Raw genomic sequence first — 288358 nt, 5'->3', positions numbered from 1 at the left:
CACAAAACACAAGTGTGCACACATAATATAATACATACAACACATAACATAATAGTAAAGGCCTTATAACTTTTTACAGGTGAAATCTCCATTGCAATGTTTAAAAACTCTATAGTCAAAAAAAAAAAAATAGAACTGATCAGCAAAACATTAACCTAGGTCTGTATGAGCTCAAAAAACAAAATAGAACTTCATGATATGGGAAAGGGCAATAATAAAACAGATATTGAAAAAAAGCATCCTGGTTCTGTCGCAGATGTAAGGATAGCCAAATTGGAGTTTTGGATATCAGCTGTTATTGATTTGAGCCAAATCATATAAAATCTGGCAGAGCCGTGCACACCTTCTTGCCAAGCACGGTATTTGGAATACCAAACCAGCCATGGATCTTCTTTTTGGTCTGTAGAATTCGCCTTAGTTAATCTCTCTGGAATCCAAATTGGCTGCTGTTCTCCCTGTGGAAACACACAAACAGACCCCCGACTGCAGACAATCACTGGGTCAGGATTTTAGTTAATCTCTCCGGAATCCAAATCGGATGCTGTTCTTCCTGTGGAAACATACAAACAGGCCCCCCGACTCCAGACAATCACTGGGTCAGGACCTTGGTTAATCTCTCTGGAATCCAAATCGGCTGCGGTTCTTCCTGTGGAAACACACAAACAGACCCCCGACTCCAGACAATTACTGGGTCAGGACCTTTCCATTGTCCTGTTAGAATATCTTTCCAAAGTACCTTGGGCTTATGTACATTTTTTGGACACATATGCCCTTCTGCAGCACTAAGTCCTGATGAATCCAAATTTAAAAAGTTTAGAGTAAAAAGGGTTATTTTAAGTTTATCTTTGGGGAATATATACCCCTTCCCAATTCCGTCTTTTTGCTTTAATAAGTACATTTTAATAGTTTGATGAGCTCTTTCAACTATGCCTTGTCCCTGTGGATTGTATGGGATTCCTGTTATATGAGTAATGCCAAATGATGAGCAAAATTGTTTAAAAGAAGTAGACGTATAACCAGGGGCATTATCTGTTTTTAACTGTTTTGGAATGCCCACAGTGGCAAAATTTTGTAAGCAATGAGCTATAACATCTTTAGTTTTTTCTCCGGCATGAAGGGAGCCCATCAAAAATCCAGAAGAGATCCCAACAGCCTGCAGCAGGGCCCGGGAGATCCAGGCCAACTGATTCGCGCGGCCTGCCCTGCGGCTACAGAAGGCGTGGCGCCTCAGTGAAGCCATTAATTAGCAAGCAGGGAGGTTAGGGACTGCCATTAGGTGGAACCCCGCCAGCCAAGCCCACAAGGACCCTTGGGCCGAGCACGGGATCTCAGAAGGGGAAGGAAGCGGTACAGTCCCATCCCCCACAGCGGACACCCCACTGAGGCAGTCAGCGGCCACCATCCGGGAAAGCTGAAGGATACACCGCCACTCTCCTTCAGAGTGCAACATCAAAACAGGTCGGTGTCATTCAGCTCACCCCCCAGACAGCGGGAATTCGCATATAATCTCTCCTAGGCTTGCCGGGAGAGGGAGTATCAAGCTGAGCCTCCATAAAGACTAGGGGGAAACTAGAGACACCTGACCTCCAACCCCTCCTCCCAGTAGCAGCCAAAAGGAAACCTGGCTAGCCAGCGCTGGGGGAGGGGCAAGCAGAAAAAATCAAAGTGATAGAGTGCCAGGGATCCCAACAGCCTGCAGCAGGACCCGGGAGATCCAGGCCAACTGATTCGCACGGCCTGCCCCGCAGCTACAAAAGGCGTGGCGCCTCAGAGAAGCCATTAATTAGCAAGCAGGGAGGTTAGGGACTGCCATTAGGTGGAATCCCGCCAGCCAAGCCCACCGCCCACGCCCGGAACAGGCCCAGCGTCCTGCCAGCATGGTAGTCACGACACCCCAATTGGAATAGGGACAGAGCAGAGCCGCCTTCCACTCCCGGAACAGGCCCAGAGAGACACCAGCGTGGTAGACACGTCACCCCAATTGGAGTAGGGGCACAGCCGCCGCCCGCACCTGCAAGGGAGACTTTTCAACTATACAAGAGCAACATAAATAAATAGGGGGTAAATTTCAAAAACACAACAGTTGCACCAAGCAGAAAGAAACGCGAGCAGTATGAAAAGACAAGGAAAGAAAGGACCACAAGCAATGCAGGTCAACTCAACTTTAGAAGAGGTAATAGCTGCAACAGATGGAATATCAGATAAAGAGTTCAGGATATATATGCTTCAGATGATCTGGAGTCTCAAGGAAGACATGAGACAGCAAAATCAGACAATGAAAGATCACATTGACAAACAAATCCAGGAAGTAAAAGATCAATTTCACAGGGAGATAGAGGTAATAAAAAACAAACAAATAGAAATTCTAGAAATGCAGGAAACAATAAACCAACTTAAAAACTCAATTGAGAATACTACCAGCAGAGTAGATCACTTAGAAGAGAGAACATCAGACAATGAAGACAAAGTATTTCAACTGGAAAAGAACATAGACAGCTCAGCAAGTCTGCTAAGAAACCATGAGCAGAACATCCAAGAATTATGGGACAATATCAAAAGACCAAATTTAAGAGTCATTGGGATACAGGAAGGCACAGAGCTCCATTCCAAAGGAATGAACAGTCTATTCAGTGAAATAATACGAGAAAACTTCCCAGAATTGAAGAATGAGACAGAATCCCAAATCCTAGAAGCCTACAGGACGCCGAATGTGCAAAATCATAAGAGATCCACACCTAGACACATTATAATGAAGATGTCCAACATACAGAATAAGGAGAGAATTTTAAAAGCTGCAAGAGAAAGAAAGCAGATTACATTCAGGGGTAAACCAATCAGGATAACAGGTGATCTCTCAACACAGACTCTGAAAGCTAGAAGATCCTGGAATAACATATTTCAAACACTGAAAGACAATGGGCTCCAACCAAGAATCATGTATCCGGCGAAATTAAGCTTCAGGTTAGAAGATGAAATTAAAACCTTCCACAATAAACAAAAGTTAAAAGAATTCGCAGCTAGAAAACCATCTCTTCAAAAAATCCTTGGCAAAACATTATAGGAAGAGGAAATGGAAAATAACATTGAAAACCAACAATGGGAGGTAGGACAGTAAAGGGGGGAAAGTAGTCAAAGAGGATTACAAATCAGGTTTAGTAACATCAATAAACAAATATGGATAGAAGAACAAACCATATCTCAACAATAACCCTAAATGTTAATGGCTTAAACTCACCAATTAAGAGACACGGGCTAGTAGAATGGATCAAAAAACAAGACCCAACAATATGCTGTCTACAGGAGACACATTTGATAGGAAAAGATATACATAGACTGAAGGTGAAAGGTTGGGAAAAATCATATCACTCATATGGACCGCGGAAACAAGCAGGAGTGTCCATACTCATATCTAATAAAATAGATTTCAAGCCAAAGCTAATCAAAAGGGATATAGAAGGACACTTCATACTGCTCAAGGGAACCATACACCAACAAGACATAACAATCATGAATATAATATATATGCCCCAAATAATGGTGCAGCTGTGTTCATCAAGCAAACTCTTCTCAAGTTCAAGAGTCTAATAGACCACCATACAATAATCATGGGAGACTTCAACACACCTCTCTCACCACTGGACAGATCTTCCAAACAAAAGTTAAATAAGGAAACTATAGAACTCAATAACACAATTAACAACCTAGACTTAATTGACATATATACATTATACCACCCAACAAGTAGCTACACTTTTTTCTCAGCAGCACATGGAACCTTCTCAAAAATAGACCATATACTATGTCACAGGGCAACTCTTAGACAATACAAAGGGGTAGAGATAATACCATGCATCTTATCCGATCATAATGGAATGAAACTGAAAATCAATGATAAAAGAAGAAAGGAAAAATCAAGCATCACCTGGAGAATGAACAATAGGTTGCTGAGTGATCAATGGGTTTTAGAAGACATCAAGGAGGAAATTAAAAAATTCCTAGAGTTAAATGAAAACACAGACACAACATATCGGAATCTATGGGACACATTGAAAGCAGTTCTAAGAGGAAAATTCATTGCTTGGAGTTCATTCCTCAAAAAAAGAAAAAACCAACAAATAAATGATCTCATACTTCATCTCAAAATCCTAGAAAAAGAAGAGCAAAACAACAGCAAAAGAAGTAGAAGGCAAGAAATAATTAAAATCAGAGCTGAAATTAATGAAATTGAAACAAAAGAAACAATTGAAAAAATTGACAAAACTAAAAGCTGGTTCTTTGAAAAAATAAATAAAATTGACAGACCCTTAGCCATGCTAATGAAGAGAAGAAGAGAGAGAACCCAAATTACTAGCATACGGGATGAAAAAGGCAATATCACAACAGACACTTCAGAAATACAGAAGATAATCAGAAATTACTTTGAATCCTTATACTCCAATAAAATAGAAGATAGTGAAGGCATAGATAAATTCCTTGAGCCCTATGATCTGCCCAGATTGAGCCAGGAGGATATAGACAACCTAAACAGACCAATAACAATAGAGGAAATAGAAGAAACCATCAAAAGACTACCAACTAAGAAAAGCCCAGGACCGGATGGGTATACAGCAGAGTTTTACAAAACCTTTAAAGAGGAACTAACACCAATACTTTTCAAGCTATTTCAGGAAATAGAAAAAGAGGGAGAACTTCCAAATTCATTCTACGAGGCCAACATCACCCTGATTCCGAAACCAGACAAAGACACTTCAAAGAAGGAAAACTACAGACCAATATCTCTAATGAACCTTGACGCAAAAATCCTCAATAAAATTCTGGCGAATCGGATTCAAATACATATCAAAAAGTTATACATCATGATCAAGTAGGATTCATCCCTGGGATGCAAGGCTGGTTTAATATACGGAAATCAATAAATGTTATTCACCACATCAATAGACTTAAAAATAAGAACCATATGATCATCTCAATAGATGCAGAAAAAGCATTCGACAAAGTACAGCATCCCTTTATGTTCAAAACGCTAGAAAAATTAGGGATAACAGGATCATACCTCAACATTGTAAAAGCAATCTATGATAAGCCACAGGCCAGCATCATTCTGAATGGAGAAAAATTGAAGGCATTCCCTCTAAGATCTGGTACAAGACAGGGATGCCCTCTCTCACCACTTCTGTTCAACATAGTCCTCGAAACACTGGCCAGAGCAATTAGACAGACAAAAGAAATTAAAGGCATAAAAATAGGAAAAGAAGAACTTAAATTATCACTATTTGCAGATGATATGATTCTGTACCTAGCAGACCCAAAAGGGTCTACAAAGAAGCTAATAGAGCTAATAAATGAATTCAGCAAAGTGGCAGGATATAAGATCAACACGCATAAATCAAAGGCATTCCTGTATATCAGCAACAAATCCGCTGAAACGGAAATGAGGACAACTACTCCATTCACAATATCCCCCCAAAAAATAAAATACTTGGGAATCAACCTAACAAAAGAGGTGAAAGATTTATACAATGAAAATTACAGAACCCTAAAGAAAGACATAGAAGAAGACCTTAGAAGATGGAAAAATATACCCTGCTCATGGATAGGCAGAACTAACATCATCAAAATGGCGATATTACCAAAAGTTCTCTATAAGCTCAATGCAATGCCAATCAAAATCCCAACAGCATATCTTGTAGAAATAGATAAAAGAATCATGAAATTCATATGGAATAATAAAAGACCCAGAATAGCAAAAACAATACTAAGCAGGAAGTGTGAATCAGGCGGTATAGCGATACCAGACTTCAAACTCTACTACAGAGCAATAGTAACAAAAACAGCATGGTACTGGTATCGAAACAGGCGGGTGGACCAATGGTACAGAATAGAGGACACAGTAACCAACCCACAAAACTACAACTATCTTATATTTGATAAAGGGGCTAAAAGCATGCAATGGAGGAAAGATAGCATCTTTAACAAATGGTGCTGGGAAAACTGGAAATCCATTTGCACCAAAATGAATCTGAATCCCTATCTCTCGCCGTGCACAAAAGTTAACTCAAAATGGATCAAGGAGCTTGATATTAAATCAGAGACACGGCATCTGATAGAAGAAAAAGTTGGTTATGATCTACACGCTGTGGGATCGGGCTCCAAATTCCTCAATAGGACACCCATAGCGCTAGAGTTAACAACTAGAATCAACAAATGGGACTTACTCAAACTAAAAAGTTTTTTCTCAGCAAAAGAAACAATAAGAGAGATAAACAGGGAGCCTACATCCTGGGAACAAATCTTTACTCCACACACTTCAGATAGAGCCCTAATAACCAGAATATACAAAGAACTCAAAAAATTAGACAATAAGATAACAAATAACCCAATCAATAAATGGGCCAAGGACCTGAACAGACACTTCTCAGAGGAGGACATACAATCAATCAACAAGTACATGAAAAAATGCTCACCATCGCTAGCAGTCAGAGAAATGCAAATCAAAACTACCCTAAGATACCATCTCACTCCAGTAAGACTGGCAGCCATTAGGAAGTCAAACAACAATAAGTGCTGGAGAGGATGCGGGGAAAAGGGCACTCTTGTTCATTGCTGGTGGGACTGCAAATTGGTGCAGCCAATTTGGAAAGCAGTATGGAGATTTCTCGGAAAGCTGGGAATGGAACCACCATTTGACCCAGCTATTCCCCTTCTCGGTCTATTCCCTAAAGCCCTAACAAGAGCATGCTACAGGGACACTGCTACATCGATGTTCATAGCAGCTCAATTCACGATAGCAAGACTGTGGAACCAGCCTAGATGCCCTTCAATAGATGAATGGATAAAAAAAATGTGGCATTTATACACTATGGAGTATTACTCTGCATTAAAAAATGACAAAATTATAGAATTTGGAGGGAAATGGATGGCATTAGAGCAGATTATGCTAAGTGAAGCTAGTCAATCTTTAAAAAACAAATACCAAATGACTCCTTTGATATAAGGGGAGGAAACAAGGACAGGGTAGGGACGAAGAGCTTGAGAAGAATATTTACATTAAACAGGGATGAGAGGTGGGAGGGAAAGGGAGTGAGAAGGGAAATTGCATGGAAATGGAAGGCGATCCTCAGGGTTATACAAAATGTCATATAAGAGGAAAGGAGGGGTAAGACAAGATAATACAAATGGAAGAAATGATTTACAATAGAAGGGGTAGAGAGAAAAAAGGGGAGGGGAGGGGAGGGGAGGGGGGATAGTAGAGAATAGGACAGACAGCAGAATACATCAGACACTAGAAAGGCAATATGTCAATCAATGGAAGGGTAACTGATGTGATACAGCAATTTGTATACGGGGTAAAAGCGGGAGTTCATAATCCACTTGAATCAAACCGTGTAATATGATGTATTAAGAACTATGTAATGTTATGAACGACCAATAAAAAATAAAAATAAAAAAAAATAAATTAAAAAAAAACAAAAATCCAGAAGAAGTCTCAACTGTAACATGCAAATATTTTAATTTTCCAAATTCTGGCAAGTGTGTGACGTCCATCTGCCAAATATGGTTAGGTATCAATCCTCCAGGATTGACTCCAAGATTAACTTGTGGTAAAAAGATCACACAATTTTGACATTGTTTTATTATTTGTCTAGCTTGTTCCTTAGTTATTTTAAAACGCTTTTGTAAAGTATTAGCATTGACATGGAACCTTTTATGAAAATTTATAGCTTCTTCTAGTATAGAGAAAATATGTACGTCATGTGTAGTTTTATCTGCTAAATCATTGCCCAAACTAAGGGCTCCAGGCAATCCTGTATGTGCCCTGATATGTCCTATAAAGAATGGATCTTTTCTGTCCCAGATTAAACTTTGTATAGTGGAAAACAAAGAGAAAACAGTAGAAGAAGGCGAAATCCTACCAGCATCTTCAAGGGATACTATAGCATTACTGACTATCAGAAAATAAATTAAATACAGAATCTTTAAACATCACAAAAGTTTGTAATACTGCATTAAGCTCTACCTTTTGAGCTGATTGTTTGGGTACTAAAAATGTAAAAGTTCAATCAGGTGTAACTATTGCTGCTGTACCATTATTTGACCCATCAGTGAATATATTTGGAGCATTCATGATAGGTGTTTTTCTTGTCATTTTTGGAAAAATTATAGGATGCAATGACAAAAAGACAATAAAGGATTAGATGGTAAGTGGTTATCAAATGAAACATTAGATTTGCACATGATTATTGCCCAAGTATTTAACTCATTAGCTAATTCATCAATTTGATTCATAGTATATGGAGTAATAATTTTATTAGGAGAAATTCCAAACACTGCCTTTGCTGTTTTTATTCCTTTGAGTATTAATTGTCCTACAGCCTCAGGATACCTAGTAAGAATAGTGTTAGGAGAATAAGATAAATGTATCCATAATAATGGACCTTCTTGCCAAAATACTCCTGTAGGAATATTTTTTGTTGATAGTACAATAAATAATAAAGGCAAACTTATATCAATTCTATCCAAATGCATATTTTCCATATATGTTTCAATGATTTTTAATGCCTTTCTTGCTTCAGGCGTCAACATTCGGGGTGAATTTGGATCTGATGGACCTTTTAGGATATCAAATAAAGGTCCCAATTCTCCTGTTGGAATACCTAGATAAGGCCTTATCCAATTTATGTCTCCTAATAACTTTTGAAAGTCATTAAGTGATTTGAGTTGATCTACTTGTATTTGAATTTTTGGTGGACGGACCATGGTTGAGGATAATAGAACTCCCAAATAATTAATTGGAAAATTTAATTGTACTTTATCTATTGCTATCTCTAGATTATAATTTTTTAATAAGTTTGTAAGTGTGGCATAACATTCTAGCAATGTGTTTTTAGCTTTGTGTGCTAATAATATGTCATCCATATAGTGAAATATTTGTAGCTCAGGATTTTGATTTCTAAGTGGCTGGATTACTTTGTTAACATAAATTTGACACATAGTTGGGCTGTTAGCCATCCCTTGAGGGAGTACTTTCCATTCATATCTTTGATCAGGACCTTCATGATTTAGTGCAGGGATAGTAAATGCAAAACGTGGACTATCCTCAGGATGAATTGGAATTGAAAAAAAACAATCTTTAATATCTATAACTAAAACATACCAAGTTTTTGGCAAAGCAGACAACTGAGGAATCCCCGATTGAGCAGGTCCCATAATGACCATTTCATTATTAATGGCTCTTAAATCTTGCAATAATCTCCATTTACCAGATTTCTTTTTGATGACAAAAATGGGAGTATTATGGGGAGATACAGAAGGTTGTATATGTCCTTCCACTAATTGTTGTTTGACCAGATCATGGGCTACTTGTATCTTTTCTTTAGTCAAGGGCCACTGAGGAACCCATACTGGTCTTTCTGATTTCCAGGTAATTTTTATTGTCTCAGTGGCCCTTTGTGAAAATCCAACCCATGTCTGTCTGTTCCTTGATTTATTTGTATTGGTGCTGCTATACCTTGTTCTTGTTTTTCTAATCTTTTTCCTTTCCTAAAACCTTGTCTAGCCATAATAGTGGGTGCATTTTGATTGATATTATTTGTTAATGTCAAACCTAATTGATCTAAGACATCTCGTCCCCATAAATTTACAGGAAGATGATCTAATACATATTGCTGTATAGTTCCTTCACATCCTTCAGGATCCTTCCAATCTAATACCATTGCACTTTTATCGGGATTATTCACCACTCCTAGGCCTCGAAGCGTTTGAGTGGCTTGTTGTAATGGCCAATGTTTTGGCCATTCTTGACGAGAGATAATGCTAAGGTCTGCACCTGTATCCAGTAGCCCATTAAATTCATGTCCTTGAATATTTAGTTTTAGCATGGGGCGAGAATCTAAATTTAAAGAAAGCATAGCCCAATCTACACCTGTGGAGCCTAATCCCTTGGAACCTCTTTCTACAGCATGACTGGAAAATTTATCATGTAGGCTTGGTATTATTAGTAACTGTGCTATTCTATCTCCTGGTGAAATTACTGATATACCCTTTGGAGAACTGGCTATAATTTTTATTTCACCTTCATAATCGGGATCAATTACCCCAGGACTTATCAAAAGTCCTTTTAGAGTAGAAGAGCTGCGTCCCAATAATAAGCCTACTGTTCCTTTGGGAAGAGGTCCTTTCACCCCTGTGGGAATGATTTGAACTCCCATCTCTGGAGTTAGTACTGATTTGGCGGAGGCGCAGATGTCCAACCCTGCGCTCCCTCTGGTTTGTCTGATGAGGGATCTGATGTCCTGGGCACTACCCTGATGGGGTTGCTGGGTTTGCTGGTTTCCTCCAGTGCTCCGTATATTTGTGGTTTGGGGCCCCGGAGCATTGGGGCCCCCTGTCCATTTTTTGGCAACGGAGCCTGATGCCTTTGTCCACGATATTGTGGATAAGCACCTTGTCCTTGTTCGTTTTTTGATAATGGAGTACCCTCTATGGTGGTTTGAGAACGGCATTCATTAGCCCAATATAATGGAGTACCCTCTATGGTGGTTTGAGAACGGCATTCATTAGCCCAATGTCTCCCTCTACGGCATCGTGGGCAAATACCCGGTATTCTACTCCTTTGATACCTAGTTTTGTTAAACCCTCCTCCTATGGGGCAATTCCTTTTAAAATGTCCTGTTTGTTCACAATTGTAGCATGTTCTTGGCCTGGAATCTAAAGCCTGTTTTACTGCAGCTGCCACAATTTGCCCTTGTTCATTAATGTCTCTGGCATCTAAAGCCTGTTTTACTGCAGCTGCCATGACTTGCTCTTGTTCATTAATGTCTCTACATAATTTAATATATGTGTTTAAATCTTCCTGTTTCCATGGTCTAATGATATCTCTGCACCAACGATTTGCTTGGTCATAAGCCAGTTGTTTTATTAATGGCATTGCTTGTTCTGTATTCCCAAAAACTCTGGTAGCTGTTTGAATAAGCCTATCTACAAATTCAGCGTAAGGTTCATTAGCTCCTTGTATTATCTTAGATAATTGACCTTGTAAACCTCCATGTCCTTGTAAAGTCTTCCATGCCTTAAGTGCATCTACAGCAATTTGTAAGTATACACCAGGATCATATGCAAGTTGTTGCTGCCGATCCTCATAAGGTCCCTTTCCTAACAACATATCTAGATTTCTCTGAGGATAACCAGCTGCTGCATTTCGCCTAGCCATCTCCTTGCAAAATTCCTCATTGGCAACCTTCCATAACAGGTATTGTCCTCCAGTTAGCACAGCTTTACAAATATTAGCCCAATCTGCTGGTGTCATGTTTAAGTTGGTAATGGATTCGACCAAGCTTACAGTGAAGGGTGCTTGAGGACCATAGGTTGTTACAGCCTCTTTTAGCTCCTTCACTGATTTGAAATTTAAACCCTGGTAAATTCGCTGCCCTCCTACCTCAAATACAGGGCACACTTGAGATCCTGTCTCAGGATCCCAACTATCAACTGCGGGGGTTGGGAGTCTCCTAGCATATGGAGGTGGTGCTGTTGATTGGACACTTATGCCCTCTGGTGATAGAATGCTGTTAGTAGCAGTCTCCTGTAGAGGTGGTGCTGTTGGTTGGAGACTTTCGCTCTCTGATAGAAAGGTGTTATTAGCAGTTTCCTGTTGTAACTTTTCCCCTGATGGCTTTTTCTGCTCTAAACTTCCTTCCTCTGTCTCACTAGCTCGAAAGACCTTCTCTTGTACTTGAATCTTTTCCTCTTTCTGACTAACTTGAGAGACCTTCTCTTTTACTTGAATCAATGTGTCTTCTCCTTCCTCTACCTTTGTCTGAACTGAAGGCTTTGGACTAAGCAAACCAGATACGTTCGCCCACAATGTCAATGTGCCAACTGGCAGAGTCCCTGGGTTGTTCTTTTCTATTCTTTTAAAATCTTCACCATGATGGTTCCATTGTGATATATCTAACAACTCCTCCTTAAAATTAAAAAGCCATGGGCTATATTTTTGTATTGTATCAACGTATTCCCTGACTGCTCTTGATTTTACTGGGATGCCTCCTTCGTCTAACAATTTACTTAACACTCTTTCGGTTTGTTTTTTACTAATTGCTGATCCCGTATTTCTACTATAATACAACCCAGCAAGATAACACCAAACCAAACCGAGACAGAATGAAATAAAGTTGGAACAACACAAAATCATTATAGCCTTTCTATCCTCCTGACATGTCCATCCGTCCTTTCTCCCTATCTGTTCCTCACACGCAAATAGTTTTTCCTCAGTTGTGAGCGGTTTTTCTTCCGTCTCACTCATCTCCAGGGACTGAAATGTCCATCCGACCTTTCTCCCTATCTGTTCCTCAGATGTGAGCGGTTTTTCTTGCGTCTCACTCATCTCCAGGGACAAGCAACTTAAAACAAAAATGAAGCAAAACAAAAGAGGAAACTTAGAATGGCTACCCATCCTCTCGCCCTGCCCTCAGGGGCGAGCAGTTTACTTACCCTCAGTCGCTCCCCGTGCGAGCCACCAAATGCCGCAGTCTGGCTGGGCACAATTCAGGAGCCACTTGTCAAAAGAAACTAACTTTATTTTTAGAACTACAAACGCCAAGCAAAACAGCTCCAAAGGAAAAAACCCTCAGAGCCCAACTGCCACCACCGGCTTCCACAAGCCTCTCACCACACAAACCAAACCACCTCCCACAATCCTCCTGCTCTTGAGGCCGATTGGCTGGGTCGTGTGGGCGGAGCCAAAGAAGTCCCCCAATGAGCAGTTCCGTAGTCTGAAGGGCAGGGAAACAGCCCAATGAACATCACTGCAGAGGAGCCAATCAGCTAGATGTTGCTGGGGCCACTGTGAGCCAATCATCAGCTGGCAGTCTGAAGGGCAGGGAAACAGCCCAATGAACATCACCGCAGAGGAGCCAATCAGCTAGATGTTGCTGGGGCCACTGTGAGCCAATCATCAGCCAGCAGCTGGAAGTTTGCTGGCAGCTGGAAGTTTGCTGGGGCCCCTTTGGCTGTGGCTCTCAACACTTAGGGTATATGACTCTAGGTATATGCAATTAAATTACTATATATTATTAGTTTGTTTGTGATGCTGGGGATTGAACCTCATGCATGCTAGGCAAGCACTTTACCACCGTGTTATACCCCCAACCAAACTATTATGTTTTAAAGATGTTTAGAATGATACTTCTCTTGTTTTAGGCCTTCAATGGTTGAACCCAAGGATACTCTACCACTGAGCTACCTCCCCAGTCCTTTTTATGTTTCATTTTGAAACAAGGTCTCACTAAGATGCCCCAACTAACCTCAAATTTCTGATCCTACTACTTCTTTCTCCCAAAGAGTTGGGATTACAGTACACACCTCTGTGCCTGGCTTAGACTTCTTTTAAGCTTGTTGGTATTTTAATTTTACATTTAATTAAAAAAATTCTTTTTTAGTTTTAGTTGGGCACTATACCTTTATTTTTATGTGGTGATAAGGATCAAACCCAGCACCTCACATGTGCTAGGCAAGCACTCTACCACTGAGCCACAACCCCAGCCCCAAATTTTACATGTAATTTCATATAATTATTAAAACATCTACAGAGTTCTGAAATCAAATACATCAATAAAATGTATTAGAAAAAAAATTCCATCTCTCTTTGACCCCACCATTCTCTCTCTTCCTGTAGAAAACCTAGTTTTTGTTTTGTTTGGGTATAAGGGATTGAACTCAGGGGCTCTTGACCACTGAGTCACATTCCCAGCCCTGTTTTGTATTGTATATAGAGACAGGGTCTCACTGAGTTGCTTAGTGCCTCATTTTTGCTGAGGCTAGCTTTGAACTCCCAATCCTCCTGATTTAGCCTCCCAAGCTGCTGGGATTATAGGCATGTGCCACCATGCCCAGCTAGAAAACCTAGTTTTTTAATTTGATCATTTGGCTTTTCATTTTATTGTTAACTTAAAATCATGTCACTAACTAATTTAAATAAAGTAAATACATTTGTTTAATAATAATAGTGATTTTGTTAAGCTTTGCATTTTCCTAAAACTTTACACTTATCCTTGACCCACAATTGCATTGTATAAGGAAATTTCAGAGGCAAATGTAGCATTAAGTCCCTTTATAGACCTATTCTCAAATAGTTGAGATTCTAGAAGACACACATGCTCTTCTCTTAAAAATCATAATGACTTAGGAAATTTGTATTTTTTTTCTTGCCTCCAAGTTATAACTGGGTCAAATGATGAATGAGTCTTCAGAAAAATGAAGGAAGTACCGTAAGTTCACTAATGCTTCTTTACAATTGTTATTTTGCTCAGGTACCTCTATCCTTCTTGGTTCCACTCCAGTAGCTAAGTTAAATTAATAAGAATTTGTAATTCACTCCCCCCAAAGCAACAGACACACTTTGAAAGTGGTTGCCAGGTTTTCTTAGGACACAACAAAATGCAAAGCCCGTTGCTTGACTCTAGAAGCCAGGAATCAAGCAGATATTTAAAGAACCATCCCAATATTCTTCAAGAATTTTGGTTATTGAAAACAGCCCCACTTTACATAGAATTTATATTTTATAAAAAGTTTCCTCAAATGTAAGGCTTTGAACAATGGATTGGAAATAAATTAAAATGCTGCCTTTTCTTGGTCTTCAGGTTAATTGCAGAAAAGCTGTCTTCTGATACTAGAATCATATCCTGGTTCAACAAAGAACTTCACCATTTCTAAACAGGGTAAGAAAATAAAGTAATGCACAGCAGGTCCCTCCATCACAGAATGTTCCTGCTGTGAACATCACAGAATGTTCCAGGGGAAAACAAGCTAAACATGCTGTCAGAAAGACTTACGTACTCTTTCCATGCAGTAACATCTGTTTTTTCTCTGAGGCTTTTAACTAGGCTCTCCAGAGAAAGTCCTCTGAAACATAGCTTGTTGAAAGAGTTTCACAAAGGATCTATTTTTTAAAAAATTAAATCAACTAAATGATTTATCTCATACTTTATTTCTAAAACCTCACAAAAAGGAAAGAAATTAATAATAGGCAAAATGATTTTAATTTTCCCCCTTATCTTAACACTTTGGAAATTTGAGAGTACAAAGATCTGTCATTGTATAACTTAGGGTCAGTGGATGCTAAGGTGTTGTTTGATATTTTTAAAGGAGTCTTTTGCAAATGTACAATTGAATTTATAAAGCAAAATCATAGAATTCTGTAAGCATTTTTTTCTATCTGCTAGAAACATAAGTAGCTAATACTAATAATATTACTATTCTATGAAATACCTTTTGAGTTTAATATAAGCCTTGTACTAGGCCAAGACCAAGAGCCAGCAAACTATGATTTGCAGGCTAAATCCAGTCCACTATCTAAATTTAGAATCTAAATATATATATATATATATATATATATATATATATATATATATATATATATATATGCCTGGGTTGGGTGCAGTGGCATACACCTGTAATCCCAGCAGCTCGGGAGGCTGAGGCAGGAGGATCGTGAGTTCAAAGCCAGCCTCAGCATCTCAGCATGGTGAGGCACTAAGCAACTCAGTGAGACTCTGTCTCTGAATAAAATATTAAAAAGGCTGGGAATATGTCTCAGTGGTCAAGTGCCCCTGAGTTCAATCCCTGGTACACACACACACACACACACACACACACACACACACATATCCTCTTACATTTTCAGTTTCATCATACTCAGCTTTGGCCACAATTTAAAAAACTTAACTTTCTGGCTAGCTAATTTTAATATGTAGGAGAATATATGCATGGAATCTAGAGTTTCAGATCCTGCCAAAGAATGGGTTTTTACATTTTGAAATGATTGGGGAAAAAATAAAAATAAGAAAACTATTTCATGGCATATGAAAATTACATGTGAAATTCAAATTTCAATGTCCATGAAGTTTAATTGGAACTTTACTATCCAAATTTCAATGTCCTTAAAGTTTAATTGAAACTTTACTATCCCCCATTTGCTTACATATTATCTATGTTGGCTTTTGTGCTACATTAGCAGAGCTGAATTATTGCAACAGACATACCGCTTATAAAGCCAAAGGTGTTTTACTATCTGGGACTTGGCAGTAAAAATTTTCCAACCCCTATATTAGGCAGTAAAGGTGTGAAATATGTACTGGTGGGTAACAACAGACAATATCCCTTACCTCATGGAACTTTCCAAGATGCTATCTTGTTTAAATCTTATAACAAGTTATCTCCATGAGGCAACCAAGGTGCAAGAAGGTTAAGAATTTTGTCAAAATCCACACAATGTGCCATACAACTGTGCCATATTGATGAAAAGTATTACTCAGCACATTTGCACAGAGTAATATTTTTCATCAGTACGGCACATTTGTTTCAATTAATGAACCAATATTGATAAATTATTATAAAACAAAGTTGTACTTTATTTCTATTTTCTTATTTTTCCTTTAATATGTATTTTCTATTCCAGAATCCCATCCAAAATACCACATTATATATATTGCCATATCTCCTTAGGCTCCTCTGCTTGTAACAGTTTTTCAGAGTTTCCTTGTCTTTGATGACCTTGACAGTTTTGAGGAGTACAGGCCAGGGTGTTTTTTTTTTTTTCTTTTTTGTACCAGGGATTGAACTCAGGGGCACTTAATCACTGAATCACATCCCCACCCCTATTTTGTATTTTATTTAGAGATAGGGTCTCAGTGTGTTGCTTAGCGCCTCGCTTTTTGCTGAGGTTGGCTTTGAACTTGCAATCCTCCTGTCTCAGCCTCCCGAGCTGCTAGGATTACAGGTGTGTGCTACCATGCCTGGCCAGGTAAGGTATTTTTTAGAATATCCTTCAGTTTGAATTTGCATGATGGCAAGACTAGGGTGACAGTATTAGGAAGGAAGAAAACATTGCCATCATTCATATCAAAGGTACAAGTTATCAGCATAATTTTAACTGTTAATATCAACTTTTATAATCCAACTGATGTAGTATTTTCTTGTTTCTCCACTGTACAGTGATTTTCTCTCCTTGCCTTTTTCATACTACATAGTTTGAAAGGAGATTAAAATGTGCAGCCCTTACTAATAGGTGAGAAGCTGTACCCCCTTTCTTTTTGTATTCTTCACATATTCTTCTCTTTTCTCCCAATAATTCATTCATTCAAATCATTTATTTTTGCCAACATAAATTAATGGACATTTATTTTGTGCTTTGTGCTTGTTATGGTTTGGTTATTAGATATCCCCCAAAAGTTCCTATGTTAATACAAAAGTGAAATGATGAGATTATGAGAGCTGTAACCTAATCAGTGATGGATTAGCAATTTGAATGAATTATTGGGCAGTAACTCTAAACAGGTGGGGCATGGTAGGTCACTAGGGATGTGTCTCAGGATTATTCTTTCTCTCTCTCTCCCCACTTACCCTCTCTCTGCTTTTTGGCTGCCATGAGCTGAATAGTTTTCTTCCACCATGTGTTTCCACCATGATGTTCTGCCTTATGTTAGGCCTACTGTAGTGGAGTTAGCTGACCTAGGAGTGAACCTCTGAAACCATGAGCCCCAAATAAACGTTTACTCCTGTAAGTTTTTTTTGTGTGAGATATTTTGGTCACGTTAAAGGAAAGCTGAATAACAATGTTATAATCCAATAACACTTTATTCTGTTGCTCAATTTTTCCTGCCTTGGCCAGTCCGATCTTTCAGTTGATTGTTGTGCCCCCTTGAAATAGTCCCATAAATGTGCTTTTTATTTGTTTTCTTTTGAGAAATTCCTGAGTTTCTGGCAGTGCAAGAAGCTGTAGTCACATCTTGCGTATTTCCTGCCCCAGTCCTATAATCAACCATTTCTCCAAGGAACTCTGATCCTTTCGGTTATAGAATGGTACTAGAAACCAAGATCTGGACAGTGGGCTTTTTGTTGCTACCAGGATGTTTTTTTCTTTTGGGCCCTCTAGGCTGACAGAACAAATATATGTGTATATATTAACTTATGTGTGGTGAGACAAAAATGTCCCTCTAAGATATATACCTCAAATCCCTGGGAACCTATGAATGTTTCATTACTTGGGAAAAATGGTCTTTGCAGTTTTGATTAAGTTAAGTCCCTTGAGTCAAGGAGATAATCCTGTATTTTCCAGGTACATGCTACATGCCATAACAAAAGTCCTTTTAAGAGAGACAAAAGGGGGATGGGGCTGTACCTCAGTAGTGCTGTGGTGGAGCAGTAGCCTAGCATGTGTGAGGCAGTAGGTTCAATCCTTAGCACCACAAAACAAAATAAAGGCATACTGTCCATCTACAACCAGAAAAAAAAATTAAAGAGAGAGAGAGAGAGACAAAGGGAGAGACACAGAGAACAAGAGGAGGCAATAGGACCATAAGGTCAGAGATTAGAATGATACAGCCACAAAGCCAAGGAATGCCTAGAGCCACCAGGGGCAGGGAAAGGCAAGACATGGATTACCCCATAGAGCTTTCAAAGGGAGTGAAGCCCTGTTGACATCTTGAATTGAGATAGTTGGCCTCTGGAAATGTGACAGAGAAACTTTCTGTTGTTTTCAGCACTTGGAGGGATGAATTGTTATAGAAGTCATACATAGTAAACTAATACAGATTTTGGTGGTAGGAAGTGGATACTGCTGTGACAAATACCCCAAAATATGGAAATGTTTTTGGAATGCTATATTGGTACAGTGGCAGAAAACTTGAATGAATTGTGTCATATATTTGTTTGGAAAGCAGAACTTACAAACTTAGATATTTAACCAAAGAGATTTCTGAGCAAAATTTTAAATGCACAGCCTAGTTTCTTCTTGCTGATTACAGTGAAATGCAAGAGAAAATAGTTAAAGAAACTGATTTACACTGGATAATTTAATAATCAGTGTATTCAAATTATTTGAAAAAGAAAAATCCAGAAAAGAAGATTCATTGGAAAAGCAAATTCTGAATAGAAGACCAACAGTATGATTAGACATCCTTTTGCTGAAGAGATTAGGCATGTGACTCTGGATCCACCTAATCATCTCATTAGGATTCAGGGATATAGATAGAGTTTCTCCAGAAAAGGTCTCAGGAGATCTCAGCAAAGGTCATCACACTTTGTAAGTACATATATCCTCATAACATACATAGGACACCAACAGAGTTTTTGTTTTGTTTTTGGCACTGGGTATTGAACTCAGGAGCACTTGACCACTGAGCCACTTCCCCAGCCCTATTTTATATTTTATTTAGAGACAGTGTCTCACTGAGTTGCTTAGTGCCTTGCTTTTGCTGAGGCTAGCTTTGAACTCACAACTCTCCTGCCTCAGCCTTCCAAGCTGCTGCGATGAGAGGCATGCACTACCGTGCCCAGCCTAACAGAGCTTTTGAGAATGTCTCATCAGCAGAACACTGCCATATTGCTGTGAAAAGGACAGAGGTGGGACAGACAAAACAAAACAAAACACAACCGTATCAGACTCCCAAAATTTTACAGGCAGAAAACAGGCTAATAAAATTATGCTGTGGCAAAAATGTGCTACCGTATAGAAAAAAAGGAAGAATAATTCTTGGGCTCAGAAGAGTGAGCCATGGGCACAGTAGGGTCAAGTCCCAATTCACATAAAATTATTTCCTAGCCATATAGGAATCAAGCCATCCCACATATCCTTATATAAGGACAAAAAAGAGAGAACTCCAAAGAGAAGGAGACAATGTGGCCACAAAGACAGATATTGGAATCAGGCACCCACAAGCCAAGAAATGCCTGGGGCCACCAGAAACTGAGAAAGGCAAGGTTTCTTCCCTAGAGATTCCAGAATGAGTATAGACCTGCCTTGATATTAGAGTTCTGGCCTCCAGAATTGTGAGAGAACGAATTTTTATGCTTTGAGCAACCCAGGTGTGATAATTTGTGATAGCTGCTACAGAAAACAAAAACACCTGCATGAAAACATGCACATGAAAATATTTCTATATGTATTATATTAAATCAAACATGAGTTCTTACTCTCTACAATTCTAACCCAATACCATATTGGATCACTCTGCTCTTCTACCCTTAATGATCTATAAATTCCCACCTCAAGAGTGAGAAACTTGTCTCACACACCTGTCATTCATTTACTTAATTGTTCAATTCCTGTGTACATGTATAGCAAGATCAGAATTCCCATATCAGCAGAGGAAAATGTCTTATCAGCTAGTACACACTACTGTGTGAAATTCCCTTTGTCCTTAGTCTTACAGACTTCATTCATTCTCAAAGTTATTTAGGTCAGCAACTTTCCCCCTGCTCCCTTTAATAAGCTCATTTCATACATTTGAAATATAATTAAATTACCTTGTCACAGTCTACATTTTTTCCTGGCACACCATCACTTCCCAAATAATTTTTAATTTTGTATACATCATTATTCATTATGCTATAAGGTTATGTAGATTTTGACAAATGCATGATATCACATATGAACACTTATTGTATCACAAGAATAATTTCCCCGCTCTAAAAATCCACTTGCTTCACCTAGTCATTCTGCCTTCCCTGCACCATAATCCCCGGCAACACTGACAGCAGTAAAAGTACTGCTGTCTCTCTAGTTTTGCCTTTTTCAAATATCACATAGTTGAAATTGTACAGTATGTAGCCTTTCATACTGGCTTGTTCCACTTGGCAATATACATTTGAGGTTTCTCCATATCTTTTTGTGGCTCAATAGCTCATTTCATCACTGAATAATATTTCATTATATATAGGTAGTTGCTTTGTGCACTCATAGATCTTCATCTCAAATGGGTGAATACCTAGTTGTGTGATTTTTGGATTGTGTGGATGTTTAGTTTGAGGACATTTTTTATGGATATTCTAGAAAAAAATACTATTTCACCATAAGCTTACTCTTTTTTGTAAGAAAACCCAGGCACTATGTTTTAGCATTTAATTACTTTCTGGTCTTTTTATTCCCTGTGACATTTTATTACCCATTTGTACCAGGTTTTTGTTGTTGTTGTTGTTGTTGTCGTCGTCGTCATTTTTTGGTTTTTGGTGGCACTGGGAAATCAAAGCCAGGGCCTCAAATGTGGTAGGCAAGCATTCTACCACTGAGCTATATCCCCAGTCCATATTACCCATTTGAAAAAACAATTTGAAATTAAAAAGAGTGGAATCTGATAATTTAAATTTAAAGTTTTATTATTTTCATATATGTAGAGTTAAGAAATCAATGGCCAACTTTGCACTGACTAGTAAAGTTCTTATTGATTAATAGAGGAATTGCTTTTTACTAACATATAAGAATCATCAAATGTAATGTAATATATGGTCCTGGATTATAAAACTGTATGAAACAATTTGTTTATTAATATATGCCTAATATTCTTTTGTCATTTTATGAAGATTATAAATTTGTTCCTTCTCCCTCCCACCCCACTGATGGTGTGTACTATGTGCCTGCAGTTTGTTCCCATCATTTACCTATGTATAACCAATATTATATATCACCTCCTAATCTTCTTGAAGATTGGAGACTGAATGCAGGGTCTGTAATCTTTCAATTCCAGTTCTTAGTCCAGTGTCTGAGATATATTGACTACTAGCTAAATGTTCATGGAGGAAATAGGTGGATGGAAGATCTTGGAACTAGATGGAGGATCTTGAAGCTAGAAAGAATTTTAGCCCAGTTAGAGCATTGTTACGGGTTGGATCTGAGATGTCCCCACAAAGCTCCTGAATTAATGCAGGAGGTGAAATGATTAGATTGTGAGAGCTATAATTATCCAGTAGACTAATCTATTTGATGAATTAATAATTTGAATGGATTACTAGGTGGTAACTGTAGGCAGGTGGGGTATGACTGGAAGTGGGTCACAAGGGGTGTGCCTTAAGATTATATATTCTGTCCTTGGCTCCTAACACACTTTCTCTGTTCCAGGATTACAGGTGCTAATAACTTCCATCCACCACACCCTTTAACCATAAAATCTACTTCACATCAGGCCCAGGGCAATGATTAGCTGACCTTGGACTGAACCTCTGAAACTCTGAGCCCCAAATAAACGATTTTGTTATTATTAAGTTGTCTTAGTCACAGTGATGAAAACTTAACTGGCACAGGCTTATTTCAGAAAAAGTAACCATAATCCCAGACCTTGTCTGTACTATCACAGTGGAGTCTGAGTTAATAAAGAAATCGTTGAAGAATTTATAACTCCACACTTAGCAACTTTTTCCATTTTACTTCCAGTTGTTATTTATTGTCTACGATGAATCCAGAAGTGTGCAGTCAAACATAGCCCATCTGATTTATCCCTAAATCACAGGAAGACTGGAATTTCACCTGTGATAATTAACTATCGCTTCAGATGCCTGGGCTACTGGGCTTCCAAAAAGACCAAATAAGACAGAAAGTTTCTGGGGAAATGGAAAAACTTGAAAAATGAGAGAAATGTGAGATTAGTTAAAATAGAAATAGGAGATCCTTAAAGGTCTTATAGTTGAAGCAAGAGACACTTACAGTAGAGGAAGGACGTTGTGGCCAGAGATCAGAGGAAGAGAGCTTTCATCTCTGCTGACCTTGGCAATGCACAGCTTGCATTGTTGTGCTGTCCCTGATTCCAGCAAACTTGAGAAGCTCTGGAGCTCACATTCCAATCTGAAGAGGGCTGGAAAGACAAATACTGTTTTTTAGGGCTTTCCAAAATTTCATGCACATACAAATCACCCGGCAATCTTGTTAAATCGCTAATTCTAATTCAGGAAATTTTGACAAAAATCTTGATTCTCATTCAGGAGATCTGAGATGAGGGCCAAGAATCTGAATGTCTGAATTTTTTTTTTTTTTTTGCATTACTGGATATTGAACCCAGGTCTTTGCAATTACTGGATAAGCTTTCTACAACTAAGCTATATCCTCAGCTCCACCCTCTTATTAAAAGTTTTTATTTTTGAGCAATAGTCACTAAATTGGCCTAGGCTGGCTTCAAACATGCACTCTTTCTGTCTCAACCTCCTGAATTAGGTGGATGGCACTTGACTAAGAATCAACATTTCTAACAAGTTCCCAGGTACTGCCAAAGGTGCTGGTTGGTCCATGGACCACAATTTGAAAAGCAAGGCTTTGATACAATTTCAACTGAACCTCATAGAAATCTTCATATTTGACTGAGTTTGTTGGAAGTGTTTAGATTAAATTTTCTGATATCAGGCAGAAATAGAGACTTGAGACAGAGATTAAGTTCATTTTTAGAAAATCAAAACAGATATATTTTTATACTGATTTAATGATTTGAGAAAAACAGACTTGCTCTATTATTATACTTCAATGTCCAGTTCAAACATGCCCTCCTCTTGAAGCCATTCCAGATACTTTGCTGGTGAGAATTTATTCTTGATCATATCTCATGTTATTTTAAAAACTCATTTTAGCAGATGTTTGTTGCAGTCTATGCATCACAGATATTTACTATAAAGGGAATGATGTGGTTTACCTCTTTTTCCCCAATCACAGTGATTCAGAAAGTAAATGATATTTTGCTCCTGGAATTAAAAATCTTGGTTTTAAAATAGAGTAGCTATAAAATGAGAACAGTATCTCAAAAGTTAAGTGCATCATAAAAGCAAGCAGCTAATTAAAAAACATTTGGAAAGACAAAATGAAAAAAGTATTGGCTGGGAACCTCTCTGAGCAACAGAAGGAAATGTTCTCATGGTTAGGGGGGAAAAGAAGGTTGAGCTGAAACAAGTCCAGAGCTCTTTAAATAATTAAATACCTAACCTTTAAAGCAGGTAAAAGAATTGATCTGCAGTAAATCCAAAATTATGTTGCAAAGACTGTAAAACTAATAGTTATTATGCAATATTTGGGGGCAGAGGTACTAGGGATATAACCATGGGTGCTCTACTTCTGAGCTATACTTCCAGCCCTTTATTATTTCTATTTTGAAACAGGGCTTCACTAAGTTGTTGAGGCTAGCCTCCAACATGAGATCCTCTTGCCTCTGCCTCCCTAGTTGCTGGGATTACAAGAGTGTTCCCGAGTCTAGCTCTCATGTAATATCTTTTAAAATGTTATCCAAATTAACTTACACTGTAAGGAAAGCTGTCAAAACTCAGTTATCTTTTGGTAGTGGTATTTTTAAAAATTATATACAGAAGAATTATTTTCATGCCTGAAAATCAAGTTCTAACATAAAAGACCAAAACTGACTTTTATCTAAATTATTCTTGAAAACTCCTTAAGGCACTCACAAAATGTAATATGTATACATATACATGTTAAATAACTCTAATCCAAAAATCTAAAACACAAAATGCTCAAAATCTGAAACTTTTTAAGTATCAACATAAGTTAAAATTCTATACCTGGGGCTGGGGGTATGTAGCTCAGTGGTAGAGTGTTCATCTAGCACATGTGAAGCACTGGGTTCAATTCTTAGCACCTCATAAAAATAAATAAATAAAACAAAAAGGTGTTGTATCCTTCTACAACCAAAAAAAGAAATTAAATTCTACACCTGACCTCATATGATGAATCACAGTCAAAATGCAATCAGTTTAGAAATATTGATTTAGAAATTACATTCAGTCTGTACGTACAAGTTTATTTGAAATGTAAATGGATTTCATATTTAGAGTTAGGTCCTATCCCCCAAATTGTTTATTGTATTCATGCAAATATTCTAAAACCTTAAAAAATCAAAACCTGAAACATTTCTTATCCAACCATTTCTGATGGGATACTCAATTTGTACTTGTGGTTTGTTTTCTTTTTTTGTTAAATACATGTAGATGAATTTATATAATTTAAATGCATACAATATGGTAGAGTTCCACTATGGAACATTCGAAAAATTATAATGTTAAAAATGCATTTCATTAATATCTGTTCTGTTTTTGCTCGATTAGCAGATTGCTAATTTGCATATACAAGTAAATACAGAATATAAGCAAAATATAAAAGCTTTTATTGGTTAGAAAAAGCATCCCTCCATTCCCCAAACTGAAGATCATTCATGCTGGGGAATGAGTTAGGCAGAACTCAAAGGATCTTAGTTAGCAATAATACATACAAAAATATGAGAATTCATATAAGAGGAGGAAAGAAATGAGCGATGAAAATGATCATTCAAAGTCTAGAAACTGTTGTTGATCGTAAAAGCCTGCCATGATTAGCACATTCCTTATGAAAAGAAGAAATGTTCATTTGATGATTTAATAGGCTCATCAGAATCAAGGATAAAATTTTGTTCTGTCTTCCAGAGTTTATCCTGTCCACCAGTGAGCATTTGTAAATGTTGTTCAATCTGTAGTCATTTAGAATTAAGACTTTGAATTTTTTTTTCCCCAGGCTGGCTTCAAACTTCTGGACTCAAGGTTTTCTCCTGCTTCAGCCCCCCTGTTATACCGATACCAAGACCCTGAAATAACTCTCAGACCACACATTGCCATTCCAATTAAGCTTTTATTGCTGGCCAGCAGTAGACATTCTACTATCTAAAACAAGATGGTCAGAGTGGTGCACCCGCCTTCAGTTGGCCTCATATTTAAGCCAAAATACCACAAAAGGGACGTTTAGGGGTTTAGCCAATGTAAGCAAGCAAGTACAGAAGCTGAATTGGACAGTTAATGAGACAATGCAATGGGTACACTGGTATTTCCCACAGGACTTTCCAGGTTGGCATGGTAGCAAGCAAGCAGAAAAGAAGTAGGTCAAAATGACCCTAGTTGAGTACAAGTTAGAGAATGGTTACTAATGTTTAGACAATTAATCTCTGACAAGTTACGTTGCCCAAGAAATATGGAAAGCAAAGAGAACGGTTTTACATTGTATAAGAATTTACATTGTATAAGAATTGCTAGGTACAGAGGTGGGGCTTTCCCACAGGAGAAGCGTTTCTCACATGATATGGAGTCTCAGGGTAAAATGGAGTCTCTTCAGTCATTGCCTCGCCTGGCCCATAACATCCCAAGTAGCTGGGAGTACATGCACTACATGCTCAACTACAATCACTTCTGAATGGCTGCACCAATCAGATCACAATTCTGAATGTGCAGAGACTTAAATTTTGTGCATCTCATAAAACCAGTTTTAATACTCTTTAAAATACATGTAGGGATGCACTTGGATAATGTGTCAAAGCAGGTTCTTTATTACCTCTGGTAATCTTAGGCCTTTGAAATGAGGATAAATTATTTTTCACTGCAAAAATGTTAACTACAACTTTTTTATGGTACTGTCTGAGTCTTTCTAAAATTTTCCTGATTACATTTAAGACTAGTATTTTTATTTTTTTAAGATCTTAAAATATTTTAAGTAATTTTAGTAGTACTTGAGGCCTTCAAACACTGAAACATCTGTACTTTATAAAAAATTTGTCTTTCCTTATTTACAAGTAAAGGTAGAAATTACTTAATCTTTGTTTTATAATAAATAATGTTACAATTATTAACTTTGATGTTTCTGAGACAATTGTGACTCATGCAGAAACATATATACATAGTTTTTTGATGTTGCATGTTTTCAAATTTGATAATTTTTAAAGCAGTTTTTGAAACCTATTACTAATTATTGTATTGATATTATTTATGCATGTATCTTATTTATTCAGCTTTCAAATATCAGCAAACTGAGCAGTAGGGTCCTATGCTGTGCCCTACAATAAATGAATGAATGTTCTTTTCTTTCTTATAGAAACTGTACATTCTTGGGCTAGGGGTGTAGCTCAGTAGTAGAGCATGTGCTTTGCGTGCTTGAAACGCTAGGTTCAATAACCAGCACTCACATACACACCCAAAATCCTAGAATATTCTTTGACACTATTTGGAAATTACGTTTATAAAAATTGAGAATATCTCAAGTAAAAAGATAAGTTTTAAAATCCTTTTAAAACAAACATTTTGGCCCAGCATGGTGGAGCATGCCTATAGATCTAGCTACTCAGGAGAGTGAGGCAAGAGTATCACTTGAGCCCAAGAGTTCTGGCCAACCCTGTCTTTAAAAAAAAAAAAAAGAAAGAATAAAGAAAAAAGAAAGAGCAAAACTCAAAAACATTTTGTATTACTTGGAAGCTTAGGCATTATTTTATAGAAGAGATATGTCAATATCCAATAGATATTCAATAGATATTCATATTTACCACACTTATCTATGTAAAAGAAAAATTCAAAAATGTAAATTTATTTATTTATTTATTTATTTATTTATTTATTTATTTATTTATTTATTTATTTTAGTTTTCGGCGGACACAACATCTTTGTTTGTATGTGGTGCTGGGGATCGAACCCGGGCCGCACGCATGCCAGGCGAGCGCGCTACCCCTTGAGCCAAATCCCCAGCCCATGTAAATTTCAATATTATCTACAAAGTAAATAGTTTATCAAGTCTAGCATTAGGGTAAGATAACTTACTCTAACAAAGAAATCCCAAGATACTCAATGGCTCAATCACAACAGAATGACACCTCTCTCATGGGACAGTCCTGGTCAATGGGTTGTGGGTGTTTGTTCTCCAGGAGGTAACTCAGGAACCCAGGTTCTTCCATACTGTGGCTCTAGTTTAAGGTCTCTTTGCCTGCAACCATTTTCAGGAAGTGGGAAAAGGGATGTAGGGTATATACTTGTTTTGGAAAAGTCACTTCTTCTAGTAAGACATCAGCTAACTTCAGTTGTATAGTTATGTCTAACTGCATTATGTTTGAATAGCCAGAAGTTTTGGGCCATATCTAGAAGACAACCACTCACAATTACAGATATTTAGGAGGCCATGTTCTGAGTTTGATAATTGTTCAAGATGAAACTTAGGTGAGAATACATATATATATTTATATACATATTTATATATGTATTAATATTTATATTAATATAAATATTATTTATATATGTTTATATATATATGTATGTATATATATACATATGTATATAAGTGTTTATATATGTATGTATATATGTGACATATATGTATTAGTCCTGACCATATATATGTATGTATGTGTATATATATATATATATATATATGATATTAGTCTGAAAGAATAAGTACACTTTCACTGTTATTGAAATGGGATATATTTCTTTGAGACACCCATACACAAAATTGGCGAGGTTGCTGATGTTCAGTAGCAGGGAATACTGCCATCTGGAGCATAATGCGCCACTGAAAGTCTGATTTGTGGGAAGAGCAGAACATCTGTATGAATGCATTCTGTCTTTATGTTTTAAAATTGGAAGTGCATGTGAAATGGCACATAGACACAAAGCCTTTTCCTTCCTCGGCTCTACCCAACCCATGTGAAACTGGTTCAGAAGTGATCTGTTTTCTTTCCTGAGAACAAAAAGATTATATCTCACAGAAATGTAAAAATGAGCCACAGCTTATAGTGCTAGTAAGTAATGTGAGGTTCTGAAATCTACACTTGGCTTCACAATCCAATTGGTCAAATTATTTTTCTTTTCTTTAAATGCATAATAAAATAAGGAAAAACAAACTTTACTATTAACTGCTTATTTAAAAAATTCTTCAAGTCAGGAACTGGTGTCTGGACAAGGCTCCAGCTCTGACATGTAGGTGGCATGTGTAGCATATTACCCATAGGATTGCTCAGGCATCTGCTGTATCCATAGTTAAACATCTTCATATCACCCCTCTTAAGAATGACCTAATAAGGATCATTCTGCCACACTTAGGAATAGGGACTCCTGACCACAAAGGAGGGTCTTCTTAAAATCAGCTTTTGATAGCGTACTTTTACTTTATCCAGATTCCATCTGGTTAAGGGATCTGTGCCTCCAGGGTTGGTGTGTCTATATTCACTATTCCATAGTGAATTAGCAAAGAAAATTATTGTAAAGTCTCAAGTTCAATTGATTGGTTTTTCTAAACACTACCCGACTCTTAATACAAATCTAAAACAAAAGTCTCAAAGACGAGCTGGGGTTGTGGCTCAGCAGTAGAAAGCTTGCCTAGCACATGTGAGGCACTGGGTTCGATTGGCACCACATAAAAATAAAATTAAAAGGTTATTGTGTCCACCAACAACTAAAAAACAAATACAAAGAAAAAAAGTAGTTTCAAAGGCTTTTGAAATGAAGCACAAACTCTTAATTCTTTATATAAGCGCAAAACTCTTTAAGAAAAGCTTTCCAAGATGATAAAAATAAAGTATGTGGATTTCGTGAAAGAGCTAAGCATTAAATTATATTTTACAACTTGCACAAATACTTTAAAATAGATTAAAGATCAGCCTTTAGAGAACTAAATTTCATAATGGTTTTCTACTTGGAAATGATTATTTTCCTATTCCCAGTAGAAATAAATTATACAATTTAATTTAGGCCTTTATTTTACCAAATAAAAATGTAACTTTTGTTAATTAAAATATTCATTAGTGTCTGTAACTAAGTAATAAGATTAGTACCAAAGAAATTCAAATGAGCATACTTGGCATTGGGCCAACTTAGTAATTGTAAAAAGTCTTTAAGAACCTCTTGGTCCTAAGTCCTTTAACTAAAATTTAGAGGGATTTAATACTAGGCCATAAAATTAATTTGAAGAATTGTATTTTAAACATCAATTAAGATTATTTAATTCTTTTAATACTGATAAGTCTTTAAACAAATTAAATTTATTTTTATGAATTGGGGTTAACAGATAGCTAAACGTTTTCTCCCCTAATTTTTACCACAGTGCAAAAATTAAATGCAAACGTGACATTGTAGTTTAAGCCAAATTTAAATTTGTTTTTAGCATGAAAGCCAATAACTATAATTTCCTGTTTTAGTCAGCCTTTGTGTTTCTGTAACCAAAATACCCAACAAGAACAATCCAGAGGAAGGAAAATTTACATACACCCTTCCAGAACATACCCCCAATGACCCAACTCCTCTGGCCAACCTGCCTCCTGCCACTGCCTAGAGTTACCACCAGTTACTTAAACTAGGACAGACTGGTTAGGTTATAGTTCTCATAATCTAATCATCTCATCCCTGAATATTTCTGCATAAACAGAAGTTTTGGGGGATACTTCATATTCAAATCATAACGCTTCCTAAATTTGTCATATTTATTACTTACACTCTTATTTTAAAGTATCTGAAAGGAATCATGAAGTCCATTAAATTGAATCTTTAAAACACTACTGAAGATGATTGTCTACAAAGATTCTCCAATTGCACTATTCTGATGATATTTTAGGGTGTTTTATTATTCCGATGAATTTTTATTTATTGTTATTTTAAATTGATAAAATTTATATATTTATTGTATTCAATATGATTATTTTAGTTGTAGTTGGGCACAATACTTTCATTTATTTATTTTTATGTGGTGCTAAGGATTGAGCCCAGGGCCTCGCCCGTGCTAGGTGAGCACTGTACCGCTGAGCCACAACCTCAGCCCTCAATATGATTTTTGATATATGTATATGATGCAGAATGGCTAAAGGAAGCTAATTAACATAGGAATTACTCATACACTTATTTTTTGTGATGAGAACACTTAAAATCTTCTCTCAGCAATTTTCAAGTATACTATGTATTGCTATTAACTATAGTCACCATATTGCATAATGGATATCTTAAATTTCTGCCTTCTGTCTAATTGAAAGTTTGTATTATTTGGTAGTTGTTATGATTTGGATGTGAGGTGTCCCCCAAAAGCTCACATGTGAGATATGCAAGAAGGTTCAGAGGAGAAATAATGGGGTTATAAGAATCTGAACCCAATTAGTGAATTAATCCACTGATAGGGATGAATTGAATAGTAATTGAAGTGGTAGGGGTGGCTGGAGGAGGTGGGAATTGGGGCATGGCTTTGGGGTATATATTTGTATCTGGCAAGTGGAGTCTCTCTCTCTCTCTGCTTTCTCATCACCAGGTGAGCTGCTCCCCTCTGCCATACTCTTTCTCCATGATGTTCTGCCTCACCTCAAGACCTGAGAAATGGACCTGGCTTCCTATGAACTAAGACCTCTGAAACCAGGAGCCCTCAAATAAAACTTCGGATCAGATCTTTAAGTGACAACATTGCAAAAGTTGACTAAAACAGTAGTTCTAGTTTTAATTTTTTAAGGAACCACCATAGTGTTTTTTCATAATGGCTATACTGATCTATTCTTAATATTTGACAGTGATTAAACAATTTAATGTCTACTCTATTGTATGTTCTAACAGACTGAGAACTTGGAATAAAGTAAATTGAGGTAATTAGTTAATAGTCTTTGGTTGCCAGGAGGTTTTCCGAGGAAATTCACATTTTGAGGGGGAGAGAAGATAAATATATGCATGTGTTTTAGTGAACTTTTAATTTTTAGGTGATTGTAGATTCACATGCAGTTGTAAGAAAAAAAGAGTGATCCTATATATCTTTTACACAGTTGACCCCAAGGCAAACCATATTGCAATACCATAGTACAGTATCACAACCAGGATGTTGACATTGACATAGTCAAGATACAGTACAGTTTTTTTCACCACACTGTAATTTCTTTTTTTTTTTTTTTAAAGAGAGAGTGAGAGAGGAGAGAGAGAATTTTTTTTTCTTAATATTTATTTTTTAGTTCTCGGCAGACACAACATCTTTGTTGGTATGTGGTGCTGAGGATCGAACCCGGGTCGCACGCATGCCAGGCGAGCACGCTACCGCTTGAGCCACATCCCCAGCCCACCACACTGTAATTTCATAACTTCCCTACCACCCTCACCTCATCCTCACCCCCAGGCAACCAATACTCTCTTCCCTATTTCTATAATTTTATTATTTCAAGAATCTTATATAAATTGAATCATACAATGTATATGTAGCCTTTTGGAATTGGCTTTGTTTTCCATTTGGAATAATTCTCTGGAAGTTCATGCAGGTTGTCATGTATATTGATAATTTATTCCAATGGTTCCATCTTCTAACACACATATGCACACATGGTTCATTTTTTATTACCTCTGAGAATTATTCCATGGTGTGTGTGTGTGTGTGTGTGTGTGTGTGTATAAATGGTCACTGTTTGACCATTGCCCTTTTGAAAGATAACTGGGTTGTTTCCAGTTTTGAGCTATTGTGGTTAAAGGTGCTGTAAATATGCATGTAAAGTTTTTTATTGACAAAAGTTTTCATTTTTATGGAATAAATGCCAGGAGAGAGATTATAGGCCAGTTACATGATGCATTTAACCACCACTTTCCCAGAGTTTGCTATACCATATCATATTCCCACCAGCAATTGTATGATTTTTCTACATCCTTATTGGCATTTGTCTTCACTTTTTTTTATTTTAACCATTCTGATGTGTGTAGTGATATCTCATTTTTGTCTTAATTTTCATTTTCCTAATCCTAATGCCATTATGCATCTTCTTGAGTACTTTGCCATTTACATATTTCCTTTAGTTAAATATCATTTTATACCATTTCCTCACATATTAGTTGGATTGTTTGCCTTTTTTTGTGCTGAGTTTGGGGTAGTATTTTTAAAATATATATATTTTTAATTTTTAGTTATGGATGGACACAATATTGCCAGGACATGGGACTGGATCAGTCAGGATCACTTCAGGTGAATTGGGCTGGCCACTAAATAACCACAAGAGCCAGGAAATGCCTTTTGGGGGTTCAGTGTGGCTCTTTGACCTCAACTCCCACAAAGGAGGCAAGAGGGGGAGGCAAGAGAGAGAGCATGCCTGAAGCCCTCCTATTTATTGGGGAGAAGCTATTCAAGAATATTCCACCCAAACAAGGAAAGGGATTATGTTACAGCAAATAGGGATGTGTAACCCAGTCCCATTGGGTGACACCCACTCCCAGAGCTGTACTTCCTTGCCCAGCGAAAGTGAGGTCCCCCTGCTTTTGTGATGTGAGCAGAAGCCAGTTCCTCACCTTTATTACTGTGAGAATGGCCTTAGGCCTGAGACTAAGCAACTCCATTTTAAAAACTCCAGTTTGAAATCTGCAGTTTCACCAGGCACACCCACAGAGCCCTCCAGTATGGCCACAAACAAGTTACTTCCCCTCACCCTGATAAACAGAGTGAAGCCCCTGGCTGGTTGTCCTTGCCTGATAAAAGGAAAAGGCGAGGAGAAGATCAGGGTGGAGACCATCAGACTAGATATTTCTGACCCCAGGGTACATGATGTCACTGGGAAATCGTGGTAGCTGATAAGTATTAGGGAGGGTTGTAAGAAAAAAAAGCCCCCAACCTTTGTATAAATAATAGCAAATGAACAGGGAATCAGAAAGTCGGAACAAGGATGCACTCTAGCTGGAGAGCCTGATGAGGACCTGATATCCCATCACTTGTCAGCATTTCCTGATCCTCTGCATGATCCTCACAACTCTCAAAACTCTACCACCTCCTCTGGACCTTGGTGAGAGCCGCAACTTCTCCCTGAGACCCTGTTCTCAACCCGTTGTTCACTCCACACCAGGAAAAGCCTGCCTTAGTTCTGGCCCTGATCACCGCCGTCTGAGTGAGTGTGCATCTGTTGGACATAAAGCCTAAGGCTTAAGACTTTTGAACTTAGCATGCAGAGGAAATGTCTGTCACTAGCCTGTCATGATTAAGTGTATTTTGCATTGCTTAGAATTAATCTAGAATTGTTTGCTGTGAATTAATTAATCTAAAATTGTTTACTGTGAATTGAGTATGTCTATTGCAGTGCCTAGCATTAAGGATTGTCGTTTTCTTGATTAAGAACCTATAGAGTAAAATTGTATTGAGTAATTTGAGTGAATAAAGCACTGAAAGGGGCAGAAGTGCATGGACATTCTTTATTTCTCCCCTTGACTGCATACGTCACAATGTTGCCCCCTCTAGACAATTACTCAAGGCTAAGGGTACATGCTCAGCCCCAGCATGTTCATGGAGGCTCCCAACACAATATCTTTATTTTGTTTACCTATTTTTATATGGTGCTAAGATCGAACCCAGTGCCTCACATGTGTGAAGCAAGCACTCTGCCACTGAGCCACAATCCCAGCGGGAGTTGTGGTAGTTTTTTTTTTTTTTTTTTTACATATTATTGCTACTGTTCTTATGTTTGTTATGTGGTTTGCAAATATTTTCTCTCAGTGTGTAATTTGTTTCTTCAGCCTCTTATCAGGGTCTGTCTCAGAGCCAAAGATTTTAATTTTGGTGAAGTACTAGTTATTAATTTTTTTTATTAAATTTTGGTTTTAGATCACACTTTTAGGGTCAAGTCTGAAAATTCCTTGCTCACCTCTAGATATCCAAGATTTTTTATTATGCTTTTTGCTAAAAACTTTACAATTTTATATTTAAGTTTTTTTTTACATTTTACCATATATTAATTTAAGTTCATTTTTGTAAGATATGAGATTTTGATCTGGATTCTTTTATTGTTGTTTGAGATGAGGTCTCACCATGTTGTTCAGGCTAGTTTGGGACTTGTGCATTCAGTCTCCCAAGCTAGTAGCTGGGACTACAGGCACAGGCCACCAAGCCTGTCTGGTTTGATTTCTTTTTCTTTTTGTCTGTGAATGTCCTGTTGCTCCAGCACCATTTACCAAAAGCCTAACATTTATTCATTGAATGGTTTTTGTACTTTTATAAAAAAATCATTTGAGTACGTTTGGGTAGGTCTATTTCTGGGTTCTTTGTTCTATTCCATTGATGTATGTGTGTGTCTCTCCCCAGTGTTGCACAGTTTTGATTACTTTATCTTTAAAATAAGTCTTGAAAACATGTAGGCTGATTACTTTCATATTATTCTCTTTTTTTTCAAAATTGTTTATATATACTATTTGTCTTTCCATGTAAATTCTGGAATATTCTTAATCATACCTATTAAAAACTTTGTTTGAATTTTGATACAAGTTAAATAATGTACCAATTTGCAAAGAACTGACATCTTTATTATTTGTTGACTCTTCCAAACCATGAGTAGCACACCATATCTCTCAATTATTTGTATCTCCTTTATTTTCTTTCTTTTTCTTAATCAATCAAGTCCTATAGTTTTTTTTAATTTACTCCCAAGCATTTCTCTCCCCAACCTCTGCAATTGTAAATGGTGTTGTATTACTAATTTTAGTATATACATGTTTATTGCTAACATGTAAGAATACAATTTATTTTCAAATGTTTACCCTTGTATTCTACAACCTTACTGAATTATTTTGTTAGTTCTTAAAATATTCTTGTGTATTCTTTGGAATTGTCTATGTAGATAATCATGTTATTTGCAAAGAAGAACAGTTTTATTTTTGCCTTTCCAAACATAATTTCTATTAAAACCCTAGCAAAAGTTTTTGTATATATAGACATGATTCCAGAATTTCTGCAAAAGGCAAAGAGAAAAAGTTTATTCATAGGGCAGCCAAGGGTGGAGGTGGGAGACTCAAGTCTCAAATCTGCCTTCCAAGGATAGGGTTCATGAGTATTTAAAGGATAAAGCATGACTCAAGGCATGGAAAGGTGATTGTTTTCTTACTTTCTTTCTTTTTTTTTTCTGTCTCTGTTTTTGGAGTGCCAGGAATTAAACCAAGAGACCTGCACATGCTAGGCAGGTGTACTACTGCTGAGCTATATCCCCAAATGATTGAATAAATGATTGGAGGGGAAATAATTAGTGTTCTGCACATGGATAATCACACTGTATGACTCTTCATAGAACACACATTCAGAAAAGGGTAGTGTTAACGTGGTGATCTGAGGGTGGAGATTTTGGACTCTATAATAATAATCTAGGCAATTGTTATCATCCTAACCCACACATCAAATGTATTATCTATAACAAAGCTAGTGGGAAACTAATACATTACTCAACTGGGAGATCTCCAAATTAGCAACTTTAAAGTCCACTAAAAGGAATTAAGTAAAGGAAGTGAAGCTAGAGGCTTTATTCAGGTTTTCTTTTGGTTTCAATAGCACAAATCCTAAAGGGATCTATTCTATTTGGGGAATCTGTGCGTGCCCATGATTGTCATGCATTTGGCCCATTTTTTGCCTTATAGATAAAGTGAACCTAGTTCAAGTTTGTGCAGTACTATCCCAATTTACACCACCTCCTTATAATCTTAAAAATATCCCAATTTGGATAAGAAATTATGCATTCTCCTCAAGTTATAGTATCTATGACATACATCATCTCTCAGTTCTCCATATGTTGAAAGGTTTACCACTCCCATGACATAAATGAAACACTAAAATTTGGAAGAATATAATAGTAAACTTATATCATGTGGAGTTTCACACTCTTTTCAGAGGCTGAAAACCCAGCTGGCCTTTTTGGAAAAAATTGGCAATGCCGTGGCTACATCTCTAAAATCTGCTCACTAGTGGCATGGGAATCACAAAGGCTGTGGTCCTTTGAAAGCTCTAGATTATAAATTTCACTTTAGTTGGTAAATGGAAACATATGAAAAAAGAATCTGCCACATGGGATGAAGTTACATGGACAGTAGTCTTTTAGGAAATTAAGAGGTAAAAATTGGATAAGGGATACTAGCAACATTGGGACCTATGGCGAGCCCACAAAGCAGCATACTGATAAAATGTTGTCTATATCTTAATTTAAAGGAATGCTTCAAAATCTTTCTTGGGCTATATGTAGCTCAGTGATAGAGGCTTTCCTTAGTATGGTGAAGTCTCGGTTTGAATCCAGCACTTCTAAATACATAAATAAAGTTTTCTTGTGTAAGAATTGAAAGTACACATTTTGTATTTAAGAGAAAGAAAAATTATAGCTCATATGATAAGGGATCTTGTGCATATTTCAATCTGATAACAAAAATGGAAGATGAAAAAAAATGCTACAACTGCCTGAATTCACTGAGTAGATGATATCCTTATTGGTCTTTCTTCATCTCTGCAAGTAAATTCAATCTCTACAGGTTTTAAAAAATTAATTTGAAGACTTATAATTAATCAAGAATCTATTTTTTTCCAACAAATGAAGACAAAGTATCATCCCCTCCCCTCTACCCCAGATTAATAGGGAGAATTTGGCTTTGCTTAGTAAATGAAATTCAGAGTCTTATTTGATAAGATGTTAAGTTAAAAACTCACAAGAATACCCATCTGGTATTTCTGAGCTATTGCCTTCTACTATTTAGTAAGAGAACTTTACATAACAGTAATGGGTGGTTCTTTTAACAGCCCAAATGGTATAGAGAGACATAAGTTGGAATCCAAGACCTATGAAGAGAAAGGTCATAGTAAATTCCCCCACTTTTACCCAAAAGAGAGTCCCTAGAAGTAAATATGAGCCAAAAGCAAGGGCTCTCCTTATAAGACATGGAAATTTGTATGATTTTGCATCAACTTCATTCATGTGTTTTGTTTTCTATTAATGTAAAAACTTTCTATTAATGTAAAAATTTCCTGGAATCCTTGTGAGACACATACCAGAAATTATTGTTATGTCCCTTGAAAACAACCTCTAAAATAATCTGTACTTTAGATCACCATTCTTTCTTGATAAATTTAGCTCTGGACATAATGTTGACTTGAAGTTGAAATGTGGCAGCTTTTTTAAAGAGTGTCTCTGTATCCCTGAAGTATAAAAATACTTATCAGATTTCTTTATCAACACAGAAAAGGATCATTGCCAGCTTGACTCTGCTGGCATGTAATTTGAGAATCTGTTTTTCATTTAATTTAGCATAAATTTGGTGATTTAAAGAAACTTTCATTGGAATATTGCACATATTTTATTCAATAACAAGTTTTATATTTAGATTTTTTCATAAGTTATTTAAAAATACCCTTTTAGAGAATCAATTAAGTAATAGAAGTCAATGGCTCCAAAATACAACCTGCACTTGTTTTCTATGAAATAATCTATTTTCACTGATGAAAGAACAAAAATAACATCAAGGTAGTGAACATTATATTACACTAATTTATCCAGCTTTAAGAATGACTTTTTTTTTTCTTTTTATAGACCAAGTCTCTCTGTGTTTCTCAGGCTTGTCTCAAACTCCTGAACTCAAGAAATCTTCCTGCCTCAGTCTCTGAAGTAGGTAGGACTATAGGTATGTACAACTATGTCCCAAAAAATCACTGTTATATTATTAGTGCTGTTTCTGGCATTAGAAATACTTTTCTTGTATTAAATAATGATAATTGACATTAATTTTTATTATTTTTAATGCATCTGTCAAAATTAAAGTTTCCAACTTTAGGTTCATTTTTAAAATTAAAATAGAATTTTTCATGATCTGATATATTAAGAAGTGTGTGTTCCCTGTTATTATCATAAAATATACATTATTACCATTTTATTTGTTAAATGATAAAAAATGACACACACATATATGTAATCTCTTCCAAATAGATTAATCTGTTCCAAATTAAGTATTCTAATTAAATATATTGTATTAGTCCAGAAGTAAAAAAATATTAGGTGTAGCTCTAAGCAAGAGATAAAATTCTTTTTCTGGCTGACCAAACTCTCACTGATGATGATCAGAAAAAAACTGGACAAAATACAGTAAGCATCCAAGTAGAAAGCATCAGAAATAAGTTGGTGAAGAATGAATGGTGCAAAATCCAAAAGCTAGAAATCCTGGCAACTAGAGTTATTTCCTATTAGGACGTTCTTCAGCTGAAAGGGTGAGTGGCTCTTTTGGAAGCCTCAATGGAACAGGTGAACAAAGTTGGAAACCAGGACCCAAAAGGGAAAGGTTGTAGTTCCTTAAAGGATGTTTCTCTAGAGGAAAGGTGAGCTAAATGCAAAATAGTCCTTCTTCGACTGCAGCTGTAGCCCAAATTATAGTTACCTGAATGGCTCATAAAGATCTAGGCTCTCAAATTGGATTAAGGTGCTCCAAGACAGTAATGGTCATCAGCACTTGATCGAAACACAGGAAAATCTTTTCTCAAGAAAGATCAGGGGCTCGGGATGTGGCTCAAGCGGTAACGCGGTCGCTTGGCATGCACGGGGCACTGGATTCGATTCTCAGCACCACATAAAATAAAGATGTTGTGTCCACTGAAAACTGAAAAATAAATATTTTAAAAAACACTCTCTCTCTCTCTCTCTCTTTAAAAAAAAAATAAAAAGAAAGATTGGCATATGGATTATACCTGTAATGCCAACAGCTCAGGCAGCTGAGGCAGGAGGATGATGTGTTCAAAGCCAGCCTCAGCAAAAGTGAGAAACTAAGCAACTCAGTGAGACCCTGTCTCTACATAAAATACAAAATAGGGCTCGGTGGTTGAGTACTTATGGGTTCAATCCCCAGTACCGAGAGAGAGAGAGAGAGAGAGAGAGAGAGAGAGAGAGAGAGAGAGAGAGAGATATCATAGAGCAGTCTTTCAAATAAAATGTTCAGTATGCACTCTGGAATAACCACGCACAAAAGTAGACAAGTCAACATGAAGACCAGTTGAAACCATAAGCAATAAAGAAAGCTATATCTGCAGGAGTTCTGGATATTGGAAAAAACAGATTGAATAAAACTATGCTCACTATTTCCAAGAAAACAATAATTAAGCTAGAAAATTTAGCCCAAAGATTGAAAATTAGAGAAATGATATAGTCAATTTTTCGAGGAAAAAAAAACCAAAAATGTTATAATTGAAAAAGGTATAACAACTGAAATTAATAATTCAGTGGATGGGGGGCTGGGGTAGCTCAGTGGTAGAGCACTTGCCTTGCATGCATGAAGCCCTGGGTTTGATCCTCAGCACCACGTAAAAATAAATAAATAAAAGTAAAAATATTTTGAAAAAAATAATAAAAAAAAGAATTCAGTGGATGGATTTAACATCAGATTTAACACAGCTGAAAAGAGAATTACTATGAGGAGAAGGTATCCAGAATAAAGCATAGAGAGACAAATAGATAAAAAATTACAGAAGTGAGAATAAGAAACCTAGAAGATATGATGGGGGGGGGGATCAAACATACATTGCCTTAGAGTTCCAGAAGGAAAGAATGTTCTAAAAACCTCGTACTATACTGAAACATATGAAAAGCACTAGTTCACGTTAGATTTTGACAAGTCAGGAACCACATATTGTAACTGCTGAGGCAATGGCCCAGGGTAAAATGTATACAGCTTCCTAGAAAATAGAGATTTTTCTAGTAAAATTAGGAAAAAAAATCAGTCCAAAGAGGTAAGAACGGAGAGAAAAAGGAACTTAGGCAGAAAAATATGAGTCACATATAAATCTTGTGGATTTAAAGATTTAAAACCAAATGTATTAATAAATATAGTCAGTGTAAGGCAACTAAATATTCCAATTAAAGCACAAAGAAGTATAGTCTAGTTTAATGAATAAACCCTGAGGAAGAAACTTTAGTTTTTATGCTATCTATTGTTGAGAGCCACAGCCAAGTCGGGATGGCGCCTGGCATTTTGCCAGGAGGAGTGGTTGGGAGGTGACGCCAGCGAGCCATTGGGATGATGGTGATTAAGTTAAGCTGTGTATAATTATTGGGATGGTGACTGATTGCTGTAACTGGATGATGCTGGGTTGGGGCAAACTGTGTATTCAGTTGTGTATGTGGACCTCTACTGGCAGTGGGGCGGCTCCTGCTACCTCTGGGTGCCTGCTACTTTTGAGTTCTCGCGGAGTTCCCGTGGGGTTCGGGCAATAAAGTAGTTCCTGTTTGAACCTACAAGTGGCTCGTGACCCCGGTTATTTGTGCCCAGCCAGACTGTGGCAATCTATAACATGAAATTACAGCTACTGAGGTTTGGTTTGAAATACTAAACCATAGGAATCTCATTTATTTCTATGTCTTAATCTAAGTAATTATTTTTAATTCAAATCCTTTACCTTTGAATGTTAAAGACTCCCTTCATTTTTGAGTCCAAAGTAAAAATTCATCCTGTTTTATTTAGCAACTGTTCACTTAGATTACTAACTGCTATTGTTTTTTAAAGACATAGACAATGTTTATATCTAATTCCATATGACAGTTCATCTAATATATGAATATGGCAACCTAGTTTACCACTTACATACCCAGTTTCTTCTTGTTTTTTAAATGGTTTTATTTATTTAAGATTGATTTTTAATTTTTTTTTACTATTCTAGGTTAATTGCACATTAATAGGGTTCAGTATATTTTAATATATGCATATAGCATGCACTGATGAAATTTAGCCTCCCTTTATCCACCCTCCTCCCCTCTTCTAAAGGTCTATTTATTACTATTCTACATTCATTTTGACTTTTTTTTAAAACTTCTTATTTGAGAAAGAACATGTGATACTTGTCTTTCTGTGTCTTCCTTAACATAATGTATTCCAATTCCACCCATTTTGCTACATATGACAGGATTTCATTCTTTATGGCTAAATAATACTCCACATTTTCTTTATTTATCTGTTGTTGAGCATCTAATCTAGGTTGATTTCATATCTTAGCTATTATGAATAGTGCTGCAATAAACATGGGTGTGCAGGTATCTCTTTGGTGTGCCAACTTCATCTCCTTTCTATATATGATCAAAAGTGAGATAGTTGGATAACATGGTGATCTATTTTTACTTTTTTAAGGAATTTCAGTACTGTTCTCTATAACAGTTATACTAATTTATATCCCCAGTAACAGTCCTGAAAAGTATTTGTTAGTTTTTGATAATAACCTTTCCTGGGTGAGATGAGATATCTCATTGTAATTTTTATTTGTGTTCTGTAGTTTTCATTATAGAAGTTTTTCACTTCTTTTGTTAGATTTATTCCCAATATTTAATTTTTTGAAGCTATTGTGAATTAGGCAGTTTTTCCAATTTCTCTATCAGTAGATTCATCATTGATGTATAGGAATGAATTTGATTTATGGATGTTGATTTTATATCCTGCTACTTTGCTAATTCATTTATTAGCTCTAGAAATTTTCTGGTGGAATTTTTTGGATTTTCTAAATATAGAATCATGTCATTGGCAAATAGTAATAAGTTGAGTTCTTATTTTCCTATTTGTATCCCTCATTTTCTTTCATCTGTCTAATTGCTCTGGCTAAAGTTTCCAGGACTATGTTGAATAGAAGTGGTGATAGAGGGTATCCTTGTCTTGTTCCAGATGTTAGAGGGAATGCTTTCAATTTTTCTCCACTTAGAATGATGTGTGACTTGGATTTGGCATTAATAGCTTTTACAATGTTGAGATATGTTCCTGTTATCTCTAGTTTTTCTAGTGTTTTGAACATGAAGGGGTGCGGTATTTTGTCAAATGCATCAATTGAGATGATCATATGATTCTTGTCTTTAAGTCTATTGATGCAATGATAAATTACATTTATTGATTTCTGTATGTTGAACCAACTTGCATCCCTGGGATGAACCCAACTTGATTGTGGTGCACTATTTTTTAACATGTTTTTGTATGCTATTTGCCAGGATTTTATTGAGAATTTTTGAATTTATGTTCATCAGGGATATTAGTCTGAAATTTTCTTTATTTTATGTGTCTTTGTCTGGTTTTGATATCAGGGCCTCATAGAATGAGTTTAGAAGGATTCCCTTCTTTTCTATTTCATGGAATAATTTGAGGCTTATTGGTGTTAATTCTTCTTGGAAGGTTTTGTAGAACTTGGATGAGAATCCATATGGTCCCCGGCTTAAGATTCTTGATTGGTTGGCTTTTTTTTTTAAGGAGGGAGGGAGGGAGGGTGGGTGGGAGGGAGGGAGAGAGAGAGAGAGAGAGAGAGAGAGAGGGAATTTTTTAATATTTAGTTTTTACTTTTCAGCGGACACAACATCTTTGTATGTGGTGCTGAGGATTGAAACTGGGCCACATGCATGCCAGGTGAGTGCGATACCTCTTGAGCCACATCCCCAGACTGATTGGTAGGCTTTTGATGGTGTCTTCTATTTTATTGCTTTTTTTGGGGGGGGGTTCAATATTTTATTATTATTCAAAATAATAAAAATAGTGTATCCTTGCCAATGCTGTGTTGTTGTTTTTTTTTGACAGCATATATATTTCTTTTTTTTTATTGGTTGTTCACAACATTACAAAGCTCATGACATATCATATTTCATACATTAGATTGAAGTGGGTTATGAACTCCCAATTTTACCCCAAATACAGATTGCAGAATCACGTCGGTTACACATCCACAATTTTACATAATGCCCAATTAGTAATTGTTGTATTCTGCTACTTTTCCTATCCCTTACTATCCCCCCTCCCCTCCCCTCACATCTTCTCTCTCTACCCCATCTATTGTAATTCATTTCTCTCCTTGTTAATTTTCCCATTCCCCTCACAACCTCTTATATGTAATATTGTATAGCAATGAGGGTCTCCCTTCATTTCCATGCAATTTCCCTTTTCTCTCCCTTTCCCTCCCATCTCATGTCTCTGTTTAATGTTAATCTTTTCTTCCTGCTCTTCCTCCCTGCTCTGTTCATAGTTGCTCTCATTATATCAAAGAAGACATTTGGTATTTGTTTTTTAGGGATTGGCTAGCTTCACTAAGCATAATCTGCTCTAGTGCCATCCATTTCCCTGCAAATTCTATGATTTTGTCATTTTTTATTGCTGCATAGTACTCCATTGTGTATAGATGCCACATTTTTTTTATCCATTCATCTATTGAAGGGCATCTGGGTTGGTTCCACAGAATTGATCTGTTTAAATCATGTATGGCCTCCTGATTCAGTTTGGATAATTCATATATCTTTAGAAATTTGTTGATGTCTTCAAGATTTTCTATTTTATTGGTGTATGAATTTTCAAAATAGTTTCTAATTATTTTCTGCTTTTCAGTAGTGTCCATTGTGATATTTCTATTTTCATCATGTATTTTAGTAATTTGAGTTTTCTCCCACTAGGGTTTATCAATTTTATTCATTTTTTTCAAGGAACCAACTTTTTGTTTCATTTTCATTAATTTAAACTCTGATTTTAATTATTTCCTGCTTCTATACTGCTTTTGGTGTTGATATGCATTGAGATGTAATGTTAGGTCATTTATTTGCTGACTTTTTATTATTTTAATGAGTGAGCTCAATGCAATAAACTTTCCTCTTAGTACTGCCTTCATAGTGTTCCAGAGATTTTGATATGTTGTATTAGTGTTCTTATTGACCTCTAAGTACTTTTTAAAAAATTTCATCCTTAATTTCTTCTGCCATCCATTTATCATTTAATAGTGTATTATTTGCTAGAGAGCAAACAAGTGTTAGAGGAGCTTCTATTTTTAATTTTATTATTGATTTCTAATTTTATTCCATTATGATTTGATAAACGCAAGGTATTATCTCCATTATTTGTATTTATTAAGAGTTGCTTTGTGGCATAACATGTGCTGCTGATGCATGAAATATTCTACATATGTATGTTAAGTCCAAATTATTGATTATATTTTTTTTATTTCTATAGTTTCTTTTCTTTAACATTTATTTTTTTAAAAAACGTTAATTATTTATTTATTTTTATATGGTGCTGAGGATCAAACCCAGTGTCTCACACATCCTAGGCAAGCGCTCTACCACTGAGTCACAAGCCCAGCTCTCTCTATAGTTTTTTAAATTCGAATTGGTTATATAAGACAGAAGAATGCGTTACAACTCATATTACACATATAGAGCACAATTTTTCATATCTCTGGTTGTATATAAAGTATATTCACACCATTTGTGTCTTCATACATGTACTTAGGGTAATAATATCCATCTCATTTCACCATCTTTTTTACCCCCATTTCCCCTTCCTTTCCCTCCCACCCCTTTGCCCTACTAGGGTACATCTAATTCACTCATATTCCCCCTCTGAACTCTACTATGAATCAGCCTCCTTATATCAGAGAAAATATTTGGCATTTGGTTTTTTGGGATGGCTAATCTTACTTAGCATTATATTCTCCAACTCTATCCATTTACCTGTAAATGCCATGATTTTATTTTCTTTTATTGCTGAGTAATATTTCATTGTGTTTATATACCACATTTTCTTTATCCATTCATCTACAGAAAGGAATCTAGGTTGGTTCCACAGTTTAGCTATTGTGAATTGTGCTGATATAAACATTAATGTGGCTGCATCCCTGTAATATGCTGTTTTTAAGTCTTTTGGGTATAGACTGAGGAGTGGTGAATAGCTGGGTCAAATGGTGGTTCCATTCCCAGCTTTCCAAAGAATCTCCATACTGCTTTCCATATTGGCTGCACCAATTTGCAGTCCCACCAGCAATGTATGAGTGTGCCTTTTTACCCTCATTCTTGCCAACGCTTATTGTTGTTTGTGTTCTCAATAGCTGTCATTCTGACTGGAGTGAGATGAAATCTTATAGTAGTTTTGATTTGTATTTCTCTCATTGTTAGAGATGTTAAACATTTTTTCATATATTTGTTGATTGTGTATCATCTTCTGAGAGGTGTCTGTTCAGTTCCTTGGCCCATTTATTGATTGGGTTATTTGTTTTTTTAGTGTTTAGCTTTTTGAGTTCTTTATATAACCTAGAGATTAGTGCTCTATCTGATGTGTGAGTGATGAAAATTTGCTCCCAAGATGTAGACTCTCTATTCACCTGATTGTTTCTTTTGTTGAGAAGAAGCTTTTTAGTTTGAATCCTTCCCATTTATTGATTCTTAATTTTAATTCTTGTGCTAAAGGAGTCTTATTAAGGAAGTTCTGGCCTAATCTGACATGATGGAGATTTGGGCTTACATTTTCTTCTAATAGGTGCAGTGTCTCTGGTTTAATTCCTAGCTCTTTGATCCACATTTAGTTGAGTTTTGTGCATGGTGAGAGATAGGGGTTTAATTTTAATTTTGTTTTATGTGGATTTCCAATTTCTCATCATCATTTGTTGAAGAGGTTGTCTTTTCTCCAATGTATGTTTTTGGCACCTTTGTCTAATATAAGATAACTGTAATTACATGGGTTAGTCTCTATGTCCTCTATTCTGTAACATTGGTCTACAAGTCTGTTTTGGTGCCCATACCATTCTGTTTTTGATACTATTGCTCTGTAGTATAATGTGAGGTCTGGTATAGTGATGCCACCTGCTTTACTCTTCTTGCTAATTATTGCTTTAGCTATTCTGGGCATTTTATTTTTCCAGATGAATTTTGTGACTGCTTTTTCTATTTCTATAAGGAATGTCCTTGGGATTTTGATTGGAATTGCCTTTAATCTGTATAGTGCTTTTGGTAGTATGGTCATTTTGACAATATTAATTCTACCTATCCAAGAACAAGGGAGATCTTTCCATCTTCTAAGGTCTTCTTTAATTTCTTTCTTTAACATTCTATAGTTTTCATTTTAATGGTCTTTCACCTCTTTCATTAGGTTGATCCACAGGCTTTTTGTTGTTGTTTTGAGGCTATTGTAAATGAGATGGTTTTTCTTGTTTCCCTTCCAAAGAATTTGTCATTGATATACAGAAATCCCTTTGATTTATGGGTGTTGATTTTGTATCCTGCTACTTTGCTGGATTCCTTTACTAGTTCTAGAAGTTTTCTGGTGGAAGTTTTTGGGTCTTCTAGGTATAGAATGATATTGTCAGAAAATGGTGCTAATTTGAGTTCTTCTTTTCCTATGTGTATCCATTTTTTGTCTATCTAATTACTCTGGCCAGTGTTTCAAGACTATGTTAAATATAAGTGGTGAAAGAGGGATCCCTGTCTCATTCCAGTTTTTAGAGGGAATACTTTCAATTTTTCTCCATTTAGAATGATGTTGGCTTGGGACTTAGCATAGATGGCTTTTACCATGTTGAGCTATGTTCCTTTTATCCCTAGTTTTTCTAGTGTTCTGAACATAAAGGGGTGCTGTATTTTGTCAAATGCTTTTTTGCATCAATTTGAGATGATCATATAATTCTTGTCTTTAAGTCTATTGATGTGATGAAGTACATTTATTGATTTCTGTATGTTGAACCAACCTTACTTCCCTGGAATGAAACCTACTTGATTATGGTGCACTATATTTTTGATATGTTTTTGGATTTGATTTGCCAGAATTTTATTGAGAATTTTTGCATCTATGTTCATTAGAGATATTGGTCTGAAGTCTTCTTTCTTTGATGTGTCTTTGCCTGGTTTTGGAATCAGGGTGATATTGGCCTCATAGAATGAGTTTGAAAGTGCTCCTTATTTTTCTATATCATGAAATAATTTGTAGAGTATAGGTATTAGTTCTCCTTTATAAGTCTTGTAGAACTCAGCTGTGTATCCTTCTGGTCCTGGATTTTTCTTGGTTGGTAGGCTTCTGATGGCATCTTCTATTTCCTTGCTTGAAATTGATCTTTTTAAATTGTGTATATCATCCTAATTCAATTTGGGCAACTCATATGCCTCTAGAAATTGGTTGAGGCCTTCGATATTCTCTATTTTATTAGAGTACAAGTTTTCAAAATAATTTCCAATTATCTTCTGTATTTCTGTAGTGTATATTGTGATACTTCCTTTTTTATCACGTATGTTAGTGACTTGAGTTTTCTCTCTCCTTCTCTTTGTTAGCATGGCTAAGGATTTGTCAATTTTATTTATTTTTTTGAAAAACCAACTTTTTGTTTTGTTAATTTTTTCAATTTTTCTTTTGTTTCAATTTACTTGATTTTAAATTCTGATTTTAATTATTTCCTGTCTTTTATTGCTTTTGTTGTTGATTTGTTCTTATTTTTCTAGGGCTTTGGGATGTAGTGTTAGGTCATTTATTTGTTTACTTTTTTTTCTTTTAAGGATGAACTTGACGCTGAGGTTTTGGCTCAGCAGTAGAGCGCTTGCCTAGCATGCATGAGGTTTTGGGTTCAATCCGTGGAACCACATAAAATAAGTAAATAAAATAAAGATATGTGTCCATCTAAACAACTAGAAAAATATTAAAAAAAAAGAATGAACTCCATGCAATGAACTTTCCTCTTAGTACTGCCTTCATGCTATCCCACAAATTTCAATATGTTGTATCAATGTTCTAATTTATCTCTAAGAATTTTTTAATCTCCTCCTTGATGCCTTTTGCAACCCATTGTTCATTCAGTAACACATTATTTAGTGTCCAGGTGTTGGAGTTGTTTTTATTTTTTATATTATCATTGATTTCTAATTTCATTTTATTGTGATCTGATAGAATGCAGAGTAGTATTTCTACTTTTTTGTATTTGTTAAGAGTTGCTTTGTGGCATAATATATGGTTTATTTTAGAGAAGGATCCATGTGCTGTTGAGAAGAAAGTGTATTCACTTGTTGAAGGATGAAATATTCTATATATGTCAATTAAGTCTAAGTTATTGATTGTATTATTGAATTTTATAATTTCTTTGTTCAGCTTTTGTTTGTAAGATCTATTTAGTAGTGAAAGAAGTGTGTTAAAGTCATCCAGAATTATTGTGTGTGGTCAATTTGACTCTTGAACTTGAGAAGAGTTTGTTTGATGAACATAGATGCTTCATTGTTTGGGATATATATATTTATAATTGTTATGTCTTGTTGTTGTATGGTTCTCTTGAGCAGTATGAAATGTCCTTCTTTGTCCTTTTTGATTAACTTTAGCTTGAAGTCCACTTTATTTGATACAAAGATGGAATCCCCTGCTTGCTTCCATGGTCCATGTGAATGGTATGATTTTTCCCAATCTTTCACCTTCAGTCTGTATATGTCTTTCTCTTTGAGTCTCTTGGAAGCAGCATAATGTTGGGTCTTTTTTTTTAAAAACCAATCAGCTAGCCTATGTCTTTTGATTAGTGTGTTTAGGACATTAACATTCAGGGTTATTATTGAGACATGATTTTTGTTCTCAGCCATTTTTATTATTTAACCTGACTTGTTTTTTCCTTTGATTAGCTTTTCCTTTAGTGTAATACCTCCCTTTGCTGATTTTCATTATTGTTTTTCATTTCCTCTTCATAGAATATTTGCCAAGGATGTTCTGTAGTGCAGGGTTTTCTAGCTGTAAATTCTTTTAACTTTTTTTATCATGTAAGGTTTTTATTTTATCATCAAATCAAAAGCTTAATTTTGCTGGATACAAAATTCTTGGTTGTCATCCATTTTCTTTCAGAGCTTGATATATGTTATTCCAGAGTCTGGGTTGAAAAATCTGCACATAACCTAATTGGTTTCTCCCTACATGTAATCTGATTCCTTTGTCTCCTTATTCTGTATCTTAGGCATTTTCATTATAATGTGCCTTGGTGTGGATCTGATGTGATTTTGTACATTTGGTGTGCTATAAGCCTCTTGAACTTGGTTTTCCAATTTGTTCTTCATGTTTGGAAAATTTTCTGATATTTCATTGAATAGATTGGTCATTACTTTGGTTTGGAACTCAATGTCTTCTTCTATCCCAACAACTCTTAAATTTGGTCTTTTTATGCTATCCCATATTTCTTGTATGTTCTGCTCATGGTTTCTTACCATTTTCACTGTGTGGTCTGCATTGTTTTCAAGATTATATATTTTGTCTTTGTTGTCTGAAGTTCTGTCTTCCAAATGATCTAATCTGTGGTGAGATGCTTTCAGTTGAACTTTTAATTTGGTTTATTGTGTCTTTAAATTTCAAGGATTTCTGTTTGTTTTTTCTTTAGAACCTCTATCTCCCTATTGAAGTGATCTTTTACTCCCTGTATTTGTTTATGCAGCTCTTGTTGAAATGAGTTTTTGCTACCTGTATTTGCTCTCTTATATCATCCTTTAATTCACATAACATGTTAATTATGTACATCCTGAACTCCTTCTCTATAATTTCATCTGCTGTGCTGGCCATGGATTCTGATAATGTAGTATCTTGATTTGTTTGGGGCACTTTCTTCCTTTGTGTTTTCATGTTGCTTGTGTGTCTTCCACACAATCTAGCACTAGCACTGTGGATCCAAGATATTTCAGTTTTTACCCTATAGGCTTATAGTGCCCCTCTACTGTTTCAATACCTCATCTTTGAGGGGAGGGACAATGTTAACAGGTCTCAATATAAACAAAATACCACCTAAAACAAATAGTTGTTGTTAAGATGTTTATAGTTTGGTAACAATGTTCAGAAATGATGAATTCAATTATTATCTACAATATAACTAATATGTTTGTAAAAGGGTTTGCAGTTTCTGATGGTGGACAAAGAACCAGGGGTGAGTATAGGAAAATATGCTGATGAAGTATAAAAATAGGAAATAGAGTTATTATATCTTAGGAAGTATGAAAGAGAAATCTGAAGAAGAAGGTTAGTAGCAGAAGAAGAGAGAGGTAGTAATTTTGGGTAGACAAGTAAGAGGGAAGACAGTAGAGTAAGACAAACACACATCATATATATTAAGAAAAATGAAAAATGTTAAAATAAAAAAAATTGGAGAGAAAAATGAAAAAAAAACACCTATAATATACTATTCAGTTGTCTAGAGTCCTCAATATCCTAATTCATGCAAAATACTTGGTTTCACATATGTTGGGGATGTGAGAGTGGGAGAATAAAGAGCAAGAAGAAAGAAAAAAATCTCAAAGGAGGAAACAAGGATTATTTTGGTTGGAGATCAGTATATTTTCTGCTTCCCTTCTCATCCAATAGGTGGAATTGTCTATTCTTACTTGGTATCTCCACCCTCAGGATGGTGGGATTTACCAGGGTATGGGGGTTGTTCTTGGGTACAGGGCACCTGGAAGTGGGGTATGGCACCCGCCAGTCCCATCAGGAGACTGCACTCAAGGATCTCTTTTGAGGTCTGCTCTGTGATATGGGCACTGGACCTTACTTCCTCATCTTGCCTGTAGACCTCACAGTTCCTGCCATCTAAATTAGTCTCTAAAGTGTATATCCCTCACCCTCTCCCTTTCTAACTTCCTAATCGGGAACCTTTCTCTCTGGGAGTCTTGTGTGTTGCACTCTGTTGACTGAGCACCTGTCACAAAGGGCTGTTTTGAATTGGGCAGTCATTCTGCCAAGTTATCAGCTGCTGGGGATTGGGAGGAATTAGAAAACTATGGGTACCTGGCTTTCTGGTGTTCCAAACTGGTAGTTGCCATGACTAAAGATGGTGATGGAGGTGACCCAAGATGGAGGCTGCTGCTTTCAGCGATGGGGTGTCCAGTTGGATGGGGGGAGCTGGCTGATACCTTATTCGATGTGTTCAGAGATGAGCTCTGTGGTGTGCAGTGTTGCAGCTGTTGGCTTTTTTCAGAGTTTGTGATGTTCCCAGGTGCAGGCCGGCTGCTGCAAATAGGGGATTATGGCAGTAGCTGCCAGTCCCAAGATGGAGGCGACTGGGGGAGCCCCATGTTAGTAGATGGGGGTTCACACAGGAGTGGTGGCTGGAGTTCCTGCGCTTGGGTAGCAGCTGAGTGTCCTTCATGGGATGGTGTCTGGGAATTCTGCGCCAGTGCTGATGTCAGTGGTCCCGATAAGGCACCCGTGAGACCTGCACAGGAGAGGGTCCTCTTCTAAAGCTGAGGCCTGGGTCCCCATGCAGGACAGCGGGCATGATTCCTGCATGAGATCATCTGGGTATGAGTCCCCTATCACTCTCAGCAAAGCAGTATTCCCACTAGTTGTACCCGGGTTACAAATCAACTCCCTCTCGCCCACCATCTTGGATTCCTCACTGTCTGTAGTTTTTGTTTGTTTATTTTTGTTTGGTAGATCTGTTAAAGTCACCTAATATGATTATTGTATTGTGGTCTATTGGATTTTTGAAATTGAGATGGGTTTGTTTAATGCTCCATTGTTTGGGGGGCATAAATATTTACAATTGTTATGTCTTGCTGATGTATAATTCCCTTAAGCAATATCAAATGTCCTTCTTTGTCCCTTCTCATTAACTTTGACTTGAAGTCCACTGTATCTGATATGAGGATGGAAATTCCTGTTTGTTTATGCCATTTTGTTGAGTTTAGGCCATGAACATTCAAGGTTATTATTGAGATATGATTTGTTTTCCTGGTCATTTGGTTTATTTCAGGTTTTGAATTTGAATTAGTTTCTCCTTTGATTGACTATTCCTTTGGTTTAGTTCTTCCTTTTGCTGGTTTTCACTTTTTTTATTTCATCTTCATGGAATATTTTGTTGAGATTGTTCTGTACTGCAGGCTTTCTAGTTGTGAATTTTTTTAACATTTGTTCATTATGAAAGGTTTTTATTTCATCTTCAAATCTGAAGCTTAATTTTGCTAGATATAAAATTCTTGGTTGGCATTCATTTTCTTTCAGAGCTTGAAATACATTATTCCAGTACCTCCTATCTTTTGAGGGTGTGGGTTGGGAAATCACCTGAGATCCAAATTGGTTTTCCCCTCTATATAATCTGATATTTTTCTCTCTTAGCCTTTAAAATTCTATCCTTATTCTGTATGTTGGTCATTCTCATTATAATGTGCCTTGGTGTGGGTCTGTTGTAATTTTGTACATTTGGGGTCCTGTAAGCCTCTTGTAGTTGATTTTCCGTTTCATTCTTTAGGTTTGGGAAATTTTCTGATATTACATCATTGAAAAGATTGTGCTTTTTTTGTTTTGTTTTGTTTTGTTTTATATCTCTGCATTTTTATGTGTCCTGATAAATCTTAAATTTGGTTTTTTCATGTTATCCCATAATTCTTGGAAGTTCTGTTCATCTGTTATTACCATCTTTTCTGCATGGTCAACTTTATTTTCAAGATTATATATTTTGGGGGCTGGGATTGTGGCTCAGTGATAGAGTGCTCACCTAGTATATGTGAGGCCCTGGATTCAATCCTCAGCACCACATAAAAATAAGTGACATAAAGGTACTGTGTCCAACTACAACTAAAAAATAAATATATATATATATTTTTAAAGATTATATATTTTGTGTTCATTGCCTGAGGTTCTGTCTTCCAAGTATTCTAGTCTGCTGGTGATGCTTTCTATTGAATTTTTAACTTGGTTCATTGATTCTTTCATTTTGAGGATTTTACTTGTTTTTTTTCCAGAATCTTTGCCTCTTTATTAAAGTGATCTTTCACTTCTTGTATTTTCTCTCTGATTTCATTTCTTATACTGTTCTTTACTTTGCAGATCAGTTTAACTATGTGCATTCTAAACTTCTTCTCTGACATCTCTTCTACTATGTTGTCAGTGCATTCTATTATTGGAGCATCTTGGTTTGTTTAGGGTGCTTTGTTTCTTTTTTTTATGTTGTTATTTTTCCCATATAGCATTTTAATGGATCTGAGGCACCACAGTTTCTGTAATTAGATGTATAATGTCCTTAAAGGTTTCCAGTACCTCACCTTTAAGTAGGAGACCAATATTAACAGGAACCAATGTAAACAATATATGGCCTTAAATAATAGCTCCTTTTTAAGATGTCTGCAGCTTTGTCACAATAAACAGAAATAATGTGTTTAATTGTTGTCTACAATATAAACAGTAAATATTTAAAAGGTTTTACAATTTCAAATGGTGGATAAAGAGAGAACCAAAGTGGTATGGGATGTGATATTTATGAGGAAGAAGGAGAGAAGATAGAGTAAAAATTTATAGGAAGAATGAAAGAGGAATTGATAGAGATTGGCTATTCGCACGAGAAAGGAGAAAAAGAGAATCCAGGGAAACAGATAAATGAGAGGAAAACTATATAAAAAGTTAAAAAAATAAAGAAAAAAGGTAAAAATATAAGCATACATAACAAAACTGTAAAATACTATTCATATATTATAGTCCTCAGTGTTAGGAGCCACAGCAAAAATATTGATACAGGCACCTTTGGATTTTATTGACTGCCAGCCAGCAATTCACATTCATATGGTAATTGGACTCATGCTGTTCAGCTGGGCCCATTTCAAGACTCAGGTTACTCATGTCACTCTTGTAATGGGAGAGTTCCCATTGGTTGGGAAAGGATGGTAGGAGGGTGTTCCGGGGGAAGGGGAAACCCCCCCGGCTCAGGTAGAACACACACGTGGCGGACCCACCTGTTAGGGGACGCACACGGCCTCTCTCTAAATAAAACTTTGTCTCAGTTTGACTGGCTTGTGTTTTTGTGCCCAACCGGGTTGCAAGATTGCAAGCCCGTGTGCACTGACAGCTCAGCAGGGGATCGCTCAGCAGGGGTGCCGCAGGCAGTGCTCGGCAGCAGGAGCGGGACTCAGCCGGCCCGGGGCCGGGCAGTTTGCGGCACCTCAGTAAACTGATGCATGAAAAATACTTGGTTTCAAATATGGTAGAGGTGTTTGAATGGAACAAAATGTCTCACTGGAAAATTAAACAATGGTTTCCATTGGTGTTCAAAAATTTCTCAACTTCCCTTCTCAACTGATAGGTGTAGTTGTCTGGAGTTGATGGTAGGTCTTATTCGGTGGGTGCCAGAGGACTAGCTGGACAAGTTGATAGCAAGATGCCCTCACACTCTCTTCCAACCTTTGAACTTAATGTAGCCTGCCCTTTTTGCCTCCATGTACTTTAGGGCTTGCAGAACTGGGGATAGCCCAGCTCTCCCCAGCCTCTCCAACCTGTGCTCCCCTAGGAAATATTCCCCCATTCTCTGACTTTTCACAGGATTGCCAGGCCCAGACCAGCCCACGCAAATCCAGTCACTATCTAATGGTTCTGGGCTTTAGATACCCCAGACTCCTCCATGTTGCAGTCCCAAGATCTCAATGCTGTTCCAACTTGCAGAGAGATAACCAGAAATGCACTTACATAGAGAAGTGACCCTGCAAAGTAGCAGGAAGATGGTGGCCACTAGCACTCCCAGTAGGAAGATCTTAGGCACAGCCAAACCCACAGGCACACCAATACTGAACCTCCAGGCCCTGGCTGGTGTCTCCAGACAGAGGAGGCTGAGCCCTGAGATGGTAGTGGCAGCAAACCTGTAGGCACCCATGCCCCCCAGGTCCTGGCTAATGTCCCAATATGGAGGTGGCCATGTGCAATCAAACCTGCAGGCACCCTGACAAAGGATCTCTGGGTGGAAGCAGTGGCATCAGTGTCAGCAGAGAGAGAAGCCCAGTTTATTTTCTTAATAATTTTTACAGGATCATTACTATTGTTCTAAATTAAAGAGCTACCTTTTCAGTTGGCCCATTGAATCAGTCCTTTGAATTGCTTATGGGTTCTGCTTCAATTATGCATCATGTTGGCACTTTTATCAGTTTCATATCATTGGGAAACGAGACCAAAAGCATTCTTTCTGTTTTTATCTCATTTCCTGATAAAACTGTTAAATAGAACATTTTTCATGACTGTAATTCAAAACAGACATTGGAGAGGTTTTTCTAAATTGACCTTGGATCCATTAGTTGGCATTCTGAAGGTATACAGATTTAAACATTAATACATCTGCTTGCATAGCTAGCTCACATTTCTTTTTTTTAGGTTTAATTTAATTTATTATTTATTATTATTATATTATTATTTATTATTGTTATTATTATTTAATCTTGAGACAGGGAATTGCTAAATATCTTGCTAAGTTGCTGAATCTGACCTTAAACTTACAATACCTCTTGTCTAGGCTTCCTGAGTTTTTAGGATTGTAACCATGCCCACCTACGTTTTATTTTATTTTTAATTGACAAATAAAAATTTTACATATTTATGAATTACATTTTCTTTCTTCCTTTCTTTTCTTTCCTTCTTAATACTTTTAAGTGTATGCTGTATATAGCTGAATTCTGTATCTTCCTTCCTTTAAAGAAATAATTAAATATCTATCATTTTCCTTAAATTTTCGTTACAATTCTTAATACACCTTTATACCACAATTTATCATATCTCTGATTGTATATAAGGTATGTTGATACCAAATTCACATCTTCATAAATGTATTTTGTATAATGATGACCATCTCCTTCCACCATCCATGCTATTCCCCTTCTCTCTCCCTTTCCCTCCCACCCCTATTCCCTATCTAGAGGTAATCTTCCTCCCTTGCTCTCCCTCCCAACCCCATTTTGAGTCACCCCCATTATATCAGAGAAGACATTTGGCATTTGCTTTTTGGGGATTGGCTAACTTCACTTAGCATAATCTTCTCTAATGCCATTCATTTCCCTACAAATCCCATGATCTTATTCTTTTTTATTGATGAGTAATATTCCATTGTGTATAAATGGCACATTTTTAATCCATTCATCCACTGAAGGACATCTAGGTTGGCTCCACAGTTTAGCTATTGTGAATTATGCTGCTATAAACATTGATGTGGCTGTGTCCCTGTAGTATGCTGTTTTTAGGTCCTTTGGGTATTGTCCGAGAAGAGGAATAGCTGGGTCAAATGGTGGTTCCATCTCCAGTTTTCCAAGGAATCTCCATACTGCTTTCCAAATTGTGTGCACCAATTTGCAGTCCCACCAGCAGTGTATGATAGCTCACATTTCTCTAGCTTGTCCATGAGAGTCTTTGTTACATATCTTGCTGAAATTCATATACTTTAGCTCTGTTTATCAAATCAGACCTAACAATCTCAGTAGTGGTGGCAAATCTCACTTCTATTTGTTTATGGGGGCAGAGAGGTGAATATATGCAAATCTGAAGACTTAGGTTAGAAAAAGTGGAATAATCCAGTCCCTTTTCCATTTACAGGTATTCAAACTGCTGAATGCTACTTTTTTTGTGAAGAGACCACATGAGGATGCACAGGATCTTTGAACCCTTGGGGAAACGCAACTGTGGAATTAGTAATAGTCTTTAGAGACTCCCGGAGCCAAAGTTAGGGTTGACTAACATCTCCTATGGCTCTAAAAAGTTTCTAAGAGGTTCATTTAGGGCTTAGGGTGTGGTGAGCCGTTTCTGTGAACTGTGGCCGCCATTACAAGATGGCGCTGGTTTCCCCTGTAGTCTGTGACAAACAACTCCTTATCAGAATGAGTTGGCACGCTGTGACTTGGCACCCTATGAGAAAAGTCCACGTGGCAGTTGTGCATTGGGGCTTTATCTGCTTTATTAAGGCTGGGGCACACGGGAGTAGTAGTAGTGGCAGTAGTAGTAGCAGTAGTAGTAGTGGCAGTAGGAGTAGCAGTAGAAGTAGTAGTAGGAGTAGCAGTAGAAGCTAAAAGACATGTCAAAACAAAGGCCTGAATAAACAGCTGAAAGAAGAAAAAGTATCAAGGACCTGAATAAACTGCTGAAAGAAGATTCCTGAGTTGCGTCTTCCTTGCGGGCAAGGGGTCGCGACAAGTGGCGCCGAGACCCGGGAACCAGAACTTTCAGTCAGTCAGGGGTGGTGCACCGGTTAGTCCCAGGTAAGTGGGATCTTCGATCAAAGCAGGGATAGTCCCAGTAAGTGGGATCCGCGTCCAAAGCGGGGTCAGCTCCTCTACAAAGAAAGAGAGAGCCTCATATTTATTGCAGCTGCACTGTGTACTTTCACTTTTGTTTTCTGTGTTTCTTTTGTTGTGTCATTTCGCTTTTGTTTTTTGTGTTTCTTTTGTTGTTGTGTCCTCTGTAGATAAAGAGAGAGCGGGGAAAAAATGAATAAATAAATAAGACGCTCCTCTGTAGATAAAGAGAGAGCGGGGTTTTGTATTTTCACTTTCTTTATACTGCTTGGAACAGTATGGGTGCTACTCCCTCAAGTCCAATTTTGCTGGCCTTGGACGGGTTACTGCGTTCTAAGGGACTTAAAGTGAAGCAGTGCACATTACAGGGGTTTTTAGAAGAGACTGACTCTGTAGCTCCTTGGTTTGCTTTTTCAGGGAGTCTCACGATTCCCAGTTGGGACAAATTAGGGAAAGATCTGGATTTCGCTTACAAACAAGGAACTTTATGGGGCGGTACCATTCCGCTTTGGAAATTAGTGAGGGGGTGTATAATGGATGGTAAATGCCAGAAAGCTGTGAGCGAGGGTCAGGCCGTTCTTGAGCAATTGCATGAAGAAAAATCGGAGGGGTCACATAGCGAGGTAACAGAAAGTCTTAGGAGTAAGAGTGGTGAACAGATAAGGGAGTCTGAAGTTAAACAGAGGAGAAGGCTCTATCCGGACTTGACTGAGTTAAAAACTCCCAAGGACACAAGTAGCTCGGACAGTTCTGAGGAATTAGATCCACCCTAGCCGCTCTCAACCCCTCCTTCTCATCTTCCCCCTCCCTATCAGGCCCACAGAAAAGTCTTAATGACCTTCTCCAGAATATTCACCATGGCTTATTTTAGGACTTTCAGCAAAAGAATCTCTACAAAAAGGTTTAATGTAGATAAACTTCCTATTTTCATGTTGCCCTGTTTTATTTGGCTACTGTCTGAAAAAATCAGCATTCCAGGCACTGGACACTCCCTTACTAGTTTTTCACAAAAATATGTAACAAGGCCTCTGGCCTTGAGCTGGGCTTCACAGTGCTGACTACATTTCTAAGATAAGGGAGTTACTAACTGGGCTCCATGGTAACAGCTGGCAGGAGGAAGAACTGGAAAGGGAGATAGAGGAACTGGAGGGTCGATTGAAAAATTCAAGATTTAAAGCACCTACAGCCCCGATCGCTGTCACGCTCCCTCCTTATAACCCCGATTGGGACAAGGACAACCCCAGAAGGCTGGGGGGTGTTCAGTGGCAGCCTAAGACGGCCCAAACTTCCCAGTAATTGAAAACTTGGATGCCGATGGACAGCCGGCCAGAGTACATGTTCCTTTAGCCTTTAAGGATATTAAACAACTAAAGGAGGCAGTTACTAATTACGGATCCCATGCCCCCTTTACATTGACTCTCTTCGAGTCTTTCTCTGCCAATCAGCTGACACCTAGTGACTGGCAACAGCTTTGCATGGCTGTGTTGTCCAGAGGGGATTTTTTGTTGTGGAAAAGTGAAAATCAAGAGAGGTGTCGCGAGCTAGCCCGAGTCAATCAGGACGCCGGCTTCCCACGGCATAACCTTGAAATGTTAACAGGCTTGGGACAATATGCTATCATAAATCAACAAATTAATTATAATCCTGGGGTCTATGCTCAGGTAGCTACAGCAGCCATTTAGGCTTGGAAGGCTCTACCTATTTCAAATGCTAAAACAAAAATTTCAAAAATTGCTCAAGGACCCTCTGAGCCTTATTCTGACTTCCTTGCCTGATTGATACAGGTAGCAGAAAAAATATTCCCTAACTTGGAACAAGCCATGCCGGTCATTAAGCAATTGGCTCTTAAATATGCAAATTCCTATTGCCAAAATGCCATTAAATCTACCAGAGCAAAGAGTGTTGATGACATGATTCGAGCTTGTAAGGATATTGATGGAGCTCATATTACAGGACAGGTTCTGGCCGCTGCCCTCAAAACGGAAACAGGGGCCTGCCCGGCCCGGGCCCCGGAAGCCTAGGTGTATGGGGCAATCCAGGGACGGAATGGTACCCCGGGGAGTGGGCGACTTCGTCACCTCCCACGGACCAACCCCTTTCTATCTGTAGACTCCCTAGGGGAATGCCAGGAAGTACAGGATGTACAACTGCAACCGCAGGTCGCAGAGGCAGAACAAGCTGCTACCGCTGTAAGATCTTGGCCAGGCGGGGGAAAATGCAGACAAAATCAAACAAAATACAATCGGCTAAGAAAACTTGGAGAACTTTTGCCCTGAAAATGGGCACCAGACTCCATGTTGTTTGCATCACCATGGTAACCATGGGGTGCCTGGCCAGCATAGCTGCTTCCTGGTCCCACCTCCCACACTTTTGCGGGCTTCTGATTGGTTCTTCCACAGTCACTCAGACAGGACTTCTAGTCCCGCTTTCCAGCCACTAACCTGTACTGCTGTGTTTCAGGTTTCTACCGGAGCTGCTCAGAGCCTGTATTTTTTTTTACAAAAAAATGCCTACCTGTAAATGCTAATGAAAGATATCTTTTTCAGACAAAATTTAATTCCACAGGTTTCTATGTTACAGTCCTAAATTTAAGCTAGTTCTAAGTTAAATAACCTGACTTTTTCTCTATAGTTGTGTTACTAAATAATGTTCTATTGATGGGAGATATCAAATATGCTTCTTTATATTTTACTTTTAATTTTGAAGGTTATGAGGATGCATTTGCTCGCCACAGGAACAAGCCGGCAAAGTTCCTGTGATGACCAAAAAATCCTTATTTTCATTGCTAACTATAAAAATAAAAATGTATACTCAAGGATCTTATTTCAGTTACATCAAGTGACGTCACATAGAAGAGTGCACTCCTAGTTAAAAATAAATTTAAATGGATCCAAATATTTTAAGACCACGTGGTTACATAAAGTTAATACAATTATAAGTTATGTTCTTATTCTTTATATATATATTTTAGATATTTAGATAACCTATATTTGTTAATCTATAAATTAATTAGCACATGCCTAATTGATTAGTTAATATATATTTGCCTAATTGTTTTTCTTCAACAGAAAACCTATAATTTAAGTTTTATATTTACATTTATCAGATACTCTGCCTTTTCAGTTACAGATATTTGAGATAAATGTGTTTAGTATAAATTTGCTTTTAAGTAAAAATACAATCAAGTAATTTCTAAATCTCAAAGTAGAATTAATCAACACATTTTATCTGGGATTTTGGCTGCTAATCAAAGGATAGAGTTACTTCAAGCTCAAGTTGAGGAATTGTCTGACCTAGTACATTTGGGTTGTATTGATCAACGAGCACATTTATGTATAACCTCTATCAGATTTTATGATTCCAGAAATGCCTCATGCATCATCGGAGAATATCTATCCGGAACCTGGTCCATGGAAGCAGAAAACTTGATCCAGTCTCAACTAACTCAGATTGCTGTTTTGAATAACACCCATGTCAATCCAGTGACCTTGGGTCAATTTACCAATTGGTTGTCATCTGCCTTTTCCTTTTTTAAGGAGTGGGTGGGAATAGGCATTTTTGATGCAATGTGTTGCTTTGGTATGTTTCTCTGCTTGTGGTTTCTCTGTCGCCTCAAGGCCCGCAGTGCTCACGATAAGGCTATGATCATACAAGCTCTTGCTGCTTTAGAAAACGGCAACTCGCCACAGGTCTGGCTTTCGCATCTTAAACAGTAAACCTTTGACATGGTCGTTGCACCCCAAGTTATTATAACATTGCACTGGGATCGACATGTCCTTCTTTTGTCACTCTTCTAATGCTGGAACTTCTACCATATCTTTCCTTTGTGCATACCTCTCCTCCCTGCCTTTCTGCACTAGGATCTTTGCTAGCTAATCTTACAGTCCAACTACACCTGCCATTTGATGGTGATGGTCATGGGTCCTGTTTATGGAGGCGGTTACCATAACAATGTCCTGTTGGCCACAACACGCTGAGCTGATCTTGTAGTACCCAGTGACGGGCAACTTCCACGCTTGCACTGCAACCTAAGACAGGGGAGTGGGGCCTCCCCAGAGACGGGTAAGCAGTGCAGGGGCGGTGGACGACCTAAGACAGGGGCTACTTGATTCCCTTTGACATGCAATAAACAAAAGAGGGGAACTTGCTGATAGCAGGCCTTCCCTGGCCCCCGGGGCCCAGCCCCCAATTCCTTGTTCTGCATGTCAAAGTGGCCAGTTCACAAGGCCATGACATATGTGCTCCACGGGAACGTCTTGACCTTTATCTAACAATGGCAGATGTCACAACCAAATTTCTCCCCCTCTCTATTGTCCGTGCCTTTCTCTTAGGGTGTTGCCAACTTAATTTTGTCTGCACTACAAAGACAGCCTCAGCTGTCCCCCTTCGTCTACCATCGTCACGATACAGGATGCGAGGCAAGGCACTGCACTTGAGTGATCCACTTGAGTGGACCTCAAGGGGAGCATGTCCTATTGCATGCGGGTTTGACGTCCACGCCCCGCCCCACGAAAAAAGGCGTCGGCTGATATGGCCTCAGGTTTGGGGAAGGGCCCTCCTTAAGGCTGGGCCATACTATGCAGCCACTTCTGCACAGTGGGATAGGACCTCTACTCTCGCCTGTATTGTCGTAATAAAACAAAAAAGGGGGAACTGTGGTGAGCCGTTTCTGTGAACTGTGGCCGCCATTACAAGATGGCGCTGGTTTCCCCTGTAGTCTGTGACAAACAACTCCTTATCAGAATGAGTTGGCACGCTGTGACTTGGCACCCTATGAGAAAAGTCCACGTGGCAGTTGTGCATTGGGGCTTTATCTGCTTTATTAAGGCTGGGGCACACGGGAGTAGTAGTAGTGGCAGTAGTAGTAGCAGTAGTAGTAGTGGCAGTAGGAGTAGCAGTAGAAGTAGTAGTAGGAGTAGCAGTAGAAGCTAAAAGACATGTCAATACAAAGGCCTGAATAAACAGCTGAAAGAAGAAAAAGTATCAAGGACCTGAATAAACTGCTGAAAGAAGATTCCTGAGTTGCGTCTTCCTTGCGGGCAAGGGGTCGCGACATTAGGGGACACTGATTTCAGAAAATTAAGGTACAGATATGTTCTGGGGCATTTGGTTTCTGTTAATATCAGAACTTCTTGTGAATTGAAATCATAGAAATGGACTCCTTTCCTAGGAGACCTGTATGAGTCACAATGCTTTCTGCTATATGTAACAAAATCCTGACTCAAACTGGTTTAAACAATAAAGAAATCAATTATTTCACCACTCAAACTCCATGAGGCACAGTGGACTTCAGGGTTTAGTGGTAGATTTAGTAGCACCACTTTGTCATCAGTAACCCAGGAATTATTTCTATCACTCCACTTTGGGAGAGAAATAGAATTACTAAAATTAACTTAAGAGTATATGGGGTTGAATCAATGTTGATGAGTCAACATTGAATGTAGACTTTTGAATGTAGACTAGGACTTCTAGTTCCAAGCCAAAGTTTCTTATCAGAAAGAGCTAATTTAAGGGCAACAAGATTGAAGTTAAGTGACTTAAGAATACACCCAAAGAGATGTAATTTTCCCACCAACTATACACCTGAACACAGTCCTATTGATAATCTCCAACACAGCAAATGAAATTCAAATCAGAGACCTGGGCATAGGTGAGGTAGAAGAACCCTAGTTCCACTTGATATTCAAGGAAGAAGTATTTCTTTCCATTTGGAAGTTTGTGACAGAAAGTCTACTGGACTTTTCTACTTGGGAAGTGATCTGGCCTAATTTCAACAAATGGGAAAACATAAACCTCATGGTTCTTTATTTCATTGACTATTAAGTAATAGATTTAGTAGAGAGAAGCTGGAACTAATGAATGAATAAGGGACAGGACATTGTGTTCATTGATTTATCCCACCCTCCTTTTGATCAGGAATGTGTAAATGCTAGCTGAATAATATTGGCAATTGTATTTTTCTTTATTTCTTAGCTACTGAAGTGTTTTTTAAAACAGGTGAAAAAAATTTTTTGTGGTCTTGGGGATCAAACCCAGGATCTTGTATATGCTAGGAAAGTGGTCTGCCAGTAGCTCAGGGAAATATTATAACCCAATTTATCATATATACTAAAATTTTACAATATATGCTAAAAGGAGAAGCTATTAATTACTCCAAATGAAATGCTTTACTGTAAAATAATTGTAATATTCTTAGACATGTATGTCTATATTAGTTGTGTGGATCGCTCTTTGTTTTTTTGTCAGATTTGGCATCACTGTGACTAAAATACCAGACAAGAACAACTTAAAGAAGGAAAAGTTTATTTGTGCTTATAGTTTCAGTGCTCTCAGTACATAGATGACCAACTCCATTGCTTTGGGCACAAGATGAGGCAGCACATCATGGTGGAAGGGCTCAGCATAAAAAAGCTGCTCAACTCATGGAGGGATCAAGAAGCAGGATGAGGGAGGGTGAGGAGCTGCAGGGAAGATGCACCCTTCCAGGGCACACCCTCAGTGACCCATCTCCTCCAGCCCAGCCCCACCTGTGTACAGTTAATACCAGTCAGTCCATTCAAACTAGGATGGAATGATTAGGTTGCAGTTCTCATAATCAAGTCCTTTTACCTCTAAATATTCTGACAGTTTTGGGGACACTTCATATCCAAACCATAACACTCTTTCAAAGATTAGAGTATTGAATAGAATTTCATTTCTAGAGTTAAATGAGTGTGCAACTTCTATTGACTTTAAGAATAAAAATTGCTTTTAGTTAAAAGCAACTTTCATTCAATCCATGTATTTGGTGTCTAGACTCTTTTCTTTGAATAGCATATGAATTCTTAAGAAATAGAATGTTGAGTTTGCATACAAATGTTGGCTCTTGTTCCAAATGTAGCTTCCCAGTACAGGAATAATGGAATCTTGGGGATAGAGAAGATCATGGATCTGATGTTTGCACTGCATTCTATAAATAATTGAATCTAATCTTTTGAACATTAATACTTTAATGCAACTATTTCAATAAAATTTGGGGACTCATTCAACCTCCAATGTATTAATTTAGCTATTTCTTATAGAAACCTTGTAGTTCATTAACTGGTTCAACAAATTTGATATCCTATGTACTAGGTGCATAACAGTGAATAAGAATTTATATAGTCCTTGTCTTTGTGGGAATTATATTCTTGAAGAAAGGCAGGAAATAACCAAAGATGAGTGAACTAGATACATGTAATTTCCAATAGTAAAAGGCGATGGGACAGGCTGATGAGATAAACTGATGCAGGAGTGTGCTGAGGTTTGAATATGGGTAGCATCACCCCAAAATACAAGCATGTAGAGCTTAGTCTTCAGGGTGGTGTTATTGGGAGGTGCTGTGGGATCTTTAGGAGGTGAGTTCTAGAGAGAGATCCTTGGGCCATTGCAGGTGTACACGACCTCATTCTCCTCCTGTTTCTCTATGCTTCCTGGTTCATGAAGTGAACAGTTAGCTCTGTCCTGTACATCTTGCCATTGATATCTGGTGCCATTGCCACTGCAAAGCAATGAGGCACCCCAATCTTGGATTAGAACTTCCAGAGCCATGAGCTAAATAAACATTTTCTCTTTATAAATTAATTGCCTCAGACATTTCATTATAGTAAAGTGAAACTGACTAATACAGAGTGCAATATGAATGGGTCAGAGAAAGACTTTGAAGAGGTGATACTTATGCAGAGACTGAAATGATACAGGAGAAACTGCAGCACTAGCAGTTCCTTTTTGGCTGGTGCTCAAAAACTTGTTTAAAACTGAAAAACGGTCACATTTTATAATAAAATAGTTATGGTTGGAGGCGTTCATTTTTAGATGCAACATATGAACATGTTTAGCACCTGCTTCAGGATGCTGTAGTCTAATGTATGGATTGGGGGTTGCTGCGGATTTAAAGAAGAAAAATGAATTGGCTAACTTCTATTTCCAGTTTTACTGGTCAGTTTTTAATTACTGTAGCCTCATCAAATGCTGCTTGTGTAAATGTGTCTTTGGCTACATTCTTGTTTGATTTTAAATTGGGACACAAGTTAATTAACAACAAAAATGTGGACAGTACTCAAGCTTTCATAAGTCTTGGACATATTGCCATTTAACAAATATTTTCATTTGTTCTCACTGTAACTGTTAAATTGTCATATAGTCATATGTGCCCAAGATATACCAGTTTGTAAACTTTCACTGAAGTGTGCATACCAGAACACATTCCAGTTCTTGAATTTTTCTCTAATATTTAGAAACAAAAATTTTAAGCAATTTCAGGAATGGTATACTTTTAATTTTTTTGGACCTTTATTTTATTCATTTATTTTTATGCAGTGCTGAGAATTGAACCTAGTGACTTACACATGCTAGGAAAGTGCTTTACCTCTGAGCCACAACTCCGGCCCTACTTTTAATTTTTAAGTGTTAATAATGCTTTAAAAGTATGAAATGACTGATATTGAAGACAATATTATTTATACTTTCTCAGAAGATTAAACCAAAAATTATTCTAAGAAGAATTTATTTCTTAATATTCATTATTAACACTTGCAGTAACAACTTTATGAAGGGAAGCAAAATTTATTTAAGAGAGAAGATGCCACATAATCTGGTGACAGTTAATAAGTGAGGGAAAATATAATAAATTCTACTCTTTGGAACTCCGTGCTTCAATTTGAACTCTGAACTAAGAATAACCAGACTGAAGTCAGAAACTGAAATACAGTCAAATACAGTCATACCTTTATTTCCATGGGTTCTGTATCTATGGTTTCAACAAATTGAGGATTGAAAATAACCAGAAAAAAATTCAGAACATGTATGGACTTTGTTATTATTATTCCCTAGATAATACAGTATACTGACTATTTACATAGCATTATGTTAGGTGTTATGAGTTATCTTGAGATGGATTAAACTATGTGGGAATATGTGTATAAATGATAAGCAAATACTAAGCCATTTTATATAATACTTGAGCAAATTTCATTCTCTATAGGGGTTGTGTAACCAAAGGACAATTGTAATTAGGAATAAAAAAAAACTTAGAGGAAATAAGATATCCAGGAAGAATGAAAAACTATTAATAATATCAGAGAGATGAGAAGATAATGCATATGTGGAAAATGAACAGTATTCTGTTATAGGAAGAAATGTGCAGAGAACAACATAGAGAACTTGGAAATTTAAAAATGTGATAGCAAGAATGAAAACTCATTACAAAGGTTAGAAGATAAAGTAGAAAAACTCTCCCAGTAAATAAAGCAAAAACAAATAATTTTAAAAAGAGAATTTTTTTAAAGAATTAAACATCTGAAGTCTAGTAAGATTGTATAAATTAAGGACACTGGAAAAAGAGAAAAGGATATAATCAAATACAATGTAAGGAGACTTCATAGAACTGAAAGATGTGCATTTTCACATTAAAAGGGTTCATTAAGTACCTGGAAAAATAATTAAAATACTCATAATTTAGCATGTCATCATGAAATTTCAGTGCTTTAGGACACTGATTATTAGCCAATAAAATTATAAATACATAATCTATTGATGACTCCTCACATTCTTAAATGCTTTGAAATAATCTTTGGATCAAAGAGGAACTTAAGAGACAAATGGAGTCCACAAATCAATGGAAATAGGAATGTGTTATAACTAAACCTGTAGGGGGAAAATTTAGCATCTCAAATGTCCTCAATATTATTAAATGAGTAATGAAAATAAAAGGAACTACTCTCATGAAATTAGGAGAGAACTACCCAAAGAGCCTGAGAAGGCATTAATAAAAACTCAAGATTAATGAATTGGAAAATGTACAAAAGGGATTAAGAATTTAAAAGCTATTTTTGAAAAAACACAAATGAGAAACATCTTATAAGATAATTTCTTAGACATCTGATAAGAAAAATAATTATAGGATCAAAAACTAGAAAGAAGAAATAACCTAAGATATGAGTGAGATTTTAATAATCTTAAGTAGGCAGGAAAAATATTTGCGTGTCTAAGATATTCTAGAGTAATTTTTACTAATCTGAAAGAAAAAGTTTATTTCACAAGTGTTTCTCACTGTTTCTTTATCCTTTCTATTTTCTAATTAGTAATTTCATATTTTATCTGCAACTGGTTAATGTTTTTTGTTTACTTTCCTTTTGATAGAGTAATATTTTAGAGTAATTTTTACTAATTTGAAAGAAACTGATAAACCACTTTGAAGTAAAAAATAAAATGCAAAAATAATATAGTGATGGTTATTTTAATAAAATTATAATAAACACTTTGAAAAGAAATATTAACATTTTGGGAAGGACAATTTTAAATTTAGAAATTTCCTCTATAGTTTCTACACTATAATGTTTTGTTTCAAAGCAAATCTGTTGACTTTTTTCATATTACTCATATGGTTGGAACAAAGGTAATATACATAGTAATGATCATCTTGATAGGAGCAGAAATTTGTTAATATCTCTCCTAGAAACTCATATTATGAAAAAATCAAATACCTACAAAAAAAATAGTATAGTGGACTCATATCCATTCCCATCTTCAATGATTGTTAACAAATTTTATTCCCTCTTATCTCATCCCGAGCTCCGTTGGATGATATTGAAGTAAATATCAGGTATCTTATCCTTCCACTTATAAATGTTTCAGAGTGGATTTCTTAAAAAATATATAGATTTCCTAAAAATTACTGTAATATTATTATCCTAACTAAAAATTTTAATTTCTTAATATCATCTAATACTAGAGTTCACCTTTGCTCAATAGTTTCAAACTGTTTCCAGTTTGTTTCAATTAAGATCTAAAGTTTATTTCACAAGTGTTTTTCAGTGTTCCTTTATCCTTTCTATTTTCTAATTAGTAATATCATATTTTATCTGCAACTGGTTAATGTTTTTTGTTTGCTTTCCTTTTGATAGAAAGTTTAAAAGTTTGAACATTTACATATTAGTCAATTTCATAGTAAAATATAAGACATCTACCCATGTAATTTTTAGTAACAAATTCACATATTGATAGATCTCAGGAAATTGTTGAAAATTATTTACAAATGTTATTTTGAAAAGGCTTTTTTTTGTACAAGGGATAGAACCCAGGGGCATATACCCTCTAAGCCATACCCCCAAATTGTTTTATATTTTATTTAGAGACAGGGTCTTGCTAAGTTGCTTAGAGTCTTGCTAATTTGCTGAGTCTGGCTTTGAACTCACAATCCTCCTGCCTCAGCCTCCTGAGCTGCTGGGATAACAGACATGAGCCACCATGCCCAGCTGAAACGGTTTTGAAAATGGAAACAATTATTTTAAGTTATGTTATGTATGTGTATTGTTATGTAGGGAACTAGAGGGAGTTGATATCTCTAATTCAGTGAATCACACTTTCCTAGTTTTCTTCTGCTTTGATGTTTATTCTCAGAATCTTTTCTATGGCCTCTGCCTCTGCATGACTCTAGATGTTGGGGTTCCTCAGGAGTAAATTTGGGGCCCAATTCTTTTGCATTATTTTCTCATTGGATCAAATAATATCCCTGTTCTAAATTATATCATTATTGTTAAAATTGACTAAAAAAGTACTTTCACATTGAAAGTACAACAAAGTAGGGCACACTGGCTTAAAATTTATAACATAAATCCCAAGATTAATATATAGAGCTTCTTAAAAGTAGAAAAGAGGTCAGCATGGTGGGTCATGCCTGTAATTCCAGCTCTTGGAGAGGCCAAGGCAGAATAATCATAAGTTTGAGACCAGCCTTGGCAACTTAGCAAACACTATCTCAAAAAATTAAATATAAATAAATAACCAAATAAGTAAATAAAATAAAAGGCACAAGATGTAACTCTGTTCAACCCCAGGGCTGAAGATGCTTCAAGTGTACTGTTTATCCAGCCCAAAAGAAGAACTTGAAGGACTCAATGGAAAGGTTTGGACATTTTATTACTCATGTGCTCCTCAGTGGTGGTGGACTAGGGTACAATGGAGGACTGCAGGGGAATACACAGGATAGGTTGCATCCCAAACCTTTGTTTACAATTTTTTTACACAATTTACTATGTTTGGCAGCTGCTTTGAGCTAAATTTTATCACCCAATTTCAGAGACAGATTTTGACCAAACTTAACTCCGTTTAAGGAAATATAGAGATACCATTTTCATCACTTAGCAGTTTGTCAAAATTTGAGGAATATAAGACTATAGGAAAGTGAACACTCTCATGCATTGTTAGTGGAAATACAAAAAGGAACACACTCCATAGAGGGGAACTTGTCAAGAGCAAAATTCCATATGCATGCTTACTTAGATTCTAAATTCCTAGTTGTAAAAACTTAGCTGAAACATTGACTGGCAAAACTATGAAAAGGTAGCAAAAGTTGTCAAAAATCAAAATGGGGTCTCCTGTGTCAACCCTTAGATAAAAACAAATAAAGCCAGGATATTATAAAGGAAGAGTTCTTACACATGACTGCCTACTGGTAACTATCACAAAAGAATTTGCTAGAATCATAACTTTGAACAAGAAGTACTTCTACAAGACTTTTGCCCAGTAGAACAGGTGTTTGTTCAACCTCTGACTGATGCTACTGTTGTTATTAATTGGCATCACCAAAGATTATTGATTCAAAATACTTTAAATAATTCTCTTCATTTTGTCTTTAAAAACTTCCCCTTGCCTCAACCTCTTCAAATATTACCAGTAGTATACTATCACACATGCATATTACTACAAGGCTCTGCTATTCCCATTTACAATGCTATTCCCAGATACAACCTGGTGTTACTTACATTACCTCTTTGTGTTTCTCTGAGTCAACAAGGTACATCTACACAGATATCCATGGAGCATTTTTTAATAGCAAAATCCTGAAAACGTATTTATCTATTAACAGAGAATTTGAATAAATTATAATACATTCCCTCAGTGAAGTAGGACAAATAACTTTTTGGTGAATCAGTTGGGGCACAGACATACTAGAAAAATGTAAATAATTATACATATATGTTTTGTCATTTTAACATAACGTTATGAAAAAAATAAATGTTTATTTGAAATTACACATTTGAATTTTAAATTTTCTGTTACATAAATGCTCTTATTTAAACAAAAACAATAAGGCTAGTTAACAGTGGGAATCAGTAGTAATTGGTAAGAATATCTAATTTAAAAAATGTGTGAGAAGAATGTAATAGTATATTTATAATGTTAATATGTCATAAGCATCAGAGAATAATTATTCATTATACCTTAATACAGAAATTTATTTTAACTTTATAATAATTTTATTGAATTAGTATGTATTCTTTTTTTAAAGCTATTCTTTTTTAAAAAATACTTTTATTTTATTTATTTATTTTTATGTGGTGCTAAGGATTGAACCCAGGGCCTCACACATGCAAGGTGAGTGCTCTACCGCTGAGCCATAACCCCAGTCCCATATGTATTCTTAAGATATATGTAATGCAAGACTTTTTAAAAATTTTAAATGGTAACATCATGTTTCTGTCTATCCCATGATACAGCGGATTATTTTTATTTTTTTTGTTCCCTTTTCTGAATATATTTTTTGAGCTGCCTATAGTCTTTCAGACAGCTTCATTTCTTTTATATTGCAGTAAACCAAATATAGTCAAATGTTAAAATCATTTTGCCTTGCAGTTTGACTCTCATCAAAGTGATGTCACACTATTTCCTGGTGTCAGCCCAATGTGATGATATCCAGCTACGTTTTCTGCCGATTCAATGTTTAATGACCATCTTAAAAAAAAAAAATGTCTATCTGCTCTGTGTGTTGTTTAGGCAGACTAACTATTTGTCAATCAGTTCCTTCACATTCATTAATCACTAGTGTATGCCTAAAATGCTCATTGCTTTTCCAACACTAGGAAATGTAGGATGTCATCACAAGTTAAAACTTTGCTTCTCAAGACAGATGGTTTTTAAAGCAGAGAGGTAATTGTATCACTGGAGAAGGTGTGAGGAGTCCTGGAGACTCAAGACAAGTGCGGTTCTTGATCAACACTGCAGAAATGAATTTAAGGATACATCAGTTAGAAGCACAGATAAACTTATTTAGCAAAGCAGAGACACATTCAAGGGAGAATGTGGGTTATCTAGAGATTGAGAAATCTTTGGGGGTAAAGCAAGGAATACATATTTCTGGAGAGCAATCTCTGTGACCTGCTAAGAGTTACTCCAGGATGTGTAGAACAGCAGCTTTCAAGCTGTGCCTAAAACTGAGTTACTCCATTTTGTAAAGCAGTACTGTGGTACAAGCTACTCCATTTTGAGTTTAGTGCTTAGGTGAAATGATTCTATACCTTGTTTGTACAAGTAAACCACCACTGTCTGCCTAGCACAATCATAAGGAACAAACTGATAAATTTATCAAGCTAAAAAATGAATACCTTTGGACTTATCAAATTAATGAGAAGGACAAAAATGCATGAATATATCAAACTCATGTCAGAAAACCTAGGCCCATAAGCTTCTGAAACACACCAGACCATTGAATGAAGAAACCTCACTCAAGGCTCAAAAAAGAAGTATCCTGAGAATGGATAAGGTGGCACCCTGACCCTGTAACCTGGTCACTCATCTAGATCCTTGCCCAGGAAAATCACCATAGCAATGAACTTTTGAATCTCTGATCTTGTGTTTAGCAGATTCTCCTGCCTATGATGATCACAGCGGGTCTACTCCAAGCCAATATCTCAATCTGCTTTCAAAAACATGCTTAGAATAAGTTCCTACACAGTTCTGTGCCCTGAAGAGGTTCTTTGACTGGTTTGTAATCTCTCTCTCTTTTTCTTGTTTGATACTGGGGCACTTTACTACAGAGCTACATACCTAGCCCTTTATATTGTTTAGTCAGGGTCTCACTTTTTGTTTAGAGCATCACTAAATTGCTGAGGCTGGCCTCAAACTTGTGATTTGCCTCCCAAATTGCTAGAATTACAGGCACATGCCACTAAGCCCGGGCCTGGTCATAATCTTATCTATCCATCTACAATGAGTTCTTGCCCTCACATATCTTCTCTCTTTGTTCTCAGTTCAGCCTCTAACCCCTGTGGCTGCCTTTCTTATTTTCTATAACATATATTTATAAAATAATCATATATATACAAAACAAATATACATACATATATTTGTGTGAAGTATGATTTGTGACTTGAATGTTATATATATTAGAAATTAAATTAGAATAAAAGAACCCTTCATTGCCTGGCTTATGACAACCAGGTGACCCACCAATATTGAGTGAGTTGCCAATGAGAATATAGTGTAGCCCATGAATTTATTGTTATCCTATAAATTCTGATATTGTTGAAAGACACAAACATGTTTGGTTTGTGTTAATGACATAGGTGGCTCATGACAATATTCAAGGGGAATGTGGGTCATCTTAAGAGGGATAAGCAGCTCCTTGGTCTGGAGTATAAATATTTATAGAGGGATAGTAGCTAGGGGCTGAACTATAAGTAAAATCAGGGTAGAGTTACACAATAACCTATTAGTTTTCCTCCTGCTTGCACATTGTCCTCACATCCTGTTACTTTGTGTGGGTAAGCATGCAGGTCAGGGAAGACAGCTGGGTTGTTGAAGAGTTGCTTACTTTGCACTCCTAGGTGCTTCCTGCACTCCAGTGGTTCATAGGTGCTTTTCCTTTGTACTTCATGTATCTTTCTTTCTCTGCATCCCCAAATTCCTATCTCAATTAGAACTTGTGAATTGAATTTGGATTTCAAATATATTATAGTTTTATTAAAGAAAATTTTATTTTACTTAAGTGCCCAGTTCTGGTGGTATAAATTTGAAATATATTTATGTATTGTATTTGAAGTGTATGTTATTTCAAATACATATACATTTAAGTTCTGAAGCAGTCTTTCTTCCATCCAAAATGAGTTTGTTTTTTACCAGTCACAATCAACACATAATACTGCACAACTCAGATGTTGTCAGTTCATCCTTTCCTAAATATCTCATGGCTTCTGCAAAAATCATCAGTTTTGGAGAAATAGGCTGTTTCTGTTTTACTGTAATTTTTTTCTACATTCTCATCATCAATGTATTTCTTAGTATTTACTGCAAGTCAACCACTGCCTTAAGTGCTGGGGATACAGTTTTGATCAAAAGAAGGCAAAGTGCCTACCCTGAGGAACTCTCTTATTCTGTAAGAGACAAGATGCACTTTTTTAATTTTTAAAAATCAACCTTATTGAGATTTGACCTACAGGCAACAAAATGCACACATTCTAAACACACACACATACACACACACACTTATTGGTAGTGGGAATTGAACTCAGAGAATCCCCAGCCCTATTTTGTACTCTATTTGGAGACAGGCAGGGTCTCACTGAGTTGCTTAGTGCCTCACTTTTGTTGAGGCTGGCTTTGAACTCACAATACTTCTGCCTACACCTCCCAATCCACTGGGATTACAGAAGTGCACAATTGTGCCAGGCTCTTAAGTCTATTTTTCAGTGAATTTTTGAAATACATTCACCCATATAATTGAAACCTTAGTCAAGATACAGTTTCCACCACCTCAAATCAAACTCTCTCCGAGTTAATTATTTCTTGACCCCCGAGCAGTGCCGATCTATCTTTCTCTCAGTATAGATAAGATTTGTCTTTCTTTAGAGTTTATTGTAAATAGAGTCATACTTCTTTTGTGACTGGTTTATTTTGCTCAATGTACTTTGGAGATTCATTCCTGTTGGTGATTCCTCTTCATTGATAATTAATATTCACTATATTGTATGGATTAATTTTATCGTATGCACCACAAGTTATTTATCCAATCACCAGTTGATGGATCACTGGGTTTCCAGTTTTATACTATTAAAATTAAAAGTTACTATGAACATTAATGTACAAACATTTGTGTCGCTACGTTTTAATTCTAGGTAAATCCTAGGAATGGAATTACTGGATCATGAGTACATGATTATAAGAAAATGGCAGTTTTCCAAAGTGGTCCTATTCTGCAGTACCACCAGCCATGAGTAAGAAGTCCAGATGCTCTGATCCTTGTCAATATCGATAATCTTAAAATTTTGGACATTCTAGTGGTTCTACAGTGGTCGTGATTTGCTTCTAATCTGTGCCAGTCTATTTATATATCTCTATTTAAAAACTGATCATTTTATTCACAAATTTTAAGCACAAAAATGGTTGACTTGACTGGTGATATTTTGTTTTTATTTTCCTTTAGGGAACTCTCAAACGCTGTCTAGAAAATATACATCCAGTGTCAAATAGTACCAGTATCATGGAGCTGTTGGAGCCGAGATACTCATTCAGGTTCCTCACCTCCCAGATCTTTGGGAACTTCCTCAGCTTCCTTCCGTCACTTTTCAGCGCCACACAGGGCGGGCGCTGAGGTCCCAGGCTCCGCCCCTTCCAGAAACACGCCCACTACTCGGGACAAGGTGGGAAAGGAACGTGACTTCCGTTCTCGCGATTAGCTCTAATTCCGCGAGAAGAGAAGACTTCCGCCAGCGACCGATCGGTGGCGGTGGCGAGGAGGGGGTGTGGCCGGGGAGCGCGAAGTCCCCGGGAGTAGGGAAGAGGGGGCGGGGTCGCGCGCACCAGGCGTACGCATGCGCGCACGCGGCCGGTCTGGCTGGGCTGAGAGGGGAGGGGGCGGCGGCGGCGACGGCGGCGTCGTTATTTCCGCGGTCCGGACGGTGCGTGGCGGCGCGGGTGGCCACGGGAGAAGTAGGTAGGGACCGCCCTTGCGGAGCCACTGAGACCCCCATCGCTTGCGTGTCCGAGAGCCGCAGCCCCCTGCCCGAGTGGCAGACCCTGGGGACGCCAGGTCACCCTGCGGCCCCGGCCCTCCCTTTGCGCTCCAGGTAGGAGCTTAGGGCTCCCCGGCGCCCTGAGTCCGTCGAGGCCCCGGTCTTGCCTGGTATTACTCGGTGACGACCCGGCGCCTGGTGTGCCCGCCCTCCTGCGCGGCGACAACCCTGTCCTTGCTTCCGCGCGCTGTGGGGCCGGGGCTGGGCCGGGCTGGGCTGACCCGGATGTGGCGGACGTGGTGAGGGTCCCCGCCTCAGGTGCGCCCCCGCTGTGAGTGTGGCTGGTGGAACTCTGCGTTGCGTGCCCGCAGGCTTTGTCCCCCGGTCAGGCTGTACCCTACCCCTGGGCCCTGGAGAGGTTGGCCCAGTGAGTTCTGCCCAGGTGAAGTCTACCTTGACGAGAGTAGTTGTAGTTTGAAGTCCTGACCTCCGAAAGGGTACTTTGAATTGTCCTTTGGCTATTTGTGGCCAGTATTGAAAGTTTAAATCTCTGGAGTTGATTTTTTTGGGACCGGTCGTGGGATGGTTTGTGATTTTTCTTCTTAAGTAGTGGCAAGACAATCTATGAGCCCTGGCATGTGGTGCACTATTAGTAAATGAGGAGCAGCAGTGATGATAAACGTGGAATTTCATCGCATTAGGTAGTGTTTTTTTTTTTTTTTTAAACAGTACCATCCTCAGAAGAGTTCTGCTTTTAGAGTTTAGTAAGTCTTTCATCCAGTACTTAAACACAGTTTTGTACATACTCTTCCCCTGAAAACTACATCTTCTCTTATACCAGTGTTAATTTTACAGGCATAATGGTTATGAAAGCTTCTGTAGATGATGATGATTCAGGATGGGAGCTCACTATCCCTGAAAAAATGGAAAAAAGCAATACAAGCTGGGTGGACATAACCCAAGATTTTGAAGAAGCTTGTCGAGGTGAGTTTGAATTTTCAGATTAGAAGTTCAGAAGCTGTGAAAGGGTAAAATCACGATTGCTTTTTAGACTTACCTTGATAAATGAAAAAAAGAAAATCAACAGGTAATTCTGGTTTATGGTTTGCTAACCACACTTATTAAAGGCAATATGCATTAGATGTAGCATTGAATAAGAGAAGTTGAGATAATTTTTTTCTATTAAATTCCTCTAACTTGAAGTAACAGATTAGAGTACACAGCAATAATTTTTTATCTGTGAAAACATTAATTATGTTGGCCAAATGTATTTTTGTATATTTGAAGAATAAAAATGGTCAAATCCCATTATTTCCTGTTTAAGATCCTCTAATGGCTTCCTGTTGCAGGTAGAATAAAATTCAGACTCTTTTTTCCACAGCTTTATAAAATCTGATCTCTGCCTACCACTCAGACTTAATTTTTGTACCATTGCCAGACCAGTTTCAGTCATAAGTTCCTTATTAATCATATCAAAGTGATTTCCCAGAGCCTTTGAACACTTTTTTTTTTTTTTTTAATCTTAGATTGCTTCATGCCAGGTCTTCACAGACTAGCTTAGTCTTCAGCCTTAAAAGTTATTTACCCCCTCATTGTCTTTTCTTCTGTTTGACCTGAATCTGATCACCCTGTTTTGTTTAGGTACAGGGAATTGAACCCAGGGGTGCTTAACCACTGAGCCACATCTGCAGCCCTTTTCTAATTTTTTATCTTGAGATAGGTTCTTGCTAAGTTGCTTAGGGTCTTGCTGAGTTGCTGAAGTTGGCCTCAAACTTGGGATCCTTCTGCCTTAGTCTTGGAGGTTGCTGGGATTACAAGCATGTGCCACCATACCCAGTGAATGACCCTGTTCTATATTCTTCAGAGTGCTTGTCTTTGTCAGAAGTCTTCATTTTCTATTATTTTTCATTCAATGTCAGCCTCACTCACTAGATTATAACTTCTGTAATGGCAGAGATCATATTTGTTACCCTGGCACACAAAACAGTGTCTGGCATATAGTAAGTTCAATATTTGGGAATGATTGGAGAGATGAACATGTTTGTTTTTTGAGGGGAAAGGGCATTAGGGAGATATGGAAGAGAAAGGATCAGATAAGAGTGAGAACTCAAATTTTAAAGAGAGGGTGGGATCAAGAATGTGGTAGAGAACTTGGAAAAAGTATAGGGACACAATAACTGAGGTTAGCATGGTGAATGTACAGGTATAAGTTTATGTAGCTAGGGAGAAAAAATAGTGTAATTCATACTGGATGGCTTTTCTTTGTCCAAGAAACTTAGGTATTGATGATAATGAGGTGGGGTGTGTTTGAAGAGTACTTTGAAGGAGTGGAGTAAAGACTTGAGCAGCTGTAGGTGGAAGGGAGCTAGCTGAGTATAAGCTGAATGATAAATCATGTGCCTACCCTTTTACTGTTTGAAATCGTGTCTAGTTAAAGTATGCCTTCAGTGAGGTAGTGGAAAGAACATTAACTGAGAGTTGCCCATATTAAATATCCGTCTCAGGGAGAGAGAAATATAAATTACAGTGTAGATTTTTTTTTGCTCAGAAGTCTTAGATGACTAAGTGCATATTACCTATCTTGTACTAAATTTAAGTGCTTTATATTAGGGGCTATCAATTGTGAACTTAAATGGGTAAGGATATATGGTTGAGTTGGGCCTTATAGGAATGATCGAATTTCTGTAAGTGAAAGTGAGGGAATTATTCTGTATTATTATGAAACCACATGAACTAGAGTTCAGTGAGATTTTTATGTTTTGGAAAGTGAATAATCTTGACTACAAAACAGTTTTCAATGGAGGGTCTTCAGTGTTTCTGTTTTGTTTTCTTAGTTTAAGCTTGTTTTATGAGCAGTGTAAATTTTTTAAGGGTTTTGAGCATAAAGTTGCATAGTGTTTAGTATAGTGACTTGGACAGAGTAGCTTCTCATTAAATAACATAGTAAGCTTTTGAGACAAATGTAGGCAAAAGTCCCAGGTCTGCCACTTATTAGCTCAGTTACCGTGGATGTTTTAATCTGAGTCTTAATTTTCTCCTCTGTATTTGTAGAGTTTGAGATTAAATGAGATAGTGGATGTAAAGTACTTGATCCATTCAGAAATGGATAATTGTTTAGTGTTGAAAGTGTATGGAAGCAGCATATTTTATGATGTATTGGAATGGAGAGAGCCTATAATATTAGACAAACTTTTGCACTTAGCCTAGGTTGAGGTATTAAATTCTTGCACTAGGATAGTGGTAGAATTAGAAAGATTACATGAGAGAACAAAGAAAATTCATGTGATTTGATTGGTAAATTTTGCAGTGACAAAAGGAATATGAGAGATGTTTCTTAAGTTTCCCACAAGAAACACAACAGAGAATGAGCACAAATACTTCTGAACCTTCCTTTCCCAAATCTTATGGGTGGTGTTAAAAGTAGTTCATTCATAAGTAAGAGATATCTTTATCATTTTTTGTTTTATTTTAGAAATTCATGGAAAAACTTCCATTTTGCACTGTATTGCCCTGTATGTTAGAGGTCTTTCCCTCCCAGATTGTCATGTAAATTTGACAGTAGGCAGTTCTATACCTTGTTATCCTTATTTGAATACTCTAGGATATGATGTTTACCCAGTTTGGTATGACAGTTTGAAGACTGCAGGTCAGCAGCATTTGGTTCCATCTAAATGTAATTTTAGTCTTATGGTGTGTGTGTGTGTGTGTGTGTGTTTGTGTGTTTGTGTGTGTGTGTGTTTGTGTGTGTCTGTGTTTATACACATGTGTATGTATGTGTTTTTGGGTGTAAACGTGTGTGTGTTTACATATATATCTATCCTCTACTTTGGGGGAGTTTTAAGGAGAATTGAACCTAAGAAAGCAGTTTAGAATATTGGTGGGGAGAGATGCTTTGCTGTGGCTTTCTGTAACATCATAGATTAGCACTGTTTCTTTGTATAAGGAACCTTGTGTAGGAGATAGGGTTAAGTTCTACTTCAGTGTGGATTGAAATGGGGTGGCACATTATTTCGTTGTCACATCATACCATCCTATTAACTCTAACTATATTAGCTTTTGTACTTTCTCAAGTGGTACAGATGTAAAGTGATTTATTATCTAATGATAATTGTTATAGCAATTTGCTATTTATTAGCACTTTATCTTGGAACTAAAAAATCAATACAGAATTTAGCTTCTTTTACATACAGATTTGGGACATTTGGGCTCTTGATAGTTCTTGAACCTGTGACATTAATAACTCGTTTTTTATTTTTGAAATAATCAGATTTATTGATTATTTATTATGCTTGTATTCTAGTGACTTTCTAAAAACTACATTCAAAACAGTATGGTTACATCCTTTCCTTTAACTGACATAGTGGTCTCTCTTGTGATGGCCTTGGTTATACTCTGGTGATTTTGTTTGTTCTTAATACTATAAAATAATCTTTAGTGGAGCTGGGATCATGGCTCAATGATAGAGTGTTTGCCTTACATGTGTGAGGCACTGGGTTTGATTCTCAGCATCACATATAAATAAATGAATAAAATAAAGGTCCATCAACAGCTAAAAAAAAAATTTTAAAAATTAATCTTTTGTGATGACCAAGTTGTTTTTTATGCACATGTTTACTCATTCTTTTATTTGCTCTTGAAATTCCTTTGGATTAAACACAAACTTGTAATTTTCATCATTTCTTTTATTTGTTGTTAGGCAGGGTGGTACACATTCCTTCCATCTTCCCTATAACTGATCTTGAGACTCATAATGTTTTTCTAAATTATTTGAGCTGTGGTGCCATCACTTTTTTTTTTTTTTAACCTGATAGATCATATGAGATGTCCTTTAGGAAATGTCATATAATTTAATGTCATTCCATTTTGCTACCTGTAAGTGTCTTTGATTTTTATATTCCGTTCAGTTTTCTATATTTAGGTGCTTTCCAAATTACAAATCCACAAGTTAGACATTGCACTTAAACATAGATGATCAGATAAACATAAATGATCATATAACATACCCCACTTCTTCTGCCTACTGCATTACTTTCATACTATAGATAGATGGTCAACACCTTCTCTTAGAATTTTGATATCATCAGGTACCTAGGGCATGTAAGTAACCCAAAGTCTGCTTTTTCACATCCATTCTCTTTATACTCTAGTGTGGGAGGATACGGAGCACATATCCCATCTTCTTCTCTTTTTGATGCCTTAGTTCATCTTCCCGGTTTTTAATGAAGGTACAATTGTTGAAAGCCCCTGTTATCCATCCAGTTTCTTCAGCCATTGCCTAATACTCCTTTTTCTTCTAAAGTGTGGGATGCTTAAGCTTCTTGTTTCCTACTTTCACCCAGGATGTTTGTAGGTGCTCAGAATGTATTTAAGAATGAATATTCTCAGGTTATATTGCTTCAAGCCAAAGAATATTTGGATCTGAGCCTAAAAAAGTTTGAGAATCACTATTATATTAAAAGCTGTCATTTTGGGTGATTGCCTAGAACCAGCATAATTATAAACACAAGCGTGGGCTCTGAAATTGTGGCAATAACTTGATTATAATATTATCATTCAGGTGGTCTGGAATATGTTTCTGTAATCTTTTTAAAAATATTATCATTATAAAGTGATTACATAGCATTTAAAAATGTGCATAACAAAAATGTAGATTTTGGTGGGGGCAGGTGGTGGTGCTTGGGGTCAAATCAAGGGCCATGCACATGCTAGGCAAGTGTTTTCCCACTGAACTACACCTGAAATCATAGCACTTAAACTAACTAGCCCTTGATAAGACTTGTAGACAGTTTCCCCTTTTCCCTTCCCAATCCATGAATCCAGTTTAATGAATGATAGTTGTTATGGGAATTTGCTATTTGTTAGCACTTTATCTAAGAGGGAAAGGATCAACAGAAATTGTCCTAGTAAAAAGATCTGGTCAACTTATAAATTAAATTTTTTAAAGATTTTATTTTTGAAAATGGAAATTGTGTTTTCTTTGTGTCCTGACTTGGAAAATGTTTTCAGAGGTGGAACATGAGTGGGCTGGGCAGCACTGGTATTTGTTAATCACTTTAGATTGGGGCTTTCAACTGGGGATGATTTTGTACTTCAAGGGACATTTGCCAGTGTCTTGACATTTTTGATTATCCCAGTGTGTGTGTGTGGGGTGTATATGCTACGGTATCTACTGGGTATATGCCAGGGATGCTGCTAACCGTCCAGCATATAGGACAGCCTCTGTCCCTCTTCCTCCAATTTTTTTAGAAAGTATATTTTTTAGTTGTTGATAGACCTTTATTTTATTTGTTTACATGAGGTGCTGAGAATCGAATCCAGTACCTCATTCACTCCAGGCAAGTGCTACCTCTGGGCCAACAGCCGCAGCCCCACCCAATTTTTTTTCTTACTGCAAAATATCAGTAATGCTGATATTTTTCATCCCACTCCATTTAGACTACTTTCAAGAATGTTCAGCTATCATTCAACTTCTTTAACCCTGGATTCTTCAGGAAAGTAACATGGATATTGGATAATTAACATCTCTAACCATTAGAATTAATATAGAGGGAGCAGAGGAATGGGACCTTTGATGAACTTTGAAGTCTCTTTTCCATCTTATCAGATTTTCCCCTTAAAGATGGGAGTGGTGGCACACACCTATAATCGAACCCAGTGCCTCATTCACTCCAGGAAAGTGTTACCTTCCCAGCAACTCTGGGAAGCTGAAACGGGAGGATTGCAAGTTTGAGGACAGCCAGGGCAATTTAACAAGGTCTTGTCTTAGAAGTTTAAAGGACTAGGGTATAGCTCATTGGTAGAACATCCCTTGGTTCAATCCTCAGTACTGTAAAAAGGAAAAAAAAAAAAAAGAGAGAAAGAGAGATTTTCCCTTTAATCATGTATCTTACATTATTTTAGAAGCTTTTGGTCAATAGAAAATGAGTACCTGAAAGACATAATTTTCCCCTTTTTAACTGATTATTTTGGTATTTATGATTCTAGATAGCATGTTTTTATTACTAGTTCTTGATTCTTATCCTCTATTTAGTCATTATCTATGAACTTTTCTCTTATAGATAGCTACATTATGTTATGTTATGCAGAACTGTTAGCTGAACTTAGAGTTAAAACTGTTCTACTTTACCCTTTGTGTATAACTATTTTTTCACAAAAATTTCACAGAAAATCACACATTAATTATACTTCAGACTCTTACCAGTCCTCTGTTTTCTTTAGATATTTATCCTATTGGTTTGTCTCTGTTAAGAAATTTCTTGACTATCTTGATTGCTATTGGGCTTCTTACCTTTTGGATCTGTATGCAACTTCATTCTGAGCTTGTGCTCATTATTAGCCTAGAGTATCTTTTCTCCTTGTGAGATGTTATTATTGTCTTCCTGATAAAATGTATGTGATGTACAATTTTGGGGTATGCTCTGAATGTCTGAAAATGTCTTTATTTCTGTTCTCCAACTTAATGGATGGTACCATTTGAGTACCTTGGAGAATTTGAGGGCATTGTATGTTGATTGTTGTTTCAATGTTGCTATTAAGAAGTTTGGTTCTTGAGCTTTCCTATGTAGTCTTTCAGGCTCTTGTTTATCCACTGGGTCCAGAACTTACATAGCAGTTGCCTTGTTGACTCTGAGGCCCTTTCATTTTGATACTTCAGTTCTAGTAAGTGTCCTTGAATTATTCTACTTTTTCTACACTGTCCTTACTTTGTCTTTTCCCTCAACTTTATCTTCCAGTCTTCTCTTGAAAATTTATTTTCTGATGTGGGTTTTTTGTTTTGTTTTCCTCTTTTCTTATTTTGGTGCTGGAGATTGAACTCAGGAACCTTGTTCATGCTAAGCACTTGGTATGCCCTGCTATGATGATGTTTTTAATTTTACATGTTTGTCTCTGAATGTTTCTTTCTTCTTCTTCTTCTTTTTTTTTAAACATATCCTATTTGTGTTTCAGTGTTATACTATTTTATCTCTTTAAGGGTAATAATAGTTCTTTTGAATTTTTGTTTACCCATATATGTTTACTCCACTTCAGATGGAGGACTAAAAAGCCTGTTGGAAGCTCTGAATTTCTGAGTGGAACCCTTTGTGAATACCAATACGGAGTGATTTGACTTGGCTTTCATGTTGGAGAACCTTGGATATCAATTTTGTAGCTCTTTCTTCTTGGAAAACTATATTCTCTAGAGAAAACTTACCTAATCTGCCTTGAGGTTGAAGATCTGACATGACTGCCCATGACTTAACAGTTAAGTGACGGGAGTGGTCTGAAGTATTCACATGTTCACTTAGTACTTCTCTTTCTAGTATTGTACCCTGGCCTTCAGTTTTATTTGTTGTTCCTTGAGACTCTATTTCACTCTCTCCGAAGTGTTCAGGATTACCCAGGGTGTTTAAGGGATCTTATAAATCATACAGTTTAACCTTTCATTTTATAGATAAGAAAACCAAGTTCCAGAGTGATGGATTTGCTAATAGCTTGTGGGGTGTTTTTAAGTTTGGTGAAGCTATTTGGTTCATATTTATCCTTAGTGTATGATAGATTATTACAGCAGTTCTTAAACTTTTTGGATCAGGATTCTATTATATACCTTAAAATTATTGTCCATGTGTATTTACTAGAATTTAAACTGAGAAATTTTAAAACTTTATTAATTCATTTAAAAGCAATCATAATACACCCATTGAATGTTAACAACTATGTATTTTTTAATGAAAAATATGTGTGTTCCAAAACAAAAAATAATTTAGAAAAGTGGAGTCATTTCTATTTTTGCAAATATACTTAATGTCTGCCATAATAAAGGGCCACTGAATTTTCATATTTGCTTCTGTAATTGCTTGAAGCATATGAAATAAATCTGGCCTCACCAAATATGTAGTTGAAAAATAGAAGAGTCTTTTCAGATGATTGTGGTTGTTCTTTTGATACTATACCCAAAACTTGACAGGTTGTAGTTTCAAGATGAAAGATTAGTTGCAGTGTGGAATGTGAAACCCTGTCAGTGGGCTTTTTATTCTGTTACATTAAAAATCTATTGATTTCTTTTAGATTTTGAATGGATCTTCAATCCATGCTTGATTCTGTAGCATGTACTGCCATTGGAAAATATTGGTTCAGTGAGTTATGCAGATTTTCCACATTAACACATTTCATTATACATTATTAAGAAGCAGTTTTGTTAATATCACTGATATAGAAAGGTCTTCTGAGTGTTGGGAAACTGTCAGAGTGGCACATGTTTTCCAAAATATAAATTTTGGGTTGAAAGCTCAAATTTTATCATTGACAACAAACATTGTAACTTTTTTTCTTGAATCAGTAAAGTCACTTTTTTTTAAATGCCATATTCTCAAGTCTGAATAACCCTGAGACAGTTATTTTACTTTGGTATGCAGCAGAAGTATTAATGCCTTCCTCTTTTGCTAAGTACAGTATTTAATGGGCATTACTCAGAGGTTGAGATTTGAAAGATTAATTAGGGGCAATGTATTAGGAACCTACAAAATTTAAGAAGGCAGGAATTGAAAATGTCTCCTCACATTTTACACTGTAGATACCTTCCTAGCCATACCCTGGTCCTGGCCCTGGCCCTGGCCCTGAGATTAATAATTTTTATAGCTTTATCAAGGATTTTTTTTGTTTTTTTTTTCTTGATTTTTTTGTTGTGTTAAGATAAACCTAACATAAAAAAATTCCATCTTATTTTTAATCATTCAGTTCAGTGGCGTTTTGTTGTTGTTGTTGTTGTTGTTGTTGTTTGGGTGCTAAAGATTGAATTCAGGGGCACTTGAGCCCTATTTTGTATTTTATTTCAAGACAGGGTCTCACTGAGTTGCTTAGCACCTTGCTTTTGCTTTAAACTCGTGATTCTCCTATCTCAGCCTCCTCAGCTGCTGGAATTACAGGTGTGCTCCACTACGCCAGCCTTCAGTGGTATTTTATACTTTGATAATGTTGTGCTACAATCACTACCATTTATCTCTGTAAATTTTTTCATCTTGCAAACTGACACTTTGTGTCTGTTAAACAGTTATCTCCCTGTTTCTCCCCCTCCTCCTCATCCCCTGGCAATTACCAGTCTATAGTCTGTGTCAGTGATTTTTAACTAAATCTTCATACAGGTAGAATCTCACAGTATTTGTTTTTCTCTGATTGTTTTTCCCAACTAGTGTAATGTCCTTAAGGGTCATCCATATTTCAGCATATGTCAGAATCTTTTTCCTTTATAAGGTTGAACAGTATTCCATTGTATACATATGGGACATTTTGATTATCTGTTTATTCATTGATGGGCACTTAGGTTGCTTCCATCTTTTAGCTGTTGTGAATAATACTGCTATGGACATGGGAGTGCAGAAATTCCTTCAGGATCCTTTTTCAGTTCTGGGTATGTGCTCAGAAGTGTAATTATTGGATTCTGTGGTAATACTCTTTAATATTTTGAGGAACAGCCACGTTGTTGATATTGTTTTCCATAATAGCTGTACTATCTTAGAATCCCACCAACAATGTCTTCACATCCTTATAATACCTGTATTCTGTTTTTTCTTTTAATATATTTTTAATTGTAGATGTACACAGTATCTTTATTTTACTTATTTTATGTGATGCCGAGGATCAAACCCAGTGCCTCTCGCATGCGAGGCAAGCACTCTACCACTGATCTGCAATCCCAGCTCCTCTTTCTTTTTTGATAATGTTGGGGATTGAACCCAAGGGCATTTAACCACTGAGCTACATCCCAGTCTTTTTTCTTAAAATAATGAACCAAAATTTATATGCTGGAAATTGAACCCAGGGCCTCACACATGCAAGCAGCTATTTTACCATTGAGCTACGCGTCCCCAGTATATTTTTTATTCTTTAATCATTGGCAATCCTAATAGGTGTAAGGTGGTATCATTATAGTTTTTGATTGTGTTTCCTTAGTGAATAGTAGTCATCAAAGACATTCTTAATTGAAATTGAATTATGGAGGAGGGTTCTTTTTAACTGAAAGTGAACAATATTAGTTTAGTTTGTGCTGAAGCTACAACAGTTTTGTATATTATTGCTGTTTTTTTACCCCTTCCCACCATTGCTTTTGCATCACCAGTGCAAATGTCAACACAGTGCAAAATACAACAGAAGTTATTTTAATATCACCAACTCCTGGGTTCCCACATCACTCTTGAGAATCTCTAGCTTAATATTTTCTGTTATGCTTTAATGTCATTTATCCATTTTGGCACCTGGAACTGTTAAAAGTTTTTTAACATATGATTAGCTAGGAGGATTGGGTAGAGTTCTGGATATTGCTTCTTTACATCTCTTTAGGTGATTACGTTTTTAAAGTTTTTTTGTTAGAATTGAAAGTTAAATATATTAAAAGGATTTTTTCTCTTGTTTATTTTAGAATTAAAGTTGGGAGAACTGCTTCATGATAAACTGTAAGTATGTGTCCTGTGAATACTCTTGTGTCATATTTTGATCTAGTTTTTTCTTAAATGTAGTAGTGTTGGGTAAGTTTACTTTTCAAAGATTGTAAAAATGAATTATATATATGTATATGCACACACATGCACGTTTAACTTTGGTGAGCTGTTCTGGGGCAGCTGACCCCCATTGGGATGTGAAATGGCTGTTACCTAGTGAAATTATGACTTACATGATTCTTTTCTTGAGGGTAGATGTACTGAATGTGGAATTTCTTGAAAAGATATCATTTGTATGTCACGTATGATTAGCTGGTTGATGACCAATTTCAGGTGACTAAATGCCTGTATAGAAGTAAATTGAGAATCCCTGGAAAAAATAAAAGGAAATACTTAATTATATTTATACTTCCATAGGTAGCCTCTGTTTCCATATTACTATGGCCAGGCTTAGTTTCAAGTTTCGAAATACAGAATTTTGAAATAGTAAGTGGATAGGATTGGACATGTCTTTTTTAGTAAGAGGAGATACTCACAAACAAAAAGTCCTTCTCAAACTTTCGTGTGCATCAGGCTTATCTGGAGGGCTTTTAAAAGCACATATTGCTGGCTCCTATCCCCAATGTTGTGTATTTAATAGGTCTGGTATGGAGCCACAGATTTTGAATTTCTCACATATTTCCAGATAAGGTTGATGTTGATATTCCACTTTGAGAATTCAAAATATTTCCTCAGTTGCAATTACCAACTTTTTCCTGTATTGCTTTGTGAATTGTTGAAGGAAAGCTTTTTGTTTGTTGGCTTGTTTTAGGTTTAGAACTTACACCCTCCTCAGGCTTATTTTTTCAAATTGTGTGAATAAGAAATTTAACTTTTTCCATGAGGTTAGCCATTTTTCTGACAGTATTTATTGAGTGATCATTCTTCTCCAGTGATTTGTAATTTCACCTTTATTATACATAGTTTTCACAGAAATTTAGGTGTGGATTCTTTATATTCTTTTCCATTTTTCTATGTATTCTAGAAAGTTTTTAATTATTATAGCTTTGTTTTTTACTTTTATTTTTTGTCGTGTAGAGAATTAAACCCACAGCCTAATCAATGCTAGACAAGTTCTCTACCAATGAGCTATATCCCCAGCCCCAACTGTTGTAGTTTTATAGTTTGTTTGATATTTGGTTAATCTGTATTTTTTTTATTGACAAAATTCTCTTCCATTTTTACATATTTTCTCTTCTAGCTTGAGAAGCTCTTTGAAAAATATTATTTGGGATTTGGTTACTAGTCATCAAATTTGTAGATGCGAGTTGTCTTTAATAATATGGTCATATAATCTTATTGTCAGTAAATTGAAGCATTAGATGAGAGTGGTTGGAAGAAAATCTCTTTTTTATTTGCTTTCCCACATTTTTTTTATTGGTGCACTATGTTTGTATGTACTGATGGGATTCATTGTTATATATTCATACTGTCTTTTTTTTTATATTTTAACTACTTTTTATCTGAGAAATGATAGGATTGGATATGTGATAGTGTAGTTGTCTTTATTTTCTGGTTGTCTAATGACTTAAGAAAGTAAGTCATTAGCTTGATGACTAGTCAAGCTTTCTTTTAGGCTTTTTTGTTTTCCTCTTCCATTTCTTGAGGTATGTGTATCTCAAGGATATTCTTATTAATCAGTTAACAGACTGTCACAATTGTTTGGCCTTATGGCGAATTAGTAACAAATATCAGACTGTTAGGATTTCTAGAGTGTTTATTATTACAAGTTGCCAAAACTTTGGACATTGTAGACCTCAGTGTGCCAGATTATTGTACTTTTAAGACATGAAGAAAATGAAGAAAAAGTGAAAGTGATAATGATTATTCGAAATATGACTTTCTGAATGCTAGAGGAAATTATTTGAAGAAGGCAAAGTGCAATCCATTATAGATCAGTTGATCTGTTTTATTCCAAAAATTCCTAATGCACAGCCTTTCGAATGAAGAATAAATTTTTTTTTTTTTTATTTCTCACAGTACTTGTAAAATAATTTGAATGGCAAGTAAATGAAAGCATTTTTGTTAAGGGATGATTAATTGAAGTAGAAGTATTAGCAAATTAGAAAGACTTTAAATACATAGAATACCATAGTTGCTAAAAGTATCTTAATAAAATTTAATGTAGGAATTTGGGTTTGGGTTCAAAAACAATTTGTGGGACTGATTTATTTGCAGATTTGGTCTTTTTGAAGCCATGTCTGCTATTGAAATGATGGATCCCAAGATGGATGCTGGCATGATTGGCAATCAAGTTAATCGAAAAGTTCTCAATTTTGAACAAGCTATCAAGGTTGTATTTTTTATGTTTTCTTTTACCTTTTGTTACTTCATATGTTAAAACCTGTGCTTAATAATGAAATCAAACATACTATGTTAAAGCGGATTTTTTTTGAAAGCAACTCAAGTATGATAAACAAGAATTAGTTCTAACATTTACCAATCTACCTTTTGAACTCTAGAAATTAATTATTTGAGGTCTTCCTTATAAACTTGCTCTAAATTTGTGCATTTGTATGTTTTTAACTTAATTTTTGAAAGCATTTTAGTATATATTCAAATACCAGGATAACTGGCTTAGAAGATTATGTTTTATGTAATAATATATTAAGCAAATAATAATGGTATGAATTTAAAATTTACTCAATGCCAGTTGAATTAGAAATTCATTTGTAGTTGCCAGAAATTGCATACTTTATGAAGAAAGACTAGCTAAGCAAAGTGAACATTATTAACAAAATTTATAAGTAGTTAAAAAACTTGAGGAAATAGTTTTAAATTGAAACTTTTTTTAATAAGTAGTTTTGATTATTAGAATGAATCACATTTATGAATGCTTAAAACTAATTTGAACTGTGCTTTAAAGTACTTGTGATTTTACTTTTTATTATAAAGGTCTTTATTGTTTCACATTAAAGTATTTGATGATCTATTTAGAATATATACTTTCTATAATTATTATTTGAAAATTAAAAATAAAATTTACAAAGTATTATTTTAAGAATACAAAGTTAATTTGGTGTCTTAGCTATGTCAAATGATGAGCTATCATTTTCTTAGAATTGCTGTTTTTAAATATAAAATTTTTGAAATCCAAAATGCTACTGCTCATAGTAACCATAAATATTAAAAATTTTTGCTTACGTGTCATATTTTTTCCTTTTTTTAGGATGGCACCATTAAAATTAAAGACCTTACCTTGCCCGAGTTGATAGGGATAATGGATACATGTTTTTGCTGTTTGGTAAGAATTAAAATAAGACTGCTGGTTAATTAAACAAACAAAACTTTGATCTACCTAAATCTTTGAATTTTAAAATATATACCCAATGTTGAGTATGAAGTATATGCAATGCCAGGTTTTCTAAGATTTACATAAGATTATCAAGCTAAATAATGCCATAGGGAATAGCATTTTAATTTCCATCTGGGTGCTTTTAGGCTCCCATTTTCTTCGTAAAGGGATAATTTTTTTACAATTAAGATATTATAGCTATTATTTTGAGTACCCTTTTTGTTCTCAAATTACCCAGAGAAATAAATCTGTAATTAGAAGTTTCAATAAGGTAAACATAATTGAAACAAAGGGTGGTTTGAATTGGCTTTGGAGAGATTTTTTGTCCAATCTAGGATAAGTTCTGCAGTCTTTTCTGAAGGAAAATTTTTTAATGTTTGTCTACTGGATATATGTCTCCCTGATAGTATTGTTTAGTTGTGGAAAAATTCTCATTTGTACTGCTCCCTACCCCTCTTCTGACCATCCGTTTTTTGTTTTTTGTTTTTAATTGCTATTTAAAAAGATTGTTCTTAGGAACATGTAATAATTATTAATTTGTTCGTTTAACAAATAGATTGCCAAGTGTGAGAGAAGCGCACACACAATATAATTTTCTTTTAGGTCTTATATCTGTTAGTTACCTGTGTTTTCTTGTATCATTTAGGGTTACATTGCTAACAAGGATCATGGCCCCACTCCTAATCCAGATCCTTTGTCTTCCAAAGCTGTCTCTTTCACTCAAAAGATATTTTCATTATCTTTTAGCATTTTACAGTTCTAGTAGGGTAGGAGAGGGAGACAGAGGATTGGTCCAGACAGACATACAAAGAAAATATTCTTACAAGTAAATGTTTTCGTAATTGTGCTGTGGAGGCAGAGAGGAGGAGATAATTATGTATGAAGAATGGTAGGAATGACAAGATGATGGGATTATGGAATTGTAGGCAAAACAGTATACACACACACACACACACACAGCATAGTTATGGCAGAGTAAAAATGTCCTATTTTGGGGACTCCTGAACAAAGCTATTTGTGGATGAAGTCTGGCATGGACCCAAGTGGGAGGTGCGTGAGACTAGAGGAGGTAGAAAAGGTAAACAAAAGGAGGAGTTTTGCCAAAGTTGAGGATCTATTTTGTGAGTCTTTTGGAACTATATTTAAGAGTTTTGTTTTGTTTTTTAATTTTTTTTTAGTTGTAGATGAACATAATATTTATTTATTTTTATGCGGTGCTGGGGATTGAACCCAGTGCCTCATGCATGTTAGGTAATCTCTACCACTGAGCCACAACCCTGGCCCCTAGAGTTTGGGTTTTAATTGTCAGATGGTTTTAATCTGAAAAGTCTCTCTTCTGCTCAATAGTCATTCCAGATATACACCTTAATTATAATATTTTACACAACCAGTTTCATTTTGTAATGGAGTAGCATTTGTCTTGTTCCCTTGCACTGTGTAACTTGGACAAATTACATAAACTCTTTAACTCTGTTTCCTTACATGTGAAAGGAGAAAAATACCATATTTCTCTGGGTGTTATGGAAAAATGAGATAAAGTTATATGAAAATACCTAGCATAAATTCTTGGTACATAAATAGTTAGTTTTGACTATTGTTGATATTCCTAGCTTCCATCATAGAGTAAAATAGTGTTGAATGCTTATCTTTATGTTCTACAGTGGTCCCTCTGGTTAAGGGTATTAAATTGGAGATGAAAGGCATGAAAACCATTGTAGTTTCTTATAGTCATCTTAGGTAAGATGATGCTGTTGGCTGAGTTAGTGATGGTGAGGACAAAAAGGAAGAGTTGAATGAGAGGCAAAGAATCTGATTAGTTCCAAATTGTGAATTCCCCAATTTATGGATTTTTATTGACTATGTTGTGGAATTGATTGTATTTGAATACTACTTAAAGAATCACTGTTTAATTTCATTAGTCTCCAAGTATATCATAAACTGAATTAAATCTGAAAATGCTTTTCATAGATGGCTAATCATTTGTAGTGCAGGCTGGTTATCTCTAATCTGAAAATTCAAAATCTGAAAAATTTTGAGCAGTGACACAATGCTCAAAAGTTTCAGATTGCAGCCAGTTACAGTGGTACATCCCTGTTATCCTACTGGCTTGGGAAGCTGAGGCAGGTGAATTGTGAGTTCAAAGACAGCCTCAGCAACTTAGCAATACCCTGAGCAACTCAGCAAGACCTTGTCTCTAAATGAATTATTAAAAAGGGATGGGGATGTGGGTCAGTTGTTAAGTGCCCCCCTGGGTTCAGACCCTGGTACCAAAAATAAAATAAAATAAAATAAAAAGTTTTGAGATATCAGATTAGGGACACTTAGCAGATAAATTTTGTGCATATTTTCTATATCCAAAATACTCTGAAATCTAAAACATTTCTGGTCCTAAGGATTTTAGATAAGGGACATTCAACCTGTACATTATTCTTGAAAAACTTTAGTCAGTGAAAGTGAATTCTAGTTCTTTTCTAACCTTGTCTTAATTGTCTTTTAAATCTTGTGATTAAGCTCAAGGTTGCACTCTGGCCTTTGTTGGATCAATTTAAACTTTGCAGACTCTGTATCACCTTAAAAAATGTACATTCTTTTATTTCTTTATAGATAACATGGTTAGAAGGCCATTCCTTGGCACAGACAGTATTTACGTGCCTTTATATTCATAATCCAGACTTTATAGAAGATCCTGCCATGAAAGCTTTTGCTCTGGGAATCTTGAAAATCTGTGACATTGCAAGGGAAAAAGTAAATAAAGCTGCTGTTTTTGAAGAGGTAAGAGTTTGTATTATTAAAATTCTTAAAGCACGTAGATCATTTCATTCTCTGTATATTTAAATTATTTTATTATGAATATTTTTGCCCACCTATATGGTTATGAATGGTATTTAAAAACATTGCTATTGCTGGGTGTGGTGGTTTAATGCTTATAGTCACAGCTACTCATGAGGCTAAAATGGGAGGATTGCTTGAGCCCAGAGAGTTCAAGACTAGCTTGAGCAATAGCCAAACGCTGTCTTAGGAACTTAGATTTTTTTTTTTAAAGGGCTTTTATCTTATTATATTTCCTCTATCAATACCATTCATTGAGCATCTGTTGTATATAAAATAGCATTCCTGGGTTTTTTTGTTTGTTTTTGTTGGTACCATGGATTGAACAAACTGGGGACATTTAACCCCTGAGCCACATCCCCAGACCTTTTTTTTTTTTTTTTTATTTTGAGATAGGGTGTCACTAAGTTGCTCAGGGCTGATCTAAGTTTCTGAGGCTGGCCTCTAGTTTGTGATCTTCCTGTCTCAGCATTTTGTAATCCCAAACCACAGGAATTACAGGTGTGTGCCACCATGCCCAGCTTAAGTAGTATTCTTCATATTGTGGATATTCACACAGAAAGTAGAAGAGATAGTCCCTGCTCTCAAGACTTTTACAACAAAAAAGGCTGACTCTCTCAGTCTTTGGATAAGAAGCAGCTAAGAAAAATAAGAGTATGAAGAATATTTTAGATTATAGACATTTTCTTCAAGTTTGTTCTGAGTACTCACTGAAGGAAGTATTGTGAATTTTAGGCAATTTTTTTTCTCCTTATAAAAAACAAGGCTTCACATACTGATAATTGTAAGGGAAAATGTGATCCCATTTGAAATTATTGATATTTATTTTTGTTGAATGCTTTTATTTGTTGAATTAGGTTCCTTTTTAATGCTGTTACTGATCCAAAATAAGTACCTTAGGCTCCAACAGTGATTCAGTATACAATGTGTAAAACTTACCCAAATTTATATTACATATGTGGGAATAGTTAAATATATATCGTCTACATTTGAATGTATGGGTTGTGAGTTGTTTGGAACACAGTTTTTGAACCATCATTGGTTGTTTAGCTAAATACTTGTACTGATGTGAGTGTCATTATGGAAGATCTTATCCATTTAGTTGGAATTTAAAAAAAGGTCAGATTGAGTTAATACTTAAGAAGAGAAATACAAATTTAAAAATATATATTTGTGTTCTCAAGGGATACCTGAAAGGATATCAATCAGTGGGTCAGAAAATTGATTGAATAAATATTCCTGGAATAGTGGGTTAGCATTCTTGAAAATCTTTATCTTCATTTTACATCAAGGTAAATTTCAGAAAGATGAAGTATTTTAACTATAAAAAAACATTTTTAAGCCAGGTGCAATGGCACACGCCTATAATCCCAGTGCCTTCGGAGGCTGAGGCAGGAGGATTGCTCGTTCAAAACCAGCCTCAGCAAATTATCGAGGCCTTAAGAAACTCAGCAAAACCCCTGACTCTAAAATACAAAAAGGGGCTGAGGATGTGGCTCAGTGGTTGAGTGCCCCTGAGTTCAATTCCCAGTACACACGCGCACAAAAAAATTTTAAATCAGGAAGAGATAGTGGCAGAGAATGAAATGTCCTTTAGCATAAAATGTTTAATCTTGCCTAACAAGTGCAAGTTAAAACTGAGGTACCTGGGCTGGGGATGTGGCTCCAGCGGTTGTCTGCTTGCCTGGCATGCATGGGGCACTGGGTTTGATCCTCAGCACCACATAAAAAATAAAAAATAAAGATGTTGTGTCCACCAAAAACTAAAAAATAAATATTAAAAAAATTCTCTCTCTTTAAAAAAACAACTGAGATACCATTTTTTACACATCACTGACCAATATTATTATTTTCTATAATACATAGGTTAATGAGGATGGGAAAACAGGCACTCACATGCTGTGGGTGTGTCGTGTGTAGGAATGATAGGGTCAGTCATTATTTTCCCTCCTTTTTAATCCTAAAGAACATTATTTGTAAATTCAAATTAATAATAGTTTAAGTAATGACCTGAAAAACACTATATATTCCTTATATAGCCGCTAATAAATATGTTGTCCCTTTGATTTTTTTCACTTTTTCTCTTACATATCTTATATATATGTATTTATTTGTGTGCTTTCCCCCTCCTCAACTGTTGGAGAGTAAGTTGCACATAGTTACTACCTCTTTCCCCCAAACATCTCATTGTGCATCAAGCCTCCAAAAATCTGTAATAATACTACTGAGTGCTGTGGTGCTTACCTATAATCCCAGCTACTTGGAGGCTGAGGCAGGATTGCAGATTTGAGGCCACTTTGGGCAATTTAGTGAGATCCTGTATAAAAACAAAAAATGAAAAAGGGTGGGAATGCAGCTCAACAGTACTTGCCAAAAGCATGTATGTATAAGGCCCTAGGGTTCAATCTCAGTACCATGAATCAGCGAGAAAGAGAGAAATATTTATAGTATTCAGATTCTGTGTCTGCCACCTAATCAGTTCTTCTTAGTAATTTGCCCTACAGTATAAAATTGAGTCTGGAATTATATCCTGCATTTAATGCATACCTGTTTAGTACCCTTCAGTATCTACAGATCCTCAGCTTTTCTTTGTGTCTAATGGTGTGGATATTTTTGAGGGACACAGCCTTCCTCTGCTTTCTCTCTTTTTTAGGGGGTGGTGGTGTAGGGATTGAACCCAGGGGTACCGAACCACTGACCCACATCCCCAGCTCTTTTTTTTTGTATTTTATTCAGAGACATGGTTTTGCTAAGTTGCTTAGGGCCTGGCTAAATTGTTGAGGCTAGCTTTGAACTCTCAATCCACCTGCCTTAGCCTCCTGAGCTGCTGGGATTACAGGTGTGCGCCAACACTCCCGGCTGTTTTCCCTCTTTTTAATAGAATGCACTTTGGATGGAATTTGTTGCTCTTTCCTCATGACTAGATTTAGATTATGTAATTATGGTTGGAACAAAAGTGATGTCCTATATTTCTCAGGGTATCAACATTCCATTACTGGTGGTAGTCCTTTTGATCACTCAAGGTGTTGTCCATTACTATATGATTACTGTTTTTTTTCCCCTTCTCTTGGAGCAATCTGTTGGGAAACACTGTAAGATCATAAAAATATCTTGCTCATTAAAGTCTCTCCCCCTAGATAAAGCATTTGTTCATGATACTTTTCTGAACTGATCTTAACTGTGATGGTTGAAAAATGAGGATTTTTCTAACTCTGGTATTCCTTTCATATATATCAGTTGACAGTTTTCATTGTAAGCAAGACATGTACTTTTTGAATGTGTTAAATGATATAACTTTTTTGGGCTGGGGATGTGGCTCAAGCGGTAACGCGCTCACCTGGCATGCGTGTGGCACTGGGTTCGATCCTCAGCACCACATAAAAATAAAATAAAGAGTTGTGTCCACCGAAAACTGAAAAATAAATATTAAAAAAAATTCTCTCTCTCTCCTCTCTCTTTAAAAAAAATGTTATAACTTTAAAAGAGCAATATGGCAATATCATAAGTTAAAATGCACATATTTGACTCAGCAGTTTTCCTTCTAACACTTTATCCTGAAAATATCTGTACAAGGGTATTAATTATAGTGTTGCTTATAATAACTAAAATCTGAAAACTACCTCTGTCCATCAATAAAAGACTCAAATAAAAGATGCTACAGTAGTGATAGAGTGCTTACTTAGCACATGCAAGGCCTTTGGTTTGATCCCCAGCACTGCAAACAAAACAAAACAAAACAAAAACCTAACTGCATATCATTGAGTAAATGCTGCCTCTTAAGAGGAAGTAGATTTGTATGTACAGATAAGATTAGATCAGGCTGGGGATGTGGCTCAAGCAGTAGCGGCGCTCGCCTGGCATGCGTGCGGCCCGGGTTCGATCCTCAGCACCACATACCAACAAAGATGTTGTGTCTGCCAAAAACTAAAAAAAAAAATAAATATTAAAATCTTAAAAAAAAAAAAAAGATTAGATCTCCAAAATAAGAAAAATCAGGTGTAGAAAAGCATATCTACCTTGCTACTATTTTTTTTTTTTAAAAAAAACAAGGAGATAGTTCAATCTTCATACAGAAGAGATAATGGGTACTGAGGGTTGGGGTATATTCCTATTTGTACTAAATATATCAGTAAGAGTTTTAGAAGTAAAGTTTTTATTTTTTACTTTTTAAAAATAAATTTCTTAATACTGGAAGAAATTGTAATTGGTATTCTGTATGTATTATGGATGAAGGACATAAACATGGGAGAAAAATTAACCTTAGCATAATTCAGGAAATGCAAATTAAAATAATTAGTAGTTCACTTTTCATCTATAAAATTTTTTATATGAGAACATTAATGTTGGAAAGGATGTGGGGATGCATTAATACAGATGTTTTGGAAAGGAGCTTAACAGTATGTTTACCAAAAGTCATGAACGTGTTAATGACCCTTAAACTACCTACTTCACCTCTTGAACTCAGCCTGAGCCAGGTGTGGTGGCATATGCCAGTAATCTCAGCAACTCATGTGTCTGAGGCAAGAGAATTGCCAAATTCTAGGCTAGCTTCAGCAATTTAGTGAGATCTCCTTCAAGATATAAAAATAAATAAATAAATAAAAAGGTCTGGGGATATAGCTTTACGGTGAGAATGCCCCTTTACCTTCAGTTCCCAATACAAAAAAAAAAAAAAACAACCACTCAGGCTGAAAGAAAGAATTAGATGTATGGACACTTTGTGCCTAAAATATATTAGTTTTTAGTAGTAAATAATTAAAATCAATCAAAGTGCTGTTGTTGGAGTTATGGATAACTTATTACATATAATTTATTATACATGTAGAATATATAACTTTTAGTTGACATTAAAAGATTTAAAAACAACACTCAGTGTGACCAACTTTGTAAAATAAAACTGGAAAGAAATATAACCAAAGGTTAGCCCCTGGGCTGGAAAAAATTTATTTTTCCTGTTTTGCTAAACTTTCATATTTTCAGATTTTTTTTCTTAATTTTATAATTAGAAACAAAAGTGATTGCCTGGCAAAAGTCCTTATGACATCTGATAAAATAATTTACTTAACTGATCTTATTTAATCATTCTTGAATCATTATTTATTATTTAGGAATGATTTAATGAATAATGAGCAAATTAATCATTTGCTTGAAATGTATGCTTCTAAAGTTCCTTGTTGCTGCTATATCTAAACTGGAGACATTTTTCTTAGTACCTTAAGTCACATGTGCAAAATGGGAACCACAGTTCCCCTATGAAACCACTTATCTTCTTATGTTCTGTGTTTTGCAAAATGAAATTGGTACAGTTATCTTAGATTACTTATTTTCTCTTTACCCCTTAAATACAGATTCCTTTGTTTTGACTGGAAAATATCTTTACCCTGTTTTTTTCTTTGCTTTCATTTTCCCTTGTAACCGGCTTCAGGTTTTAGATTCTGTGAAAATTTCTGAACTCTTCTCTCTGAACCAGTCTTTTCTTTCAGATCCATTCTCTACCTGCCCACCAATTATCTTCCAAAAAACAAGCTATACCATAGTTTGGTTATTTAAAAATTTTTGCATGTGTATGTATGTGTGTGTGTTTATTTATTGGTGTCAGGGATGGAAACCAGGGGGGCTTACCACTGAAGTACATCCCAAGTCTTTTTATTTTAAGATAGGGTCTTGCTAAGTTGCCAAGGGTTCCCCACCTTACTGGGAGGCTGGCCTTGATCTTGAGATCCTCCAGCCTGAGCCCCCAGAGATTACAGGTGTGTGCCACTACACCCTACTGGTATGTGTTTTAATTAAAAATTTTAAAAAAAATTCTGTGTATTTTAAAAAGTGAAATAGCTCATAAGATTTATAAAGAAAAATATTCTCTGATCTTTCTTTACCATTTCATAATAGTAATTCTTTTAGCTTTTTTAAAAAAATATTTCCATGTTTCTGAATAAGTTTATATTCTTATTGGGTTTGAGGGTTTCATAATTTTAGGTATGCTATATCAGGATTTAGCATTTACAGATAATTCCTTTGCCCCAAATATTAATTCAGCTTTTGGGTAAATTATTATTTAGTGATAAAGGTATTATGATTATTGATGGTGGACTGGTCAAAGTAGTCCATACTTACACTTCCTTTTTTTCTACAAACTTTTGTTTTTCTTGGAGATCATAGTGTCTCTTTTTTGTGTTTTTTTTTTATGTACTTTTATCTAATTTTGCTCCTCTTATTGTAAAATATATCAGGTAATGTGACAGTGTTATACATATTGCATACATAAGAAATGCCCCTTTTAGAGTCAGTTGCTTTCCTAGACCCACTGTATAGCCATCATTCTGTCTTTTCTTTTGTTCTCCTGGGAATTCTATTTCTTACTCTTTTTTGTTAGATCTGTTGTTACCTCGATCTTATGATCTTCTTTTTAGTTTTATTTGTTTATTGTGGTATTGGGGATTGAATCTGGATACTCTACTACTGAGCTATATCCACAGCTCTTTTTACTCTATTTTGAGACAGAGTCTTGCTAGGTTGCCAAGGCTGGTCTGGAACTTGAGATTCTCCTGTTTGAGCCTCTTTAGTCATGTTATGGCAAGATTGCAATAAGTCATAGAGTCAATCTTTTTTTTTTTTTTTTAAAGAGAGAGAATTTTTTAATATTTGGTTTTTAGTTTTCAGCGGACACAACATCTTTGTTTGTATGTGGTGCTGAGGACCGAACCCGGGCCGCACGCATGCCAGGCGAGTGCGCCACCACTTGAGCCACATCCCAGCCCCAGAGTCAATCTTAAAGCAGGAGATGGAACCATTTTTATTCACCAGCTGGTGGTCCAGAATCACCAGCTGGAGGACCAAGGGGCAGGTTGCAAGTCTACACCCTTCTACCCCCTGCAAGTATTAGAGTACACCTTTAATAGTATAAAAAAACTACATTAATCATAAGTGCCTGTTGTTATGACTCAAAACCATAAACAACATCTAAAATCATAAACAGAAGGGGAAGTGGGTCATAATGACCATAGTTGAGTACAAGTTAAACAATGGTTACTAGTCAGAGAATGTATGGACAGTCATTCTCTGACAGGGTACATTGTCCAAGAAAAATGGGAACCAAAATGAACATTTTTACGTTGTATGAGAAGAACAAAAACGTTTGTGTTAATAATCAGGGTGTGCTAACCAGGATCAGGATGGCAGAGGCAGAGTTTTCTCGTAGGAGAAGCATTTCTTACATGACATGGAGTCTCAGAGTAAAATGGAGTCATTGCCTGTATAACTTGGCCCATAACAGTCACTGGGATTACAGGTGTGCACCACCATGACTAGCATTCTTAGTTTATTACTTTGCTTATTGGAATATCTCTGGTTCCTTAGAGGGAGAGAGTGAAATTTTTTGAGGCCATATATGTATAAGAAATATTTTTCCCCACACTCACATTTGTTTGATTATAATAGATTTCTAGATTGGAAAATAATTTTCCTCAGAATTTAGATGGCATTCCACCATTGCCTTGTAATTACAGTGATATGATACCATCCTAATTTTTTTTTATGTGACCATGGTTTCTTAGGATTTCCTTTTTTAATGACATGATGATCTCAGTGTTAAGTATCACTTCCTGGGACTATCTCCTTTAGATTTCTTGTCTTCTGACTCCTATAATACTTACATCTTTACCTGGACTTCAACTTATATTTGTTTTACCAATTTTTCACTGCAGTTAACCTCTTGTCCTTTTCAAATTTCAATGCCACTTCCTTCATTATAATAACTCCCTTGCATATACTTTCAGTTTCCTTTCTCTCTTAACTTACCTCAGTGCTAGTTACATCCAACCTTTTTATGCTCTTCCCTTAAACTGTACATGTTACTGTGACTGGAGAAAAACACATTCACACTAGTAGTCCTATTTTTCTGTTTATGACCACTAACCTCATTTTTTCCACCCACTATTCCCTTGAGCTATATCTCCAACCCTTTTTTGAGACAGGGTCTTTCTAAGTTGTAGAGGCTGGCCTCTAAGTTAAATACTCCTGCCTCAGCCTCCTGAGTTGCTGGGATTATAGGTGTGCACCAACATACGGAGCCATGACCACCAACTTCCTGTGGGTCCTGAGTGCTACCTAGCAATTATTATATTTCCCTAGTTCTTTTACTCCTCTTTGCCTCAGAATTTTAGCACTTCTTCTGTCCTTACTTTAGGCACATGACCTACTTCTCTGTTTTACTGCATAATTAGCAGCATACCTACCTGCATATGGGCCTCATATTCTGCTGTTCTTTTGTTATGTAGATGGACCTTCTGTACTATAGTAAGTGCGAACCCTTCTGTTTGTACATTGATTCTGTACCCTGTTGTATATTCAAAGGTAAATAGCAATTTTCTAGCAATTTTCTCCTCATAATGAATCTGCTCCTCTACTGGATCATTCACATTAGTACCTAAACATGATTTATGATTCTCAGTCTTAAAACTGTCATTTCTTGGCATAACATTGTCCTTCATCTTCTCTCCATACCCCAGCTTTCTTTTCAACCAGTTTTTTAAAAGAGGTGTCCAAACCCACTGTCTCTTGTTCTCTCATCTTTTTCTCTGCCCCAGTCAGGCTTTGAACCTTTATTTCATCAAAATTGTATCCTCATGATCATCATAAACCTCAGTGTTGCTAAACTGGTTAAGGTTTGGTTTTAAGCTTGAACATCAGCACATTTTATCATAGTTGTCATTCCATCCTCAAGACAAATTCTTGGCTTAGTTTTTATGATGCCTGCCTTGACTGGTTTCTTACGTCACTGGTGGCTCTTGTCATCTCATTCTCTAAATTAGCATTATACAATCAGGATATAATATAAGCCATGTACATAATTTAAGATCTAGTAGCCACAAGTAAATTAATTTTAATTGCTTATTTAAGTATGTGTGTGTGTGTGTGTGTGTATAAACTGTTTTAATTTAAAACACACATAATCATTGCTACTGCATTAGCGTATATTCACAAGTATTCTAGGCATCCTAATCTTGCACCAAGGGCAGGTTAATAATAAATGATTTTAAAGTAAAACTGGCACAATTAAAAAATGAAAGATTCACATAATGATTGTGCCCTGCTTTTTTACAAAAAAATTTATGACAAAATCTGCCATGATTATGTATTCAAATATGGCATTAGTAAATGTTTGATATTTTAAGAAAAGTTGAATTAAAATATTAATGATAACAGTATTTACTACTTACCATATTATTAATGTTTTGCATTCTTCTCTTTTTAACTAAGTATTTGGTATGTGCTTTATACTTACAGCACATCTCAGTTTGAACTGGCTACATTTCAAGTGCTCAGTCAAGTAGCTCAGGGGCTTCCATATTGGACAGCTTAGCTCTAAATGTTGGTGTGGCTCAGGCCCAGTTTTACACCTCTTTTCTATCTATACACACTCTCTTGGTGATGTCATGCGGTTTCATATCTGTCTCCTAGTGAAGCCCAAATTTGTATCTGTGACCTAGACCTGTTCCTTGAACCTTGTACTTATATGTGCTACTGCCTAATCTTACATCTCCACTTGTAAGTCTATTTCAAATTCAACATTTCCAAACTGAGCTGGTGCTAATTTTCCCCTTGCTTCCAACAACTTCTTTTTGTAGCTCTTGATTTTAGCAAATGGAATGCATCCATTCTTATTGTATAGATCTAAAACCTTGAAGTCATACTTATCTCTTGTCTTTCTCCCATACCCCACTTCTAAAACCATAGGAAGTTCTATGAACCAAAAGTTAACAAACTGCAACCTGCAGGCTAACCTAGCCTACTGCCTATGTTTTCTGTGGCTCTTGAACTAAGAATGGTTTTTGTATTTTTAAATGGTTAGAGTTAATTGGTTATGTAAGTACCTGTGTAATATCCTTAATTTTGCTACTGGACCAGCAAAGGATTAATATAATCTGGCCCTTTAAGAAAAAGATTCTCCACTGCTGAGCTATATTGTCTATTTCTTCATTTAATAGTATTTGCCAAACATTGTGGCAGAAGCTGGGAAAAAAGTGTTATATCTCTTTGCTGTGCAGGGTAAGAAAGGGAGGGAGTAAGCTTCTTGCTTGTTTATCCAGCTTCTACTTAGAGATCCACATTGCAAATTCCAGTATCCCTGATTCCTGAATGTTTTCTTCATCCTTTCTTTTCTCTGACATCTTTTTTTTTTTTTTTTTTTTTGCTTTTAAATCAGTTTTCTTTATCCATTTACTTTTCATTTTCCAAAAATTTCTTCATGTGTCTTGTCTGTTGTCTTTAAACTCTTTGCCCTTGAGGTTTAAATTTTTAATTCCTTTGCTGTCATTTTAGTATGATTTCAAGAGATAATAAGAATATCACATTTAGCTATAAGTTCAACAGTTGTTTTCTAGTTACTATGTGATAAAATTTAAAACCTTTATATTAACTCTATTGATTATATGGCCCCAACCTGGTTGCTCATCTTCTTCCCCTGGCATGTTGTAATCTTGAATGTTTTATTTTATTTTTTAATATCTCATGATGTAGATAATGTTCCTTCTGGCTTTTATGCCTTTTCTCTTTCTCTTATCCTTTTAGACCAAAGTCCTACTTATATTTAAACTCTTCTGACTCACCAGAGACACACTTCAGTTTTATTCTCTGCTCTTCTGTTAGAACTGAAATCTACATATCCTGATTCTCATGGAACAGTCCTACTTGGCACCTTATATCCTTGTATAATCATTAATAACATCCCCTTTTGTCTAGCCCTTTCTGTGCCATTTTCTTTAAACATAGACATGATGTCTAGAGGTATTGCTCTGTTTTGTCAATATAAAGTGACACATGAAATCCAAGAGTTTGGAATGGTGGAGCTGAAAGATTACTGTACTTTTCATATACTTGTTACTTGGCATAATGAAAGTCTGTATCAGTTAAATCCCTGTAGATGGCAATGTTTTTTCTTGTTTGCATCTGAGTGTGTTTGTAACTAATGCAAAAGTAAATAAATAATAACACTGTAAGGGCTGGGGATGTGGCTCAAGAGGTAGCGTGCTCGCCTGGCATGTGTGCAGCCTGGGTTCGATCCTCGGCATCACATACAAATAAAGATGTTGTGTCTGCCGAAAACTAAAAATAAATATTAAAAAAAAATTCTCTCTCTCTCTCTTTAAAAAAAATTAAATAAATAGATAAATAAATAAAAATAACACTGTAAATGTTTCATTTCTCTTGGTAAAGAGTAAATACTGTTATTCATTTGGTCTGTGTCTTTCCAAATATTCTCTGTAACATGTATACACAGCATTTTATCTAACATGATAGAATTATATAAACTCTTTGCAATTTGCTTTTTTGCCCCTGGACAAGAGAAAATAAATGAGTCAACACTTGAGGGTATATCTACAGCATTTTTTTTATTGACTGCAGAACATCATGTAAATAGTACATATTTTAAAATAATTTAAATATTTTAAATTTAAAATAATTATTTTATCAAAGAATGCTAAAACTGGACAAAAGTATAGTGAGACACAGGATACGAAACTTTTCTGAGAATACCTTCTGATATTAGATATAAGATATTAGTTACAAGGGAAGAATATTAAGTTGTGGTGGAGAAAATCTGTAGATACCACCTTAGCCAGGTGGTCAGAATAATCATCAGTAATGCGATACACTGTCACCCTGAGCCTCCTTCTCTAGCACTTTAAGGATCTAACTGAAGCCAGGTGTGGGCACATGTCTGTAATCCTGGCTACTCAGTAGGCTGAGGCAGGAGGATTTTTTTTTTTTTTTTTAAAGAAAGAGAGAGAGAGAGAGAATTTTAATATTTATTTTTTTTAATATTTGGCGGACACAACATCTTTGTTTGTATGTGGTGCTGAGGATCGAACCCGGGCCGCACGCATGCCAGGCAAGCGCGCTACCGCTTGAGCCACATCCCCAACCCGAGGCAGGAGGATTGTAAATTTAAGTCCACCCTCAACAATTTAGTGAGACCCTGTCTCAAAATAAAAAGGGCTGGCATATAACTTAGTGGTAATGTTCCCCTGGGTTCAGTCCCCAGTATCAAGGGGGTAGGAATGGGGAGGAAGGATTCAGAAATACTATGGTATTTCTGTCAAATATGACATAATTTGAATTTTATTTTGAAAAACACCAGGTAAGCTCGTATTGAGGAATTACTACAAAATAACTTTGGCCCATTCTATTTCAAAATATTATGCATGAAAAATAAGAGGTTAAAGATTAAAGAAACATGGATTCCTGATTTTAGAATTGTATTGTGGTTATGTAAGAGAATGAGTTTGTTTTTAGGAAATCACATCACAGTAGGAACATTGTAGTATGTAATGTAGTTTCAGAGGTTTCAGGGAAAAAAATACAGGGAATTCTAATTAATGTAAAAAAAGTGTTTTCCAAACTTTATAATCTGAATTTTTTTTTTTTTCAAATTAAAGTGAAAGTATAGCCTCTGGGAAGTAAGACCACTTGTGTACTCTGATTCTGTTACTTCCTAAGTTTGTGATTTTGGGGAAGTTAACCTTTCTATGTATTAGTTTCCTCATCTGTAAGAAATAGTTTGTAATAGTACCCACTTCAGAGCATTATTGTGAGGATAATGAAGTTAATACAATAGAATATTCAAACAGTGTCTGGTATATGGTCAGCACTTAATAACGTTTGCTATTAATATTAGTATCCCATTATGAATAAAATAAATTATGAGCCACTTACTAATGGACATTTACATATTTTTCAAGTCTAATCCGAAATACTGGTATGCATGCTCTAACACTGACCTATATCCCTAATCTGAAATGAATAATAAATCTCAACAATCTTGATTGTTAAGGTTTAGAGATTTTAAAAATTTGCTATTTAGAATATGATATTATTACTACAATCAAGATTTTTTGTTTAAACTGGGGATGTAGCTCAGTGACGAGCATGTGTGAGGACCTGGGTTCAATTGCTTGTTATTCCCCCTCAAAAAAATTATTGTTTTGTTGGAATTAAATTGTCTTTCCATACTGGTGATGTTGGGTGTTCTGTTAATAGTTATTATTGTTGATGTTGCTTGAAGTATCCTTGTTGAGCTGCATTGTTTAAAATGTAATATTTTATAGAGACCTAAATGTGCCTGATAGTTGTAATATATTGTAAAGGTTCTGGAAAATCTGGTAAGGAATGTGGGTTTTACACATTAAGATGTCTTACTTCTCTCTGGATTATAGGCTTTACAAAGGCAGTAATTGTTTTTTACCGTTGTATCCGTGGTATCTAGCCCATACCAATCTCTATATGTTGCTCAGAAAATGGTTTAGAATGAGTGAATAAATGATCAAGATTTCATTGCCATTATTCTGCTTACCTCAGCTCCCCCATGTTAATTTCAAATATACTACCCTGACTTATTTACTCTGAGTCCCTGATTACCACCAGTCTTCATTTCCACTAAGACATCCAATTCATGTGTGTTGTCACTTTCTTACTGTTATTCTCTTTACGTCCTCATTTCCATGGTCATTGCTGAAATCACTCAGATATCTTTATTTCTCCTGTCCCTTCCATTTGTGTCACGTATCTGGCAAAACCCCAACTATCTGCCTACTCCCTGCTTGTACTCAAGCTGAAGCTGCTAGAGAAAACCCACATCTGTGTGTCTGTTCTCACTTTAATTTTAAGACTGCAAATCTCAGATGGGAGACCATGCAATCCTACGATTCTGTAGTGAATATGTTTCTCTAATCTCCAATACTGACTTTTTCCCCCTTAGACCTCTTCATCCTCAGCTTGATTCCTACAATATTGAACTTTGTCTGCAATCAGATATTATTAGATGTACCTATTTTCTCACTGTCTCAGGTGGTAACTTGTCTGTTTATCCGTGCTCTTTGCCTTCCCCTATTAAAATGAAAGTATTCCTAAAATAATCTAAGCTCAGCCCCTATACTTATGTTCTAGATTTCACCTCTACTTACCCACTGCAGTATGTAAAGACTTCTTTGTATTATATTACTAGTGTCTTCTCCATGACTAGCTTATTCTGATTGGCATATAAGCATGCTTAAATATCGTTTATAAACACATACCCACACCCTGGTTCTCTCCATTCGATGCCTCCTTGTAGATACAATCTCATTTCTCTGCTGCTCTCTACAAAAAACAACAATAAAAAAACTCCTTGAATGAGCTTTTAATATTTGCTTATTTTAGTTTCTCTTTCAGTTTCTTCTTACCCACTCTGAATGGTCATTCTATACCACCACTCCAAAGTAATTGGATGGATAAAGATCCAACTCATTAAGACCAGTGTTCCCACCCCTCCCTCTCTAACCTGTGAGCACCATTAGACCAGTTGACCACTCTTTGAAATATTTTTTTCTTTTCATCTTGTTACTACAGTCTTGGATTTTTTTCCATGTCACTGATTTGCCCAGTTAATCCAGGGTGTAAGGTTTCCTTTTTTTTTTTTTTTTCTGATTTAATTTTTTTATTAGTTGCTCAAAACATTACAATGATCTTGACTTATCATACATTTGATTCAAATGGGGTATGAATTCTTATTTTTCCATGTGTACAGATTGCAGGATCACATTGGTTATACAGCCATGTTTGTACATACAGCCATACTAGTGTCTGTTGTATTATGCTACCCTTCCTATCCCCACCTCCCCTCTCCTCTCCTCTCTCTACCCAATCTACTGTGACACATTTCTCTTTTTTTTCTTCCCCCTCACACCATCTTATATGTAATTTTGCATAACAGTGAGGATCTCCTTCCATCTTCCGTGTAATTCCCCTTCTCTCTCCCATTCCCTCCCACCTCTTGTCCCTATTTAATGGTAATCATCTTCTCATGCTCTTCCTCCCTGCTTTGTTTTGCTCCCTTATTTCAAAGAAGACATTCGGCATTTGTTTTTTAGGGATTGGCTAGCTTCACTTAGCATAATCTACTCTAATGCCATCCATTTCCCTTCAAATGCCATGATTTTGTTATTTTTTAGTGCTGAGTAATATTCCATTGTGTATAAATGCCACATTTTTTTTTTTTTATCGATTCATCTATTGAAGGGCATCTGGGTTGGTTCCACAGTCTAGCTATTGTGAATTGTGCTGCTATGAACATTGATGTAGCTGTGTCCCTGTAGTATGCTCTTTTAAGGTCTTTTGGGTATAGTCCGAGAACGGGAATAGCTGGGTCAAATGGTGGTTCCATTCCCAGCTTTCCAAGGAATCTCCATACTGCTTTCCAAATTGGCTGCACCAATTTGCAGTCCCACCAGTAATGTACAAGTGTATTCTTTTCCCCACATCCTCGCCAGCACTTGTTATTGTTTGACTTCATAATGGCTGCCATTCTTACTGGAGTGAGATGGTATCTTGGAGTGGTTTTAATTTGCATTTCTCTGATTTCTAGAGATGGTGAGCATTTTTCGTGTTATTTGTTGATTGATTGTATATCCTCCTCTGAGAAGTGTCTGTTTGGATCCTTGGCCCTTTTGTTGATTGGGTTATTTGTTTTCTTGTTTAATTTGTTGTTGAGTTCTTTGTATACTCTGGAGATTAGAGCTCTATCTGAAGTGTGAGGGGTAAATATTTGTTCCCAGGATGTAGGCTCCCTATTTACCTCTCTAATTGTTTCTGTTGCTGAGAAAAAATTTTTTAGTTTGAATACATCCCATTTGTTGATTCTTGATTTTAACTCTTGCGCTATAGGTGTCCTATTAAGGAATTTGGAGCCCGATCCCACGAGATGGAGATTAGGGCCAACTTTTTCTTCTATTAGATGCAGAGTTTCTGGCTTGATTCCTAGCTCCTTGATCTATTTTGAGTTAACTTTTGTGCAAGGTGAGAGAAAGGGATTCAATTTCATTTTGTTGCATATGGATTTCCAGTTCTCCCAGCACCATTTGTTGAAGATGGTATACTTCCTCCATTGCATGCTTTTAGCACCTTTGTCTAATATAAGGTAGTTGTAATTTTGTGGATTGGTCTCTGTGTCCTCTATTCTGTACCGTTGGTCTACCCGCCTTTTTTGGTACCAGTACCATGCTGTTTTTGTTACCATTGCTCTGTAATATAGTTTAAAATCTGGTATCGCTATATCGCCAGTTTCACTCTTCCTGCTTAGAATTGCTTTTGCTATTCTGGGTCTTATTTTTCCAGATGAATTTCATGATTGCTTTTTCTATTTCTGCGAGGAATGCCGTTGGGATTTTGATTGGCATTGCATTAAACCTATAGAGTACTTTTGGTAATATGGCCATTTTAATGATATTAGTTTTGCCTATCCATGAACAAGGTATATCTTTCCATCTTCTAAGGTCTTCTTCTATTTCTCTCTTTAGGATTTTGTAGTTTTTGTTGTATAGTTCTTTCACCTCTTTTGTTAGGTTGATTCCCAAGTATTTTATTTATTTATTTATTTATTTATTTTTTGAGGATATTGTGAATGGGGTGGTTGTTCTCATTTCCATTTCAGAGGATTTGTCACTGATACATAGGAATGCCTTTGACTTATGCGTGTTGATTTTATATCTTGCCACTTTGCTGAATTCATTTACTAGTTCTAGAAGTTTCTTGATAGAACCTTTTTAGTCTGCTAGGTATAGAATCATGTCATCTGCAAATAGTGATAATTTAAGTTCCTCTTTTCCTATCTTAATGCCTTTAATTTCTTTTGTCTGTCTAATTGCTCTGGCCAGTGTTTCGAGAACTATATTGAATAGAAGTGGTGATAGAGGGCATCCCTGTCTTGTTCCAGATTTTAGCGGGAATGCCTTCAGTTTTTCTCCATTTAGAATGATGCTAGCCTGAGGCTTATCACAGATAGCTTTTACAATGTTGAGGTAAGTTCCTGTTGTCCCTAGTTTTTCTAGTGTTTTGAACATAAAGGGATGCTGTACTTTGTCAAATGCTTTAAGTTTATTGATGTGGTGAGTAACATTTATTGAAAGCATTTTCTAAATGCTTTCTATGTTGATGTCCTGACCAAGTATTTAGGAGGCTCTAATATGTATAGAAGGTTCTAAATTATATATGTAGTCTTGATTCCTTACTCAACTTCCAGACTCAAACAAGTGCCTTCTTGAAATCTTCACTTGGATGATTAAAGAAATTGCATACTTAATATAACCCAAATTATACGCCATTTCTGCCATTAAAATGTCTGGCCCCCTCTCAGGAAATGATGCCATCTTTTGTCAGTTGTTCAGATTGAAAGTCTGAGGATGATGTTTGATTGATGATGTTTTTAACACTTTAACATTTAGATGTGTTCTGATTTCTGTATCTTCTTAACCTACTGTGTAGTTCCAATCCAAATTACCACGTAGTCCTGCTTGGACTATCAATAGGTCTGGTCTCCCTGATACACTCTGATTTTTGTCCTTATGTCACTTCCAGGATGATCTTTTAATGGTAGGAATCTGTTTATGTGACTTCCCTCCTTTCAGTCTTCCAATGTCTTAGGAGTTAATTCTTGTATTTGTTGCGTGGAACCTATGATATTCTCCCCGAAAGATAGTTTTCCTTAAATAATTCTTGACAAACTGACATTTTATAGGTAAAACTTTGTAAAGGCATTTTGTTTGTTTTGTCTATACAGTGTTGGCCTTTTTTAAAATTAGAAAAACTTTACATGTTAAAAACAATGCCAGGCATGGTGGTACACACATGTAACTCCAGTGACTCAGGAGGCTAAGACTGGGGGTTGCTAGTTCATGGCCAGCCTGGGCAACTTGGTAAGACTCTATCTCAAAATAAATATAGAAAGAGCTCAGTGGTAGAGTGGGTTCAATCCCTGGTACTGCCAAAAAACAAAAACCCCCACAAAATTCCATAGATTCCGCACCTCCCCCCCTTGAAAAAAATCAAGGTACCTGACCACACTGGCCCTGTGTTTGCTTATAGTTGCAGTAGGGTAAGTAAGGGCTGGTGTCCTTCAAAGGAAGTGTATGTTCTCTCTAATTTGGTGTGGACTCTGTCACTCCCCAGGTGTCCTGTAGCTAGCCAGGTATACTATCAAGGATAATCTCCTTTTGCATTTTAGACCCCTCCCCTGAAGTCATTCATTCATTCAACAAATATTTATTGAATAGTAAGAACTTTGTGCCAAGCACTGTTCTAAGCCCTTACAATAAAGCAGTGCATAAAACAAAACCCTGATCTCATGAATTTTATATATTTTCACATAGAATAGTCAGTGTATAAGTAAACAAATACATACAAGATGTCAGGTGGTGATAAATTCCACATGATTAAAAATGAAACAGGCTTGGGGATATAAAATGCTTTAGAGATGGTGCACAGGGAAAATCTCTAGGAGGAATTGATATTAGAACATAGTCTAGAATATGTACGAGATAAGGCTTAGTAAATATTTTGAAGAAAATTATTTTGGGGTGGGGTCAGCATGTATGAAAGATCTGAGAAGTTGTGTGGTATGTTGAATGACAACAAGAAGGCCTGTGTGACTGTTGTGCAATGTGGTAGGCAGTGAGTTTGGGAGACCAAGGCCACAGGATGCAGGGCCTTAGAGTCTATGGTGGGTTCTGGGATTTTACTGTGAGGTAGGAAACTATGGAAGGATTTTGAATAGGGCAGTAGTATGGTTTGATGTATTTTAAAATAACACTTCTGCCTTGTGGTGAAAAGTCCGAGCAGGGACAAGTGTGGTAGGTATAGAACTTACAGAACCTGTCTGGGGGTTATAGGAGTGAGAAATGGTGACTTAAACTAGAGATACCTGTGAAAAGTGAGAAGTGGTTAGGTTAGAACTTAAAGGTTGAGCTTACGAGGGTTTTCTGATGAATGTGTACAAGATGTGGAAAATTGAAGCGTGGAGGCTCACATTCTAAGCACTACAAAAGTAAATGTCAAGGGTTCCTTTTGAATATGGAAGATTTGAGGATACTCTGATGACAAAGTACAAATCGGATATAAAGTTCACCTAGAGGATAAGCTTGTATCTTTTTTTCCCTTACTTTTATTTAAAAAAAAATTTTTTTAATGTGGTGCTAAGGAATGAACCCAGTGCCTCACATGTTATGCTAGGCAAGCTCCCTACCACTGAGCCCAGCCCTAGCCCAGCTTATATCTTTTTAACATGAGATTTTCAAAAGACCCTGAGTTCTTTAAGACCAGAGACATTATTGGGCTTTCCTCCCCACCCCCTTCCTTCCTTCCTTCCTTCCTGTGAGGTAGTATCTGACATGAATTTGATGCCCATTGCTTTTGTTAAAGAATCCAGAATTTTTTGCTATAGTCCTACTTCTATAACTACTTATTATTTGCATTATTTATATACTATCATAATACTAGGTTTTATCTATATTTTTATAGTACTACATTTTTATAGTGTGGCAGAAACACTCTTTAGGGTTTATAACTTCTTAATCAAATTAACAGGTGATATTTAATTAATTTTTTTTTTAAGCAAGTTCAGTGAATCTCTTGTGACTTAGCAGTGAAATCATTGCAGAAATGATTTGGGGATAAGGATCCATGTGAATAATTTTATCTTTACCATGGGCTATAGAATGCAGTTTCACTATCACTTGAGTAATCACATTTAAGAAGGATTAACCGTTGCAACCTAACAGGGTGTAAGTAGACATTTAATAATTTTTTTTTGAGAGAGAGAGAAAATCTTTTTTTTTTTTTTTTTTTTTTTTTTTTTTTTTTTTTTGGTAGATGGAAACAACACAATGCCTTTATTTTTATGTGGATCCCGCCCGTGCTAAGCGGCTAATCGAGCGCTCTACCACTGATCCACAATCCCAGCCCAGTAATGTTTTTTTTTTTTTAAATATTTATTTTTTAGTTTTAGGTGGACACGATATCTTTATTTTTTTTATGTAGTGTTGAGGATCGAACCCAGTGCCCCCCCACATGCCAGGCGAGCCCACTACTGCTTGAGCCACATCCCCAGCCCTAATAATTTTTGAAGTAAATCTTGTCTAAATCTTGCAACTCTGTCATCAAACAGTAACTATTATTAACTATATACTATCACTCATCTGTGAATGTAAGAATACTTTGTAAGTGGGAATTAACTGCTTTGTGGGATTTTCATAAGCATTAGCCTTATTTTTCAAATAACCTTATTAAATGAAGATATATTTAAATTGCCTTATGACAAGTGATTGAAAGTAAGGGTAGAGATAGCATTAAGACATGACATTTTAAGTATTTGCCTATAAGGAAAGTTTGGTTGTATGGTAGCAATATTTTGATAAGCTGGATAACATTCTAGTTCTGTTTTCTTATTAAATAGTGATTTTGTAAGAGCAGTATAAAAGTTTGCTACTTATTAGTCAAGGGCCTAATTATTCCTTTTTTTGTATAGGAGGATTTTCAGTCAATGACTTATGGATTTAAAATGGCTAACAGTGTGACAGATCTTCGAGTTACAGGTAAAGGAATTTATAAAGATCATTTCACAAGTTTTATGTTTGGATTTTTTTCCTTTTAAAACTTACTATTTCTCTTTCTAGGCATGCTAAAAGATGTGGAGGATGACATGCAAAGAAGAGTAAAGGTATATATGTTTCTTTAATGAAGGGCTCTGTTATTTTTATTGTTAGATTAACTTTGTTTAATTATAAATAGCTATCATTTCAAGTATTGAAAATTTAACGCTCTCAGTTCTTTCTTTCTTTCTTTTTTTTTTTTTTGCTAAGTTTTAGACTTTTAATATGATATTTTAAGAGTAGTATTTTCCCCTACTAGGTTTTTTTAAATTCCTCAGAAGTCAGAACTGTCTTCTCCACTGTTGTACTTTAGTAGCTGGTATGGTGTCTGAACATAGTAGGGTGAGCTTAGTACATAGTGACCTTGCAATTCTGGTGAAAGCCTTCTTGATGACATCCCATCTTGATATGAGACTGATGATTTGTCCTCATAGAGATAAAGAAGGGGAAAAAAATAAATTTATACTGATTTACCCTCATAGAGTAGTTTGATGGTCAAAGAAAAATGTAACTATTCTTTTTTTTCTTTTTTACAATTATTCAGTGAATTAGGCAGTCAAATATATACACAGTGTCTCAATTTTAGGTGAGGAAAATACAGCTCAAAGGAGTTAAGATAAGCCATCTTAATCTTAAGGACATATAGTGAATGGTAGCTTCAGGACTAGAAACCACATCTACTCCTAGATCTTCCTGTGCTAATGCCCTGGAATTTTCTCACCAAATACATAAACTTTTATTGACAAGACATTTTACATTTCAATGTAAAATCAGATCAGTACAGGTGATGTAACTTTATGTTCTTATTTTTGTAAAGGTTGCTAATACTTTTTGAGAGTGTTAGAAAGTTCTCTCAGTAGATATATTTTCTTTTCCTTTTTTTTTCTTTTGCTGTTTCAGTATCTGATTCTTTTCATGATCTTTATAATTTGTATCAAAGTGAATTTTCTGTATGTAACATTAATAGGATGGAAATAAATACTGGACACACCTTTTTTTTTCCCCTAAATAAGTTTCCCCCGAATTAGATAGTAGATTACCTTTGTGCTTTCTTTACATTGTATATTTATAATCTGATGCTTCTCCAGGCTGTATTTAATTTACCTTTTTTAAAATTTTAGAGTACTCGAAGTCGACAAGGAGAAGAAAGAGATCCAGAAGTTGAACTAGAAGTAATTGAACTTATTTTCTGGTAGATAATATCAGAGAAGTCTACCTCTTAATGTTGTAGTTTTATGAACTGCGTTATAATTTATGGAAGCCCTTTTTAAGGTATTTCTTTAAAAGTTGGACATTGCAAGGGATTTTGATTCCCTTGTATTTATCTTGATAGCATGATAATACAGGTCTTTGAAATACATGATTTCAGAACTCTTCAATATTCCTGTGAGGTAGGAAGAAAAAAAAGGATCTTTTACAGATGATGCACAAGAGCTTGGTAAAGCTCAAGAACTTCCACATTATCAAAAACGAACCTTTGGGGCTGGGATTGTGGCTCAGCGGTAGAGCACTTGCCTAGCACAGGCGGGACTCGGATTCAATCCTCAGCACCACATAAAAAATAAAGGCATTGTGTTGTGTCCATCTACACCTAAAAAATAAATATTAAAAAAACAAAAACAAACAAAAAACAAACCTTTGTAGAGATCCTAGATTTTCTGACTCCACTTTTAGTACTTTTTAATCCATCCTTTTTAAATGCTAATTAAATTAATTTTAATGTAATGTGTAACTTTTGACTTATGAAAATCAGTCCTGTTGCTATAGAAACATATCTGTTTGAAAAGAAGAGGCTTTATTTTATTATGTTTTCTGTAGCTTTTTTTTCAGGCATTAAAACCTGTAAGTGAAGATGTGTGTACTGTAGTAAGTTATTAACATTGAGATTTAGGAGTTAAAATAATATATTTTGAAATGAGATTCTTTTGACAAACATTGCATGTTTTAATTTCTAGCCCTTTCTTGTTTTTTTCCTAGCACCAACAATGTTTAGCAGTATTCAGCAGAGTGAAATTTACTCGTGTGTTACTGACAGTGCTTATAGCTTTTACTAAAAAAGAGGTAAGGACATTTACTGTAACTTGTCTGTCTGTTTTAATGACTTTTGGATGGAATGCCTTATTGAAGCAGTTCTGAGACTTTTCTATTGAAATGCTCCTGATCTCAAATGTAGAGCCCTCAACATTCGGTGTTTTTACACCAAGCAACCATAATGCTTTTCTTAAAGTTTCATGAATTTTACATTCTACTGCATGATATATTTATGTCTATGGTGTTGATAATAAGCATGATATTTTATATTACATTTTAGTAAATAAAGTAATAGAAGCTTAAATCGCTTGTGGATTGTCATGTTTCTTTGATTGAAAAGGAGAGAATAAAAATGAGAATTTTAGTTTGGCCTGTTCCTCCCTTCAGTTAAATTAACTGTTGGATTTGCATAGAACAAAAAGCAAGTCCTAAATTGTGAGTGCTTTTTCTTTTGTGTATTTTGGCAGTAACTCAGGTCAATTACAGATTAATTTGTGGTGAGTAGAGATCCAACCTTTACCATTGGCCTGACTTCTATAATTCTGTTTTTCCTGGTTCTGCCACCAACACCATCTTGGTGAATAATGTAGTAGAATTGTTGGTTCTTTTCTATCTTTCAGTTGACTACCTCTCTGGTTTTTATTTTTAACAAATAGATTAATACAGTAAATCAAAAATGTTGCTAATTTTTTAAGTAGGTCCTCTAAAGTACAGATATCAGGAAAAAAAAAAAAAAACCTAATTTTTATCTTGCCAGGATCTGGGCATCCTGTATTAAGTGAATAATTTGTGAAAACCAATATCATTGCAGCAAATATTTAATTTCATTATTGTTTATAGGATTTTCCTATTTAATGTATATCTTTCAGTGAAAGAATATGTAAGAATGTTTTTGGTGATTTGTTTGCTAGACCAGTGCCGTTGCAGAAGCTCAAAAATTGATGGTTCAAGCAGCAGATCTTCTTTCTGCCATTCATAATTCATTGCATCATGGCATCCAGGCCCAGAATGACACTACAAAAGGAGGTAATTGTCCATTTTGCTCTTACTTTTTTCTGCTTCATCCAGAATAAATAGTATTTGTTTAGTTCTGCAATTTCATTTAAGTTAATATGTGTAGATCTTGGAATGTTTCCTCCAAAGTCTTACATAAAGTGTTTTAGGCTCCTCTTTGTACATTTATTCTAGACTGAAAACAGTTTTGCAGGACTGGCCATCTCCCTTATCTTGGACTCTTCATGTGTACCCTGTCTTGTGTTCATACTCTGATGTCAGCAGAAACTTCTTTTTTAATCACCTTCCCTCTTTACTCCTTTGTCTGAGAAATCATAATCTCCATCTTACAACCCACCCTCATTTTACTTGATAAATTAGGCATTTTTTTCTCTAGCTTCATTTCATTCGTACATACCTCTGTTATAATACTGAATTGTTAACCTATCCATCTCTCCCTGAGGTTTTGAGTACTTTTAAGAAGGGGCTGTTTCTTCTTTGTACATTATTATATACTTGGTATGTTGTTGGCACTCATTTTATTTATGAAGTGTGCCTTAAAATAAAAAGAATATTATACCTTTGTTGTAAAATTTGCAACAGGGTTAACGTTTTAGGTTAATGAATTGGTATTTATATTTAAATTAGGGTGTCCCAGTGTTGCTGCTATAACCAAGAAGGCAGTTTTTATTTTTACTGATTGTCACCTTTTTACTTTCTGCCACTCTCCTCCTTTCAGGGGCAGGAGTTATGCTATTCTCCTTCCCACAAACTTTTCCTTGCTAAATGTTAGGTAATAGAGCAGTCAGGAGGAAATTTGGGAAAGGAAATCGGTATTCTCATAATCTCTACATTTTTAGTGATTATACTGTATTATTATTAACATATCAATATTTATTTCTAGGAGGTGGGGATGTAGATATATTTATGAGATGAGTAATAAGGTGATAGTTTATGACCATGGGAAAAGACTATGCATAGCAACACATAGTACATGTTTAAGAGAGGTATATAATATCTACAACTCTTAAATATTTTGAAATTGAGTACAAAAATGTTACTATGAAAAGCATGGCTTTAAAGTAATTTATTGATTTGTGTAATGAGAAAATATTAATGACACAAAGCAAAAAGTCTTCCAGATTACTGGAAAGTCATGTTCTTCTTTGCCATACTATTTTATACCTGTAATGAAGCAAATTTTTGAGGATGATTGCCATAGGATTATTATTAGCTTCAGCATATGGCTTCTCTCATTTCAAACCAGGGGTTTTAGGGAAATTTCTTTTTTTTCCTGTGTGTATCATCTTCATTATTTCTCTGATTTTGTAGTCCAGTGACAGATAAGTTCAGAAAAGTTATTTACATAAAATTAGCTTTTTATTAAATGTAATTTTATGACTAAGCAAAATTTTAAATTTAGTGAATATTAACCCTGTCCTTGGTCTTAGCTTTCTTAATTTAACTTTGTGATTGTCCCTTAATCATAAAGCATAAAAGTTTTATAATAAAAAAGTTGGGTCGAGCATGGTGGCACATCCCTGTAATCCCAGCAGCTTTGGTGGCTGAGACAGGAGGATCAAAGCCAGCCTCAGCAAAAAGCAAGGCGCTAAGCAACTCGGTGAGACTCTGTTTCTAAATAAAATACAAAATAGGGCTGGCGATGTGGCTCAATGATCAAGTACCCCTGAGTTCATTCTTTGGACCCCCGCCCCACACTGTTCTGCATGCGCCCTGCCAAAATCAAGTTGGGACCAGGCACAGTGGCACACTCCTGTAGTCCTAGGGGTTCGGAAAACTTGAGACAGGAGGATTGTAACTAGAGAGACCCTGTATCAAAATTTTTAAAATAGAGAAATATAAAAGGCTAGGCATGAACACAGTGGTAAAATGTTCCAGGTTCAATTCCCAGTACCAAAAAATAAAAATTAAATTGTACAAAATGAAAAAGTTGGTTTGGATTATAGATTAATGGCCCAAGACCATCGATTCAATCCTAGGCACTGAAAAGAAAAGTTACTACCTTCCTAAATGATTATTCTAAGAAGAATGATGAGAAAACAATAGTGTAGATTAACATTGGTTTCAGATTACTAATTTTATCTGCCAGTTATTCTTAAAATTCCAGCTGTGTAAAGCTTGAATCACTGAGCATTCATTTTAGCTTCTTAGTAAAAAGGTACTTAATGGGTAGGACTTGGGAACATTGGTATTAGGAAGAAAAACAGAATCAAACTTGGTCTAAGAAATACATGCTGGTAGCTGGGTGCCTTAGGCATACCTGTGATCCCAGTGGCTCAGGAGGCTGAGGCATGAGGATCACAAGTTCAAAGCCAGCCTCAGAAACTTAGTGAGACCCTGTCTCAGAATTTATAAAAAGAGGGCTGGGGTAGGCTGAAGATGTGACTCAGTAATTAGGCACACCCCTGGGTTTAATCCCTGATATCCAAAAACAAGAAAAAGAAATACTTGCTGTTGGTTTTATTCAATGAATATCAGTATCTTAATAGAGATTAAGAAGGCAGAAGTGGTTTGGGAGGTGAATAAATGGGGTAGCACAGAGGTAATGGTTTATTTTTATGTAATAATGTGGAGTAGTCCAATAGAATAGTAAATATATGGCTCTGGATGGAAAAGCAGATTTTGGAGTTATATGAAATGTGCATTGAAACTCAATATGTGATTACTCAGGGCTTGCTGGATTCAGAAACTTGGGTTGTATCTTTATTGAAAGAATGAAGGAGAGAAGATGTTGGGAAGCTCATATTGCTTTTAATATATCTTGAATTTTACACTTTTTTTATGTCTGTGAAATGATATTTAAGTCATCTTCTTCAAAAACACTTTGTAGATACCAGTTGTCAAAATATATTTCTCTCCCATGTTCTCTCATAGTTATCTGTGGGGTTAGGTTCTAGTTAACCCATGAGATAAAAAGCATCCTCGATGTTGCTAATAGAAAACTTAAAAATGTACTTAAATTTATGTTGACTTAAATTGGTAAATACTTTGGAGTGTATTTTCAAATCTGACACATTTGCAAGACAGCATAATATCTTTTTAAAATAACTGATGTATAATTAAAGTTGATAGGTTAGCAGCACTGGTGACAACAGTTGAGAAGGAGTTAAAAAAAAAAGATTGTAGATTAAACACTTGCATTTACCTTTGAAACCCCCCAAAACCAAGATGTGGTTAAAAAAAAAAAGAAGAAGAAAGAGTAAAAGGACAAGGCAAGATAGACACTAGTAACAGAATTTTAGAAGCTAGTAAACAGACATGGAATTAGCTATATCTAAATAACTGAATTCTAAGTTGCACTGATAGGGAATCAAAGTGAACTCAATTTATATTGTGAATCCCCAGAAAGATTCCATTAATAGCATATCAGAGACATCTGAAAATGGCGATGAGAAGCGAACTGAAAGAGAACTGTTTGAAAATCTGTTTAGGAGCAGATATTTCCTCTCTGCTGGATGACCTTCTTGAACCTCAGAATACTAGAAGTTTTTACTTGGGAATAAGGAAGTGGGATATTGGACTGAGGGGATATGAGACACAGTTGAGGTATGCACATTAAAAGGAAGTTATGTGATCACAATTCAGCCAGCCTTAAGTCTTCAAGCCCAGGAAGTAGGGAATAGGGAGGAAAAGTAGCAAAATCCAGATATACTGATATTAGCAATTCCCCTGATACAGTGTCTTGCCCAGTAGCCTTATCAATATTCACAAAACTTTTAGATTTTTGTGTTGCAGTTTCAAATCTTGATTATACAGTCAAGGGTGGAAATCTCTGACATGAAAGAAAACAAAATAGGCAAGGTAAGCAAACACAATATCTTAAATGCAGATATGCATATGGAAACAAGAATAGAATGCTATACATAAGAAGAAAAGGGATTATGTTGAGATTCAAAACATAAAAGCCAATATGATAATAACTAAAAAGTTTAGAACAACAAAATTATGAAAGTTTAAAGTAGACTAAAAATGTAAAGATGAGAAATATATTATAGAATCAGTCCAGAAGGTCCACTGTCTAATAAGGATAAATGAAGGATGAACTAATGAAAGTTGTTCCAGAAATAGTAGTAACAACAAAAAATTCTTTTCTTTTTTGTTTTTTAAGAATTTAACCTTTTGAAACTAGGTTTGTGGCTTAGTGGTAGAGCGTTCTTCTAGCACGTGCCAGGCCCTGGGTTCAATCCTCAGCACCACATAAAAATAAATAAAATAAAGGTATTATGTCCAACTACAACTAAAAAATAAATATTAAAAAAAAGAGAATTCAACCTTTTGAAAATTTATTTGATTTTATGTGGTGCTGAGGATGGAATCCAGGGCCTCACCCATGTTAGGCAAGTGCTCTACCACTGAGCTACAACACCGGCTCCACAAAAATTCTTTTAAGAAAACTTCCTGAACTGTCATGGTGCTGTTTGCCTGTAATCCCAGTTACTCAGGAGACTGAGCCAGAATTGCAAGTTCATAGCCAGCCTAGGCAACTTAGCAAGAAGTATTGCAATATAAAAAGGGCTAGAGATGTAATTAGGTGGTAGAGCATTCCTGGAATTAAATTATGTAAACGCCCAGATTGAAAGAACAAATAGACTAGGAATGTAGCTCGGTGTAAGATCACTTGCTTAGCAAGGCCCTGGGTTGAATCCCTAGTAACACTGATAACAACAACAACTACCTAAATTAAGTAGTATTAAAGAAGTCTTTCATTTTTGTTTTTTAATTTTTTGAGACTTTTTTGAAAATTCTGATTTGTTACATATGACAGCAGAATGCATTACCATTCATATTACACATATAGAGCACAATTTTTGATCTCTGGTTGTACACCATTTGTATCTTCATACATGTACTTAGGGTAATGGTATCCATCTCATCCCACCGTCTTTCCTACCCCATACCCCCTCCCTCACCCTCCTTCCTCTTTGCTGTTTCTAGAGTTCGTCTAATCCTCCGAAGTCTTTCATTTAAAAGAAAGAAAGAGCCAATAAAAAGAGCATGAAAATTGGTTTTGGTATGGTTTGGTTTAGTTTGCTTTGCAGTACTGGGGATCAAACCCCCAGGGATTGTACAAGAGCAAGTGCTCTACCACTAAACTACATCCCAGTCCTCAAAATTGAAGATCAGAGATTTGTAAGATACAAAAAGCAAATTACAAGGGTCAAGACAGTGTCATCACACTTCTCAACAGCAGTAGTGAAGCTAGAAATCAGTGAAGCAAAATAAAAGAGGAGTCACACTTTTAAAATTCGAAATGTACACAAAGCTTAACAATCAGGACAGTCGTTTTGGATATACATAATTGAAGTAAATCAGTGGAATAGAATAGAATTGAGACCCAGAAGTGGAAACCTCATGTTTATGGACAAGTGGAAAATACCAGTCATAAAATTAAATAAAAAATAAAATAAAATACCAGTTATATAAATTCTATTAAAATGCCAGAATTGGTAAACCCATGGCGACATAAAGTAGGTTAGTTGTTACCTAGGATTGTAGTGCATATTGCTACTTGAAATGATGAAAATATTCTAAATTTCTGATGATAGTTTTTTTACTCTGAATATATTAAAAACCATTAAATTGTATCCTCTAAATAGGCTGTGTTAATTATATCAGGGGTATTAGTAAAAGAAGATCACTGGAACTGTCTTTGCAGAAATTTTTTTTTTTTGGGAAATGGTTTCAAATATTGAATTTTATGTACAAACTATAATTTTGAGGAAGGAATTTCAGACATTTAGATAGTCTCAGAAAATTTGTCTCCCAGAACTTTTGGAAGATGGGGTCCATACAAACAAGGGAATAAATCAAGAAAAAGGAAAATATAGGGTGAAGGCACGTAAGAGTACAACATAAAAAAAAATAATGAAGGAAATCCTCTGGCTGGTGGTAAAAGGAGATCACAAAATAATACTTGCACTCTATATATGGAGGATAAGCCCAGTTGTAGTAAGTCACAAAGCCCTAGGAAAGATGTTTTAAAGATGATACAAGACCATCTGTTGAATTGATAAAATAACTGGGTGTTTGATATAATGTCCTTCTTTAGTATTCAAGGGTAGTATTTAGTATTCTAGGATAACTTTCAGATAGTAGCTAGCAGCTGTGGGACCAATTTCTTGCACCCATATCTGTGGAATCCAAGCTGGGTTTGGAAACCAGACTGGGCTATCACGTAACTCAGAGTGTGAATAGAAAACCAGGAGAAATTCAGATGTTTTGCCATGGAAATACTGGGCATTCAGACCCAAGAGATCTCAAGTCCCTCTCACCCTTGGAGTCTGGTGGCTTGAGGGACTAACAGGGGTTGGTCAGGAATTTGATTGGGTGGGTAAGAGTGACTGTGTGCCTGGGGGCTGAGCCTAGGAGGCTGGAAAGGGCCAGAAGGGCAGGATCTGCAGGTGGTGGAGGGGGTGAAGGATTGGCTCCTCCAGTGCACTAGTGGAACCCAGGGGACACTCCTGGGATGCAGACTCCCAGCATGGATTAGCAGCAGCAGAGCTCTGGGGATGGGCTGGTTTAAAAATCTTAAGACCAATCACCATTCAGTGAAGCACAGGGGACAAACTAGACCTAAACCCCTTCCGGGGCTCTGCCTCCAGGAACTCCTCTCACAACACTCTCCAAGCTGCCCCATCACATAACTGCTGAGAAGGGAAGCCGAGAATTTTTGAACTCCAACCAGTGACAAGCACCACCAGTGACAGCCTCCAGCTACTACTATTGTGCACAGTATATAAAGAAAAAAACAAAAAAGACACTTGGGAACAGACAAGAAACATATATTATCATTGACAATTTTTGACTACCACAATGGAAATGATTCCTTAATTTTTTAATTTTAATTTTATTTTTTTAAATATTTTTTAATTGTAGATGGACACAATACCTTTATTTAATTAATTTATTTTTATGTGGTGCTGAGGATCAAACCCAGTGCTTCACATTTGGGAGGCGAGCAGTCTGCCACTAAGCCACAACCCCATTTTTCATCAAGAACCTTTCTTTCTTTTTGATTGTGATTGTGTGCTGAATGGTTCATGGACATTATTAGTACATGTACATATTTGTCTTACTTTTCTAACATTTTTTTGAAGGCAGTTATTTTTCATGACTCTTTTGAAGGCTAAGGTTTTTGAGGAGTATATTTTGTTTTGTGTGTGTGTGTGTGTGTGTGTTGTTTTTAACTTATTTCTCTTAATTCTCTTTCTCTCCTTTCTTTTGCTAACAACCTAATTCTATTGTTTTCTTCCACTTTTCCTTTAATTTTGTACTTCTGCTTTCTTCTTTCTTCCTCATAATCATCACAACCTACATATCTTCCACCTTCTCCCTGCTCACCTTTTGAAATAGCAAGCCCTTTTACAAACTTACTGTTTTTTCTGTTGGCAATTGCTCACCATATCATTTCTGTTTATTGTGCCAGTTGGAATATCAGAGAAGGAATTTAGAAGGTTCATGGATAAACTGATCTGCTAGGTAAAAGTATATAGAGTGAAATCAGAAAACACAGGACATGAAAAATTACTGCAATAAAGGAGATTCTGAAAAAGAACCAAATGGAAATCCTCAAAATGAAGAAATCAGTAATTAACTAAAAAAACCGTGGAAAGCATCACCAAAAGACCAGACCCCTTGGAAGATAGTTTCAGGCAATGAAGACAAATATACAATCTTGGAAATAAAATCGACTATGGAGAAAAGATATTAAGAGACTATGAACAGAAATTTCAAGAAATATGGGATAACAGGAAAAGAATAGAAAGCATTAAAAGAATAGAAAGTCATGGAATAAATAATCTAACATTACATCACAAAGCTCTGGGGTGGGGGTGGGGGATAACATCAGCAAAAGCTGTACAAGACAGGAAATAATTAAAATCAGAACCGAAATCAATGAAATTGAAACAATAAATAAAGAAATCAACAAAATAAAATTTTGTTCTTGAAAAAAATAAAATTTGATAAACCCTTAGCCAAAGTAACTAAAATAGAAAAGGGGGGGGGACTCAAATTATTAAAATTTATATGATGAAAAGGAAGTATCAGCGCAGACACTACTGAAATTCAGAGGATAATCAGAAACTATTTTGAAAATTTATAATCTATAAATTAGAAAATCTTGGAAGACACCGACTGATTTCTGAAGACATGACTTCCCAAAATCCAACCAGGAGGATGTAGAAAACTTAAGTAGATCAGTTTAGAGTAGCACAATTTAAAAGCCTGCAAACAAAGCAAAGCCCAAGACCTGATGGATTCTCATCCAACTTCTGCCAGACCTTTAAAGAACTAACACCAGTCCTCCTCAAATTATTCCATGAAATAGAAAAGATGGAACCCTTCCAAACTGATTCTATGAAGTTAGTATCACCCTGATACCAAAACCAGACAAAGACACATAAGGAAAGAAAACTTCAGACCAATATCTCTGATGAACATAAGTGCAAAAATTATTAATAAAATACTGACAAATGTCATAGAATAACACACTAAAAAATAATGCACCATGATCAAGTGGGTTTCATCCCAGGGATTCAAGGTTGCTTTAGTCTATGAAAATCAATAAATGTAATTCACCACATAAATAGAATTAAAGACAAGAATCACATGATCATCTCAGATGCAGAAAAAGTGTTTGACAAAATATAGTATCCTTTCATGATAAAATACTAGAAAAATAAGGAATAGTATGAACATACCTCAACTTGTAAAAGCTCTTCATTAAACCTATGGCCAGTATCACTCTAAATGGAGAAAAATTGAATGCATTCCCTCTGAAAACAGGAATAAGACAAGGATGCTCACTTTCAGCACTTCTGTTTAACATAGTCCTTGAAACTGTAACCAGAACAATCAGGAATAGAAAGAAAGGGATACTAAGAGCCAAGAAGAAGCTCAAACTATCTCTATTTGCTATTTATATGATCCTATATTTAGAAGCCCCAGAAAACATCTAGAACTCATAAATGAATATAGCAAAGTAGGATATAAAATTAATTGCATTTCTATATACCAATGATGAATCAACTGAAAGAGAAATTAGGAAAACCATCCCATTCACAGTAGCTTAAAAATAAATACTTGGAACTCAGACTCTTGAGAGGTAAAAGATTTCTTGTTTAAGTCAGCTTTTTCACTGCTGTAGCTGAAAGATCCAACAACTGTAAAGAAGGAAAAGTTTATTTGGGGGCTCACAGTTCAGAGGTCTCAATCCATAGACAGTAGGCTCCCTTCCTTGGGGCTCAAGGTGAGGTGGAAGAATATGGTGGAAGGAAGTGGCTCACATGATGATCAGAAAGCAGAGAGAGGGCTCCATTTGCCAGATAAAAATATATACCCTAAGCCATACCCCCAGTTCCCACCTCCTCTAGCCACACCCTACCACTTCAGTTACCATTCATTTAATCCCTGTCAGGGGATTAGTTCACTGATTGGGTTAAAGCTCTCATAACCCAGTGGTTTCTCTTCTGAACCTTCTTGCATTGTCTCACACAAGAGCTTTTGGAGAATACCTTATATCCAAACCATGACACCTCTACAGTGAAAAGTATAGAACACTAAAGAAATCGAAGAAGACCTTAGAAAATCCAAAAGGTTTGCCATGTTTTTGGATATGCAGAATTAATATTGCCAAAATGGCCATACTACCAAAATTGATATACATATTTTAATTCAATTACTATTAAAATTCTAATGATGATCTTCATAGAAATAATAAAAGCAGTCATGAAATTCATTTGGAAAAATAAAGAGGCCCAGAATAGCCCAAGTAATCCTTAGTGAGAAAAGTAAAGCAGGAGGCATCACAATACCATATTTTAAACTATACTACAGAGCTATAGTAACAAAAATTGCCTGGTATTGGTACCAAAACAGACATGACAACCATTGGTACAGAATAGAAGACCCACAGAAAAACCCAACTAAGTACAGTTATCTAATCATAAACAAAAGCTCCATGAACATATATTGGCAAAAAGATAGCTTCTTCAACAAATGGTGCTGAGAAAACCGGAAATCCATATATAACAAATGAAATTAGACCCTGTGCCTACGAGAAGAAAAAGTAGGTCCAACTTGCCATAATGGTGGCCTAGGAACCGAATTCCTCAGCTAGACTCCTAAACCACAAGCAATAAAATCAAGAATCAATAAATGGGATGTTATCAAATTAAAAAGCTTCTTTACAGTAAAGGAAACAAGAACATGAAGAGAGCCTACAGAATGGGGAAAAGTCTTTATCACACGCACCTAAGAGAGCATTAATCTTTCAGCTATATAAAGAATTCCAAAAACTTAGCACAGTTCAAATTAGGCAAAGGAATTGAACAGGTACTTCACAGAAGAAGAGATACAATTAGTCAACAAATATATGAAAAAATGTTCAACATCAGAGAAATGCAAATTAAAATTACATTGAGATTTCATCTCACTTCAGTTACAAGAAACTAGCTAGGGCTGTAGGTCTGTGACAGAATGCTTGCCTAGCATTCATGAGGCACTGGGTTCGATCCTCAGCCCCACATAAAAATAATAAGATAAAGACATTCTGTCCATCTGCAACTAAAAAAAAAAGAGAAAAACAATATAAGTAATAATGTTGGCAAGGATGTGAAGGAATAGTTACACTCCTACATTGCTGGTGGGACTGCACATTGGTGCAACCACTGTGGAAAGCAGGATGGAGATTCCTTGGAAAATTTGAAACAGAACCCCCATTTGACCTGGTTATCCCACTTCTTGGCATATATCCAAAGGACTTAAAATCAGTGTACTGTAGTAATGGGGCCACATCAATGTTTATAGCAGCTCAATTTACAATATCTAAACTATGGAACCAACCTATATGCCCTTCAACAGATGAATGGATAAAGAAAATGTGGTACATAGCCACAGCCATAAAGAATGACTTTATAACATTTGCCAGTAAATGGATGGAATCGGGATTGTCATGCTAAGTGGAATAAGCTAATCCCAAAAAATTGAAGGTCATATGTTTTCTCTGATGTGTGGATACTAACACAGAACAAGGATGTGGGGAGCCTAGAATGTCAGTGGATTAGACAAAAGGAAATCCACGTGAATTAAGGGATGGGAATAGGAAAAACAGTGGAATGAATCTGACATAACTTTCCTGTGTATATGAATACATCACAGTGAATCTCAACATAGTGTACATCCACAAGACAGTCTCCATGTTTCTGTAAATATGTCAGAATAGACTCCACATCACTTATAACTAAAAAGAACAAAACATAAAATGACATTAGTATTTGCATATAAAATATACATATCCTCCCTTAAACTTTGTATAATCTCTCAGTTACTTATAAATACCTAATACAACATAAATGCCTTATGAATAGTTATACTCTATATGACAAATTTTTAAAAAGCCTGTACATATTCAGTACAGACGGCAGCCATCTTATTATAACTACATGGTGCACAACCATTGGATGGTTGACCACATATATTTGGAACCTGCAGATAATGGGAAGCTGACCTACACTGAGAAGCAATTTAGAGAATTTACAAATGATATCAGTTTGAATTAAGTGTTAAGAAGCAAAGCAAACAAAGTGGGACAGTTACTAAGTTCAGAATGCATATGAAAATAAAGGTTATTTCCCTGTTCTCAAAAGTTTGGCCTAGGGGCAAGGGATATAGCTCAGTTGGTAGAGTGCTTGCTTTGCATGCAGCAGGCCCTGGGTTCAATCCCCAGCACCACAAAAAACAGACAAACAAAATGTTTGGCCTAGATGTGAATATCATTTATTTACTCATATGGTGACACCTATACTCGGTATTGGTCATTACCAGAATCATGTTCTAGATTGCAGGTGAGGGGTTAAATTGTACATACGTATATGATCGTTGTGCTACCTCAGATTTTTCCTGAGTCTCTGACTTCCTCCATGTGACAGATAATACATAAATCTAAAATAATATCAAATAGTAGTATAACCTTGTTATTTGACAATTCATAGGTAAATACCCAAAGAAATAGCCAACAGTAAGTAAAAGAGATTTCTTCTGGGAAATGTTTGGGGATGTTAACTGTGAATATGATTATGTGGTACTTCTAAAACCAACTGAAAAACAAATTCTTTCAGTATTTTAAAGAGAAGGAAATATAAGCCAAATCTGATGAGAACCTGTGAATGTTACTGTATTTGGATAAAGGGTCTTTACTGATGTCATTAAGGGTCTTGCGATTATCTGGGTAGAATTGAAATACATCATAATTGTCCTCCATAAGGAGATGGACACTGATAAGAAACACAGAAAAGGTCTTGGGAAGACAGGGAGAGATTGGCATGTTGCAGCCACAGTGCAAGCAGTGAGAATAGCCATGAGAAACAAGGAACAGGTTCTCTCCAGTGCTTCCAGCCAGACTACTGCTCTTCTACCACCTTGAGTTCAGTCCAGTGAAACCAATGTTGATCATCTATGAGAGAATGAATATTCTGTGGTTTTAAGTTGCCCAGTTTATGGTAATTTGTTACAGCAACCCTAAAAATTAATACAAAGAGTGATTGCATATGTTCTTTGGAATGATTTCATATATGTGTAAATGAATTGGTAATTATAGAGTGCCAAGTTGAGGAACTGAGTTACACAAATGTCTGCAAAGGAAAAAAATTAGATTGAAATTAGAGGTATAAAGGTAATCTTGTCATTTCTAATAGCTATATGTTGATATGGAAATTTAGATGTAATTATATGTCTGCACAAACCTGTGTATACATATGCTTACCCATATAATTATTAATGTACTTTATATCTCTGTCTTCTAAAGAGGCTAGAAGCACTGATAACCCCATTCAGAGTGAGCACACTTATCATCCAGATCTTGCTCCTTAAAGTAGCACTGAAAGAAACTAGGGCATCTTGGAGAACTAGCTGGAACAGGGAAAGCACTAGATAAGTCTGCAACATCTTATACCAGAAATGAGAAACACTCCAAGATTGGTAGTAACATATCAATTAGACATAGAAGACAGCTTGAAGGGGCACTTGCACAATCTGAATTAGTGACCATCACAGTAAGTAATTCTGATCATAAGTGAATGAATGGACAATTTGAATCCTTTTTTCTCTTCCTTCTGGGGATCCAACCAAGGGCCTCTTACATGCTAGGCAAGTTTTCTGTCCCTGAGCTATATCCCTAGCCCTTTTTATTTTTTTATTTTTTTAAAGAGAGAGAGAGAGAAAATTTTAATATTTATTTTTTTAGTTATCGGCAGACAAAACATCTTTGTTTGTATGTGGTGGTGAGGATCGAATTCTGGGCTACACGCATGCCAGGCGAGCGTGCTACCGCTTGAGCCACATCCCCAGCCCAGTGATGAGCATATTTATATAGGTGTCTATTCCTCTCACTCCTCAAGTATTAATTAATTCAAAAAGAGGAGGAGTAAGTATAATGTAGAAGGCTGACACCACCTTTATCAGGTAATCAAAGAATATATCACCAGTTATGAGTCAAGCCATTATTTTGCTAATAGATGCCAAAGAGAATATTGCATCATTTCTGTGACATTTCTAAGATTCATAATACACGTCTAATCATGAAGAAACAAGCCAGCTTTACATTGAAAGACAGTATACAGAATTACTGGTCTGTTAGTTTCAGAGATGTCAGTATTTTAGAAATCAAGGAGAGACTGAACTGTTCCATACTGAAGGAGAGTAAAAGACAAATGGAATTTATAATACTGACATGGATCTGAAGAACATGATTGGAATAGTTTGTAATATCTGAATGAGGTCTGTGATAGTAATTGGTCAGTATTAGTTTCTTAATTCTGATCATTATATTGTGGTTATGTATATCTTTGTAGGAATTATACTCAACATATTTGAGTACATAATTACTGTACCGATTTTAATGTAGGTTTTGAAATTGTTTTTAAAAATTCACCATTTTACCATTCATTTTTTTATTTTTATTTTTATTTTGAAGTTTTTTTTTGGTATTGGAGATCAAATTCAGTGTCTCACACATGGTAGGCAAGATGCACTCTACCACTGAACTACATCCCTAGCCCTTTTTATTTTTTTTTATTTTGATACAGGGTCTCGCTAAAGTTGCCCAGGCTGGCCTTGAACTTGTGATCTTCTGTGCCTCAGCCTCCCGAGTAGCTGGGATTGCAGGTGTGCACCACCATGCCCAGCATTTGTAACCATTTTAAGTGTACAGTTCAGTGGTACTCAATACATCTACATTGTTGTGCAGCCATCACCATCTATCTACAGAACTTTGTCATTCTCCCAAACTATGTATCCTTTAAATAATGCTCTCCATTCTCTCCTTTGCTTTCTACATCCTAGTATCTGACTTATTTCACTGGGCATAATGTTATAACTTTTTATAAATGGAAAGATAACCAAGAAGTATAGACTAACATAACCAGATCAGGACATCCAGAATCACATTTGAATAAATAAACTGTAAATTCCCTATGTAATTTTGGAAAGTTGTGTTTTTAAAAAATTATATGATGTCTCTATAGATGGAAACATTTTCATATCTTTGATTTTGATATCTAATTTACTTTTAAAATAAAAACACCAAAGCACATTGATACTGCAGCTCTCTTATCCAATGACATTGTGCTATGTATAATACTTTTCTGTTAATGACCGAAGGAGTTTTAGTAACTGGGATACCTTAACCCAGTGTGTCATAATGTTTTAAATAGCAGTTACATATTTTGTTTTTAAAATGCTTTTAATGTGGAGTAGGAAGTAATCTTACATAAGATTCTTGTACTAAGAATGATTTTTAGGATTTTAGATAGGAAGTATTTCAACAGGAAAACCAAAATAATTTATATACCTACAGACTTGTAAAATCAGAATGAAGCCTAGAACTTATTTTGTGTGATCTGTATATAATTCAAAAAATTTAGTGGAGTATGCATTAGGTAACAGTGATTAGTTTTTTTCTGAGTTCATATTGTAAGGGGCATCTGAGCCTCTTGAGGGTACTTTGTTTGAGGGTACTTTAATAGGCTGAGATAAGTAGTGTTATAGACATGTGAAAGTGGAAAGTGTTAGAGCAATTTATTTTAGCAAGAGATTGGTTTTGATAAACTTCTTTGTACTTTTCATGGTTTTCATTTCCTTGAAATCATAGGCAAACTCGTTTCTAGCTTTCAGCCCCTCTCATGCTCATCTGTAGTCTGTATCATGAATAACTGTTTGATTAAAAATTATATCTTAGTTCTTATCTCTTTTCTCGACAAGTACTTTAATGATGTTTTGTATGATTGTAAAGTCTGTCTGCATGAGATTAAACAATAGCTATTAAGAACAGCTTTCACTATTAGTATGTATAATGTCTAGATAAATACGGGGAAAAATTTTACGTTTATGCAGGGAATGGAGAGGGACTTACAATAACTTCTAACTTTCTGCATAAAGACTTTGTTTGTATGTGGCGGTGAGGATCGAACCCAGGCCGCACGCATGCCAGGCGAGCGTGCTACCGCTTGAGCCACATCCCCAGCCCAGTGATGAGCATATTTATATAGGTGTCTATTCCTCTCACTCCCTAAGTATTAATTAATTCAAAAAGAGGAGGAGTAAGTATAATGTGGAAGTCTGCTTTTGCCTCCTAAATTTGGAGAAGTTAGTACTTAAAAAATTTACCTGAGGAGCAAAGAAAAGGAACCAAATTCTCTATCCTCCAGGTGTTAGAGATACTTTTCATATTTTGTCCTATCTAGTATTGTCTCCCTTAACTGACTTCTCATGCTTTAAGTCTTTCCTTTGTCTTCACTTCTAGGAATTTTTTACTCTATTTTTTTAATAGGTTATGTGTTCCTGATACATCCTGGGTGTAACCAAATTGAATTATAAATATGTGCTATATTTGTCTCCACTGGGCTTCTGAGGGACGCTTGGTAATGGTTTAATACATAGTTCATTCACAGTCAGCAATGGGGTCCTTCTGGCATCTAGTGAGAAGAGGTTAGGAATGCTGAGTACAGTGGCAAGATAGCTCATTTGTTTGGAATTAATATTGTTTTACATTGTACTTTTTATTTTTTTTAAAAAAAGAACATAGAAAATTTTTGTATTCATTTTCCATTAAATATTTACTTTCCATGGTAATCCAGTTTTCATGAGTATTAGTGTCTATTTGATTTTCTACTTGTAGTATAAGGCTGAAAAAGATGTGTATTTTTTTTATTGCTTTTATTTTTTAAATATTTCAGTGGAATGCATCACAATTCTTATTATACATAGAGAACACAGTTTTTCATGTCTCTGTATATAAAGTATGTTCACACCAATTCATGTCTTCATACATGTGTTTTTTTTTTTTTTTTTTTTTAATTTATATGTGATGCTAAGGATTGAACCCAGTGCCTCACACAGGCTAGGTGAGCACTCCACCGCTGAGCCACAGTCCCAGCCCCCCCATACATGTACTTTGGATAATGATGTCCATCACATTCCACCATCCTTGCTAATACCCTGCCCCCACCCTTCTCCTTCCACCCTTCTGCCCTATCTAGAGTTTGTCTATTCCTCCCATGCTCCCTCTCCCTACCCCACTATAAGTTAGTCACCTTATATCAGAGAAAACATTCGGCATTTATTTTGGGGGGATTGTCTAACTTTACTTAGCATTATCTTCTCCAAGGCCATCCATTTACCTACAAATGCCATAATTTTATTCTTTTTTAATGATGAGTAAAATTCCATTGTGTATATATGCCACATTTTTTTTAATCCATTCCTCTACTGAAGGGCATCTAGGTTGTTCCCACAGTTTAGCTATTGTGAATTGTGCTGCTATGAACATTGATGTGGCTATGTCTATGTAGTATGCTGTTTTTAAATCCTTTGGATATAGACCGAGGAGACGGATAGCTGGGTCAAATCGTGGTTCTATTCCAAGTTTTCCAAGGAATCTCCATACTGCTTTCCATATTGGCTGTACCAATTTGCAGTCCCACCAGCAATGTCTGAGTGTGCCTTTTTCCCACATCCTCACCAACACTTATTGTTGTTTGTCTTCATAATAGCTGCCGTTCTGACTAGAGTGAGATGGTATCTTAGACTAGTTATGATTTGCATTTCTCTAATTGCTAGAGATGATAAACATTTTTTCATATATTTGTTGATTGATTGTATATCCTCTTCTGAGAAGTGTCTGTTCATGTCCTTGGCCCATTTATTGATTGGGTTATTTGTTTTGTTTTGTTTTGTTTTTGGTGTTTAGCTTTTTGAGTTCTTTATATATCCTAGAGGTTAGTGCTCTATCTGATGTGTAAGGGGTAAAAATTTGCTCCCAAGATGTAGGCTCTCTATTCACCTCTCAGATTGTTTCTTTTGCTGAGAAGAAACTTTTTAGTTTGAGTCCATCCCATTTATTGATTCTTGGTTTTAATTCTTGCACTATAGGAGTCTTATTAAGGAAGTTTGGGCCTAATCCCACATGATGAAGATTAGGGCCTACTTTTTTTTTCTATTATAGGGAGAGTCTCTGGTTTAATTCCTAGGTCCTTGATCCACTTTGAGTTGAGTTTTGTGCATGATGAGAGATAGGGTTTAATTTCATTTTGTTGCATATGGATTTCCAGTTTTCCCAGCACCATTTGTTGAAGATGCTATCTTTTCTTCAATGCATATTTTTGATGCCTTTGTCTAATATAAGATAATTGTAATTTTGTAGGTTAGTCTCTGTGTCCTCTATTCTGTACCATTGGTCTACCAGTCTGTTTTGGTGCCAATACCATGGTGTTTTTGTTACTATTGCTCTGTAGTATAGTTTAAGATCTGGTATAGCGATGCCACCTACTTCACTCTTCCTGCTAAGGATTACTTTAGCTATTGTGGGTCTCTTATTTTTCCAGATGAATTTCATGTTTGCTTTTTCTATTTCTATGAGAAATGCCATTGATCAGAATTGCATTAACTCTGTATAGTGCTTTTGGTAGTGTGGTCATTTTGATAATATTAAATTTGCCTATCTAAGAGCAAGGTAGATCTTTCCATTTTCTAAGGTCGTCTTTGATTTCTTGCTTTAGGGCTCTTTTATTTTCATTGTATAGATCTTTCACCTCTTTCGTTAAGTTGATTCCCAAGTATTTATTTATTTATTTATTTAGGCTATTATAAATGGGGTAGTTTTTCTCATTTTCGTCTCAGAGGATTTGTCACTGATATACAGAAATGCCTTTGATTTATGAGTGTTGATTTTATAACCTGCTACTTTGCTGAATTTATCTACTAGCTCTAGAAGATTTCTGGTGGAGCTTTTTGGGTTTTCTAGGTACAGAATCATATCATCAGCAAATAGTACTCGTTTAAGTTATTTTTTCCTATATGTATCCCTTTAATTTCTTTTTGCTCTGGCCAGTGCTTCTTCAAGAACTATGTTAAATAGAAGTGGTGAAAGAGGGCATCCCTGTCTCGTTCCATTTTTTAGAGGGAATGCTTTCAATTTTTCTCCATTTAAAATGATGTTAGCCTGGGGCTTAGCATAGATAGCCTTTATGATGTTGAGATATGTTCCTATTATCCCTAATTTTTCTAGTGTTTTAAACATGAAAGAGTTCTGTATTTTGTCAAATGCTTTTTCTGTGTCTATTGAGATGATCGTATGATTCTTTGAGAAAAGATGTGTATTAAGAATAAAAGGGCAGGGCATGGTGGCACATGCCTGTAATCCCAGTGGCCTGGTATGCTGAGGCAGGAGAATTGCAAGTTCAAAGCCAGCCTTAGCAACTCAGTAAGGCCCTAAGCACCTGCATTTCATCCCCAGCAAAAGGGGGAGAAAAAAAGAATATTCTTGGAAGTAATTTTAAAATATGTTTTAGAATGCTTTGAGGAAAAATAAGTGGGATGTACTATTTAAGTATCTTGATTTTGTGCATTTATCATTGAAGCTCAACATTTATTCATGGTGGTATGTAAAGAAGCTTCTTACTGTATAGTCATTTACTTTAGTTCTAAAGTGTTATAACACTGGTTTATAAATCACGAATGCAGACTATTTCATTATGATGGGTACAATCTTTAATTTTATTTTGAGCATTCTGCATATCTTTTTCAAAAATATTTTTCGTTGTAGATGGACACATACCTTTATTTTATTTATGTGTTTATTTATATGTAGTGCTGAGGATTAAGCCCAGTGCCTCACACATGCTAGGCAAGTGCTCTATCACTGAGCTGCAACTCCACCCTACCATTCTGCATATCTTGTCCTTTATCAAACACATATTCAGTGCCTGTTAATGAGCCAGGTATTTGAGACACAGCCAGATATTTCTGCTTTGAGGACTGCTGAGAGAGGTCTGGGGATATAGCTGAGGCGTAACCCCACAAGTGTTGCAGTATGTAAACAAAGTATTATAAGAGGAGAAGTTATTCCTGCTGTGTCAAATCTTCCAGGCTAAGAATAAGAATACATTTTATATAGAGAGAAAATAGTATGTGGAAAAGATTCAGAACATATTTGTGCTTACTTAAGCTTACTGTGCTTAGGGAATAGTGAGTGTTAAAGGTGATTTTCAGATAAGGTCAAATCAGAACTGCTCGTACAGATGTAAAAATGAGCATATGATAAGAATTTTGTTAAATTCATTCAATGAGATACCCTAACTGGTTCAAATGAAAAATTTTTAAATAGCACAATTTTATATGGAGTAATGAAGTGTTGAAATAAATTTCAAATGGCAAAAATGCTGTTCCCCCCTCAGCTATCTACAGTTGATTGATTCTTATAGTCAATCGGACAATACACAATTTTCCATTAGAATGGAAAATCTTTTTCTATGAGAGTACCAGGAAATTTTAGAGCCACTTTCCAGTGCCCTACCAAGGAATCTATATTATGGAGAATAGTGAGTCAATAAAAGTTTTGTGTTAGGAGAATGAAGTTAGGAGATAGAACAATTAGGGTTGTAGTGTATAGGATTAATTTAGTATAGGAGCAGTCAGTTCAGGTAGACTATTGTAGTGGCACTAGAAGTGAGGAGGGTGGATAGATTCGGTAGACATTAGGATTTAGAATCCTTAAGTTATTGACTGATAAAGTAGATAAGGTAGTGAAAAGAGACATGATTGCTAGCTTAAGGATTATAAGAATCAAGGGTTTTTATACTGAGAAAGGAGATATAGGGAGAGAGGCAGTGTTAGGGGCAAGATAAAGGTAGTTTTTTGACTGTGCCTTTTGAGATGATGTGGGATACCAAAGTGGAAATTCCCTTTTGCAGTTAGAAATCATAGATTTGGACCTAAGAAGAAAATTGTAGGCCTAGGATTTTAGTCGAGAAACATCAGTTAAGTTGGAATTTATGTAAAGCTAAGTAACTTAAACCAGGAACAACTTAGAATGGACAATAGGAAGAACGCCAAGAACCCTGGGGGAACATCTTTGTATGATCCTGAGAAACAGTTAATGATATGTGCCTTAGGGGTATTACAATAATTTGGTTGTCACTTTGTTTTGAATTTTTTTTGGGGGGGGGTTACCAGGGATTGAACCCAGGGGTGCTTTACCACTGAGCTACATCACCATTCCTTTTTAATTTGCCGAGGCTGGCCTCAAGCTTGCAATCTTCCTGCCTCAGTCTCTCGAGACACTGAAATGACAGATATGTGCCACTGTGCCTGGCACAGGCACCTATACTTCTGAGGGTTGGTAGGCCACCTTTACTACCTGAGAAAGATGTATTTATCTGTATACTAAGACTACCTTTATTTACCATAGATGTCCCCATACGTTGTGTCCCCCACCATCCTCCCAGAAACCCCATTCTCCTGTTCCTTTCTGTTGCTCAGGATGCTATATAAACTTCAACCATCTGGCTCTCCTTGAACCTCATAATTTTGTGAGGCTTCTGTGCCTAAGCACATAACAAACATGTTCCCCTCCTGTTAATCTGTCAGTTTATTCATAAACAAATTATCGAACCTTGCTAGGCTTGTCCAAGAGCCACAGAGCTGTCAAGTCCTGAACCAACAAATCCAACATCCTTGTTTACAACAAACATTTTTTTCTACTACTAGGGATTGAACCCAGGGCACTCTATCCCAGAGCTACTCCCCACCATTCACATTTTATTCAGAAACAAGATTGTGCTGAATTGCCCAACATGACCAGGAACTTGTGATCCTCCCGCCTCAGCCTCCTGAGTAGCTGGAGTTATAGGTATACACCACTGCTTTGGGCTGATTCCCTTTCATTGTTCTAAAATCAAATTCGTATAACTACAGAGGAGAAAATACTTTCTTTCTATCTCCTAAAGGTTCGATAATTTGTTTTGAATTATTAATAATGTACTTGTTCAGCTTTAGTTTTTTTTTTCATTGACATCTAAAATTGTATTTATTCTTAGGTTATAGCCAGCAGGAGAACTTTGATTCCAAAATTCATAATCCTTTCTTACTTCTGAGACTTACATCCTCATTTTAGATTTCATGTTGAGAAAAACATGATTTGGAACTGTGTGTGAAAAGCAAAATCACCAGTGAACAGAGAATGGGAGAAAAGAACTCGCCCTTAGGTCTCTTATAATATTTTCTTAAAACATCCTGGACTTATGTGATTATACCTCTGTATGAAATGCATTCAAGGATTCTTGAGGCCTGAGATAGCTGCTCTTCTGTTCTGGATTATTACATAGCTAAATTTAATTGATCCTGTTGCTTAGTAGTTGAGGGAAGTAAAGCCTACAAGTTTTTGTACTCCCATTTTACCTTTCTTCACAGTCCCATTCTTGGCTTGGAGTTCATTTTGATGGAAATCCCTTGCATCACCACAGCCACTACCATGTAGGTAGAAAGGACAATTTTGAAGTTATTAAGTCTGTTTATCTCATTTAAGGGGGGGGGGCGGGGAACTGTGTTTAAATTAATTATAAATTGTAAAATCCATTTACAAGATTTTGTGGTTAGAATTTGGAGGTGCCTTTAGAATAGGCATTTTCCTTTTTATATTTATGCATTTGCAGTTTAAAATTCAGAGAAACATTGAAACTCTTTTTCTTTTCTTCTTTTTAGATCATCCGATTATGATGGGTTTTGAGCCCCTTGTTAACCAGAGGCTACTTCCACCCACCTTCCCTCGATATGCAAAAATAATTAAAAGGGAAGAAATGGTCAACTATTTTGCAAGATTAATAGATAGAATAAAAACTGTCTGTGAGGTTGTGAATTTAACAAATTTACATTGTATTCTGGTAAGTACAAATCTCTATTCTGCAATATAACTTTGGTTTAATAACATCACTTTTTAGAGTCTGATTGTCCAAGGGTAAATAATAGTGCTTACCTGTTTTCCCTGATAAGATAATTAAGTTGTGGGGAGGGAATACATATACATACATAATATTTAATCTTCATGAGGATTTTATATTGTCCATTGTAAAGATTCAGAAGCTAAAGTTTAGAGGGTAGGTAATTCACTATCCTTGATAGTGATTATTATTGTATATACAAGTTTTCATAGGTGTATATACAAGTTTTCATAGGTAATGAAAATGTCTAGATTTGGAATTTCATTTATACTTAGTGGATCAGAAATAATTTAAAACTAGATTAATATGAAAAGAGCATAATAATTGGAGTTTCTCTAAGGTTTACAAAGGAAGTCTGAAGTGACATTTGGGAGTTTAAATATTTTTTAGTTGTAGATGGACACAATACCTTTATTTTATTTATTTTTATGAGGTGCTGATGATCCAACTCAGTAACTCACGTGTGTTAGGCAAGCACTGAGCTACAACCCCAGCCCCAGGTTCTGTTTTTCCACCTTTCCCCCTTCAGTTAGGGAGATGAACCTTGGACACATACACCTATGTCATCTGAATATGTACAGTAGAATTTTTAAAGGGGGAAAAAATCAGTGTAAGTTGGACTATGGAAATATAATTTAAGAGTTGGAATTTTATCTAAGTCTTGAAAAATGAATAGGATTGAATAATGAAAAAGTAGAAGAAAGGACTTTTCTGGAAGTATGAGCAACATAGTCACAGGTTGTCAGATCAGAAAGAAAGGCATTCTGAATGGCTTCATGTTGAGTTATGAGTTGAGAACTTGAATATGTATGGGTAAGGTGAAGCAAAAATTACAAAATCCAGATGATGTTGTCTTTCAATTGTATGTTCTTCAACATTGAAACGATACAAGTCAAAGTTCCCCTTTGTCTTAGTAGTCTAATAACAGTAATTCAGGTGAATGATAATGAGAACCTTGAGCCAGATACTTGGCTGGTAATTATAGAAAGATCAAATAGAACCTACAATAATTATTTTTACACATTTATATTTTATCTTTGTAGTACATGAAATTTAGTGGACATAGCAAGCAGTCTACATAAACTACAATAGGTACAATTATAGATAAACCAAATATTTCATTTTCTTTATACTTGCATCTCTAATATCCATAATAGTTATAATATTAGTGGTTTTCCCATAGTTCTTACCGTTACTCATATACACTAAAATTTAGTGATTAGTGATTCAGCTTCTACCCATTATTATACCTTCCATTCTCCTTTTTACTCTGACTCTTTAACACCAGAGGCACATCAGAGTAGCTCTTAATATTTTCTTCAACCCAGACAGGCTCTCGTTGGTCCTAGATATCTAGCAGAAAAATTATGGATCACTTTGTCAGGGGGATGGTAGCATAAAGTCATACCATAATAGATGGAAGCTAGAGAGTCAGAACCGGACTGCTAGTACTGGATGTTGAAGAGAGTGTAGTAAGGGAGACCATGTATCCCAGGAAGATTTGAGACAGAGAAATATAGGTAGTAGGAGGGAAAGTGTGGCAGAGACCAAGAGGACAGGAAAAGTTAAAGAGAGGATAAAGGGACCAAGTAGTCTAGATCTGTCTCAGAAACCTATTGCTATTACTATTAGAATAAAATGCCAAATTATAAAGAGTGCTTATGTATAAATAAGATAAACTAGATTGGAAAGTGACTGGATGTGATGGTACACACCTATAATTCCAGATGCTCAGTAGACTGAGGCAAAAGGATTTCAAGGGCTAGCTGGGCAACTTAGACCATGTCTCAAAATAAAATATGTCTGGGTATGTAGCTTAGTGGTAGAGCACCCCTGAGTTCAATTCCCAATACCATACACATAAAATAAATTATAATATTTAATGTTGAGAAAGGGAAATGGTTATTTTCTTATACTCCTATATCTCCAAGATCTTAAATTGTGGATTCTCTGACCCAGCAACTTTCTATCTAGAAATTCAGTATAAAATGATTTGAGATAGGTGCAAAGATGCATTAAAAATGTATTTGTTAAATTATTGTAATTTGAAAAACCAGAAACCCAATGCCCAATTATGATCTAATCCATTCTATGGTATGTGTAGAATATATGCCATGCACCCTTCAAATTTTTTTTTTTAAATATTGACTTGGAAAAATGTTTATATTTATGAACGTTCTGTTTAAGGATATATATCCACTTATAGGTTCTCTCAGGCAAAAAGAATATTTTCAGAGATGGAGACAAATTCAGTTTACCCTGTGCATTAACATGCACCTGTAATCCAAGTGGCTCGGGAGGCCAAGGCAAGAGGATTGTGAGTTCAGACCCAGCCTCAGCAACTTAGCGAGGTCCTAAGCAAGTTAGTGAGACCCTGTTCCAATATAAACTATAAAAAAGGGCTGAGGATGTGGCTTAGTGGTTAAGTGCCCCTGGATTCAATCCCCAGTACCAAAAAAAGATAATATCAAATACCAAAATGTTAACACTGACTATTTTGAATATTGGAAGATAGTTTATTCTTTGCATTTTTCTGTATTTTCAGTATTTTTGATATTTTGCATAAATATAGAAAAACACAATGGCAGGAAGGAGGGTAGAGAAATTAGTGAAGAGAAACCCAAATATTAGGAACCCAGAATATGAAACTTTTGGAAGCTATGGAATAATTAGGAAGAGTGCCTTATTTAAATGTAGTAAGTAATAGACTTTATGGATTGTGTTCTCTTTGGGATATGTGCTAGCTGTAAGAAATTTAGAAATGGAGGCCAGAGGCATAGCCCAGTGGTAGCATGCACTTAGCATGTGTGAGGCCAGGTTCACTCCCTAGCACAGGAATGAAAGAGAATGAAGAGAAATGCATAAATGGCATACTGATAAAACTATGAAAACAAGCATAAGACATTCATTAGTTCACTAGATATCTTTGGGTATTTTCTTTGTGCTAGAGCTTGTATACCTTGAGGAGCAAAAACATATCATCTAAGTTGTCATAAGGCTTACAGCCTAGAGTAAGAGAATTCAAAGTCAGATAATCATACAAATTTGTGTACGTTTTGTATGATTTTGTTTGTAATTATAGAATTACAAACCAGATAGAGGTCTGAAAGAAATGAACTTGAACATATGTAATGAAGGAACTGATCTAGATGATCAAGGAAGTAAAGGTAAAACTAATATTTGGAAGTTATACATATGTTAGAATGGTGAGGGTGAAGGACAGTCCTGGTGAAGGAAGCTGAATGTTTCTTCCCTCAGGATGGTACAATCAGAAAACTCAAAGAAAGCTGGTAGCCTGGAGTATAATTGATGGAGGAGTTGGGGATTTGGTGAGGTTGGAGAGGTAAGCAGGCCAAGCATGGCTATTTAAGCCACCTTCAAGATTTTGGTTTTTATCATGGAGCAAATCTATTAGAGATTTATATAGGATCATTATAGGTTGGATAGTAGTAGTATAATTGAATTAATTTGCGGTGATGCAGTGGCTGTATCATAAAGACGAGATTAAAAGGCAACTAGTGTAAAAATGGGAAGATACATTACTATAGTCTAAGAAACTGCTAATTTAAAGATGGTAGTGCTAATGTAAGGATGGTAAGCAGGTAGTGTGAGGTTAAGGGAGCCATGTGTCAGCTGAAATTGGTAGAATATTGGTGAAAATTAAAATATTGGACACGAGAAAGCTCTCAGGAAGATCTTTAGGCTTCTTAATAAGTTTAGGTGCATTCTTTTGCCATTCATTCAAATTGGGGACTTTTTAGGACAAGAAGAAAGAGTCTTAGTTAAATAGAATTTAAGGTGCTTTTGAGTATTTTAATAGAGATCATTGATGTTGACAGTGAGAATAGAGATTAAAGTTATGTGTTAGAGATATAGTTTTTGAGTTTTTACAATATATGTAGTAATCACAGAATCAGCAATGATAAGATTCTGAGGAACAAAATGTTATAAATTGAGAAAAGAGGGTTGTTTAGAATTAAACTTTCAGCCTACAGATCAGACTATTATGTGACCAAAGAGGATGAAACTCAGAAAAGTCCATTCTTTTATTTCACTGTTACCTTACAGTAGTGCCATAAGTTTTCCTAAGTCCAAATACCTATATCTAACAATTCCCAAATCAAGACTTAAGATATGTACATTTTAACTATAAAATCTGGAAGATGCAGAGCAATATGAAAATAATTACCATCCCATAATCTATAGTTGTTAATAGTACAGTGTATTTTCTCATATTTTTTTCTCTGTATATAAACCCATGTCTTTTGATCATTCCTCCAAGTCAGAAAGAGTAATAAGAATCCAGTTGAAGCAGGAACTAAAGTTCTACCATTACTTACTAAGTTATTTATATTATTTTCATGGTGTTGAAATTTAATATTGGTGTCCACATAATTCTATTAGTCAATTCTCTAAAAAAGATTTTAGTCTCTAAAATTATCCATTGTCCCTTTGATATATTTAGGCAATTTGTATAGAAATGGCCTTTGGCTCCTTCCCATGTTTTTACTGTAGTAGTTGATCATTTTCAAAAATTGTGCTTTATGTACCTCATTTTCTTCTTTTATTTAATCTGTTAATAACTTTGCTTTTTCTCTATCTACTAGGACTTTTTCTGTGAATTTAGTGAACAATCACCTTGTGTTCTTTCAAGATCTTTATTACAAGTAAGTTTCATTTAGTTTCAAAATAACTATATTAAACATTAAATTATATGTATTGATTGTTTTATTGACTGATAAACCAAAGGAAGATGCTTTAAAAGGATATTCCACAGTTAGCATTATATTTTTTAATAGAATTATTGACTTTATTATATTATTGAGTATTAGATACTAATCAAAAATCATATGCTGGGCATAAAACAAGCCTTAAATAATTTTAAAATTTTAATATGTGGAAATCATACAAAAACAACTTTCTGACCATTTTAGAAGTACTAAAGTAGTAATGAGTAAGAGGAAATATCTAGAAAGATCTCCAAATATTTAGAAATTAAGCAACACACTTGTAAATAACTCATAGGTCAAAGACAAATTTGTAAGAGAAAATAAAATATTTTGAACTAAATGAAAATAAAAATATAGCCTCAAAATCTGTAGGATACAAGTTAAGCAATTTTCATTGGAAATTTATAGCATTAAATGTTAAGAAAAAAGAGATCTGGTGTTAGTAATTTTAAGTTTTCACTTTAAGAAACTAGAAAAGGAACAAATTACAGCAAGTGGAAGGAAGAAAGTAATAAAGGTAAGAACAAGAATCAGTAAAATCTGAAATACAAAAACAGTTGAGAAAACCAATGCAATCAAAAGCAGATTCTTTGAAAAAATATCAATAAGGTTGATGAACCTTTAACTAGATAGAATAATAAGGAAAAGAGTAAAGACACAAAATGATTAACATCAGGAATGAGAGGTGATATCACTGTAGACACTTTGCACATTAAAAGAATAATATGGAATATTATACATAACTCTTAGTCCATAATTCCAAAACTTAGATAAAATGTCTCTTCAGAGACACTACCAAAACTCATTCAAGAAGATATAGATAATTTGAATAATCCTTTATCTATTGAACAGATTGAATTCACAGATAAAAAAAAAAATCCACCAGTGAAAATCCAGGCCAATTTTATATAGTCCCTTACAGAAAATAGAAGAGACAAGAACAATCAATACATGAGGCCAGCATTAACTTAGCACTAAAACCAAACATTTCAAACAAAAAAGCTATAGGCCATTTTTTTGTGTGTGTGAACACAGACAAAAAAAAAAAATCTTCAGCAAAATATTAGCAAATTCATCCAGAAGTACATAAAAAGAGAGAATTAGATCATAACAAAATGGAGTTTTATACCAGAAATGCAAGGCTGATTCAGTGTTTGAAAGTCAGTGTAATTCACCATACAATCTAGTCTTAAAAACATTTGACAGGATTCAGCATAATTTATTATTAAAAACTGAGCAAAACTAGGAATAGAAGAGAACTTGATAAAGAGCATATACAAAAAACCCTACATCTAACATTATACTTAATGTATAAGACTATTGTTTTCCTCCTGAGCCAATGTAATAAGACAAGGGGGAAAAAAAGGCATACAGATTAGAAAGGAAGAAATCATAGTGTCTATCTACACAACAGGATTTTTCTTTGTATAATGCCAAAGAATCTATAAAGAATTTTCTAGAACTGATGGCTGAGTTTAATGAAATCATATTCTATGAGGTCAAAATATATATATAAATCCTATTCCTGCATGCTGAGAAATTATAGCATACTGTTCAAAGAAATCCAAGAACTTAAAAAAAATGGAGAAATAAATGTGTTTATGGAGAATAACAACTGTGTGTATGACAGTAAGGTACTGGGGATCGAACCCAGGGCCTCACACATGCATCAACCTACATCCCCAGTGCAAGACTGATATTTTAGTGTGATCCCCAAATTGATCTATAAACTCGGAGCAGTCTCAGTCAAAATTACAGCACAAATGTTTGTAGCTTTCAAGAATCTGATTCTAAAATTTATATGGAAAGGCAAAGAACTAGAACAACAAAAAGAAAAATTCAAAAGGAAAAAAATAAAAGAAAATGGGAGAACTTACTCTGTGTGACTAGAAATGTAATATTGACAAAATGATAGAAATAACTTTTTTGTGTGGAAGCTAGGGGAAAGTCCTCTTTTTAAAAAGCCCTCTTTTTAAAAAATTGCTCCTTTATTATATTTCAGTTTCGTAGTACATAATCCTTTATTGATTGACTACTGTGGTCAAGTAATTAATCAGTAATATGATTAATTTTTGACAAAGGTACAATGGTAATTCAGTGGAGAAGTTATGGCCTTTCAACAAAAATGGAAAAAGAACACTTTGGACAGTCATAAAAAATAACATAAAATACATCAAAAACCTAAATATAAAATCCAAAGATATGAAATTTTTAAAAGAAAGGATAGAGTCGAGCATCATAGCATCTTGTAATCTCACACATGCATCAACCCAGCATACCTGTAATCCCAGCATCTTGGAGGCTAAGGCTGGAGGAGATTCAGTTTGAGGCAGGCCTCAGCAACTTAGCAAGAACCTGTCTCACAGTGTTGCAAGGGGTGGTGAGCAACCTAGGAGGCCGAGGCAAGAGAATGGCAAGGACAGTCTTAGCTGTGTATTGAAGCCCTAAGCAATTGTTGTCTCAAAATTTTTAAAAAAAGTAAAAGAGGGTGGAGATATAGCTTTGTGGTGTAGAACCCCAGGGTTCAATACCTAGTACTCTGAATGATAGATAGATATAGAGGAAGGATAGGAGAAAATCTTTGTGTGGGGAGAACAACAGTTCTGAGATATGACATCAGAAGCATAATTGATGAAGAATTAAAAACTTTTATTCAATACAAGACACTGTTAAAAAATGAAAATGAAAAATGTGATGATACAGAGTAGTAGAAAATCATGTCTGACAAAGGATTGTATCTAGAACACATAAAAGAACTCTTAATAAGCTTAGCATAAGAACAACCTAATTCTAAAAATGAGTGAAAAATTTGAAATTCAGTGTGAAAAGATATTCAACATGATTAGTGTTAGGGAAATACAAATTAAATCACAGTGAAATACTACCCACCTTTTACATTATCTTAATATAAAAAAAATCAATCATAACAAGTGCTGGCAAGGGTACATTGGTGATGGAAATATGAAGTGGTTTAGCTACATGGAAAACAGTTCATCAGATTCTTATAAAATTAAGCATGCAAAGTCCTAGTTGATTCCCTAAGAGAAGTGAAATCTGACATTCTCCCAAAAACCGCTGTTTAGAGCTATTTTGTTTTTGAACATCAATAACAGAGACAATGCAAATGTTCTTAAGCTGGGCAATGGATAAAGATACTGTGGTAAATATACACAGTGGAATACTCTCAGAAATACAAAGGAATAAAGTATTGATACACTCACTAATGCAGATGAACCTCATTGGCATCAAAGAAGCCAGTTTCAAAGACATCCTGATTTAATCTTACATTTTAGAAATGATGAAACAATGGAGTTGGAGAATAGATCAGTGGTTACTAGGGATTTGGTATGGGATGAGGTCTTGATTTCAAAGTGATCACATGAGGGAATATTTGGGATATGATGTAATTGTTCAGTACCTTGATTGTAAAACTAAACAACTATGCATTTGTGAATTCTAGAACTGTACAAAGTATGAACTTTAATTTATGTAAATTAAAAATAAAATGAGTATTAGGAAATTAAAGAAGTTCTGGTATATTAAACATTAAAACATTGAGATTATTAAAGGAAGGAAATTAAACACAAACTTATAAATATTTTTGTTTATTTTTACAAAGTTTGTGTGTATTAGCATTTTTAGCATGTGCATGGCCCTGGGTTTGATCACCAGTGCCTCAAAAAAGTGATCAAATAACTTAATATTTTTAGCCATTAAATATTTTGTAACTTATGGAGTCCTCATGTATGGGTTCATTTGACATATCCTTAGTACTGTCAACTCATTGATTAATTCTTGTATAGGGGTATGTTTATTTCTACATATATTTTTAAAATTCAGAATACATTTTACATAAGAATAAACAGTACTCACTGTGGATTCAGTGATTTATAAAAGTTTTCCACCATTTTTATATTTTAATTGCTTGTATTTAAAGGTAATATTCTCATGTCTCAGTAACGTCAACTTGTTTGGCAGCATTACTAATACATATAAAATTTATTTTAAGACCACATTCCTGGTGGATAATAAAAAGGTCTTTGGAACTCATCTCATGCAAGATATGGTGAAAGATGCACTTCGGTCTTTTGTCAGTCCTCCGGTGCTTTCCCCCAAGTAAGTGTTATAAGACAATTTATAATGTATGCATTTTTTTTAAAAAAGTCAAAGTTCTCTGCACTCCTTCTTTACAAACAAAATATAAAAATAGTTTGGAATGTAGTCTCTATATAAAAATAACTCAGATCTTGTTAAAATTAACTCATCTCTGCCACATACTGTTTAAATTTGTCTTGGACTGTTTATATGCAAGGCACTGTTATAGACTTTGGGAAGTAATTATAAAAATAAGATATCTCTTTTTGATCTGAGTCTATATAAAAATTAAAGTAGATAATTGATCTTTAAATGATTATCTAGTAGTCATTGTTCTGGAAACATGTTGTCATAAGAAACTGGGAAAGGATGGCTTGTAGGAAAAAAAATCATCATTTAAGTTCACGTTTTAAGAAATGAGGAGGACTTTTCTGATGGGGAGAGAGGAACTGAGTCATTTTTATTTCTTAACAACAACAACAACAAAAGCCCAGCATCTGTAGAGGCATGAGAGTATGAAATATATTTTAAAAACAATTAGTAGTTCAGCCTTCTTACCAGCAATTTTTTGAATAAATTATGCCACATATTATGTGAAACTCTGGTAGCTTATTGTCTTAGGTTGGATTCCCTGGAAACAGACCCTGAGACTAAGATTTATGTGAATGTATTTTAGGAAATAATCCCAGGAAAAACTGGCAGCGTTGTGAGCAAGTGGGATCATCAAGTGCACTCCATAGATAGTAACTTTGGTTTAGTTCTATAGGGGCCTTTGAAAAACAGTGTGGTTGAAAACCTCAGAGTTGTCCTTCTCAGGGATAAGGGAGCTTGAGAATTTAGCCCCTATTCCCATTGGTAAGGACTGTCCCTGGAAGGATATACAGTGTTGGTTACATTCCTGTTTCATTTGAAATAAAAACGATGATCCTTATGATTGGGCCTATAAGATTTGGTGTTCTTACGTCTAGATCTTTCCTGCCCGTTCTCTGACTTTGTCTCCTCCCTTCCCTTACTGGCCTCCTTGCTATTCTTGGAACATGTGGGAACTCTTTTACTCACAAGTCTTTGCAGAGAGTGGAGGGTAGGAGGGGGCATTTTCCTTAGAAATAAGATATGAGTGAGTCTTAGAAAACCCCTTGGTTGACACCCGAATGTCAGACTTCAATCCTGGAGTGTCACCTCAGTGAGAGCTGTTTAAAAATTGGAATCTCCACCTCCAATCCGTTTCTGTTTTCCATAAATTTTTTTTATGCTTTATAATTAACTTTTTATTATGTTTGTTTTCTATCTTTCTTTCTCTCTATTCCCCCAGTTAGAATATAAACTCCACAAAAGCAAGGCAGGTATTTTTGGCTATTCTATTAAAATAGCCAGATGTTTTGACTGATGTGTCATAAATGCTAGAATGGTGTTTGGTATGTAGTAAGCACACAGTATATACTTGTTGAACAAATGAATGGGAGGTAGGTGATAAGGAAATTTGGAATAAGGTATGAGTGACTCTTGAATGTTCTGGTAAGGTTTGGTTTTTATTTTGTGGGCAGTGAGGAACTATCATTAGACTGTTTTTGTCATGAATTTTTAAGTTTTTGTGGATTGCTTTTTAAAATCTTTTAAATCTAAAAACCTTAACTTTAAAAATTTTTTTTCCTCCACCTTTTTTATTGCTGCATTATAGTTGTACGTAATGGTGTGATTTGATGTTAACGTATTTGTACATGTATATAATATAACAGTATAATTTAGCCAGTATTCTTCCACATCACTTCTCCCTCACCCTGCCACACTCCCCTACTTTATCTTTATTTCACTTAAAGATAAATGATAGCTGGGCATGGTGATGTTCATCTATAAACTCAGCTACTTGGGAAGCTGAGGCAGGAGAATTGCAAGTTTGAAGCAAGCCTGGGTAATTTAGCAAGACTCTTGTCTCAAAATATAAACTAAAAAGGGCTGAGGATGTAGTTCAGTGGGAGAGTGCCCCTGGACTTAATACCAAATAATGCAAAAAACAAAAAAATGGAGAGAAAAAGAGAGATACATGGTAGCCTTGCATCCCAAATTACCTGATGTAGATATAACAAAATTTTTTAATGGCTCCCAGATATTTCATAAAATGAAAATAGTCTAAGGGAATAGGGTTACTGGGTGAAGAAACCTGTGTAGTTTTAACTTTAACAGATATTTCCAGAATTTCTTTTTAAAAAGATTATAACAATTTCTATGCCAACCAACAGTATGAAAAAGTTTACTTTCCATATACATCATGAACAGCAGAAGGTATTACTCATTACTTTTAATTTTTTTCTGTGTGTTGAGTAATTTGAGCTCAGATATACTATTTATTGGTACTTATAATTTTTTAATAAGTTGCTTATAACTTTGCCCATTAGCTTTGTTAAGTGATTTATTTTTTGGCATATTTCTAAGAGTTCTTTGTATATTATAGGAAGTTAATTCTCTTTATTATCCCCTGATAGGCAATATGGATTTTTTTTTCCTTAATCTATTTTACCACATCAAAACTTCTACTTTCTGTATGGCCATTTTTGTCTGCTTATTTTGTTGTTGAGGTAAATAATTTTCCTCAACTCATAGGTTATCCTTTTCAGCACTTAAATCTTTTTCCACAGATTTTTCTGGTTTTTATTATCCTTCTGAAATATTTTCCTGTACTAGAAATGAAAATAGAAGTGCAACTTTATTGCATGCTTGATAGCCCTTTGAGTAAAGCAGAAACCATTTTTCCACTCTTGTTATAATGATGTCTTTATATTACTTCAAAATACCTTACATATTGGGATTTATTTAAGTTCCAGTGATATATTCTTGGAAAAAAAAATCATGCCTTTCTCTGAAGGTTTAATATCTGTTATATACTCCTGCACTAATTCTTTTTCAGGACTCTTTTGGTACTTCTTTGGTATTTTTATTCTTCCATCAAAATGTTAAGGATAATTTTCCGCAGGCTTTTTAAAAACCTAGAATTCTTATTGGAATTAAATATTAATTTTAAGAGTTCTTATTTTTATGCTATTAAATCTTACGATCAAATGACATAGTATTATTTTTATTTGTTTTCTTCATGTGGATCCTGTGTGTTTCTTGATAAATCTTAGGTAGTACCTACGATTTTTTCCTCCTTTTCTTTTTTGCTATTGGCTGCTGTTGCTGTTGTGATAATTGAAATTTCTTTCCTAAGAGATAATTTTATCCTTTATTTTATACTGTACATTAGTTATTTCATTTTGTTTCTTTGTTTTCTAGATGCTAAAACAAAATCAAATATACAGTGGTCATAGCAAACTTGAACATCATGTTAATGGAAATAATCTTTTGCTTTTGTAATAGTTGTCATTGTTACTTTTTACATCTTTCTTTAGTTATTTTTTTAATAATGAGATATTCAAGATTGATTATTTTGTTTATGATTCAACTTATTTCAGTAGGAAGTAATCTTTGTATTGGTATCTTTCTACAGATATTATAACATTTTTGTTTTTCCTTTTTTGTAATCCAAGAGTCACTTTTAAGTATATTTACTTTTCAGGTAAAAACTTTTGGATAATGTTTTGTTTTTTCTGATTTTACCCAGTTATAAAATCTAGTTGATTTTATTTGTTGTATGATTGAGTGCATGCCTGATTTTCATATCTATTACACATATAAAAAAAGAAAATTTTGTCTTAGAATGCAAAGTTCGATTGAGTTTGTTATGCAGTTTTTATCTACCTAATTCCAAACAACATAGCGTATACATACATTATATACACACACATACACTTTCAAATAAAACAAATTACCAAAATTTATAGAATTCTCCTTGTATTCTTAAATGTTTTGCTTCATGCTTGTAACTGCTATTTGGTGCATATGATTTTTATATACATATATATAAGTTGTCTGTAGATACAATTTATTTTATTTCTATGTGGTGTTGAGGATTGAACCCAGCGCCTCATGTTTGCTAGGCAAGCTCTCTACCACTGAGCTACCACCCTAGCCCTGGTACATGTGATTTTAAATTATTATGCTGACCTTGTCAGTTGTGCCTTTTATTGTTATACACTGTCCCTGTACCATGTTTAGTGCTTTCAACCATAAGTACCACCTTATTTCATGTTAATATTGCTATTGCTACTTTGTCTTCTTTTTTTTTTTTTAAATATGTTTTTAGTTGTCAGTGGACCTTTATTCTAATTATTTGTTTGTTTATATGTGATGCTAAGAATTGAACCCAGTGCCTCACACCTGCCAGGCAACCTCTCTAACATTGAACCATGCCCCAGCCCCTCTTCTCTATTTAAAATAGGTCTGGCATCTCATTGTTCTTTCCTTTTTCTTTAAATCATCTTCTATCATCATTTTAATGGGTTTCTTTTACATGGTTTTCAACTGGGTTTTGTTTTCAATTTTTACTACTTCAATCTGTTAAAAGTAGAATTCGACCTATTCATTGAAATAGATTATTTCATTTTCTTTCTTTCTCCTAGGCTTATTTACTGTGTATTTTCTTTTTTCTTATATTTTTCTGTTTTGATCCAGTTTTGATTAAGTTTCTTTTTTTCTTCTTAATTTGAAAGTTCTTCTACATATTTCTTTTTTGTAGGTGGTTATGCTGCTGTTTTGGACTAAATGCTTGTGACTCCTGAAAACTCATGTGTTACCACCATCACCTTCAGTGTGGTGGTACTTGGAAGTAGGATATTTGGGAGTTAATTAGGTTTAGATTAAGTCAAGAGGGTAAAGCATTTATAATGAGATTATTGTCCTTATAAAAAGAGAAAGGGTTTAGAGGGCGTGGGCTAGCACTTCCCCATCCCATATGAAGACACAGAGATAAGACAGCTAATAGTTCTCTGCAAGCCAGAAAGATGGCATTCATCAAGAATCCTTTGCTGGGCCAGATCTAGTACACAATCGTAATACCAGTGACTAGGGAAACTGAGGCAAAAGGATCCCAAGTTCAGAGGCAGCCTGGGCTACTTAATACTAGAGACCTTGTCTCAAAATAAAAAATAAGAAGGGCTGGAGATAATGTCGCACAGTATCTCTGGGTGGTTCAGTCCCTAGTACAAAAACAGTAATAACAACAACAAAAAGTGGGGTGGGGAAGGGGCGAAGAAAGAAAGAAAACCTTCCTTAGCTGGCTCCTTGATTTTGGAGGTAGTGATATTTGTACATGAGTGAATTGAGAGAGTGAACCATGTGCAACCCAGAGGGTGGAGCTTTCTGAGAAGTCCCAGTATAGGGCTGGAATTGGGTATAAATAACTAAATTAAATTGTTAAGGGCTGGCTAGTGTTGTAGCTCAGTGATAGAGCGCTTGCCTAGTGTTTTGTGAGGCACTGAGTTTGATTCTCAGCACCACATATAAATAAATTAATTAAATAAAGATCCATTGACAACTAAAAAAAAAAAAAGAATTTTCAAACTTTGTTTTAAGACCCCTTTATATTCTTTATAATCTGCTATGGAATCACATGCCAGGAGCCTGTGGAAACTCCATTGTATACTTGTGAGAGAATAAATGCAGAAAGCAAATAAGGTCTTAATAGTACTTAGATCTTGTGTTCTCCTTTGCAAGTGTCTCAAGGCCACCCCACCACCAGGGGAAATAGGGGTTGTATTTTGGGAGCTGCTGACTCAAATTTCAAATCTCTGCCTTTCCCTAGCTTTTCAGTCTAGAGGTTACCATGATATGACAATTTATGTGTATCTTTCCTGTGAATGCTTGTGTACTTTCAGCAAATGTGTGTGTCCATAGCAACATTCTAGTTTTATCTGTTTTAAAATTCTGTCACATTGTATATATTTTTCTTCTACCTGTTTTTTTCTTTCCATGTTGGGATTTTTATACCTGTCCAAGTTGATTCATGCAAACCTATCTGAATTAACTAAAATACACCCTTTGAATATATTTTAGTTTATTTTCCATTGGTCTACAATGAGATATTTTTTGTTGTTTCTAATTTATCATTATTAAAATTGTGCTATAGTGAACATCTTTGAATATCTCTTTGTGCATATAGAATATATATTTAGAAGTTGAATTCTGGATCATCAAGCCTGTGCATCTGCAATTTTATTTGGCCAAATTACTTTCCAAAGTAATTCAACCAATTTGTGTGCTGGGCAACAGTGTGTAGAGTGCTCATTTTCTTATAATATATGCTTTGGCGTTATGAAACTTTTAATTTTGACCATTTTTGATGTATGTGAAATAGTATCTAACTGGGAATATACCTCAGTGGTAGAACACATGTTTAAGCATGGAAAGAAGCTCAGGGTTCAATGTCCAGGACCTCCTCCATCCCCTCCTGCTCCCCCCCAAAAATATCTAATCCATTTAATTTGCATTTCACCTTTTCTTTTTAACAGTCCGTCTAGCTCTTTGATTACATATTGTCACTTTTAATTAATTATCATTTAGATGAAATTGTAGTTGATCTTCATAGTTTGGGACTCTATTTGCAAATTTACCTACTCACTATAATTTATTTGTAACCCATAATTTATTTGCACTGCTTTCACCATCTTTACAGATGTGTGCAGACAGGGAACACATACAGAGCAGCACATTCTGAAGTCCAATAGACAACTCTACTTTCTTGTTTCAGATCACATGCTATAAACACTTCTATTTACTGCTACATTTCCCATGTGGTTGTGACTTTTGTGTTTTTTTTTTCACTGTTTAAAATGATCCCATCCATTGTGGCATGCTGTCTAGCCTTCCTTAGCATAAGAAGGTGATGAAATGCCTTATGGAGAAAATACATGTATACATAAGCTTCACTTAGACATGCTGTATTATAGTGCTGTTGGGCCATAAATTCAATGTGTCTTTAAACAGAAATATGCATAAACCAAGGTTATATATTGTTTACTTTATGATAAGAGTGTGACCAGAGGCTCGTACGTACCTAACCCAGTGTTTCCTCTGGGATTATAGTCTAATTCATTGTTCTTGGCAGTTTTATAGAACATAACTACCATGAATAATGAGTATTGATTATATGGCAAAATTCATTGTGTGGTAGCCATAGCTCTTTTTCTTCTGTTTATAAAATTCTGGAGTAACAGATAAGAAATCTTATGGGCTGAGAATGTAGCTCCAGTGTAGATTGCTTACCTAGCGTGCACAAGCCCAGGGTAGGTTTAATCCCTAGCACCTTATTAAGAAAAGGAAAAAAAAATCTAATGCTGATGTGATTCTCTTTTTCCTGTGTTTTGAAACTTCCTTCTGGAGCATTGTTTCTTAAGTTTCTCTTTAAGAATTCAGGAGTTTTACCAGAATATTCATGTATGATTTTCTGTTAATTGTACTGGAATTCAGTCATTAAGGTATAAAAGTCTCCCAAACAGATCCTTTTCCCTGTTATTACATTCTTAATTATTGCCTCCATCTGTTTCTTCTTTCTTTCTTTCTTTCTTTCTTTCTTTCTTTCTTTCTTTCTTTCTTTCTTTCTTTCTTTCTTTTAGAAATCTTGGTATTCTAGGTCTTCTAGATCTACTAAATATTTAAACTTGAAAATCATTATTTTTAGATCCAGAAAACAAGTGCTATTTTCATCTTAAGTAATTTTCTTACTTTGATATTAAAAATATAAGGAACCTTTCAGTATTTTTTAATTCCATCAATTCCTTGTTCTAAGTATGCTTTTTTTTCCCTATCTAGTCTGCTAGGTATACTGTCATTTTCTGTTACATTATTATGGCTGTTAATTTTGAGGCTCTTCGCAGAGTACTTACTTGTAAAAATGAATAGCAAGTTGTCAACACTGATCTCTGTAAGAATATTATTATTTTTTTAATCTTCCTATCTGTTCAACCTCCAGCTCCCTCAAGGTCAAGAAACAGGTACATTGGAGACTGCTCCAGGAAGGTATTAATCAGAATTGTTAACTGAAACAAGGAACACAGCAAGGAAACTACTTTGTAAAGACAGAACATAAGGTGTCAGAGGATGAATTGGTGGAAATTTATAGTCTGTGGTTGGAAATGGGGATACATTTTGAAAGAATTGGGAGACTCTGTTTTCTTTGTAGCTATTATCACGAGCGCAGTCGATGCTGATATCAGTTGTAGGAAAATATATGATTTTGAAGTGAGTTCGTGGAAAAGTGGGACTTTGGTTTTTCCTTTTCTCCTTGCTAGTTTGATCTTATTAGATTGAACTTAGATTGTCCAAATTTAGAACTAAAGAAATTGGAAATACCATACACTTACTCTGCACAACATAGCAATAGTGAAATGTTTCTTAATCTAATGCTAACATTCTGTAACTTGGTAGTTTTTCTGGTTCTGTTTTCTACTTTTCTCTCCTTCTCTGTTAATAGCACACACTGCTTCTTTTATCTAAGCCAGATAGTTTGATGTTAATGATGTGAATATTCTCTTACAGATGCTGCCTATATAATAATCACCAGGCTAAGGACTGTATTGATTCCTTTGTTACTCACTGTGTTCGGGTAAGATCTATAATTTGGGTTGTGATGGATGCTCTAAAAATTTTGGGGCATAAGCCCTTTAATGTTATTAATTTATGCATTTTTATTATCTGTTTCTTCTTCACATTCAGTGAATAAATTTTTAAAAATGCTGTCTCCTCTTAACACCTGAGTATTAACACTTGACTTTATAATCTGTAGCCCTCCTGTCTGGTTGTTAGATCCAGAGGAAGCCTAGGATGGCCTCTCACTGCAGCCTGAGGGGCCACAGGCTCCCAGCTGGGAAAATAGCATTTGTTCCTAATTTTTTTGTTTGTTTGTTTTAAATGAACATAGAAATTTACTTTTTTTGACCTTATAAGATTTACAACATTCTTATATACTGCATATTACCTTAGTGAGAACAGGATTTTATTAAAGTTAATCTAGGCAAGGTCATAAACTCTTTTTTTCCAAGCCTCAGATAATTAGGAAAAATGCAAACCTTGTAGTAGATTAAATTATTCAAAACAAATTTTTAAATTTAATTTTATAAGCATATCTCTTAGAGAACTCAACCAGGTAGCTCTTTGGGGCCTAATTTCGTTTAATAAATATGTATAGCAATGCAATGTGGTGTGGCAAAAGAACAAATTAGTAGAAGATCAGATTTCATTTTTATCACTAACATTTTATCAGGCACATTGCTTTTAAACTTCTTGCTCTTTAAAGAATAAGATGCTAACTCAGGTTTGCTATCTCTTAATTTGACGGGACCTGAATTGTTTCTATTTTTGAATTTTTTCAGATTTTAGAATATTTCCATAGACTTTATGAATTAATAAGTATCCCTAATCTAAAAATCCAAAATGCTCCAAAATCTGAAACTTTTTGAGCATCATGACAACATTCAAAAAGTTTTGGATTTTGAGTTTTCAGATTAGAGATGTTCAGCCTGTACCTTCTCTGTACCTCTCTTTGGGTAGTTGATCAGAGGAGATATAAAATTTACTCTTCAGAGATCTTACTCATATTTTTAAAATCAGAGCATTCTGACACACATGTCTACCATCTGATTAGAGAAATGTTATTTTATGAGAGCACTATATAAGGAGATTAGGAATAGAAAAACCTTACTGTTTATACACATGGGCCATTACTCAAACCATATAATTGTTAGGTATTCTGTTGTATTTAAAGTAGCACAGAAACTTCAGCTTTGAACACTAGATTTTGGATTAAAATAAACAAATGAAATTATCCTCTTGAAATTTCAGGAAGATATCTCAAGATTGAAGGAAGATATTTTTGTCATTTGAAAACAGGTTTCACCAGCAGCCACTTTTTTCTTTTGTTTTTTCTTCCCACATTTTTAAATTGCTGCATTATAGTCATACATAATGATGGGATTTGTTGTTTCATGCTCATACATGAACACACAATAACAGTATAATTTCATCCTTTTTTCTAGTTATTGATAAATTCTGGTGTTACATTCTTTAAAAACTAGCACCTGTGTAGGCATGATTCTTAAAATACTCAGCATTTTTTCCCCTGAAGCCAGATTTTGAGAACGTGGAATGTAGATTCTTGTGTAAGGAGATGCCACATTGGTTGTTAACAAATTATATGTGTATTACAGCCATTTTGTAGTCTTATTCAGATCCATGGACATAACAGAGCTCGGCAGAGAGATAAGCTTGGTCATATTCTTGAGGAATTTGCTACCTTGCAGGATGAGGTAAGAGCCAAGTTGCCTTTTTTTTCAAAAATTAATTCTCACACTTTGCCTAGATTTTCAAAAACAATGCTTTGGAACAATAGTTTAAATATTTAATTTTTCACTATATGAAGGTTCTAGGAAGAAACAACAATAATCCAAGCTGATAAACAATTTACTTCCTTGATAATGAGGATAAATTTTGAAATATTATAGACAACTATGGTTTTATAGCAAGTTGACATAATAAAAATTTGTTAATTTTTAAGTTATTTTGTGGGAGCAGTGATATTTATTGACAGTATGTGTAAAGACCTTAAGTCAACTATTTGTATTTTGTTATTTAAAATGGGTGTCTCTTAATTAAAGAAGCATTTAAGTAAATGTTACCTTTGTGAAATGAGAACTTTGCATATAAATCTAACTAAAAATGCATTTCAAAGTAGGATCTTTGGGTAATGAGATTTTAAGTTCTCTTATTACATTAAAAAAATCCTCAATGTTATGATATTTTGACAGGCAGAGAAGGTTGATGCAGCACTTCACACTATGCTGTTGAAACAAGAACCCCAAAGGCAACATTTGGCTTGTTTAGGAACCTGGGTCCTTTACCATAACCTTCGAATTATGATACAGTATCTTCTAAGTGGCTTTGAATTGGAACTCTATAGCATGCATGAGTACTATTACATATACTGGTAAGAGAACAGTTTGAGTTAAAATTGGTGGATGGAGTGTATAAGATCTGAGAGAGCATCTGTAAAATAATGTAATATCAGAGTACTCATTCATTTAATACAGTTTAGATATAGGATAGTTGGGAAAATGGCTGTTGAAAATTAGAGCTGCATCAATTTGAATGTCTTTAGTGGTGTAACATTTTACAGATGTTTTCCCATCCATTTGAATATTTATGTAAAAATCAATAAAAGTGGCCCCAAAGTAAATATATTAGTTGAAGATCTTTTATTTATTTTTATGAAGAAAACTCATTTTGCCCTGACTTAAGAGCACTTAGTAGTGGCTGTGGATGTACTTGATGGAGTGAAAGTTCACAGTGGAACCAGGTCTTATTTCTCCTGGGAAGAAATCACAGCCAGGATGATCACTAAGAACATAACTGTTTCATGCTCTGGCGCTGAAACTTAGTGTTTTAACTCTGGAGTTGATGAGGGATGATCTTCAGGAGATTAGTTCTTCCCTTTCATTGGAGGACATAATAAAGAAACTTACTAAGACAATGTGTGTTGGCATTATCTTAGGCATGACGAAGCTGTCATAGATAATAATTTTAAGAACATTGAGTGTTAATGAATTCAGGTATCTTGAACCAGTCCTAGTCTGGCAGAGTATGGAGATAATTAAAATTACCAATTACCTGTGTTGCTCATCACAAACACCTAAATTTGGTAAACTTTACATTTCGCCTTTTAAAATCTATTTGAGTTTATTTAATTTAAAAAATATTTTTTTCTACTGTTATCATTAGCAGCAAGGAATTTTAACAGAACTCTCGGTTATGGTTATGAAACTTGAATTTGAATATTGACTGTGATAATAAGAGGATAATTTACTTGTTTTATTTTTCAACATTTATATAGATAAAACCAACTAACCTATGCTACTTGGAATACATTTTGTTATTAGCTCATAGTAGATATTCCTCTTGATTTTTGTAGAGGAATGGGCTCAAATTCCTTTTTCTTTGTGCTTGAGGAACCTACTTGGAAGCTTTTGCTCTTGTTTTCTCAGATGAAAGTATGACTTTTTTTTTTCTCAAAGAATTGGGATCTTAATTCAGCAAATGAATGGTAAATATACCATTAAAATTTATAAGCAGATTCATACCTTACTAACAAAAGAAATGTTAATTTTGCCTATAAGTACTCCTGTGGCCTTCATGTACTGACCTGCTTTTTGGCTTCAAATTTAGGTTGGACTCCTATATTTTTCAAAATAATCTGTTGTTATTCATGAATGTGATCCCCAAAGCATGTTGACCCTTTTCAAATGAACAGCAGAAACAGTGATTCTTCATTGTTAACATGCACCATAGTCACTTACTGAGCTCAATCCCTAGAGTTCCTAGGTTAGTAAGTGTAGCATAGGACCCAATTTTTTCTCCTAATTAATTCAGAGGTGACACTGCTGTGGATCCACAGGTGGCAATTTGAAAACCATTGGTTTAGATAATTATAAATTAATTTTGATAAAGCACTTTGTAAAAAGCTCTTGGAAGTACCTGATGTTTGAGAAGAAAAGCCTGAACCCTGTTTCTCCCTTGATTCATCTGTCCTTTGATTAAATAATTTAGAGATAGAAGGCACCATTCATTTTTCAGATTTAAGATAGAGGAGATACATACATAAATATATAAAATCTCCTCAGATTTTATATTGTAGAGGAGAAAAATATTTCATTTGTATTTGTATCCATAAAAGGATACTATAACAAATGCTTTTCTTTCTTTTTATGGTACTGGGGATTAAATAGACCTTTCTATTTTTTGAGAGTCACCCAAAGTTGTCCAGGTGGCTTCGAACTTGTGAGCTTTCTCCCATAGCTGGAATTACAGGCATGTACCACCACACCCACCCAATAAATGCTTTTCTTAAATCGAGTGCCAGGAGTTATTTTCCCTTCATATGAAATAAGATGCTTTTTGTTTATCAGATAAAATTACATTCCCTTTTTCCCTTAGCTTCAAAAAACATAATAGTTGGTTTAGCTTCATAATATAATACTGTCATTCCATTTGTCTTTATACTAGTTTCTGTTTTACTTTAAAATATTTTGTTTTATATGGGTTTTAGTATTGTAAACTGCCTTACATTTTTCTAGAAAATATTGAAAATAGGCACAAAACTTGATCATGAAGTTTCTTATAAATCTTTTTTATTTTCACTTACTGTAGTTCGTTTATTATTGAGTATCTTACAAAAGATATATTCATATCCCAGGTTGGTTACTTCTCAGGCTTGGTTTGTTTAAAATTCTGAAAAATTAAGTATGTGGTAGAATATTCTATTTTGTACTTATTGACTAAACTCAACTAAGTTACAAGCCTAAATGTTTTTATGTTTTTAGAATGGTATTGTGTAATGCCAGTAATTTTATGTCATTTTCTGAATTTCTTTGTTTTACTTGCTTTGCTTGCTTTTATGATTAGGAGGTAAAAAAAATTTTTTTTCTTAATAGACCTAGATGAAAAGTGTCCTGATAATAAAAACAATTTAGTGGGCATTCATTTGTTTTATGTATGTACATATTTATCAAAAAGTTATACTCTTTATGTATGATGTGTGAAAGTACATTCTACTATAATGTATAGCTAGAACAAATTTTAAAGAAAAAAGTTATATAAAATGTGAAAAGAGAAAGTCAAATCAGTTTTAATAAGGTCATTTCTTTTTCTTTTTTGGGGGGGGACCAGGGATTGAACCCAGGTGTGTTTAACTGCTGAGCCACATCCTTAGCCCTTTTTATTTTCTTTTTATTTATATATATTTGTATGTGTATATAATGTATATATGTGTGTATGTGTGTATATATATATGTGTGTGTGTGTGTGTGTGTGTGTGTGTGTATACATATCTCCCTCCAAGACAGGATCTCTCCAAATTGCTTAGAACCCCCCTAAGCTGCTGGCTTTGAACTTGTGATCCTCTTGCCTCAGCCTCCCAAGCCACTGGGATTACAGGTGTGCACCACCAGGCCCAGCTTAATGCTTATTTCTTAGAAACTTAATCTATTATTGAATATGGTCATCAGTTGCCATAAAACCTGAAAGCATTATAAAACTATATATTTGGGACTAAAGGTATATAGTCAGTGGTAAAGCATGTGCTTAGTATGTATGAGGCCCTGGGTTCTATCCCTAGCACCTAAAGGTTAAATAAATAAATTAATAAAAACTATTCATTATTACTAATACATGTGTTTATAAAGCTATCTAATTTAGACATGTACTGTTAACTGACATTTTTGTGTCCTTCAAGGTACCTCTCTGAATTCCTTTATGCATGGTTGATGTCAACATTGAGTCGTGCTGATGGTTCACAGATGGCAGAGGAAAGGATAATGGAAGAACAGCAGAAAGGTCGTAGCAGTAAAAAAACAAAGAAAAAAAAGAAAGGTGCTGTGGACTTCTTTTCAACTTACTAAAGAACAGTGGAGTGTACTTTTAACAAAGAAATAGATGGAAAGCTCCTTGTGAATCGTAATGAGTGAATTAGTCATTATATTTTAGTTCTTCATCCCTTCAGAGATTAAAAGGTAGAAACTGAGCCCCAGTAATAGTGATTAAGCCCTTTTGTTTCCTTTCCTTGCTTTCCTTTTATTTCTTTGCTGTTCCATGTATCAGGAGATGTTGTATCAGGAAATATCCACATGGAGTTTTGAGGCCAGATAGGTTAGGGAACAAGATATGGGCAGAGCCAGAGGGCTTAAAAGGAGATAGTTTTACAGCTAGGCACAGGAAGGTAGCACAGAACTCCTGTGGCATAGTCCAAGAACCACGAGGAAAGAGAAGTATTTTAAAGGGACTGCATAGATCACTTATGGGCAGATACCACTACAGTCATAAAATACTACTTTGTGTTTCCTTGGGATGTAAGCAGTTTGTGTTGGTTATTGAATGACTATTCATGGGTTTCTCTGTATTAACAGGTTAAGTCTCTGGTGAATTCAGAAAGGTTTAAAATTACTTCATACTAGAATTTTACAGCTGTAAAATTATTGTTAGATTTTCAGTTGTATTATTTGCAAACTTTGGTCTCAAACCAAAATTTAGTCTATGGGAGCAAAATGAAGTCTAAATTTAATAAACAAGCTGGAAAATCTTTTAAAATTAAATTTTCTCCTACAATAACATAAGAGGAAGAGAGGAAAGGAATATAGAAGATTTTTTATTTTCTCTATAATTACAGTTCGTCCATTGAGCAGAGAGATCACAATGAGCCAGGCATATCAGAACATGTGTGCTGGAATGTTTAAAGTAAGTTGTTGAAGTATATTGCTGTTATGCAGTCTATTTAAAATGAACTCTTTTCATGATTCTTTCCAGGTTCTAGTTTGACTTTTATTTTACTTTACCTCTTTGCTTAAAGGTTATTCTTTTTCAAGTCTAGTTGTTTTCAAGAAGCATTTGAACCCTGCTGGCAGACATTTTGTAAAACTGAGTATATTGGTCTTTGTTTCATCCATGGCCAAGTTAATGCCTGACAGTCCAATTGACATATGTGTAAAACAGGTAGTACAAGAAAGAAGAGCTTACTTCTCATAAACAGGAAAACTTTCATGGATGTGATGGATTTGGGAATTTTTTAGGAGTGTGTTAGTATGTTAGGAGCAATGAATGGCATAAGCAAAAGCAGGAATTTTTCAGGAGACAGTGAGTCAAACTTTTTAAGTTGTTTTTGGCAACTCCAGAAATAATTTGAAGCAACTAAAATGCATAAAGCAGAACCAGGTTCAGTGATACACACCTATAATCCCAGCAACTCTAGACACCGAAGCCTCAAACTCGTCAGCTTCAGCAACTTAGCGAGTCCCTGAGACCCTGTTTCAAAATAAAAACCAGGCTGAAGATGCAGTTCAGTGGTAAAACACGCTTGCATTCCATTGCATGGAACATAAAATAAGAGTGAATAATAAGTCAGTTTTTCCTCTTCCTGTTTGACTTCTGAGCCATGAATCGTTTCAAATGTATATAGACTGCCATTTGTTTACAGTTTATTGAAGATGTTTACTTTCTCATATTGCTTTCCTTTTCTCATTTTCTTTTCTTCAGACCATGGTAGCATTTGACATGGATGGTAAAGTACGCAAACCCAAATTCGAACTTGATAGTGAACAAGTTCGATATGAGCACAGGTTTGCTCCATTCAACAGTGTGATGACCCCGCCGCCAGTGCACTACCTACAGTTCAAGGTGAACCTACTTGGTGAAATCTTTATGCAGTCTAATCTTAGACTTTCTTAGAGATGTACTGTTCATACTTAACCAGCTTGTTTTAAATTAGGTAGTCAAACACTGTATCATTGGGACAGATAAGAAAAGAGCAGTTTTAAATATTATGAAAATTATTTGGTTTTCTTGGATATATGAATCACATTACCAGTTAATTAAATTATGAAATAATATCTGATAGTATATTGAGGTTGAAAAATAAATTACCTAGGGAAAAATAACAGGAAATATGTTGTATATTTGCCTCAGTATTTTTGTATGAATGGATACTCAATGTAGAATTCCATAATAGTTTAAAATGATACTTTACATTAAATATACTTTGATTAATATTCCCCCTTCTTTTTAGGAAATGTCTGACCTCAATAAATATAGCCCTCCTCCTCAGTCGCCAGAACTGTATGTGGCAGCTAGTAAGCACTTTCAGCAGGCAAAAATGATTTTGGAAAATATCCCCAACCCAGACCATGAGGTAAGACTAGATTCTAGGGAGGTAAGCTTGTAGGAAGTAACATATCTTACTACTGTGTGAACGTTATATCACATGGTTATATCACACAGACTGTAATTTTTTTGCCAAGGATTTCAAATAGCTTTGCCAGCCTAACCTTAAGTCTTAAATATGAAAAATGATGTGGCCATTTATCACAGGAACATTATTTAACATGACCATTTAACGACTATTACTTTTAAAGACTTTATTTTAAGCTATCAGAATAAACTTTGAAAATAAATACAATATAAAGTTTCAGGCTTCTGATATTTTAGTAATTTGCTATATTCCTAACTTTATTGAGATACATTTACTCTGTAAGAGTTTCCTTTAATGGGTACAAGTACATACGTGCACAAACAAGAACTGAGGGAGTGAGTGATGAATGTAAGAGTATTTGCTATAGCATCGTATTTCTAAAAGCAAAAACAATGGAAGAAACTTTAGCATTCATCAGCCAGGAGTCTGATAAATAATGACATATCTATTTATTGGAATATTAGACAGCTTTAAGAAGGATAAGAAAGATCTTTATGTGCTATAATGGAGTGTTCTTCAGAATGTAATGTTTAAAAGGTGCAGGACAGTATGTTGTATACTGCCATTTCAATCAAAAGGGGGTGAAAACTATGTATGCAAGTATTTTCTTATGCTAGTATATAATATCTTTCGAAAGATAATTATTGATGATGTGTTTGACTTAAGAGAGCTGATTGCCTTGAATGAGAGATGGGCTAGGATATAGCTCATTGGTAAAGCATTTTTCTTACATGTGCAAGGAGGCCCTGAATTCAATCCCCAGTGCCAGAAAAATGAGACAGGAGAGAGATTTTTGTTGTAGGGAGGGGTGCTAGGGATGAAACTCAGGAGAACTTTACACTGAGCTACATCTATATTCTCAGCCTTTTTATCTTTTATATTGAGACAGTCTCTCACTAACTTGCTGGGGCTGGCCTCAAACTAATGATCCTCCTGCCTCAGCTTCCCAAATTTCTGGGATCATCGGTATGTGCCACCACTGCACTTGGCTGAGAGAAACTTTGGAAAAAAAATCAAATTCCATCTAATAAAGGAAAATAAGTGGTAATATAAAAATTTCCGAGACATGCCTGTAATAGATGGCATATTGCATTTAGTAGGAATTTCATTAACTTAATAAAGATTTATTGACCACTTGTTGTCCTCACCAGAAAATACAGAGAGAAATTCTAGCCCTTATGAGTAGGTGGGGGCAGGTGCTGGAATCTACATGCAGAAAGACAGGGCAATTAATGCCCAGGATATTTTAACAGCAGTTAAGGAGTTGTATTCCTGGAGTGGGGGTGGGGAACATAGGCATGAGCTACTTACTGGAGGGTTTTGAGTAGAGGAGCAATCAGATCTGACTTGTGATATAGACTGTTGCAGGGCAAAAGGTAGAAACTGGGGACCCAGTCAAGGAGCAGACCATAGGATTAGTGCTGGAAAAAGGTGGTGATAACAGTAGAGGTTATCAAACATGATTGCCTTCTCCTTATATTTTAAGAACAAGTTTTCTGGATTGCCTGGTGGGTTAGATGTAAGATGTGAGAGAAAAAGAAATCAAGGATAACTTCAAGGATTTTGACCTGAGCAACTGGATTCATTGATTAATGGGGGCAAGACTGGCAGGAGGCCTGGCAGGGGCGGAGTTTGGGACATGTTAAATTTGAGCTACCCATTAGACTTGGAACTATCAGCTAAGCAGGTGTGGATGTCTGATGAGTTGAGGGGGAGGTGATGCTGAACTTGTAGTAATGTATATTTCTATTGAGAAGTCTGGGAAAAAGCAACAATGGGAACTTTGTGGATTATTCTCTTGAGAGAAATCCAGAATTTTGTTTCACTATTGTGTTCAAATGAAGCATTTAAACAAGTGTTGATCAGAAATAACAGTTAGGGGGCTGGGTTGTGGCTCAGCAGTAGAGCGTTTGCCCAGCACGTTCGAGGCCCTGGGTTCCGTGCAAGGCCCTGGGTTCTGTCCTCAGCACCACATCAAATAAATAAATAAAATAAAGATATTTTGGCCAACTACAACTAATATATATATATATATATATACATACATACATACATGAAAGAAAAAGAAGTAACAGTTAGTACTCAAAGGACACTCAGCTTCTTGCCAGGCATATTCTGAGCTCTTGTACACTAATGTGTCACTTAATGAAGGAAGATGTGCTGAGAATGCTTTGTTAGATGATGTTGTGTGGACATCATAGCATACTTAAGACAAAGCAGTTTGGCTCTAGGTGATGTCTACGGGACCACCATCACATATGTCATTGCAAAACAACATTCTGGTGCCCAAAACATCATTATGAAGCACATGACAGTATATGTTAACTCACTTAATCCTCACAACAAATCTTTGTGAAACAGGTAAAGTTATCTCCGTTTTTACAGATGAAGAAACTAAGGAACAGAGAGATTAGAAAACTTGCCAGAAGGCTCAGAGCTTTTTAATGCCACAACTAGGATTTGAAAACATACACCCTTACTCTACAGTTCATGCTCCCTCGAGGGCTGCGGATGCAGCAGCCTTTCCACGGTTTCAGAGTTTTCTGAAATGGAGTTCTAAAAATGCCTTTATTTAATAAAATTTCAACACTTTCTTTGTGCCAAATTCGTATTTGTGTCTGTAACAAGCTTTTGACTATGAATTTTGTTTTGTTCTTGTTTTAGGTCAGTAGAATTTTAAAGGTTGCAAAACCTAATTTTGTGGTTATGAAGTTGTTGGCAGGAGGACACAAAAAGGAGTCAAAGGTAAGTACGTTGTGGAGAAAATTATTGTGAAATTTCAAAAAATATTACAAAAAAATCGTAGACAAAATGAACAAAAGTCATCCTAAAAGATTTTTATCAGCAAAATGTAAATTAACTAAAGCTTGCCTTTTTAATTTTTGATACTAGGGATTGAACCCAGGGACACTTAACCACTTAGCCACATCCCCAGCACCCCCTCCCCCACTTTCTTGAGGCATAGGATGTTACTAAGTTGCTGAGGGTGGCCTTGAACTTGATGGTGATCTCCTGCCTCAGTCTCCTGAGTTGCTGAGATTATAGGCATTTTTTGACATGTTTTGTGACTAAAAATTTTGAGTCTGCTTTCTTTCCCCCATTCATGTAAATTACTGAATAACTTGGGATAAAAAAGAAAGCGGGTAAAAACAAAGATATAGGAAAAGTACCAAGTACTTAAAAGTCATCCACTTTTAGGAAGGTGAATGTTTCAATAACTGAAAAACTTCATTCTAAAACCTCAGAAGATGTGAGTCTAGGCTTCCCTTGGTAATGCAGTTATATCATTAGTGTCACTTCAGCCTGTTAGCATTAGTTCTGCATAAGAGGCCAAGGCCATAGCGCTTTTGGTGGCATTTGTGTTTCACTTCATTTATTCTCATCATTTTTCTATTATCTATCTTTCTTTTCTCTAGCTCTGCTTTACTAATGACTCTCACTTTATTAGTTAGTACCATCAGCAACCCTGAAAGTAAAAATAATTTTATTCCCTGGTCTAATTTGAGTTTCTTTTGGTAATTTAAATCCATTTTCCTTTTAACCTTTTTTGGAAGATACAAAACAGCTCGTCAGTATGTTTTGTGATGACCTTTATTAACCCAGAAACAAATAATTTATTCTTCCAGGTTAATTCCTGACTTATCACTAAAACCAATTTTTTATCTCTTTTGTGCTGCCTCATTTTAAAAAATGCAAGAAACTAAAAATAGTGTTTGTTCTGTTTACTGCTTAAATACTAGTAAAAGCAGCAACTGACTTTCTGTGTTTTTTTTTTTTTTTACAGGTTCCTCCTGAATTTGATTTCTCTGTTCACAAATATTTTCCTGTTGTGAAACTTGTTTGAGAGACTGGAAAGATGATAGAATCTACTTTCAGATTCTACTCTCAGAGGATATATCCATCAGTTTTACCACATAACGTAAAGTGAAATGGATTTCTTGGATAACAGCCCATTATAAGGAATACTTTTTAGTTTGACAGCCTTACATGATGTAAATGAAAACTGCTGTTTTAAAGTGGTTTATTATGTTCCATGGATGAAACTGGTCTTATTGAATGCATTGATGAACGTTATATGGTTTTATTACAGATTTAATCATAAATCATTTTTTATGAATGATTGAGTGAAAATAGTGTTTGTAAAGGATAATAAATTTCTTGACAAAAAAACAGTGCATCATTGGAGATGAAAACCAGTACCACTTTGTTGATATATGTTGATAACTGAAGGTGTGTTTGCTCTTTACAGTTTTTGCAGTTGAAAAACAAATTATCCAAAAGTAGTGTTTTTTTAATCTCTAAGATACAAAAGGAGGCTAAATAACATGGAAATTGTGAGTTTGTGTTTCGTGACATAGATATAAGAATACAAATATTTAAAAGAAATCCTATTAACTTACATGGGACACTTAAAAGAGTACACATTGCTTGCTGGTGACATTTAAATGGTAGCAAGGTAGAAATATATAGATTGTTAAATTTTAGGTCTAGATTTAAATGTGGCATGTTCCTTTTCATTTACTTTATATATTTATATATACATATTCAAGTGGGGTTCTGTTCAATATACTTCAGCTTTGAGAAGTTGACTTCAGTCCACCTGTTCCAACAAGTGCTGGGTGCCAGAGGCCCTACCCTTCCTTTACTGCCCATTTCTCTTCCTGTCTCTGCTCTGGTGTTTACCATGGCAGTTGTCCAGGTCTTTGGGGCCTTCCTTTTTAGGGGGAATTACTATTAGTAGAATGAGTTACACTGTGGTTTAAATTAGTTTTTGCAGTTTAGCCTACACCTAGCAACAGTTCACTTGTTTTATGGTAGAGGTTCTGAGCTTTAAATATCTTTTTTTTTAAATATTCTTTTTAGTTAGACACAATATTTTTATTCATTTATTTTTTATGTGGTACTGAGAATCGAACCCAGGGCATCACACACATGAGGCAAGCACTCTACCACTGAGCTACAACCCCAGCCCATTAAATATCTTAATTTCAATATGACACTTTTGTGTGTATGTGTGCGCATTTGCTAAGTAAGGATCAAACCCAGAACCTAACCTCATGCATGCTATAGGCAGGTGTTTACTGGTGTGCTATATCCCCAATCCCTTGACACTTTCCTTAAAATCATAATATTAAAACTTTTTCCTGGAAATACTTTTAAGCAGCTATCCTCACTGAACTTGCCTACCAGAAAGGAAGTAGTTTTAGGGTAAAGATGTTCCTGATTCCTTAGCTAATGAAGTAGTCTTGTCTCTTTCTCAGAGTGGTAACACAGGCCTTAACCAAAAATAACAGGGAGCCTGAAATTTCAGAACCCAGAAGTCTTAGAAAAAAATGACCTATACAATAAGAAACTTGAAACTATGGAGACAGAGTATATTTTTGCTCAGTCCATTTACTTTGTTGAGAAGAAAAACACTGTTTGGATTGGTAATTTCTAAAATTTTAAAAAAGGAAAAAAATGTTAGGAAATATGCTATTAGCTCATTATCAACTAAAAAGCTAAGGATCAGTGTATGTCATTAATAGAATCTTGTGCTTTCCTTTTAAGTAGCTTTAAATATGTTTTTTTAGAGGTTTGTAATCAGAAAAAGTTCTTTAAAATCTATTTATACTATCTCCCCTCAGCAGAGCTTATAATCTTATGAAGAATGCAGAAAAGCAGACAGGTGTTTAAAATGCTATGAGGAAATGCATTTTACTAGTTGCTATGTTTTGGGTCTTGATTTCCCCCAAAGACCTATGATTGCGGCACTGTTAGAAGGTGGTAAAACATTTAAGAGGTAGGAAGTTAGGTTTTTAGGAGCCATGCCCTCAGAGGGATTATTGGAAGCCAGTGGTCTCCTCCAGTTGCTTCTCTCTCCTTCCTGGTTGCCATGAAGTGAATAGCTCTACCACATACCCTCCTGCCACAGTGGACTGTGCAACCATAGGCCCAAGCAACAAGGCCACACAATGAAGTTCTGAAATTGTAAGCCAAAATTACCCCTTCCTTTTAAAAAGTTAAAAAAGGTTTCAGGTATTTTGTCACAGTAACAGAATAATAAAAATATTGGTTTAGGACCACCTCACATGGAACCATCTTTTCTGAGCCCTGAAGGCTCAAGACTCTTTAGCTGATAAAATGAGCCTATACAGGGAACCAGGATATGCACAGGCCTGGAGACAAGAGGATGGAAACTGGGCTAAAAATGGAGCATGAAAGGGAACTAGAGAGAGAAGGTTGACAGGAAAGGAGAACGAATTCCTCAAGAACCTTGGTGGCTTTTATGCAGGGAAGTGAGGGGACCAAATCAGATCTGCTTGCCTCAGAGTGATTCAAGGAGTATGATTGGAAGTTGGTTACATAAGAAAATAATTGTTTTAACTCAAGAGTGGTTAAGCGGGTGGAGCAAAGTGGATGGAATCTGAATATTTTAAGTATGGCTAATAGGAAGTGGTAAATGAATGGCTGAGTTTGTGTGGAAATCAGGGGTGATTCAGAATTTTTTGGCTTTGGCAACTAGATGGAGGGAGGTGCCCTTTGCTTATGTAGATAGGAGACCAGTTTGGATAAGGATTTTCTAGAGATTGTGATGTCTTTGGGATATCCTGATTAAGTTGGCAAGTAGTTTTGCCTGAATCTGAAAAATGTAATCTGAGGTGATTGATGAATGGAAGACCACATGGCCCTAGACATGTAAATTAATGCTTTGGGGGTTGTAGTTGTTTAAGGAATACAGGAAAAAGCTCATGTTAAACACACCATACCACTGTTAGGTAAATTGCTGTGTCTGTTTTATTGTTTTGCTTTCACATGGCTTGATTTTCTGACAAATAATATATTCCCTTAAGTATTAGTCAAAGAGCACCCTATTTAAAAGATTTGGAAGAAGCACTTGCTTCTTTTGTTCCTCTCTGGCTGTGCTTCTGGGTGCTGGAAAAAGATGGCAACAGGAAGATAAGCATTATGCAGGGCCACACATAGCTAAAACCAGTAGCAGAAGGATGAACCTGGACCCACAGATCTGGCAAGTCAAAGTGACTGGTGACACTAGGGAGAACTCTTGCTTGAAGGGGGACAGAGGCTGGAAAATAGGTTGAAGCACAGAGTCGGGTGAAGAAACGGAAGACTTGACTCAAGCTGGGGTTGAGGAATATCTATACTTTCCCCTACTCTATTCTAGGAAGATTTGGTGACTGGAAAACATCACAAACTGTAAGCCCTACAACTCGGTTAAAATCCACTATTCTCTGTCTCAAGACTTAATCTTTGCTTAGGAATGCCATATTTGGCCCTTTTGCCACTCCCACTTCATTTTTGCCCTGTGCCTTTGGCTTCCTCTAGACTCCCAAGCCTCTTCTGGCCAGTACTACAGATCCTTTAAGTTTACGCTGAAATAAGATAGCCCAGGAAGGCTCCTCCCTCTCATGATTAGGCCTTGCCCCTTAACACTGTCTTTATTTTCCTAACTGTAGCATAAACTTGAGATAAAAAAACCATCTTCCTAAGACTTCATACAGTGTGAGATCTTGTCATTGATACTTGCGCGCTCTCTTATGTGCTTGTGAGGTTTCTTAAAAGATGTAAAAAGACATCCTGATGGCAATAATCCATCAAAGTGAACTGACTAAAGAAGGCAAGAAAGTCACTAGGACCTTGGGACTTAGGAAAGATGTGAGAACACAGGATGTCTGGGATGCAGAATTGGAAGGTCTGGCAAGTTAAAGTGTGATGGAAAGTGGTTCCTTGGCTGATCTTTGCAGTATTGGTTTAAACACAAATTGGTTTATCACATGCTTCCAAATCTAAGGAGAGCAGGGAATCAGAATTGTTTCTGCAGTGAGGGACTATAAAAACTTGGGATGACTGAACATTTTCATTATCCTTGTTATCCTACACCTGACAAATGTTTACAATATTCGCTTCTGAAGAGTTGAGATGACCTGAGATGTTTGCATTCACACTAGGGTTTTTACTGTAGTCCTCAAACACTGACTTCAACACAAATGAGTGTCAGCTTTTGGAGGACCAGGTGATGATATTATGCACCAGCTCCCCGAATAAGGTGCAGTACCTGCAACATCAAAAACATTAGTCAACCTTCAAGGACAGCATGGTGCTTTATGTCACCGATGTTGACTTATAGAATAAACTCTCATAACCAGAGCAAGGAGATTGTTACATCAAGACCATTTGGTAAACTCTCAAAACTACTCTTTAAACAATACTCTCAAAAAAACAAAACAAAAAAAAAACCACTGCTGTATCGAGTGAATCATAAGACTTAGGTGAATATGTGTTTTCTGTGAAAAGGTAGATCAGGGAGGTTCCAGTACTGTTATTTCACTACATTGTTGAGAGAAATTGGGGGTGGGGGGCTTACATCAGAACTCTTCCTTTGGCATATCTCTTAAGGTTATGTGGGAAAGCAGCTTGGTCATAAAACAGTGACTAATTCCATTAAAGCTTTAACTTAAGGCAAACCCAGTATCCTTAACCAAAAGGTGAAAGCTGAGTCTTTAGGAATCTAGTAGGGGGTGAAAGGAAAACAGCTAAAAACAGTGAAAGTTATGAACACAGTCTTAAACATTGAGCAGAGTACTTTATTTCTCAGCAACTCTATGCACATTAAACAGATGAATAGATTTTTTTCCTAAGTGAGAAAGCAAGAGCAAATTCACGTCAGCCGTAAGACCGAAACACAAAGGGAAGTTGGAAAAGGACTGAGATAAAGTCTTCTAAGGTTCCCTTCACATTGTTCTTCAGTTTGCCCTTTCTGGATGGACAAATCTTAAATGACTGCATAAAAGGATATTACATATGAGTAACATTCAAGTTGGGGACAGTCACAGAACACACAGAGACCCTGCCTTTGGTGATTGCAGGGCAATATGGACCAACTCTCCAGGTAGAAGTCCCACAACTTTTGGGCCCAATTTTCCTCTCTGAAAATCAGGGTGTTAATCAAATGACCCCTGAGGCCCAAGCATCTCAAATCCTGTGAATTCTTCTACTTCACCCTTTAGAAAGAGTCACTGAAAGTCATTAGCATGACTTTGCCAGTGATTGGCAAGTGGTAAGAGCCTGCTTACCAATAGTATTGACCGACTCACACTTAATGCATTATCACTGAATTATGATTAAAGTCATTTCATTAACCTTTGATTTTCAAATCATTTTGTGAGCTAAATGTGTAAACTATGACAAAAACAACTACTGCATTTCTCTCACCTTTCTAAACATTTCCAATTTATAACACTGTCTATGTCCTTCAACATCAACCAAGTTTTTTCTTTGACTTGGGTAATAAAGAAGCTGCACATCTGTCCTCAGTGCAGTACCTGTATGTCCATGCTCTGCTGTGGGCATGCAAATGCCACCAGCTCTGTTAAGTCTAATTCAGTCATTACTTGACAATACATACTTACTGGAAAAGGTTTCACTTTGCCCACACACATTAAGCAAAGAAAGTGGAGAGCAAACATGTTCAAATTATAAATCACTTGGTAGCCTCCTGTATATTAGAGAAGACAGTTTTAGAAGAAGTAGTCTTTTCAAAATTACCACACAAAACATCGTTGTATTTAGGCTTGTTTAAAACTGTTTTCGTTAATAGAGCTCTTCGCCATTGATTGTCTGAATCAATCAGCTAGTCCTTCAGTGTGTGCCAGTGAGAACAGAAATAGGGGCTGATTGGCACTGACACTTGGCACAGTGAGAAGGGGACTCCCGAGGGAACCCAGGAAGTTCTCTGTGTGCAACCCATCTCTCTTTCATCTGAGAAGGACTCTCCTGCAGAGTTGGATTCCAGAATAAAGAGGTGCTAGTGTCACCACACTGGAAGAACTTGTTTTCTACTTTTGGTGTTGATCTTCTAATGAAGTAACTATTAGCCAGAAAAGTTTGACAGATTTTGACATTCTAGCGCAGACACTTTAAAAGTACCCCCCCAAAAAACTGTCTTAATCCCATTTTCCTACAGAAAGTAAAACTGTACAATAATCATCTTTAGATGTACAATTAGTACATTTCACAGTTTTGAGTACTCAGTCACTTGTGAATATTTTGTAGTGATCTCTTTTCAGTCTTGATGTGATGTGATTCCAGTTTGTTTCAGAGTGTATGATTCTGCTTTTCATGCTGATCAAGTAAATTTATGGTCTCTCTCTTCTGGTCTTCAGGAATAAAAACTGAAAAGGAAAAAAGTTGGATAATATTCTAATATTAAACATGTTGAGAAATCAGTCTGGGCACATCCCATTTCACTAAGTTCCTATAAACTGAGGACTGTATCTCCCATACCAACGTTGTACTTTGGCATTTCATTTCAAATCAAGAAGACAATAAACAGATGTATATGGCTAACAGTGTACTATGAAACAAAAGCTACAACATCTAAAAACCTGGCAGTGGTTTAATACACTGAAATAAGTCCATGGCCCTCCTGTGCTGCATGACTTCTTTATGTGCACTTTACCAGCCCACACTGCCTCCCAAGAGCCTTGGGAGTCTTGCAGCTTCAGGCCACTTGTTACTCAAAGTGCTGTATACAGAACTGATGTGCCTTCCATCAACAGGTCTTACTCAAGGACATAAAAGTCACAAAGTTTTATAAACTATGTTCCATATTAAAATGTTAATTTAGGGGCTGGGGGTGTGGCTCAGCGGTAGAACCCTCGCCTTGCATGTGCAAGGCCCTGGGTTTGAGCCTCAGTACCACATAAAAATAAATAAATAAAATAAAGTAATTGTGTACAACTACAAAAAAAATTTTTTTACAGTTAATTTAATGAATTAAATGACTGCCATATTAAATTAATACTGTCTTATAAAGTTGGAACCAATGGCTTTTTCATCTACTTTCTCGGGACAAGCAAGGTCTTAAACTCAATGACATAATCTTAAAATGATGCCGAAGCTGATGTTGAGGACATTTCTTCACTAAAACTATCTTAAAAGACTGAAAGAAAACTTCTTTATTGTTTTAGTCAGCTTTTTTTGCTGCTGTGACTAAAAGATCTGACTAGAACAATTTTAAAGGAGGAAACTTTTCTTTGAGGGCTCATGGTTTCAAAAGTCTTAGTCCATAGAAGGCTGGCGCCATTCCTCAGGGCTCAAGGTGAGGCAGAACATCATGGCAGAAGAATGTGGCCAAAGGAAGCAGCTCATTTAATGATCAGAAAGCAGAGAAAGGTCTCCACTTGCTAGATACAAATATATACCCCAAAGCCATACCACAATTCCCACCTTCTCCAGCCACACCCTACCACTTCAATTACCACTCAGTTATTCCCTACCAGGGGATTAATTCACTGATTTCTGTACGTTCTTGCATTGTCTCACATGTAAGCTTTTCAGGGACACCTTACATCTAAACCATAACATTTACCTTGCCTACCTCTTCACAAGGTCCAACCCTTAGTAGGACACCTGGATGTAAGGGATGAAAGAATACCTGACTTCAGTGCAAAGCCAAACATTCAGTAGCACATTAGGCTCAATTACAAGGGTGTGACAAGACCATGAAACAGGCTCTTCACAAATCAAAGGACATCAGTGGAGTCAATGAAGTACAAAGAGTAGAAAGATGGAGATAGCTGTGTTTGCTTAAAATTCTCCCCACTCATAAGGTTATCTAAGTAGTCCATGAAAATAATTTAAAAATCAAGTTAGGAGTTCATTTCTAGAAACTCTAAAACAACTCTGCCAACTTGAACAATTGGCATCCCTCTAAGTATGAAAGGCATTTTCCAAAAATATTACTATGGGGTTAGACAATCCCAAATGGAGGGACTTTCTACCAAACACCTGGGACACTTCAAAAAAGATGAACAGAGTTAATAAGAAATAAATACAGAAACAGTTCCAGGTTAAAGGATACAAAAGAGAAATGACAACTGAACGGTTTAGTTTACAAAGGTTTGGGATTTAAGTGTGAGTTTATAGTGTACTTAATTCAACTGAACTACAAAAAAGGATATTAGTTGGACAGCCACATAATTTAAGGAAAGTCTACATAGTAGATAACAGCACTGCATCAAAACTTCTTTATCTGGACAATTGTATTGCAGTTAATGAAGGCTATATAGAAATAAACTTAAAATCTAAGTTCTCTGAAAAGTCAAAAATGTTAAAAATATGAAACATTACAAATAATGCACTGTTCATTTGGTGGTATAAGACAGCCTCTGTAAGGTCAGAAGTCAAGTGCAGGAACAACTCCTGGAGGTAATAAACAAGCTGGCTGTGACCATAAAGATTTCTGCTTCAAGTCTGAAGATACTGGACTTCCCTCAGTTTCCAAAGGAGCAGGGGTACAAAAACGTGGATTCCACTGAAGGTGGAACCTCCACATAAAACTGAAACCCCAAAGTTCAAAGCCCTAATTTAAAGGTAATGGTAAATAAACCAGTGAAGAAGATGGGACATCAAGAAAGATTACTGTCCAGATGAGACCACTTCCAACAAGATCACCACAGGCGTACAGTCTGGATTCATAACACCCTACATCATCAAAGAGACCAGAGGGTTTATCTTAAAAGGTTATGAGTTTTAGTGCCCTTATTTCAACTGGCAAACTACCTTCTCAAGGAGTGTAGCTGTCTTCAGACTTCCCTTGGATAAAGTTCCAAGGAAACTAGTGGCTCACAGTGAAAAAAGCCTAAAACATAAGGAAACTAAGTGCCATGGGTGAGAATCTGCCATAGAACTCATGAATTAAAGAGCAGATAAAGAAAATCTGGAAGAAAATCTTGAAAACATTTGAAAAGATTTTTCTTTTTTGAAGGATGTTTTTGAGGAAATAATCGATATACAGCCTAGAGAGGCAGAGATAGAAAATATGAGGGAAAAAATAGAGGCAAAGGAATCAAAAACAAGAAGCACACTCCTATAATCCCAGTGGCTTGGGAGGCTGAGGCAGAAGGACTGCAAGTTAGAGGCCAACCTCAGTAATTCAGCAAGACCCGAAGTAACTTAGGCCCTATCTCAGAAAATAAAAAGGTCTGCGAATGTGGCTTCTGGTTAAGTGCCCCTGTGTTCAACCCCTGGTACAAAACTAAACTAAACTAAAGAAGCATTATTCAAGGAGACATTAGCTGAGCTTTCCTGGGAATTAGGCTTAGCAGGTATTACAGCTATCATACTTAAAAAACAGTATAAAGCAGGGTAAACCAAAAGAGAAATGAATGGCAGAGAAATGAGAGGTACAGACTGATCAGGGGTGACCAGACATTTCATTTGTTGGGAAATTCCCTACATGTCACTGAAAATAAATCCTCCAACAGATATCTTGGGCTTCTTTCTTAGCCCTTGCCCTACTCCACTGTCCCTGTGTTAAAGGCTTCTAAGAATATAGTCTTCTTGAAATGACTCACTACTTACAGTGTTATTGACATTGGTTGGACAAAGTGAAGGACCAGAAAGGAGAAATGAAAGGTGTCCCCTCACCACCATTATTACCATTCAAGTTTTTGTCGTTCCCTGCAAGGGCTGCCTGCTTGTCTGTTTCGGATTCTGCCTCATTTTCATCCATGTTGTAGTCATCATCTGCTAGTCTCTGCTGGTTTCTCCCTATAAAATCAACACACAAAACACAAGCTACATTATTTCTCTTGTGGTGCCACAGAAACACCAGGACGTGGATACTGGGGATTACCCAATCATCCTTAACAATCAGATCCTTGTTACCTCTCAGGAAAGGGTGTTTGCTTCTAGTACAAATGCCATGTAGGAGTGTCCTTATGAATGTTCCACTAAGCTCTGATTCTATATAAAATAAGGTCCTGGCAGCTGGAGAGACAGCTCAGTGGTAGGTACAACAGTCTGCCTAACATGAGAGAGGCATGGGTTTGATCCCAGCACTGCAAAGCAGGGGATGGTGGAGAAGCCAGGAGCAATGGCATTAGCCTGTAGTCCCAGCAACTCAAAAGGCTGAGACAGAAAGACTGCTTGAGACTGGTCTCAGTAACAGAGCAAAACTGCTCAAAAAAGAAAAACGGGGGCTGGGGCGTGGCTCAGCAGTAGAGCGCTTGCCTCGCACGTGCAAGACCCTGGGTTCGATCCTCAGCATCACATAAAAAATAAATAAATAAATGAAATAAAGTCATTAAAAAGAAAAAGAAAAAGAAAAAAAGGGCGGAGGGGGGATCTACCTAGCTAAGTAAACCAAAAAATTTTAAAGGAACAATCATCTCTCTCTAGGTTAAAGGAAAGTACCACTGTTGTTTTAACGTTTCTTAGAATGGCTCACTGCTCCAAGACAGGGAATGGAGTCAGTACTGTGAATCAAAGGATAAAACTGTCCATACAGAATTGGATCATTCAATACCATGTTCATCCCTAGACAGAAGAGTGGCCAGAAAAGAAGACCAAGGCAAAATACATTCAAGAGACCCATTCAAAGGGTTTAACTTTAAACCATTTATTTTTTTTTAGTATTTATTTTTTAGTTGTAGGTGGACACAATATCTTTTTATTTTATTTTTATGTGGTACTGAGGATTGAACCCAGTGCTTCATGCATGCTAGGCAAGCGCTCTACCTCTGAGCCACAACCCCAGCCCCTCTGTTTATTTTTTATATAGGTAAGCAAACCATTTTTTTTTTAAACATGCCTGGAAAATCTGCTTTCGTTGTTTCTCTGTACTCACTGCCTGATGGAAGCAAAGCACATACTAGCATACACTGTAGGTTTTTTCTTCAGAAAAAAACATCACAACTGCATCTGGAAACAGGTGCAGTTAAAAAACCACATAGGCCTTTAACTCTTAAAACTGTGCTCAGGGGCTGGGGTTGTGGCTCAGCGGTAGAGCGCTCGCCTAGCACATGCGAGGCCCTGGCTTTGATCCTCAGCACTACATAAAAATAAATAAAATAGTTATTGTGTCCAACTACAACTAAAAAATAAATATTTTTTAAAAAAACTTTGTGCTCAATGATCTGACACTTTTGAGAATCATAGAATAATCCAACAGTATGTGTTTTCCCTACCACCCTCCCAATATGAGCATCTTATGGCTGGGCAGGTATGTAAAGCAGGGACCTAAGCAGTGATGCCTTTAGTGAGAGGGTGATAAAATACAATTCTTTAGGCCAGGCACAGTGGCACACACCAGTAATTCCAGTGGCTCAGGAAGCTGAGGCAGGAGGATAGTGAGCCTCAGCAAAAGTGTCTCAGTGAGACCCTGTCTCTAAATAAAATACAAAATAGGGTTGGGGATGTGGCTCAGTAGTTGAGAGTATCCCTGTGTTCAATCCCTGGTGCCTCAAAATAAATAAATAAATTCTTTAATTGGAACTTGGGAGGACACGTTCTTCCAAAAGAGAAACAGAGGTGAAAATGAGATTTAATTAGTAATCAGGGTGACTTCTACAAATGAACACATTCCCAACTTCTGTTATTTGGTTTATACCAGAAAATAGGTTTCATGTCTTCATTAGTGTTCCTGGCTAAGGTGGAATGGAAATTTTCCACAACTTCAAGGCACTGAAATAATAATTCAGTTGATCTCATTCCAACTCTTTTCTTTTTTCTTTCTTTTTTTTAACAGTACTAGGGATTGAACTCAGGGGTTCTACCACTGGAGCTATATATCCTCAACCCTTTTTATTTTGAGAGAGGGTCCTCCTAAATTGTTGGGGCTGTCCTCAAACTTGGCCTCAGCCTCTCTAATCTTTGGGATTATAGGTATGCACCACCATACCCAGCCCCACTCTTTATTTCTTAGGAAACAAAAAAGGTAGGATTCATGTGGCTCTTTTTCAGTACTCAACTAACTCTAACTGCACTAACTCTCGCAGTCCTTACTTCCTTGAGTCATTCACCAGTACTGTCTGTACAGTACACCACATGAAGTAGAGATACAGAGACAGGCCTGTGGGTGGTCCTCCTGCCTGCAGCTGAATTTACTCTGTTAAGCACCCACCTCCAGGTCAAATACCTACAAAGTCTCCTCGACTTCCTGTTAACATTGTGTCTGAAACTTGAAGTGCTGTAGGGTACACTGCTACTCTTCTTGCATCCCACTTTATAATGAATAATAAACAAAGGAGGAACTACCAAATCTTGAATTGCATTTGGAAAAATTCAACAGGATGCCTCCAGTGTTGAGAGTGAGATCAAGAGGGCTGAGCGTACGAAAAGCTCACGGGTGACCCATGGAGCCTCTCACCTTCCTTGGCAGCGTCCTGTTCCTCTTGCCCATCTCGAATAACGAGTTGGTCACGCTCAGGGTCTTCACCCTCCTGATTTTCTGGCACCTGTGGAGTTTGGCTGAGTTCTGCTCCCACAAAGCCTCTTCCACCCACAGGTTTGTCTTCCACACCCTGTTCATGGCTTGGTTCCTGGGGTGGCAGCAGTAGCAGGCTGTCTCTCTGAGGCTCCTCCTCACTGACAACCTGAATCTCGTTGGTTTCCTCTGTGCACAGAATACAGTTAGTTCACCAACACTAAATTTTAACAAAATAAACAAAAACCCCCAAATCTGGGGCCATTCAATTCCCAGAGTGTTTCTGAGAAATGGGGACAGGGTGAGCTCTATACTGGGGGGCAGCTGGGAAGCTTATTTTTACGACTTTCCCAACAGACCCCTCTGTGCCACAGTTCATCTTCAGTATGAGGAAGAGACGTTGTTTAGCAAAGTAATCTGGACTAAATTATCTCAACAACCTACAAGTCCTGGAGGAGGCGCTGCTGTGTTATGATCATGTCTGTTAGAGACTCTTGGGAGCCAGAGCTTTTCATCTTACAGTCCTTTAATCCTACAGTCCCACTGGTGTCCTCAGTAAAAGGACCTTTACTTATACAGCTGCCAAAGAACAAGGCACTAAATTTATAAGGATAAGATGTCAGCAAGACAGAGAAGCCCTGTGGCCCCAATTCCAAGTGCCCAGAGAGAAATCTGCACCTGTCAGCCCCATTACTGAGCTCAGTGGCTGGCTCTAGCCACACTCTGCCCCTCAGAGTATCCATATGCAGTAGGAGAACAGGAGCTGCCACTACTGGTTACATTGCCAGGCTCTGCTTACCTTGCTTACCTCGTCTCTTCAAATCCAAAACCACCTCTAAACTGGGGGCTGGTGTCTGGGACTTGCCTTTGCCTGGCACGCTTCCCTTCCCTTGCGGCACCTGTGTCTGTGGCAGGCCTGCTTCCTGCAGTCCGGGCTCAGATTCACCGAGAGCCTGGGGCTGAAATGGAGCACAGGACAGCCAGGGTAGGATCTGGGACCAGAAACCTTATGAGAATCTCATGAAAGCAATGCACAACACACCCTTCCCACAAATGAGGACACAGGAAACCCTGAGAAATACCACAGTCTACCATGATCCTGCTGTCATGAGGCATAAATCAGAAGATAGGTTAAGTTCAGGTCCTCAAAAAGCACTTGATTTTCTGCCTAATTTTCCACATTGAACAGGAAAAAAGACATGAACAGTACAACAGACCAACTAGACCAAACAAACATATATGTCAACCCAAGAGAAAAATTTACATTCTTCTCAAGTACACATGGAACACTCCCCAAGAGGGCCATAAAGCAAGCCTCAAGGGTCTAAGTGACTGCACTCACACAGAGCAGGTAGAAGGAAGGTTTTGCCATCATTCAGAATGAAGCCGTAAATCAGTAACAGAAAGAAATCTGAGAAATTCACAAATGTGCAGGCATTAAAGCATTTCCAGTAACCAACGGGATCACACAAATCGTAAGTCAAATTAGAAATATACTTTGAGAACATGAGAACAAGAACACAGCATGGGAGCCGGCTGAAGGCAGCACAGGGAGGGACACTGACACTTCCAGACACCCTTATCAAGACAGACTTCTGGTTTCTAGTGGGCTGTGTAAGGAGCGAGGTCAGCACTTGGTCCTTACAAGTAAAAAGCTGAACAGACTGGAAAGCCATCAAGTCCCCTCAAATCTTGTCACAAAAGAGGTGAGGGCACAAAGCAAAGCCCTGCCCCTAAGACTTCAGAATGGAGAGCGGAACACAGAGTCACGGCTGACCAGGGCAGAAACGTGGAAACCCGTGCGGAGGCAGGGAACCGGAACTGTGATTATGAACTGCCGGAGGCTCAGTGTGACAGGCTTGAGGGTAGCCACTCTGGGGGGTCCAAGTCACGACCTCCAGGAGCTCAATCAATTCCCAAAATGAACACCAGAGAAGGCTTCTGGTAGTGGAAGGTAGAAAGGAACCATTCAAAAACAGGCCAGAGCACTCTATGTCCCTTCACAAGGTCCACCCTAAGTTACTGTGCTATTTATTATCAGAGGCTGACTATTGCCCATGTCAGTCATCCTGACCCACGTGGGGGTGCTGGGTTCTGGGAAGCATATGCAAAGTTCCAGGCACAGAGGCAGAGGCTCACTGAGTGAGACCTCACAGGACTACAGAAATGCCTCCCCTCCATCACACCTCACCAATACATTACTAAGGGCCTACTTACAGCAGTCCCTTTTACCCAATATATCATGTCCAGCACCAAGAAAAACCTGGAAGGCATTCTACAGGGAAATAAACTCAATCTGGAGGGAGCAAGTGTGAGAAGCAAACACGGCAGAGAGGGTAGCATTACCAGACCAGGAATCTAAAACAAATCCAAGTAATATGCTGATCCTTTGGTGGATAAAGCACACAACAGGCAAGGAGAAACAGGCAGTGTGGCAGAGAGATGGAAAACACAAGAAATGCTAGAACTCAAAAAATGAAGAAGAGCTGGGGAAGTAGCTCAGTGAGAGAGTGCTTGCCCAGCAGGTGCCAGGTGCCAGGCCCCAGGTTCCATCCCTGCAGCACCACAAAATAATGATAAAAATGCTAACAAAATTGGAAGAATGTCTTTTATGGGCTCATTAATACCGACACAGTCAAGGAAAAAACCTGAGTTTGAGAGGATTTTTTAAATTTTTTTATTTTAATTAGGTATGTATGACAGCAGAATGCATTTTGATTCACTGTACACAACTGTAGCACAAATTTTCATTTCTCTGATTGTACCCGATAGAGCATCGCACCACATGTGCAGTCACACATGTACCTAAGGTAATGATGTCCACCTCATGAAACATGAGATGATGAACATGAACATGAAAGGGTGCTGGATTCTGTCAAATGCTTTCTCTGCATCTTGATAATTATGATTCTTATCTTTAAGTATATTGATGTGATGAGTTTTATTTATTGATTTATGTATGTTGAACCAACTTTGCATCCCTGGAATGAACCCCACTTGATCAGGGTGCACTATTTTTTTTAATATTTTTGTATGTGATTTGCCAGAATTTTATTAAGAATTTTTCCATCAATGTTTATCAGGGATATTGCTCCACAATTTTCTTTCCTTGATGTGTCTCTGGCTGGTTTTGGTATCAGAATGATCCTAGGGTTCCCTCCTTTTCTATTTCATGGAATACTCTGAGGAGTACTGGTATTAATTCTCCTTTTTAGTCTTGTAGATCTCAGCTGTGAATCTGTCTGGTCCCAGGCTTTTCTTGGTAGGTAGGCTTTTCACAGTGTCTTCTTATTTCCTTGCTTGAAATTGATCTGTTTAAATTGTGTGTGTCCTCTTGACTCAGTTTGAGTTGATCATACGCCTCTAGAAGTTTGTTGGTATCTTTGAGGTTTTCTATTTTACTGGAGCATAAATTTTCAAAATAGTTTCTAATTGTCTTCTGTATTTCAATACAGTGTCTGTCATGATATTTCCCTTTTCATCATGAATTTTAATAATTTAAATATTTTCTCTCCTCCTTTTCATCAGTGTGGCTAAGGGTTTGTCAATTTACTTGTTTTTTTCAAAGAACCAATTTTTATTGTCAATTTTTTGAATTCTTTCATTTCAATTTCATTAATTTCTGCCCTGATTTTAATTATTTCCTGTCTTCTACTACTTTTGGTGTTGGTTTGGTCTTCTTTTTCTAGGGCTTCGAAATGTAATGTCAGCTCATTTATTTGTTGACTTTTTCCTTCTTTCAACAAATGAGTTTAATGCAATGAACTTTTCTCTTAGCACTACCTTTATAGTGTTCCACAGATTTTGATGAGTTGTGTGAGAGTTCTCATTTACCTCTAAGGATTTTTTTTTATCTCCTCTCAGATGTATTCTGTTATCCATGCCTCATTCAAAAGTGTATTGTTTAGTCCCCAGGTGATTAAGTAACTTCCATTTTTTATTTTGTTGATTTCTAATTTCATTCCATTTTGGTCGGGTAGTATCTGTATTTTTTTGTATTTGCTAAGACTTGCTTTGTGGAATAACATATGGTCTATTTTGGAGAAGGATCCATTTGCTGCTGAGAAGAAAATGTATTCGCTAGTTGATGGATGGAATATTCTATATATGTCAGTTAAGTCCAACATATTGATTGTATTATTGAATTCTATAGTTTGTTTAGTTTTTGTTTGGAAGATCTATCCAGTGGTAAAAGGGGTCTGTTAAAGTCACCCAGTATTATTGTGCTGTGTCTATTTGGTTCTTGTAGTTGAGAAGGGTTTGTTTGATATACATTGATGCCCCATTATTTGGGGCATAGATATTTATGATTATTATGTCTTGCTGATGTATGAATCCCTTAAGCAGTACAAATGTCCTTCTTTATCCCTTTTTACTAGCTTTAGTAAAGTGGATATATCTGATATGAGGATGGAAGTCCCTGCTTATTTACGTGATCCATGTGAGTGGTATGTTTTCTCTCATCCTTTTATCTTCAGTCTGTGGATGTCTTTTCCTGTGAGATGAGTCTCTTGAAGGCAACAGATTGTTGGGTCTTTTTCTTTTAATACAATCTGTCAGTCTGTGTCTTAGTTGATGAGTTTAGGCCATTCACATTCAGGGTTATTAATGAAATATGATTTGTATTCCCAGACATTTTTAACTTGACTTGGCTTCTCCTTTGATTGGCTTTCCCTGTAGTGAAACTCCTCCCTTTGCTGATTTTCATAGTTGTTTTTCATTTCTTCCTCCTGGAATATTTTGCTTGAGAATGCTCTGTAGTGTAGGCTTTTTCACTGTAAATTCTTTTTTACATGAGAGGTTTTTATTTCATCATCAAATCTGAAGCTTAATTTTGCTGGATACAAGATTCTTGGTTGGCATCCATTTTCTTTCAGAGCTTGGTATTATGTTGTTCCAAGATCTCCTGGCTTAGAGGGTCTGGGTTGAAAAATCTGCTGGGATCTGAATTGGTCCCTCTATATGTTATCTGATTCCTCTTTCTTGTGGCCTTTAAAATTCTATCCTCATTCTGTACGCTAGGCATTTTCATTATAATGTGCCTTGGTGTAGATCTGTTGTAATTTTGTACATTTGGTGTCCTGTAAGCCTCTTGTATTTGATTTTCCAATTCATTCTTCATGTTGGGAAATTTTCTGATATTATTTCATTGAAGAGATTGTGCATTCCTTTGGTTTGAATCTCTGTGCCTTCCTCTATCACAATAATTCTTAGATTTGGTCTTTTGATGCTATCCCATAATTCTTGGATGTTCTGCTCATGATTTCTTACCATCTTCGCTGTGGTCAACTTTATTTTCAAGACTGTATATTCTGCTTTCATTACCTGATGCTCTGTCTTCCAAGTGATCTAGTCTGTTGGTGATACTTTCTGTAGAGTTTTTTCTTTCATTTATTGTTTCCTTCATTTCAAGGATTTCTGATTGTTGGGTTTTTTTTTCTTTCTTTCAGTATCTTTCTTTCTTGAAGTAATCTTTTGCTACCTGTATTTGCCCTTATCTCTTTGTTGGAGTAATTAATTTTTGCCTGTATTTGCTCACTTAGGTCATTCTTTAATTTGTAGATCATTTTAATTATGTACATTCTGAACTCCTTTCATCAACTGTGCTGTTCATGGATTCTACTATTGTAGTATCTTAGTTTGTTTGGGACACTTTCTTTCCTTGTTTTTTCATGTTGTCTGTGTATCTTCCTTTCTTGTAGTGCAGATCTTTGGTATTACAGTTTCTATCCTATAATCTTGTAGTGTCCCTGCAGATTACCTGTATCTCACCTTGGTGTTTGGCTTCCTGTCCCTGGCTTGTGTCCCATGATGGATGCCTATTGTGACTAAAGGTGGTTGTGGCAATAGTGTAGGTAACTCAATATAGCAGTGGGGGTGTCCCATGATGGATGTAACCACTTTCAGAGATGGGGCTAAAAGGGTGGGCTGCTTATTTGGAGATGCAGCTGCCTCTAGTCCCTATCTGTTGTCTAAGGTGGAGGCTACTGCGTGGGGAGGGCTATGGCGATGGCTGTAGTGTCCCAAGATGGAGGTTGGGTAGGCCTAGGCTCCAGCATGGGTCTGCCGGTTGGCAGGGTGGTCCTTGGCCAGGGCCTTGATTCCTGCATCAGTCTGCTGGTCAGCGGGGAGTTTGAGGATATTTAACTTCCCAAACTGAAAAGGGAACAAAGACTAAAAACAACAAGCACAGTATCCAAGTACTGCTGGACCACCATGAAAGGTTTAACATGTGTAATGGAAACATAAGAACGAGAAGAAAGAGAGAAAGGCAGAGGAAAAAATATTTGAAACAATAATTTAATTCCTCAAATTAATGTCAGACAACAAATCCAGGAAGCTCAGCGAACACACACACACAAAAACTGGTAAATGACAAGAAACCTACATATAGGCATATCATTTTTTTTTTTATTTTTTAGAGAGAGAGAGAGAGAATTTTTTATTTATTTTTTTAGTTTTCGGCGGACACAACATCTTTGTTTGTATGTGGTGCTGAGGATCGAACCTGGGCGCACGCATGCCAGGTGAGCGCGCTACCACTTGAGCCACATCCCCAGCCCAGGCATATCATTTTCAAACCACAGAATATCAGAATATCCTGAAAGAAATGTAAAGGAAAAGACCTACCTTATCTTTCAAGGAAAGAAGTTAAGAATTACATATGACTTCTCAGAAACAAGAGAAGCAAGGCAAAAAAAAACCTCAACCTAGAATTTTGTGTCCAACAAAATTAGCTTCAAAAAATGGGGGGAAGGGGGGGGAGAGAGAGAGAGAGAGAGAGAGAGAGAAAGGGAAACTGTTGCCAGTAGACCTGCCTTGCACAAAATGTTAAAAGTCTTTTTTTTTAAGACACTCAGAAGTACAGCCTGGTGCAGTGACATATGCCTGTAATCTAAACTTGGGAGGCTGGGGCAAGAGGATCATGAGTTCAAAGCCAGCCTCTGCAAAAGCAAGGCATAAAGCAACTTTATTGTCTCTAAATAAAAATACAAAATAGGGCTGGGGATGTCGAGTGCCCCTGAGTTCAATCCCTGGTCCATTGCCGCCCCTGCCACCAAAAAAAAAAAAAAAAAAAAAAGAAAAGAAAAGAAACTCAGAAGTACATAAAGGTACGAAAAGGAAAACAAATAAGTGAATGCAAAATAAAAAGTGTTTATCTTCCTTATTCTAACTGATCTAATGGAGAATAGTTTGTTCAAAATAGTATCAATGACATATACAATTATGTATGCTTATGGATATAACATGTATATCTGTCTGCTTAGGTATGTCTATAAGCAAAATCAACAATAGCAATGATACAAGGGATGTGAAGTAGGAATAAGAATTATTTTGTTATTACAAGGCCTTCAAGCAACCTTTGGCCTAATGTTATTTGAAAGTAGGCACAGACCGTTTATAAAAGTATACTGCAAATTCTAAGGCAGCCATTTTTTTAAAAAAAAAGTATAACTGGTATGACAAGAAAGGAGAGAAAATGGAATCATAAAATGCTCAATTTGATAACCTACATGAAATGGAGCAATTCTTTGAAATGACAATCTGCCAAAACACAACAATCTGAATACAGCCTCTGTTAAAGAAACTGAATCAATAATTAACAACCTTATAAATCAGCACAGCACTCAGATGAGTTTACTGGTGAATTCTATCAAACATTTAAGGAAGAAATTACACCAGATCTCTACAATCTCTTTCAGAGCACAAAACACAAGAGAATTTTTTCTGACTCATTACTTGAAGCCAGATAAGGATATTATAAAACTACAGACCAACATCTCTACAAAACTTGTCAACAAAATATTAGTGAATTAAATCCATGATGCATAAAAAGATTAAAATTCCACAACCACATAGGATTTATCTCAGGTATTCAAGACTTATTCAACATCTGAAAATCAATTATGTAATCCATCACATCAAAAGGCCAACATGGTCATATCAACAGATGCAGACAGGAACGTTTTCAACTCAAGTGAGAACATCTATCAAAAAATCTGCTGATATCAATGATGAGAAATTTGAAACTTTTTTCTACTTAATATTAGGTGCAAGGCAAGGATGCTCCTTCTCACCATTCCTTTAAGCATTGTACTGCAAGTTCCAGAAATGAAAAAAGATAGAAAAGGGAAAAAATATATACAAATTGAGAAGGAATAAATAAAGCTACCTTGGGGCTGGGGCTATAGCTCAGCGGTAGAGTGCTTGCCTAGCACGTGTGAGATCCTGGGTTGGAGTCTCAGTACCACATACAAATGAATAAATAGAGTAAAGGTATTGTGAAAAAAAATAATAATAAATAAAGCTACCTTATTTGCAGATGACATGATTATCTATGTAGAAAATCTGAAAGAATCGTCCAAAAAAAGGGAACCCCTCCAGGAATAATAAGTGATTATATCAAAGTTGTAGGATATAACGTGATTATGCAAAAGTCAATCACTTCCCTATACACCAACAATGAACAAGTGGAATTTGAAGTTAACAATATACCATTTACATTAGCATCCCAAAATGGACTAATAAGTATAAACCTACATCAAAACTTGGACAAAATCTACATGAGAAAAGTCATAAAATTCTCATTAAATAAATAAAAAATTAAATAAATGGATAGATACTCTATCTTCAGAGACAAGAAAACTCAATACTGGGAAAATGTCAGTTTTTCTCAACTTGTTGATCAATATCCCAGCAAATTATTTGTGGATATAGTCAAACAAATTCTCAAGTTTATATGAGGCCAAAAGAACCAAAAGAGGTAACAAAGGTAACAAAATTGAAGGAGAACAAAGTAGGAAGACTGACATTACCTGACTTTAAGACTTATTATAAAGCTACATAATCAATATACTGTGGTGAAAGACAAATAGACCAATGGAACAGACAGCTCCAAAACAGACTCATGCAATATCAAACTGTTGTGTGTGTGTGTGTGTACGTGTGTGTGCGTGTGTTTTCCCAGTACTGGGGTTGAACAAAGGGGCAATCAACCACTGAGACACATTCTCAGCCCACTTTAAACAATTTTAGACAAGGTTCCACTAAGTTGTCAAGGCTGGACTTGAATTTGTGATCCTTCTACCTCAGCTGGGATTATAAGCATGTGCCACCATGCCCAGCACAAACTGATCTTTAACAAAGGAGTTACTACAGTAAAATGAAGCAAAGACAGTGTTTTTCAACAAATGATGGTAGTACAATGGGGCATCAACACGCCCCCCCCCCAAAAAAAAAGAATCTAGAAACACACCTTGTGCTCTTATTTGGGTTTTTTAGTAATTCCTTAGGATTTTCTGTATACAAGATTACATCAGATACAAGTAGAGATAGCCTTACTTTTTCCTTTCCAATCTGTATGCCTTTTGTTTCTTTTTATTGCTTAACTGTCCTGGCGAGAACCTCTAATGCAATAGTAAATAGAAGTGGTGACAGCAGAACTCCTTGTTTTGTTGTTGATCACAGGGATAAATTATTCAGTCTTTCACTATGAAGTTTGGTGCTAGGTATTGTTTTTTGTAGATTCCCATATCAAACTGAGGAAGTTTCCTTTTGTTCTTCATCATTTTTATCATGAAGAGCTACTAGATTGTCAGATTCTTTTTCTGAATCTATGGAAGTGATCCTGTGATCTTTTTTTTTTTTTTGGTTGCAATTAATTTTGGAAGTTAATCTAACCTTGTACTCATGGATAAGTGCTGTTCAGTCATGGTATATAATTCTTTATGTAATTAATATGTTGAATTGATTTGCTAGTATTGAGAATTCTAGTGCCTAGCTGTAGTTTTATTTTCTTTTACAATGTCTTCATCTGTTATTGGTACTAGGGTAACATTGGGCTCACAGAATGAAATGGGGAATACTCCCTCCTGTTCTGGTTTTTAGGAGGGTTTGTAAAAATTTGGAGACCTTCAAATGTTTGGTAGAATTCATTAGTAATACTAGGCACAGATTTTTTTGGGGTGGAGGGGAAATTTTAAAATTACTAATTCAATCTCTACTTTGTATAGGTCTACTCAGACTTTTATGTTTCTTTTTTAAGTTAATTTTGGTGGTTTGTGTCTGTGTAGAAACCTATCCATTCATCTGCGTTATCAGACCTGTCACTCTTTTAATACTGTCCTGTGTAAGGTCAGTGGTGATTTCCTGTCATTTTAGTAATTTGATTATTTCTTTCTTTACTAATCTAGCTAAGAGTTTATCAATTACGTTCATCTTTTTAAAGAATTTTCAATTTCATTGACTTTTCCATCTTATTTTTTATTCTCTATTTCATTAATTTCTCCTTTAATCCTTACTTTTCCTTTTTCCAGTGTCTTGTTATTCAAATGATTTTCCAGTATCTCTTTTTGGTACTGATAATTGAGCCCATGAAATTCTGCCACAAAGTTATATCCCCAAATCGCTTTAAAGTTTTTAATTTGGAGACAGGGCCTTGCTAAGTTGCCCAGACTGACCTCGATCAAGCCCTCATACTTAAAAGTTATTTTTGACAATGATATAATATGATTCCGTGTAAAACTTAACAGTCTTTTTTTTTTCAAACAAATGGTACTGAGAACATAGAATGTTATTCACGTGGAAAACAGAAAGATGGAGCCTTACCCCCACACATATATAAAAATTAATGCAAAATGGATCACAAGTTTAAATGGAAGAGCTAAGAACTATAAAACTCTTAGAAGAAAACAGGAGTTATCTTCATGATCCTGTGTTAGGAAAAACATTCCTCGATTGACACAGGGGAAAAAAAAAAGATAAATGGGCTCCATCAAAATTTAAAGCTTCTATGCTTCAAATACATCAGTAAAGTGTAAAACCCCATAGAATTGGAAAAAATATCTGCAAATTATATATTTAACATAATCTATATATAAAGATCTTATAAAATGAATTAAAAATTTTTAAATGGTCAAAGGATCTGAACATTTCTCCAAATAAGATGCACAAATCACCAATGAAGCATGTGAGAAGACACCCAACATCATTACTCATCAAGGAAAGGCAAACAGAAACCACAAGACACTAATACACACCTATTAGGAAGGCTTTCCTAAAAAAGACAGTAAGAAGAGTTGACAAGGATGTAAAGAGATGGAATTCTAATAAACTGTTGGTAGAAATGGGAAATGGTATGGTCACTGTGGAAAATAGTCTGGCAGTTTCTCAACAGGTAAATACACATTACCATATGATCTAGCAATTCCTCTACTAGGTACTGACCAAAAGAAATGAAAATATATGTCCCCCAAAACTTGTACACAAATGTTCATAACACCATTATTCACAACAGCCAAAAAAGTACAGACCCAAATTATCTATGAACTGACAATAAATAACCAAAATGTGAATGGAATATCATTCAGCCATAAAAAGGAGTAAAATACTACAATATCACACATGTAATCCTAGAAGTATTATGTTCAGTGAAAGAAGCCACACACACAAGGTCACACATTTTGAGATTCCACTGTCAAGAAACACACTGATAGGGAAATCTATAGAGACAAAAGGTAGAATAGTGTTAGTCTGTTATTGGTTTATCAAAGATAAACTAAAGAGGGTTTCTTTTGCTACAAAATCTTCTGAAATTGATTGTACTGATGGTTACATAACTTTGTGACACCAAAAATCACTGAGTTTTAAAGCTTATGAGTGAAGCACATGATATATAAATTATATCTCACTAAAGCTGCTTTATTTTTTAAAAGCAAAGATCTCCCAGAATGCTTGGGCAGCAAATTCCTGGGCTGTGTGTGGTACAGGAAGGAGGTGACAGTGCCAGAGGAGAGACACCTAGGCTCTTGATGGGTCTACCACCAAACAGCTGGACCCTGGCCTAAGTTCTTAACATCTCCACAGGCACCGAAGTGTCCTCACAACTGGTGAGCAAAAGCAACCATCTCCCAGGGTGGCTGTGAGCTTCAAGCGTGGGAACTGGGGCTGGAGACGAGCACACTAGAATCTGGGAATCCTAGGACAGACAGGCTTTGTACCACAGGGAACCAAACCCACAAGGGAGAGTAGAGAAAGAGCAAATCAGCACATAAAAGGAACAAAATGCCTGAATAGGAGACAGCAACACTGTCTAGACATCCTTGGCAGAAAATTTCCCCAAATTACCTGCTGACTTTGGTTGTTTTTGTCACTCAGGTCTCTGGAGGCTATAACTTCATTTCCTTTTTTGGTGACTTCTTCGATCCGCTCTTCACACTGCTCCTTCACCTCTTTCATCTGGTTGATACACTGGCTCCTTTGGTGGAAGAAAGCAAAAGAGAAAGGGTAAATATTTATGGATGTGTATTTCCCTGCCGGATTCTGAGAGCCACTTCAGTTAAAAGACACAGGTCATCACTCTCCTATCTCAGGCTCTGTAACTGACAGGGCATTTAAAGACAAGGCAATGTATGTCTTTTCAACGATTAAATGGAAAAATAAAAACCCTGCAGTTAGCTGAAACCCACTGAAGATCTGTCACATTGGTCTAAAACTAGTGAACTACACAGATTACAAAAAAAAAATTGAATATAATCTGTAGAATAACATACATACATATTCATATACATATGTATATATTTGGTCTTTGACAATAGTAGTGGGAGGAATATTTTTGTTATTTATAATGAGCTCCTCGGGACCACACCTGAGTTTATGCTCATGGAGTCAGGCAGGGCTGGGGTTTCAGGATCGGGGCTGACTGCCAGGAGAATCAATCACAGAACCAGTGAGTTGGAACATGTGGCTCCACCCCGCCTTAAGGGAGGGGAAAGGGAATGAAAATTGAGTTCAAGCTCGTTGCCAATTATTTAATCCATCATGCTTGCATAATGAAACCCAGAGAAAACTCTAGACCACGAGGCACTGGAAGTGTCTATCAACCTGACTCCACAGCGACAGAGGTTCCTACCCCACTCACCACCACACAGACCTTAGACCCTGCCTTATAACACTACCTTTCGGCTATTCCCGAGTTGTCCCCTTTATAGTACAACTGTAATAGTAAGTCTAGTTGTTTAGGTTCTCTCTGTCATCCTGGTAAATCAAACCTGAGGGGAGTGACAGGTAGCCCTGAAATCTGTAGCCATTTAAGCAGAGTGGCAGGGGGAGCTGGGAACACCAAGGACTTGTGGCTGGGATGTGAAATGGGGACCTCTTAACCTGTGTTATCTGAGCTAACTTGGGGTACCAGAGTCAAAACTGAAATGGACTGAAGGATACCAGTATTGACAAAGCAATGCTAATGGGATAGAGTTGGAGGATTCAGTCTTCTGCCTGGAGTGTTTCAGCAAGTGTCAGAGCAGTTGAGAGAATCCCCACTTGCTTTGCTAATGAGGAAGCTAAGAGGTGACTGGACTGCCTGCAGTGGACCAAACCACTCAGACTGAAGCCAGACGCCAGACTCAGGGTTTCCTGATTGCACAGCACTCTCTACCACTCATCACCTTTTCTGAGTCTCAGGCATTTCAGAGCTAAATGTAAGTACTACACTCAGGTCCTAACTTGGAGGAAACCTCTCAGTTCAAAGGACCACTGGGTCACAACATTCCCAACACAGAAAGGGATCAGGTGCTGGAGAAATAATGAAACGAAGTTCTAGACCTCAGACACCTCACAGATCAAATGAAAAATTCACTGAAATAAACTTCTCAGAAACACGTAAGCTATAGGTGGTAGACTTGGCACAGAAGAGAACAAAAAAGAGAAATCTGTACCCTGAGGAGCTGAACAAGCAGGTCACTGCTATCCCCGAACTTCTGCACCTAACAAAGGGAAACACTGGCTCCACCTGCTCCCAACCCTGCCAAAGTAAGAACAAAAGGCCTCTATCTCAGCTGTTCAAATGAAGTTCCATTTTCCACATTCCAGCTTGACAGCACTAAGCACAACAACTCAGTGCAAAGCTAAATCCTGAAACACAGGTCAGGTTGACTGTGACTGTGTTAGTTCCTGAAAGCCTCGGGTGGCTCATAAATGAGGTAAATGTACTGACATTAATTGAGATAATCCCATCATCCAGACACTGACCATGACTCAGGATCACTAAAACATTTTAATACCAGCATTTGCAATCTGTTTCTTCAAAGTGTGGCCAAAAGATGGCAAGTGGTGCACCTCATTCTGACTCAAAGTGCTCTGGGGAGAAAGGTTGCAAGGCTATGTTTGGAGGAGTGCAATGATCACTTAGTGATGTCTGTCACAAGCGAAGGAGAAAGAAGTGAAGATGTGAGTTGACTCCCACAAAGAACTCCCTGTGCCATCAAGAAGCCTGGCCTATCCACCAGCTTTTGGGTTCTCACTGCCTTCTATACAAGGATTAGACCAGACAATATGACTTAAAGAAGGGTGTGCTTCAGGAACCTGTGAATCCTACAAATTGAGCACAATTTTGTATATATATCCATTGGTAAACTTTTTAACAAGATGTCCACATCTTTTCTCCAATTGTCAAAAAAATTAAAGAGAATTAAAGATGACTAGCTCTTTCTAAGCCTCTAAACATTCCATGATAGCTTCCTCAGACAGCTTCCCGTATCTGGCACAGGGCCTTGGGTGAAACAGACACATTAGCCAGAAAGAGCTTTCAGCCTAAGCTACCAACCTCTATCAGAAAAGAAAGAGTACATTCATGGACATAAATCAATCTAGCTTAGCAGAGACCACCACTGCCTGCAGGGGAACAGAGTTCCAACTAGGTCCAAATCTCCTGGGTTAACATTTATCAAGTGAGTCCATTAGTGGCTTTGCACATTTCAATCAGCAGAAGGGAAATATCAGCATTAATATGTTTCTTTTGGAGGGGAGGTTGTTTTGTTTTCTATGGTCCTAGGGACCCAGGGGTACTCTACCACTAAGCTATATCCCCAGCCTTTTTAAAACACTTATTTTGAGGCAGAGTTTCACTAAGTTGCCTAGGATGGCCTTGAACTTGCCATGTTCCTGCTTCATCCTCCTGAATCTTTGGGAGAACAGGAGTGCACCACTCCACCACCCATCAGCATTGTCTTTTTGAGGGCGGGGGTGGGGAGGTGGACCAGGGATTGCACCAAACCACCGAACCACATCCCCAACCATTTCTATTTTTCATTTAGAGACAGGGTCTTACATTAAGTTGCTTAGGGATTCAATAAGTTGCTGAAGCTGGCTTTGAACTCATGATCCTCCTGCCTCTCAGCCTCACATGTTGCTGAGATTACATAGGTGCGTGCCACTGCTCCCTACATTAAGGTGCCTTTTAAGGATGAATAATAATAAGACTGGGATACTTTATTTTTATTAAATGCAATTCTTTGATTATCAGACTAACTCATGGTTTCTCAACCTTGGCACTATAGACATTTTGGGCCAAATTAAAACTTCACTTTGGGAAGCTATCTTGTGTACTATAGGATGTTTGACAGCATCTCTGGTGTCCACCCACTAGATGACAAGAGTATACTCCCAAGTTGTGACAAAAATGTCCTCAGTCTACAAAGTTCTCCTAGGGTCAAAAATGTCCTCCACTTGGGAACCACTAGTGCTGTGGATGTAGCTAAGTGGTAGAGTCCATACCTAGCATGCAAAGACCCTGGGTTCGATCTTCAGTACTACCAAAGTGGGAGGGAAGTGGGGAGAGACAGAACCACTGACACAGCTGAATAAGGTTCCACATGTATACTTTGTAATTCTGCTCCCCTTTGACTATTTGCTCATGTCCTCTACACAGCTAGGTAGGTCATGTGCCACACGTTTTGGTCAACAAGAAATTGCATACACAACAGTAGTCCCATAACATTATATGGCCTACTGACATCAGAGCCATCTCAGTTTGTGAAGTACACTCTGATTTTCGTAGGACGAATCACCTAACTGTGCATCCTTCAGAACTTATTACATTGTTAAGTAGCATGTGATTGTTTTGGGAGCTTCATGTTTTTAATGGTTATTCAGTTTTAAAGTGATGTGGTAAAAATGAAGGTGCATGAACAATGTTGAAGAACATGGGCATCCCCAGGAGGACAATGAGTGTGAGGCAATTTATTCTCCTACACTGTTAGTGACTGACAGTTGCAAAATCCTTTCAGAAATCCATCTGGAAATTTATACTTAGTGACAAACTAACGCTACAGGTAAGTGTCTTGTATGAGGAAAAAATAAAAAATAATTTTTAAATGAAGAAACACTATGTGGATTTTATATATAAAACAAGTACGGGGCTGGGGATGTGGCTCAAGCGGTAGCACGCTCGCCTGGCATGCGTGCGGCCCAGGTTCGATCCTCAGCACCACATACAAACAAAAATTGTTGTATCCGCCAAAAACTAAAAAAAATAAATATTTAAAAAATTCTCTCTCTCTCTCTCTTAAAAAAAAAAACAAGTACAAATGTTAAAATTTCATATATGCAAACAAGTACAAATGTTAAAATTTTTATGGCTACCATTTTTTTTAAATCATATGACTTCTCATATGACTGAGAAGTCAGTCAAAGGGGAAAGAGCAGTCATAAGAAGTTAGGTTCTCTTTGAATTCCTATACTTCTGTTATATTGCTTTTATGAGGGAAAAAAGTTGAAAAAATGAATAACAATTTTATTCTCTACCTTGTAAATTGGTTTTTACTCTTCCCAATGGGTTTAGCCCACTTTTTAAGTTTATTACCTTCATCATGTAAGTACTCCATTCTTGCTGCAAAAATTTGGAAAAACACTGAAAAGCCTCAAGAAAACAATGTATCCACAATGGTACTGTGCTAGAATATCTTAAGTTTATGAGTTTGATTTAGCTCACATCTGAGAACTCTTGAAATACATTTTTTAAAGTAGTTTCTTAACCAGTACCACCTGCACTTTACAGAACCTTAGGTTACATTGTTTTATGGTTTATGGTTTTAAACAATTCATTTCCTGCTGAGAATTGCTATGTCTCTTGTGTGTGTATATATCCACCTTTCTTATTTATTTTATCTTATGAATCCTTGCTGGCTGAAACCCCATGGTTTGGGTTTTTTTGGGAGGGGGGATATGAGCGAGTGTACCCAGAAACACTCTAGAGCTACATTCTCAGTCCTTTATGTTTTTCATTTTGAGATGAGGTCTCACTAAATTGCAGAGGCTGGCCTTTAACTTGCCAATTCTCCTGCCTTAGCTTCATGAGTTGCTGGGAATACAGGCATGCACCACTCTACCCAGTGCTTACTCCATAGCTTCTGAAGCACTGCTAACACTTAAAAAATAAAATGCACAATAATTTTTAAAGAACATGAAGCCCAAAAGGAACTATGCCTTTTTCATAGAGCCCTAGAACATAAAAACTCCATAACAGGAAGAATGAGCATGCTGGACTGTCCTTTGCCTTAAAACACCTAGGTGTGGCCTTCCAGGGAGTGGACACTTAATTCTAAAATACTTACAGGTCATAGGAGAACTTCCGCTCCAGGTTGGTCTGGTTCTTCTGAAATTGGAGCACATCCTGCTGCAGCTTGCCGTAATTCCTCTGCAGGGCCTTTAATTGGTCTAAGCCAAAAGGAGAACACAGATCACTTGCATGGCTGTCATGCTGCTCAGCCAAAACACAAAGCAACCACACATGTCAGAACACAAGGGCAGTAACACAAAGGGAATAAGGAGGGACAGAGAAAGCTGGAGAACAGCCCTTCCCCTGCGGTCACCACACCCAGTCATAGACAGCCTCAGAAGGTCATCAGTCCCACAGGAACTTGCATCTTGGTTCTTTTTCAAATGTCTGTTAAATTTCCTTTTTTTTACCTTCAATTCTTAAAATGTGTTGGTAGCCTCTATTTGCCTATTTTTTTCTTAAGACTGCAGAAGTCCAGAGTTTTCCAAAAGGTCACACACACCACTGTCCCACACCCCTGGAAGAGTATCCTTCAATTTGTAAAACACTGGTCTCCATGTTTGTTGTGATAAGCAGCTACCCCTGGACACCCTGCCCCTGGCTACTCGCCAACATCCTTCTCGTCACATATTCACAGCCAAGCTATTCTCCAAGGTCCTGTGGTTATTTAACCACCCAACCCTCTAACCAGAGAAATTGCAGCTTTCTTTGAGGAAATTCACTGGCCCCATCCCACTGATCCGATCACTTGGCTCAGAAAAAGCTCCGTCTGATCTGATCACTCAGCTCAGAAAAACTCTGTAGAGAAGAGCAGTAGCCAACAGACGGCCCAGTCAGGGTGAAAGGAAAAACAGTTACAAAGGAGTCACCGAATGTGCTGTGGGGAAATAAAATTAAATAAAACTGAAGGATTCCAGGAACTACTGATACCCACAACATGGACCAATCTCAAAAGTATATACTTACAGAACAGCCTGATCTGGAACAGATGACAGAGGGGTTTTGGAAGGAGGTTGGGTTGGGGGGCCAAAGTGGTCAGCCCAGACAGACCGGTGCTATGTGCTGTCAGCAGCAGTGGTCTGTGAGACTAAGCACTTATTAACTGCATGAAACTATACAAAGAATAAACTTTATTATATAAAAACTGTTTTATTAAACCTAACTTAAAGGAAGAGATTCTTATAACTGAACCATATGCAGGACAATGAACTAATCCTGAGCTGCTAAATAAATCAGCAGCAAAAAAGTAAATTAAATTGGGGTGGACATTTTTTTCCTTCTTTTTTTATGGTACTAAGGATTGAACCCAAGGGTGCTTTATCATGAAGTTACATCTCCAGCCTTTTTTTTATTTTGAAACAAGGTCTTGCTAAGTTGCCCAGGCTGGCCTCAAACTGGGATCCTCCTACCTCAGGCTCCCAAGTCACTGAGAATACAGGCTTATATCACTGGCCTCTGGGCCCAGTGGTGTAAGCCTGTATTTTTATAAACTTCATGAAGGCAATCTAAATTCAGGGTAATCTTATTAAATAAGTCATGCATATACATATACATGTATAGAATAAGTATATATATGCATTGTGTGTATACATGTGTACATATATATATCTCTCATGTATGTAAAACCAACCATATACATATGTATATGTATATAACACATGTATATATATGTGTGTGTGATATTTATATATATGTGTGTGTGTATATCTGTATACACACACATGCACGCGCGTGCACACACACACACACACACACATCATACACATCTCACATATACAGGTTGAGGATTCCTTATCAGAAATGGTTAGAACAAGCAATGTTTTGGGTTTCAGATTTTTTTTTCAGATTTTGGAATATTTCCAATATACTGTGAAATATCTTGGGGATGAGACCTAAGTCTAAACATGAAATCATGTATGGTTCATGTACAACTCTGTTTATATACATTGTCCAAGGGTAATTTTATAGAACATATTTAATAATTTTGTGCACTTTGTGACCCATTGCTTGAAGTCAGGTGTGGGATTTTCTATTTTTAGCACCATAATGGCACTCAAAAAGTTTCAGATTTGGGGGAATTTTTTGGTTTCCACGTTTTCATATTAGGGATGCTTGACCTGAATCATCTCTTTTCTAGGGATACAAACCAGGGCCTTGCTCATGCTAAGCAAGTGCTCTATCACTGACTATTTCCCAGCCCAATATTTAACATATTTATAAATCAGAGTCTGAATTCTTCTATTCAGTAGTTTGTAATACATTCAGTAATATTTTAAAAAGGAAAAACCTGTTAAGGAAATATAGATAGGCAAAAAGAATAAAGATTGCTCAATTATTCATACCACAACCCACCATGAGGTTCCCATTAGGAGAGCCACCTGAACCCTGAGGAAAGGTGAGTTTTTAGGAGCCCATGCTGGCACAGGAGGGGAGTGGAGCTTACCTTGCAGGTCTCTGATGAGCTTCTCACCTGTGGTGATATTATTCACCAAAACAGCCTGCAAGGAAAACAAGCACAAAATGAAGCACCACAACCTAACAACTTAGGCTTCATAAGACATACCTGCTGGAAAAGGGGGAAAGAGCAGCCCCCTCCCAGCCAAAAGCAGCTGTCCGGGGAACGGTTCCTTTGGCTCTGGCTGCATTACCTCATGTCTGCAGCTGAAAAGGAACCTGCCTGTTTAGAGATTTGCTTTCCAACCACCAACCTGGAATGGAGGAAAGACTGCTCAGAACTTTAGCTCCATTCCAACTCCAGAACAGAACACCACTTCGCAGGCTGGCATAGCTTCTCCCCCAGCCCATACCACAAGTCCTCTGGGAGAAACTAGGGAAGTCAATTCATTGTTCACAAATCAAAGTCTGAATCCCAGGCTGGCTAAGAGAAAGAAGAACAGGGGATCCAATGGTGTTCACTAGGAGGCCACTCTTTCCCCTGGGGGGATAGAATGTTTCACCAAGTGGGGGAAGTCAACAAAGCAGGGAAGAAGCAACCTGGAATCCCACGTGATAATAATAAATAGAAAGGAAAATAAATACTAGTGTTGAGTTACTAGTTTAACAACTGGCCCATATTCAGGAAGAATCATTTTATATCAGCTGCTCTTCTAAGTAACGCATATTTATCTATTTGCTCACTTACTTTTTTTGTACTGGAAAATGAACCTGGGGTTGCTTTACCACTGAGCTATAACTCCAGTGCTTTTTAATTTTTATTTTGAGACAGGGCCTCAATAAGTTGCTGAGGTTAGCCTCGAACTTGCAATCCTCCTGCTTTAGCCTCCCCAGCTGCTGGGATTACCACTGCACCTAGTACTCACTCTTCCTAATAGCTGTATGAAGTGGGCAGTGTATGATCTCATTTCAGGGCACAGAAAACTAAGTCACAGCTTGCTTAAGTGACTCAAGGTCAGATGCCTGTGGAGAAGTAAAGTCCAGCCCCAGCAGGTATGCTCCAGAGAGCAAGCTCTTTACACTACCTGCCAAATTGCTAGGGCAGCAATTTAATGGACGGAACCTGTGGCACTTAATTTTAGGCATCGACTTGACTGGATTAAGGAATGCCTAGAGAAGTGGTAGAGCATGACTTATGGGTGTGTCTGTGAGAGTGTTTCCAGGGGTCATTGGCATGAAAGTCAGTAACAGTGGACAATATCTGCCCTCAAAGTGAGTGAGCACCTTATGAGGGGCAAGGGGGAGGGGGGGGGAAAAACCAAACAACAGCAAAGGAGGTAGAGAGGGAAGATGGGAGGGGAGGGGAGGGGAGGGGAGTGGGGATAGTAGGGGATAGGAAAGGTAGCAGAATACAACAGTCACTAATATGCCATTATGTAAAAATGTGAGTATGTAACAGATGTGATTCTGCAATCTGTATTTGGGGTAAAAAAGGGAGTTCAAAACCCAATTGAGTCAAATGTATGAAAGATGATATATCATGAGCTCTGTAATATTTTGAACAATCAATAATAATAAAAAAAAAAGTGAGTGAGCACCATCCAATCCCCTGGGGCCCAGAGAGAAGAAAACAAGTAGAGAAAAGGACTTCTCTCTCTTCTGCAGTAGACATTCCTCCTGAGACACAGCTGGGACATTAAAACTCCAGGCTCTCTGGTCTTGGGACTCCAGAACCTACTCCAGAAGCTCCTGGGTTCTTGGACCTTTAGCCTTGGACTGAGAATTATACCACTGAGAATTATATCTCCCTGGTTATGGAGTCTTCAGACTTGGGACTGAGCCACACTACCAACATTCCAGGGTCTCCTGCGACTGTCAAGGGACTTCTCAGCCTGCATAATCAGATGAGCCAATTCTCCTAATAAATCCTTTTTTCGAATGTATTTGTTCAGTCTCTTTGGAGAACCTTGAATATCATAGCACCCCATGCTAAAAATCAAGCAAAAACTTGAAAACAGAGGAATATGAAAATATTCATATGAATATGAAATATCAGAGTTCATCAAACAACAAGGGTCACTTTGTGAACACACATAGTACATATGTGTGCTTGACTGGACAAGCACACATCTTACCATGTCATCAACCAGTTTGCCAAACTCATCAACATGGTGCCAAAACATGGGGATACATTTGTGCCCCATCCTGATTACTAGTGAAGAGGACAAACTTGCCAGCCCCTCCTCTTGTTTGCTCTGGACCTTTCTGTGCAGCCTTCATGCTTTCTTAGGCCTAGACAGAGGTGAGGTTATTGGAAACCACAGTTTTACTCCAGATGTTTATGAATATAGGGATGTGCACCCAGGGATGCAACCTTGCCAAACAAATCTGGTGTTTGAGATATCACAAGACATGGGACATTTTCTGGGCAACAGAAGGGAAGTCCTGATAACCAATAATAAAATTCATCAGGGAGAGTTTTGCAGACGGACATTTATTCTACCTGGGAGAGGGTAGAAAACAGGAAGGGATGAGAGACCCTCAGTGGGAATCCAATTTACACACCTGGAAACTCCTATTCTTGGAAAAAGCTTGCAAATGTTCAATTGAAAAGACAAAAGATTACCCTAGGATCCTCTAACCCCACCTAAAGGTATATATACAAAAAAATTCAAAGCAGATCCCCCAAGAGACAGCTGCATTCCCACATTCATTAGAGTTATACATAAAAGCAACTTAAATGGCCATTCATGGATGAAGAGATAAACAACACTCACAACAGAATATTATGCTGCCTTTAAAAAATAAGGAATTTCTGACACATGCTACAACATAGATGAACCTCAAAAGATATTGGGATAACTAAAATAATAAGCCAGTCACCAAAGAAAAATATTACATAGTTTTCACTTGTAGTCAAAAAATCATAAAAACAACATAATAGTTGGTTCCCCAGGGCCTCAGGAGAGGAAGAATTAGTGTTTAGTGGGTTAAAGTGTCACTGGTGCAAATTCAAATCTAGAGAGTCACTGTACAAAAATGTAAATTAACTTCACATTACTGACCCATACACTTAAATGCCTTGCTTCTGAATAGTAGTGCTAAAACAAAACAGAAAAAAAAAAGATTTAGGGCTGGGGATGTGGCTCAAGCAGTAGAGCACTCGCCTGGTATGCATGCGGCCCGGGTTCGATCCTCAGCACCACATACAAACAAAGATGTTGTGTCCACCGAAAACTAAAAAAAAATAAATATTAAAAACTCTCTCTCTCTCTCTCTCTTTAAAAAAAAAAAAAGATTTAAGTGATTATATGCTGATTATCTCCAAATTTGTTTCTTCTGAATAAATCATTTCTATAAAAATCATGGCAATTTTACTTGTTTCTTTTCCACCTGTTCACCTTAGCCTCTACTCAAGAAAGCCTGTATTAGACTGAATTTGCAATAATTTGAGGGTTTAGTAACTGCTGCAATTTGAAATAGAGATATTTCTACTTCCATGTGACTTGACTTTCACAAAAAAATATTTTACCTTCCCCCACCTACTTACTTACGCAAGAACAAAATACAGCCTCCGTTTAAGGAAAAGGGGATCATAAAATGCATAAAGATCTTTTATACACAGTTTTAGATTTATATAAAATCTTGTTGAACCATTTTTTGAGGAAAATATGAAAATGCTTCCTATCTTCTTTGGGGGTTCTAGATATATAGAAGAAAAAAACACCTACATTCAACAGTATTCTTAAATGACTTACTATGCTCTACTCTGATCAGGCTGTTCTTCACATTTTGGTGCAGTTTGGGAGTGTTGCAAACTGTTCCCTGATGACACAAAGACATATACAAGGAGGCAGGTAGTGACACCTGAAATGACTGGAAACTGAACTGGAAGACATTAGGATGTATAATCCACAAACAGATTTAGTATAATCATTCTAAACTGGGAAACAAATATATTTGACCAAACTATTTCTGCATTCGAGTCCTAGAAAAATAAGCCCAATGTTTCATAGTAAAATTTCAAAGCAACAAATCTATATTATCACATTTTGAAAGCTCAACAAGATGTAAATGGCTTATTTTAAAAAACACTAACTTCTGCTACTCAGGCTGAGGCAGTAGGTTCACAAGTTCAGGCCAGCCTGAGCAATTTAGCTAGATCCTTAGCAACTTAGTGAGACCCTATCTCAAAATTTAAAAAAGGGTTAGAGATGTAGCTTAGCGGTAAAGCACCCCTGGATTCAATGTCCAATGGAGGGGATGTCTAACTTTCAAAAAGCTCACCTGGAAGCATGATGATCATCACATAAGGAAGAGTTAAGTTTTGCTACTGTTTGGTTCAATAAAATAATCAACATACTTTCAAGGTAGGGCCCATCTTAATATTAAGACTCCATCCTAGCTAACCCGTGCCAACTCAGGGCAATCAGATGCCTGCATAAATTCTTTGTAATGAAATTCTTATTACAGCCTGAGGGAGACTAATCTTAAAAAGCAAGTTAATTTTAGTGACATGTGAATTACATAAAAATGAAGGGAAGACTGAAGCATTCATTAGAGTCTTCTTTTTACCACTACCAGTATCAAAATCTCTTAGAGCAGTGTTATATATAGAAATAAAATGTCAGACACAAATGGAAATTTAAATTTTCTATTGTCTGGACCAGGGGTATAGCTCAGTTGTGGAGTACTTGCCTAGTACTCGAAGACAAGCTGCATTCAATTCCCAGTACCCCCCCCCACACACACACAATACCCTCTAGTAGTCTAGCAGGCTGGGGCAAAGAATTTGAACAGATATTTCTCCGAGAAGACATAAACAGCTGAAAAGTACATGAAAGATACCACTTATGCCAACTGTACGGGCTATACATTTTTAAAAAACAAAACTTGCAAGTACTAACAAGAATGTGAAAAAACTGAGATAAACAGGAACCCTCATAGACAGATGATGAGAATACAAAATACTGTCCACTTTAAAGTTTGTTAATTCCTCCAAAATAAACATGGAGTTATCATGAGACCCAACAATTCCATTCCTAGGTGTTTACCCATGAGGAATGAAAACGTTTCTCCACACAAAACCCATCCACAAATGCTCACAGCAAAATTACTATCTCCAAAAAGCAGAAACAACTCAAATGTCCATCAACAGATGAATGGGTAAACAGTAAATATATGGAAGTATATTAAATACATAATGAAAAACATATACAATGGCATATTATTCAGACATAAAAAGGAATTACCTTGGAAACATTATGCAAAGTGAAAGAAGTCAGACACAAAATGCCACTTATTGTACAGTTTTATGGATATCTATACAAAACAGGCAAATCCAGAGAGACAGGAAGGACATTAGTGGTTGCCAGGAGCTGGGGGAGAGAGAATGGGGACTGAGAGCTTACTGAGTATATATTTTTTTTCTTTTCTTCTTCTTCTTCTTTCTTTTTCTTTTTTTTTTTTTTTTTTTTTTTTCCTGGTGCTGGGGAGTGAACTCAGGAGCACTTAACCACTGAGTCACATCCCCTTTCTTTATTTCTTATTTTGAAACAGGTTCTCATTAAGTTGCTAGGTGAAGGAGATATACAAGGGCTTAGACACTCAGGGCAAGATGGTGAGTGAGAAGGTTGGGAACAGGGCCAGAACAAAGGAGCACAGAGAGGATCTTCTAATGAGGTCAATTTCCTGCTTGACCAAAGCACTCGTGGACACAAGCAGGGAACCCAATCAGACAGATGCTCATGCTCCTAAGCAGAGGATCCAATAGGAAATTAAAACAGACACGTGGACACATCAATAATAGTGAGGAGAACATGGACAGGGGAAGAGATAAGGAAAGGAGGAAATTCCAGAGACGATAAGAAGAACAAGCCCAAACTCCCCCACCAGATCCCAGCTCTGGAGCCACTTCTCTTCAGAGAAGTCTATCTTTGTGGCCTTAGTAGTAAACCTACTTCTTGCTTGCTATCTTTTTGTCCTGTTCTTCAAGTCTATGCTGAACAGAGACAACCAACCCAGCACCCCTAGACAGTAACATTAAGACCTCGAAAAGTTGCTAAGGCTAGCCTTGAACTTGTGATTCTCCTATCTCAGCCTCCCGAGCCACAGGGATTACAGTCATGCATCATTGTGCCTGGCTTACTGGGGTACATGTTTCTTTTGGGAATGAGGAAAATATTCTAGAACAAGATAGTGGTGATGATTGCACAACACTGAATATAGCAAAAACAACTGAATTACATAATATATTTTTTAAATGGTTAAAAATAGCAAATTTTAATTTTATTCCAATTAAAAAAGTAAGTAGGCAACATTAATATTATCCATCCTAATACACCCAAATTATCATTTCAAGATGTAATCTACATTAAAATTATTAGTGAAAGTTCACATTTTTCATAATTCATGTTTGAGCTATCATATTTTACATCTCAACTGGAACATTTTAAGTGCTCAATAGCCACCTGTTTGTAGGGACACAACAGTACACCTGGGGAAAAAGAATGTTGGGGGGGAAAGCCACAGAGGGAGGCCCAGTCGCTCACACCAACAAAGCAAGCACTGACTCTCAAATATTTCATGATTGCCATCCTTCTGAACGAAAGGGATCACTGAATGCATGTTCCCATTAAACAATGGCAGTAAAATCGCCAGTCCAGGCCACAAAACCCTAGAGCTGACATAATTAACTTTTGTGATTAAGTATACACAAATATAGAAAACCACCAAGTATTTTATATTAAAGAATTATTGTGTGTTTGGTATGATAATGGTACTATGAGACAGAGAAACTTCCACCTTTTGGAGACACAGTCATGTGTCACTAATGAAGGGAATACATCCTGAAAGATGCACCCTAAGTAATTTACCACTGCACAAGCATTCTAGAGGGTGCTCACACACCTACATGGTCCAGGTTAACCCCTGGATAGGGACCCTTTCTTTCTTTTGTTTTGTTGTTGTTGGAGGTGCTGGGGATTGAACCCAAGGTGCCCTCACACATACTAGGCAAGTACAGTATCACTGAGCTATACCCCCAGCCCTTCTGACCTAGAATCTGTGATACTCCTGGCTCATCCTTCTGAGTCCCTGGGATTACAGGCATGCTCTACCTCACCTCGTCCGGCTTTGAAGAGGCTCTTGACACAACTGAGACACATTTATAAACCCAAGATATATGGGGCTGCTGATGTCCTAGGCACAGTGTTTATAGTAAACTTATTTTTATAAATAGAAGCAGTACATTAAGAAAATGTTTAAAAGTATAATAAATACAACAGCACAGTCACTGATTAGCAAAGGTACGTGCCATATCTTTGTTTTTTTTTTTTTATTGGTCGTTCATAACATTACATAGTTCTTAATACATCATATTACACGGTTTGATTCAAGTGGATTATGAACTCCCGCTTTTACCCCGTATACAAATTGCTGTATCACATTAGTTACCCTTCCATTGATTGACATATTGCCTTTCTAGTGTCTGATGTATTCTGCTGTCTGTCCTATTGTCTACTATCCCCCCTCCCCTCCCCTCCCCTCCCCTCCCCTTTTCTCTCTCTACCCCTTCTACTGTAAATCATGTCTTCCATTTGTATTCTCTTGACTTACCCCTCCTTACCTCTTATATGACATTTTGTATAACCCTGAGGATCGCCTTCCATTTCCATGCAATTTCCCTTCTCACTCCCTTTCCCTCCCACCTCTCATCCCTGTTTACTGTAAATATTCTTCTCAAGCTCTTCTTCCCTACCCTGTCCTTGTTTACACCCCTTATATCAAAGGAGTCATTTGGTATTTGTTTTTTAAAGATTGACTAGCTTCACTTAGCATAATCTGCTCTAATGCCATCCATTTCCCTCCAAATTCTATGATTTTGTCATTTTTTAATGCAGAGTAATACTCCATTGTGTATAAATGCCACATTTTTTTTATCCATTCATCTATTGAAGGGCATCTAGGCTGGTTCCACAGTCTTGCTATCGTGAATTGAGCTGCTATGAACATCGATGTAGCAGTGTCCCTGTAGCATGCTCTTATTAGGTCTTTAGGGAATAGACCGAGAAGGGGAATAGCTGGGTCAAATGGTGGTTCCATTCCCAGCTTTCCAAGAAATCTCCATACTGCTTTCCAAATTGGCTGCACCAATTTGCAGTCCCACCAGCAATGAACAAGAGTGCCCTTTTCCCCGCATCCTCTCCAGCACTTATTGTTGTTTGACTTCCTAATGGCTGCCAGTCTTACTGGAGTGAGATGGTATCTTAGGGTAGTTTTGATTTGCATTTCTCTGACTGCTAGCGATGGTGAGCATTTTTTCATGTACTTGTTGATTGATTGTATGTCCTTCTCTGAGAAGTGTCTGTTCAGGTCCTTGGCCCATTTATTGATTGGGTTATTTGTTATCTTATTGTCTAATTTTTTGAGTTCTTTGTATATTCTGGTTATTAGGGCTCTATCTGAAGTGTGTGGAGTAAAGATTTGTTCCCAGGATGTAGGCTCCCTATTTATCTCTCTTATTGTTTCTTTTGCTGAGAAAAAACTTTTTAGTTTGAGTAAGTCCCATTTGTTGATTCTATTTGTTAACTCTAGCGCTATGGGTGTCCTATTGAGGAATTTGGAGCCCGATCCCACAGCGTGTAGATCATAACCAACTTTTTCTTCTATCAGATGCCATGTCTCTGATTTAATATCAAGCTCCTTGATCCATTTTGAGTTAACTTTTGTGCACGGCGAGAGATAGGGATTCAGATTCATTTTGGTGCAAATGGATTTCCAGTTTTCCCAGCACCATTTGTTGAAGATGCTATCCTTCCTCCATTGCATGCTTTTAGCCCCTTTATCAAAAATAAGATAGTTGTAGTTTTGTGGATTGGTTACTGTGTCCTCTATTCTGTACCATTGGTCCACCCGCCTGTTTTGGTACCAGTACCATGCTGTTTTAGTTACTATTGCTCTGTAGTATAGTTTGAAGTCTGGTATCGCTATACCGCCTGATTCACACTTCCTGCTTAGTATTGTTTTTGCTATTCTGGGTCTTTTATTATTCCATATGAATTTCATGATTCTTTTATCTATTTCTACAAGATATGCTGTTGGGATTTTGATTGGCATTGCATTGAGCTTATAGAGAACTTTTGGTAATATCGCCATTTTGATGATGTTAGTTCTGCCTATCCATGAGCAGGGTATGTTTTTCCATCTTCTAAGGTCTTCTTCTATGTCTTTCTTTAGGGTTCTGTAATTTTCATTGTATAAATCTTTCACCTCTTTTGTTAGGTTGATTCCCAAGTATTTTATTTTTCGGGGGATATTGTGAATGGAGTAGTTGTCCTCATTTCCGTTTCAGAGGATTTGTCGCTGATATACAGGAATGCCTTTGATTTATGCGTGTTGATCTTATATCTTGCCACTTTGCTGAATTCATTTATTAGCTCTAATAGCTTCTTTGTAGACCCTTTTGGGTCTGCTAGGTATAGAATCATATCATCTGCAAATAGTGATAATTTAAGTTCTTCTTTTCCTATTTTTATGCCTTTAATTTCTTTTGACTGTCTAATTGCTCTGGCCAGTGTTTCGAGGACTATGTTGAACAGAAGTGGTGAGAGAGGGCATCCCTGTCTTGTACCAGATCTTAGAGGGAATGCCTTCAATTTTTCTCCATTCAGAATGATGCTGGCCTGTGGCTTATCATAGATTGCTTTTACAATGTTGAGGTATGATCCTGTTATCCCTAATTTTTCTAGCGTTTTGAACATAAAGGGATGCTGTACTTTGTCGAATGCTTTTTCTGCATCTATTGAGATGATCATATGGTTCTTATTTTTAAGTCTATTGATGTGGTGAATAACATTTATTGATTTCCGTATATTAAACCAGCTTTGCATCCCAGGGATGAATCCTACTTGATCATGATGTATAATTTTTTTGATATGTATTTGAATCCGATTCGCCAGAATTTTATTGAGGATTTTTGCGTCAAGGTTCATTAGAGATATTGGTCTGTAGTTTTCCTTCTTTGATGTGTCTTTGTCTGGTTTCGGAATCAGGGTGATGTTGGCCTCGTAGAATGAATTTGGAAGTTCTCCCTCTTTTTCTATTTCCTGAAATAGCTTGAAAAGTATTGGTGTTAGTTCCTCTTTAAAGGTTTTGTAAAACTCTGCTGTATACCCATCCGGTCCTGGGCTTTTCTTAGTTGGTAGTCTTTTGATGGTTTCTTCTATTTCCTCTATTGTTATTGGTCTGTTTAGGTTGTCTATATCCTCCTGGCTCAATCTGGGCAGATCATAGGACTCAAGGAATTTATCTATGCCTTCACTATCTTCTATTTTATTGGAGTATAAGGATTCAAAGTAATTTCTGATTATCTTCTGTATTTCTGAAGTGTCTGTTGTGATATTGCCTTTTTCATCCCGTATGCTAATAATTTGGGTTCTCTCTCTTCTTCTCTTCGTTAGCATGGCTAAGGGTCTGTCAATTTTATTTATTTTTTCAAAGAACCAGCTTTTAGTTTTGTCAATTTTTTCAATTGTTTCTTTTGTTTCAATTTCATTAATTTCAGCTCTGATTTTAATTATTTCTTGCCTTCTACTTCTTTTTCTGTTGTTTTGCTCTTCTTTTTCTAGGATTTTGAGATGAAGTATGAGATCATTTATTTGTTGGTTTTTTCTTTTTTTGAGGAATGAACTCCAAGCAATGAATTTTCCTCTTAGAACTGCTTTCAATGTGTCCCATAGATTCCGATATGTTGTGTCTGTGTTTTCATTTAACTCTAGGAATTTTTTAATTTCCTCCTTGATGTCTTCTAAAACCCATTGATCACTCAGCAACCTATTGTTCATTCTCCAGGTGATGCTTGATTTTTCCTTTCTTCTTTTATCATTGATTTTCAGTTTCATTCCATTATGATCAGATAAGATGCATGGTATTATCTCTACCCCTTTGTATTGTCTAAGAGTTGCCCTGTGACATAGTATATGGTCTATTTTTGAGAAGGTTCCATGTGCTGCTGAGAAAAAAGTGTAGCTACTTGATGTTGGGTGGTATAGTCTATATATGTCAATTAAGTCTAGGTTGTTAATTGTGTTATTGAGTTCTATAGTTTCCTTATTTAACTTTTGTTTGGAAGATCTGTCCAGTGGTGAGAGAGGTGTGTTGAAGTCTCCCATGATTATTGTATGTTGGTCTATTAGACTCTTGAACTTGAGAAGAGTTTGCTTGATGAACACAGCTGCACCATTATTTGGGGCATATATATTTATGATTGTTATGTCTTGTTGGTGTATGGTTCCCTTGAGCAGTATGAAGTGTCCTTCTATATCCCTTTTGATTAGCTTTGGCTTGAAATCTATTTTATTAGATATGAGTATGGACACTCCTGCTTGTTTCCGCGGTCCATATGAGTGATATGATTTTTCCCAACCTTTCACCTTCAGTCTATGTATATCTTTTCCTATCAAATGCGTCTCCTGTAGACAGCATATTGTTGGGTCTTGTTTTTTGATCCATTCTACTAGCCTGTGTCTCTTAATTGGTGAGTTTAAGCCATTAACATTTAGGGTTATTATTGAGATATGGTTTGTCGTGCCATATCTTTGTATGATGATGGTACAATTGGCATTCTTACACTAGCCTCCCCACAAACATGAATAATAAGATGTGCCACCATGTCTCTAAGCTGACAAGAAATTTTCAGTCCCGTCATGATCTTACAGAACCACCACTGTAGGTGCAGTCTCTCACTGACTGGAACAGCAGCACATTACTATATGAACAGAAATCCTTCTGGTTCAAACAGTGGGAATTGTGATTGCTGAGGCCTGATGCTGAACACACAGGGTTGGGTAGGTCATTCCATCCCCCTCTTCATGTTTAAAAATTTTCACAACTGCTCTACACACAAGGACACACACATACATCCCTGTCATGTTGATTATACTTAAACCTGATAAGTATGAAATTTTTAAAATCTTAACTTTAAGCCTGCTTTTAGAGAAAAAGAAAGGTGAATTAAAAATAAACTTTTATTATTTTATGAAACAAATCTGGGGTATATTTGAGAACTTTCAGAAGTAAGATCTTGGGCTAGGGTTGTAGGTTAGTGGTAGAGCACTTACCCAGCACATGTGAGGCCCTGGGTTCAACTTGAAAAAAAGAAAGAAGGAAGAGAGAAAGAGAGAGAGAAAGGGGGAAGGAGAGAGGGAAGAAGAGAGAGAAAGAAAAAGGGAGGGAGGGAGAAAGTCAAAATAAAAGGAAAAGGAAGGAGAGAAGGAAGGAAGGGGGAGAGGAAGGGAAGAAGGGAAGAAAGAAAAGGTAGAAAGAAAAACACAAATAATAACCCAAAGTGAAAGCCTCAGAAGTAGATCTGACCTCTTCCTGCTCTCTTGCCTTTTCACCTGATTCTCCCAGAAGCAAAAATGGATCAGGATTCCTCTTCTTCAGGGCCGGTCATAAAAATGAGAATCCATTTTCCCCAAAGCCATCCATAGAACCTAAAATTATTACTCCAACCTTCCCTATCTTTCTGATAAAAGGTGGCCATAAAGAAATTCTCCAACCTACCTCAGACTCACCCCAGTCCTGTCCCATACCCAGAAGAAAGGAGTGCTGCAAGAGAAGACAAGAAGAGCAAAGAGGCAGGCCTTTCTGGGTCCCCACTCTGTCTATTTCTGGTAGATCATACCCTTTTGCCCAACCACAATTCCACACACAGGCCCTGCTTCATCAAAAACCAAAGCATAAAAGTGGACAGGCACCCCGAGTCTTCCCTTTTGAAGCCTCCCGTGCCATGTGAAACTATGATCCAATAAACTTGGTGGTTTTTTTCACTTGTTACAATGTCTTCTATTACAGGGATGCTGGCCATGGCCTTTTATGATGAGCAGGAAAGGATCACCCTTTTCCCCACTTGGTGGTTCTTTTTTGTAAAGGAAATTCTCCATGGTCCTGTCCACATAAAGGGATGACAGTGGACCCAGCCCAGGTCTGCCTGCCCTGTAGCCTTTCCACCGTGCTCCACAGACTGAAAACCTCTGGCCTGCATGACCACAGCATTCCTTCAGCTCTGAGCACTCATCATTCTAAACACCAAGGAGCTGAGCACCACTCTCCTTTTCATAAAGGCACGGGGCTGGTGGGGGGCACCTCTCAATTAAAATTCAAACTTCTTAGTGGCTTAAAAGGACCCAACACTTTTCTGTAAACAGGTATGGATTCTGCCATTCTTCACATGGTTCCTTGTGTACCAGGATTTGAGAACCCTGACATGAAGGACATGGACATTTTACCCCAATGGCCATGAATGTATAGGGGAGGCAAGGCCACCGGAAAAGCATAGCTGTACCCTAGCAGATGACCCATGAGAGGACTCATGGAACTCAGCAGACCTGCACAGATGCACAAGATGCCCATGTGTGCAAGGAACTGAAGCATAAGGGTGACAATCCATACCCCTGGCCTCCAGGCTCAGCATTTGGTGAGAGACAGCCAAAGAGGGCCCACAATAGAAAGTTCACAGTGAGGGATGGAGAGAAAGGGTGGTGCAGGGAACAGCTGATAATCCCACAAAGCTGGGTAGCAGCAGACAGAGGCTCACAGTGCAAACCCACAGAGGGGGTGTTCAGGGAAAGAAAAACTGGGCCTACATCTTAAGCACCAAGAACATACTCTTGGGGGTTAAAGAAATATTGTGAATATCCCCCAAGATACTGCAAAGTGCTAAAATTTGCAACTTGGGTTATTTTAGGCACAGTGAATGATAAGAACACATGAGAGACAGAGACAGATACACACAGAATGTCCACGTGTGAAAATGAATCAATGTGAGAATGTGAGTGTGATGAAAACATTATGCCAAGTGAAATAAGCCCAACACAGAAGGGCAGATGCTGCACACTTCCACTTACATGGTGTACCCAAAGGAGGCCAAACCACAGACAGGAAGCAGAATGGTGGCTGCCAGGGACTGAGGAGGGAGATTAGGGGAGGTACTGTTTAATGAGTATGGAGTTTCATTCTGGGAAGATCAGAAAGTTCTGGAGATGGGTAGTGGTGATAGTGAACATTCTGAACTGCCACTGAACTTTACATTTAAAAATACTTAAAATGAGGTGAGGTGCAGTGACACACACTTATAATCCAACTACCTGGAGGCTGAGGCAGGAGGATGGCAAGTTTGAAGCTAGCCTTAGTAACTCTGAGACCCTGTTTCAAAATAGAAAATAAAAAGGGCTGGGGAGGGGGCTCAGTTGTAGAGTGTCCCTGGATTTGATCCCTAGTAACAGAAAAAAAAAAAAGTTGAAACGGGGGCTTAGGACAGTGTACCTTGCTCAGTAGTAGAATGCTTGCCTACTGTTACAGGAAGCCCTGGATTCCACACCCAGCACGGCAAAAAAAAAGAAGTTAAAATGAAAATTTGTATTCTTTATATATTTTACAAGAAAAGACAATAAAATAGAAGTGGGAGGGGACAAGTTCAAGCAATAGCATGTGAATGTGGATAACTGAGTGTCAACACACATGTGAGGACAAGCAGGAGATGGGCCTTCAGGAGACAGTGACAGACATCACAGCAAGCAGTAATATTCTGCTCAGAAAGGAGCTAAAGAGACTGAGGGACATACAACGTGGGTCTGGATCTACAGCCACAGGAGAATGTGCACAAGCCATGGAGCTTTAGTGGAAGGTTGGGCAGGGGATGAAGTGTAACTCCACATGAAGCTTTAAAAAAACACACGCCTGTCCAGGGAAACACCCAGTAGACACAGGCACGGCTGCTCTACACACACAAAATAGTTCCTGCCAAAATATCCCTGTGTTGTTACCCAGAGGAGAGCAATATTCTCCTGCCATGCCAACCTCAAGGCTAAGCTGAGAAAGCACCATCCACAACTCTCTGGGAGGGCCCAGGACATTCCCAGACCCACCCTGGGATCACCCAGTGCCCAGGTCTGCACAGCAAGGTCCACGAGAGAAGACATGGTTCCCATCATAGGGATCAGCACAGGTCAACGGGGAGGGGACCAAGGACTGAGACTGGTTTACACCCATCTTTAGAGTCCTCATGACAGTGTACCTTGCAGGTACTTAAGAGAGGTAGGGAGGAAGGCGGGAAGAGAAAAGACAGAGGAGAAGAGGAGGCAACTGAGGAGTCTGCCCTTGATTTTGAGACCAGAGTCTCAGCCTACCTATGTGCCTCTAACCCACACACAAATTGGGTCACGAGAACTCTAAGAGGCTCCAAGCAGGACAGACATGAGGAACCTCCCCTAAACCTTGATACTTTCCAGCAGGTGACCTGAAGGTGGAATGAGGGCTTTGTCCTCTGGTCCCTGGCTGGGATGTTCCTGACTGACTCCTGGCTGGGATGTTCCTGACTGACTCATGGCTGGGATGTTCCTGACTGACTCCCAACTGCCCGGTGTCCAGAAAATTCAGGCTCAGTCCCAAAGCAGCACACACTCCTCTGTCCCTTTCTTGGCACCATCTATATCCACCCCTCACCTCTTCCTGATACAAACACTGCATAAGAACAGGAGAGCCAAGAAGAGGTGCCCAGGCAGAGGAGCGTACCAGCACTGGATCCAGAGGAGAGGAACACTTGAAAAACCGTCATTCCTGTCTTCAGAGGAAGAAAACTGTTCCCTGACAGCAGATAGCACCAGTCATCTGAATGTTCCCCAGCTGTTCTTTAACCAGTCAGGAAATGCCCACTGACAAGGCTGGGCACTGCAGATCTCCAATCTCAGGGCACTTCACTTGGAGGATGAAGACCAGCGGAGAAGCCCAGGCTGAGCCTCTTCTACAGGCTTGTCTGAATAGGAATCCTCCCAACTGCCTCTCAAATCTCACTTTGTAAAATCACTGTACTCCCACCTAGATTCAACGCAACATCACTTTTTGGCTATTTCAAGAGTTTCATAAAGGCACTGGGTGGAGGGGCACCTCTCAATTAAAATTCAAACTTCTTAGTGGCTTAAAAGGACACAACACTTTTCTGTAAACAGGTATACAAAGACATTTGACGGAATAAAGTGAAAACTAAAACTGAACCAACAGTTTAGGTTACAGGGCCATGGCTGTAATAGGTCCCACTCATTCTTTTAAAACACAAATAATCTCAGAGCTCTACTTGTCAAAGCCAAAGAGAAAATAAAGCTAGGTCATACAGGTATTTTCTTTGTGTTTCCATCAAATGCTTGTCTTGCAATGCTGGGTTCAGAAGTACAGAAAAGGGCTGGGGTAGTGTGCATGCTTACAAGGCCTTGAGTTCAATCCCCAGCACTTCAAAAACAAACCAAAAAAGGAAGTATGGAAGGTAAAAAAGACAATTCCAACTCACTCAACCAATTCTGTGTGAAAAGAGAACAAGACAAAAGTCAACCGCAACAGCAAAACCCAGTTGTCCCTTATATCTTCCATAGCAATGAAAAATGGAAGTGCTCTTTCTTGTGAGTATGAGGTCAGTCCAAGAGTGAGAACATGTGCAGGGTTTGTTTCCATCTGCTATGAATTGGATATGTCCCCCAAAAGTCCATGTGCTGGAAACTTAATTCCCTAATCATAGGTTAATGGTATGTAGAGATGGGGCCTTTGGAGGGTAATCAGAGCCAGAGGAAGTCATGAGAGTGGGGCTCCCACGACAGAATTAATGGCTTTATAATAAGAGAGACCATACTAACATGCTTGCTCTGGCTCACCATGTAACAACCTCCACCATGTTATGATGCAGCAAGAAGGCCCTTATCAAATGTGGGCACCATATCCTTACACTTCCCAACCTCCAGATGTGAGCTAAATAAACCCTGTTCTTTATAAATTATACATTCTCAGGTATTTTTGTTAGAGCCACAGAAAATGGACCCCACACAGAATAAGAGCACGCACATGAAATACATGCCTTGTGTGTTCACCCATTAACCACCACGGGCAACCTAACAAGACAATGACTTCCACATAGGTTCAGCCAGGGTGCATTTAAAAATCAAGACAGGTCTTGAATCCAGGAGGCTTCCCTGAGTCTTCTCCTGAGGTCCACTTCATTCCACCAGACCCCTGAGGCTGGGAGATGAAGACTATGGAGGAGGAAGGGATGAAGAACACCCAGAGGGACGATCTGGAGTAAAGGCCATCTATGTAAATGTCATGTGTTTTGCTCTTTTTCCTACAAACTTTTCTTTTTTTGATAAATGTGGGAGGTAAACTACTTGAGTTTAATTACAAAGCTGTCTTTGAAGGTTAAATGTAATCTGCAACCTGGGGAATTTACAGTCTAGTGAGACTGAAAGTCCTCAGAGACAAACCCCTTTTTTCAAGGCAACATAATTTCAGTGGATCTCGCTGCCTTGCTTTCCTTCTCCCTCACTGCTCCCCATCCCATCTGTCACTGGGGCTTGCGGATTCCTTCTCATGGCTGCCTCGCAAATCTCACTTCGTAGAATCATTCTACTCCCACCTAGATTCAATGCAACATTACTTTTTGGCTATTTCAAGAGCTTCCTAAAGGTGGGGTGGGGGGGTACCTCTCAATTCAAATTCAAACTTCTTAGTGGCTTAAAAGAAAGATACTTTGGGAAAGAGCCCTAGGGTTCCTCTCTACCTTCTAACAACACACACTGCCCAGCAGTCATCAGCAGCCCCCACCACGCCACACCCCCTTCCAGCCCCCTGTGCATTCTTCCTTCCTGGGCTGCTTGGAGGGACATGCTCAGCTAGCTTGCAAAGTTAGACTTAGAGAATGACTCCCCCACCCACCGATACTGCCCTCAGACATCTCACAATGCCTGTTGGAGGATGTAGTAGATCAGCTACGGTGACTGCTCCAGGCACCTTTCCTGTACGAGATTTTGATTCTAATAAGATATATCCTCTGGAGAAAAGAGTGCTGAACAGTTTGGGTGGAAAATACCTAACTCAGCAGGATTGGGTGGCCCTGCTCTGGAGCTAATGCTCCAGAGGCAGCCTAAGGCAGCCTGCTGGGCCTTATCCTCAGGGCTGGTCCTGAAGGTGCTCCAGAAGCCATGCTGCTGTGACTGTTCCTCCAGGCCCCTCTCATGAGACTTCAGGCACCTCCATCCCTCAAATTTCTTCCTGCTTAAAGCAGCTGGGTGGACTCTGTCCATGCTAACCCCCAACAACCCATTTACTCACCTTTCTCCAGTACCCAATGGGAAATGCAAAGATAATGAAGTCCTGTCTATCACTGGGCAAGAGCCAGAGCCTGGCAGAATAAATACTGAATGGATGGATATAACTAGAAATGAAAACCAGTGGGAATAAAAAACAAAAAAAGCTGTTATAGAACCGTGAATTAATTCATTCATCAATTCCAGGGGTAAAGGTGACAAAAATCACAGGAATAACTTTTATCTGCACAATATGGAGGGTTCCCCTCAGAAGAAAAGCACCATGTTCTCAGTTGCACAGAATAGTCCAAGGAGAATTAACTGGAACTCTCTGAAAATTGTGTTTGGCTGTAAAGAACTCAGTATGATGGAGCCAAGTTTGAAGAAAAGACCCCCAGCAACACAGACCCAGCCACTCTAGCCAATGCTAGCAGTGTTCTGCGATTTCTTCTGGGCTCAGCTTCTCCTATGTTTCAGTAGATAAGAATGACTATCTCCCCAAGAAACCACATGAGAAGTTCAATGTGTACATGTGTGTGAAAGCACTCCAGAACTCAAGAAGTAGGACTGATAGGGGACAAGATGCAAGTGGTGGAACACAAAGTTAAGGGAATAATTCTATAAAATGGGCACACTGTGTTAACCCCCATATTCTTTCTTTTCCAAGAAGCAACTGACCTGCAGCTTTGCCTGAGTTAAGTGGACAGGATATGTCACATTCATGAGCAAACTACCCATAATTTGCAAGAGAAATATAGGCTCAAAATAATGTTGATAAGTGAAACCCAAGTTACCCTGAATGGGGAGACTTCTGTGACCAGATCCTGAAGGTAAGAATATTTCTCCGAATCATAATATCTTTGAGAATTTATTGTTAAGAATCCAATTAGAATTAGTCAGCAATGAGCCAAGGTGACCTAGAGTTGTCATGGCAGTGGGGACATGAAAGTCTAATGTCATCGTGCTATCTGTTAAAAGTCTAGAGGTGGACATGAGCAGGACTCTCTGAAAACTTCTCTACGATCTCCAATAAAACTGGAGTACAGGAGAGACACATTGTCCTTCTCTTCTCTGAGAGGACACACTCACTCCCTTAAGAGTATCCCCTTCTCTTTTCTTATCCCTTCAATAAACTCATACCTGTTACTCTAAGTGACATGTCTAAAATCTTTCTGACTTGATCTCAAGAATCAGGGTTTGAAGGTGTGTTCTTTGCACTACTTCAGCTTCCCAGAAGGCCCCAGCCCTGTAACAGGACCGGTGACAGGGCTTCTTAACGTCAGTCACTTTCTTCTCCCAGAGTCAGGATCTTTCAGAGAAAGCTAGTCATACAAATACATGTACTGCACTGAGAGAAGCTACCCCTATCCCAGATCCAAACAATGCCCAAGAACCTGGCTCCTTTCCAGTTGCCTGCAACAAGAAAACACTCTAAATGTGTGACATTTCATCCCACACACCTCAGATGACGGTTCTTAGAGGCTCCCTGCACCCGTTACTGTATGAGAGGAGAAAGCTGAAGCTTGCTGAATCACTTCAGTGCAGGCGCAGGCCACAGCTCATAGGACAAAGTGGGAATGAGACTGGGCCAGTCTGCCCTCCACCTTCTCTACTGCTTACTTATATTTTTGCTGCTAGAGTTCAAACGCAGGGGCTCACATATGCTAAGCATACCCTCTACAACTGAAGTAAACCTACGTCTAACTTTAAGCTTTTCTCATTCTGGACAAGAAACAGTACCCATGCCACCAGAAGGTCTCTTCCATTCTTCCACCCAGCAATCTTCCTTTTTTTAGTCTTTTCAGTCAGCTACTTACTTCCCTTCAGGAGTGATATAGAAACTCTATTTCCATCACAAAGGAAATATAATTCCAACAATTTTCTTTGCCTTTCCTGCAGTGCTCATTTACATATTTAACAAATAAATGGAAAGTATAAATGTCGAAAAGGATATACAGCTGCAAAGAACCAGCTTAGCAGAATGGCACAAACACCCAAATGAAGCTATTTCTGATTCCTTTTAGCAAGCAAAAACAAAGACAATAGCAGGAAGGCCTGAACTTCCTCTGACAGCATCTCCCAGTCCCTTCCTCCAAGTGTTTCAGATAGTTAGTAACCTGTTACCTCTATGGCTGCTGCGTGGTTATTTGAGGGTACCTAAGATCTTGATAAGTCTCCAGACCCAGAATTATTAATGAGCTTTCTGATAGCAACATAAAACTATCCTGTGCCATCCTTAGGAGAGAATATAGAATTTTACAAATGACTATTCACTGACTTTTGCCAAAAACTAAAACCAAAAGCTCTGCTTCTTCTGTTTCATATATACACACATACACATCTGTTAAAAAAAAAAAAAAAGTATTTCACTGGTAGTATAAAACAGTGACCATGAGTCCTTTGACACTGCTGCCAAGGTAGAGTCTGATTCCCTCCCTTGAAAGTTGGGTCAGCCTTGGTGACTTTCAAATGAATGCAGCAGAAGTGACCCTGCTGATTTCCAAATCAATAAAAAAGATACTGTGGGTTGAATACTGCACCCTCAAAATTCATGTCCACCAGGAATCTATGAATTTTTAGAAGTTGGGTCTATACAGACATAATGTAGATGTAATTAAGATGATGTCATTAGGTGCGTGTCAACCCCTTATGCCTGGTGTTTTTAAAAGAGAGGAAAAGGGGTGAGGACACACACACACTAAGGGAAGAAAGCCGTGTGAAGGTGGAGGAAGAAACTGGAGTGATGCTTCTCTAAGCCAAGCAATGTCAAAGATGGCCAAAAGCCAGAAGGGTGAAGGAGGATTCTCCCCGACAGTCTACAAGGGAGCATGACCCTGTCAACACCTTGCTTTTAGGCTTCTAGCAACCAGAACAGTGAAAGAGTGAATGTTTTAAGAGACTGGTTCATGGTAATTTGTTAAGGTGCCCTAGGAAATGAATAGAAAACAGCATGCAGCTTGCCCCTGGCTTGTCCCCCTCTCTCCCAGTCTGTTTAAGGAAGCCAAGCAGATTTGTGGAGAAGCCACATGCACAAGTGCTGAGGTCCCAGTCCCAGGGAAGCTCTCAGGTGACAGGTGCACAGAGGAGTGGGAGTATTCTCAGGTGATTGTTACCCCAACCTTTAAGGCATCCCAGGTGACAGAGTGGAAAGTAGACACAAATTACTCCCACCGAGCCCTCCAAAACTGCAGATGTATGAGCAAACTAAACACTCTCGGTCATAGTTTTATCCCACTGTTTCAAAGTAACCTGATATGCAGCAACAGACAGCCAAAATGTATACATGCTTATGTCTGTTCACCTGAACTAAATGTAGACCTTTGTATTCAAAACAGTCACTGATGCCAATGAAATAACAAAGCCATCTACAAACACACACACACACACCAAAAAAAAAAAAAAAACCCAACAACAACAAAAAAACATTCTGTAAACATTTATAAAGAATCACCTTTTTGGAGCTGGGGTCATAGCTCAGTGGTAGAGCGCTTGCCTGGCATGTGTGAGGCACTTGGTTCGATTCTCAGCACCACATATAAATAAATAAAGGTCCAACAACAACTAAAAAAAAATTAAAAAAAAAAGAATCACCTTTTCTGGAATTATATTTCTGATTTTGTACCCATGAAATGGTTGTCTTAACTAAGATAATAATGCATAGGCCACCAAGAGTTTCTGAACTGTTTTTTTTTTTAATAATGATTTGCAAAGTTTATAAGTACTCAAAGACATTCATCTAAAGAACCCTATTCTAGCCGTGTATGATGGCACATGCATGTAATCCCAGCAACTCAGGAGGCTAGGGCAGGAGGATGGTAAGTTCAAAGCAAGCCTCAGCAACTAAGTGAGGTCCTAAGCAACTTAGTAAGATCCTGTCTCCAAAAAAAAAAAAAAAAAAAAAAAGCTATGGCTCAGTGATTAAGCACTCCTAGATTCAATCCCTAGTACCAACCCCCCCCCCAAAGAAACCCTATTCTACATTTGATGTCATACTTACATTTGTAAATGCTTAAATATAATCAATAAGTTATAAAATTTTAGAAATTATCTGTATTTTTTAAAGGAGTGGAGGGCTCTCATTGATTTATCTATAAATGATGTTATTATAGATTTTTTTCTCTTGTACTTTCAAAATTGTTTATAAAAACAATACCTTGTTAATAAAGGAAAAGATGACTTCTTTGGAAATTACTTAATATACAAAAAAAAATTATCTGTTGCAAAACAAATCTATACCTCCTTACATACAACACAAGAAGTAACTATATACAAGAGCTTCCATTAAGTTATGTTTCTATTGCTGGAACAAAATAAAAATGGCACATTAATCTCCAAGGTTTATCTGAAGTCTGAATGAAGTTATCTAGAATTGGAGAGCCCTAATCCAAAAATCCAAAAAACAAAGGTTTTTTGAGGTGGAATCTCACTAAATTGCCCAAGCTGGCCTCAGAGATACTCCTGCCTTAGCTTCCTAAGTAGCTGGGACTACAGACACACACCACTGTGTCCACCTCAAAATGTTGTAATGCTCAAAAAGTTTCAAATTTTGGAACATTTTTTTCACACTTTCAGATTAAGGATACTCAATCACTAAAGTCTATGCAAATATTGCAAAAATTAAAAAAAAACAAAACAGGAAATCTGAAATACTGGTCTCAAGCATTTTGGATTGAGGGATACTCAACCAGTATTTTTAAAAGATCCAAAAGTCTGTGGGATCTGGTTCAAATTATCAAGATCTATTAACTGGTCAACACTCTGGCCAATGGATGGATTTTCTCTGTGCCAGGTTTCTCCCCCTTGGGGGAAGAGAGGAACTAGACAAGGCTGTCAATGTCATCTGCCACTGCACATCTGTATCATCCAACAAAATTCCCATCAGTCAGGTGGGATTCACCACTTTCCCATCTCTAATTCTTTGCTTTGTACATCACTCAACATCCAGCTTCCACAAACTTATCTAAATTCCATTTTAATCGCCAGGACTCTTTTAGAAAAAGACTACAACTGCTGAAGATAACATCAATTTCTTTATTCATGTAACTCTTGTTGTTAAAAATTAATTATTTGCTAAATATTTAAAGAATCTTGTCTCCTCCAAAATGGAAGGTGAGCTGCTTGGGACATAGGCCCAAGGCACATGTTGCATACCCATCTACTGAAATTCCCATTCAGTCACCAAACCTCTGAAATTCTACTAAGTGCCAGTCTCGTACCCAGGAGACAAGCTAAATAATCAGGCATATGATTTTACTCTTTAAATGAAGGGAACTAATCAGAAAAGAAGAATGTAATATTACCCACAGAAACTGAGGACTGACTGATGTGTGGGTAAGAAAGGTTTGCAAAGCAAAAGATAACAGCAGAATCACTTTGGGGAGCAATATGGCAAAAGCTAATAAAACCGGTAGAACTCAGGATATAAGTCAACTTTTAGGTTTATCCTTGTTTATCTTCTAAATTCCTTTCACCTTGACCCACAATGACGAATTTTCTTGTGACTCAGTACAAACATTTACACATAACTACAAACATTTACATATATTTCTATTTGTTTTACAGAAACTAAAACAATGGTTTCACAAAATTTTATATATATGTATATATAAAACACTTTAATATTTTAATTTGATCTTTTTAATTTTCCCTCTGCAGTACTGAGGATTGAACCCAGTGGCATTCTACCACTGAGCTACATTCCCACCCTTTTTTTACTTTCTATTTTGAGACAAGGTCTCACCAAGGGTGCCCTTAAGTTTGCAATTCTCCAGCCTCAGTCTCCTTAGTAGCTAGGATTACAGGCTTGTGCCATGAAGCCTAGCACATTTTTCATGGTTTAAGTGTGGATATAACTCACTACATTACAATGCATGGGCTCACTGATGGGGCCCAAACTATAGCTAGGAAAACACTGCAAGTTTCGAAAAGTTCCCAGTGCCTAGGAAGTATTGTAGACCATGCACACACGCTGTAATCAAATTTCTCTCAAAGAAGGAAAAAGCAGAAACAAGGAAGCCCTCATCAGTAGGGGGTAAACTATGGTATATTTCTACAAAAATGGAGTACAGCAGTTAGAATACTGAACTGAATCCGTAAAATCAACAAAACCCTCAAAAACAAGCTGACGACAAAAAGCAACTTGAAGAAAAACAGAGGAACTGAAAATGTTAAAAATGTAGATTTTTTAAAAATCTATTGGTTTTGAACAAATATAGTAAAAGTTCAGAAATCTAAGTTAAAAGGAAAATCATTACAATTCACAACAATGATTATACATACAAGAGGCAAAGGAGGAAAGAGACTGAGAAGGGAAGATGGAGGACCTTGGTTTCTTATTGTTTTGTTTGTAAATACTATCTGGGTGAGGGACATTCAGGTGTGAGCTTATTATTCTTCTGACCTCCCTGCATGTCCATCTATTTCATAAGAAAACTGTTCTACATCAGCATCACTTAGCTGTTGAGACCCATGACGTCTTGCCCACCAACCATCCTGAGGTACATTCCTTTTTTTTCCCCCTCTTTTGGTGATACAGGAAATTGAATCCTGAACCAGTCTAACTCTAAACTACATTCTTAAACCTTTTTAAAATAATTTATTTTGAGACAGGGTATCATTTAGTTGCCCAAGCTGGCCCTGAACTAGAAATCCTTCTGCCTCAGTCTCCAGAGTGGCTGGGATTACAGGCGTAAATCACCATGCCTGCCTCCAGGAGACATCTGAAGGGTATCTAAACCAGCTTGAGACCCATCTATTTTCCAATTCTGAGCAAGGAAGCAACCTGGAGTGGGGGCATTTCCAATATGGCACAGCCTCTATGACTATTCAAGGATTTCAATAAAGATGAAATAACTTAGAAAAGCAAGTATTATCTCTTTTTTTTTTTTAAAGAGAGAGTGAGAGAGGAGAGAGAGAGAGAGAATTTTTTTTTAATATTTATTTTTTAGTTCTCGGCGGACACAATATCTTTGTTGGTATGTGGTGCTGAGGATCGAACCCGGGCCGCACGCATGCCAGGCGAGCGCGCTACCGCTGAGCCACATCTCCAGCCCCGAGTATTATCTCAAATTACTCTGTAACAGCTTTAACAAATTATATTTAAATGAATTATATCTTTTAATGATAATGGCCTTTGCTTTTTAAATCATTTCACTGAGGAATGGTTGAAAAAATTAATAATGTAATTTTATTTTTAAAATGTAAAAATGTAGTACTGTAAACACTTGATCTCGATCACCCATCTTTGGACAGCTAGCTGCATCACAGAAATCTAGGAGCTTGGGGGGAAAATTAGGTATGCATGAATGTGTGTATGTGTGCACAATGTTTAAAATTATATATATTTCTTTGAGCTCTGGCACCTACACTATGATCTGAGGTATTTTTTGGTATGAGTTTGCAATTGGTGATTATAATGCACAGCTGGGCTAGGGTTGATTGGTTTTTTTTTTTTTTTTGAACTTTTTTCTAACTTTTATTTATAGCTTCTTACAAAGCTGTATCACTCTTTATTCTTTTTTTATTTTTTATTTTTTTTTATTGTTGGTCGTTCAAAACATTACATAGTTCTTAATACATCATATTTCACAGTTTGATTCAAGTGGGTTATGAACTCCCAATTTTACCCCATATACAGATTGCTGTATCACATCAGTTTCCCTTCCATTGATTGACATATTGCCTTTCTCGTGTCTGATGTATTCTGCTGTCTGTCCTATTCTCTACTATCCCCCCTCCCCTCCCCTTTTCTCTCTCTACCCCTTCTACTGTAAATCATTTCTTCCCTTTGTATTATCTTGTCTTACCCCTCCTTTCCTCTTATATGTCATTTTGTATAACCCTGAGGATCGCCTTCCATTTCCATGCGGTTTCCCTTCTCACTCCCTTTCCCTCCCACCTCTCATCCCTGTTTAATGTAAATCTTCTTCTCAAACTTTCGTCCCTACCCTGTCCTTGTTTACTCCCCTTAAATCAAAGGGGTCATTTGGTATTTATTTTTTAAAGATTGACTAGCTTCACTTAGCATAATCTGCTCTAATGCCATCCATTTCCCTCCAAATTCTATGATTTTGTCATTTTTTAATGCAGAGTAATACTCCATTGTGTATAAATGCCACATTTTTTTTATCCATTCATCTATTGAAGGGCATCTAGGCTGATTCCACAATCTTGCTATCGTGAATTGTGCTGCTATGAACATCGATGTAGCAGTGTCCCTGTAGCATGCTCTTATTAGGTCTTTAGGGAATAGACCGAGAAGGGGAATAGCTGGGTCAAATGGTGGTTCCATTCCCAGCTTTCCAAGAAATCTCCATACTGCTTTCCAAATTGGCTGCACCAATTTGCAGTCCCACCAGCAATGAACAAGAGTGCCCTTTTCCCCGCATCCTCTCCAGCATTTATTATTGTTTGACTTTCTAATGGCTGCCAATCTTACTGGGGTGAGATGGTATCTTAGGGTGGTTTTGATTTGCACTTTTCAGACTGCTAGCGATGGTGAGCATTTTTTCATGTACTTATTGATTGATTGTATGTCCTCCTCTGAGAAGTGTCTGTTCAGGTCCTTGGCCCATTTATTGATTGGGTTATTTGTTATCTTATTGTCTAATTTTTTGAGTTCTTTGTATATTCTGGTTATTAGGGCTCTATCTGAAGTGTGTGGAGTAAAGATTTGTTCCCAGGATGTAGGCTCCCTATTTATCTCTCTTATTGTTTCTTTTGCTGAGAAAAAACTTTTTAGTTTGAGTAAGTCCCATTTGTTGATTCTAGTTGTTAACTTTTGCGCTATAGGTGTCCTATTGAGGAATTTGGAGCCCGATCCCACAGTATGTAGATCATAACCTACTTTTTCTTCTATCAGATGCCGTGTCTCTGATTTAATATCAAGCTCCTTGATCCATTTTGAGTTAACTTTTGTGCATGGTGAGAGATAGGGATTCAGATTCATTTTGATGCAAATGGATTTCCAGTTTTCCCAGCACCATTTGTTGAAGATGCTATCCTTCCTCCATTGCATGCTTTTAGCCCCTTTATCAAATATAAGATAGTTGTAGTTTTGTGGGTTGGTTACTGTGTCCTCTATTCTGTACCATTGGTCCACCCGCCTGTTTTGGTACCAGTACCATGCTGTTTTAGTTACTATTGCTCTGTAGTATAGTTTGAAGTCTGGTATCGCTATACCGCCTGATTCACACTTCCTGCTTAGCATTGTTTTTGCTATTCTGGGTCTTTTATTATTCCATATGAATTTCATGATTCTTTTATCTATTTCTACAAGAAATGCTGCTGGGATTTTGATTGGCATTGCATTAAACTTATAGAGAACTTTTGGTAATATCGCCATCTTGATGATGTTGGTTCTGCCTATTCATGAGCAGGGTATATTTTTCCATCTTCTAAGGTCTTCTTCTATATCTTTCTTTAGGGTTCTGTAATTTTCATTGTATAAATCTTTCACCTCTTTTGTTAGGTTGATTCCCAAGTATTTTATTTTTTGGGGGGATATTGTGAATGGAGTAGTTGTCCTCATTTCCGTTTCAGAGGATTTGTCGCTGATATACAGGAATGCCTTTGATTTATGCGTGTTGATCTTATATCTTGCCACTTTGCTGAATTCATTTATTAGTTCTAATAGCTTCTTTGTAGACCCTTTTGGGTCTGCTAGGTATAGAATCATATCATCTGCAAATAGTGATAATTTAAGTTCTTCTTTTCCTATTTTTATGCCTTTAATTTCTTTTGACTGTCTAATTGCTCTGGCCAGTGTTTCGAGGACTATGTTGAACAGAAGTGGTGAGAGAGGGCATCCCTGTCTTGTACCAGATCTTAGAGGGAATGCCTTCAATTTTTCTCCATTCAGAATGATGCTGGCCTGTGGCTTATCATAGATTGCTTTTACAATGTTGAGGTATGATCCTGTTATCCCTAATTTTTCTAGCGTTTTGAACATAAAGGGATGCTGTACTTTGTCGAATGCTTTTTCTGCATCTATTGAGATGATCATATGGTTCTTATTTTTAAGTCTATTGATGTGGTGAATAACATTTATTGATTTCCGTATATTAAACCAGCCTTGCATCCCAGGGATGAAGCCTACTTGATCATGATGTATAATTTTTTTGATATGTATTTGAATCCGATTCGCCAGAATTTTATTGAGGATTTTTGCATCAAGGTTCCTTAGAGATATTGGTCTGTAGTTTTCTTTCTTTGAAGTGTCTTTGTCTGGTTTCGGAATCAGGGTGATGTTGGCCTCGTAGAATGAATTTGGAAGTTCTCCCTCTTTTTCTATTTCCTGAAATAGCTTGAAAAGTATTGGTGTTAGTTCCTCTTTAAAGGTTTTGTAAAACTCTGCTGTATACCCATCCGGTCCTGGGCTTTTCTTAGTTGGTAGTCTTTTGATGGTTTCTTCTATTTCCTCTATTGTTATTGGTCTGTTTAGGTTGTCTATATCCTCCTGGCTCAATCTGGGCAGATCATAAGACTCAAGGAATTTATCTATGCCTTCACTATCTTCTATTTTATTGGAGTATAAGGATTCAAAGTAATTTCTGATTATCTTCTGTATTTCTGAAGTGTCTGTTGTGATATTGCCTTTTTCATCCCGTATGCTAGTAATTTGGGTTCTCTCTCTTCTTCTCTTCGTTAGCATGGCTAAGGGTCTGTCAATTTTATTTATTTTTTCAAAGAACCAGCTTTTAGTTTTGTCAATTTTTTCAATTGTTTCTTTTGTTTCAATTTCATTAATTTCAGCTCTGATTTTAATTATTTCTTGCCTTCTACTTCTTTTTCTGTTGTTTTGCTCTTCTTTTTCTAGGATTTTGAGATGAAGTATGAGATCATTTATTTGTTGGTTTTTTCTTTTTTTGAGGAATGAACTCCAAGCAATGAATTTTCCTCTTAGAACTGCTTTCAATGTGTCCCATAGATTCCGATATGTTGTGTCTGTGTTTTCATTTAACTCTAGGAATTTTTTAATTTCCTCCTTGATGTCTTCTAAAACCCATTGATCACTCAGCAACCTATTGTTCATTCTCCAGGTGATGCTTGATTTTTCCTTTCTTCTTTTATCATTGATTTTCAGTTTCATTCCATTATGATCAGATAAGATGCATGGTATTATCTCTACCCCTTTGTATTGTCTAAGAGTTGCTCTGTGACATAGTATATGGTCTACTTTTGAGAAGGTTCCATGTGCTGCTGAGAAAAAAGTGTAGCTACTTGATGTTGGGTGGTATAGTCTATATATGTCAATTAAGTCTAGGTTGTTAATTGTGTTATTGAGTTCTATAGTTTCCTTATTTAACTTTTGTTTGGAAGATCTGTCCAGTGGTGAGAGAGGTGTGTTGAAGTCTCCCATGATTATTGTATGGTGGTCTATTAGACTCTTGAACTTGAGAAGAGTTTGCTTGATGAACATGGCTGCACCATTATTTGGGGCATATATATTTATGATTGTTATGTCTTGTTGGTGTATGGTTCCCTTGAGCAGTATGAAGTGTCCTTCTTTATCCCTTTTGATTAGCTTTGGCTTGAAATCTATTTTATTAGATATGAGTATGGACACTCCTGCTTGTTTCCGCAGTCCATATGAGTGATATGATTTTTCCCAACCTTTCACCTTCAGTCTATGTATATCTTTTCCTATCAAATGCGTCTCCTGTAGACAGCATATTGTTGGGTCTTGTTTTATGATCCATTCTACTAGCCTGTGTCTCTTAATTGGTGAGTTTAAGCCATTAACATTTAGGGTTATTATTGAGATATGGTTTGTTCTTCTATCCATATTTGTTTATTGATGTTACTAAACCTGATTTGTTATCCTCTTTGACTACTTTCCCCCCTTTACTGTCCTACCTCCCATTGTTGGTTTTCAATGTTATTTTCCATTTCCTCTTCCTGTAATGTTTTGCCAAGGATTTTTTGAAGAGATGGTTTTCTAGCTGCGAATTCTTTTAACTTTTGTTTATTGTGGAAGGTTTTAATTTCATCTTCTAACCTGAAGCTTAATTTCGATGGATACACGATTCTTGGTTGGAGCCCATTGTCTTTCAGTGTTTGAAATATGTTATTCCAGGATCTTCTAGCTTTCAGAGTCTGTGTTGAGAGATCAGCTGTTATCCTGATTGGTTTACCCCTAAATGTAATCTGCTTTCTTTCTCTTGCAGCTTTTAAAATTCTGTCCTTATTCTGTATGTTGGACGTCTTCATTATAATGTGTCTAGGTGTAGATCTCTTATGATTTTGAACATTCGGCGTCCTGTAGGCTTCTAGGATTTGGGATTCTGTCTCATTCTTCAATTCTGGGAAGTTTTCTCGTATTATTTCACTGAATAGACTGTTTATTCCTTTGGAATGGAGCTCTGTGCCTTCCTGTATGCCAATGACTCTTAAATTTGGTCTTTTGATATTGTCCCATAATTCTTGGATGTTCTGCTCATGGTTTCTTAGCAGACTTGCTGAGCTGTCTATGTTCTTTTCCAGTTGAAATACTTTGTCTTCATTGTCTGATGTTCTCTCTTCTAAGTGATCTACTCTGCTGGTAGTATTCTCAATTGAGTTTTTAAGTTGGTTTATTGTTTCCTGCATTTCTAGAATTTCTATTTGTTTATTTTTTATTACCTCTATCTCCCTGTGAAATTGATCTTTTACTTCCTGGATTTGTTTGTCAATGTGATCTTTCATTGTCTGATTTTGCTGTCTCATGTCTTCCTTGAGACTCCAGATCATCTGAAGCATGTATATCCTGAATTCTTTATCTGACATTCCATCTGTTGCAGCTATTACCTCTTCTAAAGTTGAGTTGACCTGCATTGCTTGTGGTCCTTTCTTTCCTTGTCTTTTCATACTGCTCGCGTTTCTTTCTGCTTGGTGCAACTGTTGTGTTTTTGAAATTTACCCCCTATTTATTTATGTTGCTCTTGTATAGTTGGAAAGTCTCCCTTGCAGGGCGGGTAGTGGCTGTGCTCCTCCTCTAATTATGGTGGTCTGTCTACCACGCTGATCGGTCGCAGGTCTGCCCCCCCTGCGGGCACGGGAGGCGGCTTTGCTCTGCCCCCACTCCAATTGTGGTAAGGTAACTACCACGCCCTGGGGTCGTAGGTCCTGATCTGGATGTGGGTGGCGGCTCTGCTGGGTCCCCACTCCAATTGGTGTAACGTGTCTACCACGCTGGCAGACCTCTAGGCCGGTGGGTCGCAGTTCTGCACAGCCCCCACTCCCAATGGGGGTACCTGACTACCTCTCCAACAGGCCGCTGAGCCCCCTCCGGACTCAGGCGGCGACCCTGCTCCACCCCCACTCCAACCAGTGTGACGCGACTGCCTCGGTGTTACGTGTCCCCCACGCTGGCAAGCTACCTGGCCTGACTTGCCAGTTGGCAGCAGGTCTGCCTGCCCTGTTTGCTCAGATAGCAGCTCCGCACAGCCCCTACTCCAAATGAGGTAACTTGACTACCGCGCCTCGGGGTCGCTGGTCCTATTCTAGGCATGGGCGGCTGCTCTCTTCAGCTCCAGCTGCGTTTGGGGTGTCATGATACCATGCCGGCGGGTCACTTGGCCTGCTCTGGGCGCAGGTGGAAGTTCCACTCTGCCCCCACAGCACCCAGCAGAACCCTAATTGAGAAGCAGTCACCGCCGGTTCCCTAGCCTTGGGCCAAAGCAGCTTAGGTAGCCGGAACCCCACCTCTCCGATCCCGATACACTCTCCGCTGGGAGCTGGCTCCAGCGAGCGACCCCCACGGGTTCCCCAGCCCCAGGCCAAAACTGTTCCGGGAGTTAGAACCCAGTCGCCCCAAGCTCAGCGCACACTCCACTTGGAGCTGGCCTCCACCGGCAGTCTCCGCAGTTTCCTCAGACCTGGGCCAGGTTAGCCCCGGGAACCAGAATCCAGCTGCTCAGTGCCCGGCGCACGCCTTGCCTGGCATGAGCCTCTAGGAATATTCTCCACAAGATCCCCAGTCCAGAGCCTGAGCAACAAATCTGTCTGCTAGACACAGGCAACTACCAGCCTGAAATCACCTGATCCGTAGCTGAATGAGCTGAGATCAGTAGAACATGGGGATGATTACATCATCTCTCCGAAATGGCGGCTGCTGTCCTCCACTGTGATCCGACCGGTGTCTGGAACCAGGCTGGACTGCTTCTCTCCTCTATCTCAAAGCAGGAACTCAGCACTAAGGGCTGCCAATGTACCCCTGGCGTGAGCCCCCACAAACCTGTTTTGATGTTGCAATCTGTTGGAGAGTGGTGGTGTATCCTTCAGCTTTCCCGGATGGTGGCCACTGACTGCCTGGATGGAGTGTCCGCTGTGGGGGATGGGACGGGACTGTACTGCTTCCTTCCCCTTCTGAAATCCCGTACTCGGTCCAAGGGTCCATGTGGGCTTGGCTGGCGGGATTCCACCTAATGGCAGGCCCTAACCTCCCTGCTTGCTAATTAATGGCTTCTCTGAGGCGCCACGCCTTCTGTAGCCGCAGGGCAGGCCGCGCGAATCAGTTGGCCTGGATCTCCCGGGTCCTGCTGCTGGCTGTTTTGATGTTGCAAGCTGTTGGAGAGTGGTGGTGTATCCTTCAGCTTTCCCGGATGGTGGCCGCTGACTGCCTGGATGGAGTGTCCGCTGTGGGGGATGGGACGGGACTGTACTGCTTCCTTCCCCTTCTGAAATCCCGTACTCGACCCAAGGGTCCGTGTGGGCTTGGCTGGCAGGATTCCACCTAATGGCCGGGTTGATTGTTTTAAAGCATTTTCCATAACAAATACATTCAAACTGCAAGATGGGGCATGAGCAGGTGCCAATTTGATAAGCTGAATCAATAATTCTGCACCAAAACACCAGCAAGTTGTCAGACACAGTGGTGCAGTGACCTGGGAAGCTTAAGTTCCTTATGAGGACTGTAAACTTGAGGCAAACCTTGACAACTTAGGGAGACTCATTCTCAACATTTTTTTTGAAAAGGGACGGGATACAGCTCAACAGTACAACACCTGCCTTGTATGTTTGAAGCCCTGGGTTCAATTCCGATTGGGTGGAGACTGTGGTGGAAATACTAGCAAGCTGCAGACTTTTAGGGAAGCACAAATATCCAAACAGAGGGTGATCTCATCTTCCACATCCCAATTCAACCACCACTGTAGGCTGCGTATTCTTTATATGAAATAAAAGTTTCTCAGATTGTGGATAACATCTGCAAAGACTTCACATGTTCAGCGTCCCTAATCTGAACCTTTACCTCCAAACCTTATAGAGGAAATGGGTAAAGTGTCAAATGTTAGAAATACCAAGGTGCCACAAGAAATCAAACACGTGCTTGGCAGTGGGTCATGGTTCTTCTGCAGAAGGCTGTGTCCCCGGAGGGAATCCCACAAGCAAGCACACATGGGCAGACAGTCCGCCTGCTTTTACCCCTAACAAAGTACTGCCCCTTGCTCTGATAAGAAGCGTTTGGGCTTACAATCTAAGTGATTAGCTAATTTCAAACTTGGGGTGTACAAATGGAAGGACTATAATTAAAATAGTCATAATTGGATCCAATGAAAGCTAAATACTATATTATGAAAATGGACCAACAAACTTTCTATTTCTCACACAAAGAACCCACTGAGACCCAGTTTCACCCTGTGCTGCTCCTTCAAGAAACACAGCACCATATAAATGAACCTAAATCAGGCTGCTTCTTTTTTTTTTTTTTAATTTTTTTTAAGTTGCAGTTGGACACAATACCTTTATTTCACTTATTTTTTTTAATGTGGTGCTGAGGATCAAACCCAGGATCTTGAACGTACAAGGCAAGCGCTCTACCGCTGAGCCACAACCCCAGCCCCGCAAATCGGGCTTCTTAACAGAGTCCTGTCAATTCCCTAAACCTCTGCCAGCCAAAGCAGCTGAGTCATATTTGGCTGTTTAAATTAGTTAAAATTAAATTCGCTCCTCAATTCTACTAGTCACATTTTATGTATTCAATAGCTTCATGTAGCTACTGGCTACTGTACTGCAGAGCACAAAATGAGGATCATTTCCATAAACACAGAAAATTCTATCACATAAATCTGACCCAACGCAATAATTTCATCATAAAAAGCATTCACCATGGGGCTGGAGATGTGGCTCAGCGGTAGCACGCTCGCCTGGCATGCGCACGGCCCGGGTTCGATCCTCAGCACCACATACAAACAAAGATGTTGTGTCCGCCGAGAACTAAAAAATAAATATTAAAAAAAAATTCTCTCTCTCTCTCCTCTCTCACTCTCTCTTTAAAAAAAAAAAAAAAAAAAAAAAAAAAAAAAAAAAAAGCATTCACCATGTTTACCCTGATATGTTTGGTTTTCAAAGTTTTTGTCTGATCCTCACTTGAGAGATATAACGCCCACCCCAAGACAGTAACAGTAACTGCCCAAGGTGAGGAACACTGATGAGATGGGAAATCTTAAGGTCCTGAGGGGTTTGCCAACCAACCTCATTCACAGGTCCTGGCACTCCATCTCTTCCCATAGCCGTCAATCACTACAGGTTGAGCAACCTTAATCTGAAAATCCAAAATCTGAAATGCTCCATAATCTGAATCTTTTTACATACCCACTTGGTGTCTCAACTGGAAAACTATACACCTGACCTCATGTGACAAGTCAAAACACATGTGCACTAAAAATATTACATAAAATTTTCTTTAAGCTAAGACTATCAGGAGCATATGAAGCACAAATAAATTTCACTTTTTGACTTGGGTCCCAGCCCCCAAATATCCATATATATATATATATACACACACACATACATACATACACACACATATATATATATATCACAATATCTTTATAGCTAAAAATTTAATTATAGTCTTTCCATATATATATGTGTGTGTGTATCCCAGTATCTTTATTTTTTTTTATTTTAATATTTATTTTTTAGTTATCGGCAGACACAACATCTTTGTTGGTGCGTGGTGCTGAGGATCGAACCCGGGCCGCACGCATGCCAGGCGAGCGCACTACCGCTTGAGCCACATCCCCAGCCCCAATCCCAGTATCTTTATAGCCAAAAAATCTGAAAATCCAAACCACTTCTGGTCCCAAGCATTTTGGATACTTAACTTGTGTTAGACCATTAGATGACTCTTGAAAATTCTAATAAAGAGTGGTATTAGGAGGTAGGACCTTTAGGAGGAAATTATGTCCTGAGGGCTCTACCCTCGTGAATGGGATAGCGTCCTTATAAAGCAAACCTCATAGAGCTGCCTTGACTCCTCCATCCCTGCGAGGACACAAAAACAAGGTGCCATGGACAGGCCTTTAAGACACAAAATTAGTGACTGTCATGATCTTGGATGTCCCAGCCTCCAGAGCTGTGAAAAGTGAATGTCTGCTGTTTATAGCCACCCAGTCTGTGGCTTTTCATTATAGCAGCTTGACCGGGCTAAGATAAAATTCATAAAAAGCATAACATTATCACTATTGCCACTGTGGTTTACTGCTAGCTCTTCTACTACTAGTGCTCTTGTGTTGCTAACTAACACTGCTGGTAGGATTAGCTATGATAATACTAGCTGTGAGTTTTTGAGTTTTTATTCCATGTCAAGCACCTTCCTAAACCCTTCAGAAGTATTATCTTTTTTTTCCTTTGTTGGACTGGGGTTTGAACTCAGGGCCATCTTACCACTAAGCTACATGGGAACTCTTTTTATTTTATTTTGCCATCCTCTTGCCTTAGCCTCCCCAAGTCTACACCACCAAGCCCAGTTTATAAGTCATATCTTACTGAATCCTCACAGATACCCTATATGGGAGATTCTGTCATTATTTCCACTTGACAGTTCAGAAAACAGATCCAAAGAAATTAAGTGACTTGCTTAAAATTATGTGACTAAGGAAATTCAACCTTGGTCTCCTGACTCAGAAGCTAGCTCCACCACACCAAAGTACAGCTAAAATCCTCCTGGGGCTAAGATGTGATGAGGAACCCATCCTTGCTCCCACAATAAAAAGAACTTTATGTTACATGTCCTAAAAGTTTAAAACTCTCAATGAAAACAGACTCTCTTTTCAAACAGCTATGTGATGTTCCTTTAACTGAAAATTTTTACTCTGTTGACTGTGGCCTCTGGCTTTTCAATACTGATCTTAGGATTGTTTGTTGTTAACTAAAATTTCCCTTCCCAATGGATTCTCAGTTTTTATACACATGCCTTCCCTTTTTAAAAGTGAAGCTTAAAAAACCAAAGAGAAGCTGACCTATAATCCCAGCCAACTAAGGAGACTAGGGCAGGAAGATCCCAAGTTCTAGACCAGCCTGAGCAACTTAGTTAGATCCTCAGCAATTTTGGCGAGACCCTGTGTCAAAATGAAAAATAAAAAATAAAAAATAAAGAAGCAAGGGAAAGTCACCTGGTTTTCTACCTAGCTGATATCCCCCTTCATTTCATCCCGTGAGGAGGCTTTTACTGTTTTGGTGCTGGGATTGAACTCAAGCATGCTAGGCACACACTTTACCAGTTAGTTATGCCTCCAACCCTGTTTATAAATTCATCTCTTTATCATACAGCCCCCATTTCTCCTCAATATTCAACAGCCATATAGCCACTTCCCTGAACACTGATTCATAGCTATATGAACCTGTGTCTCACAAACTCCAATCCCTAAGACCCCCAAATAAAAATCTTTTTACAGTTTCTGAGTTTGACATAATAAACTCTTATTTCCTCCAAGAAACCCATCTTTAGGGAAACTGTCTACATAAACACTGTGAGAAAAATCCAGGCCCCATTATATTCAGTCAAAGAGGCTTTCAGGAACACAAACAGTACCTTCCAGCAAAGAAAAATAAAGAAGCACTTTATTATAACATGGAAACTGGAACAATTCCCTTGGAAGATGTATGAGTTTGTGAACAGTGAAAGTATGCTACAAGTGAAGGAAAGTACTTCTTGCATTTTAAAATTTTCAGTTAGGAAAGAAAAGTCTGAAGCCCTCCTTAGAAATGATTCATTTTCTAGTGAAGTGTTGGGCACTAGTTTATACTAAAACCAAGTCCACATCTGAGATAATGGATCTTGAGGTACAACCTCCTTTTAATAAATCAACCATTCCCCAGGGAGAGACATATGCATTAGTAAGAGCCAAAGCCTTCTGGATAACAAATAATCATGACTTTGATGTACTTTAGAAGACAGTAGTAACTTATACCATTATACCAGTTAATAACAAGAAAGTTCAATTATGCAATCCTCAGAAAAAGTGATATTTTAATTAACCAGAAGCCCCTTTTTAATCTGTGCAAAATTTAGTTGTTGTTGTTGTTTTAAACTTAAAAGCCAACACTCTGAGTTCCCTACTATTTTTTTTTAAAAAGTACTGAGGATTGAACCTAGGGGAGCTTAACCACTGTGCCTCATTCCCAGTCCTTTTTTATTTTAAAATATGTTTTAGTTATCAGTGGACCTTTATTTTATTTATTTATATGTGGTGCTGAGAATCGAACCCAGTGCCTCACACATGCTAGGCAAGCCTTCTACCACGGAGCCACAACCCCAACCCCAGCCTTTTATTTTGAGACAGGGTCTCACTATGCTTCTTAGGGTCTCATAAGTTTCTGAGGCTGGCTTTGAACTTGCAATCCTCCTGCTTCAGCCTGCCTTCCAATCCTCCTTCCAAGCCACTGCCACACCTGGCCCCGACTTTTTTTGTTAGTATTTAGAGATCTAAATATATCAGTGAAATATTTGAAGACTCAAACACTATTCCTCTGTGAGATATAAGCACCTGGCACAGAGTAGAAAATAAGAAAAAAGACAGTAAGAGGAAGAACCCAATGCCACCTTGATTCTTTTGCATTTCTTGCATTTATCACCACTGCAAAGATGAGCTCAGTGGGGAATGGAGGGTCAAGGGGAGGAGATGCCCAACCTGACCAACAGGTTCACTCTACATAATGACATAAATCTTAACCCAAGGTAGAAACTGTCATTTGGAAGAGAAATATGAGGGCAATGAGGCAGGCCATACCTTCTCATCTTGGTATAACTTGTTGACGCTCTCCAGCTGAAAGTTGTGGCTAGACTGGATCTTGTCGAGCTGCTCTCGTTGCTTCTCCAGCTCTCCCTGGAACTCATTCTTTTTCAACTCCACAGCACCTCTCTCTGCAGCTGCCCTGCGGACCCTGCCTTCCAGCTCCAGGATTCGTGACTACAAGAAAACCAAAGGGTGAGGTCGTACCATCTGGGAGACTGTCTCAGCTTTCTCAAAGACCTCACTGGAGCCAACCCTGCACCCCACCTTACATACCGAATATGTGCCTAAGGCTATGTGCTTTAAGAGGATTTTCTGGAGAAATGCTGCTCTAAGTCGAGGAATGCACTTCTTTGAGCCTCCACATTACTAGTGAAAAATGGAAACCCATCACTACACCCCTCACAGGGGCTTATGAGATATAAATGTAGTAAAAACCCAGAGTGTTCTGTGCATTACCTGGCACGAGGTGGGGCATGAATATTGAGAGTTACGTGCTCTGTTAGCTGCACATAAGAAAATGTCTAAAAACAGATTCAATTCTCCAACCTCAGAAACCAAGGTCTCATCTGCCCAGAGAACAGGGGCTGCCATGGAAGCTCAATTACAAGGACTATAATCCTGGCAGATAAAGAGGACAATCCTAGCTTGAGAGGACAAAACAGAGACTGCTCAGCTGGGATGGAGTTCCATGGCCAAGAACCCAGTGGTCAGAATCCCTGTTCTACTTGTACTTAATCTCTCTCTGTGTGTTCTACTCTGCCCACCTGTGAAATGTGGAAAGCAAAATCCCAACTTTGTAGGACTTGAACACAAAAAGAGACAATTTGTGTAAAAATAAAAATTATTCTGACACATATTAAAATGACCAGGAAAACTTTACTCATGACTATTCCAACAGAGATTGTGACTTATAATAGTGTAAAGAAAAACTGTGTTCAACTCTCAATAAAGCAAAAGTGGTTGGAAAGTATATCCAATGAGCAGAATGAAGGGTTCAGAGGATGCATGATGACTAAGAAGCAGCATACAGGTTAGGGGTATTCTTACTAAACTGGTTTAATAAGATTCTTGCTAAAGGCAGGTCAAAGACTTCGACATCAAGTATGGGGGATGAGAAATTTGATCAGCTATCAGGGTGATAAGATGACCTAGCAGATTCTTTGCTAAAACAGGGCTGAGCAGATCAAAGACGAGGGTGAGGATGGGGTCAGGATCAAGGCCCAGTGAAGAAGAGGGATCAGAGGAGCCTCACTAAAGAGTCTCTGTCCTTGCTCTGCATTGTTCTAACCCATGAATGGCCATAAGACACAGGAAATCTAAAGTTATTATTGGCACCTTTAAAAACACATTTCTTATACTCATCATCCAAATATATTGCAAATATCACTCTTTGATGTCCACGTGGACACCAGGACTGGAAATGGGCTGTGGCCAGTGAACCTCAGCAGGCTGCCTTTCCAGAACCACCCAAATGCTCAATTGAAAAGCAGAGGGAGGCTTTGGCAGTGATCCTAATCCATCACAGGGTGTCCTCTCCTTCCAAAGCTGCAATGGAGTAGAGTCGGCTCCAGGGCTGGGCTGGAGCAGATGTAGAGCCCAAAACCCCTATCATGGAGTGTACACTGAGCACCATGGGTGACAATTAACAGCAAACCCCTGGGACCATCACTCAACAATGTTAAATATTCAATGGCATCCATACCCACAAAAATAAACAGACACAATACCTGGAGGTCCACACTGCGGGAGCTCGCAATCCAGTAGTTAAAGCCCAAGACAATGATGCAGGCCACCAGGGCAGCCAGAATAAGGGGCGGCGACTTCATGCTGCGACGCCCGTTTCCCAATCCCATCATCTCAAAACCGGTGTTAAGAAGCTGCAAAAAACAAGAACAAAGGAAACACCCAAGAGTAAAAACAGGTAAACAAACCTCTGTTCTAGTATTACAATCCCCAAAGTGGGTAACACTGATCCTTGCCACCCTCAGGGAAACCATCTTGTCAGGAAGCATAGACTGGCATGTGCTCCTTGACATGTGAAACTGTCTTCACAATCATTTCTATAAATGGCAGATATGAAGTACACCCATCTCACCTTGGAAAGAATACAATACCTCAGGATTCACCACAGAGAATTTTACTTGATGCCTAATAAGAGAAGTATTTTTTTAACCCTTTGATAGAGATACTAATATGTGATGTGCCACATAGCAGTATTAGCAAAAATAGGGTGCACAAAAACACAACAGAGGAGCTCTAGCAATTTTGTTCATGGACTTCAACCCCAAACCAGATCTGGCTGGATGTGAGCAGAGGTCAGCAAGAACAAGGAAAGTTGATATTCGACAATTTTACTGAGCCAGATAAAACAGAACTTTATCAGAGTGATAAAGTCAGTTGATAACTGCAATACATGATCTCAGAGAACAGAGGCCCTTCTATGCCAAAGAAAGGAGAAGCAGGAAGGAGGAGAAAGAGGAAAAGAAAGATGGATAGGAGGAATGGGGGAAGAAAGAAGAAAGGGAAGGGTAAGGAGGAGAAGGGGCAGAAGGGACAGAAGAAGGAGGAAAGAAGCAGCGATAAAGAAAGGAGAAAGAAAACAGGAGAAAAAAAGAAGAAGAGAAACAGGGAGAAGGGGCAGGAAGAGGAAGGAGGAGGTAGATGTTGTAAGGAAGATGGGGCACAGGAGGATGGAAAGGGAGAAGAGGAAGAAGGAGGGGGAAAGAGGCCAACAGGGACTAAGCTACAAGACAAAGCTCTTGTCAGTAAGCTGGCAGTCCTAATGTACCATCAAAAGGCATCTTCTTAAATGAAAAAATGGCATTTGCGGGTACATGGATGGAACTGGAGAATATAAGTAAAATAAGCCAGACTCAGAAAGTCAAGATCAAATGTTTTCTCTCATATGTAGAAACTAGAGCAAAATAGGGGAAGAAGATGTGGGGAGAGTGGAGGATCAGATATCATAAACATACAGGAAAAAATCAGTGGAGTAGGAGGATGAGAGGGAAGGAGGAAAGATGGGAAAGGGAAGAACAATTGAATGACTCTAACAGAATCATGTTACATGCACATACAAATGTGCCAAAGAGAATTTCACCTTTATATAGAAAGTTCCAATCAAAGATAAATAGATAAATGAGTGAGAGGAAGATCAGTAAAGGAAAGAGAAAGGGGAGGAAAAGGGGAGGGAAGGGGCAAATGGGGACTGAAATTAAATTCCTCATATATATGATTTTGTCAAAATGAACCAACTACTATGCCTAATTATAAAGCTCTAATAAAAATGAAATTTAAAAAAGGTTATGAGACAATGAGCCTTTGCCACACACTTGCCCATTCTATTTGTATGACCCAAAGGCCATCACTGTCAAGTCTCGAGTTTCTTTTGATGTACTGCTCCATATTTCTAAATAATATGCTTCTGAGTATATTTTAAGTTTCTGTACATAAACTGACTTTTGTTTTGGTCACTGTCTTCTCATCTTGGCAGACCAAGTATTTAATTCTCTCATATCATCTCTCCATCTTCCCAGCACAATGACAGAACAACTTTTAGCTAAATCAAGTCAATACTTCCATTATTACACAAAATAAATAGTTCATAGAAGAGCCAAGTAGTATACTATAAATACAAATCATTTCTTTTACAACCTTTTTGTTTTTCCTCATTGAAAGCCTTGTTTATAAAAACTTACTTATTTCTTATGGCTCTATCATCACTTTTACCTATCAATATTATTTTCCATGTAGTCAAATATATCAGCTAAACCATCGAAAAAAAGAAAAAGGCAACTTCTTTCTTAATTAGCTTAGCTACTAGTGTGGGAGCCTGGTGGGAAGGATAAGCAATCTAGCTGAATCATTTATAATAAAATGCCTCAGCATGACCATGAAAGACTGATGCCTGAGCCCAGTGCCCACTCAGGCCATTTTCATCCACTTCTGGTATTTTGGGTTCTTAACTCAGTTATCAACTGACATCAGCAAACACTGTATATAGTAAAAGAGTGTAATGCTCAGAAATATCAAATTTCTAGAAGAGTACAGACCTGCTAAAAATGTCTTTGCCTATAATAGCAGATGTGAACCATACAAGAGTCCTTTACTTTTTTTCTCTTCATAATAATTTAAAAAATATTAGTAATACAAATAGGAGAGGGGATTACTTTATATAGTACTGTACAAAATTACATCTCCCACCTCCCACTTCAAAGTATTTTCTAATGTCTTATCCTTCTAGACCAGTGGTCCTCAAATCTCAAGGATATCAAAATCACCTGGAGTACCTTAAGATAGCAGTTCTGGGGCGTCACCCCTGCATTCCTAATGCAATGGGGTTAAGCCCAGGTATTATTATTTTATCTCTCCAGGGGCTTTAAATATGCAGCCACTGATCTAGATGTCACTCTAGAAGTAACTTGATGCACATAAAAGCATCAATATATTTTTAGTCCAAACAAGATGGCACCATTTGCTCCATTCTTTTTAAAGAGTTAAATGCAGCACGATTGTGTATCAGGACCATTAACCAATCTCCTCCAGAGGGGCAGTCATGGTTTTCCAGGCTTATTTCAATCAAGACTGCCATGAATACCCTTAAACATCCATCTGTGTTTACAAACTCTTATCTAGAAGTATAATCCCTTATCCACAATTCCAAAATCCAAAAAACCCAAGGAGATTAAAACAAAACAAAACAAAACAAAACTCTTCCAGCAACAATATCTGACGTGATCAAACCAAGGTCTGATGAAAACACATTTGAAACTACTTATAATCTTTACCCTTCTCCCCTCCTGTGAGTAGTCACACATTTCATGGGACATACTTTTTTCCAAATATTTCCTGATCAGCAGTTGATTGAATCCTCTGATCCTCTGATGCAGGACCCGAAGATGCAGCAGGCTGACTATATACAGTTTCATGTTTACACTTATTCATCCAGGGCTGGGTGTGGAGCTCAGTGGTACAGCACTTGCCTAACATGCAAGAGACCCTGGGTCCAATCCCCAGCACTTCAAAAACAAAAACAACAACAACAACAAAAAAAAAAAAATATATATATATATATATATATATATATAGGCGGGGGATATTGGAAATTGAACTCAGGAGCACTCAAACACTGAGCCACATCCCCAGCCCTATTTTGTATTTTATTTAGAGACAGGGTCTCACTGAGTTGCTTAGCACCTCGCTTTTGCTGAGGTGGGCTTTGAACTTATGATCCTCTTGTCTCTGCCTCTCGGGGCCGCTGGGATTAAGGCATGTGCCACTGCACGCACCCAGCTGCATGAAAAATAATCAATTAATTAATTAAATTGCTATTACAAAAAAATAAATAAATAAAATTGTTCATCCATTTGGAAATCCTTTCTGATGTAAGGAGTAAAGAAATACAGTGAGTACAGCTTCTTTCTCCCTCTAATGGCTAGCAACCCCCCCACCGAATAACTGAATTTTAATCTCGTGCTTTGAACAGCTATCATTGTCATATACTAACTCCCCTAAGAATATATTTTCAGATGGGACCCTTGCAAGACCTGGTGTTATTCCAGCAGATAAAAGTTGGCAGGTAGGTGTACCATAAGTCTGAAAGCAGAAAAAAGACTTGATTCCCTTACTTCAAGGGAAACATACAGATGATTATTTTAATAATCTCCTTCCTTCACCAGTCAATAAAATACTAAGCAACTCCCCTGAGTCAGGTGTGGTGTGAGCACCAGAAAGCTCAGGGTAATGTTAAGAGAACAAACTGAAAGCACATAGCCATATGGACTCCAGCCCCACCTCTCAAGAGCCACAGGAACTGCCTGGGCCTCACTGATCACCTCACGGGGGTTATCATGAGTACAAATGAGTTAATATATGAAAAGTGCCTAGAACCACAACTGGAACATAGTAATTGCTCCATAAATGCTGACTATTATTAGGGGTAGAAAGATGAGTAACAGACCACTTCTGGATTCCATCTTTCCTACTTTATGAGGAAAAGGTGGTGAATGTATTCTTTCTACAACCATTCTACCTTACAGTACACCACCATCTGCTCTCCTCCTGTTGGCTCTGCTGTGCACTGAAACATGGCTGATGGCCATCGCCCGGAGCTGAATCATGGATGCTGCCATGGTGGCAGACATCTCAGACTACAACTTAAAAAAGGAAGCCCCTCACTATGACCCAGGTCTTGGCTGCCCAGGAAGCTGTACAGAAGCAAAAGTCAGCAAAGTCAGAAGTACCCTCAACTCCCAGCGGGAGCAAATGCTGCCAGAGTAAGAAGACAGCCAGGAGGAAAGAAAAGCAAACACTGAGCCTTCAGACCTGCAAGGCCCTTCATCATTGGCCTCCAGGGGTATAGAAACCACTGCAGCTGAATGACAAGGGACCGATCCGGAGAGAAGTGACAAGACTATGAAGACTGAGATCAATAACTCAGAGCCAGAGTTTAAGATGGCCAGATTCTTCAAACACTTTCCTATCCCCAACTTCAGAATTCATGTGAACTGGGAAGGCAACAGAAGGCAGTAGGAGATACACCACATCAAACAAACACATTAATATACTCTTCTTAATTTAGGCTTCAGAATGTGTTTTATCTACTGTTTGATTATGTGCATCTGACATACTAAAAAAATCATGAACCTAAATCAAATCAGTTAACCTCTGTGAAACCCCTTATGGGCATGTTTCTGAGTTAAAAGTCTCTTGATAAATTAAAAAGAAAAAAAAAGCCATGAAAAAAAAACTATAGAGCCTCACCTACTGGCTTGAATTTAAAAATTCAACCTTGTTTGCCCATAAAACAAAAAAGTTTTTATAAGAGAACAGAAAGGGGCTGGGCATGCAGTTTAGTGGTAGAGCATGTGCATGAGGCTCTGGGTTCCATTTTCAGCACGAAAGAGAGAATAAACAGAGGCCACTAATAACTTTTTAAAAGGAAAAGCAAATGAAAATGGACAACTTGTCAAATGCATGAGCCCCCAGACCTCTTAAATACTTTTAACAATCTCCTTTTTATACGTCGTTTTTAATCATGTAGCCAAATATGTATATGAACAATCAGATCAAAGGAGCTTGGCCAACCCACACCAATCCAGAAACAATCTAGTTTCTCCAAACAGTGTCAGGGCCACACCTCCATCTGTTCTCTCAAGAATGGCCCCACCCAAGCTGGACAATCAGAATTCCTCAGCAGGAAGTTCAGAAATCCCTGCAGTGAGTGCATGGGCCCCAGCAAGGACCTGGCCACCAGATTTTAAACACTCTACCCCATTTCAAGAATATTTCTGAAACAAGGGTCTGCAAACTACTGCCCATTGGTCTACCCAGCATTTTTTTTGTAAATCAAGTTTTACTGACACAGCGAGCCCCATCCTTTAAGTATCCTCTAGAGCCACTTTCCAGCTACAAGGCAGATTGGACAGTTAAAACAGTGTATGGGGTCATTATTTATTGTGAGGTTTAAACATTTATTTTCTGGCCATTTAGGAAATGTTTGTCAACTCCTCCTCTATATAATGAGGATTAAATGATCAAGTCCAAGGTACTTGATGAAGCTGCTTTACAAATTCACCAGGAAGAACATGGAATCCCCTCCTCCCACTTCCTCAATCCCAATTATAAACACCGTGTTTTCACCAACTCTGGAAGCTGACAGTTTCTAGAAACTAAAACTTTAAAAATGAGAATGATATTTAGTGTTAGATGGTGGAAATGGCAAAAAGTGAGGTAGATGAGTAAAAATGAATAAAAGAACCAAAGTCCTTCTTGTTTTATCCAGCACTTGGGAGTTTTCTGAAGAAAGGTCTTCACACCTGGTCTCCAACAGCACATCACAGCAGGTGCTTCCAAATCTTCCCTTTAGTTCAGGAGTCCCAAGCTGCAGCCCAAGGGTCAAATCCTGCCAGCCACCCATGAGCTAAGAACAGTTGCTACTTTTTTTAAAAAAATATTTATTTTTTAGTTGTAGTTGGACACCAAACCTTTATTTTATTTATTTTCAATGTGGTGCTGAGGATTGAACCCAGGGCGTCACACTTGCTAGGCAAGTGCTCTACCACTGAGTCACATCCCCAATCCCAAGTTGCTACTTTTTTTAATGATTGAAAAAAGTTCAAATAACAATGTCATGACAGGTGAAAATTACATAGTTAAAACCTGGGTTCATAAGTAAAGTTTTACAAAAACACAACATACTTGTTTACTTATTCACTTGTCCCTTATTCCAAGACCCTCTGTAGATACCAAAATCTAAAGATGATCAAGTCCTTTATATAAGCGGGGATAGAATTTGCACATGTTATGCATACCTTACTCTTCAAATCATATCTGCATTACTTATAATAAACAATACAATGTAAATGGTATCTAAAGAATTGTTATAGTGTATTGTTAGGGGATGTCTCTGTCCCCTCCACCGTGAGGTGAGTAGCTCTGCTCTACCTCATGACGATCATCCTTACATCTGCACCAACTTAACAGGGCCAACCAACCATGGACTGAAACCTCTGAAACAATGAGCCAAAATAAATCTTTCTTCCTTTACATTGACTTCCTCAGGAATTTTGTAACACCAACAGAAAGCCAACACACAGCTTATCTGAATATTGTCTATGGCTACTGGGTTAAAACAGGAGTTGAGCACTTGTAACAGCATGTGGCCTGTAAAACCTAAAATGTTATCTGATCCTTTACAGAAAAGGGTTGTGCTCTCCTCCAATACAGTTCAATGGTTCTCAAAGTGTGGTTCCCGGGTCAGCAGCATCAGCATTACTTTGGAATTTGTTATAAATGCAAATTTTCATGAATTTATTGGGATGACACCAACTACTATGTGTAACCATAAAGCTCTAAAAAGAAGAAGAAGAAGAGGAGGAGGAGGAGATCAAGAAGGAAGGATTGGTAGAAAAAAAGAGAGGGAGGGAAAAGAAAAGAAATTATCTGGCCCCATTCGGATCTACCAAATCAGAGGGAGGAGGTAGGGGAGTGGTGACAACAGATGAAGACAATGCTGATGAAAGATTAAGGCCCACTCCCTGTTCTCTTGTTCACTCTGGACAAATCTTTCCAGCCACACTTGTCTACTGCACTTGACTATGTTTAAACAGAAAGGTATGACAGAGAAGGTGTAGTGTTTATCTTTGGAGAAATATTTGCATTTCCCTACCATTTAGGCGTTGAGTTTTTGTTTGTTTTCCCAGCTCTTCTTTGGCCTTTTGGGTTTCTTCCATTACTGCCTCCCACCTTCTATCCGTAGAGAGGCAGCAACAACATTTTCCCTAAATCTTATCTATACTGTCTGCTCTATAGAAACAAGGTTTCTTTTTATTTCTCTGAGAAGAGTAACCTAAATTGGACTCCATTTAAAGCAACTTCCTAGTCTAAGGTTCTTCTCCCTTTGAGCATTTGAATCAAAGCTGCTGTGAGGTGTGGACAAAGCTATCTGTTCAAAACTATCAGAATGAAAAGACAGCTGGGTCCTCAGCAGCACAGCTTCTATGAGGACTCTCCCAACGGATACAGAAAGAATGGGGAGAAGACAAGGAATAATCTGTCTACTGCCCCAAAATCAATGACAGAGAGCAAGAAATAATGGGCTAGAAACCTCCAATTCTGACAACACTAATTAGAGAATTGTAGTTTTAAATATACTGTCTAAATCAACTAATCATTAGTGTATTAGAACTCTGTCCATTCTAAGAATTCAGCAAGGACAATACAAACTGGTAAGAGCGAATGAGCCATCAAAATCCTAGCCCCCCAAACTGAATCCCCAAATGACTGCAGTCCTGGCCAACATCATATGGAGAACCACCTGGTTGAACCCATCAACCCACAGAAGGATGGCAATAAAAAAAATGATGGTTTAAGCTTTCAAAGTTTGTTACTGTGAATCCTGGTACTGTGGCACACACCTGTAACCCCAGTACTCTTACAGACTGAGACAGGAGGACGGCAAGTTCAAGGCTAGCCCTCAGCAACTTAGTGAGACACTTATCTCAAAATAAAAAATAAAGAGAGCTGGGGATGTACTAGTTCAGTGGTGGAGAACCCCTGAGTTCAATCCCCAATGCTCCCTCTTCCTTCCCAAAAAATGTTTGGAGTAAAAAAAAGTTGCAAAATGATATGTAAAAAACCATGCCCCCTACCCCAGGTTTTTTTTGTTTTGTTTTGTTTTTTTTTTTTTTTGCAGTACTGGGGCTGGAACCTGGGGCCTTGCACATGCTAAGCAAGCACTCTACTACTGAGCACTGCCCTGTTGATAAATTTTTAAAAACACATACTGTATGTGAATATATTTTTCCATATATAGAATGTATATCTAAGGAAGGGTGCATACAAGTTGTACAAAGAGAGAGTGGGAAAGAGAAAGAATCATGTTTTCCCATTCACTCTCTTTTTTTCCCCTCAATCAGCTTTTTTCTAAATATAAAAAACAAAAGGAACAATGAAAAAAAAATTAAGATGTAAGGAAGATAGAAAATTGTAACATTAGCAAGTCTTGAAGCTGTATTTCTAGCATTCCCATAGTATTTTACAGCTTCTTCATTTATTATAACAAAAACAAAAACATTAGTACCATATGTATACCATAAGAAATAGGAAAAACTGATCTCATTCAAACCCACTTGAATTATGATTTTTAAAAAATTATGATTTAAAAAAATCTGTACCCTCAAGGAACACAAAGACCCAGGACCCTGCCTTAAGCAGGCAACATTTCTAACTGGGTGACATGGGGCAATTACTCATTTCCAAATCTCTTGGCTTATCTGTAAGGGTAAAATTAAATGTGAAAATTAAATGAAAACATCAAAGAAAGCATTTACCATCAAGTAAAGGCTCAACTACAAGGGCCTGCTGTGGTATTACTTGACCTTTCAGTCTCCGTTTAAAAAAAAAAAAAAAAAGGTGGAAGATCAATTATACCTATCCTCATGAGGTTCTTCTGAGGATGCAATAAGAAAATTACAATTTGAGGCTGAAGTGAGAGACCACTGTATACTGGCAAGGCATCCACATCCCAGAGGGCAGAGAAGATGCTAGAGAGGAAAAATCCTAGAAATTATATAAGTGTTGGCGAGGATGTGAGGAAAAAGGTACACTCATACATTGCTGGTGGGACTTCAAATTGGTGCAGCCAATTTGGAAAGCAGTATGGAGATTCCTTGGAAAGCTGGGAATGGAACCACCATTTGACCCAGCTATTCCTCTTCTTGGACTATACCCAAAGGACCTAAAAACAGCATACTACAGGGACACAGCCACATCAATGTTTATAGCAGCACAATTCACAAGGCTGAACTGTGGAGCCAACCTAGATGTCCCTTAGTGAATGAATGGATAAAAAAAATGCGGCATTTATACACAATGGAATATTACTCAGTGCTAAAAAAGAACAAAATCATGGCATTTGCAGGTAAATGGATGGCATTAGAGAAGATAATGCTAAGTGAAGTTAGCCAATCCCCAAAAAACAAATGCTGAATGTTTTCTCTGATATAAGGGGGGTGACTCAAAGTGGGGTAGGGAAGGAGAGCATAGGAGGAAGATTATTTCTAGACAGGGAAGAGGGGTGGGAGGAAAAGGGATTAGCAAGGATGGTGGAATGTGATGGTTATCATTATACAAAATACATGTATGAAGATTTGAATTTGGTGTCAACATACCTTATATACAAACTGAGATGAAAAATTGTGGTATATATGTGTATTAAGAATTGTAATGCAAAAGAAAAGAGTACATGTATAATGGCATAATTTGGCATAAACATTTTATATACAGAGATAAGAAAAATTATGCTGTGTAATAAGGATATTATATGTGTAATAAGGATTGTAATGCATTCCACTGTTGTCATGCATTTAAAAAATAAAAAAGGAAACTACATTTCACTATACACGTATGACATGCAATGCTGTATGTACCATGTACACAAATTATTTTATGCCATACTGCATCATATTAGTAGTAAATATTTACCACCATAAAATATCACTAGTAGTAATGTAAGCAGAAACTAACACTTCATCCTCACTGTGTCCCTCTGTCAGAGGATCACCTGTCAAAAACCACTGAGGTGGGACCTGGGGTTATGGCTCAGTGGTAGAGCGGTGCCTGGCATGTGTGAGGCACTGGGTTAGAGTCTCAGCACCACATACAAATAAATGAATAAAAATAAAGGTCAGTCAACATCTTAAAAAAAAATAAAAACAAAAAAAAAACACCTAGGTGCCTGAGGAGTAAGGCGCGGGTAGACAGGGTCACTTACTTCCCTTCCTTCACCTTCAGCACAAAGCAACTATTTTAGTTGGCACATGCACAATGGGATAGGTGGGTGGATTATCAAAATTTTGGAAAGGACAGGATGCTTTTAAGGTTTCCATAAAAACACAAATTAAAGTTATACTTAAAGGCAACGTGGCTGACAATACACATGCTTAACACTGAGTCAGTTTTGCATGAACCACATTTCAAAGTAACAACCATGATGATGTAATCAGATCTGAAGAGAAACAGGCCCAAAACACTCAAGATTATGAGAAAACATATGAAATAAGGTTTTACCTCCACTGTCACTGGCAATGAATCCAGCCTTAAGTGTATATGGGCTTCGAGATACAATGTAAGCAAAATTAGCATATATATCTAAATATATATAATTTATAAATAACAATCACCTATACAGGGAAACGCTTTAAAAAAGGCTTTTTTACCAATGAGAATGATCGAAAAAGATTTTTTGAAACCACAGCAATTTATAATATAAACCAGAGTAATCATATAATATTTATATATGTAAATTTTTGACAGAAACTAATTAATCTTCAATATCTTAACAGGGGACATTCTTTTAATATAATCCTTTAGGGTGTTAAAGGAAAATAAGATCAAGATATAAAAATCTGAAATGACATGTATTTTTAATGTATGAAGCCAAAGAGACTTTGGGGATTTAGGAAATACTTCTTAAATTTCAAGTGAAGTCTCTCTTTTAACCTAGTTTCGTCAGTAACTTGAAAAGTCTGAAAAAAAAAATGACAATAATCTTCAATGAATTTTTGTGGTGAAACAGAGTGCAAGTGAAATATCACTCACTTTTCTAAGGTAAGAGCATAAACATATTAAGACCATTCCTACTTTTCTGCAGATGGTTAGACAAATTTTCTAGTTTTTTTCCTTCTTCTTTTTAACAAAAAAAGAAATGTTTTTAAGAAAAAATAATAATGAAACAGAATTAAAGTCAAAGGGACAGAACTCTCAACCACCTTCTGGCCACCCCAGGACTCTTGAGAATCAGAACTGGTCTTCTAGAACCAGGCTGTCTTAAAGCTACCTTTTAGTAACAGTGCTCAACAGGACCTGCTAAAGTGCTTCTCCATCCTTCCACCTCATCCACACAGAGGCATCTCTCCCAGGTTCTTTCCCAAGACAAGACAGCAATCCCCTCCTGCTGGGGAAGGTGGCCTTATAAACAAAGGGCTACTGCAGGTTGCCTGTCAGGGTCCTTATGTCCTCACTGCTGTTTCTGTTCCATCCCTCAAAAAAAAAGGAAAGAAAAAGAAAATGAAGAACGTTTCTATTTCCATTTCTAAATGTAACCAGCAATGAGAAGGCTTTAGCTCCTAATGGCCAGGTCATTGGCAACTTGACTACCCCACTTTCACCATACTCCTTTCCTCTCATTTCTTTCATTTTTGTGCAAAGCCAATTTTGAAAAATGTGATAACCTCTCCTCAGGATGAAATACGTCTTAAAAGCAAACGTTTTAAACTTCCTAACAATTCAATTTATTTTTGTCCATCAACACCTTAAAAAGGGTCTGGCCTAAGAACAGTCTGTCTTAGCAAGTTAATGGTTTCTGCTTGCAAAGAAATTAAAAATCATTCTTCCTAAATAGCATGAGCTTAGTTTACTTGTTTTTTTAACACAAGCAGAAAGAGCTAGAATGCTTTCGGAGACCCATAAGGACTAACGATAAGACACTATTGCTCCCCAGGTCTCATGCCCCCCAAATTCAGAAATACCAAAACTGTTTAAATTTGAGCTAATCTGGTGGCCAGCAATCAGAGACATTCTAACACTCCTAAATATTTTATCAGGCTGTTATACATCTTATTTATCCAACCCAAGATCTTCAATTTTTGCATAATTATAAGGCCTAGAGACCCCAAATCAGACAAAGGAAACCTCATGCCATGAAAGTCATACAAGTTTGGTTTTGCAGACATGGAGATGAGACATCTGAAAATGGCTAGGTCATCATGGCCCTCCAAACATAATGATTCTTAAATTCTACTGAAAAGAATGTTTATCAAAATTGGTAATTTTTTCCCAATTTTCCTTTGGTTTTTAAAAAAATCACTAAAAATATTAAATAGGGTGTGAAATAGTGTTTAAAACCTCTGGCGACTATTTTACAGCCGACAAAGTTGTGCTGCTCCTGCATCCTGGCAAACGTAGGAAGCACGGGTTAGAACCCGGAGCATCAGCGGAGAACCCACTCCAGCTGGGCTCCAGCCGCGTGAAGGGAGGACCCGGAGCCAAACTCCGGGTCACCTGCCAGGTCTCGACCGCGGCAACGTGGGCACCGGCGGCCGCCCAAGCGCGCCTAGGGTGGAGGGAGGAAGAGAGGCCAGCCCTCTGGCCCTCGTGCAAATCTTGCAGCAGAACTAGAACGAGTGTGACTTGGGGGTCGCCGCACGCTTTTGATTTTGGATGCCGACACGCGTGACAAAGCTCAGAACAAAAAGAAAGGCCCCGCGTGGCCCGAAACTGGCCTTCATGGGGGAGCTCGCACAGCCCTCACCGAAGGGCCAGGGGGCCGCGCGCCCGACCTGGGGGATCCAACCAAAGGGTCGGGGTAGCCTCGGGCTGCTACCGCGCGCGAAGATGCGGCGCCAGCCACGAGGGCAGCGGGTAAAAGGCTGCAGCGTCCGCGCGAGCCTGGGGGAGTCTCCAGGGACCCGCGCGAGGTCTCGGAGGTGCCGGGCTGAGGAGGACAGGAGAGGGATCAAAGGAAGCCAGGGACGCGCGCCACCCACTCACCTCCTTCCTAGGCTCCGGTGACCGCTTGGCGCTCTGCAGCCCAGCTCCAAGGCCGCCCGGGCCGGTTTTCGCCACCGCTGCCTACCTCGCGCTCGGACCCGCTCCGCGCAGTGAGCCCCGCGCCTCCGCGTCCAGCGCCGCCGCGTCTGTGGCCTCCGCAGCGCGAGTCCCCGCCCCCGGGCAGCGCTGGCGGCGCGGATGGCGGAGGCGGCGCCGGGAGCTAGAGGAGGCGAGGCCCGGCCGCGCGCGAATGTCTGGCTCCACGGTGCGCGCACCCCAGCCGGTGCCCACACCTCCGCGGGAGCCGGAAAACCTGTGGCACACCCCCTCCCCCAGCTGCAGGCCTCTGAGGAACGTGTGGAGCCGGGAGGCGGCGGAAGAGAAAAAGTCCCTGGGCTAGACCCACCTCCCCGGGAATGTTCTCGAACGTAAGGCCAACCACGCCCAGCGCCACACACCTGCCACACTCTGGTCATCTTTTCTGGTCTGGGTCAAAACTGCCCAGTGTAAGGGGGGCGGGGGTATCAGCGAGAAACAGGTTTCAGGAGGTCTATACTCACCAAAAATTGTCTTGTTTCCCCCACCAGGCGTTGCCCTGTGACCTTCAGTTCCTAGGCGCCAGCGAGCGTGATCTTCTAGGACTAAGGATGACGCCTGGGAATCTGACTTTTAAACAGCGCCTCAGGTAATTCTTAAAACGTACTGATGCTTGAGAGGCATTGTGAGGCCATACCTCCCAGAGAGGATGCCACAAAACTAATGACCTCCAAGGTAATCATGCTAGAAAATTCTGAAGCCATGATTCTTAACTGGCAGCACTGGCTAGACATCCATTATTTGGAGAGGAGTTTTTAAAGCGTTCAGATGCCAGGGTCCCACTTGCAGGATTGTGAAACTGAATGATGATTCTAAGCCTTCCAGATATTTTTAGTATGGCCAAGACATAGAACAGTTCTATTATCTTTTCAAGCTTTCCTAGCTCTGGTGTCTGAGAAAGGAAGCCCCTTCCTCTGCACCTCTCTTAAATCCCAACCACACACACAAAAAAACTAGCAGTCTGGGACTACAGATAGTTCAGTGGTAAAGTGCTTGCCTTGCATCCATGAAGCCCGATATTGGATCCCAGCACTGCAACAACAACAAAAAGGAAAACACGAACTCACAAAGGGAATTTTCTCACAGCTAAAATAAAATTTAATCAGAACAAAGATTTGCCTTGAAAAAGGTGACCAAGGTACTTCACTGTCACTTTAGCATGAGTATCTTAAACTTCAGGAAAGATATCTTTATGATCCAACCTCTTGGCTAAATTAATAAGGGACAAGAAACAATGAAAAAGATAAGTGAAACAAAAGGAAAGGAAATAAAGAGAAGAGCTGACAATGTATGTCCCCTATAGGGTAATGTTCTACTCTATTCCAAAGTGAGATTTTTTGTTACCCGTACCTGTTAAGCTGTTGCCCAATGAGACCAAGCTTTGAAAAACTGAGCCCACGTTGGACATCAGCTTTGGCTTTGCTGATAAAGTTACTTATATCACCTCACTCAGATCTTCTTGTGTCCTAAAGTAATCACACTCAGGATTTCGGGACAGGTATGGTAAATTCCCTTTTTTGCCCCTTTCAGCTCTCCTGGTATGTTTTACATTCTTAAACTGGTGAACCATAACTTCCATCTCATTTGCTTCTAAGTAGGTCTCCATTAGTGTCTCTCATTTATCAACAACTAATTAGTCAGTGATTCTTAAACACGTTATGGAACAGGTCCATATGTCTAGGTGCTAAGACAGCTGGCTGAATTAGCTTTATCTTTACCAAAGGAGAATCACTCGTTTTCACAAAATTTCAGCAGATTCTTTTGACAATATTTGGATTTTTTAAAATACAGTTTTAAATAGATACATATAGCGCATGTATGTGTGCGTTTAAGCATTGGATTTACATTCCTTATAAAACTCCCTCTATTAAGTTATGTCACCCAAAATATTTAACCTAATCAGTTGCTGATCCTAAAAACTCAGTTGTGGTTGGTTGCAATAGGTATTCACATTTTGCTTATTCAGCATCCTTTCCCCTCATTTGTTAATGGCACCTGATTTTCACACAAGAGCTGCCTCCCTGATATCCAAGGATTGCAGCCTTGGTAGGACAGTCATTTAATGCAATGTCCTTATGTTAGTTTTCTATTGCTGCCATAACACATTATCACAAACCTAATATCTTAAAACAGCACAAATTTTGTAGGTCAGAGGTCTCACTGTGTTAAAATAAAATCAAGGTGTTGGAAAAGCTATGTTCCTTTTTAAGCTCTAGGGAGGATCTATTCCCTTGCTTCTTCCAGTTTGTAGAGGCTGCCTTTCTTTATCTCGCCAGCAGTGTTGCATCTTTCTGCTTCTGCTTCTGTAGTCAGTCTCTTTAATCCAGCTGGTAAAGGGTTGTCCCTCCTCAGGACCCTTGTGATTACATTGGTCCTACCCAGATAATCCAGGATCACCTCCCTGCCTCAAGATCCTCTACTTGTGCACTTTTACCACATAAGGTATCATTCAGAGTTTCTGGAAAATAGGGCATGAACATGTTTAAGGGGGCATTATTCTGCCTACCACAGACCCATTACTTCAGATGGTCCATTATACTCTGCTCCTAGAATGAACACAGCAACATCTCAGGACTGAGAAGCATGGCTGTGCAGCCATCTTGTCAATGATACCCATCCTTCTTGGTACATCGACCTGTGGGTCTGACAGCTGTGCATCTTCAGTTTTTGCTTTAATTCCAGAACTAGAATTTGCTAGAACTAAATGTAATACATGTAGAGTAACACAGGTACAATTCCAATCAAGGTTCTTGGTTGCAAACAACTGAAGCAGACTCTTTTCCTTAATCTTAAAGAAAAGAGAAATTGATTGGACAATTGTCAAGATCTCACAGACTCAGTGGTAAGAATTTAAAAAATCAAATTGATTGATTTCTGATCAACTTAGAGAACCTTTAGAGAGCTAAAAACACTGCAAAAATAACTAGGTGGGAAGAATTCAGGTAGCATATGCATCATACCTTGCTATAGCTTTAAGGAATAGTACCTCTAACTTTCCCACATCATTGCCACACTTGCTCAAGATACAAAATGAGTTTCCAGTGGAAGGAGTACAATTTGTATGCTCATCCCCCAGGCTAGCAGAGAAAAGTCTTCTCGTTTCTATAGTGGAAAGTGGTCACTAATTCTCATCATGACTCCACACCATGGAACATTCTCAAAAAAGGAGATCAGGATGCCCATTAAAAAAGGAAATGGAACGTCAGCAGGCAAACGTCCTCCACAAATATTCTAAGAGAGATTCAAGAGCTATGGAAGTTCAAGGAAGGGAGAAGTTATAACTGTTCAGGAAAAGTGGTAAAGACTATAGAGATGGTGAGAGTAGAACAGGGCTGACCTGTAAAAGTAGAATCAAGCCACATTTGCAATCAAAAATGTTCTAATAGCGACATTTAAAAAGTAAAAAGAAATAAGTAAAAATCAGCTTGGTTATAATACTTTATTTAAACCAATACACCCTAAATAACTAAAGCTTTGAAACTTACTCTGCATTTTTAAGCTTCTGATACATTTCAGTTCAGACTAACCACATTCCTGCTCTGAAGATTTTCATTTTTCTGTTTCCCACCTGCTGCTTGGCAGGAGCCTTTCTTTCAGAAGTCAGATAGGAAACAAGAACAATGGAGCCCAGGAGGAGAGAACCCCACATCTTTGGGTCTGTTAACTGCCTTGACCTCCAGAGTTCAGCTAAGTTAAAGGCAAACTTCTTATTTTGCAATTTGGCCTTGGTCTTAATGATCAGGCTGTGGCTGTTTCCTCCTTTTCGTGGTGTACTATATGAATTTAGGCACCAATCACATGCATACATGTCCACATGCATTTCTGTATAACTTAATACTCTCTGACAAGAGAGCCCACTTTAAATAAGAGATAAAGGAAATCAGATTCTGTAGGGTGCCTACTGTTTCCCAAGTAATTTATAATCAACATGTTATTGAATTGTGATATCCTGTCTGCACTAGATATATACAGCAAAAAATTTAATAATGTATTTTATCTAACCCACTATATCCAAAATATCATTTCAACATGTAATTAAAATAATAAAATATTAATGAGATTTTACATGCAACAAAGTATTTAGTATAAAACGTAGTGCTCCAGTTTTTCTAATTAAAATTTAAATTGAATGAAGTTAGCAGTGGTTTTTAGGGACTAGGGGAGAAGGGGAAATAGAAAGATGTATAATGACTATAGATTTTCCTTTTTGCCAGGTGAAAAGGTTCTGAAAATTGGTTGCACAACAGTATGAATATACTTAATGTTACTGAACTATACACTTAAGATTAAGGTGGAAAATTTTATGTGTGTTTTATAATTTAAAATTTTAAAATAAGATGAAAAATTCTTCACTTCCTCAGTAGCACCAGTTACATTTTTGCTGAATAGCTGCCATATTGGACTACCCAGGTCTACAAAGTTGGTGTTATCAGTCTGGTCCAATCAGAAATGAGAGAAAACACAAGGAAAGTTTGATATAAAGAACCATTAACTATGGCGGCTGGGGTGTGGCTCAGTGGTAGAGTGCTTGCCTCTCATGAGGGAGGCACTGGGTTCGATCCTCAGCACCACATAAAAGTAAATAAAATAAAGATACTGCATCCATGTATAACTAAAAAAATATTTTAAGAAAAGAACCATTAAATATAATGGGATTAGAGTAATGAAGGTTTGGATTATTAGAAGTAAAGAGAACTCTAAAGAATATAGGAATAGCAGATACACAGAGCAATCACAACCTCTGTGGCTGGGATTGAGTACCCAAGGGAGAATACCGAATCTACCTATCCACCCTCAGGACTGAAATGGAGATCTTGTTGGAGAGCGCATTGACATAATACCCTGAATGGCAGAAAAGTCACAATGATGCCTCTAGATTGTGCTGAAAATATGCCCCATGAAACTTTCTGGAAATCTGCCTTCTTAGGTGCAGGGGAAGCCCCCTTGGTGGTTGGATGCTATGCAGAATCCAGGCACCTAGGGGACCATATTTACTACAGGACCCAGTTGCAGATCTAGAAGATAGATATTTTTATATCTTACATCTTATACCTTATATTTTATAAGGCAGACATCCAAAGGAGGGGTTCTCTGGTGAACAATGAGGGCTAAAAGTAGAAAAACATAAAACTCGGGGATGGGGTTGTGGCTCAGCAGTAGAGCACTTGTCTAGCATGTGTGAGGCCCTGGATTCTCAGCACCATATAAAAATAAATAAACAAAATAAAGGTATTGTGTCCAACTACCACTAAAGAATAAATGTTTAAAAGAAAAACATAAATCAGGACTCTCCATGTAGCTCAGTGATAAGGCCCTGAGTTCAGTCCCCAGGACTACACACACAGAGAAAAGAAAAGAAAACTATGAAGCAAAACATCCTTCATGAAGGGGACAGTTTGGATTAGAGAATCCTTGTAAATGGGAGGATGAGATGGGAATGTAGCACCTTTACTTCAGATTACCAAACCATTATCCACAGCATTGTAATTTTCCCCCAAATTGTAATCTGGCTACCATATTCTACAAGAGCTTCCAGTGGTTCTGCTTTGCCTACATAGGATCTTTGTTTTGGTTAAGGATATAAGGTGTCCTCCCAAAGCTCCTGTGTTAATGCAGTAATATTCAGAGGTGCAATGATGGATTATGAGAACTGTAACCTAACCAGCCCACCTTGTTTTGAATGGATTGACTAATAGGTAACTAAAAGCAGGTGGAGCATGGCTGGAGGATGTGGGTCATTCGGAGCATGCCCTGGATATTCAACTCTGTACCAATTTCTATAGTATCTAAAATCATAAATTATCCATTTCCTATAGAAATTGGTACACAGTTGAGTACATGACCCAGTTAATCCAATGACACTATGATACAAGATAGTCACTGGAACTACTGTAAAAGAGTTATTTTTTACACTAAGACAGCCAATATTGGGAGAATCTAAGTCTAGGGTTTCTTACAGCTAAGTTGAGCTACATGGATCTAATCTATTGATAAAAACAGAGACACCTATGTTGATGATGTCATTTGCTCTTCTGGATCCAGTCATGTTTGAAGCAAGCTTTATCCTTGGACTTTTCAATTATATCATCAAATTAATTCCCCATCTTCCATAAACCTATTAGAGTTGGGTTTCTCATAAACAGGCAAAAGAATCCTGAGAGTCCTTTTGTAACCTGTATAAGTTTGCTGAATGTGAACTTCAGAAAAACAATAAATAATTTTAGTTTAAGGATATCCTAAATATCACATGGGATAGATACTAAAACAATTATCTGAAATTCAAATTTAACTGTGTGTCTTTCCTGGGTTTTTGTCTTTTACTAACTCTATCAATCACATAGTTGAAGGTTTTTATTATCATCTGAAATCTTTGGAAGGTCAGGTTTCTATAGTACAAAGGAAAGTGGAATTCTCGATCTTTAATTCTCTTACTAGACTAGATGCCTCTTGCCATTTGGGGCATTCAAATAACTGTCTCCAGTCTCCTGTTCACTGGGGCTATAAAACAGTCCAAGTAAAACCTCAAATGTCATGATACTTTGAAGTTGAGAATGGCATATTAGTTTTTAAAAACTTCCTACCTCTGAGAAAAAATAACAAAGTGCCTTACTGTATTGTGAGACCTACAACATCTTTAAAACTGATGCTTTCTTGCTGGGCATGGTGGCACATGCCTGTAATCCCAGCCTAGAAGGCTAAGGCAGGAGGATCACAAGTTTGAGGACAGCCTGGGCAATTTATTGACACCCCGTCTGAAAATTAAAATATAATAAGGGCTGTGAAGCACAGGTGTAATTCCAGCATCTGGGGAAGCTGAGGCAGGAAGATCCCAAGTTCAAAGCCAGCCTCAGCAACTTTGTGAGGCCCTGAGCAACCTAGCAAGACTCTATCTCAAAATAAAAAATTAAAAGGACGTGGGATGTGACTCAGTAGCTAAATGCTCCTGGGTTCAATCCTTGGTACTAAAAAAAAAAAAAAAAAAAAGATGATGATGATCTTGGGTTGTAGCTTAATGGTAGAGTACTCCTGGATTCAATCTCTGGTCCCTTTAAAAAAAAAAAAGTTGCCTGGCTCAATGACTTTTGTAGTATTGGTTGTTTTTCAGTGATACTCGACAAAAAAGCATATCTCTGGAAAATATAGTCTGACATGTCAGTGGCAATTATATTTCAGTGATGTCTTTGTTTTGATGTGTATTCTCTTTGTCATACAGGTATGCGTGGAGTAGAGCCCTTGCATCCAATTCTGGCATAGTTTGATTTATTTGGTGACTTGCCGTCTTACCCGATGTGGCAAGTTCTTCACACCCCCAAAATCTTCTCACAACCTGTGTTTAGACCCACTGTGCCCACTGAGGGTGACATGGCAAGGTATGTCATGCCTGATATTAGTCATCAGAAGGCAAGAAATCCTAAGAGAGACCAAGAATTTCCTGTTCTTGGTCTAGAGTAGTGACTCTCATCTGAGAGTGCTATAATTAGGGAACACTGGAAATGTGTTTTTCACAATAATTCATGGAAGTGAGGGAGAGGTCTCCTGTCAACCATGGTTTTGTGTCCTGCACAGTAAAACATGAAACTACCTCCTAATACCACTAATACCCTTGCTGAGAAACCCTGAGAGACTCTGAGCAAGAAGTGCCCAGCTGAACCTTGTCAACACACAGAACCACAGCAGCAATAATAAATGATTGTTGCCTTAGGCCCCTAGATTTTGTAGTGGTTCTTTATGAAGCAATAGATAACCAGAGCAACCAGCAGAGCACTGATACATTAGTATTGACTGGTTTTCCAGCACCTTCCTGAGGCCAGTGAGTAGAAATCAGTCAGAAAGAAAGACATCAAGGACACAGTAAATCAGAGCCCCTGAGGAGGGATGGAGATTGTGGGGGAAGGAGATGTTGCAGGGAAACAGTTGCAGCTGCTCCTCTTTGCCAAGGGCATCTCTTTCCACCATCAACCTTATTTATCACTCTGTGCTTCTAAAAGGAACCACACGATATTAATGAAAAAGTGGGGAAGTAGGGAGTCAAGATAAAGAAAATAACTATATAAAAGTCACTTTATTGTGCTAAGCAGTCATGACTGGAAATAGAGGTGGGTAAGTATTCAAAAGTCTAAATTATATGCACTCCTGACTTCCATTTTCATCCTAGGCAAAATTGCAAAGGAGGCAACTCTATTTTTAGGCTCCTTTGATTCCGGTTTTCCCTATGCCCCCTCCCCAGCCTTACAGAGACTCAGTTTCTGCTTTTGCAGACCCAAAACCCACCACTACCAGTGTGTTAGATGCTCATGGGACCTGGGTATGGGGATCCTGAAGATGCAAAGCCTAACTCAGCACTCTCTCCACCTGCTGTGATGCGTGGCCTGCTTCACAGGGTTGCAGGGTGACAGTGACTAGGATCTATAAAGAGAAAGAACACTGCTTCTTTCTTTAAGAGAATTGGCTCACCTTCCTCCTGGGTTCCTATGGGGAAATGGTACAGAGTCTGGAAGAAACCTAAAACTAGCCAGTTAAAGATCTTTCCAGTCTCTTTGGGATAGATGCTGAGTGCTATGGTCCCATCCAAAACTCACGTTGAAATTCAGTTGCCATTGAAACAGTTTTAAGAAGTGAGGCTTTCAAGAAGTGATTAAGCCATGAAGGATTAATCCCTTTATTTATCCAGAGGGTGGCTTTGTTGTACCATTGCACTGTCTCACCACGAAATACCCTCTGCCATGTTATGATACAGCATGGAGACCCTCACCAAACGCTGCACCTAGAAATTGGCCTTCATAGTTTCTAAGACTATGAAAATTTTTTAAAAAAATAAGTTCCCCAGGGGTAGGGAGAGGGGGAGGAAAAGGAAAAGGGGGCCACTGGGGACTGAATTAAAGCAAATTATATTCTGTGCTTTTATAATATGTCAAAATGAATCCAATGTTATATATAATTAAAAGAACCAATAAAAATAAATTATACACTAAGATTATTCTAGAAAGGTTAGTAAAATATATATGATGATTTAATATGTAAGATCATCTCAAACAAATTAGAAATAAAGTAATATTGAAATAAAAATCCATAAATAGGTCTATACTAGTCTACTTTTATCATTTACTATCATGGAATGTACACAGTTTTATTTTCAGAAGTTAAAATTCAAAAAAAAAAAAAAAGGTTGCAAGGACTGGGAATGTGGCTCAGTGGTAGAGTATTTGCCTAGCATGCATGAGGACCTGAGTTCAGTCCCCAGACTTGCCAACAAATGAAAAAGAAAATAAATAAATCCTATAGTCTGTGGTATTTTGTTATAGAAACAGAAAACAGACTAATAAACTCACCTTTTTTTTTCTCTTGTGTCTTTTGCTCTAAGAATGTCTGGTGGAACTCAACTGAAACTGTTAGAAGGAAGAACTAGGCCTTGGGTTCATCAACCTGCTGAAGGATCTGTTCCTTCCTGCTATATGGGTCCCTCTTTCCAGTATAGTATCTTTGACATCAGTCCTGAAGAGAATTTCATCCTCCCATGTCACAGAATTCTAATGTTGGGACACCTTCTTTGAAAATTTTTTTTTTTTACTATTGTCTAATTTTTGGTTTGTTTTCAGGATTTTCTCGCTGCCACCTGCTTACCTTCCCATCCTGCTATTTAATCACCCAAGCCATAGTTTCTCAAGCAAGTATTTGGTCTTAGGACCAAATATTTATGTATTTTGGGGGGGGGAGAACCAGGGATTGAACTCAGGGGCACTCAACCACTGAGCCACATCCCCAGCCCTATTTTGTATTTTATTTAGAGACAGGGTCTCACTGAGTTGCTTAGTGCCTTGCTTTTGCTGTCACTGGCTTTGAACTAGTGATCCTCCTGCCTCAGCAGGAGGATCCCTAAACGCTGTGATTACAGGTGTGCACCACTGTGCCTGGCTGTTTTTTAGTTTTTTTGTGGTACTAAAATTGGACTCAGAGCTTCATGAACACTAAGCAAGTGCTCTACCACTGAGGTACATAACACTTTTTAGTTTTGTCTTGAGATGAGGTCTTGCCCAGGCTGGCCTCAAACTTGTGATCCTCCTACCTCAGACTCCTGAGTTGCAGGGATTACAGGTGCGTGCCACAGTGCCTCGCTAGAACCAAGTATTTTTCTTTTCTTTTCTTTTTTTTTTTTTTTTTTGTGGTGCTGGAGAGTGAACCCAGCACCTTGTGCATGCAAGGAAAGAACTCTACCAGCTGAGCTATCTCCCCAACCTGGAACCAAGCATTTTTAAGTAAGGATACTTAAAAAAGAATCAGTGACCTCAAAAAGTGTTTGATTATGTGATTCTCACTATCATTATTTTAGAAATTAAAAAATCTGGAATTTAAGAATATTAATTTTCTAAAAGCAATATGTCCATCACATGTTAACATTATATACTACAATCCACTGTGTATGCTGGTGCCATCTGGTCCTCTACCCCTTACACCATGGGAAATGAAGCCAGAGAACTGGCAAAAAATGCTGATACTCTGGCTATTGCTAAGGCTATGAGTAATAAGCTCCTTTATGTCTGACTTAGGAGTCTCATGTCTTTATCAGCATCCATGAAACTGTTTCATGCTAATTTGTAAGAGTAAAATCTCAGATCATTCACAGTTCTTGATATAACCTCTAACTAAAATTTATCATTTCCTTCCATTTTAATGTAGGTGATGAGCTTGGTAGTGTTTTCAGTATAATAGTCCCTCCTAATTTGTAAGGGGATAGAACCCACAACCCCCAGTGGATATTTTTCCTACGTATACATACCTATGATAAAGTTTAATTTATAAGTTAAGTACAGTAAGAGATTTACAACAATAACTTACTGTAGGTCTTAGCAATCTCAGTGTACAGTGTTTTTTTTCTTTTTATTTAGCACTTTCACCTTTTTGTTTTAAGAAAGCACCTTACAAGCTTCTCTTTAGCATATCCAAATTCCAGTACTTTGAAGCCATTATTAAGTAAACTAAATGTTAGTTGAACTCAAGCACTGTGATATCATCACAGTCAATCTGCAAACTGAAATGGCTACTAAGTAATAATAGGTAGGATCCATATAACAGTGGGAACCCTTACCCCATGAAGGAAGGAGCAGGAAGAACTGAGATGGCTTGATGGCTTATCACACCACTCAAAGTGGTCTGCAGTTGAAAACCTATTGTTTATTTCTGGAATTATCTGTTTAATATTTTTGTATTGCAGTTGATTGTAACTAAAATCCTGTACAATAGGGCTACAATACTGGACAATGGGGAACTACTGTACTCATGACTGTAAATAATAAGAAACACAAATATTTCCATTGCACATTACATTTGTAGCAAATGTCTTAAAATAATTGTTATGTACATCAATAATTTGAAATCTAATTATTTGATCTCATTAGTGCCTTAATAAAAAACACATACATTGCTATAGCACACACTGGTATTTAAATATATGGATGACTTGTGTTTCAATATGTTTTGCTTTTTATTTATTTATTTTACTTTTATGCACTTAGGAATTTATTCTAAGGAGAAATCCATAGTCTCCAACAGCCTGCAAAAGTAGGTTTTTGGTTTTTTGGTACTGTGGATTGAACTAAAGGGTGCTTAACCACTGAGTCACATTTTTAAATTTTGTTTTTACTTTGAGAGAGGGTCTTGCTAAGTTGCTTAGAGCCTCACTAAGTTGCTGAAGCTGTCCTCAAACTTGGGATCCTCCTGCCTCAGCTTCCTGAGTTGCTGGGATTACAGGCTTGCACCACCATGCATAGTGACAAAGTGGGTTTTAAAAGTCCCTGATCTAGGGCTGGGGATGTGGCTCAAGCGGTAGCGCGCTTGCCTGGCATGCGTGCTGCCTGGGTTCGATCCTCAGCACCACATACAAACAAAGATGTTGTATCTGCCAAAAACTTAAATATTGAAATTCTCATTCTCTCTCTCTCTCTCTCTCTCTCTCTCTCTCTCTCTCTCCCTCTCCCCCTCTCTCTCTTTTTTTTTTTTAAAAAAGCCCCTGATCTATGCAGTCTGTGCTCATTTCATAAGAGTATAATTAGTTAGGCATGGTGACTATAATCCCAGTCACTCAGGATGCTAAGGCAGGCAGATCATAAGTTTGAGGCCAGTCTCAGTAACTTAAGCCCTGTCTCAAAAAAAGAGGGGGTTAGTGATGGTGGCTGGTAGAGCACACTTTGGATTCAGTTTCCAGTGGCAGGGAATATGAATAGCACAGGTAAAAATAGAGAGGAAAAAGAGTTCAGTTATTTGTGTTTGAATTTCAAAAGCCTAGGTAGGTTTCAGGGGGCAAAATGAGGTATCCATGCACTTAGAGATTTGGAAGAAATGCCCTCAAAGAAGTCTGAAACTTTCTGAATGTGACTGTAGAGAGGATTCTCTGGGTTGGGGAGGGGAGGCAAAGTCTGAAGAAGAATCTGAAGGGAGGACTTCACTTCCAGAGGGCATCAGCCTCCTCTTGACCCCCAGGAGGCCTCATGGGGGTCTCTTCAGGGCCTGCTGCCCAATAGGCTCTCTCTGAGTGAGTGTTGTATTTGCTGAAGCCACAGAACTGCCACATCTCCATTTTCCTTCCTGCTGTCTAGTAAGGCCACACTCATTCTCAGCCAAAAGTCTTTTTATACTGCCCAAGAGGACAATTGCACTCCTGCTGGCCACTAGTTATGTTCAATCCAGACAACTCATCTCTCCCCTTTCCATAGCCCAGAATGTGAACCCCCTGGTTATAGAAATAGAAAACAGACTAAGAAACTCACCTTTTTATTTGGTACTGGGGATTGAACCAAAGGGTGGTTTTAAGCCATTAGAGGGGTGGAGCATTACAGACTACTGTATATTGGTCACCTGTGTGTTGGGTGGGATTGAACAGAACCATCTTGAGATTATCCTCTGCATTGAGTTAGAGAAAAACTTACTCCTGTTACTCACAGGAGAGGAAGGTAGTGGTCAAGGTGTGCAGTTAAGTTGCTCGAGGGATAACATTCCTTATCTTTGATGCCTTGAGTCCAGGAAATTGAACTGCTCCTTTAACTGTCAGAAGTTGCTGGGATCAGTGCTGCAGCACCAAGTGAGGCTGGGTGCCCTCCCCAGCTCTTTGATGATGCTGATTTCAGCAGTGTGTTCCTATTACTATGGTAATGAACCATGGAAGCTTTTCAAGCTGGCCAGGAGGAGCAACCTTCAGAAAGGAAAGGATAAATCAGGGATGTGTTTTGAAATTTGAAAAGAAGAGAGACATGAAAATCTGAATTAATGATGGAAAAAGTCCATAGGAGGGGTAGGGGGAAGCAGAATGAGTATGCACGGGAGGCTCTATTGTAGCCTACCTAAATGATCTCGCTGAAAAATGCCAAACAGGGTCAGATGCCTGAAATGCATCATTACTATTTTATCTCCTGTATGTTTAAGTGGTCCTCTCTCTCATACACACACACACACACACACACACACACACATATGTGTGTGTGTGTGTGTGTGTGTATTTTTTTTTTTTTTTTTTGCAGTGCTGGGAATTGAACCCAGGCCTTCTTATCTGCAGGGCAAGCACTCTACCATTGAGTTCCAGCTCCAGCCACCATAAATTCATTTTTCCATATTTTTATTGGTACATTGTAATTACACATAATGGTGGGATTTGTCACATACTTATACATGCACAGAATACAACAGAGTATAACAGTATAATTTGATTAATATCATTCCCTAGTACCATACCTGCATTTTTAGGCAAACCTCTAGAGATAGGAAAAAACTGTAAGGGCACTAAAACTTTACTTACTAAAGACTTTTTAAATTAAAACTTTTAAGAGACATTTTCTTTTTCCTCCACCAAAATAGAACACTGTTCACATATGGATAGAGCAACTGGAAAGGGGACCAGAGGAAGCACACATACAAAGAAGGAAGAGGAGGGAAGATTGGATGAGGGGCTGCTGAAAACAGATCTGCTACTTGGCTAAGATTCCCAGGGCAAGCCATATCCCTTCTGGGCAATTCTCAGAAGAGAAAACTAAAAAGGCAAGATCTTCCATAACTTAGACCTCCCTAAGGACAGGTCTCCTTGGTTAATAGGACTCATTTCTCCTGTGGGTTAGGAAAACCTGTTCTCCTACTCATGCTTAAGACACCAACATACCAAATTAGGCACAGATGCCCCTTGACTTTCAGGGGGGTTATGCCCTGTTAATCACATAAATTGAAAATATCATAAGTCAAAAATACCATTAGGTTTAAAAATGCATTTTAATCTGCATAATCTACTAAAGATCACAGCACACTGCAGAGCTTTGGTTGTTTCCCCTTGTGATTCCAAAGTTTGCCTGGTCTATCAGGAGCTGTAGCTCCCTGCCATTGTCTAGCATTACAGGAGACGATCATAGCACACATTGCTAGTCTGAAAAATGATCAAAATTCAAAATTTGAAATACACATTCTACTGAATACATATCACTTTCTCACCGGTATAAAGCTGAAAAATCTTAAGTCAAACTGTCATGGGAGGAGGTCTAAGGAATTCCTGATGAGGGAGACCTCAATTCAGGACAAGTGGGATTCTTGACAAACACTGAAGAAATGAATTGAAGGACATGTCAATTAGAGACACAGATTTATCAAGGGAGATGTAGACTATCTGGAGAGTGAAAAACTCTGGAGATAAAGTAAGGAATATTCATTGAAGGGAGAATGTGGGCCACCTGGAGAGCAAGCAGCAGCAGCTCTTTGTTCTAGGTTGGTATTTGTAGATGGCAGTAGTGGGGCCTGGACTAGAGGTGAAATAGGGGCAAGTTACACAATTTCATGCCATTTTTTTCTAGCTTCTGCACATTCCCCTCATGTCATGTTACTTTTGCCAGCAAGGAGGGGGTCAACAGCTTAGGTTGCTCAGGAGTGGTTTGTTTTGCATCCTAAGGGTTCATGGGTGTCTCCTGTATTTCAGTGGTTTATGGGTTGTTTTCTTTTCTGTATCCCAAATTTCCACCTAAAAACCATCATTAAGTCAGTGGACTGTATTTCCCCTGGAGACTTCTGTCCATTGAAGCTTCTAATTATTAAGTTGGACCCTAATTAAATGAAATCACTGGAATTCTGAGAGGCCTGACGGCACAGAGGGGTTGGGATGGATAGTAACAAAGGTACCTGGATCTTTCTTCTGTTTGGATTCCTTTCCCATGACTTGTTCTACGTGGGGATAGTGTGGGACTCACTCTTCTTTATTACCCATGATGAGAAACATGTGAAAATGTGGGAATATCCAGAAATGGATAAATATTCCTAGAAATCAGTTAGAAAAGCAGCAGTGTGAAGCCAATTTTATACGTTCAATGCATATCCCAAGAATTTAATTTTAACCAATCTTACAACTTCCTTTATTCTTCTTCTTCAGAGAGTAATTATTTAAATGCTGTTTTCCAACTCGTTAATTAAAATTTGTAATTTATTATCTGGATCAGCTATGGTGATCCAATGAAGCAAGAAACTAAAAGACAGGAGAAAAACAGAGGAGGAAGAGGGAAAAATAGGTTGAAATCAAGGTGTACCTCTGTACAATCCCTTTTTTGGTGGTCAATGACAAGATAAGAAGAAAAAAAATAGAACGTGAAAGCAAAAGCTTTCCCTGCATTCCTCTTCAGTTCCTCAGTCCAGTGTCTCAATAGTTTATTCTCACATCCCCATGGAAGGGTTGGGTGAATGATGAAATCATACAGCTATGTCTATTTCCAGGGGCATTTGCATTATAAGGAATTAAAGTCCTTATAAAGGGATGGAGATCCAACTTGGAATTTAGGGCATTGTGGAGGAGTAAGTACAGGGGACAGATTAGGTGGTTCCATTGAGCTAATACAAAGGACTCCTATGTAAGCTCCTCTGAATTAGCTTACTGTTTTAAAATGTACCCAGGATTTTCTTTATATTCAGATACAATGAGGTCCACAGATCAAGACATGACTGACTTTGAAGAGATAATCTATAGTTCATAGTTCCCAAAAGGAAGGGGCATGTCTTACACTGCACAACCACACAGGGAAGCACCAGGGTTGGTCAGGAGGCAGCAGGAGTAAGGAGAAAGCAAGCAGGAGACTTGACTGTTGTTTCCCCAAGAGAAGCAAAGCTAGGCAGCTGTCTTTATACAGTTTCTGTTGATATTAACAAAATACCTGAGACTAGGTACTTCATACAAAGAGGTTTATTTAGCTCACAGTTTTTGAGGCTGAAAGTCCAAGTCCAAGATCTGGCAGTCCCATCTATCTGGCCTCTCATGAGGTCCTCCTGATGAAAGGCATCACAATGGGGAAGACATCACAGGGTGAGAAAAGAAGCCAGAGCATTTCTTGAAGAAATAGATAAAGCAATCATGAAATTCATATGGAAAAACAAAAGACCCAGAATACCAGAAGCAATTCTAAGCAGGAAGTGTGAATCTGGAGGTTTAGCGATACCAGATTTCAAACTATATTACAGAGCAATAGTAACAAAAACAGCATGGTACTGGTACCAAAACAGGCGGGTGGACCAATGGTATAGAATAGAGGACACAGAGACTAATCCACAAAGTTACAACTTTCTTATATTCGATAAAGGGGCTAAAAGCATGAAATGGAGGAAGGATAGCATCTTCAACAAATGGTGCTGGGAAAACTGGAAATCCATATGCAACAAAATGAAACTGAATCCCTTTCTCTCGCCATGCACAAAAGTTAACTCAAAATGGATCAAAGAGCTTGATATCAAATCAGAGACTCTGCGCCTGATAGAAGAAAAATTTGGCTCCCATCTACATATTGTGGGATCGGACTCCAAATTCCTTAATAGGACACCCATAGCCCAAGAGTTAATAACAAGAATCAACAAATGGGACTTACTTAAACTAAAAAGTTTTTTCTCAGCAAGAGAAACAATAAGAGAGGTAAATAGAGAGCCTACATCCTGGGAACAAATTTTTACCCCTCACACTTCAGATAGAGCCCTAATATCCAGAATATACAAAGAACTCAAAAAATTAAACAATAAGATAACAAATAACCCAATCAACAAATGGGCCAAAGACCTGAACAGACACTTCTCAGAGGAGGACATACAATCAATCAACAAGTACATGAAAAAATGCTCACCATCTCTAGCAGTCAGAGAAATGCAAATCAAAATCACACTAAGATACCATCTTACTCCAGTAAGATTGGCAGCCATTATGAAGTCAAACAATAATAAGTGCTGGTGAGGATGTGGGGAAAAGAGTACACTTGTACATTGCTGGTGGGACTGCAAATTGGTGAGGCCAATTTGGAAAGCAGTATGGAGATTCCTGGGAAAGCTGGGAATGGATCCACCATTGGACCCAGCTATCGCCCTTCTCGGACTATTCCCTGAGGATCTTAAAAGAGCGTACTATAGGGATACTGCCACATCAATGATCATAGCAGCACAATTCACAATAGCTAGACTGTGGAACCAACCTAGATGCCCTTCAATAGATGAATGGATAAAAAGAAATGTGACATTTATACACAATGGAGTATTACGCAGCACTAAAAAATGACAAAATCATGGAATTTGCAGGGAAATGGATGGCATTCGAGCAGATTATGCTAAGTGAAGCTAGCCAATCCCTAAAAAACAAATGCCAAATGTCTTCTTTGATATAAAGAGAGCAACTAAGAACAGAACAGGGAGGAAGAGCATGAGGAAAAGATTAACATTAAACAGAGTCGAGTGGGGGGAGAGAAAGGGAAAGAGAAGAGAAATCGTATGGAAATGGTAGGAAACCCTCAATGTTTCACAAAATTACATATAAGAGGTTGTGAGGGGAAAGGGGGGATAAAAACAAGGGAGAGAATTGAACAACAGCAGATGAGGTAGAGAGGGATGATGGGAGGGGAGGGGAGGGGGGATAGTAGGGAATAGGAAAGGTAGCAGAATACAACAGTCACTAATATGCCATTATGTAAAAATGTGAATGTGTAACCGATGTGATTCTGCAATTTGTATTTGGGGTAAAAATGGTAGTTCATAACCCATTTGAGTCAAATGTATGAAAGATGATATGTCATGAGCTTTGCAATGTTTTGAACAACCAATAAAAAAAAGGGGGGAAAAAACAAAGTTAAAAAAAATAAAAAAGAAAAGAAGCCAGAGGACTCGGGGGCCAGACTCACTCTTTTTATAACAACCTGCTCTCTCAAGGACTAACTCACAATGAAATCAGCATTAATTCCTTTGAGGGTGACCCCCCCACACCAATGACAGAATTATCTTGCACAAGACCCCACCTCTTAAAAGTTCCATCATTTCTCAGCACTGCCACATTGGGGATTAAGCTTCCAGTGCATGAATCCTTGGAGGTCACACACAAACCATATTCCAACTACAGCAGCAAAATAGATTGATTTAGGAATGGCTAGTTTGAATAATTCCAGTAGGCTGTGGGGTGCAGCTCTGTTCCTGGTTGTCTGCACCTGGTTCTAGGGTGATCAGGGCTGATGGATAGTAGCCTGGAGCCTGAAAGCCTGAGAAGGTGTGCATGATGGGGGGATTGATCTGGTGGGGTTATCTGGGTTGATTGGCTTGAATATGAAAGGCAAACTTGGAGGAGAATCATTTGCTATCTCTAGGAATTAGCTAATCCTGGAAAGAGCAGTCTTTCTCTGCGAGTCCCCAGATGCCAGAATATCCAGAATATGGAAAATTAGAAAAAAAATAGTTAATAGAACGCACCAGCAATCATTAAGCTCTAAATTCTCCTGCCAGCTTCCCAAGAGCTTATTCCTGAAGCCTCCCAGTACATTTCTAATGGAAATTGCAATAGTTCCTGGACCTTTTATAGATTCAGAGCCAAAATTAGGTTTGTAGTCATCAAATTTCAGAATAACATGTCTTCAGTGGGAAATACAAAACAATGTACTTGACACTAACAAATTCTACTTATTGAAATAAATCATATCATGTGAAATCTAGGCTGGGAATAAAGCTTGCTTTGTGACTTGTGCCTTGTTTATAAAACACAACCAAGAATGGGTTTCATTTTCCATGTAATGACTTTTTAAAAAATTATAGTCAAGCTGGACATGGTGGTGCAAGTCTGTAATCCTAGCAACTTGGGAGGCTGAGTTCAGAGGCTAACAAGTTCAGGGCCCAAGCAACTTAGTGATACTCTGTCACAAAATAAAAAATTAAAAAGTGCTAGGGGTGTAGCTCAGCGGTAGAGCTTCCATGGGTTCAATCCTCACTACTGCAAAAACAAATAAATAAATAAATAAGACAGTTCACATACTTAGAATTAAAATGTTACCTAATCAGAGCTGGGGATGTAGCTCAGTGGTAGAGCACTTGCCTATGCAATAGGTTTCATTTTCCAGTACTGCAAAAATATTTTAATAAGTTACCTAATCCTGCTTCCAATCTTATAACTTATTTGTTAATGTAAATATTTATTAATATACACACATTAGTTGCTAAGGCTGCCATAATGATTGTGTTTGTCAGCTTTCTGTCACTGAGACAAAATACCTGAGAATTCAGCTTGAAGGAGGAAAGGTTATTTTGGCTCATGGTTTCAATGCATTATCATTTGACTCTGTTTTGTCTGTGCCTGGCAGTACATCTTGGTGGAGAGGCAAGGTGGAGAAGAGCTACTCAAAACTGTGGCAGCCAGGAAGGAAAGGGCGGGGGAAGTGACAAGGCATACCTTTATGGACATGCTACTTGTGACGTACTTCCTCTAACTAGACTTCGCCTCCTGAAGTCTCTACCACCTCCCTTTGGCAAACAAAACACTCCAGATCCAAATCAGGAAACCACTAGCTGTGTGACTTAAATGATGGAGATTTATTTTCTCACATTTCTGGAGACTGGAAGTCTTAAGACCAAAGTGATGCCATAGAAGGAAACCCACTGAGCCAGAGTGACCATTGGAACCCATAGCCACTTGCTCTTGCAGGCTCATAGGAAGAATTTCAAGTGAATCACACAGAGTAACCAACAGGGGTTTATTAGAAGGATGGAAGGTAGACATGCAGGACAGACTGAACAGTTGCCTCATAGAGGGTGATGTGGCCCTGACAAAATTGGGGTTTTAAAGGGTTCTGAGTCCCTTGTTCTTAATTTTTCATACCCACTTAATAGATTTCTTCAGCAAAATTTGTCTGTGAAGGTCTTGAGGTCCTGGTCACAAGGGATGGTTGGGCCCATCGTGACATAGTTTAGGTGATAAGGGAGGGTTGTGGTGACCTGACCACAAGAAATAGTGATGACATTGTCTGGAAAGAGTAGTTCCCTTGAAGGATTATAATTAACTATAGTGTCTGACACAGCAGGTCCCATTTTCCTGAGGCTTGTCTGCTTTGATAAGGATCCCCATGATTTTAAGTAGCAGTTCCCTTAAATTCTCCAGATGCTTGCCTGCCTAATAAGTTCCCTGTGGTCTCAGTATTTTGACTCATGGATTTTTCTTTTTCTTTTTTTTAAGAGAGAGAGAGAGAGAGAGAGAGAGAGAGAGAGAGAGAGAGAGAGAATTTTAATATTTATTTTTTAGTTTTTTCGGCAGATACAACATGGTTGTTTGTATGTGGTGCTGAGGATCGAACCCGGGCCACATGCATGCCAGGGGAGCGCGCTACCGCTTGAGCCACATCCCCAGCCCCATGGATTTTTCTTAATGTCTGATGTCTTCTCTGTACATTATTGCCTTCATTGTTCTTCACTGTCCACTTATTCAAGGTTGACTAACCCACCTAATGAAGGTATCAGCAGAAAGGCATGCTAGTCTGGGGAACAGTGAGATCCTGTCTCAAAAATGTGAATGAAGCTCAGTGATAGAGAGCCCCTGGGTTAAATTCCCAGTACCACAAACATCAAAGCCACCAATCAAGCCAGCCATAGTTAATTAGCAGCAGTTTACAAAAGACCACCAGATAGTTCTGGGTCTAGGTAAACAGAGAAGCAGGCAGTCTTCCTGCAGGACTACTAGAGAACCCCTGTATCTGTTTCCATCCCTCATCAGGACTCACCTTTTACTCTCTAGAGCCCTGTGGTGGTTACAACAGCCCCTACAAAGTATGAGGAGAAGGTTTTAGAGCAATCATTTTTCAGATGGGGATATTGAGGTTTGGATGGTTTAAGTATCAGATTCCTGCTCACATTGAATGAGAAACACAACAGTCTTTTCATTTCCCTACAGCTATTCTTTTCAGACTAAGGTTTAAAAGACTAATACTACCTTGCACCAGACATTCATGCCAAGTGGGTCTCCACACTTAACTGGTGTCCGAGGCAAATCTTGCTGTTTACCTCCTGGATTAGAGATTTCTTAAGATGTATTTGCATTAAGTGATTTGAAATACACATGGAAGAATTCGGATGAATTCTCTCCGAAGAGACCCAAAGCAAAAAGCACCTGGCTCAACTATAGAGGCATTGAACTGAGAGCTCCATGCATACTAGACAAATGCTCTACCGCTGAGCTACAACCCAGTCTTAGGCCTATCCATTTTAACAGACATACTACATTAAAAAAAAAAAAAACTATTATATTTGTTTATTTTTTTATGTGGTGCTAAGGATCAAACCCAGGGCCTCACACGTGCTAGGTGAGTACTCTACCGCTGAGCCACAACCCCAGCCCTGACATACTACTTTTTAATCAGGCTTACCCTAATATAGTAGGTTTTAACTTTTGCCTTAATGATATGTTCAAAGTCCCTTCATCCCTTTAGTTGTGATTGAGGTCTTGATAGTGGGGAATTTCAGGTAGGTCTTTAAGTGGAAGGACATCTTTTTACAATCTTGGCCTTGAATTCACATTGAACAATAAGGTTATTTACATTGCAGAATCTCACAGAAAGGTCTAGGTGGTTGCCTGGGGTGTCTGTTTAAAAAGTCAGTGTTGGGGGATGGGGTGTAATTTAGTGGCAGAGCTCTTGAATATGATGCCCTGTGTTCAATCTCCAGTTCTGCAAAAAAACAGAGTCTAACGTTGGGATCAAGCTTTAGGAATACTAATTCAATGAGTAGAGTGATGCCCATAAATATGGATTTTAAATAAATGTCCTGAATTATTGCTCTGTGCTTTGAGAAATGTTGTCTTGGGGATGAAGAACATGAAGCCTGATGTAATGTTAACAATGCAAAAACCCTGAGAAAATCTTTCCGCCACACACATGCCATGATAAATCAAGGGGTGTGTATTAGTTTTCTAGGGCTACCATAACAAATTACTGCAATCCAGGTGGTTTAAAAAATTAGAGGGTTGGGGCAATTCTGAATACTCTCTTAATCAGGCTATTCCCTTCAGCTGGAGGTGACCCCCCACCCCCGCCATTAAAGCTTTTTCTTTATAAAATTAAAACATAAGAAATTGAGGTCTCAGTAGTGAGTACTTGTATAGCAAAACCCTGTTTTCAATCCAGAACTGCCCCCACACACACACACACAAAAAGGTATTATCTGTAGGCCAGACTGTGAAATCAAGGTGTGGGCAAGATCACACTTCTCTGGAGGCTGTAGAGGAGGGATCCTTCTTTGCCTCTTGCCTTTTGTGGTAGCTACTGGCAATTTTTTTGATGTTCTTTGGCTTGTAGCTACGTCTATCATTCCAGTCTCTGTCTTCCAGTCTTCTCCCTTAGGCGAGCCTTTGTGTGTCCTCTCCTCTATTTATAAGGACACTAGTGTTTGGATTTGGAGCCCACCTGATCCAGTACCACCTCTCTTCATGTATCTCAATTATGTCTGCAAAGACTCTATTTTCAAATCTGATTATATTTACAAGTACTAGGGGTTCACTTGAATGTATCTTTTTGGGGAGACACCGTGCAACCCATTAGAGGGTGCTATCTCTTGCTACTGAAAGTGTGATCCTCAGACCAGCAGTGACAGTTTGTGAGAAATGCAGAATCTTGGGCTCTACCCCAGACCTACTGAATCTGAATCTATAATTTCAACAAGATCTCCAAGTGATTAGTCAGTGTACTTAAGTATGAGAAGTGTTATGTTAAAGGCCTAATAATTCTGAATAAAAAAGGACACATGGTGGCTGAGGGCGTAGCTCAGCGGTGGAGCGCTTGCCTATCATGTGGGGTTCATATAAACTGTGCTTTAAGGAACAGAGTAAGTGGTTTTTTGGATTTCTTTCTCTCTTTTCTTTTTAGAAGTATTAGGGATTGTACCCAAGGAGCTCACACATATCAGGTGAACACTCCATCCTTGAGCTATATCCTCAGCCTTTTTGTTTTTCATTTTTTATTTTGAGACAGGTCTCACTAAATTGCTCAAATTGGTCTCAAACTTGTGATCCTCCTCCTCAGTTTACTGAGTCACTGGGATTACAGGCATGTGCTGTTGTGCCTGGCTGGATTTCATTTTTTTTTTATTTTTATGAATAGGTAAACACATGCACGATTCCAACATTAAATAAATGCACAATGAAAAGCGTTCCTTCCAGTTTCCACCACCCAGCTTCTTCCTCAAAAGAAGTTAATCCTTGTCATTAGTTTATTTATATCCTTCTAGAGATTTTTCTGAATATGCATTCTCCATTCTTTAACGTTGCTTTTTAATTTTTGTTTGTTTGTCTGTTTTGAAATACTGGAGATTGAACCCAGTGGTGCTCTACCATTGAGATACATCCCCAGACCTTTTTATTTTTCATTTTGAGACATTGTCTTGGTAAACTGTCCAAGCTGGCCTCCAAGTTATGATCCTCCTGCCTTGGCCTCCTGAATAATTGGGATTACAGGCATGAGTCACTGAGCCTGGTTTCTACCATTGATCCTTATGTCTATCATGATGCTAGTACCATGGTGTTTTGAATAGCATAATTTTATACTAATTCTTGAAATCAAGTAGTTTTAGCCTTTCAACTTTGTTCTTTTCCAGATTTATTTTGGCTCTTTTAGGCCTTTTGTATTTCCATTTTAATTTCAGAACCAGTTTGTCAATTTCTACAATAAAGAAAGCTGAGCTTTTGATTGGGACTGCCATGAGCATACACAAATATACACAACACACACAGCAAACATTGCTTCACTTTTGCTTTCAAATGAAGAATGCCATGTATAAGTGTTTTTAATCTTTATTTTGAGGCTGAGGGTATCGCTTAGTAGTAGATCACATACTTAGCATGCGTGAGCCTTGAGTTCAATCCCCAGCACATACACACACACACACACACACACACACACACACACAAATTAAAGTCAAATTCAAGCTGGATGCAGTGGTGCATCCCTGCAACCCCAGCGGCTCAGAAGGCTGAGGCAGGAGGACTGCAAGTTCTAGGCCAGCTTCAGCAACTTAGTGAGACTGTATCTCAAAATAAAAACTAAAAAGGGCAGGGGTTGAGCTCAGTGGTAGAGAATTTGCCTAGAATATGTGAAGCACTGGGTTAAATTCTCATCACTGCATATAAGTAAATAAATAAAATAAAGGTCCATCAACAACTAAATACACATACACACACACACACACACACACATATTTAAATAAAAGGACTGGGGATATAGCTTAGTGATAAAGCATCCCTGGTTTCAAGCCCCAGTGTCCCACTCAAAGAAAGAAAAAGAAAAAAAGTTAAATTCAAAAGACAATACAACATTTATAACAACTTCAAAATAGGGTGAAAAGCAAGTCTCACCTACCCTACTCCCAGACAGTTTCTGCCCTTAAAAGAAATCTGTCACCAGTTTCTTAGGAATGCTTCTGGGTCTATCTGTACACACTCATATTTCCCCTGGCCTTCCCTTTCCTTTCCCCTGCCCCTCTCCTGTCCACAAATGCGAATATGCCAGGCATACTTCTCTGCTCCTATTCTCATCAATCTCTAGTGTGTTTCCGGGTTTGTTCCATCTCAGCACATTCTTTTTAATTGCTGCATAGTCCTGGCCTCAATGCCTTAAAGCCTCGCATTTAAATAATTTGTCCTCTACTTGTTCAGCTCTGATGTTTGTCATTACGCAGGCTTAACCCTGGCAGCCTCTGTATCAGCTAGATGCCACTTTCCTATTCCACCCTCTCATAGGTACTTTGGGTCCAAGAGATCATGTGTTCACTGGGGAAAAGGAATCAGATATCCATAGCTATACCCCCACCACAAGTGGGTTCTGCTCTGCAAATAGCAAATGCAAAGAGTCTGGCACAAAGTTTGCATCCAGCTGGCTTCAACTTAGCATGAGCAGGAGGAACTCCCTAGGAATAAGCATCCTTTGGATTTGTGAGAAAATGAGGCCCCAGGGACAAACTCTGCATATTTGAAAGGCTGCTCAGGGGTCTGTGGTAACACACCTCTGTATTTCTGTATTTGTGTTCATTTACACGGGGTTGGATTTTCTGGAATTTCTTCCATGACGTCCTTCAGAAAGGATTTTGAAAGTTGTGGAAAAAAATCAGTGTGGGCGGCCATCAATAGGGCAAAAAGACAGTTGTGGTTATTCATGGTTGTTTTTGAACAATTGAGCCATGTTTGGGCTGAGGGAGGGTGAGAAACAGGCTTGTGCCAGGCATTTTGTATAGCAGAGCCCAGGGAAACTGACAAAGGGCTGGGTCACGTCTGCCTCCACTGTCTTCAGTGTGTCTTTGTAAGAAGCCAGTTTTCCCCACCCCCAGAGCAGCTCGGTAGCTCATTCATGAAGAACACTGGCTGTTTCCATGGTAACCGCCTAGAACAGGTCTGTTGGAAATATGGGAGTGGCCCTTGGGTCTCCCGGCCTGGCTGTAGCCAAGCCTGTGGTTTTTATTTAGACCCCTCAAGTGCCAGCAGGACTGGGAAACAAGCCTGATTCCTGGTCAGCTCCCCACTGTTATTGTGACCCCAAAGCTCATGAACCTGTGGGCAAGATGAGGTGGCTGTCTGAGTCTTTTCTGAAATGATTTGGAAATCAATACCGTGTGGGTATCTAAAAGATCTAACCCACAGGGAAGTGCTTTGTTCTCTTTGTGACATTTTCTTGGTCGTAAGCTGTATATGTCATCTAATTTTTATGTTTCTTTTATTACAAATTAAGTCGCTGTTACAGGACAAAGGAACATTTTGTCTTAGAATATTGCTTTGCTTAATAATGCTAGGCATGTGTCCAATTCAGAGATAAGAGCCCTGAGAGTTATAAACTACAGGCATTTTTTTGCTTTGTTTGTTTGTTTTGGTACTGCAGATTGAACCCAGGGGTACTTTACCACTGAGCCATATTCCCAGACCTTTTTATTTTTTATTTTGAGACAAAACTGTCACTAAGTCATTTAGGGCCTGGCTAAGTTACTGAGACTGGTCTCAAATTTGTGATCCTCTTGTCCCAGTCTCCTGAGCTGCTGGGATTATAGGTGTGCACCATTCTGCTGGACCATGGGCAGTTTCTATCCTAAAACCAAAACTGGATGCAGTGGTGTGGATTTGGTGTGAGTGTGTGTTGAAAGGTTTGTGTGTTAGAAGTCTCATTCTCAGAGGGCCATGTTGGGAGGTGGTGGAATCTTTTAAGAGGTGGAGCCAAGTTGGGGACAGGTATGATTAAGTCACTGAGGGCATCAACCCTGAAAGTGATTAATGTAGTTCCCAAAAGTCTCCAATTAATTCCTTTAGAATGGATTGTTATAAAGGAGTGAGCCTGACCCCTGGATCTCTCTGACTTCCTGTCTCACCATGTCATCTCCTCTCACATGTGCTCCTGCCATGAAGTCCTCACCGTAGTCAAATAGAAGCTGGTGCCACACTTGTAGATCTGCAGAACTGTGAGCAAAATAAATCTATTTGTGTTTGTGTGTGTGTGTTTCTGGGAATCAAACTCACTTATGCAAGGAAAGCATTCTACCATTGAGTGATACTCCTACCCCCACCTCTTTTCTTTATAAAGTAGTCAATCTCAGGTATTTTGTTATAGCAGTAGAAAACAGACTCATATACTGATGGTTATATACATTGATACATATATACATTGATAATTAGCACACACATTAGATTTGGCCATATTCCTTTCTGCATCTTCACATTATTTTAAGATTTATAAATTTATAAACATACATGAACATTGGAACAATTCATTAACAATGACCTATAAACCTTATTGTCTATATTGCTTATAGGGTAACTGTTGTTGCAATATTTATTTATGTTTATAATGCCTATAAGCAATAAGGCTTATAGGGACCTTGAACACAAAATATATCATGAGAATTCATGAACATTGTTTACACCTATTGATTTTTTTTTTTTTTTTGTGGCTACCAGCAGTTCAACCAGACACTCAAAGAAGAAAGGTTTTTTGTTGTTGTTGTTTTAAGGGAAAGCACTTTTTTTTTTTTAAAGAGAGAGTGAGAGAGGAGAGAGAGAGAGAGAGAGAGAGAGAGAGAGAGAGAGAGAGAGAATTTTAATATTTATTTTTTTAGTTATTGGCCAACACAACATCTTTGTTTGTATGTGGTGCTGAGGATCGAACCCGGGTCGCACGCATGCCAGGCGAGCCCGCTACCACTTGAGCCACATCCCTAGCCCCTAAGGGAAAGCACTTTAACAGCAGATTTTGATTCACTGAAGACTCAGGTCACTGAAGAACACAGACTCAGGCCTAATTGACCTGCCTCTTGATTGTGAAAATCTGCATGGTTGTTCTTCCTTGGTTGTGCTAGACATTTGACTTTCTAGAACTGCAGTCAAGGGAACCTGGCAGAGAATCTCCCTGGGAGAAAAGCACAGAGGTGGTGGTAGTGATGGCAGTGGTGTAGGCATTATGAGATGGGCAGAACTCAGAGGAGCTCATGGCAAGAGGGGATGATCTGCAGTGGATTTACAGAACACTCACTCACCTAGTCCTACGAATTGAGTTGTATCTCTTTTCCAGGACTAAAACCCTAATTTGCAGTATGACTGTATTTGAAGATGCAGCTCCTTGAGAAGGGGACATTATTCTGCATATCACAGTCCTGATATCATCTTTTCTTCAGCACTAGCAGAATTTCTGAGTTTTAGTTGAAAACAAGAGCACTTTAGAATAAAAATTACATTTCTTGCCTATCGTGGCAACTAGGTGTGGTCATGGAGTATGCTCTGATCAATTAGATATAAGTAGGAGTGTCATGTGGGGCTTGAGGAGATTTCCTTAGATGTGGGGAGTGACAATTTTCACCTTCTTCCTCCTTCCTACAGTACAGATGTGAACACAGTGACTGTTGCTCAAGGCCACCATTTTGGACTATGGATAGATGCCACATGTTTGAAGACATAGTAGAACAACAGAATTAAAAGATCCCAGGTTCCTGATAATTGTGGAGTTCTGATACCAATCCTTATTGCTTGTCTTTGGATTTTGTTCACATGAGAGAGGAAACATTTCCTAGCTTGTTTAAACTTTCTTATTTTCAGTTTTCTGTCACTTTCAAGTGAACCCAATTCTTACTGATACTATGTCTATCTTATTGATGCTGTGGATTCACTTTCTTCCAAAGCAGGATACAAGCCCTTATTTCTCTTTCCCCTCCTAAGGCACTGAACATACAATATTGTTAACTACAACTCCACTCACAAATTAAAAATAGGAGAAAGAAAAACTTAATACCCAACATTAGCCATTCCAGCTCGGAAGGTCTGTTGGTCATGTCTCTTCAGAAAGATTGTTGCTTCTTATGCTTCCCTTCTGCTGCAACACTGACCAGCTCTTTTCCTTCTTCTTGAGGAGTCCCCTTCCCTTATTCTGATACTGCCTGGCTCCTCCACATTACTTAACATCTCAATCATCTTTGCAGAGCCATATCTGCCCATTAAAGAATGCTTTTTAAAAATGGTCCACTTATGTTCATGTTGAATGCTTAATGTCTCAGTCTGAAGCATCTCCTTTGGTGTAGGAACTTTACTTATTTACATGTACAAGTCTAAAGGGCAATCCCTCCGTCTGAACTGATGGAAATTTTTTTCCTTCAAAATTGATTCCAGATGCTGGAGATATAGTCCAGTGGTAGAACTTGTACTCAGCACACATAAGATCAAGGCCGGGTTCAATCCCCAGTATAAAAAAAAAATCCAGCTTCTATTATTCAGTGTTTATAAATATTAATACAGGTTGAGCATCCCTAATCCAAAATTCCAAAATTCCAAAATCTATTTCAGATTCCAACATCTGAAATTCTTTGAATGCCCACAAGACATCACAAGTAGAATATTCCATACCTAACCTAAATGTAATGTGTAGCAATTAAAACACAGGTGCACTGAAAATATTGTATAAAACTACCTTCAGGGGATGTGTATAAGGTATAAATGAAATATACTTGAATTTCACATTTAGACTTAGGTTCCATCCCAAGATGCCTTGTTATGTATATGAAAAGATTAAAACTTCTAAAAAAAATCCAAATTTTGAATTACTTCTGATCCCAAGCATTCCAGATAAGGGACACTTAGCCTGTATATTGCAATCTATAGCCACCAATCTATGTCCATTGTAAGAGCACACTTGAACGGTTTTTGGAACCATTGGGGAAACTCCAACAGTGGGTGATAAGGAGAAAACTGAACATGAACAATGGATACCAGCAGGACAAGTGAAGTTTTGGAGAAGAAAACAGCAAAGACTAATAAATTCTGAGACTCATCAAAATAAGACAGAAAGATAGATGAACCAGAACTGTCTTGGCTCACTGTGCAAGGAGAAGCTGGGTGGATAAACTGGAGTTTCATAGGCAAAAGCAGACTGCAATGTTGACAAGAGACTTCCTGCAGCAAGGCTGACTCAAGTAGAAAAAAATGTATTCTAGATTGGGCAGAGTGAGAGGGGGAAGGGGCAAAGCAAACAACTTCAAGACTGCATCACTGCAGGTCACATTAAGGACTCAAGGGTTTTTTTTGGAGCATTGTCATTGAAATCATAAAATTATCTGTTGTGGCCCAAACCTAGTCTTAGATTCAGGAACATGAGCTCCCTTGCTTGCAATTTGAGGCAGAAATGTCAAGTAGAGGTCTTGGGGACACTTGTCACAAACTGCAATCAATGTTTTATAACCATAACATGCAACTTTAAGAAATATCACAGAAGATCATTTATTGAGCACATAGTTTTCTTTGAGATATATGAACATTTTCATCTATTCTATTGGGTTTAGGTCTGGTCTCTTTGAAGGCAAGATGAGCTCTCAATGCCTGTCCACATGTACAAGAATAATTCAGTTGGTTTTCACGTTGTCATAAACTTTAGAAAGGGTTTTTTATTTTTTTAATTCTTAAATTTTTTTTTGTGGTACTAAGGGATTGAACTCAGGGGAGCTCTACCACTTAGCTATACCTCAGCCCTTTCTTTTTTAAAATTTTATTTTGAGACAGGGTCTCATTAAGTTGCCAAGGTTGGCCTTGAACTTGTGATCTTTCTGCCTCAAGCCTCCCAAGTCCCTGGGATCACAGGCATGTGCCAAGATTTCCCCCCACCCCTCACTTTTCTATTGGTGAATTATAGTTGTACATAATGATGAGATTTGTTGTTACATACTCATACATGGACACACTATAACTATATAATTTGGCCAGTATCACTTCCCAGCACTTCCTCCCTCCCTCCCCACCTCCTACCTGTTGGTCACTTTCCTCTACTGATCTCCCTTGGATTTTCATGAGATCCACTCTCAGCTTTCTTTTCCTTTTTCCTCTCTAGCTCCCATATATGAAAGAAAAACATATGTCCCTTGACCTTCTGAGTTTAATTTATTTTTCTTAACATAATGATCTCTAGTTCTATCCATTTTCCTGCAAATGACATAATTCCATTTTTCTTCATGGCTGAATAGAACCCCATTGCTATTTTATTTTATTTGTGTGTGTGTGTGTGTGTGTGTGTGTGTGTGTGTGTTGCTAGGGATTGAACCTAGAGTCTCATGAATGCTAAGCATGCATTTTTCCATTGAGCTAGAAATGGTAGCTTTAATTAATTAAGCAAATTTTTAAGAACAATGATGTTAAAGGACGCTGTTCTGAAACCCTCTCAGTTTCACAGTTTAAGAATAGAGATTGTGTGTATTAGCATGATTTTATCCTCTCAAGGCATTGTGCCTAGGAAGATGAAGTTACAAAAACTTTAAATTTTATTTTAGGAACTTCCTGAAAAACCATTTACAAGAACTACAGACTCAAATAGCTCTTATCAGGGTTAAAAGATTCCTTTACAGAACCAGATTGATCAGCTGGGTTTATCAAATAATTGTTTATTATTTAAGACTGAGTTCAAAACTGCAATCTCCTTCCTGTGTTTGTTAAATTACAAAGTTTGCCCAAACAAAATCAACTTCACTGTCATATATACCTAATTAAAATAAATAAATAAATAAATTAAAAAATTTATACCTAAACTAAAAGACCTGCTAGCCCTCCAAAACCTTGGTCATGACCTCCCTCTTCTGAGACACCACTATGACTGTAATAATAGCCACGCTGGTCTACCTTTAATGCAATAAGCAAGACACTTGGCTTTGCTTTATCAACAGGATGGTCCTGCAACCTACTGAAACTCTTGTTCAGAAGTCAATAGCCTACATTAAAGATTGGTAAATAAATACATGCATACTCATGTTTTCAGCAGGACAATTTGCGATACCCAAATTGCGGCCCCTGTGTAGGTACCTGTTGTTAGATGAATGGATAAATAAAATGTAGTATATACACACTGGTGTTTTATTCATCCGTAAAGAGAATGAAATTATATCTGCAGGAAAATGGATGGAATTTGAGAACATTACTTTAAGTAAGATAATCCAAACTCAGAAATTCAGGAGTTGTATGTTTCCCTCTCATATATGGAAGCTAGAGAGGAAAAAAGGAAAAAATTCGGAGGGGCAAATCTCCTGAAAATAGAATTTAGTAGAGTAGAAGGAAGGGGCCAGGAGAGAGAAGACAGGAGAAAAGGGGGGGGTACTGAGGAATGAAATTGACCAAATAATGTTGTGTGCATGTATGAGTATGTAGCAATAAATCATATATATATATATATAAAAATCATATATATATAAATAAATATATATTTATATATATACACACATATACATATACATATACTTATATATGTACACACACACATATATATAAGTGTAGACATATATATTTATAATGTGGCAATAAAAAATAAAAAGAAACATTTTTAAAAGATTGATGTGGAGGCTGGGGATATGGCTCAAGTAGTAGCGCGCTCACCTGGCATGCGTGAAGCACTGGGTTCGATCCTCAGCACCACATAAAAATAAAATAAAGTTATTGTGTCCACCTAAAGCTAAAAAATAAATGTATTTTTTAAAAAAGATTGGTGTGTATTATCACGAGTTGGTGTACTAAGTACTAAGTAAAGTGTTTGACGTATATAATTTCATTTAAGATTTTATAGTTCTGGAGTGGGAAGGTAATAATAGTATTTATTGAGCGCTTCCAATGGAATTGGCATTGTTCTAAATGCTCTGTACATGTTCACTCATTTAATCCTCGCAACAAACCTTGGAGGTTGTTACCTTCTTTTGCAAATGAGGAAACTGAGGCAAGGGAAGTTTGGTAATTTGCCTAAGCTAGCCCTTCTAAAATTATGGCATTGCCAGGAAATGGATGGACCTGGAGACTCTCAGCTGAGTGAAATAAACCAATTCCATAAAACCAAAGGCTGAATGTTCTCTTTGATATGCAGATGTGACTCACAATAGGCAGGGGGAAAGGAGGAGTGGTGGTTCACTGAATTGGACATGGGGCAATGGGATGAAGGAGGAGGGATAGGAATGGGAAAGATAGTAGAATGAATTGGACATAACTTCCCTTGTTCATATATGAATACACAACCAGTGTAACTCCACATCATGTACAACCACAAGAATGGGAAGTTATACTCCATGTATGTATGATATATTCAAATACATTCTACTATCATATATAAGAACAACAACAAAAAAGTCTGGGGATGTAGCTCAAGGTAAAACACCCCTGAATTCAACCTCCAGTACTGCAAAAACTAAAACAAAAGCTGTATATAAAGTTCCCTTTCTTTCTAAGCAATACCTCCCCCAAGGTAGTCATTATTTAAACTTTGTGCATTTTATTTCTAAATTTTTCACCTATTTCCATGTGGTCTTTTATACATGATTAAAGGATAATTGTTTTACATTTTCATTTGCAACTTAACTTTTTGCATGTAATATATTGTAGGTATTTTCTCAGTTGGTGGACTTTGACTGGGTTCTGTTTTTTAAAAACTACTTTAGGGCTGGGGTAGTGGCTCAGAGGTAGAGTGCTTGCCTAGCATGTGCAAGGCACTGAGTTTGGTTCTCAGCACTGCACATAAATAAATTTAAAGGTCCATTGACAACTAAAAATATTTTTTTAAAAAATCTACTTTAAAGTATGTCCATGATATTATGTCATTTTACTTCTATACACTTTAATATGAATCTCTGAAACATAACATTTTTCTATTTAGAGGCACAATGTCATTATTACTTCTAACAAAATAAGTGATCATTCCTCGACATCATCTAATGTCCAATCTATATTCACATTTTTCCCAATTGGATTAATGGCTCCCAGGAGTGAATCCTGTGGGGTAGGTACTTTCTGTGGATCTCCCTCCTTCCCTGCCTAACTTTGCTCCACTCCTGCTTCCCAGGATAAATCTATTTTCCTGGGAAAGCTACTTTGAGATATTAATCAAAGAACATGTGCATTTAAAAAACTTATCCCATTCTATGCTACCATTTTTAGGGGAGAATAGAGGGACATTTTCCCCAAAACTCTGAGCATGATCAAAAACTGTTTTTTTCAGATTTTTTAAAAAAATCATCCTTTTAATCTGCAGTCTTTAAGATATGAAAAAAATGAATATCTTTTAATATGTTTATTGGTTATTTTTTGATCTTACATTTTTTGGTCTTTGGCTCAATTTTCTAGGGCCTATTTGTCCTTATATATTTATTTATTAGCACTCTTTGTCCTAGGAAGTTTTTTAAGAAAATCAATCTCTTCAGTGTCAGACCTGTTGCAAATATATTTTCTCAGCATGCATTTTTTCCTTAGCTCTGCAAAGGATTTTAATTTTCACTGATTCAAATTTAATTAAATGTTTAATTTAATATTTGCCTTAGGCTTAAAAAGTCTTCTCCAATATATTAAACATATTCTGTTTTCTTTTAGTCCTTTTAGAGTTTCAGTTTTTACACTTGAATCATTGCCATATCTAGATATTATTTTTATGTGACACATTCTAGAACTTTACACAAAATCCAAAATATATTAAAGAAAATTCTGCCTCAAGCTAACATCACTACTAGTTTTGGTACAGGATATAAATAAATTTCTGGCCTGCTGTATCAGAAGTATGAAAAAAAAATCAGTGATAATTTTCCTGGAAATTCATTTAAAAAATGAGAAGCTATATACATGAACAAATTTGTAAACATTTTATTAATAATATAACAATTTAAAAACAACTCGTATTTAATAATAGTTGAGTAATTGTATGCTATAGTTTGAATGTTGAATATTGAATGTCCCCCAAAGGGCCATGTAAAGGCTTGGTCCCTGAGATGATACTACTGTAAGGTGTTATGAACTTTGGAGATGGGATCTTATGGGAGGTCCTTAGGTCTTTGTGGGCATTCCCTCAAAGGAAATTGTGGGACCCTAGTCTCTTCCTCTTCCTATTTCTCTTTGCTTCCTGGCAAATGCAAGAATTTTGCTCTGCCACGTATTCCTGGAAGGCTGTATTGCCTACCACAGGCCCAGAGCAATAAGGCAATCATCGTGGACTAGAACCTCCAAACCTGTGAACCAAAACACACCTCTTTTCTTTATAAATTAATTACATCAACTATATTGTTATTCTACAAAAGCTGGCTAGTATATTAAAATAATGTAATGTGTATTTTATCTTGAAATATGTTTCCTTTAAAATTTTAATTGTCAAACTACAAAAAAATTTGAAAAATAAATATATATCAATTCATTGTATTTATGCGGTGATTACAGTGCAATATATAAAATGTTTTTTCGTGTATGTGTGCTGGAGATAGAACCCATGGCCTTGCACATGCTTGGTGAATGTTCTACCACCAAGCTATAACCCCAGACATTTGTAATATATAAGAAGCATGGAAAATTAAAATTGTCAGTTTTTTCTTTGAAAGTCTTTTGTTTTGTTTTGTTTTTAATTTATATGTCGTTAAATTTTGTTGATATTATACTTTTATATATGTAAAAATTAAAAAATAATGGAAGATATGGGTATGTTGGTAAGGTTTGTTTGCATAGACTTTGTGTCAAATTTTTATTTTCATCATGGCAACACTCATTTTACAGAAGTTTCTGCTTTTAGTCAAACAAAGGAAGCTCCAAGAAGGTTACTTCCTAATCCATATGCCAAAGCAGCATATTTTGAGATGATGTATTGTAATACCCTTCACAAACATATTTCTTGCATACAGAGCCTGGGAGCAGGGGCCAAAACAGGGCAGACCTGGCCAAAGCCATGTATTCTCCTGGCATTTCAGGCCTGAGGCTGGTGTTACAAAACTAAGGCATTGGGATGTTAGGAATGGAATATAGAAACCGTACAGAAGCAAAGGG

At 37.5% G+C, this 288358-nt stretch overlaps 2 protein-coding genes across 7 annotated transcripts; one reads left to right on the top strand and one right to left on the bottom strand.

Moving 5' to 3' along the window:
- The first annotated feature begins 74643 nt into the window (after positions 1-74643).
- On the top strand, positions 74644-167900 carry Naa35 (N-alpha-acetyltransferase 35, NatC auxiliary subunit). 6 transcript variants are annotated; one of them, XM_026404460.2, is made up of 23 exons: positions 74644-74726; positions 75636-75764; positions 86173-86206; positions 88409-88523; positions 89400-89474; positions 92130-92297; positions 112687-112753; positions 112835-112878; positions 113932-113982; positions 114788-114871; positions 115753-115867; positions 137891-138069; positions 142734-142793; positions 146866-146972; positions 155358-155424; positions 157025-157123; positions 157622-157800; positions 161101-161237; positions 162031-162098; positions 162894-163034; positions 163423-163545; positions 166270-166350; positions 167390-167899. In XM_026404460.2, the coding sequence occupies exons 2-23, from the start codon at positions 75641-75643 to the stop codon at positions 167447-167449; spliced, it is 2178 nt and encodes a 725-aa protein (XP_026260245.1). In that variant the 5' UTR covers positions 74644-74726; positions 75636-75640; the 3' UTR covers positions 167450-167899. The 6 variants fall into 6 exon arrangements, with proteins under 6 accessions (XP_026260245.1, XP_026260244.1, XP_026260246.1 ...); XM_026404459.2 differs by having other exon boundaries at positions 74650-74761; XM_026404461.2 differs by lacking the exon at positions 74644-74726 and adding an exon at positions 74775-74894 and having other exon boundaries at positions 167390-167900.
- Positions 167901-171696: 3796 nt separating this feature from the next.
- On the bottom strand, positions 171697-252836 carry Golm1 (golgi membrane protein 1). The gene is made up of 10 exons (XM_026404457.2): positions 252721-252836; positions 239397-239546; positions 237664-237843; positions 199594-199648; positions 197206-197308; positions 191942-192071; positions 180615-180774; positions 179759-180004; positions 177049-177159; positions 171697-173777 (listed from the first exon to the last, which is right to left on the bottom strand). The coding sequence occupies exons 2-10, from the start codon at positions 239523-239525 to the stop codon at positions 173701-173703; spliced, it is 1191 nt and encodes a 396-aa protein (XP_026260242.1). The 5' UTR covers positions 239526-239546; positions 252721-252836; the 3' UTR covers positions 171697-173700.
- Positions 252837-288358: the final 35522 nt, after the last annotated feature.

Source organism: Urocitellus parryii, chromosome 4, assembly GCF_045843805.1.
Source record: "Urocitellus parryii isolate mUroPar1 chromosome 4, mUroPar1.hap1, whole genome shotgun sequence".
In the NCBI taxonomy this organism is placed as follows: domain Eukaryota; kingdom Metazoa; phylum Chordata; class Mammalia; order Rodentia; family Sciuridae; genus Urocitellus; species Urocitellus parryii.
This window is presented reverse-complemented; position numbering and strand designations above follow the sequence as displayed.

Excerpts from the sequence above, each read along its gene's own strand:
- Naa35 (XM_026404461.2), top strand. The coding sequence starts at position 75,641 with ATGGTTATGAAAGCTTCTGTAGATGATGATGATTCAGGATGGGAGCTC. Across the intron at positions 157,801-161,100 it reads GAGTACTATTACATATACTG|GTACCTCTCTGAATTCCTTT; the intron begins GTAAGAGAACAG and ends GTGTCCTTCAAG. Across the intron at positions 161,238-162,030 it reads AACAAAGAAAAAAAAGAAAG|TTCGTCCATTGAGCAGAGAG; the intron begins GTGCTGTGGACT and ends CTATAATTACAG.
- Golm1 (XM_026404457.2), bottom strand. The coding sequence starts at position 239,525 with ATGATGGGATTGGGAAACGGGCGTCGCAGCATGAAGTCGCCGCCCCTT. Across the intron at positions 199,649-237,663 it reads AGTTATACCAAGATGAGAAG|GCTGTTTTGGTGAATAATAT; the intron begins GTATGGCCTGCC and ends TTTTCCTTGCAG. Across the intron at positions 180,005-180,614 it reads GAAGAGACGAGGTAAGCAAG|AGGAAACCAACGAGATTCAG; the intron begins GTAAGCAGAGCC and ends TTCTGTGCACAG.